We start from the raw sequence: 259962 nt of genomic DNA on the forward strand, positions 1-259962 counted from the left end.
GAGGGCCAACAGTCTCAAACTTGTCTGCCCAAAGTTTAGGCAGCTAAGTACAAGTACCCAGATATTGCAGAGCACCTGTAATTCCCATTGGTTTCACCACTTGGACGTGGAGGGATAACAAATCTCAGTATTTTCTCCACTTAACATTTTTGAGCATAGATTTGGCATCTGGTAGAAGGCAATTGCTGCACAGTTCTACATTAGTTCCATATTAAGGAATCTCTTTAGTCTATCCTTTTCTTTAAAAAAAACCAAAAACCTAGGAAATTCCATTTAGCAAACTGAGTTATTAGTTATTAGTTCACTAGGGCCTTGGTCCTAAACCTGGTTCCATGCTGGTAGAGCCCTGTATCTGTGCAGAGCCAGTTGCATGGTTGCGGCTTAAGGTTGCACAGTTAAGCACCCAAAAGTCAAAAAATGCAATGTTAAGGTTACAAAAGCAATGTTAACTCTCCCCTGTCCTGGATATGCATTAAGGATACAGTCTTTAATTACATCACAAACTGTTTCTCAAAGAATACAGTAAGATCAGGCTTTTTTTCCTAACCCCTTAAGTACACATGTGCAGCATGCTGATATTAATGACCCTCCCATAATGCAGACTCACAAGGGGACAGAGATAAGGCTGTGTGTGCAAATGTGACTCTTAACTTTGGCTTTTGAGCACTTAGCCATGCAACTTTAATGGATTTTTGTTTGTTTTAATGCCATTTCTATAGCGCGTCCATCCTACAAGAGCTCCAAGAGCATTTGAAAAGTAGCAAACAGATAAGTATCATCACCTCATCTATTGCCAAGTTATTATATAGGAATCACAAGGCAGCCACGTCAGGGGTGGAACCTGGCAACTGCTTATAAGCTTGCAGCAACATAACAGAGCAGCATGAGTGAAGGTGACTATGGAATCCAGTGTAAACGGCAGTTCAAAAGGACACATCGATTTGTCACATGCATTTCCTCCTCTCTCACAGTCCTGCCCATCGGTATTTTCTTCTGCTGCCAACAGTTTTGTATTAATCTCTGATCTAACTAAAGTCTCCTTTTACCCATAAATATCACCTGTTTGTCCCCATTCTGTGTCTTGGTGCTTCTCTCCCAGAACATTCACACCAGTGTTTTGTCCCCCTGACTGCTGGTGTTTCCAGGCTGCTTCCCACTTTTCCACAGAGAATTAGAAGGATGCATTGTTTGACTCACTGTCATTTTTCCTTGGCTGGCTCAGCCTATGCCTGGTACAGTGATGCTGAGGGAAGAAATGAAGATGGGTTTATTCTGTGTATGTAAATATCCCACAGGCAGCAGGTGAGGCATGGCGAGCCTTTGGCTGTACTACTTGTTTGTTATATGACACTATTGCATCCGTCACCACTGGTTTTGGAATCTCACAGGCTCACCTTTCCAGTAACATGGAGTGACCTCTGCTGGACGGCAGGGGTGTTGTTGTCCAGCCAGTGTCCATCCTTGATCTACATATTAAAGGCTTTAGGGAAAGAGTTTCTGTGTGCATAAGAGATGAGTTCCTCTGGTCTCCCTACCCATCCTCTCCCTAGCCACCCCCAGGAAAGTTACTCTGCTTGAATGGATCAAATTGCCAACAGCACACACAGCTGGGAAAGCTGCAAGTAACACAGGGTTTCATGATTGTATTATTGTGCAGTAAGCAGCTCAGTGTTTGGACAATGATCCACGCAGATTGGATTTCAGGGAGGTTAGCCCACGGTCCCTGACAAGTCTCACATGAGGACAATGGGTTCAGGAAACAGAAAGGGTTGGTGAAATGAATGTATTCCTGCAAAGCACAGGACAGAGACAGGAATAGTAGGGTGCTTGGAAAAAAATGATAGAAACCCTCCCATGGGAAAATGTACTTGGTTGCATGATGTTTATTGGTGCTGAGATGAATTTAGAATATTTCATCCATCTCACCTGGAGCATCAATCATAGAGTCTGTTTTATCCTATTCAGGTTCATACGCCACACCCCCCACCATGGTATCTGAGCACCTTTGAGAATAAGCAAGGAGACTAGAATAATTGAGTTGTTAGTTGCCGGTTCCTATCAAAAGTCGTGGGTTTACACCTAGCAAGCTATAAAAATGGGTGTAACCTGTTTCAAAACTCAGCTGCCTACCCCCTCTTAAAAGTTCAAAATCCAGATTTATGCCACACTTGGTTACCATGATTTGGAGGGTCATCTCCCACCCTCAGCCCTGTGTCCACGGCCACAGGAATCTGCCAACTGTAGCACGAAAATCAGGGGCAACATAGAAACACCATAAACTATCCAGGCACCACCAGAGATGTGGAGATGCACCTGCCACATTGGTATATATATGGGTGGGGGGGGGAGGAGTGTGTGTGAAGGGGATGTGGAAAAAGCAATGGGCCAGCTTTGGGACTGAAACTGAAGTCAGTTGAACTGTTTCTCTTTTCTTCCCCCAGCCACGGGCGATTGCTTTCTTCTAAATGATTATTGCTGATGAAAAACTGACATGATTTGCCATTGGAGGCCAGCACGGGAACTTAGCTCATTGCTGGCATTGCTCAGATGGTTCCTCACCTCGCCAGGAGTGAAGAGCTGAGACCCCATAAAGGGCCTTTCATTCTGGCCAATGGCTCTCCTCCCCGCCCCCCATCCACCCTCTTCTTTTTCTTCAGGTGACTCTCCAGGAGGGATGGGTCCCTGAGAGAACCATGGGCAGCTGGGATTTCCAGCTCCTGAAGGGCCTGCTCCAAAAAGGATTTGAGCTGGAGAGTGAAAGGGACACTTCTATAATGCCCCCATCCCCTAAACTTCCTCCCCATCCCCCCAACTCCCATCCCTGCTTTTGTCTCCTTCTCTCCTGTCCCTCCCTCTCTGCCCACCTACTGCATCTTTCTCTCCCCTCCCTGCTTCTCTCCCCCTTTTTTTTAACCTCTTGTGTGATGCTGCCCGGTGGGGGGGCTCGCTCCCTCTCTGGCTGGGGGGAGCATTCCAAGGGCCTGGAGGAGGGGATGGGTGGAAGATTATGCTAATCCAGGGAGATGGACCCGCCTTTCCCCCTGCCCTCGTGGAGCTGGGGCTGGTGAGGAGACAGCAGCAGGGGAACGGCAAGTAGGGTACAAAAGAGAGCCAGGGAGAGGTGGAGCGGACAGCGACGGCAGCCTCTGCCTCTCCAGCGGGCAGAGGGACAGGGGCGCTCTCCTTCACCTTTGCTACCCTCACCCTGTCTATTTATAGGATTTCCTACTCCCCCACCCCCCTGGAGAGGGTAAGAAAACCCGTCCTTGCAGCTTCCCCCTGCGCTGCCGGATCCTCTGCATTTCCCAAGCCGAGCAGCAGAGCCTCGCATCGGATCCTCAGTGGCAAGGAGGAGAAAAGGTTACAGAGCTAGCTGCCGAGCTCCCCCGCTCTCTCCCTCCTCGGATGGGCGGAAAGAACATGAGCAGGACAAGTGGAAACTCTCTCTTCTGGGTTTTCTCCTACCTCTGCCTGGGGACGTTGGTTTCCCCGACCGATGCCAAAGGGACCTATTTCCACCACCCCGCCCCTGTCTCTTACAGTAACCGCTACAATCTTTATACCTCAGGATCTAGCCCGCAGCTGAGCCCCGGGAAGCCCATGGGGAAGCACAAGTAAGTGTGGCTCCTCGCTGTCTCCTCTTCCTTTTCAGCTCTGTCTCTTTCCCCGTTGAATTGACTAGAGAACGCAGGCTGCTCGATTTCACGGCTGATCCGCTTCATGGGGGGGGGCAGTGTGGAAGCGAAGGCAATGGAAAGGAAATCGGAGCTAGATTCAGTACATTCGCTCAAAGGTGTCTGAGCTGGGCGCCTAGTTACCGAACCGGAGCGGCGGGTGGGAAGCGCATGTATTTCTGTATTGAATCTGAAATGCTCAGGCAGAAAGGCGGGGCGGGGTGGGGAGAGGGGAATGGGATTAAAAAATGTAACTCCCCTCCTCCCCTCTCCTTCATTTGCTCCAGAGCTCTCTCTCCCCGTGAAAAAAGGACCGATGTGGGGTTATGGCAGAACTCAGACGAATAAAGAAATTATTGGAAAGGAGAGGTCGATGCTGGCAGTGCCAGCCAGAGGTTCCCAAAACTCCGGTAACTTTTCCCAGCTGCCGCTGTTAAAAGCTCAGGCTGAAGCTCTAACGCTGCTAGCCACAGGTGGCTACCAGGGATAGAGCCAGCATAGTCCTCACCGTGTACCGCGCTAGCTACTGGCCAGCAATTTGTACCATCGGTGGCTGCCTGCCTTGGCTCCTAGCGGCAGTGAGGCGGGGTTTGCCACGTGCTTCTGGGGCTGAGGGGTAGAAAGGGCGGTCAGTCAGCCGGTCTCCCCAGCTTCCTTTCCTAGGGCACCCGCCTCCTGCGAGAGCCGGAACTGGAGGCTAGCGAGGGGCTCTCTGGGAGACTTGCGTGCCTTAGCGGTCATCTCCAGAGCGTCTCTTGCGCTGGCAGCGCTCCATGGACTCTTTGGCTTGCCATGTCCCCCCAGTGCTGCTCTCTCTCTCCTTCCCCCAGCCCCTCCTATTTATAATACCCTCTGTCCCATTAGCTGCTGCAGCCCATTGGCATCCACTGGTGGGAAATGTCTCCAGCCCCAAGCCAGAATGGGCCAGTGTTGTGCACTAACCCAATGCCATCCCTCCCTGGCACCCCACCCTGCACCCCGTGCCCTGTCCTTCCAGAGGGGAGGCCATACAGAGGAGGAAGATGCTTTGCTTCTGCTACTCAGGCTCTGTATAGTGGGGCTACTCGGCAGCGGAGTTGGGGAGCCAATATCAATTTCTCCCTAGATACATGCTCAGCCCCCCTCCCCATCCTCTCTCTCTTGCCGTACCAGCCTGCCCACCTATTGAGTCCTGGGAAGGGTTGAATTGCAGAGAAGGACAATTCTCTGGGGGAGTTCTCTGGCCTGTGCTATGCAGGAGGTCAGCCTAGCTGGTGACGCTGGTCCCTCTGGCTTCAGAATCCATGAAAACTCAACCTTGATCCATTCAGTGGGAGAGCTGGATTGTCTCTTCCCTTCATTTTCTAGGGAGCTCAGAGCATGGCCTGTGCTGGGCAGAATCCAAATCCCTAATCTCTTTACTTTGGCATGAGTTTCACACTCATAAAAACAAGGTGCTGATAATACTAACTGTAGCCCAGCACAGTGCAAACAGGGCTGGGGAAGCTACACACCCCTCTCTAACCAATGCACCAGTCCTGACTGGCTTCCCCCTGTTGTTCCAGACTTGGGCTTCTTCGCTCCAGGCAGACAGCCCCTGCTGTGTTAGCCCTTCTCCTCTCCTAAGTAGACCCTGCCGCTGCTGCCTGAATAATATGATGTTCTGGGATGTGTCTAGAAGGGTGCCTTAAGATTGAGGCTGAGACCCTCAAACTCAGTGCACGTGTGACTGAAAGGTGAAGGTCTCCCAGGTCCCAAGGCAGCAGCTCCTCGGGTCCACTACGGGTTTTGGTCAGGGTGCAGGTGGAGGTTGGAGAATTGTAGCCGTTTCCTCACGTGGGGCTGAGCAGCCAAACAACAAAACCATTTCACATTTGAAGAGCTGTCTTTCCCTGTCTCTAGGCAATGTGTCCCAAGCCCCATGAGCTCACTCATCCCCATCTGCTTTATCCCATGGACCCACTGTATGCAACTCAGTGTTTGGCTTTGTCCTTGCACCCTCATCTTCTCCCGCCGTGCCATCTGCTGTGTCCCTGTGCCCTTAATCCTTCTCCTCTCTACACTTCTCTGCTATCTCTGCCCCGCATTCTGAACTTCTCAGCACATCCCCATCTGCTTCTCCCCACCGCCCAGTGGTTTGCTGGAATTGCCTCAGCGTCCCTCTGTTCTAGCACTGCCCCTGTACTCTTCCCCCTGGGCCTGCCTCTGCTGCCCTCAATCCCTCTCTCCAGCACCCAGTTGGATTGTGTTGTGCTTGCTGCCCCACTGTGGCTGGCTCACCTCCCGTATCGTCTACACTTGGTTACAGTCTGCACATTAATTGAAAGGGCTCCTTTACTTGGCAGCACGTTCCCACCGTGAGAAAAAGAACGTGTCAAAGCAGACTTGCCTAACTGGACATCCAAGGCAGAAGCAACCTGGGTACTTTTTGATTCACCCAGAGGCTTGCTCAGTGCAAGCATTGTGCCTACAGGCGGAGGCCTAGGGATCCTACCTTTTTGCAGTCACCAGCCAGTCCAACTCCCATTTGTGAGAACTCCTAGCATGAGCTATTCAGGAAGCTCCCTCTTTTTCCTACTGTCAACAGCCATGCTGCACTCCATTGGAACAAGCTGCCCAGTAAGTGTTCCCATCACTAACTTGGGTATAAGGCAGGTAGTAGGTCCCCCCGCCCGCCAGCCTGTGATCCTGTATTCACTGGACATGGAACCAAGTGTAACCCACGTTAGATGTTACTAAGACCCTATCTCCACCCTAGGAACGACCATGGTGAAGGACCTGGTTGCAATACAGTTGTTCCCCAGCAAAGCAAAGAGGTGAATTAGCCTGGCAACGTAGGTGGGATGAACTATGGTTGAATCCTGTTCTCAAGCCATGCTAAAGCTTTGGACATTGACAGAGCTGTGGGGAACATGGTTCAGTCCTGCCTACACCTCCAGGCAAGGTTTCAGAGCACTGCTGGAACCAGGAGCAGGGGAACCCGAGCTCTGTGCTTATTCTGGCAAATGGCAGATGCTGGCAAAAATCTGAAGCAACCACATGAGGACCTGTGGGACTCACCTCCAACACTGTGAGAGTGGTTTAGCAGACAGAAGGAGCCATTGCTTCAGGAGCCTAGCCATTAAGTGCATGGTGAAGCCAGCAGCCAGGAAGAGTCCTGTGCTCTGGGAGCCTCTCCTGAGAGCCTGGGGAAAAGGAAAGAGCCAGGTGCATGGGGAAGCAGACAGCCTGGATCTGTCTTGCAGCCCAGGGCTCCAACCCTAGAGTGTAAACATACAAAGGAGGCAGAACTGAGCTTCTGCAAGGTTGCTGAGCTCTAAGCCAAAGAGCTGAATCCAGACTTCTCAAGCTTTGCTGGAGAAGTGCAGCTATTTAGCTGCATCCCATTGATCCTGGCAAGAGATACTTGGATGCATTCATGCCCATCTTGTGGGAAATGCTGGTACTGAGATCTCAGACCCTGTCCCAGTGCAGATACATCAGCTGTTGTACTTCCTTAAGTTTGCCTGGGACAGCACTCATGTCGCAGACAGCAGCATGTGGGTGAAGAGCTAAGAGCAATGTACTCCCTTTCTTGGTTGTTGTTCTGGGGGTTGTTATTTCAAGCAAAGGGTGGGGAAAGCCCTTGGTGTGGGGGTCCCACGAGAGAAGGGTATGTGTACAGTGTATTAGGGATAGGAGAACCAGCCCAAATTTAATCAGAACCCACCTAACCCTGGGGCTTCTCACACATTTGAAAGTGTTTGACTTACTTGCTTTGCCTGTTCTCACTCCCAAGTCACAGCCAGGAAGGGAAGCAGCAGCACCAGAATATAGGGGAAGCAACTAGCCTTGTGGTCTTGCTGACCCAGACAACTAGAAAGCCCTGGAGATCTTGCAAGCTGATCTCCTGAGAAAGCCTGAGCAAAGACATTCAGGCACAATGAAATGAGCATCCATGGCCCAATCCTGCCAGCCCTGGGCAGATGGAGCTCCCGCAAGCTCAGGTAGAGATCCGCACAGATAGCCCCCAACCATACATCTGAACCACTCCCAGGAGGGGAACAGTGCAGGCATGATCAAGAAAGCTCAGAGTTATGTACCTTACTGTCAAGCCTCAGGGCTTGCGCTGAAGGAGCTCCTCATGGCCTGGGACCCAACATGTCCACCATTACTATATAGTACAGCTCCTCATTGAAGCCCCAGTGGTTTACATGTGTCCTAGTGAACCAAGAGGCAGGCCCTCTGTCACCATGCTTGCATGGCATGATATAAACCTGAGTGGTCACAAAGATGCTTCAGGTTAACAAATGCAGAGGCCGAGCACAACACGGGATCCAGGCTGGGGCATCCAGGTGACATTCATCTATCCCTGTTCCTTCCCAGGAGACCCCCTCCACTCTGAGCTCTCTTGCTGTGACTTTTCCAGGTCAGTGGTGTTAGCTAATTCATTATTCCAAGTGAATGAACAGATGGAGGGAGCCCCCTAGCAGCCTAACCCTAGTAGAGACCTTAGTAGCAAATGCTAGCCAGGTGCAGGTAAACTCTGAACTGGAGGGTTTTTTGAGTCTCTCCCTTGGAAATGGACTTTGGTAGCAATGCCCCGTTCTCCTTCCCTTTTCAGGGATTCCTAGCTGCTGTTTCTGGGCAGTGGCTTGACTGTGTTCTGCTTTGTTTCCACTGCAGGAGCTACTGTGCGTATGTGGTGCAGAGAAATGTTACATGCACCCTGCAGGATGGGGTGGAGAGCTACGTGAAGGCAGAGTATCACAAGTGCAGCTGGGGGCCCAAGTGCCCCGGGAAAGTCCTGTGAGTACATGTTGGACATAGCCATGGGAGTGGCATGGTGAGATCCCATGGTCATTTAGACTGAACACTAGCCCTAGTGTAACACATACGCAATACAAGTGTGCTGCTTTCATGCCACTGTCCCAGGGCTGGGCCACATGCATCCTGCATGGATGAAGCTTATCTGGCTTTCTGCATACGCTAATGATGGGGAGGCAATGGGTTTGTGGGTGTAGTGGGAATTGCATCAGAAAAAGACGTTCCGTGGATGGGGTACGAGCTGGGGCTGCTCGTCCCCAGGAGCTCAAAGCATTGACCTTTCAGTTTGAGTATTAATACCCTCATTTGACAGATGGGAAACCATAGTATAGGGAGGTGAAGCAACATGCCCAGAATCACACAGTCAATCAGTGGTGAAATCATTTACACACCCCTGTATACAGTGTTCATTTCTGGCCAGCCTATCTCAAAATATACAGCAGCAACAGAAGGCAGTTCAGAGACAGGCAGAGAGAGCCAGTAGACTTCTGAATGAGGAGAGACTGGAAGGATGGGGATGGTTTAGTTTAGAGAGATAACTGAGTGGACATGTTAGAAGTACACAAAATATAGAATGATACAGAAATGATAAATCATAATAATACCCAGCTCGTATACAGCACTTTTCATCCATAGATCTCAAAACACTATACAGAGGAGATTGGTTCATTTTACAAATGGGAAAACTGAGGTACCGAGAGGAGACATGCCTTGTCTAAGGACAGCAACCAAGCCAGGAACAGAACCCAAGTCTTCCGAGTCCTAGGCCAGCATGCCAACCACCTTTTCACCTAGTCCATCCCACCTTTTCCTAGGAGCATCCTATTTACTATTTCACAGCACAGAGAACAGCTAGCAGAACAGAAAAGCAAGGCATTCAAAACCAGTCAAAGGATATACTTTTCTTTGCAATGCATTACAAATCTGTGGCACTCATTGCCACAAGGCACCACTAAAGTCAGGAACCTTGCAAGACTCAGAAAAGGATTAGACATTTTTATGGATAGTAAAGTCAATCATAGTTGCATTAGATAAGGTATACTGACCTTCATGCTTCAGGGCATAAGCCAACCACTACCTGCCTGGGGTAGGAAGAAACCTCTCCTTGGGGAGGACATGCCAAAACTCTCCACTGCAAGGTCTGGGGGTGGGGAGATTCCACCTACCTCTGAGGCAGCTGCTGTTGGTCACTGGAGGAGACAGGATACTGGACTGCTACTAGGTGGATCCATTGGGCTGACCTGGTTTGGCAGTTAGCTCCTCTGTCTCCAAAGCCCCTGAGGTAACCACTGGACACTGATGCCATTGCCTGAGGCTCTCTGGTCTCATTTCCTAGAGCTGTCTCTGAGTGACTCAAGGAACGGGGGGGGCAGCACAGACCCCATCCTTTTGACCCAGGAGCACTAGCCAGGACTCCCTCTGGAGCCCATTACTTCTGCTCCTTAAGCAGCCTGAGGGAATGCAACCGGAGAAGCTCACTGCACTATGACCTAGAAGTGAACCCGTGTCTCCTTGGCGACAGCACCCATCCTAGTGCACTAACCACTAGGTCCCTGGGCCATCTAGACTCATGGGGCAAGACAAACGTGCCCAGTGGGTTTTCCCTTTCCTTCCCCCATGGTGCTGCTCCCATGGAGGGAGCCGGTCCCTTGCCCAGGCATTAGACTGCTTTGAAGAGCAAACAGACTATTTCTGAAAGCAGACACCCTTAGTTTTTTTATTTCCTTTTTATTTTATTTTTGGGGGGGAGGGGTGCCATTTAAACCCAAATGCACCGCTCCCCCAGAGAGAGAAAGGACAGGTGCCCTGATGCCCGAGACCTACCACCACTCTGCTCCCACTGCGGAGATAAGGGGCAGGAGAGAATTGTGTGGCAGAGGGATCACTCAAGACCTCTGACCCACTTAGGGAGCAGAAGGGCAGCCTCTGATCCTGCCCAGTCCCTGCAGTCTGGAGAAAACCTGTAGTGGGTTTGCAGTTTGGAGACACCCCCCCCCCACACACACACCAGCACATCTCCCACCCTTCTTTCTGACCAAACCTGCTCTCTCTTCCCATCTCCCACCAAGAGGATGAATGGATGAGGCCCACCTGTGGTGTGATGGTCTCCAGTGAGTCATGCACTATTGCTACCCACAGGCCCTCATGCAGTAGCCCCATCCCACCAAACTGCAGCAGGAATTAAATCAAGTTTCTGTCCCATTCGTGGAGTAAGGCAGCCCAACGCAGCTGTATCCACAGTGTCAAGATTGGATGAACTCACATGCTTTATGGAGGTGGCCTAATAGGTTCCCCCTCCATGAGCACCTGCCTCAATTCATCTGGCAAGGATTCTAAACAACCTCACTGTAATGGCTGGGGGAGAGCGGGAGAGCTAGCTGCGGGGCGGGGGTCAGCAGAAAATTCCAATAAAAATTAATGTTGGTTTTGCCAACATTTTTAATGAAAATTTACAGAAACATTTCAATTTGGAACATCTGCCAGAGTGCCTCCTGCTTCCATTCTCTTCTAGGAGGTGGCTCTCTCTTCGGCCTACATCTCCCATGATACACCATGGTGAAGAGGAGGCGGAGCATCATGGGACTCCCTGGTCATAGTGCATCCTGGGAGTTGTAGTCTGGGAGGGGAACTTCCTAGAGAAGAATGGGCAACTGAACTACAACTCTCCTGAGGTACTGGAGCAGCATATTTTGGTTGTCAGGAGTTAGTTGTTGGCTTTTTATCTGGTTTTTGTTTTTTTGAGGATAAGTCCAATATTTCTGTGGAAAAGACACAATTTTGGTGAACACTTTCATTTTGTCAATAATCCAATTTGATCGAAAAAATTTGATCAGCCCAAGTCCAGGGTTCAAATGCAGGGGGGGAGAAGGTGTAGACCATGGAAAGGGAGCCTGCCGGTCTCCTGTACTAGGAAAGTATTTTTAAACTCCCTGCCATTTAGTAATGGTCCAAGGGAAAACCCTGGCTGTTCAGCAAACCTAGGGCTGGAATAAGACGATTTCCTTTCTGCTTCGCTAGTATCTGCATCCAAGAAGCTAAGGATTTGTATGGACATTAATTTGGCCTCTCACTGCCTGATACCTAAGCAGGATTGTGATCCCATCCCCCTCTCACTGATGGGCAAGCTACCCCAGAGAGGTTAAGGATCTGATTATCAGAGCCCCCACATCTCACACTGAAGCCTGGGGAAGCTATGAGTGCTCAGCACCCATGCAAATCAAGCCTGAAAAGGTCTTTCACTGAGCTCAGGACATCAGGTGCATGCTGGGTGCCAAGTTCTCTTGGAAACCTGATTGGCATCTCAGCAGCAGGGCTAAAGCAAAACCCAGGAGCCATGACTCTCAGCCTTTGATATGCTCACTGGCAGAGAGATTTTGGTAGTCACTTGAGTAGGAGGAGAATGAATGAATTCCAGCAAAGCCAGGGAAATCCCCACATTTCCCCCCTCTCTCCCAAATATCATAACCACTAGGAACCTTACAGTTGTCACTATGCTGCATTCTGTAGCTTGCGTGGGACTTCTGTGAGATTGGGGAGAGGGAAAACTCAGACCGTCCTGCTTCCAAAAGGCCCATACTTACCACTTGAGCGAAAGGAGAATCTCTGCTAGCTGATAGTAGTATAGGGCCTATGAAACACCATTTTGAGTCCATCCAGTGGAAAGCAGTAGTGCACACATGAAAGCCTGTTCTTTATATGCATCCATAGTTATTCAAACTCACTCTCAAGCATCTGGGGTTGGCAGGAGTTCACCCAGGGGTGCTGGAAAAATTTTTATAGTGAGAGTGCTGAGGCCCATTGACCTAAACTGTAAACCCTGTATTTAATGGAAACCACTTCAAGCCAGGGGTTGCTGCAGCAACCCCTGCACCCCTAGTTCCAGCACCCATGAGTTCACCTCACTTGGACACGGGTGTAAAAGCTCCTCCTAGCTGACACCGTGCTGCACAATGACACTCACAGCACCACTGCAGCAGTGGGGCTAGAACCGAGCTTTAAAAGCTCAGCCTGGCCTCCGCCACTTGAGCTAAGGAGGGTCTCGCTTGTCCTGGCGCAGGATCTATGACAAAGTTGCACTGCTCGAATGCTCCCCACTAGAGGGCAGCAGTGCACAGAGTGTATCTGCTAGCTAGCCAGCTGGTTGGCAACCAGCCCCACTGAACATTGCCCTGCTCCCGCTCCCTGGCCCGTTGCATCTCTTCAAACACACACACGGTGAACCCATAGCATTTGCTGAAAGAGGCCGCATTGGCCAGCTGCACTTTTTACAGCGCTTGGAATGCTGCACACAAGAGAGAGGCAGTTTTTCCAGGCCCTGTTGATCCAGCTGCAATAAATACTTCCTGTTGCTGGCATGCAGGGAGTTGGGGGGTGGGTTCTTAATTGCAGAAGGGCAGTGTGTTCCTCAGCGTGAGTGGTGCCAGAGGGCAGCGCGGCAAGGCTGGGAGCACCTCGTGCGCCAGACGCCTTGCTCGCCCCATCCCAACTTCTACTTACAACCCCCCTGCCTCTGCCAAGAGCGACAGGCTGCAGCCCAAACGTTTGCACAGAGCCAAGGTGATGGCTTGTGCCAATGTTATTATTGACAGTGGCTGAGCTCGGCGGCTTTTACTGTGCACCACGATATTTCCGGGCAGGTTTAAACACTCTATAAAAAATACCATAGGAACCTGGAGGCTTCTGGACGGAGGAACAATAAAAAGCGAGCTGGTTTTTCCAGCCCCTGCTCCCCCTTTCTGACCCACGCTTCTGTTGCCAATTGAACAAACAGCAGCTCACGGCAGGTTCCTGCGCAGCGTGGCATTCCATGCGGGCTGGCCAAAAAGAGGCTGGAGGAACCGGCCGCTGAGCAAAACCCTTCCCAGTGGCCAGGGACTCACCAGAAAACAACCAGAACAAGCCCTCCTTTCCTAAGCACATTGAAAACAGCTGAGCTAGAGCAGCCCTGTGACCGTAGCCCTATGATGCTCTCCCTTTGGAGAAGGGTGCAGGGTTCTGAGTGTGTACTTGGCCATGTACGTATAAATCAGTGCCAGTATACATCCACCTGTGTACGTACTAGGGTATGTATGCAGCTTATACACCCACATCCAAGTGAATACAGCAGGGGTGCAGGAGATGTGCACGTGCATCCAAGGCTGTGCATGTCAGTTCATGCCTTGCACCTCATGTCAGCATCCCGTGTATCAGTGCATGTCTGTGTCTGTGTGCATTAGAACAACATAAGGTGCTCCCCAATGGGCGAAGACCCTGCCTTTGTGCTTGACGTCCGGGTAGCATATTCCCCATACCATGCAGTAATGCACATGCAGAGTTCTTGCAAGGTGGATGGAAAGCTGAGAGGCCCAGCTCAATAAATGTTTGAGAGAGTTGAACATTTTCAGTGTCGCAGTTTCCACTTGAAAATGCTGTCTGCAAAATCAAAATGGTTCATAGGAATGTTGATTTCAACTAAGCTTAACAAAAAAAACCAAACTATTTCAGTCAAAATGGAGTATTTTGTTTCATCTTGCTCAGTTTTTCTTGTTTTGACTTAATTTTGTTGACATTTATATTAATATGATTATATTGCTACATATAATATAAATATATTAGGTCTCAAGGGTGGCAAAGTGTTTTGTTCTGGTGATTGCAATGTTTCCAAAGTGCAATATATCAGAATTTCCATTCCATGATAAATTTCAACTTTTTGTTCCCACTCGGACCCAAAGGAATTTCAAAATGTTAGAATTTCCTGCAGAACAGCAATTCCATTTTCAGAGCAGCTCGAACAGTGGTTCAACTCACTTTGGGAGCAAAGATTCGGGTCTGTTTTCATTTTGTCCCAATTGGTTCCCACATACTCAGTTCACACAAGGTCACTGGAACTCTAGCAGGGATGAGGCCTAGAGAGAAATGGGGAGCGGGGGGGGGGGGCGGGGTGGCAGCAGGGGTAGTTTACTCCTGTCCTAATGATAGCTGTTGAATTCCCATTAGCGACACCCCTGATAAGCTAGAGTGAGGGGAAGATGAGGTGGGATTAAGGTAGAGGGTGTTCTGTTTGAAACAGGCAGAGGAAGACACTAAACTGGGAGGAAAGGTAGATATGCTGGAGGGTAGGGATAGGATAAAGAGGGCCCTCGACAAATTAGAGGACTGGGCCAAAAAAAATCTGATGAGGCTCAACAAGGACAAGTGCAGAGTCCTGCACTTAGGATGGAAGAATCCCATGCACCGCTACAGACTAGGGACCGAATGGCTCGGCAGCAGTTCTGCAGAAAAGGACCTAGGGGTTACAGTGGACAAGAAGCTGGATATGAGTCAACAGCGTGCCCTTGTTGCCAAGAAGGCCAATGGCATTTTGGGATGTATAAGTAGGGGTATTGCCAGCAGATCGAGGGACGTGATCGTTCCCCTCTATTCAACATTGGTGAGGTCTCATCTGGAGTACTGTGTCCAGTTTTGGGCCCCACACTACAAGAAGGATGTGGAAAAACTGGAAGGAGTCCAGCAGAGGGCAACAAAAATGATTAGAGGACTGGAACACATGACTTATGAGGAGAGGCTGAGGGAACTGGGATTGTTTAGTCTGCGGAACAGAAGAATGAGGCGGGATTTGATAGCTGCTTTCAACTACCTGAAAGGGGGTTCCAAAGAGGATGGATCTAGACTGTTCTCAGTGGTAGCTGATGACAGAACAAGGAGTAATGGTCTCAAGTTGCAGTGGGGAGGTTTAGGTTGGATATTAAGAAAAACTTTTTCACTAGGAGGGTGGTGAAACACTGGAATGCGTTACCTAGGGAGGTGGTGGAATCTCCTTCCTTAGATATTTTTAAGGTCAGGCTTGAGAAAGCCCTGGCTGGGATGATTGGTCCTGCTTTGAGCAGGGGGTTGGACTAGATGACCTCCTGAGGTCCCTTCCAAACCTGATATTCTATGAAGGATAGTCCAGTTGTTAAATCCCAGCTCTGCATTCTAGGGTTAGCTCTCTGCCCCATTATTAAGGGGCCCTAGGATGTGTCTCTTAAGCCTCTCTCCCACTTTCCCCTTCTGTAAAATGTGGGCAGTAAAATCTGCCATGCAGGGATATTGTAAAGCTCACTCCATCATTCCCCATTAGTGAAGGACTTTGAGAGTCTTGGGTGGCAGGCAGTGAGTGAGGTGCAGAGGGTTATAACAACAACAACATCCACCCAACCCACAATGCTTCCCACAAGGGAAAATACAGATATTGGGCACTGCTGCCCTCTATTGCTTAATATCAGTAATTTTAGAGCAAATACGGCAAGGGGTGGTTTATTGTAATGATGTTCCATTCTAGAAACGTTCTCCAAAATACAGCAGTCTTTCGAAAGGTATTTGACCAGTCCTGAAACATTCCACAGGAGAGATCTCCCTCCCACATGCAATTCTATGGAGTTATTAACAAACAAATGTTGGAAAAGGTTTCTCTTTTAAAATTCTGTAACATGGGAGTCATTTCCACCAATGCCTCGGAGATTTGTCTTTCTCACAGAGGCAGTCATTTACGGTCTATTTGTGCAAGCTTTAGCAAAATGAGGCCCTTTGCAGTTGCCCTCCAGATACTACTGCAATACCTAGGTTTAATACAAATTATATTGCTATTGGTCTTTGATTTTCGTAAGTGAGAGTCACAGCAAAGAAAAGAAAGAAAGGTGCATAAGCAATCCTTCGCACGTTCTCCCCCTTCCATCCATAGATGTCTTGTCGACCTGATTGTAAGCTCATGGGGGCGGAGAGCTGTGTCTTGCTCTGTTTGCACAGTGCATGGTGCAAGCTCAGTCGAGGCCTGTAGGCAGTTACAGCTGGGCCTAGATCCACACACATGACAGTGTGTGGGCTGGGAAGAGAAATGCCAATAACAGTTACTATTCATCTCCAGCATGCCAAGACAGGTGGCTGATTCAGGCCCCCCTTCTGTTATAAAGTGCTAGAGCTCTAGATTTCAGCTCGTTAACACTGCTCTCCCTTCCTTCCTTCCTCCCTCCCTCCCTCCCTCATCTCCAAAAAGGTACCGCACCTTCTACAGACCCAAGTACAAGATTGGCTACAAGACAGTGACTGAGCTGGCATGGAGGTGCTGCCCAGGACTCATGGGAGAAGGGTGTCATGACAGCCCTACCGATCAACCAGGCCTTCTGCCCCAGCGCCCCAGCCCTAAGATTCCTCCTGGTCACAAGATGTTTCCAGGTCCTAGAGTTCCTCCCCATCCCCAAATCCACCCTGAGCCGTTTCCAGGTCCAAAGAAGAACCACTATGGTGAGTGATGGAGCTCTCCCCGGAGAGCGGCATTGCCTTTGATTTCACACCCACAGGTTATGGTTTCACAGAACCTAATGACACAGTCAGCCCTGTTGTTAGCACTCTCAGTAGAGACAGCCAGGACAGAGGCCTGCTCACGCGCAAGTTAATTACTGCAGTGGCTATATGTCAACATAACTCAAATCGACTTAATTTTGTAGCGTAGACTCATAAGGAAGATTCTCTCCAGCTCAGGCTTGAGCCACAGCAACAGGGCAACATGAGGAAACTTACATTACTGCAGTTGCCAGAGCCGTACTGGTCCTTAAATCAGAGAACTTCCCTCACCCAGGCTGTTAAAGCACCTTTCACCTGTGCACAGTGTTGGTTGTAGCTGGACTCCTGCAGCATTTCGTGGGGCTGGGTTTCTCACTCTCACTGAAATATGGATCATTTGGAGACAAAGTCAGAGAATTGTAGGATTCATAGATGTTTATAAGGCAAGTTGGGTTTTAGGGCCAAATTGATGGAAGGTATTTCAACAGGTTCCAGCAGCCCATTCCAGCTGAGCTAACTTCTGCAGCAGAGTGGCTACAAGGTACCCACGAAAAAGGGGCAGCAGGAACTAATAGAGGGTGTTTTGAAATATACAGTCCCGGCCCTTTAAAAAATTCCTCCCATGTCACAAAAATGGAGCATCTTTGTTATACTAGGGCTCAGCAGAAATCACCCTCCAGGCAGGAAATTCCTTGCAGGGCAGATAGGACTCCAAAGAGTTGAATCCCAGCCCTTTAGGCAGCAGAGAGGCACGTCTTACCTTTCAGAGGGCTGGGCCTGAACAGATGCTCCTCTACTTTCTTTGACACAGCCCTGCTTTTCCAAGGCTGCTCCTACCTGCAGTGCTAACAATCAGGAGATTTCCCTAGTGCTGGGGGCTTGTCTGCGTTCTAAACATGTGCTCAGGGGTCGGGGGAGGTAATCACTGACCAAGTTGCACAGCTAAGTAAGCATGGAGCAATGTACCTCCAATTTTCTGGAGACAGGGGGGAAAAGAGGCAAGAGATGGGGCAGGGATTTGGGGTTTGAACAGCCAGGCTTGCTCGCACTTTACCTTGTAGGGAACACAAAGAGAGCTGGTAAATTAGGGCCTGAGTCAAAGCCCACTGAAATTAATGGGAGATGACAGTAGACTTTGCATTAGGCTGCTGCAGAACACACCTAGCTGGAGCATCTGTACGTACAGACATCCTGTAGAGGCTGGGGGCCCCCCTAAAGTGGGTAGCACTGAAAAGGCTCCCGATACCTAGAGTAGCCACACTGTCGGTCTCTGCTTAGGGCAGCAGGAGCCCCATGGAGTGGCAGATACACAATTTTTACAGACATTGTACAGCCAGTTCGCCCTGCGGAGCAAGAGGGTGCAGAGGAAGGAGGCAGTTCTCTAGAGCTACTGGAGGCAAGTGGGATGGGACAGGACCACTGGGCTTTGCAGCCTCATCAGACTGCTCAAGCCACAGTGGCGCCCTTTCCAGCTATCCACAGCCCAACCCGTGGCCAAACGCATACAGACATCACTTCTAATGGGGACTGAACCCATCATCCCCCAAAATACAGGCTTCTACCCCATTCACTATCAGAAAAGAGCAGGGATTATACTTGCTGGATCCAGGTATTAGAGGGAGACATGAAATCAGGCCCAGAGAGCCACAGTCATTACTACACAAAGGGAGCAGAGGAATAGAGACCCTGAGCTATTCACCACCCATCCCCTTGCAGTTATGGCCTGCAGCTGTATAGACATAAGAACACAGGGGGTTTGTCTACACTGCAGTTAAAAACCCATGGCTTCCCCATGCCAGTTGACTCAGGCTCATGAGGCTCAGACTAAGGGGCTGCTTAATTGCAGTGTAGATGTTGCAGATTGGCTCGGGGACCATGTGAGGTGAGCTGCAACCCAAGCCAGAACATCTACACTGCAATTAAGCTGTCCCTTAGCCTGAGCCAGGTGGCTCAGGCTAGCCACAGGTTTTTAATTGCATTGTAGACATACCCAGGAAGGCCAGATGGGCTGCTTGCCGTGCTAACCATCTGAATACCAGAAGGCTGAATGCAAGCAACAGGACGGGCGGAAGTCAGAATTAAGGCAGAGAAAGCTGTAGTAGTCGTCGTCGTCGTCATCTTCCTCTCTGTTTCTTCTCTGATGTAGGCAGGAAGATACCTGGCATCTTTGGGGACAGGCTGGACCGGCTGGAAGAGGAGGTAAGGCGCCTCTCACAGTCCTACGACAGCCTGCACAACGTGGTGAGCGGGCTGGGGGACCACCTGCGTCTGGCCATCCAAGAGGACACCAACAAGATGATCGGGTCCCTGATGAACAGCCCAAGTGTGCCTGACTCAACGGTGGGCTTTGGGGTCATTCCTGATGGGATTGTGGATGTGGCTGACAAAGCAGACATTGCCACCTATCCACCCGTGGGTGAGATCCTAGCCAAGGTGAGCGAGGTGAGTGATGTGCTGAAGACCAAGACAGATTTGCTCAATGAGGTGCACGGCCTGGTCCTGGACCATGATGGGCAGATCAAACACCTGCTGGAATCAGCTAGGCCATCACCCCTCACCTCCATCGACATGTTGGAGGAGTACATGGACACCCGGCTGAGCAACCTGCGAGCAGAGCTGCTGGATGGCTTTGAGAAGAAGCTGGTGAAAATCCAGAGCACATGTGACTTCAGGATCAAGGAGGTGCAACAGCAGTGTGAGGAGGAGAAAGCTGCCAACTTGCGGCTACAGCAGACCTTGGATGGCAAGGAACTGGAAATCAAGAAGGAGATCTCCCAGCTGGAGACCCAGATCCAAGGGTTGACGGTGGTGGAGAGCTGCTGCGGCAACCTGAACTACCTCACCGAGCGCATGGACATCCTGGAGAAGGGCCTACACAGCATCTCTGAGTCCCAGAAGAACCTGCACTCGCATCTCAATGGTGAGTTCTCCACTGTCACCCTGGGGAGCCTTGTTGAAGGGCGCTTCGAGGACCTGGAGGTGAGGCTCAATGCTACAGAGAGAGAGACTGGCAGCTGCTGCTCCAGCTTGGAGGACAGCATGATGGGCCTTGTGGGGTCAGAGTTGGACGGTGTGAGGACCTCATTTGAGGACAAAATGAGGACCTTGGAGGACAGGTTCATGACCATTGTGGGGGAGCTGAGCAATGTCAGCACCCCAGCAGGCCTGGATGGAGCCGTGATGCCCTTGCTGGAGGGAGAGCTTGCCAACGTGAGGAAGCAGACAGACGAGAGACTGGAGGTGCTGCAGAGCCAGCTCACCACCCTGGAGAACACCTGCTTACTGGGCTGCGCCTCTGCTTCCAAAGATGTGGAGACCTTCCGGACAGAAATTGAGGACTGCCAGAGCAAGAACCAGGATCTGCTGCTCAGAATGGACAGTAACAACGACCTCCTGCGCAAGCTGAACGCCACCATCCTGGAGATCCAGAGGCGGATTGAGGAGGAGGCAGCCGGCTCCCTGCAGGGCGAGATCACCCTGCTCAAGATCAACCTGAATACTGTGAGCAAGTCACTGACAGGGCTCAAGGACTCCGTCTCCCAGTACTCCAACACCGTGCTGCACGTCAACTCTTCACTGGACGAACACGAGCGCAAGATAGAGGACGAGGTGCACTCCATTCAGGAGAAGGTCAGCGACCAAGGCTCGCAGCTCATCTTCAGCAACAAGCGCGTCCTTAACCTGAAAGGCGACCTGGAGAGACTCAAAGCCAGGATCGTGAATGACCTAAGCAACTGCAAGAATGCCGCACGTGACCTGCAGAAGGAGGCGGCCCAGTTTGACAGCCGCGTAGCCCAGGTGGAAAAGATGTGCGGTGGGCTCGGTGCCATGACGGGGAGCCTGGACGTCATCCGCGATGAGCTGGAGAAGCACACAGGCAGCCTGTGGGGCTACATGGACCATATGAACGGGACATTGGCCGCCCACTCTCAGGAAATAACTGTGCTGAAGGACAACTTGCTGGATTGCCAGGCCAAAGTGACAGAGCTGGCTGAACAGGTCACCCACTTGCAAGGTGCTTCAGAGGGGAAGCAGCACTAGCTATACTGAAACCCAACTCTCTTTACCCTTGAAGAACAGAACTAACTTATATCACAGACTCTACTGTGGCAATGGGTTTGTTTTTTTTAAAAAAATATATATATATATATAAATGGAAAGCTGCTATAATCCCTTCTCCCATTTCTTTAACTTCTTTTTCTTGCCTGAGAAAAGTGAAATCCTACAGCCCAAGTCGACCCTTTGCCATTACGGAACTGGACTGGACTTGACTTCCTTCTGGTCACTTAACAGCAGTCCTAACAATGTAGCGATATGCCTGGTCATAGCTGGGTTGTTGTTATGTAGCTATGACCCAGGAATGACAATTCAGGACCAAGCTCAAGGCAGAATCATTTTGGAGGATTGATTACTTCTGAAAGAATAAAACTCTGTATTTGTGAGGCAGGATGGACAAACTCTGTTCCTAAAGGATCACATGCATCTTACCCACTGGGGCAAAGAGATAGTCAGGGACCTGCCTTTGCAACACCCACAGGGGACATTTGGATTTTAACAGGGAAAATTCCCTCTGTACTTTGGGGAATTTTATTCCCCTTTTCAATACAATGGCTTCCATTCTATTCAGCTGAACCCAGGTTTCTGTCTCACAACTAACGCCTAAGCCAATTTAAAATTAAATGCATTCCCCACCCAGCCGTTTTGACAAGTATCATAGGGGGATATGCATTAAGACAACATATGTCTATACACAAGCCTCTTCCTTCCTGCCTACTCCAGAGTGCAATGCCTTTGTTCAGCTTCCTCCATCTTACCTGTTGTGCTATGGAGCATACAGTGTGCCCTGTTAGAGATTCAACTATTTTAAGCGTGGCATTTTGTGGGAGAGCATTTTAGGACTGTACTGGGCCTGAATTTAATAAGAACAATGGGTGCTGGGGGTCCTGTGTGTTTGCAGATCAAGGACTGCAAATTGGACACAACCCTTTGCTTGTTGCCTAAGTCACATTGGAACCTAGGTCTCCAAAGATGAAAAGCCAGGGTATTAAGCCATGATGCCCCCCCCAGCCCTGGGGAGTGAGTTAAGCAATAATGCGGCAGTAGATATGTGCAGGTGCTCTTGTCCCATAAATGGCTTTACTGCCCAAGATGTTCCAGGTCTAGATTTGGAGAAATAGGATTTGTGTATTCCCAGACTGCACAGGGCAATGGGTGTGCATGTTCACTATCCCATGGTCACGCAGACAGGAGTGGGCAACCGGAATCACATCCACTTCACATACCACAGGACCCCTGAAAGCCTTCTTGTCTATGTGACTTCCCTAGGGAGGGACTTGCTTTATCAAGAGCAGGCAGGAGGTAAGGTAAGGGGATGTCTCTCACAGTGCCTTTGAAAGCAGAACCCTTCTGGGGGTTGGGTGTATTAATCAAGGGAAGCTCAACTCAGCAGTATCATTTGGGCTTTTGGGAGATCTCCACATTTCACCCAGTTTTCCATCTGGGCTGGATGAGGCACAAAGGGGCTCAGTGAAGTGTCAGATCCCTGAGTGGTTCTGGTGAGCTAGGAATGGGGATTCACCTCACAGTGGAACCAGGAGGTGACAGGGGCCTCTGCTCCCACGTCTGGGCCATTTCACAGCTCTAATTTAATCTCACACTAGGCCTGCTTCAGTTCTTCTCTGCACCAGCTGCCACTGCAGCCCTGGGCCCTGACTTTCCTCACCATTGCTCTCTTCCACTCATTCTCATCCCGTTCTCCTCCTATTACCACATTTCTTCCCTGTAACCCATTGCACCAGAGTGTCAGGCATAGGCTGAAACTGGGCTCTGAAGCATTCGCCCCCTTTGCTCCATTTCCCCATTAAGCACATGGTAGCAGCTTGCCACATAGGATGTTTCCAGCTGTTCTCTCTCATGTGATACAGCTTTAATGCGACCCCCGGCCTGGGAGGGAAGAGCATTTCCCCTTTAGCTGTCTCAGCCCAGACAAGTAACTTACACAGTGGAAGCATGGAGCAGCACAGATAGCCCTCTACAGCAGTGGTTCTCAACGAGGGGTCTGGGGCCCCCTGGGGGGCCATGAGCAGGTTTCAGGGGGTCTGCTAAGCAGAGCCAGCGTTCGACTCGCTGGAGCCCCAGTCAGAAAGCCAAAGCCCCACCATGAGGCTGAACCCTGAACCCCCAACCTGGGGTGAAGCTGAAGCCTGAGCACCTTAGCTTTGCAGGAGACCCTGTAGTATGGGGCCCACATGACCAATTAAGAGGAAGATAAATCTCCTACTATCAAGCTCATCTATAGCCAGCGTGATAGTCTGCATTTTCAAATAGCAAGTGGCTGAGGGGAGCAGCTCCCTGGAGGTCAGAAGGAAAGTAGGATGTTAAAGCTAACACAACTGGGGAGGGGGAATAGTTTCAGATGGGACAGGGGGAGAAGTGGTGGGGAGGCATGTTGCTCTCTCAGAAATGGTGCTATATTTGAACTCTTTTCCGGCCAATCACTTGAAGAGGTCTATGCTTGGACTCTCCAGTTTAAAACTAAGTAACATGGTGTTTAAATGGGCATTTGTTGCTTTTGCAGGAGGAATCTGATTGTATCTGCATCTTTGCTCCCTAGTGGAGGTGTGGGGATTCTGGAGCAGTTGTGAAATCCTATTAAAGTCCATTTTGAATTGGTTTTTTTAAAAACTTTGTACAGTTGTTCAGATGTTAAAGCTGAAAGACTGTTTGTACTAAGAACAAAAAATAAAACTTCTTGCTGAGGTTTCTGGTATCAAATGACTCCCTTACAATTAACAGAGAAGTGCAAGCACAGGGCTTGGCTCACCGAGCAAAGCAGCCAGGATTGAGACACGAGTTATTTTCCAGAACAAGTTGTTTGAGGGGTGGAAGCTGTGTGGAGGGAGGGAGGGAGGATTTGCAGCCTTATTCAGTCCATGCTAGTAAAATTGCTGTACCAATTGTTACATGTAGAATGTGCTTTAGAAAGAGGTTTTTGCTCACAGGAGCCTGCAGTATTTATTTCATAATTAGGTGTATGCGAAAGCAGCTTTCAGCTTGGAAGTGGGGGTGGGGAGAGGGAAGCTCATAAGGGACTGACTTTTAAAGTAATTTCAGCCAGGTCTCCCTTGTGACACTAATTATGAATATTTTGTAGAGTGCTGAGCACACTGGGCCTGAGCTTTCTGGAAAGTCTGGATGCAAGGGTAGGCACTGAGCCCTGTGAAAATTCTGGCTTTAAGACCTGAGTTCTGATGCTGTGACTGCTCTCTAGGGACCACAAGGCTCACAAGAACCTGGCTTGCTTGTTTTTTAAATAGGCTTTGTCTACAGTAAGGTCTAAACGGACACGAGGGCACCTACTTTGTGCTTAGCTGCTAGCTGCACTAGGATTGAGTTCTGCAGTGGGGCAAAGGCAGGGCATTAAATACATGGTCTCACCTGGCACCTACAGTGGAAAGCTGCAAAACAGCATAAGCTTCCCGCCCTAGAGTTATAGGGATAAGAGCCAATAGGGGATTTGAAACCCATTTGGAGGTCAAGCTCCTTCCACGTAGACTAGACAAAGGCACCTAGAACAAGCCACGCTTGCTCTCTACGAGTAAGACAGGAGGCTCCCTTTGAAGAGAGCCATCCCTCAGGTGAGCCACAGTTGGAAAGAGGGTGAAGAAAGCCTGACAGTGCCCAATGCACCTTTTTGGCTGAGGTTAGAGAGCTTCCATCTTCCCACAACCTACATATGAGGTCAGGACATTTCTGAAGTAGGCTGCAGTATGGCCACAGGTCAGAACTCCTGGGTTCTACTCTCACCTCTGCCAACAACTCACGAGCTGGCCTTAAGCAAGTCACATCTTCTGCCTCAATTTCCCTCTCGGTTAAACAGGAGTCGTTCTGGGAAGGCTCCATTGTGAAAAGCACTTTGAGATCCTCCCACAGAAGCACAAGGTCATAGAGGAGGAGTGGGAGCACCAGTAAGTGGCCTCATCAAATCCAGCAGGCTGTGGATGCAAATCCCCGAAGACCCTTTCTCCCATTAGTGACATCACAAGGGCCAAGAACAACATACCTGTTGAATGAGCCCATAGCTCATTTCATTGAATAAAATCAGCAGCACTTTAAATGGAACCTCAACCCCTTTGGGAGGGACGGCCAGCATCATTCCACAGCTGTACACTGAGGACAAACTGCCACAGAGGCCAAGGGCCAGGTTTTCAAGAGATACTGAAGCACCTAAAGATGTTGATGGGGGATTTTCGAAGGTCTTACAAAGGCGACATAGCTGGGCCCTGTCAGAGAACCAGGAAGAGACCTCTTTACCAGTTTTCAGCTTCCTGGCTGAAGCCCTAGGTAAGCTCAAACTTCCTGGTGAGCTAAAAATTTTACTACCAATTCAGTGGCACCTGTGCTCAGGAGTGATACACAAAACAAGCCAGTAGCAGAAGCTATAGAATGAGACAGACACGCTGGGCTTTAAGGCACTATGTATTAATGCTATTAGTGACCAACTACTTTAATCCTGACAGTCTTCAGCCTCCTAACACAACATTATTGAGCAATTAAACTGCATCTCAGCTGATCCAAGCTCTGAACTCTCACTGGTTGTTGAGTAGATTAGGATGGGGGACCCTCCCCTCAAAAAAGCTACATGGTAGGTAGCCATTAAGACAGTCTGGGGCCATCAGTAAAATTGTAAATAGCAGCAGCCACAGAGAAGACCCACCAGTAGATCAACCCCAAGGGGATCCACCCACCATCCCTAAAACCAACAAGCCATTTCAAACCTATAAGAACCTCAAACATGTATCTGGTATATAGGAAAACACACATCCAATTTCTACTGAACAAACAAGCTTTAAGTCAAAAACTGGATTAACCCCACCACTGCCCCTTGGAGAGGGGTTCACAGTCCAGAAGGTGTCCGGGTTTATTAAATGAAACTCCCTAGCAGCAGCAGCAGAATAGGCAGGAGGCGGCAGTGGCTGCTGCATCGAGGCCTGGCAGGTTGTCCATCCTCACCAGGTCTCCGTTCTCCGGTGAGTCAGGCAAGATCTTCTATGTCAATGAGCGGCAGCGGAGCCCTCCAGTAGGAGAACTGACTGTACTCTGGCCACAGCAAGGCAACATTAACACCCTGGCCTAGCGGGGGGAAGATTAGCTCCACCAACTCAGTCAGCCGTTCGTACCTACGAGGAAAAGGATAAACATACAGGATTATGAGACCACGTTTCTCCTTCTCAGCCCTCATCCAGGCACATGAGCCACCAAAAGGTGTTCAAGGCACACACTCTACTCCACGGCCAACAGTGCATTGCGACTAGGCCCATTCAGACATGGAGTGCACTAGCTTCTCATGCCATGTATGCTGCACAGGTTCTTGCTCACTGGCAGGCAGTGTGGCCCGCCCACCCACCCCACCAACCTTGCTACCACAACAGCGCCAGTGCCGATAGGAAATCTGGTGGACTAACTCTACAGGAGGCAGCTGAAGACAGAAGGGCCTTTGCCCTAGGGAAAGCCATGTACAGGAAGGAAGGAAAGAAGCCATGTTTTTAGACACAGGCAAAGAAGAGACTGGGGTTCAACCCACTCCTAGGATGCCAACTGTGGAGCCCAACCTTCTCCGAGGCATTTCTCCCCTCCCTGGCCTCAAGCGGCTACCCCTCTAACCCTTCCCCTGTGCAAGAGGAGAGGAACACAGAGCTGGCATTAACTCCTCATTCATCAGGGACCAGGTAGGGCCCCTGCAACCTGCCACAGAATGTTATTGGTATGAGCTTCTTCATATGTGCCATGTAGGAGCCAGACTGCAGTAGCTTCCCCACAGTCCAGGCTAGGCTAGGCAGAGCTGGGGGGCAGGGGGTGGAAGAGAGGGTCAGGAGCAGCCTGGATTGCCAAGGAGGGAGGGGAAGGTGGTGGTAGGGGCAGCCCATGGTAGAGAGACAGTACAGTAGGCAAGTAGGCTTACGTGGATTTCTGGCTCTTGGTGAGCTCCCGGATCAGTTCCCCCTTTGGGTTCACCGTGAATATATGAGATGCTGACAACCCCACTTGCTTGTAAGCATCGACATCCTGCCCAAGAAAGACCAACCAGACCAGTTAGAGCCAAGGAAACACTGCCCCCACCCACCCTCAGGATTGCCCCCCCGTTCTCCCAGCACGAAGGATAGAACTCACATGGATCCTGTTCCCAAAGGCAGCATGGAAGGGCTGCCCCATGGAGCCGAACAAGTTCCGGATGTCTGTCAAGCAGGCGATTTTGAATATCTCTGGCTTCTTCTCTATCACCTCCCTGCAACATGAGGGGTGGGAGGTCAGGTCAGGAGTCACAGAGCCAGGCTGGTCCAGGACCTAGGACAGCCAGGACTTCATTGCACTCCCTTATTCCAGGATCCCCCAGGCAAAGAGTCAAGGGGCAGCAGTTGGCCTATCCTACTATCCTACCGCTCCCCCTACCTTATCTGGAAGGCTGTGACTACACAGGTGATAGAGACATGAAGGATCCCAATCCCCACTCACCATCCCCCCGCCCCCGGGGGAAACTGCCATCAGCCAACCAAAGCAAGTACAGCTGGAGAGGCAAGGTGGGCACCGCACCCTTCCTATTACAGGGGAAGGGGAAGTCCCAGAACAAGGCACAGTTCTGCTTAGCAGCACAGTGCCGAACACCACTGGGGGGCAAGACTAGAGGAGCCAGATGCTTTCTAAAGCCAGGACCATGCTGCAGACTTTAATGAGTTGCTTGGTATTAAAGCCATTACCAGCATTCTGAGAGGAGTGGCTAAGAGACCCAACCCCAGGCAACAGGCCCCTCTGATGAGGGTAAAGCCTGTTTGTGCAGGGATAGGGCTACACTTGCAGTGAAATGCACGTTTGGGCTCAGGTGCAACGGAGATGGGTGGATTACAGCATCCAAGTCCCATTACACAGGGTGGCAGGGAGAGCATGTGTGTGTAGAGGATATTAAAGCAGAGAGACAGGCTGAACACCCCCAGGGAGATGTTTCGCTGGGAGTTTCAAAGACTTTGAGACCTTCGTCATGCAGCAGAGAGGCTTGCATGGTTCCTGGCACCTGTGAGCTCTCACACTGCTCCCATCACTGAGGGGCTGCTGGTGCCCCCTCAGCTCCTGGGGGAGCCAGCCTTTCCACAGAATGAAGGCCAAGGAGGAGCCACCAAAATAAAGTCACATGGGTGCCAACCCAAGCGTAGCTGTCCCAGGGGGCAACAGAACATGGCAGGGAAGAGCTACCTGTGAAAGGCTGAGAAGAGGCTGCTTGGGGCCAGCAGGATGGGCCCCTTGGGGAGGGCACAGCCCTGGTCTTTGACCCATTTCAGGTATCCTTTGGTGATGTGTGCCATGCCAATGGCCCTGGATGAGCAGTAGAGGAACTTGTAGCCATTCCTAGAACAGAGAAGGTAGGACTAGGCAGAGGCTTGTCTCTGAGCAAACTACAGCTTCATTATGTCCCTTGCCACTGCCACAAGGAGGTGGGACCTACATGCTAGATTTGGAGACTGAACAACCCCAATTCCTGCTCCCTGCACCCCACAACCACCACCACCCCATGCACAAGGGACCACTGATTACATCTGGCAATGCTGCTCTCCATGGGCTCGGGTGCTCTGTCCACTCAACATAGGGCTCTTGGGTCCAGGCTCCATAGGAAGAGATTAGTGGGCTCATCCCAAGAGCAGCCACACAGGCAGCAGGTTCTCCTCTCTGCCAGCTCAGGTCCTGGAGGTGCTCTGGCAGATCTGCAGGAGGTGGCTCGACATGGACTCACCCCAGAGCCCTCAGCCTCTCACCAAACACAGGTGCTGCACGCCAACCCAGAAGGCTTCCAGGTGATTTCCTGGCACCACCCAGGCACGGAGAACAGCCTCCCATCATCCTTTGGCACCTCTGCTAGCTAGAGCATGGGAAGGCAAAGCCAGATGTAACACTCAGCAGTGGGAAAACGGGAGCACACCAGGGTGCCCAGTGGCTACCTACTGCTCTAACCAGACTTAACAGTATTCAGTGAGCTTCCCGCCACCCCCAGCACATCAACCAGAGCTTGGCACATGCTCTTGAAGAGCCCAGTCAGCTGGCTGCACACGGATACCTAGTTATTGCTTTGGAGTTATGTAAATATTAACTTAGTGCAGGGGAGTTTTAGTCAACTTCCAGGAGTTTCTCCCCAGCTTAGCACACGAGTGCAGCTGATTCAAGAGGGGAGCTGCAGGCAGGGGAGGCCAACCAGGAGATTCACGTGTCTGTTGATTTTGCTTATTCAGCAGACTGGGTATAAAGGCAAGAGTGGCAGGGTGCAAACTCCCCGCCTCTATGGCTCAGTTATTCACCTATCCCAGCAGCTCCTTGTGTGCAAGTGAAGTGGGGCTCACCCCTTCCAGACATGGAGTGGGAGACGGTTTCCTCTTTGTGCCTTGCTCACCAATAGAGGAAATAGTCTCAAGTCAGCCAGGCTCATTGCAGCTTCAAGTACACCCAACAACAGGTACACAGCACCCCACAGTGGTGGCTCAGAGATCACAAGGAAATACCAGCATCAGAATACTCTGGCCAATTGAAAAACCACCCCCAAAGGGGCACCACTGGGATGTAACGTGACAGGAGCTCTGTGGTGTTTGACAGGATGCACAAGACAATCTTAAACCAGGTTTAGCTTAGTTAAAGCCAAACAAACATTTTCCAGGTCATTTTAAACACAGTTGCCTTTGCAGGTCCCAACTCAAGAGACCTGCTACTTACCAGTTCAGGTGAACACAGGTGAGGGAGGCCTTATAGCCAATTGCTCCCCTTTACATGTGGAAATCACCGAAGTCATTTGATGACTGTGACCTTCTAGACAGCATCACACGCATCCCTAATCTGCTAGCCAGTCCCCTATATTTACCTAGCTGTCCTTTCACAATGCCCCTTAGGAGGCAGCTCAAGTCACAACATGTTTTCTGAGCCTCCCAACCATCTACCAAATCCTCCTTCAAAATCTCTTCTTCCAGGAAGCCTTCCCCCACCATCTTCCTCAGCAAGGCCTCTGGTCGTAGGCCTGCATTTGGCCCAGTTAGCCTCTCAGCTCCATGAGGCAAGGTCCATCCTAAGCGGGATGTAGAGCACACTGTAGCTTTGCAGACCTCCATGAACAGTTATATGGTCTTCTAGCTATGAGAGATTAAGAGGAAGCTTTCATCCCTGGTCCTTTCATCCTTTCATCAGCTGGTGATCCCTTAACTGTCTCCTACAAGGTTTCTTCCCCAGGACCAGCTGGGTTTGGCCACGGTCAGAGACAGGATATTGAGCCAAGGGGCTATTGCTCTGAATTGGCTTGCCAATTCCTACAATTTCCAGAGAACTCCTTGGATATCTACCCAAGCGAGCGAGGCTTATTTATGGTCTGACTGAGGAATTCCAAAACAGGAGATGGAGTCCCCTGGAAGGCATGTTTTGGAAAAACAGAAAGCAGCTTCTCCTTCCCAGAAAGGATCAGCATCGCTGCTTGGCATATCAGTGACCCAGACAGCTCAGCTGACCATGTTCAAACACACTGATAGAGCCATCACCCTCTTTGGTCATTTCCTTGTTGCCCCCCAGCAGCACTGGGGGAAGACAAAAGGTTTAACAGAACCACATAGAAAGAGACAGAAGCTAAATGCAGGATGGGCCTCTTCCCCATACGAGGACCCTGATCCTGGAGTCCCACATCTCAGACCATCTGGGCAAGGCCCCTACCAAGTACCTGACTAAAGCTTTAACTTATTCAATACCTACAGGTGGATTTTATGGTAGAGTTTGGCAATGCCCTGGTGGGTCCAGTCTTTTCCCAGCTGTGGCAAAATGTGACCCAAAGCATCAGACCTAGAAGGAGAAGAAAGGGTTAAAATACACCCTTAAAGTTAAGTGATTCCCAGCTGGTTTGACAACAGACCTCCAGGCATTGGTAGGCTTAAGGTACCTCTGGGACAGGTGTACATGGCCATGTACACAAGGCATTTAATGACATGTGCTCTCCCTGCAGACAACACAGAGGAGGGCCCCTTACTTGGTGATGGTCCCATCGATATCGGAGATCACCACCTTGTCATCCCAATTCCACAGGTAGATGGTGGCCTCACAGCGACACGTGCCCTGGTACTGAGTGGTCACACTGAACACCACCTCATTGGGGCCATCCTGCAGGTTCAGTCTCTTCTATAGCGAGAGGGGAGAAAATGCATTGATATTCCCGCAGCACCTCTCCCCACAGAGGATCCTACACGATACTACCTGTGTGAACATGTATTCCACCCAACACAATTCAGTTGGAGGAGAAGTTCTGTGCGATTTTACACCCCCTGTCAAACCTCTCTGAAAAGCAGCTGTTGAGGGGGCAGATTGTAGTAGCCGTTTAACAGCACACATTAAGCTGCGGTATACACAGCAGGTTTTGCAGGAAGAGAACTGTATCCAGTTGAAGCCACAGGGGAATTTCAGGCATGAAGACTAACTACTAGGGTTGGATTTTGGTCTAGACACCCTTGTGGGATCTTTCTACCCACCAGTGATCAGGACCCTCTTTTTCACATCTCAGCCAAGAGATACTTCTGCAGCCCAGAGCCCCCAACCACTCTAAGGGAGCATTGATTCTGTGCTGACCCAGAGGGAAGGGGGCCCACCAACGGATTCCACTTACATTTTCCTTGAAGGTCTCCCAACCAACTAGTGGCCATACCTGACCCTGCTCAAGCTAGCAAGATCTGAGGTGATCTTAGGCCTAGACCAAGATGTTTAAAGCCCTTTAGGAGCATTAATATCTGGGCCCCGCTGTAGATCATCCCTTTAGCATGCTCCTAGGTAGTGGCAGCCCTATTTGAAGGGCCATCTCCTCCCCTTCAGCCTTGATAGCGGGGAACACACACATACAATCTGATCTGAAGAGAGCCTCAGGGATTTCTTGTAGGTGGGCAGAAATTTCTGCACAGTGGCATCAGGTCTCGACACCGGGGATATGGATTCGTCACTAGATGAAGGATCCATCTTCCTCCTACACCCACATGGAAAGAGACAGAAACTAGGCTGTTTCACTGCAGCAGCAACAGGAGCCCTGGCTCAAGCCACAGCTACTAGCACACAGAAAAAACCCAATCCCATGTACCGGAGAGAGTGAGACCAGGCTGTGGAGAGAAGTATGACTGGGCTCTAAAAGGAGAATGATGAGCCTTGCTCAGGTAGATGGGCCGGCATCGTGAAGTGGGAGGGAGGCAGGGCCTTTGACTGGGGTTGTCATAGGGCCTGGAGTCTCCAGAGCTTCAGGTGTATGGGGTCAGGATATAATGGTGAGCTGAATGCCCCAACATTACCCACCCCTCAGCCCTCTTCCCTCTCAAAGCTATGAAGGGGACCCCACCACTGCCACACACAGGGGTAGCCATCAGGAAGAGGAATTCACTTAATAAAAGGAGGGAGAAGATAGGCTGAGACTACAGGGCCGACTAGAGAGCCAGTCCAGTATCCACCATAGACCGATAACTAGCATGAGAGGACTGCTTACCGCTGTGGGGTAGAGCCCTGCTCCAGTTCTCCTGCGCTGGGTTCATGCTGTGGACACAGGCATTTCTACCATTAGCTCCTTTAGCCAGATTCCTGTTGGGAGCTCAAAGGCCAGGAGTAAAGGCTACCTGCTTGGCTGGCTTTCAGAGCGGTACAGATAGCTCTTCACCAGGAGGCTCACAACAAAATCCACCAGCACCTAGTGGGGTGGGGGGGGGGAGTCTTACCCAACCCCAGCTCTGGCACACAAGTTGGGGAGGGGAAGAATGAAGACCCACGCCCCCATGAGGGCTACCTTTCCTACCCTAAGGAGCCAGTGTGTACCTTGATTTCAGTCCAATACCTTGGGGTCTTCACCTGCTATTGCAGAGCCCCTTTTCTGCCCCCCCCCCATGCACATTTCCTTTTAGTTTTGTTAACTGCACATTTGTGGGCGTAATTCTAGGCACGCCACCCAGCTCCAGGGTTCATGCTCTTACAGCAGTTTGTGCCACACTAACAGCTCAGGCACTAGGGCCAGGTCTACAGCACCACTCACTTTGGTGTCACGTAGGGGTGTGAATAAGTCACCCCTTTGAGCGACGTAAGTGACTCCAACCTATGTGCTGGGGTAGACTGCGCTGTCTCTGCAGGAGAGCTTTGCCTGCCAACATAGCTACTGCCTCTCATGGAGGTGGATTTATTATGCAGACAGGACAGATCGCTCCCCTCAGCGTAGAATGTATCTTCACCAGATGCACTGCAGCCACTAACTTCCAGCGTCATTGGGGTTCTGAGGAGGCCACGCAGTGGCCAAGGACACATGACCCCTATTTTCAGATGTTCCTGCCTCCAGTCTCCACCTCAGCTTAGCTACAAGGCCTTGTTGTAGTTTGGTTTGGCTGGGACAGGAGAACGCAGAGGGAGGAAGAAGTTACTCAGTCTCTGCTCAGTCACAGCCACTGCACATGTACCTCCTCAGCAGTCAAGTCTCTCCTCCGCCAGGAAAACCACCACCTGCCGCTCTTCTTGGGCATTTTCTCCTTCACCAGCCGGTCAATGGTGCTCTGTGAAGATGGGAGAGTTTGAGAGGGACAACTCCTGCTGCACAGCAAGTCCTGTCTGAGCCCAAGAGAGCCCTAGACTGGAGAACATTCACAGGGCATAGTTGCTCAGTTACCTCAGGATGGCAACAGCCCAAGCGCTGAACATGGGCTGAGGGGAAAATTCACAGCATCTACCTCAGTTCAGCTTCCTCCCCAACCCATCCTCATCACCACAACCCATCTCTATGGGAAGCTGAGGCCCACTGACAAAAGGCCAGAGCAGACTGAATTCTTCCAGAGGTCAGGGGTGTCTAGCTCAGCCCTGTCCCCAGGTGGACATCACCAAATGGCCTCTTGTCGAGGGGGCAAGGGAAAGCACCATTTCTCAACTGCCATGTTTGGGCACTCAGAGCGGCACGTAGGCATGGACACTTCTACACCAAAGCGCAAATCTGCGCTTTGTGTGTTTGAGTGAGGGATGGTTGATGCACTTTTGCGGTCAGGGAAGGAGGGGACTGGGAGTCAAGGCTCTTGGCTCCCACCCCTGACTTTGCCCCACATTTATTTAGCCTCTCTTTGCCTCAGTCTTTCCCCAACCCCTATCTGTATAGCATATGGGCATTTACAGCTGCTCCCTACACAGTGAGGTTGTGAGGCTTGGCAGAGCACCTGGGACCCTTGGGTGATAAATACTATTAGCACAGGAATACAATTCCCCTAAGGGGAAGGGACTCTGCAGGGTCAGAGGAACGTAGTGTTTCTGCCATTTACCTTAGGAACGTTCTTCTGGAATGCCTGCAAGGAGAGGATCATGGGAGCAGCCACTGCCCAGTTATAGTACCTGTAAGACACAAGACGTAGAGGAAGGCAATTGCACGTGAAGGGCTAAAGCCTCAGGAAGGTGGTGGCAAGACATGGGGAGGCTGCCTGGGAAGGGAAAAAACACAGCAAGTGAAGTAGCAGCACTATGGGCATTCTGGGTTCTGTGAGGAGGCTGAAGGAGAGACCTGGCTACCCTTTAAGCACATGCACCAGAACTGGACTTTGGTAACAGGCCAGTCAGTAAAGGCAAGCAGAAGAGAGTAGGGAGATGTGGCAGCTGCCTCAGGGAAGGAATGAAACAGGGATAAGAAGATGAAGCCATGCCAGCTGTAGCATGTGTTGTGTGGCTCGTGACCAGGGCATCCTGGATGAATTGCAAGATGCCAACAGAGCACTTAGTTGTGAAGGGGAAGCATGAGCCATTTCTAAGTTGAGAGGACAGAAGCAGAAGCAAAGTACAGAGCATATCCTGGAAAGGGAACAAGTATATATTGGGTGCAAGGACAGCAAAGAGCCATTTTCAGATCATGCTGGCTGCAGAGGGTTTCCCCACCATTTTGAACCTCTCAACTGCTAGGCCATGGTTTTGGGTCTACGTCCCACAGAGCAGGCAGCAAGCACCACATATCCCAGCCTTGACAGTACTACAATACAAATAGCAGCCATGGACATCAGTTGTGGATGCTTGCAGAGAGGTTTCTTTGGCACAAGGGGAATATATATTAAAAAAGTCACCAGCGCTAGGAGAAGCCAAGCCAGAAGAGCAGACTACTCACTTCTTGTGGATCTGTATCACAAGGTTTGGGTCATCGAGGACTTCTGGGTTCTCAGCAAACTCCTGGTAAGAGATGATGTGCTCCACAAACTTGTCTAGCAGAAACAAGAGAATGGGGAGAGATGAAATACCAGCAAGCCAGCACTTGAGCAGTCCCTCACTAGAATATTAAGGTTATGTGAACCAGAGGGGGACATAAGCAGCTTTTTAATTGCTGTTAAGATAGGAGGCCTAGACCTCCTCATTGGAAGCCGTCAGACATCTGTGTTGTGCACCACCTCTCCTTATTCACTTGAAGGGGTCCTGCAGACTCCCCCCCTCTTCCATGGCCCAGCAGCTGATCTGCTCCCTATCTGTACTGTACCTCCTCTTAGACAGCTACATACTGTTCCTGCTAAGGAGGGGAGAATGGGAATAGGAGCAGGGTTGGTTGTAGCAGAGCCAGCTGCTGTTCCAGCACAATAAGCTCTGCTCATGGAGAAGGGCAACACCCCCAGTGGTGTGCTCTGAAAATTAATAGCAGGTTCATCCCTCCCCTTGGACCTACGGTGCAAGATCTGTCTGCTGTCCCCGAGACCCCCACAAAGGGACAGCGCGATGGGATGCATCAGGTCATGAGCGGGGTCAGATAAGTTATCGGTGCCTCCATCGGCTGTAGGACCAGCCAGCAGCTGGGTATGGCCGGGGCTGCTGGGATCAGTCGAGGGCTTTGAACCCGGTTCCATATCACTGTCAACAACAGAACAAACAGTGACAATGCTGCATGAGTCACCAAGTCAGATACACCCTGGCCACCCAAGTGAGACCAGGTTTCACTCCTCCCCTCCAGAAGTGCATTTCTGAACCAAACCTGAGAGACCAGGTTTCATTCATATGAACAGGCAACAGGAGTTCAATGGCCTGCTGCGGTTGGAAGGAACTCCATGCAGAGCTGTTCTGCTGACTCTCCCTGGCAGCCAGGCTAGGGGACCAGGGGTGGTCTCCACAGCTGAACACAAGTGAGCAGGATCTCCTGCTGGGAGAAGTCCCAAGCAGCCCTCTCAGGAAAAAACTTGGGCCTAAGGTGTAAGTCTGCAAGTACAGACCAGTCTTAAAATAAGAGATCCTTAAAAATTAAGGCAAACCCCAGAAAAAGAGGGGTTGGGTTAGTGAACAGCATACACTGTATGCATGTTGTAGTATGAGTGCAGTTCTGGCATAAAGTAGAAGCTAGACTGCCTTGAGATCAATTATACTTAGAAAGACCATTAAAAACACTCTCCAGTCCCATCTATATTACAGCACAGAACTGTGCTCAGTGTATCTAGGACCGCAGTAAGTTTATCTGGATCAGTTACCTCCAACACATTGTTTCAGTGTTCACTCCCTCCAAGTCAGTTACTAGAACAAGCTTTTCTGGCTGCAAGGAATCAAAACCCCTCTTGGGCCAAAGAAGGTGGCCAGACCCTGCTCTGAAACCAGCCAGCCAAAGGCCATACCTTTTGGGGAAATAAAGGGCCACCTGCTCCTCGTCCAGATTGGTGAGGTCCTCCAAGTAAATGTCGCTGGGACCCAGGTGAGAGCTTCTCTTGGTGGAGCCTCAAACACAGACAGACATACAGTGAGACCAGCATTTTCCCCAATCCATCAGTCTCTTACAGAAGCACCAAGACTGTTTCCCCCCCAAAGACTTTAAAATTCCCTTTGAAACAGACACTTCAGCTAGACCAACATGGTGTTGCAAAGACTGCAGGACACAGAATAGCGCTAGTACAGGAGAACCTAGATGTGAAGCCAACTATAAGGCAAAAAGGGAAACTGATGCATCTATTTTCACCCTCCAAGTTCAGTAGCAAGGAAATAAGTCCAACAACTCTCCCTGGTTGTTAGCGTTACTCTGAGGGGTTTGCAATAAACCAAACTGCTGTACCTATGCCAACGTATTCGATTTTTGCCTTGCTATGCTGGGGGAAAGCCAAGTAGCTCCATTAAATCTCAGTTGATGTAGCTCTGGATTCATCCCACAGAAGAAGCAAGCTGTGGCTCAGTGTCACTTAAATGCTAGAAACCCAATATCCTTGAATATTGGAAAGGATGAACAGCAAGGCACACAGCTGAGCAAGAATTCTGCATAGCTAGTGTCAGCCACAAAAGGGAAGAGAAGACAGAGCAACCCAGAGACCTGCTGGACTTGCACAAAGTGAGGTGCATAGGCCAGGACGACTCAGGCAACAGACATGGCATATTTGAGGGATAAGGGAGGGGACTGGTATTTGGGATGCAGGAGGGGGGTTGCCAACTGAAAGAGGGAAGTTGGAGGTGCATGGTGCTCTGGAGCTTGCAAAGCTGGTGAAGAGGAGATGAATTAGAGTGCTTGCCACCAGGGGAGCCAGAGAGCACACTGACCTTCCCAGGAGTATCACAGGGAGCTTGGGGCACCATTGGGCAGGGGAGCTGCAGAATGAACACCCCACTCCCAAAGCACAAGGGCCTCCCGTGCATGCTCAGAAGAGACACCTGGGGCTGGCCTGGATGGAAGATATGGATATCACATGCACAGCTCTAAGCCAGGTGGCCTAACCCCATAAACAGAACTACAGCAGTCTGCATTCTGCACCATCCAACCTGCTGCTCACCCTGCCTCCTTGGGCTCTCTGGTTTGGTTCCTGGCCTACCACTGGGTTCCATGCTCTCCGAATCAGCCCGTCTTGGGGCTGGGGCTGCCTGCGCACAAGAGGGATCCAGCTCTAGGACTTGCTGGTTCTTCACCACATTCTCTTCTCCTTCCACAGCCTCTCCCACTGACTGTTTCTGTGGGCCCTGCTCTCCTACTCGGGGAAGAGCAGTCTCTGGCATACTCCCCACCGCAGCTGCAGACTCTGCTGAGAGCTGGTCTTTTGGCACACGGGGGCCATTCCCATTTTGGAAGACGGGCGTCGGCCTAATTACAGGTGTGGTGGAGGAACAGGACGTATCCCAGGAGTCTGTTGTTTTCAAGTCTCCTTCCAAACCTGCCATGATGGCTTGGAAGTGGGTCGCCTGGCTCACTGGAGTGGTTGCTGTCGTCGTGATGGTCATAGTGGACTTGACTGGTTCGACTCGCTCCAATTTACTCACCTTAAGAGGAGGAAGGAGGGTTAGTGAGGGAGGGGTAAAAACAAAAAGGGTCAGCCTTTAAAAGGAAAGGCAAAAATTCTCCTCCAAATGGCATCCTTTCCCTCCCATGTGTATTTCTAGGCCTCAGCTGGCATGGTATCCGCATGGAGTGCATGAAGAAGAGAGTCAATAGCCAGCACAGGGATTCTCTACCTTTCTCTTTCTGAGCCCCCTCCCACACGCTATGAAGACTCCATGGCCCACCTGTGGCACAATAACTGGTTTTCTGCATATAAAAGTCAGGGCCAGCATTAGGGGGCAGCAAGTAGGGCAACTGCCTAGGGCCTCATGCCACAAGGCCCTCTCCCCTGTGAAGCTACATTGCTCAAGCTTCAGCTTCAGCCCCGGGTGGTGGGATCAGGGCCCTGGGCTTCAGCCCCATGCGGTAGGGCTGCAGCTTTCTGCCAAAGGCCCCAGTGAGTCTAATGTTGGCCCTGCTTGGGGGACCCCCTGAAACCTGCTCGTGGCCCCCTGGGGGGGAGCCTGGACCTCTGGTTGAGAGCCACTGAGCGAGTGGATGCTCTGTGGAACTTACACCAGTGATGGGAGCTCACCAAGTACCTTCTAACCCCAAAGCATCTGCTCCCCCAGGACTCTGGCACTATGGAAAGTTGCTGTACCATATTTACTGAAATAAGCTATATTAGTCCAAGACCTTTATCCCAGTATAATTGCATCACCCAATGGGGCGGGCAGGGCTACTTTAAACCATACTGGTTTCAGACAGAGCTAGGTAGTGGACAAGGAGTGTGTCTAGAGTAGCCCTTATGGAGAAGGCTTCTGCAGACGGCTCCGTTTCACATATACAGATAATCGAAGAAAGACCGACCTCAGTTCCACTGATTATCAAGAACAAGCCGTTGTGCACACATTACACAGAAAATACATGTTCAAGGTTGCAAAGTTAAGCACTCAAAAAATGCCAGAATTAAGGTTGCACATGGATATCCCTCCCTCCTCATGGGCTTGATGCACGTACAATTGATTGGCCCAAGTGTAAATACCCTCCGGCCTCATTGGGCTGTTCTCTTCTGGCTAGTGAGGGTTCGACCAACAAAACCTGAACTGGCAGATGCAGCCACAGTGGGTAGCCAAGAGAAGGAAGCACTGGACTAGTGCTATTCTGTAGGATCCAATCTAGCGTTCAAGCTACAGGGACAATATCCCGTAGAACGTAGGCACTTACTGAGAGTCAGAACTGAGTCTATGTCTGTGGGTTACACTTTAATTTATATTAAAAGCAAGGCTGGGACTAAGCATTAGACCAGGGGTGGCCAACCTGAGCCTGAGGAGGAGCCAGAATTTGCCAATGTGCATGGCCAAAGAGCCACAGTAACATATCAGCAGCCCCTCTGCCCCGTCAGCAGCACCAATCAGCACTTAACCCTCCATTCCCACGCCTCCTGCCCACCATGATCAGCTGTTTTGTGGTGTGCAGGAGGCTCGGAGGAGGAGCAAGGGTGCAGCAGACTCAGGGGAAGGGGCGGAGTAGGGCTGGGGCCTGGGGCAGAGCCAGGGGTTGAGCAGTGAGCACCCCCCAGCACACTGGAAAGTTGGCGCCTGTAGCTCCAGCCCCGGAGTTGGCGCCTATGCAAGGAACCGCATATTAATCTCTGAAGAACCACATGTGGCTCCGGAACCACGGGTTGGCAACCCCTGCATTAGACCAAGACCAAGTGAGTCAGACATACTAGAGATAAGAAATCCCCCTCTCCCCCCGGCCCTTCTCTTAAGAGAGAGACATCCTACCCCCTGACCGTTGCTCCAGAATAGCCCATGCAGAATGCACAGATGTCTTCAGACAATTGCGGCACTGATTCTATTTCCCTGAGTTGAAAGAATTAAGCTGCCGCCTGAATCCTGGGACAGCCATGTTCTCTCACTAGACCATGCACCAGCTGCCCACCGACACGTGGTCAGAAAGCCAATTTCCCCCAGTCTTTCCAAAAAGCAAATTTGTTTAGAGATTGCTTACTCCATTCCCCGTCCCTTACCTACCTGAGGGAGCCTCCCCCAAGTCCATTGCATGTGGGATTCAGCTCCAAGAAGAGATGGCTCAGAGGGTTTGAGCTCCAATTCAGAGTCACTTTTGGGGGAAGACGGACAGCTTGGAGTGAGGCTACAGAGAAGAACCAGGAAGTCAAGCAGAACCCTTTCCATGTGCACAGCACCCATTTACATTAATTATTTGTATTACAGTAGCACCAGGGGCTTCAAGGCCCCACTTGAACAAACAGAGCTAGTCCCTGCCACAGAGAGCTTACATTCTAACTAGCCAAGACTGACAAGTGATGGGAGAGGAAAGTGGCAGAGAAATTGGAAGTGATTTGCCAGAAGTCACACAGCAGGTCAGTAGTGGAGTTGGGGATAGAACCAAGGTCTCTCAAGTCCCAGTCCAGGACCCGAGCTGGTGGCCTACACTGCTTCTGAAGGCTTGTCAACATGGTGCATTAGTGTGCACCAGAGAGGTGTAAATTCTAGTTCACACCAGTATGTCATGCACCAAATAGCTTGCACGGACTCTGCTGGCACACACTAAAAGTTCCCAAGCGTGCACTGATGTAGGCCTGTTTTAAACATTACCACATCAATGCACACTTGGGAACTTTTAGTGTGGGACACACTAATGCATACTAGAATTTACACATCCCGGTTCACTGTTTGGACAAGCCCCGAGACTCCTTCAGGCCCCAGTTTCCACCACCACCACCCATGCAGATTTGTCCTTGCTGCTTCTCAGCTCTGCCCACAGGATCTGGGCCCATTCAGGGCTTCTAGCTCTTCTACTTTCCACTCACCCCTTACTGGGCCAGGGAAGCTTAATATTCCAAGTGCCGTTCCCTTGCTCCAGCCGGCTTTCTAGTCACCCCATCCTCCAATACACCCCACTGTCTCATGGAACCTTCAAATGACTATTACCTCTGAGACGGAGCCAGCTCCCCATCAGAATAATGATAGATCTCTTTGGATTGCACAGTCCCAGCTTCCTCACTTGGGAGGTCAGTGAAGGAGAAATAAACTGAATCACTGTGAAGAAAGAAATAAAGTAGAGGGGAAGATGGAAATACCAGTATTGGGAGCTATTACAAAGTGACACCCTCCCCCTCATGCAGAGAAAGGAACTAGCCAGGATGTTAACCCAAGACTATCAGTATCCAGAAGCTAAAGGAATACAGGCTTAGCATTTCTACAGGCTTCACTTCCCCATGGTGTTGCAGTAACATTAGCTACTAACAAACCACCCCCCATCCCGTTGGGAGGCAGGTAGTGGAAATTGCCGCCACTTCACATAGAGAAACAGCGATTAGGTGGCAAATGAGTTGCTGAGTGCCACCCAGGAGTCAGTGATGGACTCTGGTTTCCTCGCCTCAGTCCACCAGACCACACTACCCACAAGGAGTCCCATCCAGCCCCCTAGCAGGGCTCACCAGGCAGTCAGCAGCTTGCGCTTTTCCTCGAGAGTCCTTTCACTGTCAGTCCCTTCCTGCTCTTCCGAAGTAGAGTCCGCTGCCTCCTTCGGCTTCGGCTTCTTCCTGCGCCGCCTTTTCTTACGAAGGGATGTCGTGTCAGAGCCCGATTCTTCTGGCTCTCCAAGCAGGCTGAGCTGAGACACAGTGGATGCCTTGGATGGTTCGGCCATGAGATCTGGGCTCTCTTCTAGAGGGATAGGGGAGGTGCACAGACAGGAGGGGATCGTCTCCTATAACAGGTGGGAAGAGGCACAATTGTTAGCCTTTGACCCCAGCCCTGTGGGGACAATCTACACAATACCTTTCATTCAAGGACATGACAATTTTGTAATGATGAGCCCTTCAGGTCTGGTACGTGTGGAATACACACGAGGACACCTTTGTTAGCCTTGGCCCGTAGAGACTGTTGGAAAGTTCCTTTCAAAGTCAAATTGGCTAAATGCAATGAGAAGGTGGGATCAAGACTTAAAAAAAAGTTAACGGTGCAGAGGGGACTAGGAACTGGATACGCAGCCTTTTCACCTCTAGGTCAGTCGGTCTAATCTAGCAGCAGCCAAAAGTCAGCACAAGGGGGTTGTTGGAGCAGGATGGACACCCCCTCACAAGACCCCACGCATTGTCAGGCACAGCAGAAGCACCAAGATTCAAGTCCACCTCTCTGCTCTGACCATTGATAAAGCCTCAAAAAGGGGGCTGGCTAATCACTATGCTGTTCATCAGGGTCCTGGAGATGCTCCAGTTCTGACCTCCTCTACATTGCATCATAAGCTCCTTGACAGAGGGACCTTTCCATGCATTACACCCGAAGAGAGAGAGCGCGCGCACGCAAGAGTACTATACACACACTCCAACAGCCAGCAAGGGCAAATGGCACAACTCCAATGTAGAACAGCATTCTCTCTTCCACTCCCCATCCCTCTTGCAGTAGGCACAAAGTCAGGAAGATACAGAAAAAAAATGAGCTGGCTGACAAGAGGTACAGAAGCCATTTCAGGGCACTCAGAGGGGTACATTCACCTCTTCCCAGCTATTGAACATGGCTTACCTCATTCTCCTCTGACTCCTGGACAAAGAAGGCCTCTCCATTGTCTCCCAGCTTCATGTGCAGGTCCACTGGTTCCCCGTTGATTTCTATGTCAACCTGACAAGCAGGGGGCGGAGCGGGGGAAAGAGGGGGAAAGCTGGGCTTGGAATCCATAGAAATCTACCTCACCCAGCAGTTCCCAGGCAATAAAGTCACACACAAGACAAGAGGGGAGTTCCATCCAAAGCACATTTTCCCTGGGGACCTCCTTCCATGCCACCACAGCCACATGCCAAACCCTCTGAAAACTAGGAGGGCTGCAGACACTAGTTTTTTTGGAGGAGGATGGAATTCTGCTTGGCAAAGGAGTCTCCGGTGAGTGAGTCCCGTCCCCCCAGAAACTGGAGAGAGAGTGTCCCATCTTATGGGGCTACCTGTCCCCATCAAGACTCCTCCCTGACTGCAGGCCTGTTTCACTTCCACCTATCACTTGGTAAATGAGGGACAGAGGTCTTCTCACATGTAAGTGAGGGACGCTCTCTCCCCCAAGCTGCCTGCTGAGGATGGTCTAGCTTCAGAGAGGGGGAAGCGAACCATTCCACAATGCACCAGGGCTGTGAGACAACCCAGGCAAATGGCAGGGCTCTCTGTCTCCACCTTCAAGCCAGCCTCCGTGAACTTAGTTTCAGGAAGAACTAGAATGGAGGAGAAAGGAGGGGACCTAAGCAAGTAGACACCAGTGCTCCCTAGCACGAACAGCACATACCCCATCTGGAGGGCATCACTTACCACTTTCTCCCTGGAGCGCAGGACTCCCAGCTTCCCAAAGCGCACGTGGAAAGGTGAGCACCGGAAAGAGCCATCTGGCTGCCTCACCACAATGATGTCAATGCATCCCGTCAGGGTGGCTGGGTTCAGGCCCTTGTACAGCTCCTTCACAGTGATCAGCACAGTCTCAGCCAGCTGTCCCACATAGTTCATGGTCTGACACTGCAACCAAGGGAAGTGGGGAGAGACTCAGGGGGGCTGCGAGAGACCTGGACACCAAGTTGTCCAAGGTAGAAGAGTCAACAAAAGCCTATTTTTTAAATATAAAAAGTCAGCAAGCATTGGAGCAGGGGTGGGCACACTATGCTCTGGGGGCCACAGCTGGCCCTTCAGCCATTTTAATCTGGCCCTTGAGCTCCTGCTGGGGAGCGGGGTCTGGGGCTTGTCCCACTCTGCGCGTGCAGTGGCTCCGCGCGGCTCCCGGAAGCAGCTGCATGTTCCCCTCTCTGGCTCTTATGCCTAGGGGCAGCCAGGGGGCTCTGTATGTTGCCCCCACCCCAAGCGCTAGCTCTGCAACTCCCACTGGCTAGGAACTGCAGCCAATGTGAGCTGCAGAGGCAGCGCCTGTGGACAGGGCAGCATGCAGAGCTGCCTGGCCACGCCTCTGCACAGGAGCAAGAGGAGGAACATGCCCGCTGCTTCTGGGAGCTGCTTGAGGTAAGCACCACCCAGAGCCTGCACCCTGATCCCCTCCTGCCCTCCAAGCCCCTTGGTCCCAGCCCAGAGCACCCCCCCCCGGCCCTAGTCTGGAGCCCCCTCCCACAGCCTGAACTCCTCATTTCTGGCCCCACCCCAGAGCCCTCACCCTCTCCCACATCCCAATCTTGTGATCATTCATGCCCCGCCCCCATACAATTTCCATACCAAGATGTGGCTCTCAGGCCAAAAAGTTTACCCAACCCTGCATTAGAGCCACAAGACTGGATTAGTCTGAAGAAGGGAGGTCTATGGAGGGGGTTAAAATTACAACTCGTAAACAAAAGGAAAATGGAAACAAACTAATGGCCCAGAATTTCTGTTTTAGAAATTAGGTCTAATTGATAGACCAAAACAAAACCAAATAGTGCAGGGGGTGGGCTATGCTGCCCAAAACCCATTTTTAAAGGTTCTAGAGAGAGAATTCGGGGGGGAGAAAAGAGAAGATCATAACACAGAGGTGGGAGAAAGGGGTGAGATTCAACATGGCTGCTGCTTTCTGGAAGCTGGGATCCCCCAGAACACTGTTGGGCCTTCACTGTCCTGGGTGTCCTGACCAGACCATGCCACAGAGAGGGAACCAATGAGACCAGTTTTGGCTAAATCCTTAACACCTGGAATGTGAGCCTTGGGTCCCTGCTGCCTCCCCCCGCAAAATGTGTCCTCTTTTTCCCACCTTATTTCTTTCCTTTCCCCTCTTTTTGCCTTACATTAAGGAGTCTGGCTTGATTGGCCAAGACCGCCCTTTTTGCAACATTGCTGTGAGCACATGACCAGAGGCAGCTAAAAGCTATGCTCTAAACCAGTGGTTTTCAACTTTTTCTCATTTATGGACCCCTAAAAACATTTCAAATGGAAATCTTAGGCATAGTTTGCAGATCCCCAGAGGTCCACGCATCACAGGTGGAAAACCACTGCTCTAAACAGCCCCACGCTGGTACAAGTTTGCCAGCTCTTAGAGAGGCTGATTGGACCATGTGCCATGCCCGCATTTCTTCAGCGGCGAGGTTGCAAGTGAGAGAGTCAGCACTAGAGACAGAAGCTGTATTTCCTATTTCTGCTGTTCTTTTCTCTCCTTTTATGTGTTTGTGTCCTGTTTTGTTTTCAAGGAAACAGCAGCTGCTGTTTCTCCCTCACCCCAGGAAAGTTATTGCTATCTTTGAAAGACCAGCAAACAGTGGGGGTTTTCCCCTTTAAGGCCCTACAGCTGAAGGGAAAGGCAATGAGTAAGGCTGCAAGTCTGGCATGGAGGTCACAAATGACCTCCATGACTTCTGCTGCTGTAGGGAGGGGGCTGAGGCAGCCCCCAGACCAGGCATTGCAGGAGTTTGGGTGTGGGAGGGGGCTCAGGGCTGAGGAAGGGGGTTGGAGCGTGGGAGGTGGTGAGGGCTCTGGGTGGTGCTTATTTTGGGGGAATGGAGGGGGGGTCCCCAGAAGCAGCAACATGTTCCAAGGCAGAAGCACAGCCAGGGAGCTCTGCATCCTGGCTCTGCCTGCAGGCACCACATCCATAGCTCCCATTGGCCATGGCTCCCAGTCAATGGGAGCTGCAGAGCAGGTGCTTGGGGCAGGGGCAGTGTGCGGATCCCTCCGGGCTGCCGCCTGCCCAAGAGCACCCAAGGTTTAGGCAGGGGTATCTAGGACAAGTCATGAACAGGTCACGGGCCGTGAATTTTTGTTTACTATGACCTGTCCTATGACTTTTACTAAAAATATCTGAGACTAAAACATAGCCTTAGCAATGAGAGATATTGTTCAAATAAAGGCCTATTACGTTACAAATGCTTTAACTGTTTTTCCCTCTTAAATCTTTTCTTAAAAAGACACAGGAAGAAAAGAAGATTTTCTGATGGTGCATTTGCCATGCACCTGAGCAGACAGTTCATCCCTCAAAACCTCAAACCATATTTAACTGTTTAGTGTTGTGCAGTGACAGATGACCCCTTGGACTCTCTGGGCCCATGGATTCCATCAAAATGAACCAGCCATTCATACCCCCAGGGCACATACAGGTGCCTCCCGTAGGGAAATCATCTTTCACTTCACAGCCATTTGTGCAGCCCCCCACCCCCATGGGGTAAGTAATACAATGGGAATAATATTTAATGGGGAAGGGGAGGCAGAGAGGTTAAGGGGGCTTGGTCAAGACCATGCAGTGAGTCCATGACAAAGCCAGAATCAGAGTCCAGACCTCCGGCTTCCCAGTCCTGTGTTCCCACATGCTACCATACTCACCCATACTGCTTACAGACCAGAGAGGTGTTTCCAAAGAGGGAAAAAATGTGCCATTCTACTTTGTGATCAGTCAAAAAGAAACCCCTGTCCACACCCTTTAACATCAGAGAATAAGCTAGTCTCCTCCCTGCCACCTAGGTCTTCAGACCATTCCCTGCTGCAGGAGCTCTCCTTGTAGGCCAGAGTCCTTGCCAGCGGCATGCGCACACCCCGTAGAGGGGAACAGGATATATAGATGAACGCCCAAGGCAAAGGAAGTACTACTCTGTGATAAAACAGAGATACGATCTAGCAGAAGCCAAGCCATGGCTCCTTGACATGAATGTGATCAGCACAAAAGAACTAGACCAACTAGAGTTAAAGCTTTCCTTGAATTATTAGGATGTCTCATGGGACCACCACTCAGCATTGACAGAGTTTGCTGCCACCGCTTACTTACAGGTCAGCTATTCTGCTGAAATTCTTTACTTGGGTCAGAATTCTCCTCACTTCTGCATGGCAGATCTCAGCTCTGATCCTATGTTTTTCTTTTGGGAGACCCAGGACTGTAACGACAGCAGAAGAGAGAACCACTGTGCAGATCCAAGGAGAGATTTTTGCCCTCTTTTTAGCTACATAATATCACCTGGGTGAATAGAGAGCCCACCCCATGGGATGTGGCCTTCAGCTTGTTGGGAAGCGACATTCCTGGGTTGAGTGACATGGCTGTTGCTTTGTAACCTGGCTTCCCACTCCTATCTGCACATGCTGTATTTAGGCTTCATTGGATTGCCTTTGAAGTCAACGGAAAGACTCCTGTTAACTTCAGTGGAAGGTGAACCATACCCCTTATGAACACAGTATGTGCGGTGTCTCTCTTTGGGAAGATGGAGAAACCTCGGCAGGGGAAAAGCAACATACTGCCAAACACAAAATATTCAAAACTCATGAGCCACACCCTAAGATCATGAATTAAAAGGGGTTCTTGTTTACCTTCTGGTTTGAGCCTTTAAAGGGTTACATTTTCAAGCTTTCCCTGCAACTGTGAAGGCTAGACACTTTATTAAAAAAAAAATCCGAGATTCTCACATATCTCCATATTTTGAAGAAGGCAACAGATATCACAAGACTGGGAATAAAATAGTGACAATTGGCAACTCTGAGCTCGCATGCATTCTTCCTACTCCTGGAGGGTCTGCCACCATGCAAACCGGCATCACCACGTTTCCCTGCAGAATTCTTGGTCATTATCATTAACGGGTTACAGTTATCACCCTATCACTGTACTCTTCAAAAGCAGATGGCAGGCGTTAATTTGCAGTTGAATGCTAATCGGTATGAGCCATTTCACTTTTACATGGATTGGCATTTGCCATCCCAGAGGTCTTTAATCCCATAATGAAGTCACCAGCAGTCACTTTGTACTGCGTGATCTTCTTATTGGGACACCCTGGCAGATGGCCTTCTGCACCATGCACGTAGCTGTCCAAATTAGAAGAGGCCATGGAAGAGAGGTGGAAGACATCCAGAGTAGCACTATACTGAACAACAGAAGTCTCTGCACTTTACACTCATTAAAGGCCAAATCCCAACCACTTCTGATTTGGAACCATTTCACAGCCACTACATACAGGTGTAGATGAATCTCCACTAGAGTGGAAATTGTTAATACTTTCCCAGTTAAGCAACAGCCGTTGCCATTCACCATCATTTGGCTCCTGGGGGTAGATCCCAGAGAAGCAGTCATTCCGATTAAGTGGACTAGACTGTGCTGTAAGTATGAAAAGTTAAGGGCTATTTAGTTGCAGGCTGGCGGAGGACTCAGACGGCTTTGGAAGGCCACTTGCATTAGGCACTCATGCACCCCAATCACACAGCTTTTGGTTTTCATTAGCAAGGAAACCCTGCATGGCCCATAATCTTCATATCTTATCATTCCCAAAAGGAGGTTAATCCTCTCTTTGCCACACACAGCGGGCTGCCAAGATGCTGAGGATGTCACAGAGCCTTGCAAATTGCATGGTACGCACTGCAGTTTTGCATCAAGTGCTGGAACTTCATGATGATACAAGTGGGATGCACCGGCATGCCAAGATTCTGTGGCACATTGTATGCAGCCCCCCAGAGCAGTTGGCAGGAACTCATGTGTAACTGGCAGCCAATCTCCTCCTGGCTAGCACATGGAATCCCAGCAGAAACCTCTTGCTAAGCAAGGCATGAGAGCTGGCTATTCAGCCTGGCCTCCATTTTGAGAGGGGGGCAGGGAGACAGTCAGTACCCAGGGAGTTACAGGAGTTTGATTTCTTTCACAGCTTCCCTGGACTTCCAGAAGGCTTTACGAAGTCTCCCAGGAGCCACCACTTCAGGAAGCTGCAACAGGGCCTATGGGATAGGTACCCTGGGGCAATGAGACTGAATAGCCATGTGACAGCCCCCAAGTAGACACAGTAAAACTGCAAGCACAGCTGCCCAACGAGTGGCGACACACTGCAGGGCTGATACCAGCACCCGTGTTGTCTCACCAACTCAGTTCTCTGTGTAGATGCAGCCATGGACCAGAGACCAAGGCTATGGCCACCATTCATGAACTGCATTAAGAGGGCTAGCAGTGGAGGCCACAACATCTCTATTAACCTCTTCTGGTAACAATAAGATGGGGACAGGAATCTCTCCTGACAGATACAGTTCCTAGAACTAAGACCTTTGTGTTCTTAGTGACCTCCCTTCCCCCCCACCCCCATCCTCAGCTGTTGGGAAACTAACAGGTTGAGACCGAGAGGGGTGGGAAAAGGTTTCCAGGCTTATTCACCAAGCCCCTGTAATAGTTAGAGGAAAGCAGGTTGGTATGAGATGGCTGAGCCCAGCTGGCAGTGCTGGGTGAAAACAAGTACTGAGGCAGGGAGAGATTAAGCATTGCCTTGTTAAGCTGAGTAAGTGGCAGACCCCAGAATGGAACCCAGAAGCCCTGGCTACTAGCCTTCTGCTCTAGCTACTAGGCCACCCTACCTCTCGAAGACACAGGCATACAATCTTAGTCTGCTGGCCTGCACAGGATGGTAACAGTTGTTCTGGACATGAGCCAGAAAGCCAGTTTGGTAGCTTAGCGGCAAGTGCTCCTCTGCTACACAAGCTTCCCAGGTTCAAATCCCACTTACTCTCTGAACTAGGAAGGACAGCCAGTGTGCCGAGGCCATAATACTCAGCCTGATTAGCTCCAAGAGAGAACAGACTTCCAGTTACTCTGTATCAGCCCCCAATGGCTGCCCGAAGCAGCATGAAACCAGACTCCAGAGGAGAGGTCAAGATTTCAGCTCGTTTCCTCCTGCTGCCATACAGGCCCCAGATCCCATCTCTGCATGTGACCCTCATCCCAGGGGCACCCCAGGAGGCAGAGCTAGGAGGAGCTCACAAATCCTGCAGATGAGGGATTTAAAGCCACCTCCCATTCACCCAGCAAGCCAGCCAATGCAACGCAGCCAGCAGAGACCTTGAGAGCAAACACTGTGGGGAAAGAGAAGGATTCCTTACCCAGATGGAAGGGGACAGCTGAACACCATCAGATGCTGCCTCTTCCCCAAAACAGATGCAACCTTCCTGGTATGCTGCACACAGAGTCATATCACTCCAGCTGCCAGACATCCCTCGAATTGTTCCAGCAGGGACATCCACATCAAACCCCACAATCCCAGCCCCATGTTCCTCCTGCACTCCCCACCCCAAAGGGGTAACAAAATCCTACCAGTTTGTTTTGCTGCTGTGCATCCCAGAGCAAATGTCCTGGCTGGGTCCAGAAGCTTCAGTGCCTGTCAGCTCTGCTGTGCTGGGACAGGGTCATGAGCCATCCCCCACGTGCACCAGTCTGCTGAGCCCAGCTTTCTCCAGTGCTGTTTCATTGACAGCAGTGCAGCCAATGCCCCAGCCAGTGGGCAGGAGTCACCTGACCTTCCCTCTTTGTCCTCTGCTTCACACCCAGCCAGACTCCTTGGTTCCCAGGACAGCACATACAAGGGGCACAGAGCTGGATTTTTCCCCATGGGTGAGCGCTGCCAGGAGTGCACTGGACAGTCGGCCTGAGCACACCCTGGGCTCAGACTGCAAGACACTAAAAGGGTTTTATGTTTACTTGGTCATGGGAAGGGGGTAGCAGAGGAAGAAATGAGCCTTCAGTTTAACCCACTTTCCACCCACGGAGTATCTGGCAGGCACGGGGCGGTACCGTGGTGAGGGAACCTAATCTGAGCTCCAGAGGACACAAGTTTAAGGGCGCTGCTGAGCAGAAACTCATCCAAGCAGGCTCCTGCCTATGATTAACAAGGCACTATGGCAAGGATGCTTACAGGGCTTTCAACGCCTTCATTCCAGAAAGCTTGTACTGCGTGCCTTCGGCTACCACTCCCTATCTCTGCCTTACCCTAGAGGGCCAGATGCCAGCTCACCGCAGCTCCTCAATCACTGGCTCAGTCTCACACAGCCTTGGAGAGACAGGACGAGACCCCCACACTGCAGGCCAAAACCCAGCTCCCCTCCCAGTCAGGTAAACTAATCCTTAGCCATCAGGGGTCTGGTCATCTGTGCTCCGCCACTAGGGGGAAAACATCACACAGTCCAGCCACCATATTCATGTTCCTCCAGGCTTCCAGAGTGTTTGCTATGGGGCTGAGGACACAGGGAATTTCACTCTGGAGGGGGATTGTCACCCCTCCTTTCCAAGGAAGCAGCTAGTGCTCAAAAGCAGGCATGGGGCTGGGCAGGAGACCTCTGGCACTGCCAGAACCCCACAGGGTGCTACCACATCCACACAGCACGCATGGGTCATTTATAACAGGGTAGTGTACTTCAGCCTTAGGGCCCAGCGAGCCTTGGTAACCGGGGGCTGCTTCGTGAATCCCAGGACCCAATTCCTACCTGATTGGTCAGCCGGGGGGGGGGCGGGAAAGCCAGGGGAAGATTCAGGACCCCTCCCCCCCACCCCAAACGGAGCCTGGGTCGTTCAGACAGGTCTGTCCTTTTGTGATAAGGAAGGCAGTCAGTCATCCCCCCTTGCTCCCCAGCTTGTGCCCTAAGGGGCTCATCCTGCTCCCCCAAGCTGTAGAGAGAAGCAATACGAACCTCTGCCCCCTCCAGAGGGACCACACTGAACTACCCCAGCTACTTCCTTAGCACTCCTGCAGGAGGCAGGAAGTGCTTGCAAGCAGTCACCAAGCCCAGCACCAACACATATCAACATCTGGTGCCCCAACTCATCCATACGCAGTATCCAGCCCAAGCAGCAGCCCGGGGCAGAGCTCTTGGAAGTCAAGGGGGAGACCTTCCCTCCTCACCCCGCTTTGCGAGATTATGAAAGGTACAGGGGGGGGGGCGGCACCTTCTGCTGCTGGCTTTTGAGGGGAGCTGCATTTTGATATTTATTGGTGTGTCAGGATCCAGATGGTGATTTTCAGCCCACGGGGAATTTCCTGGTCTAGACACAAAGGGTAAGGCTACCTAGCAATCAGGAGGTGCGACTGCAGCACCCGTAGGCATACTCAAGCCAGCTTGCTAAAAAACAGTATAGCCTCGGTGGCAGGAGGAGCTGCGGGAGTACAATCCCACTAGTCCATACTCATGTGGGTGTTTTGTCTTCTGCACCTACACCTAACTTAGCACCACCCATCTCACACACACACGCCTCTAACAGCCTCACAATTTCTCTTCACCATGTGGTTGCCCATTTACCGTGGGGCGTTGCCAGAACAGACACATTAAAGATGGCAAGGCACTCAGATAGTATACAAGCACTAAGAGAGTCAGGATTTTCCAAAGCATCTATTGATCTGGCTGCCCAGCTTGAAATGGCTTTAAAGACCCAGTGTTCAGAAAGAGTGCCTACCCTCTGAAAATCAGGCTCTGTTAAGGGGTCTCAAATTGGGCTCCCAACAAGTCTTGTCCAGAGTCCATGCTCTAGATGGCTGTCGGGCCAAGGGCATGAACTGGATGCAGTATAGTTCGATACAATCAGAGAGGCATGAGCTCTTCATTAGGACTGGCTGAAAGCTTTTCATCAACTGGGTTCTCAACTAACCTGAGTATTCCCATAAGTGTCTGCTTTCCACTGAAAACTTGCAGCCAAGGTGCCTAGGAGCAGTTGTAGTTTGGTTACCTCACATGCCCATTCCCCTCCACAGGCCAGGGTTCTCAGCCAGACTACATTTCCCAAGAGGGTTGACTATGTTGCATCATGGGAGATGTAGTTCAACCAGGAAGCTTGGCCTAGAAAGGATAATGGGAGCTTGACCCAAACTACAATTTCCCTGAGGCAAAGTCAGAGCATTTCCAAACCCATGTTCTTTCCCTCTGTTAAGGGGGGGAAGGGGGGAATCTGCAGAGAATATTAAAACAAAACAAAAGCCACACAGCACAGCTCTAGTTTAGATTAGGTGGAACACGTTGACAACTATGCGTAGGGCTCTACCAAATTTACGGCCATGAAAGATGCATCACGGACCATGAAATCTGGTCTTTTGTGCTTTTACCCTAGTCTAAACAGCTTTCACAGGGGAAACCAGCATTTCTCAAATTGGGAGTCCTGACCCAAAAGAGTTTTGGGAGCATGGGTCACAAGGTTATTTTAGAGGGGGTCATGGTATTACCAGCCTTACTTCTGTGCTGCCTTCAGAGCTGGTGGCTCAAGAGCAGCAGCTGTTGGCCAGGCGCCCTGCTTTGAAGGCAGCACCCCAACAGTAGCAGTGCAGAAGTAAGGGCGACAATACCATACCATGCCACCCTTACTTCTGTACTGCTGCTCTGCTTTCAGAGCTGCTCTCCAGCGGAAGGAAGCAGTACTGCAACACTTCCTATGATAACCCCCCCAAAAGACACAAACTCCTTTTTGGGTCAGGACCCTTACAATTACAACACTGAAATTCCAGATTTACATAGCTGAAATCATGAAATTTACTATTCTAAATTCCTATGACTGTGAAATTGACCAAAATGGACCATGAATTTGGCAGGGCCCTAACTATGCGGATCGTCTGTTGGCTTTTGAAGGAACTGAAGTACCTACATACTTTTTTCTTCTTATAATCCTACCCACTCAGGTACACAGGGCACCACCAGTTTTCACCATTTATTTTGGTCTTGTGCTAATCTGTTTGTGCTTCCAAGAGTCATGTTGACAGATTCAGTTTCTTCCTCTATACAACGTTTCCTCTAGGTCAGCCTCTCTTTCGAGGCAGCATTCATGTTCTCTTTTGACATGGAAGCCATGCTTTAGGTATGCCACCAACATGTTCTAAATATGCCTCTTGTGAAGTTGTCTCAAGCATAAGCATAGTGTAAAAAGTTGGGGCTAAGTAAGGTGTGCATGAAGGGGGTGGAGATGGGGGAAGGGTCAGGAGAGAAGACAGCAAAACTTACAGCTTACTCAGCAGTTCTCTTTTTCACAGCACACAGACAGACGTGGACTGATTAAAAACAGAAGCGTGGGCAGAGCCTAGGCAAGAGAGTTAGGTGGGGACAGCATCTGGGAGCTGCATAAAGGTGAGGAGAGATATGAGATTCAGTGAACAGACATGATGGAGGTGATTGCAGCATTCAAAGCAGGATATAACAGGAGCTTGGAGTGGAATCTTGAACTACGGGAAGAATGAGTTTTGGAAATACTCAAAAGTAGCTACCAGATCTGCTATGTGGGCTAATGGATGGTGCACTGGGCTGAGACTCCAGAGCGGAGCTATTTTTTAGTTCGCTGGCCAAAAAACACCGCTTTAAAAAATTGTTTTGGGACCAAAAAAACATTTCATTTAACTCAGAATTTTTTTATTTTTAAAAACAGTTTTTAAAACCAAATCTAGCTAAATTTTGAAACATTCTGTGTTGAAAGTCTCAAAATAAGTTGTTTCAAGAGGTTTTATTTATTTAGCCAAATCTAATTTGAATACAGTAGTTTTGTTAGAGCCAATCTGAGTTTTCTGGTGAATAAGCTGTTTGTCTGAAATAGAGGTTCTCAACCTATTTACCATTGTGGGCCGCATATGAGGCTCTCAGTTTTTATACCACACACACACACACACAGAGTACGTCTCCAAAAAAATGGTGTAGTATTTGTTATATGACAGCAATACAAGTCAAATCCATCTACTACCTTTCATTTCAACACTAGCAAATATCTACCAAGAGCATTTTAAATTAACAAAATACATCAAAACATTAACTGTTAAAATGAATTAACTTACAAAAAGGGTGGCATGGCATATTGTACTTTCCAGACGCTCAGCCCAGCTGCGCTGCCAGCAGTAGTGTGGAAGTGTGTCTGCAAATCCTGCTTGCAAAGATGGGGAGCCCTGCCTGGTGCAGGGTGTCCCCCGAGCCTGGGACTGCCCCCCGCATGCACCCAGCCCTCAACTCCCCCATCCAGGGACCATGCACCAGTATCTAGACCCCATCCAGAGACTCACCCCCGCCCCCACACCTAGAGTCTGTTCCCCAGGCACCAGCTGCACCCCCTCCCCATGCCCGCTGGTCTCCTACCTCGGCTGCACATAGCTCAGCAGTGCAGCCCACCTGCCACTGCAGTCCTAGTACCGGGGATCCTGCTCCAACCAGGGTCACTGGTCCCATGATCCTGAGGGGTGGTGGACCACACTGAGCACTCTGGCCTCCTACGGATGCTGCCAGGCCCAATCCTGCCAGGGGAAAGGTGCTGATGCTGGGCCTGATCCTGCATGGCCCCATTTTTACACTCTCTCCCCCTGGTGGCTCTGTGCCTGGGGCAGGTGCCCTTCCTGCCCCACCCTAGTCACTACCCTGAGAACGTCACATGGGCCACAGCTGTGCGCTGACAGACCAGTGGTTCTCAGCCCGTGGCCAGAGTGAGCGGGGTGAAATGTTTTAGGAGACTTGGGTTCTATTCCCTGTTCTGCCAATGAGGTGCTGTGTGACTTCTGACAAGTCACTTCATCTTTCTGGTTCCCCTCTCACGCTGATTCTCTCTTGTCTGTTCAGATTGGGCACTCTTCTGGGCAGGGACTGTCTCACACTATGGATGTGTGCAGCACCTGGCATAATGAGGTTCCAATCCCAGTCAGGGCCCCTATCTGCTACTGTAATACAATTTCATTTTGAACAAGTGCAGTCTAATGAGGGCCTGGCTGCATGGAGGGGACAAGTCAGGAGGTCAGAGGCTGCAGACTTTAGTGGCAGAGGACACAGCATTAGCAGTGAGAAGATTTGGAAGGAAGTGAAGCCACTTGAGATACAGGAGCATAACCAAGGGGCAGAATTTGTCTCAGCAGGTCTAAAAACAACGGCCAATGGCTATCACCGGGAACTGAACTTTGGACCTCTCCAGCCAACTCAGTAGCCTCTACAGCTTGAGCTAAAGAGCTATGTTTACTAATTGGCAGCTATAGCAGACTCTTAACCTCTGCGGATAGGGGAAGGGAAGAGAATGGGTGGCATAGACTAGTTACCTCCCTTTTAAAACCACACCTCTTCCTTGCTCCTTCCCGCAGCCAACTCTGCTCCAGAAGGAGATTGGAGCTAGAGAAGCTAATTTAGGAATCAGCACCAGAGGCAATAGCTGAATCCAATGGATCCCTCAGGGAGGGTGTATAGAGGCAAGGAGGGATTCTAGCTAGCATCCAGTGGATTACCTGTCTGTAATGGGATCTGCAAAAAACAAGCCATTTCCTACAGCATCACAGAAAATCCACTCTGTCTATAGGCATTAGCTGGGGGTAGAAAGCACTTTGAGGCCAATATCATTAACCGCTTTAGTCTCAAGAGTGGGTGACCAGATGTCCTGTTTTTATAGGGACAATCCCATTTTTGGGGACTCGCTCTTATATAGGCACCTATTACCCTCCACCCCTGTGCTGTTTTTTTCCACAGTTGCTATCTGGTCCCCCTACCCAAGAGCTGTAGTTGCAACCCACAGTAATTCAGCAGTGAAGGGCTTAACTGGGGTTTTCAGACAAGCTGAGTTGACAAATAAAAGGAGTGCGTGGGAGGGGGAGAGTCCAATTACAAACAGAAAAATAACCCCAAGTTAAAGCAGAAAGCATCTGCCCCCTACTTCCACTGACCCTAAGCCAGGCACTCCTATCCCAGCTCACCCCACCACCCAGGGTACCTCAGCACACCCCCAGAGAGACAGCCCCAAATGGGAATTCACCACTGGAGCCTCTCCCCGCAGCATGATGGTTATGACCACCACTGACTCAGGAGTCATATTTCAACCCCCCAGATTTGATCACGGAGAACCAGTGGTTTGGTGCTGCCCATCAGAGTGGTAAAGTTCAGACCTAGTGTCCAGGATGATCTCTTCATACAGCAGGCAATGCCACACACTGCTTAGAGACCTCTGTGAGCCCCACATTCAGAGGCAGTAGGAAGTGAGTGTTTTTCAACCTTAGCCCCCCCACCCCATCTTCTCCACAGGCTTCATACTGAATTCAGCAAGTCTGTTGGGAGTAATAAAAAGTCCTCCTCTTTCTAGCCTCTCAAAATCCTCAGGCCAGCCCTGAGCATGGAAGTCCCATCACAGTGGGCAGGAGTCAATTGCTTTCGGAAAGGGGTGTGTGTAAATAAATAAATAAAAATATATCATGGTCAGGTCCAGCCAAATAATGCCAAGGCAAACTCAGAAGATAAATAGATACGCGAGGGGGAGGAGTCAGAATCTGGGGGCCTAAAACCTGGCTAATTTGTAACCCCACCCTTAAAAACGAAAGGGAACAGCTTGACAACACCTCAGCAACCAGGATGTGGGCTGCAACTAAGTTTCCCCTTTCCAAAGGCCACAAGACAGGTCACACAGCACTTCTGCCACAGCAATTGAAGAGCCCAGCTTTATAGCTAGAAGGATCTCCCAGGATAAGCCAACTACTATCTGTACTTTGCTAGAATGCCCCCAGTTTAGCACACCTTGAGCTCCTATAACTGCCTGACACAGAGGGAGCTAGAAGAGGGGAGTAGGGGAAAAAAGACAAACAATATCATTTCCCTTGGCTACCAGGGAAATTGAGGACACGGGATTAATGCTTTGTACAAGTGCTACTGCATTATGAAAGTTGCTTCTCCCCCAAGCTATTCTGTATACACCTTTTACAGCAAGATTCCTTCTTTCTCATCAGTTACACTGGCCCAAGATATTCACACATTATAAGTCTTCTCTTTTTACATCCTGCCAAGAGGAGGAGGGCAGCATTACCCAAACATACAGCTTTATTTGATCACTTGTTTAGCCCCCCCTACCTTGACAGCTGCTTAGCTTCAGTTGGCTGCTCCTAGACTTTGAAACAGACACGCTCTTAAAATGCTAGCTGGCTGCTACCTACACACGGGCATTTTCTTTCTGCTTCTCTCTTAGCTCTACTGCCTTACCTGAAACTTCCTGCTTCCCTCTTACCTGATCCAGGGTGGAGCCTGCACCCTAACCAGTGTCAGGTCATCACTGATCTGCCTCACCTTAAGCCTATCAGAGCTTTAGGAGCTCTAGAGACAGGACCTCATTGAACCAGGCAGCTGACAGCAAACATGAATGGCTGCAGCTGTGGGTCCCTTCATCCCTGCCCATTTTCCTCCTCTCTCATACTCCGGTGGCTCCAGATACTTGTCAGACCTGCCAGATGTCACTCGTTTGTAGGACGACTTCTTCCTGTTTCATTAATTTGCAGACAGGTGCGGTGCCTCTCCCAAAGAAGGATTTTGCAATGTCATTGCAATAATACGCTTAGGGCTAGACTTTCCAAAAAAGCCAGCTCCCATTTAGGCACCTCAATTAGTGGGCAGATTTTCTAGAGGGTGGGGTGCTGAGCTCTGTGGAGAATCCTGGCCATTGGGGTCACAATGGAAGGTTCTGGGAGCTCACCTGTTTGAAAAACTGAGCCCTATGAGTGCTGAGTTTTCTGGAAGCTCTATCCCTTAATCCCTCCCTCATAGTGGTTTGAAATCTCCCACATTCAAGTGCTGGGAGCCTCTGCAGGGCTGAGCTAGTCTGCTGTTACTGCTAAATACTAAGATAGTCCTTCGAACTGAGGGGAAGGACTGCAGAGATGGGTAATCCAATGGGTGCTTTTGGTTTGTAAAGCTTCGTTGAAGGGTTTTTGGTTTTGCAGGTGTTGTTTGGATATAGGTTCCTTTTTCCCTGCAAATTTGGATGAATGGCTCTGGTTTTGGCCAGTCTCCAGGGCCAAATCAGTTTGCTTCATTTTTATTCAGTCCTTAATGGCAGACCATAACTTAAATAAAACCAGGGTGCCTAAGCACTGCAGCAGATGGTGTCGTGGGACATTGTATTAGCCTTTCACTTCTGTTCTTTGGAAACTGACCATGGGCTCAAGTTGAGGCAGTGTTATCTCTGCTGCTGGAAGCTTCTTAAAGTGTGGCATCCAAACTTGACAATGCATTACATAGACAATGAGCTTAATGACCATGGCTGCACTGTATTAATATGCGTACAGTTCTCACTCAACTCCCAAAGTGCTGGCCCACCAGGCACTGGGCTCAGTGACCTGAGGAAGTTAGAGGCAGGCTACTCTTCTTTGGAATGGGAGTGCCCCTGGAACACTTCAGACCCAGCAAACCCTCTGTCAAAATCCAAAGACGCTTTGTTGCTCTGTCTGGATAGTCTCAAATTTCCCAAGGAAAATAGTGAAACCTGGGACAGATGGTGACATAGGCAGTCAAAACCACTTGAACTATCCACCCAAATCCCTATCTGTAAAAAGGAAAGCAGTATTTCCTAGTGGATAGAGCACTGGACTGGGACTTGGGAGACCTGGCTTCTATTCCGTTTGGACACTGGCCTGCTGGGTGACCATGGGCAAATCATTGCATCTCTTTGTGCCTCAGTATCCCCATCTGTAAAAGGGGGGTTAGGAATCTGACCTCTTTTGTAAAACGCTTGGACATCACCCGATGAAAGGTGCTATATAAGAGCTAGGTATTAGGATTTTATGATCTATGCCAGGGATCGGCTACCTTCAGCACGTGGCCTGTCAGGGAAAGCCGCTGGCGGGCTGGGCTGGTTTGTTTACCTGCAACGTCCGCAGGTTTGGCCGATCGCTGCTCCAGGCCAATGGGGGCTGCGGGAAGCGGCAGCCAGCACATCCCTCAGCCCCTGCCGAGTCACAAGGAAACTCCTTGTGGAAACAAGTAACGAAACTCCTAAGATTAGAGTTGAATTTAACAGTCTGTTCGTTTCTGGGTTCATATACTGTACCCATCAGCATGGTATCTGAGCGCTGCTGCATTTGAATCAACCCAAACAAAGTGCAATTCATGGGGGGAGAAACCACATGAACTAAAACCCGCTAAGCGACTTGTCAAAAAAAGCTATGTGACAGAAACCCAGCAAGATTTGTCCAGCCCTGCCCGAGTTCTGACACACTGGGGTTATAACCCGGGTTTCACCGCAAGGTGGCAATCTTTCATCTCTTTAAAAAACAGGAGTACTTGTGGCACCTTAGAGACTAACACATTTATTTGATCATAAGCTTTCGTGAGCTACAGCTCACTTCATCGGAGGCATGCATCTGATGAAGTGAGCTGTAGCTCACGAAAACTTATGCTCAAATAAATGTGTTAGTCTCTAAGGTGCCACAAGTCCTCCTGTTCCTTTTGCGGATACAGACTAACACAGCTGCTACTCTGAAACCTTTCATCTCTTTCCGTCTCTGTCCATTCATCATCTTCAGATACGCCGCACAATTCGGACTCAAATTCTGTGCACAGCAGATACATGCATCTTCCACGACAGTCCCCAGGAGATGCACAAGCACATCACGGAGAAGACTCTGGCCCTATCCTAATTAACATCTTCCCATCTCATGACTGTATGTATATACATAGGTGCTGGAACTAAGGGTGCTGCTGCACACCCTGGCTTGAAGTGATTTCCATTATATACAGGGTCTACAGTTTAAACAGCTCTCAGCACCCCCACTATAGAAATTGTTTCAACACCCCTGTGTATACAGCGACCAAAGTTTTCTATTAACGGCAGCTTGAGCCTTTTATAGAGCCCCCAGTAAAGAATTCTAATGATTAATAGCATATCACTATGGCACCATTAACATCTGCAGTGCTCTGACAGAGACCCGGTCCCTGTGCAAAAGAGTGTACAAAGTAAGGGTCTGATGATCCTACTTCCTATACGTTAATGGCAAAGCCCTTCTTCTTTTCAATGGGAGCAGTGCGGGGCCCTAAATGAGAGAGACATAAGCAGATAGATGCAGATTCTCAAAAGGTATCTAGGTGCCTAGCTCCCACTGAAGGCAATGGGAGCCAGGTGCCTAAATACCTTTGGGCTATGCAGCACAGGTGGTAACAGACAGCTAAGCAAAAGAAGGCAGTTTAACAGGACTTAGCATTTATGGATCTCAACCTGCTTTAAGTATCGTGATCCTCATGTGACAGACGAGGAAGCTGAGGCATGGGTAAGTGATTTGACCAAAGTCACATAGGGAGTGCTAGCAAAGATGGGGTCAGAAGCCAGGTCTGCTGGTTCCCAGTTGGGTGCCCTTTCCACTGGCCCTGCCCTGTTTTTAAGGAGGGATTTGATGGGGGAAGGGAGGGATTTGGCTTGGGGTGGGGGGAGGATGTTCCAGGTACAGCGGGCATCACAGAAAAGGCATGAAGCTGAGTTCCGGTGGGGCAGAGCACGCACTGAAAGGGAGTCTGGTAGCTAGATCCTGATGGAGGAAGAACCTGAAAGGCCGTGAAGGGATCAAAGATGGGAGCTAAGCAGGGTGGGAGGTGGCTGGAGAAGCAGCATTAGGGATAGCCTGGAGGAGGGCACAGATCAGAGACAGGGGAGGAGGAAGCAAGAGTCAAGATGAGAGAGAAACAAGGAAACCAAACACATAGGCAGGATATTGCACTTTGCACATGAGGCAACTGTCTTGCAAAATAGCCAGGGTGGTGTTTGTATAGTTACCAGGATTAATAACAGGGGCCAAACTGCCTGCACCGGTCGGAGCTGCCACAGGCTGAGGTAGCAGATAGCCCATGGGGCTGATGAGCACAGAGACATTCCGAGCTGAAATCACAGGCGAGGTCTGGGGAGGCTCACAGGCCGGCATGCTGCCTCCCAGTTCAGGCACCTTTCTGGGGCAGATCACGTCCATTGCATGCAGTTTATTTGGTGTGAGCCTCTCACATGAGTCCTTATAAACAGAGCTCCTGTCTCCTCCACATGGACATTAAAGATCCCTGGTCCCTTTTGTAATGGGAGGGGGTTAGTGTGGTCAGCAATTTCCCCTTTCATCTGTTGTGCTGTGTGATGTACACTAGATACAGCACTGGGCTGGGACTCAGGAGACCTTTGGGCCAGTCACTGCACCGCCCTGAGCCTCAGTGAACCCATCTGTGCAAGGGGGATAATGCTACTGACCTCCCTTGTAAAGCGCTTTGAGGTCTACTGATGAACAGTGCTAAATAAAATCTTGGCATTGTGAATGATAGGGAGGGGCTTGGCTACAATGATCATGAGGCCCATGTATACAGACAGGCAGTCCCCTGCGTTTGTTCATCACCTAGCACAAGGGAGTCCTGGTCCATGACTTGAGCTCCTAGTTGCCTCACTGGGCCACCTTAAAGAATCTCTCCCCCAGTCTGTGGTTTACCCCCTCCAAAGCCATGTATTGAAGAGACGGATGTAATAAGCAGGGTTTCCAATAGACAAGTGCAGCTACTTCTGTACAGTTTAAGGTGGAATCCAAGCGACGTAGTTCTCCATATAATGGCAAGGGTGCGACAACAGCACGCCCAGGCAGCTGATTTACTTGGCTAACAGGCTTTTATTGTCCACGAACACACACACCCTGTCCAGCAACGCAATAAACATCAGACGGCAGCAAGCCCATTAGCATGCCAGTAGGAAAACAAAGCTTGTCTCAGCTCACCTGACCTTCCCCACCCCCCTCCTCTCAGGGAATGTGGGGGCTGCTTTTTGCTGAGCAGGATTTGAATGAGTGTTTGAAAACGTGGGGCACAGCTTTAAAAGAAAAGGCTGATTGTTCATTATTGCACAGTCTCTTGCCAGCCTGCCAACTGAATTTGCTGCCATGCATTGGTTCCAGATCCAGAGCCGGATATTTTGCCGCTCTCCCAGAACCACTCACTACAGGTAGCTAAGATGACAGTCACTCCAGTGCAGAAAGAAGGGATCTGAATGAACTGCACAAGGGAATGTTTTACTCTCAGAGACCTGAGTCCACAGGTGGCTTTTTCTGAACAAAGCAGCCAGAAGACCACTCTCTACAGAGCATGGTTGGATGGAGAGATACAGAGGTCATGGCAATCAGCTACACCCCAGTCATGTGCGGTTAGGGACAGAACCCATAACCCACCCACTCCAAACACAGGTTTGAACGAAACACACCCCTTGAACTAAAGGAGAAGCTGTTAGTTATCAGTAACTATTACTGGGTTTTTATCTTTTAGGGGCAGGCGCATGCATACACCTTAGCCAGTGCATTCTAGTGTATTTTGGACAGCATGACATGCCTCCCTAGCTATTTAAACACCACTCACTAACTCCCCTGCAAGAGCCGGTAAAAGCAGCTTCCAGCTGACAGCAGCTCAACGCAGAACTCCTGCTGCTTGGGTGAGCAAAAGAGGGGGAGAGCCATGGAGATGCGCAGACTTGCTGGCCTCAGACCACAACGGTTCTGCTCTGAGCCTGGCCTGTGGTAAATTGCAGGATGGGTATGAGAACCGTTCAAAACACTCGGCTGTTTCAGTTCACAGGGGTCCGTCTGTGCACACATCCTTTGATTTGGCCTATGCGAGCCTGCAGCCCCCGTAACGCTCAGCGTCCGAGACACCCAAAAGAAACTTAAGAGGAAAGCCAGTCAAACTCCACTAGTTTCATGACACACCATAGTAGTTTAAGGGAAAACAGTACCCACGTCCAGCTCTACGAAAACTAGGGCTGGGTTTGCTCAAGAGTTCACAAGACACCTAGCCTGTGTGCTGCTAGCCTGACGCAGCGAGCAGACTCCTGTTGAAATCCAGGGGGCTACGCTTCGGAGTAAGAGAAGTAGGGTCTGGCCTGCTGTCTGCAATGAAACCTGATTGCAAATCATTGATTTGAATGAACTTAATGCACTCGGCCACTGGGCGAGCTATAGCATGCAGCCCCCCGCCCTAGACTGGCAGACACAGCGCCCCTTCGCCTCTCAGAAAGACTGGTCCATATCCTTCTGTTTCCATGCTGATATTGCCGGTCTCGTGGGTGAATCACTGGGGAAAGTGTTAGTGACTCCTGGCTGTCGTCCTGCATCCCTGCACTTCTATATTTGACCGAAGGAACGTGCCGCTTGCAACAAAGGCCAAATCATGGATCTGACACAGTAAAGGGTCTAGGCCCCTTCAGTTCCTACTGCTGGCCATGGAAGCAAGGGGTGCTTAGCACCTTGCATGCGTGAGTCCCACAGAAGGAAGCAACTCCAGCACTGCTGTTGCTTTGCCTTTCTAGAGCATGTTTCATTCCTGTGCCTGCCAGTGCATTAAAGCCCAGAAGCAACCCTTGGGAGGGAGTTAGCACCCTGGACATGAGGGTAACAGGTGTGTTAGAGCTACAGAGATAGATGCCATTATAACCAATTTACAAATGGGCAAACCAAAGCTTGGAGCAGCCAAGTAACATGTCCAAGCCAACTGCTCAAGCCACTAGACCACACTGCCTCCTTGCTTGCATCCTGCTTGAGCTGCTAGACCACATTCCCTCTCCTGAGGAGCAAAGGATCCCCTGGTGCATACAGCAGAGACCTATGCACACTCTGTAGAAAAGCCCAGGCAGGGATTGATAGGAGGCTTTTAAAGAATCAACAAGTGTCTCCTTCCTTTCTGCAGTTATTTAATGATTTAGTGAAGAGAGATGGTGTTACCCCTGCTCAGCGAATGTGAAGAATCTGCTCCGCTGTTTAGGCGCTGAGCAGAGATCCTGCATGTTGCATTCTCTCCTGATTCAACCACTAAATAGTCATTTTTTTTAACCCTTGGAACAATTTACCAAGTACTCCTGAGGGCATTCTGTGCCAAAAAATTAAAAATTCTGCGCACATTTTAAAATTCTGCAAATTTTATTTGTCAAATAAATGTGGAGACCCCAGCATGGCATTGGGGAGCACAGGCCACTGGCTGCCCAGAGGTGGAAGATCATTGTGCAGCTCCCCACTGGGACAGGGACTCAGCGGTGAAGCTGCACCCAACCATGACACAGAGCATGGACCGGGCGTGCCCCACAAACACCCCAGGGCCCTGCCCCTCCGTGCTGGGTGCACCAGGTATGGGCAGGCAGGCTCAGCACGGCAGGATCCAAGTGTGGAGCGGCTTAGTGTGGGGGGATCCAGATGTGGGTTGAGAGGGTTCTGGGTGAGGGCGGCTCAGTGGGGGATGCAGGTGTGGGGGGAATCTGGATGCACAGGTGCTTATTGGGGGGGTTCTGGGTGCAATGGTAATGGGACTCTGCAGGGGAGTCCAGGTAACAGTGGCTAGGGCTCAGCAGGAGGGGGGGTCTGGGTGTGGGGGCCCATGTGCAGCTCGTTGAGCGTCAGTAGGGTGGGGATCCAGGTGCGGGAGGCTTGTTGGGGTGGTCCAGATGCAGGCAGAGTGGGGCCTATTGAGAGGGGGTGTTTTCTGGGTCTTTGGGGGGGCTGAGGCTTGGTTGGAGTGTCTGGGTATGAGGGGGTCTGGATGCACAGGGGTAGAGTGGATGGGGGAGGAGCTCCTTGTAAAGAGATCACTCTTCCTGCAGCTGAGGTGTGATGGGTGCAGGAAGCGGGGGGGGGGGGGGTATTTGCAGAGCTTCCTACAGCTGGGGGAGAAATCTGGGGGTGGGTCTGACATGGCCCTGGATGCTGTGCAGGGGAAAATGAAGTCCCATCCCCCACTGCCCAGCCAGGACTAGCAGCTGAGCCAGGTGCAGGATAGGAGCCACCAGCTGTGTCTTCTCCAGTCCTGCATCCTGCCCCACAGCAATTTACCTCTCTGCCGGCTGCCCTGGGCACCTGAAACATACCTTTGGGGAGGGTCGCATAAACGTTATTGTGGCTTCCCTTTGCTTCCCCATCAGAAAGTCATTTTTCTGCGGAGAAGCGAAGAAATCTGCAGGGAATGTAAATTCTGCGCATGAGCAGTGGCGCAGAATTCCCCCAGGAGTCGTGGGGGATTCTCTATCACCAGCAATTTTAAAATCACAACTGGATGTTTTTCTAAAAGACCTGCTCTAGTTCAAACAGGGATTATTGTGGGAAAGTTCCAGGGCCTGTGTTTTAGAAGAGGTCAGACCAGATGATCACAGTGGTTACTACGGGCCTTAGACTCGATTAACAACAATTTCCATGTAGGCACAGACACCAACGTTCCAATGTGCTAGGGCGTGCTCGACCCCTGGCTCTGCCACAGGCCCCGCCCCCACTCCACCCCTTCCCCCAAGTCCCCACACCCACCTCGCCTCTTCCCGCCTCTGCCCCATTCCGCCACCTCCCCCTCACACGTTGCCCCCTTGCTCCTCCCCCTTGCCCCAAGAGCCTCCTGCACGTCGTGAAACAGCTGATCCGCTGCGGGTGGGAGGTACTGGGAAGGAGAGGGAGGCGCTGATCGGCGGGACACACCAGCATGTGGGAGGCACTGGCGGAGGGAAGGGGAGTAACTACGGAGTTGGCACCTATGCATGTAGGAAGAGACAAATTTTCAGTTGTGTTTCAAGACTCAGCTGGGTGTAAGTGCTGTTTAGTTTCCAGGACGTCCCTGGCCGTAAGGGTCTCTCTGTTTTTTTTCCCCAAGGAGAACGCTGCACAGTGGCAAAGCAGAAGAGCATGCCGGGCCCTGGCCTGCACTGGGTGGGCGTGCTGAGGTGGGTGGAGCAGCAGAATGAAAGGATACATTGTGCCTTGGGTAGGCAAGCTGTGCTCTGAGTAACAGCTGAGCAAGGAACAGTGATATAATCAGGGTGGCAGAAGGGGGGCTGAATGGTGAGACCGTGGCGTGCTATGCTGTGGGGAGCGGCAGGGAGGCACAGTGCAGCATGAATATGATCAAATGAGGCAGTGCGCTGTGCTGTGCGTGGCAGGGTGGCAGCCTGGCACACTGTGTGGCGGGTAAAGAGTGGCAGAGTGAGGCAGTAGGTCAATGTGCTCTCCGCCAGGTTGTATCTAAAGCAGTAACAGTAGAAGAGAACCAATTACTATTTGCAGCCCTGTGTTGTGTCCTGGCAAACCTCCCCTGGCCTGAGCACAGAGTTCACTGGCTGCTTGGACACTGTAGCATTTACTACATGCTGGAGTAGCCAGGGAAGCTGAGTCTGCTTGACTGTGGGGAAGTTGAAAACGAAAAGCCCTCACCACCAACTGACAGCCGCTCTACCCTGCTACTTTATGGAGCATTCAGCACAGACCGGCCAGTGTGCAGGTCGCCTGTGACATAGAAACACACTGCTATAGCATCTCCCATCTAGCAATCCCAAAGCACTTAATAAATACGAATGAATTAAGCCTCTCAACACCCCTGCAAGGTAGAGAAGTCCTGATACCCTCATTTTCCAGAAGAGGCACCTCTGTGCCAGCTGTCTCTGGGGCATAGAGAGGTGAAGTGACTTGACTAAGGTCCCATGGCTAGTTGGCTGCAGAGTCAGGAACAGAACCCAGGACTCCTGGCTGCCAGTCTCCTGCTGTAGTCACTTGCTTACTTATGTTCACTTAGTCACTTATGCTCCGTGCTACAAAGTAGTGATGAGGTTAATGCAAAGAGAAAGTGAAAAATTATTTAATAACTAATTACCAGTATTGTTGTCGAGATGCTGGTCGCAGCTCCAGAGTGAAGGCTGAATTGAGTTTGGCACCTAAGCGGGATTAGTCCCTCATCAGGATACTGCCTCTCACTGATGAGCCTGAAGAGCAGAGATGAGCTGCTCAAGTCTGGGAGAGAGGACAGGGACCTCCCTCCATTTCTGCCTCCCAAACCCAAGAGAGGGAAAATGATGCAACCAATCTGTTTAAAAGAAGTTCTGTTTCCCCCGCCCCTTCCACAACAGCTGCTGCATTAAGAGGTCAGGAGAGACTTTATGATGAACTCCTTGGATGTTTCAGATGTGGAGGGTGGTCTCAGCCTCGCCTCCTCTCTGCTCCCCCTTAAATGATCCTCTCCTGTTTCCCTGGGATTGTCCCGACTGTTCGACCCTGGCTTTGAGCTCCCCAACAGACCCACTTGTGACATTTCCCCTTTGAAGTTCTGTCACTGCACAAGATGAGGAGCCTCTGTTGGTACTGAAAGCAGCGTGACAGCATAGGGCTCACGCTGAACCAGCCTGTATGAACTGGTAGGGACTTCTGGTCCAGAAGCAGGGAACAGGCATGAAAAGATGGTCCGGGTGAACTGTGGGAAGGCACTGAAAGGCTAGCAGGCTAGAAACAGATGCAGCAATAAACAAAGTCTGTAGATTCTGCAGGGGCAGGGGGTTTGTTTTGACGGCAAGATGCTTTCTTAAGGAGCCCATGGTCCCACTTGGCCAACCCCAGCAAACTGAGGGCTGAGCTGCACATTCAGAACCCAAATAATTGCTAAATGAGCACAAGGAGATTGCGGGGGTTTTTTCTTTCCAGACAAAAGTTCTTTCTCCTGGTGAGCTGTTCCCACTGTTCCGTAACACTGGAAAATATCCCTCCCCCACTGCTCCTCCAAACTCATTAAAAACAAACCCAGAGCAACATGTTTTGTCTAGAGCCAAATGGCCTGCGCGGGATGTGCTGAGCTGGCTTGGAACAGAGAGGCAAGAAAGAAAATCTGATCTAGGGGGTTCGGCTGAATCTTTCTTGGTGCAAAACACACAGAAGGATTCAGTCTAATGAACAATACAGAGCACTGTGAATGCACCTGTCATTTTGGCAACGTGGCCCCTGCCAGGAGGAGCTTACATTCAAGCTCAGATGAAAATGAAGGCTTGAGTCGGTTCCTAGAAAGGCTTGTGAAAGGAGTGAGTTTTAAAGAGGGCTCTGAAAAAGCATGTGCGCGTTAGGGGCTGGGTTGGGAATGGAAGGCTGTTTCAGATGGGCGTGGAGGGAGGGTTAGGAGAGGAGACAAAGCTGAAACTGAGAGAAAGGAACCCCGAGAAGTGAAGGGGCCTGACTGTCCACTGCTTAGCACCTTGTGTCATCATTTACCCTTGTCCAAAGGGGGTGTAAAACAATCCAAATGAAATTCTTTGCTCGCTGACACCAGCGGTAGTAACATTTGCCCTCCACGGTGCCAGGTCTCAATGCTGACGGTGAAGAATTAGGCCAAAGTTGCATAACAGGCTTGCACTGATTCACCAACTATCCTGGCAATCCATTGCAATCTCCTGACTGCCTTTGAAGTGACACTGGCAAGGCAGGTAAACCTACAGTCACACATCCTAGTGGTGGCATGGTGTGGCTTGTGGGCATGCACTATCCTGGCTCTGCTGATTTATTTTTGTAAATGGGCAAGCTACTGAAATGACTACAAAGAATTCTGATCCCTGAAGTGTTCTGCCTGCTGGATTCTGGTATATTTCAGTGCCACTCTGCTCACTACACAAAGAGTACACAGGCTGCCTGCTCTCCGGGAGTCCCCACCTACGGGAGTCCTTTTAATTTAACTCTGTTGTGGTTCTTTGCTGGGGGGAAAGCAGCAATGTAAGAGTGGCCAGGAATGAGCAGTCCAGTTGTCAGTTTAGCAGAGTGTCTTTTCTGTCAGTGGTCAGTACCAGATGCCTTAGAGAAAGGTGCAAGAAACGGCGAAGTGGCAAATATGTAGTAGCCTGTCCATAGGAGAAGCCCCTTCTGCTAGAGGTTGCCTTAGGGGCTTAGATCCCTTCCAAACTTTTGTGTTGTTGTTGCTTTCAATCCTGGAACTGTGGATATTTTCTTTATCCATACAAAATGTCCAAACCTCCCATAGACAACAGTGGGGCAGGATCGTACCTTTAACTAGCAAGTTTTAATGTATGAGTTGGTCTGGACACAGTGATTGATTTGTGAAAGTCCTAGAAATGGCGTCCACACAAAGGTCTCATAGCCAGTAAAGAGAAAAGGAGTACTTGTGGCACCTTAGAGACTAACCAATTTATATAAGCTATTACCAACAGGAGAGTGGGGTGGGGGGGAGAGAAAACCTTTTGTAGTGATAAACACCCATTTTTTTCATGGTCTGTGTGTATAAAAACATCTTCTGTATTTTTCACAGTATGCATCCGATGAAGTGAGCTGTAGCTCACGAAAGCTTATGCTCAAATAAATTGGTTAGTCTCTAAGGTGCCACAAGTACTTCTTTTCTTTTTGCGAATACAGACTAACACGGCTGTTACTCTGAAGCCAGTAAAGATGTTACTTCAGCAAACAAAAACACAAACCGTAGAAAATCTACTCCATAGCAGGAAAACACAGGGTGGAAAACAGAGCCAGGGACAGATAGTTCAGAAGGGCTGGGGGCTTTCCCTTCTTTGGCCCACCTCTAGCTAAATTGATAATCTGATGCGTAATAGAGGTCAGAGCTGACCTCTATCTACCAGGCCAGTTCAGGAAAGGCTGCTGGGTGAGTGAGCCAGAGGGCTGGATTAGCCTCACCGCTGTGGCTGCTGCTTCCGCATTGCTGCTGTCTGAAGTGAGGGGAAAGAAAACACAGCAGCAATGGGCTCCATGTAAGTGACACCCTCCCCCTCTCTGTGGCCAGTCACAGGGAATTCCCAGCCAGGGTAGGAAGGTTTGGATGTGAAAGGGATTTCCCAAGCACTTTATCAAGGGGCTCCCTCCTAGAAGAGATAAGCAGGCATTTAAAACCACAGAGAGAGGCAGCAGGGGAAGCCTGGCAAAGCACTGTGTTTCCTGTCTCTCCTCAGCTGGCTTCGCAGGGGCTCTGATTTCCTTCAGTGGATCAACAAAGAGTTCCAGAGGCTTTTGAAAGAGGTGACTCAGCACATAATAGGAGGGGGGAAAGAATGAATGTGCTCAGAGTTGTTAAAATTCCCATGCAGTGAAAGTGAAACCAACCAGAGCACAGGTAGTTTGTTCAAAGGTGGTTGTAATTTCTAAAGGCTTGTCATGCCATGACCTTCAGTCACATACTTTGGATCAGCAAAACCACTTGAGTTAGCACAGTGGGGGAGTTTATTACTATTATTTATTTTCTATTCCTGGGAAAGGTCAAGTCAGACTGGAATAGTGAGAGGAGGAGAAGGATCTGCCAAGGAAATACGTATTTAAGAGATATGCAAATAAAATAGGATCCAGTATTGCCAACTCCAATTGTTGAAAAATCATGAGCCAGGTCCCCCCAAATCTTTATTGTTTTAAAAAACAATAAAATGGGGGGGGGGTTGCCTTCTGGCTTGTCAATGGTACGGTTCATGCTATTCTTCACAAACACAAGAACTAGAAATGTACTTTCTTTTAAATAAAATCTTTATTCACTTGACTCTGGGAGCCAGGGGTTAAAAACAAATAAAAACACCCCCAAACCAAACTAAAATAAAAAAACAACCCACAACACCAAGATGCACCATAAAATCAGGAAAGTTGGCAACAACGCTGATCGGATGTTCCAAACAGACCGAAGTGGCTGAAAGGACAGTGTGTTCATAATATTTTTCTCATTTGCCTAAGGACACCCAAATCAAATTCTACTCTTGGCTACAGCGGTGTACATCGTAGGAACTCCACAGATTTATACAGTTATGCCATATGTACACCAGCGTAACTGAGAACAGAATCTGACCCATTAGGTTTGTGAAAAGAAAAACAGGTGTCTCATTTGCTCTGTATTCAGCTATAGAATCCCTTATCCTTAGTACTAAACTGGCATCTAGTTCCAGGGATGTTTTATTATAATTTAAAACAAACAAAGCTTTATAAAAAAGTGTGTGCCACAGTTTTACAATTTTTTATTTACATTTTAAAGTATGCTCAGTATTAATTATTATTGTTATTTATACTAAATGTATGGTAGGTGCTTTACAAGCACTTCTAATGACAGCTCCCAGCTCCAAAGACCTTACAGTCTTAGGACACAACCCACAAATTGCCCCATGGGAGCAGTCCCCTGCACCCAAGCCCTTTATCCAGGCGTTCCCTTCTAGGAGTGAGAAGCAGGCTAATGTGCCTCTGTTTTCCAGCAGTGAGGCTGACAGTGAGACTCAATCCCTAAGACAGAAGCTGCATTTTCTATTTTGCTGTTCTGTTCTTTCCTCTTGTGTGTTTGTCTCATTTTGTCTTCTAGGAAATGGGCCTGGACTTTAGAAACAACAGCACCCTAGACGTCTCCAGCCCATCTCAACTAACTTCTTATCTCCCCAAAAAGAACAATTAAGACTCTCTTAGATGATATTAATGATGGTAAGCAAAGGGAGTTTTCCTTCTAAAACCGCCCTGCAGCTAAAGAAATGTTAAAATAAAAGCCTCTTAAAATATGTTACATTTCAGGTGCTTTCACTGGTTTGCCTTCCCCCCCCTTGTATCTTTAATAAAGGGCTAAAAGGATTTTGAATGGTGTGTTTGCCATGGTGGTAAAGCAGGCTGAGGTCTACTGTATAGCAAACCCTGAGCCTCTAATGTTGAACAGTTCCAGGGTCCAGAGCCTTTAACTCCTTGGGCCCATTTATTCCATCTAAATTAATACAACAGAGCCCCTTGGACTGCACTGAGCTTCCTTGTTGCACACAGAGCAGCTTGCTAGAGGCCTGATCCTGCAAAGTTACACTCGTGCATAACTTTACTCATATGGGTAGTCAGTCCCATTCAAGCCAATGAGGCTACTCTCATAAGTAAAGTTACCCAGAGGTACCGTTGTGGCAACTAGGCCCCAGGTCTGGGCCAGGACCCACTGTGCTAGGATGACACCCTAGTCCCACTAAAATCAATGAGAATTTTGCCATTGCCTTCAATGGGGCTGGGATTCATCCTAAAGCTTGAATCCTGCAGTGGGGTCGGCACAGGAAGACCCCTGTTTTTGTAGAGACCTGTCAACTCCCATTGGGCTTAGCATGAGATCAATGGGTCACCCACACAGATCTGAATGCAGGCTCAGGTTCTACAATTATTTCAAAAGCAGTAGGGTGCACACAGCATTGTACAGACCATGAAGAGCTAATATAGTCCTCATCTTGGAGTTTTTACAGATTCAGGATTCTCTCCTGAAAGTGATCTGTGTTTGAACCTCCCAGTGACTGAGCTGTTAACAAATGTATATTTAAAAATAAAATACAATAAAATAGGAAAGAAGCAAGGGTTAACATTTTCCCCCACTCCAGAACAAGAAGCTAGGATTAAAAAACAGTTTGATGTGGAGCTAGGAACCAATAAAAAGTGGGAATTAGATGTGGAATCAAATATAATTTTAAGCAAGTATTGTAACCCTTTCCCCATTCCCCTGTGTCTGTAAATTGTCTTGGTTGGGGCCTGACCCTGCTTCACCGAGGTCAATGCTATTGATTTCAAGGGAAGCCGGATCAGGGCTTAAGATGCTCTGCTTTTCAGGACAGGGACTTGCACTTTTATATTTCTGTTAACCCGCTGCACATGTTAGGGTGCTATAGAAATAAACTCTCCACTTGTATAATCAGGTGAATGCTAAACAGATCCTGTTGGAAAGCCACCCTGAAATGGAACAGCATAGGTGCAGAAAGTCCATTGGTATCATTTTTGTTTGAGACACACTCACATACATGAAGCAGGGTATGTTATTTTGGTCTGAAATGGGGTAGGGCTTATGGTAGGGTGCCAAATAAAAGATATTCAGTAGTTAAAAGCATGTTATATTGTTCCAGTGAGTTAGTCGCATTTCAGGATGGAAGGGATCCCAAGAGGCCCCGATCATGCACACAATTATGCATGTAAGAAATTTTACTCACTCTTATAGTCCGATAGCGGGACCTCTCATGTGGGTGTTTGCAGGATCAGGCCATTAGCTGAGTGGGTCTTAAGTTCAAGTCCACAGGTAACCAGCAGGCTGTAGAGTTCATTCTGGTGATTTGCAGAACATAATTTGAGAACCAAACAGTTGGGTGGATGGGGGAGAAGGAGGGTCCATGAGACGATTTTAATCTTACAAAGCAGACCACAGAATGGGCAGGTACAGCCCAGTGCCCCACCCTGCACAGGGTTATGCCCACGGGTACCATGACACCTGTGCAGCGTCCCGCTGCCCTGTGCCCAGCTGCAACTCTCGGCAGCATGAGGAGGACCCTGTTCTTCAGTCAGGTTCTTATGCCGCCCCCACCCTGGGGACGCCCCCGGGGCCCCGTTCTCTCTGCGCCCTCAGGGCCTTTATGTGGGGGTTGGGCCCTGCTGTACTTTTTGGAGCTGTGCCGGCGCTAGGGCCAAATCCTTCACCTCACACAAGACGTCCCAGTGAAGCCAAGGGCCCCACGCCAGCCCCAGCAAGGCACGAGGAGGCGGAGCAAGAAGTGGCCCTCGGCTCCCCCTGGGCGCTGCTCGCCGCCGCCGGCCCTCACAGCAGCGGGTGCAGGGGCAGTGCCTGTGGGGCAGTGCCCGTGGGGCGCTGCAGGGAGCAGGGCTCACCCCACGCCCTGTGGGGCGCTGCGCTGGCCAGGCCTGGGAGGAGTGGGGGAGCGGGAGGGGGGCAGTGGAGGGGAGAAGAAAAGGGGGAAGGAGAAGGGCAGGGAGCGGGGGAAGAGGGGGGGCACGTAAAAAAAACAGAGATGTAGGGACCCTGCCCCGACGCCACAGGAGCTGCGCATGCGCTCGAGGCAGGACCGACTCCGATTCGATTACGTCACCCTTCACCGCCGAATGTTACCCATTTCGCGCTGATCCTCGTGTGTGTTGCGCCCGCCCGCCCCGCGCTTCTCCGCCCGCCCGAGTAAACCCCGTCCTCCGTGCATATTGATGTTGCTGGGCCCGCCCCCTATCCTCCTCCCCCGCTTAGACTGGTGCTGGAGCGTCCGCCCGGCAGCTCCGCTGGGTGTCCCGTCCGCCCCCGCCCGCCCCGCGGGCACAGCCCGGGCCTCCGCCGCCGGGAGCGCTGCCCGCTGCTGCCACTCGCACCGAGCCAGCGGGCAGGGGAGCCGCTGGAGGTGAGTCCCGAGCGGCTCGGCCCGTCTGCACTGGGGCGGGGCCACCGGGGGTCCCCTGCTCCTGCCCCCCCATCCATCCTGCCCCCCTTCCCGGCTCCTGCCCCCCGATCCACCCCACCCCTCTGCCCTCCTTCCCGGCTCCTGCCCCCCCGATCCACCGCCCGGCTCCTGCCCCACCGCCACCCGACCCACCCTCCTTCCCGGCTCCTGCCCCCCGATCCACCCCACCCCTCTGCCCTCCTTCCCGGCTCCTGTCCCCCGATCCACCCCACCCCTCTGCCCTCCTTCCCGGCTCCTGTCCCCCGATCCACCCCACCCCTCTGCCCTCCTTCCCGGCTCCTGCCCCCCGATCCACCCCACCCCTCTGCCCTCCTTCCCGGCTCCTGCCCCCCGATCCACCCCACCCCTCTGCCCTCCTTCCCGGCTCCTGCCCCCCGATCCACCGCCCGGCTCCTGCCCCACCGCCACCCGACCCACCCTCCTTCCCGGCTCCTGCCCCCCGATCCACCCCACCCCTCTGCCCTCCTTCCCGGCTCCTGCCCCCCGATCCACCCCACCCCTCTGCCCTCCTTCCCGGCTCCTGTCCCCCGATCCACCCCACCCCTCTGCCCTCCTTCCCGGCTCCCGCGCCCCCGATCCACCCCACCCCTCTGCCCTCCTTCCCGGCTCCTGCCCCCCGATCCACCCCACCCCTCTGCCCTCCTTCCCGGCTCCTGTCCCCCGATCCACCCCACCCCTCTGCCCTCCTTCCCGGCTCCTGCCCCCCGATCCACCCCACCCCTCTGCCCTCCTTCCCGGCTCCTGTCCCCCGATCCACCCCACCCCTCTGCCCTCCTTCCCGGCTCCTGCCCCCCGATCCACCCCACCCCTCTGCCCTCCTTCCCGGCTCCTGCGCCCCCGATCCACCCTCCCACCTTGCCCCCTGATCCACCGCCCGGCTCCTGCCCCACCGCCACCCGACCCACCCTCCTTCCCGGCTCCTGCCCTCCGATTCACCCCATCCCCTGCCCTCCTCACGGCTCCTCCTGCCCCCATCCCCTGGCTATTGCCTTCGTCACACCCCTACCCCCAGCTCCTGCCCCCATCTCATCTCTCACCTGCCCCCCCCCCCATCACCTGGCCTGGGGACTGCCCCGTCCCTTCTGCGCCGCTTTTTGCTCACCCCCCCGCCCAATCTTTTCCCCAGCTGACCATCCCCTGGCTACTCCCCTCTTTGCCACCAACCGTCTTCGCTTTCCTGCCTTTGCTCGCTCCCTCCCTTTTCTTTCACTCTCCTTTCAGTAGGAGTTCCCATCCTCCGTGGAGAGCCCCAGGCACTTGGGGGAAGGGAAGGGTGCCCAGATGATCTCCTGGGGGCTGCCCAGGCACCTCCGTGCTGCTCCCCCCTGCTGTGGTCTAGCTCCCGGAAGGGGATGGTGAAAGTGCGGGGGTGGAGAGGAATAAAAGAGGCTTTGGATGTTTACAAACAAGTGTGTATTTGCTTGACATTGGCAGGCGATTTGCATGGCTGAGGCCCAAGAAGGGGGTAGGGGCTGGCATGTGGGTGTATTGGGGAAGAGCAGCATGATACTGGTAAGGTTGGGAACAGGGCTGGCATAGGGGTGTAGTGGGCTTTGGTGTATCCATGCAGTGTTCTTCCTTCACCCCTGCCTGTCTCAGCCTAGCATCAGTCCAGAACATCAGTTTTGTAAACTGGTGCTGGCTTTAATCAGATGATTGACTATATGAAAATGCCAGTCTATTAACAAAATACATCCATGGTACTTCTACCTTAGCCCTTCCCAGCACTCTGAGCAACTGAGTTGTTTTGAGGTTGTGTTTTTTCCCCAGTGTCCATTTGTGTCTACTTCTAGATTGCTTCAGGACCTACAAATAGAACCAGGGTTGGGGAGCAAAGCATAGCTATCCCTGATCTGGTCATGGCATACAGTTTGTAGCATGGATGGAGTTATTGAGGTGTAGACTCTTTGATGCTGCTGTGATCCCATGCAATTAGCCTTGGAATACCTCTTTGTGAGAGAGATGTTATCCCCCTTTTTCAGGTAGGAAAACAGAGGTGCTGAGGCAGATTTTCAAAGGTATTTTGGTGTCTAAAGATACAAGCAGTCTTCTAGTGAGATTTTCAGAAGCCTACAACTCCCCTACAAATCCATCTTTAGATATCTATATACCTTCAGAAATCTGGCCCAAAGTAACTTGCCCATTGTCACACAAGAAATCTGTGGCAGAGACAGGATTAGAAGAACCCAGATCTTCCCTGCTGAGCCCTAACCACAGGACCATTTCTTTCTTGGAATGTTGTTTCCTAGCCAATCTAATCCCCTGGATTATTAGGTTAAAGTCCTGTCTGTGCTACCAACTGGAGCCAACTAGTAATTGGGTCCTCTGAGTTAGTCACATTTGTAGTGTGTGTCTAGTGAGTTGCTGGGGGCTTCAAGCCTCCTCCCGCCAGGCAGCTGGCTGTAGAGGATACCGGGCATCCAATGCATTTGAGTAAATCAGGTGTGGAGCCTGGATGGAAAGTGTGGAGGGTTGGGGTCTTGCATCACTTTTCTTTGGCTGGTTAACATTTCTGAGAAGTGACTGTACAGATTTACGCTGGCCTTTTAAAACACACACTGCAGTTCTGAGCATGGGAGGGGCTGTTGTGTAGTTTGCTTGAAGTTTTTCAACAAGCTCTTTACAGTGAGGTTTTCCATTTCTAATCCCAGCTGGAAAAAAGATGTCTGTGTTTTAGCTCCTCTTTCTCTCTCATTTCTGCCACTGCAGGATTATTGCCGTAGTTCAGGGTTGTTACAACACCAAGTAAACTTTCTCCCTGACCACCTCCTATTTCCACACAATCCCAAACCAAAGATCATAGTGTCCTAAGAAACTTTGATGGGCTATTCTCCATGGATATAAAAGAGCCAAAAGTTTACCTCACTAGCTGGAACATCTTAGTCTCAATTAATTTGTTTTTAAAAAGACATGGAGGAGGAAAAATTCAGAGCCACCACTGACAGAAGCAAAGGAATTAAAGAGAACACTGTATTTACCATAGAAGAGAACTGCAATTTAATAACTATATTAACTAGGTTGGATCTGTGACGTGGATATATTGTGCAACATTTGATGTGTAGCTCAGGAGGGGAAGACAGAAACTTTCAGTCTGTTCTAAATGCACGTTGTGCCACTTTATCATTATACGGCTATATTGACACCCATGCTGCCTTGGAATCCTGATCCACCTCTGTGGGTAGGAGCAAAGTGGGTGTTGCTATTGCATTTTTGTTTCAGTACTGTTTACTCTGTTGCAAAAATAAATCAGCACGTACCTCTCCAGTTCTTAGCCTCAGCCGCACAGGTTACATCATTTGCAAACTGGAGGCCAGATCCTGAGAGGTCATGAACACCCTGTAACTCCTGCTATATTCAATGAGAGCTAGGGACGTTGTCCCCTTTCTCTGGGCATCAGGTTATTATTTCCCATTCCAATACAACTGGGACCATAGATTCTTGCTTTAAAGTTTAGATGCAGCCTGGTGGATATGGAAATAAACAGCTATGCAGAGTCTGTGGAACTTATGCAAGCAGTGGGCAGGAGCTGGAATAATGTTTCCCATGTTTCTTACTGTCATTCTAATTTTTCAGCTGTTCAAAATCATACACACAAACTTATGGTTTTTATGGTGGGTGGTTTTGTTTTTTTTTGGAAACTCAATTTCCTCAAGCATTTCACTTAGCCTTTGTTTTCCACCTCTGTGTATTTTTCCCTTAACCCCTTTCCCCACCACCCCCATCTTTAGGATCTGATTTTGCAACCCTTCTGCATGTGAAATATCACCAAGGGACTATTCATGAGAATAAGGATGCAGGAGCAGGACCTTAGTATGTCTGTAACATTATCTTCCTTCTCTTGCTCCCACAGTGTGCCATCATGGGCTGCTTGGGCTAGCAGTAGTGTAAGGGCTGATGCCTGGGCCGTCCCTGAGGGCCGTTCAGCTTCCCCTGCTGGTCTGACAGAGCTTTCCTTTGGCCAGGTGTAAGGCCTGCAGTATATTCTTCTTTTGCCAGGCTGAGGGGTGGTCTGGGTGGGTATGTTAGCATTTTTCCCAAAATAACCTGTTTTTTCATTTAACCAAAAAAACAAAAGACATCTCTCACCTTTGTTTGATCATCATTATTATTTGATCATCATGTGATGTAGCTCGAGTATACATAAGGCAGTGACTTGAGAGGGGCTAGTGATTACAAAATGAGAGTAAAGCTACAGTGGCTTGTTTGTCACCAGTTCCTCAAGGTGTAATTATAGTTTTGGTTTGTTTTCATCTAGCCTATATTTTATATACATACATACATACATACAAACACACACACAGAAAACCTTGGCTTCTTTGCTCTCCTCTCAGCTTTGAGCTGCATATTATCTGTTGATCTCCCTCCTTAAACGTATTCCTGGTCACTTGACTTGCTGCCCTCCTCCCTATATTCCACCAAAATTCTTAAGTGTAATTTTAGAAACTGTTTACATTCCTCAAAGTACCTTTTGATGTATGTATTATGCTTTCCCAATGTCTCTTACTTGCCTCATTGTTGTTAAACAATATCCCACAAGCTATATACAGGCTTCTTATGTATTTTAGCATTTGCTTGAAAGCACTCGATAGTGTTAAGGTTGCAAATGTTTCCATTATTGCTTCATCCATGTAGTTGCACTCAACTTCCCAAAAGTTTCATCTGTGGGTATAAAATTTTTTTCATGTTTGAGCTCTCTGCAAAGATGAATGTTTTGGGGAAAATTTGGGGAAAAGCCTTCCAGCTACCTTTGAGTGGAGAGTGTGCGTGTGTGTGGGGGATTTTAAGAAGTTCTAATCATATATTTTTGGACAGGGCTACATCTGAGATGGCTGAAGTTTAACTGGTGGAACTTGGCATATAAATATAGTCCTTAATATAGAGCAGTGTCTGAGGGAGGATAGTTTTGATTTAAGTAATGAGCATTAGAAAATTCACTGAGACTAGAGGGCAGAAGTCACTTAAAGGAGGTGGCTCTGACTGGGAAGTAAGTACCTCCCCCATCTCTCTTAGCCCTTTTCTTTCTGCTTGAGGAATACTCAGATCAGTCCCTGATTGACTTGCTCCATTAGATACAAGGGCTCAGTCTACTCACAGCTGATTTCAGACTGTTAGAGGGACACCCAGGGTCACGTTATAAACAGCCACATACATATTCTGCTCTGTAACACTTTAAGACCAATAGAAATACTTCCAGGAAACTTTTAAAATCCTCTCCAGTAGAAAGTGCTTTGAACAAAACAATCCTCTGTGTTTGCAATCCCAACATTGTGCTAACGCTTGAATGGGAAACTGACTACGTAGCATTTTCTTCTACTGTTTTCCTTGTCAAGCATATTGTTTAATACTGTTTGCTGGTATGCATACTATATAATGCTAATAATTTTTATATCAAATATACAGCATGTGCAATGTAAGTGAATTGCTAATGCTATAGGAACCTCAACTCTCATTGCAGGCTTTTTATTCTAATTGGATAACGTTAAAGTTTCCTGAACATAGTATTTTTGCATTTGTTTATATAGTACAAAGAAGCAATTGAAATGCAAGTCTGTAACTTGATCCAGAATCGTGTAAGGTTTTCATGAACCATTATGATGGAACTGCAGCCCCATAATTCAGAGGTTTTAAAATAATTTTTAAGGCTGTTGACAGATTTCCCCCCCCCTCTCCTGGGGAGGTAATGGGTCATCTTCATTGCTCCAGCTGTGAAGTGTTATCAGCGTTTTTAAGGTTGAGTGGCACCATCCACACAGTTTGAAAGGGACTAGCTCTAAATATAATTTTTAATGCATAATTATGATATCACTTGTTAATTCACAGAATATAGGTGGGATTTTTTCCCCCTCATAAATTAAGTGGTTTTTTTTTGCTGGATTTGCAAAATGTTGGTCTCTAATCTGTGTCTGTGTACATATGCATGCATGCATGCAATACCTGCAAAAGGGCTACTGGGCCCTAAAAAGCTCCTGTGCTCACTAGTGGTCTGCAGCAAAGCATACTCTCCCCAGGTGCATTCCCTCATGGTTGGGTGTGGCAGCTCTCCTCCTCCTTTGGTACCCACTTTAGACAGCCACTTTGGCCCTGCAGTACTCTGTGGCTTCCAGTCACCTGGACCTCCAGCCAGGTCACTTTTAGTCCTACCCCTTTTAGCAAAGACAATAGCTTGGCATCATTGCACCAGATCCTCAGCCCAACTTTGGCCTTTATGGGCCTTCCAGCCAGCGGCTCTAGTGCAGGGGTAGGCAACCTATGGCTTGCGTGCCGATTTTCAGTGGCACTCTCTCTGCCTGGGTCCCAGCCACCAGCCTGGGGGAAACTCTGCATTTTAATTTAATTTTAAATGAAGCTTCTTAAACATTTTTAAAACCTTATTTACTTTACATACAACAATAGCTATATATTCTAGGCTTATAGAGAAAGACTTTCTAAAAACATTAATGTGATACTGGCACACGAAGCCTTAAATCAGAGTGAATAAATGAAGTCTCAGCACACCACTTCTGAAAGGTTGCCGACCCCTACTGTAATGTCTTCACACCACTACCTTAGGTGGGCCACTAGGGGAACCCAAACCTGTATTCTACTCTGGGTTCCCACCAGGGACCCTGTAAGGTCTGTTCATTCAGGCCCTCTGCTGCACTACTCTGCTTCCTACCAGGGCTTGCACAGCAAACCTGCCTGCCAGGCTCTTCACAGGCAGACATTTCTGCAGGTCTCAGAACAAAGGGGAGCTCAACTAGTTATGAGGAACAAAAGGTCCTGCATAAGGCCTACCTGCCCTAGGGAGAGTCTGACATCTGGGAGGCTCCAATTAGGCACTTCCTTTCAGCAGTCTTTGATTAGGCTCTAGCCCCAGCCATGCCTTCCTTCATAAGGCTAGCTCAAGAGGTCTGTTCTCTGTCCTACTCAGCCACCAGAGTGAGCTGGGCATTTCCTTTTTTAGCTCCTCCCTCCAGGCTTGATACCTTGCACAGGTGCATTGGGGTGGGGCTGATTGGGGCCACAGGCTCTCATTAACCCCTTCTTGGTCAGTGTGGGGTCTGTATACCCCATCACATGTTCCAATCTCTTGTGGTGCTGAGCTCTCTTAGATGCTGAATGCCCTTGATTGACTGTAGTCTCTGGGAAGTGAGGGTGTTCAGTGCTTTGGAGGATTGAGCTCCAGAGGCATTGGCTATTGGACAGGTCCCAATTTTTTTCAGTAGTTTTAAGAAGAGCACTATCTAAGCACACTAAGAGCTAAGCTAATGTTACTAAAATCAAACCATTGACTTACACAATTACACACTGCAAACTAGAAACCTTAGTTATAGACAACCTGTCTTGTGTTCCCAGTTATCCCCCCATTTTATTTTTCATATACTCCCTACTTTTATTCATTTAGATGAAGATAATAAAAACACCTATTCAAGGGTGTGGGTGCCCTCACAGAGTTCACAACACAGTAAATAAAATCCTAGCAGCATTACTGGGTGAGACCAAAGGTCTGTCTAGCCCAGTATCCTGTCTTCAGACAGTGGCCAATGCCAGGTGCCCCAGAGGGAATGAACAGAACCGGTTATTATCAAGTGATCCGTTCTCTGTCCCCCATTCCCAGCTTCTGGCAAACAAAAGCTAGGGACACCATTGCAACGGGAACTCAGCGAGCCAGGCACCTACAGAGACTCCTGTCCACCCCTTCACAATTTGGGGACGCATACCCTCAGCCCTCTCCAAAAACCCTCTAACCAGAAGTCTTTAGGGCTGCACATTGCAACTGATTTGATGTTTCGCCCTTATCCAGCCAAAACCCTACACAAATCAACCCTTTTCTGTGTAATCCAAGTGTTATAGGAGGTCAGTTCAATTTCTGTAATTTTATTTTATGGCAGTAGCACCTAGGAGCAACAGTCATGGGCCTGGACCCTGTTGTACTACCTGTTGTATAAACACAGAGCAAAAAGACTATCCCTGCCCCAAAAGCTTACCATCTCAGTATAAAATTAGACAAGGGATGGACACAGACGGTGGTCGGAGGGAATGGGGATTTGCAAGGAAACAGAGAGACAATATTAATCAGCATGGTGGGCCTTGGTCTCCACACCAGCAGCCAAACCTTTGTCAAGTTTTTTGTAGGCATCACATCAAAGGAGAGTTTAAAGCAGGATAAACATATGGATGTTAATGGGGAGCTCCTCCGAAGTGTGAAGGGTGGCCTGGGTGAAAGTCTGCTTTGCTTGTTTGAAAAGTGAATAAGTGGACAACCTAGGTTTGCTCGTGGAGGGATGCAAAGAGTGGCATGGTGTGGTCAGGGTGACAGGATAGGAACATGGTCTTTGCATCAGCGTTCTGAATGAATTTCAGTGGGTCAAAGTTGCAATTGGGATACAAGCCATTTTCCTGATTACAATCTAATTGTTTTGAACAGCATCCTACACGTACTCCAAATGCTGCTGCAGGCTAACAAAGCACTTTTGTGTGTGTGTATGTGTGTGTGTGTGTGCGCGCACGTGCATCAGGTGCTTTCTTTTCATGTTGCCTCTTTAGATGCAGGATGATGTATTGCAGTGGGAGCAGGAGGCCAATTCGTCGTGGTCTCTGAGAGACATTTTTATTTTACAAAAAGTGAAGTGCCTGGTTAACACCCGAATAAATTGACTGTGTGTGTGTGTGTGTGAAAGCAGAATTTAAACAAATGGCCCTATGAAGTTAATTCTGCTCTCTTGATTTTTTTTGTAAGAATCAGTCAGCATCTAAGTTTCTGTGAAGAGGGCTTTGAACCTCTTGTCAGTTTAAATTTTGACAAACAAGGATGTTCAAACTGGACAAACAGCATTTAAGGTTTAGGTTTTTGTTGCTTGGTCTAGTGTCTAGATTTCCTTCTCAAACTCCATTCAGCATACGGGTATTGGTAGGGGTCTTCCATAGTGCTCCACTAATTGTTTTTGCAGCATATTTTGAGTATAAAACTAGTTATAAACAATACATCTTGGACACTTTTTCATGTAGTTGTATTTAATGAGCTGAGGTGTCTTGGTCCAGTGTCAGAAGAGTAAGTTACTAAATCCCCTGCTGGCACCTTGTACCGATGCAGAGCCCCATTGCGTCAATACCAAGGACCTCCCATGCTGAGCCAATTGCTGGCTCAGGGACTATCTGTTGTTAATAGCAAATGGGCCATTTGTGCCTTGTCAGGGGTGTCATTTAAGCAGACATTTACTTGCCATCAGTGCAGAGTGGCTGGGTTATTACACATATTGAATCTATTTCCCCATGTTAAGTATCCTCGCACCTTCTTGTCAACTGTCTAAATGGGCTATCTTGATTATCACTGCAAAAGTTTTTTTCTCCTGCTGATAATAGCTCATCTTAATCAATTAGCCTCTTACAGTTTGTATGGCAACTTCCACCTTCTCTGTATGTATATATATCTATATATATATATATATCTATATATATATCTTCTGACTATATGTTCAATTCTATGCATCCGATGAAGTGGGCTGTAGCCCACGAAAGCTTATGCTCTTATAAATTTGTTAGTCTCTAAGGTGCCACAAGTACTCCTGTTCTTTAAACTAGTATAGCTGGTTCCCATCATTATCTTTCTACCACCTCACCTAGCCTTTTGAATACGTGTACTTGATACCTTTAATGATTTTGGAGATGTTAACAATTCAGATGTGTGTCAATAAAGTCTCTTGGAACAGAGTTTCCATGCCCATTGGAAAGGTGAGTTTGTTCCTTCTTCACATGAGCGTTAATTTGATTTTAAGCACATTTCTAATTGCACGAGTATTCGTGTGAAATCATGTCCCCCTGAAGCACGTGCAGTACGTAGTTATACTGTTTTTATCAAGACATAAATCTAGGATCCCCTTTTGAAATTTCCCCCCTTTTAAAATTATTTCCAAGTAGGAGAATGCTAGTTTGGGCTGCTTGTTAATCTGAGGCAGAACTATTTAAAACAACCTCAATCACATTGATACAGAAGGAACAGTCATCTGGGCTGGAATCAGTGTAAGAAAATGGACGTGAATAATTCATCAAGACCAAAATCCACTTGTTACAATGCTCTCCCTCCCCCATGTTCCATGGAAATGTAACAGAGGCTTTAAATAACAGGCTGCACTCAGTGCTAAGGGTATTTAGCATTGTAATGATTCTCTAAAAGCAGGAAAGAGGAAATTCAGTGTAATATGGTAACTGCCACAAATTTGGCGGGGGGGGTCTTTGCTTTAATGCTTTTCTTTGTTTCATTGTGAGCTAAAATTCTTTACGGACACTTCACCATTCTATTTTTCTGATCTGTCACCGATATGAAACAAGTACTATGTTTAGAAGTGTTTGCCCTGCTTTGTGTAAACCTCACACATGCTGTTCCTGTGTAGAAATCAGAATGAATCAACCTACAGTTTTTATAGTAACACTGACTCATTTCGTATTCACAGCTACTATGAAAAACAAAATTACCCTGTGTGCATCTATGCCACCTTGAGCTGCCATCTAAGCAGAGGGCAGGCCTGGCTACTATTCGTGTGGGAGAATTCTTAGGAAAACCTACATGCAGAGGGAAGTATTTGGGATTCAGTGGCATTCTTCCTTCTGAGTCAGTACTCTCTCAGATGTCCCAGCACAGTGTGAGGACTCACTGTACTGCTCCTGGAACTGCTATCATTTGGCTGCAATGTAAACTCAGGGCCATGACTACTTGAAGCTAATTGGTTCCACATCACTTTTTAAAGTAGGGCTGTTATCCCCAGGATATCTTCAGCAGGTTCCAATTTTTGCAATTGTATTTTGCCCAGCAAAAACATCCATGGGCACTGCAGAAGGAAGAGGTATTCTTTACCTCCCCAGTTAAGACTGCTGTGGGATACGCTGTTGAATAGCGGCTGCCTTTCACTGGTAGGGAAGTAAGTTATGTATATGCAAGGTGGGTATTCTAAGCCCCAATCCTGCAAAGATGTAAATGTGTGCATCACTTTATATATGTGAGTCGTCCCATTGAAGTCAGTAGAACTAATCACTTATGTAGAGTTAAAAGAATGAGGAGTACTTGTGGCATCTTAGATACTAACAAATTTATTTGAGCATAAGCTTTCGTGAGCTACAGCTCACTTCATTGGATGCATTCAGTGGAAAATACGAGAGTGATCAGTTAAGGTGAGCTATTATCAGCAGGAGAAAAAAACCTTTTGTAGTGATAATCAGGATGGCCCATTGCCAACAGTTGGCAAGAAGGTGTGAGTAACAGGAGGAGGAAAAAATAAGCAAGGGGAAATAGTTTTACTTTGTGTCATGACACATCCACTCCCAGTCTTTATTCAAGCCTAAGTTAATGGTGTCCAGTCTGCAAATGAATTCCGATTCAGCAGTCTCTCGCTGGAGTCTGTGTTTGAAGATTTTTTGTTGTAGTATTGCCACTTTTAGGTCTGTAATCGTGTGACCGGGGAGACTGAAGTGTTCTCCGACTGGTTTTTTCAATGTTATAATTCCTGACCTCTGACTTGTGTCCATTTATTCTTTTACGTAGAGACTGTCCGGTTTGGCCAACGTACATGGCAGAGGGGCATTGCTGGCACATGATGGCATCTATCCCATTGGTAGATGTGCAGGTGAATGAGCCTCTGATAGTGCAGCTGATGTGATTGGGTCCTAGGATGGTGTCCCCTGAGTAGATATGTGGACGGAGTTGGAAGCGGGTTTTGTTTCAAGGTTAGGTTCCTGGGTGAGTGGTTTTGTTGTGTGGTTGCTGGTGAGTATTTGCTTCAGGCTGGGGGGCTGTCTGTAAGCAAGGACTGGCCTGTCTCCCAAGATCTGTGAGAGTGAGGGATTGTCCTTCAGGACAGGTTGTAGATCCTTGATGATGCGCTGGAGAGGTTTTAGTTGGGGGCTGAAGGTGATGGCTAGTGGCGTTCTGTTGCTTTCTTTGTTGGGCCTGTTCTGTAGTAGGTGACTTCTGGGTACTCTTCTGGCTCTGTCAATCTGTTTCTTCACTTCAGCAGGTGGGTGTTGTAGTTGTAAGACGCTTGATAGAGTTCGTTAGGAGTAACTAATCTTAGCACACAGTGCTAGTCGTAAGCCCCGGGAAGTTATAGTGCCAACTCCACCTTGATTTATTTAAAAACATGTTCCGGGGTCCTCTGTGTATCCTGATTTATTAGACTGTATGGTCCTTGAGGCAGAGACCTCTGCGTTTTCGTTGAACTGTACCAGGCTTTAGTGTCATAGAACATCAGGGTTGGAAGGGACCTCAGGAGATCGTCTAGTCTAACCCCCTGCTCAAAGCAGGACCAATCCCCAATTAAATCATCCAACCAATTTTTGCCCCATATCCCTAAATGGTCCCCCTCAAGGGTTGAGCTCACAACCCTGGGTTTAGCAGGCCAATGCTCAAACCACTGAGCTATCCCTCCTCCCCTGTGTCAATGCTTCACACATGCTAATGCCCATCTAGACCCCATTTGTGATTCATAGCTTGCCCTAGTAGTTTTGTTCCTGTTTTCCACACACATTTTCTGTGGAATGGATGGGAACTGACACTCAAGGAGCTTGCTGTTCTCTCTGCTCAGTGCGGGCCGACAGTTGAGACAAGGTGTGCTTATGTGTTATGCATTTTGAGACTAAACTTCTGCTTAATGAATGAGCAAAGAGAACCTGATTATTATGGTGGGGTCTCAGGTAAGACTTGGTTTTGCACAGGGGTAAGGCTATTAGTTTACCTAGTTCCATTGTTCAGAACATTTTTGTACCCTAATGGTAAGGAGTGACCTAAACTTAGATGCATTGACTGTGCTATAATGAATGAGAGGTCTGCAGGTGCAAACTGGTTAGATAACTTCCGCTGGGGAAGATCCTAAAACTCTGTCACTGGGTTGACTTCAGATTTACTCCTCCACGTGTTAACAATTCTTTCTAGAGAACACAAGCTAAAAGGGAACAGTGAAAACTTTCCTGACTGATTGTCCTTGGAATTTGAGGCTTTTTGAAGTTGGATGTCCGTTTAAAAGTGGTGGAGGAAGTGGGTAAAAATTGGCCCTTCGTTTTGTGGGGTCTACCAAGTGGTAAATTGATGCTGCAGAGCAAGCATGAAAATCTAGTGTATGCTTAGGGCACGTCTTCACTAGCTGTCGCAGCAGTGCTTTAACGTGGCTGTGTTGTTGCAGCGCCAGCTCTGTGAGCTATAAAAAACCCCATCCCCACCAGGGGAGTAGCTACCGGTGCCGTAGCACTGTTTAAACTACTATGTTACACCGCTGAAACTTTCAGCGCTCAGGGGACTGTTTTTTCACCCCCCTGAGAGACAAAAGTTGCGGTGCTGTAAAGCGGCCAGTGTAGACAAGGCCTTAGAAATCTGTTGTCAGCAAGGCTGGTGTCTAGACACATGCTTTGGCAAGGCAAAGCACCGTGTAACTATTAATTGTTTGTGCAGTATTGAGGCTTATATGTCAATATGGTTTTTGCCTTTTATGTTCCTCCCACTTTCTGTGGGATGCCTCCTGCATTACTCTTAATAAATCTTAGCTGACAAAGTCTTGAGCAAAATAAACTCTGGTTACTGCTGGTGTTGGCATTGTGTGTTGTCTTGTCCCTCTGCTCCCAGTCATCGCCCTTCCTGGGGCAGGGCACTGAAACTGCAAACTCAATTCAGTTTAATTCCCTTCTAACTCACAAGACCAGAGCTGCTAAGGGCTTACAGAAACAGGGCAGGCTGTACTTGCTTTCATCACTTGCCTGCACACGCTCCCCAAGAAAGTCCGTGTACCTAGTTCAGTAGCTGAGATTTTACAATAGTTGAATCTCTTGTTTTGAAAATGGTTACTTATTTCCATAGGGGAGGAGGTTTGCCTTTAAGAGAGAAATAAGTCTTTGCCAAATGGAAAAGGACAAAACTAGTATAAGAGGCAAGAGGATGTGCCACACACTAGAGGTATAAACTATAAAGATATTTTTGAAAGGACATGCAAGGTGTTTATTTATTGTTCTTCCTCCTCTTACCACTGAGAAATGCTGCTTTGCACGTGAGTTTCTGCTGCTTTTCAATTTGTCAGTAGGCTAGAGTTCCAAAACTCGGAAGAAAATATAAAAAGGTCATGTGGCATTTTAAAATGTCAGTGCCTTTTTTCCCTTCCTTCAGGGAAGAGGTGGTGTTGGGACAGACGTGGAGATTGCTTTTAGTTAAAATGTTCCCCTGCAGTGTTGTGGACCCCTCCAAAAAAAAAAAATTTTTTTAAATGCTGCTGCACTTATTTGTATATTAACTTGCTAGAATCAAAAACAAAACTGTTGAGCTGATTGAAATGGAAAAAGTAAACAAATAGAATAAAGTGACACATTGTTTAAAAACAATCTGGTCCTGGTAATAAGATGGTTGGGTTTTTTTGTGTGGGTTTTTTAATGATCTGTGTTCAAGCTTTCTTTGAAGCTGGCTTTAGAAATTTAATGAGGTAGGATGGTGGAAAATGGGATGTTTAGCAAATCAGTATTTCTGGGAAAGAAATGGTTTTAAACTGGAATTTAGACTTAAAATATTTTTGTTAACGGCTATTAAAACTTTGTAGCCAAACAGCTACATTCTTAGCAGCCCAACTGTCAGAGGAATTAAGTTAAATGGAACACCTCCTAGGAGAAGCGGTGCTTGTGGAGCTGTGTGTAAAGGACCCTCTGACTGACTTTACAAAACATAATACTCTTGTATCAAAACCCTTTTTAGCTTCAGTGTCTATTTTCTCCTGTACTTCCTTTCCTGGTATGAAGAAAAGGAGGACTTGTGGCACCTTAGAGACTAACAACTTTATCTGAGCGTAAGCTTTCCTGAGCTACAGCTCACTTCATCGGATGCATGATGATTTCCTGGTATGGCCGCTATCAAGATAATTGGGTGTAAATATAACCAAGATACACTTAAATTAATGGTCCTTTAAGTACAGTATGCAAATTTATGAAGTTCACGGGAATGTGTTAGTGGTTATTTAACACTGTCTCCCTGTTATTTGAAAGCCTGAAGCATAAGATAGCATTTAGCTTTAGATACTTGGCAGACTTGTAGTGATTAACAAAAAAACCCACATCAGTATTTTTAGAGAGGCATTCCAAGGGTGGCTGACTCCTGTTGATATCAGTGAGAGTTTTCAGCCACTCTTGAAAATCTGACCCTTACAGGCTGCAGATGATATGAATCATCTCTCCAGTTTGTGGTATCAATAATGTAAACTTCCTTAGAAGTTTTTAAGGTCAGGCTTGACAAAGCCCTGGCTGGGATGATTTAGTTGGGGATTGGTCCTGCTTTGAGCAGGGGGTTGGACTAGATGACCTCCTGAGGTCCCTTCCAACCCTGATATTCTGTGATTGTGATTCTGTGAATGGTGATGTGCCCCAAATACAGCAATTCAAAACCTGGCTGACTGTGGACTCCTGTCTGCTGCTTGCTTGAATGCTCAGGTTCATAAGTCCAAATGAAATGCTTGCAGAGAACTAGAATTCTCTCACCTCTTGGAAGCAGTTCCGCTTGCTGCCTAAACAAGTAAAGTAGTGATCTGACTCTGAGTTTTCTTCCAAATATAGAAATAATTAGCAAAACATAAATGGCAGCTTAGATGCTAATACTGAGTGCTCAGTTGTGGTTCTGGTTTTGGGGCACTTGATTCAGTTTCAAATATTAAACTTAAGGTTTGCTAAGTTATGATATATCACAACAGTTATGAGGCCCAAAAGAATGTTTTTAATTTGGGGAGGAGTAGGATGAGGGAGGTGGGTCATGTATTTAGGCCCTGATCCTGAAAATGTTTAAGGATGTGTGTAACTTTAGGCAGATGAGTAGTCCCATTGAAGGCAATGAAACTACTCACATGACTAAAGTTATGTACACATTTGGGGTGATGAAAATGGGACTTGTGTCACAATATAAAATTGTTATAATCGCAATAACCTAGTTCTTACATAGAGGTTTTCATCTATTGATGTCAAAGCACTTTACCAAAGTGTCAGTTGTTATCCTCATTGTATGGATAGAAAACTGAGGCACAAAAGTGCAGTGGCTTGCCCAAGGTCATCCAGCAGGCCTGTGGCAGAGCTGGGAATAGAAACCAACTCTCCAGAGTCCCAGTCCAGTGCTCTACCCTCTAGGCCATACTGCCTTCCAAAGATTTAGAGCAGTGTGAATTGCTAATATTGTTAACCTTTGTCAAAAAAGTCAGGCCTGTCTTTATGCTTTGCGGTATCTTATTTTAAAAATTTAGACTTCCAGGCCAATATTTTCATCCAAATGATTTAAAAATATATATATAGACAGACTTGGGAGCAGGTCACTCCGCTATTTTCTTTTCATGCTTTTACTTATGTTAGTAATTGACTCAAAGAAGCCCTGGCATTGTTTGAGTCTCCTCTCTCCCCTCCCCTGCAAATACTTTGATTTTCTAAAAATAAATAATAATGTCAACAGCCCTTCAGTAACAAAGGAATGTGCACATCCTGCACTGAAAAAGAATTCCAGTAAAGGAAAAAAAAAAGATTTAGTTGTTAATCTTCCTATAAACTGAATAAAGCTTAGGGTTTGGTTTTGTTTTTTAAACTGATTTTAAACCCCCGCCTTAAAACAAACAAAAAAAACAGGTAAATCAGAAGCTGAAAATACTTTCGAATGAGAAACAGAGAGAGAGCGCAAACAAGAAAGGTCAATTGATGTGAGTAAACAAAGTGGCTTTTATAAAAAAGGTGCCACAAGTACTCCTTTTCTTTTTGCGAATACAAACTAACACGGCTGTTACTCTGAAACCTATGGATGTAGAAGCCCTCTACACCAACATTCCACACAAAGATGGACTACAAGCCGTCAAGAACACTATCCCCGATAATGTCACGGCTAACCTGGTGGCTGAACTTTGTGACTTTGTCCTTACCCATAACTATTTTACATTTGGGGACAATGTATACCTTCAGATCAGCGGCACTGCTATGGGTACCCGCATGGCCCCACAGTATGCCAACATTTTTATGGCTGATTTAGAACAACGCTTCCTCAGCTCTCGTCCCCTAACGCCCCTACTCTACTTGCGCTATATTGATGACATCTTCATCATCTGGACCCATGGAAAAGAAGCCCTTGAGGAATTCCACCATGATTTCAACAATTTCCATCCCACCATCAACCTCAGCCTGGTCCAGTCCACATAAGAGATCCACTTCCTGGACACTACAGTGCTAATAAACAATGGTCACATAAACACCACCCTATACCGGAAACCTACTGACCGCTATTCCTACCTACATGCCTCCAGCTTTCACCCTGACCACACCACACGATCCATCGTCTACAGCCAAGCTCTGCGATACAACTGCATTTGCTCCAACCCCTCAGACAGAAACAAACACCTACAAGATCTCTATCAAGCATTCTTACAACTACAATACCCACCTGCGGAAGTGAAGAAACAGATTGATAGAGCCAGAAGAGTTCCCAGAAGTCACCTACTACAGGACAGGCCTAACAAAGAAAATAACAGAACGCCACTAGCCGTCACCTTCAGCCCCCAACTAAAACCCCTCCAACGCATTATTAAGGATCTACAACCTGTCCTGAAGGATGACCCAACACTCTCACAAATCTTGGGAGACAGGCCAGTCCTTGCCTACAGACAGCCCCCCAACCTGAAGCAAATACTCACCAACAACCACATACCACACAACAGAACCACTAACCCAGAAACCTATCCTTGCAACAAAGCCCGTTGCCAACTGTGCCCACATATCTATTCAGGGGACACCATCACAGTGCCTGATAACATCAGCCACACTATCAGAGGCTCGTTAACCTGCACATCCACCAATGTGATCTATGCCATCATGTGCCAGCAATGCCCCTCTGCCATGTACATTGGTCAAACGGGACAGTCTCTACGTAAAAGAATAAATGGACACAAATCAGATGTCAAGAATTATAACATTCATAAACCAGTCGGAGAACACTTCAATCTCTCTGGTCACGCAATTACAGACATGAAGGTCGCTATCTTAAAACAAAAAAACTTCAAATCCAGACTCCAGCGAGAAACTGCTGAATTGGAATTCATTTGCAAATTGGATACTATTAATTTAGGCTTAAATAGAGACTGGGAGTGGCTAAGTCATTATGCAAGGTAGCCTATTTCCCCTTGTTTTTTCCTACCCCCCTCCCCCCAGACGTTCTGGTTAAACTTGGATTTGTGCTGGAAATGGCCCACCTTGATTATCATACACATTGTAAAGGAGAGTGGTCAGTTTGGATGAGCTATTACCAGCAGGAGAGTGAGTTTGTGTGTGTGTGTTTTTGGAAAAAAAAAAAGGGGGGGGGGTGAGAAAACCTGGATTTGTGCTGGAAATGGCCCACCTTGATTATCATGCACATTGTAAAGAGAGTGGTCACTTTGGATGGGCTATTACCAGCAGGAGAGTGAGTTTGTGTGTGGGGGGGCAGAGGGTGAGAAACCCTGGATTTGTGCTGGAAATGGCCCCACTTGATTATCATACACATTGTAAGGAGAGGTTTCAGAGTAACAGCCGTGTTAGTCTGTATTCGCAAAAAGAAAAGGAGGACTTGCGGCACCTTCGAGACTAACCAATTTATTAAATTGGTTAGTCTCTAAGGTGCTGCAAGTCCTCCTTTTCTTATTGTAAGGAGAGTGATCACTTTAGATAAGCTATTACCAGCAGGAGAGTGGGGCGGGAGGAGGTATTGGTTCATGGTCTGTGTGTATATAATGTCTGCTGCAGTTTCCACGGCACGCATCCGATGAAGTGAGCTGTAGCTCACGAAAGCTCGTGCTCAAACAAATGGGTTAGTCTCTAAGGTGCCACAAGTCCTCCTGTTCTTTGTGTGTACTACAAGTACCTTGCAAAAAAGTCTCCTTTACTTTTTGTACTTTTGTGGGCACGCACCTCAAAACTCTTTTGCAACAAGCCTCTAATTATAGCTTACTGATTCCTTAGGTGCCTAGATCAGGTATGAACTAGCCATAAGACCAGAGAGAATATTGATATTTGTTTGTGGGGACTCAGTGAAGCAGATTTAGAATCGAAGGTGGCCACAGGGGTACACAGCAGCGTATTTACACTATTAATAGATTCTCTTGGTGTTTTGTAACATCCCCCTCCCACTATTTTAGGGGTTTAGCCAGCCATTTAATAGAAATGAAGGGTTTGATCCAAAAGCCATGGATGTCAGTGGAAAGACTCCGATTGACACAGGCTTTGGCGGAGGCCGTAATTGAACTAGTTTTAAATTATGCAAAAGGTTTGAAAATGATCTTGCACTGTTGCCAACTCTCGCCATGGTATCACAAACCTCGCGATACTTGATGCTGTCCATAAAGCCCCAGTTCCTGTTTCTTACAGCCATGTGATTCCTATTCTCTATGAGGGCTAGAAACTTACTTTCTTAAAAAAGAAAAAGAAAAAAGAAAAGTGTGAAAACATGAACCCTAAAGGCTTAAAAAGGGTAAGGCAAATAACTCCCCTCCCCCTTTATTTTTAAAAATCTCATGACGTAATCCAATCTCGTGAGTTTGGGGGCCCAACTCATGGTTTATGAATGCTTTGAGTTAGGAGTGCTGACAATGGCAAGTTGTTTCTTTCCCTTCAATTTAAATTGGTTTCCTCAAGTTTATTACCATCCCATGGGAGTTTTGCACTGAAATTGGTTCATTGCTGAACTATTTCCCCCCCTCTGTCATGGATGCACACTGTGGTTTGATAGTTTCATCATATTTCTAGCATGGAAGAAAAACAAGAACAGAATTAAAGCAGTTGTTTTGGGGTGAAAAGCACATACATAAACTAGATGGATTTGGAAGAGAAAGTTTGGGGTGAAGGACAAGGAACAGATCACGTTTTGGGCCTGCCTATCTGGACAGATTCCATATAAATAAGAAAGATGCAGATTGAAGTATAGTATCTTGACTCACAACACATTTCAATGAAGAGTGCTGGAAAATCCAGACTCACTGGCAATCTGTTCTTCAGGATTCGTGCTGTGAATTCGTTCTGTGTACATTCTGAAGGTGTAACGTCTTAGCTTTCTATCTTTCAGAGGTACTGGACTGCCTTACAGTCATTAATGTGTTAATCCTCGCAGCATCCCTGTGAGGTCGGTAAGCGCGATTATCCCCATTTTACGTTTTCCCTGCTCAGCCACAGACTTCCTGTGTGATGTCAGGCAAGCCACTTAGCTGCTCTGTGCCTCAGTTCTCCCATCTGTACAATGGGGATCATACCGCTGCACTGCCTCACAGGGGTGTTGGGAGGCTAGATACAGTAAGGATTGAGAGCCCTAACTACTGGACAGTTCCTCCCCTCTTTCTCCAAGTAGGAACACTGAGGTCCAGTTCAGCAAAGCACTTAAACATGTTTGTACCAGGACATGAATAATCTCATCTCTATTCAGCAGAGCTGTTGAGTGTTCTTTCAGTCCTAGTGATTTCAATGGAACGGCTCAGATGCTTATAGTTAAAGCACTTGCTTAGGTGTTGTGCTGAATTAGAGGAGAACTGCACCGGCCTGGAGGAAAAAAAAAAAAAGTGTATAAACCAGGGATCGGCAACTTTGCAGAAGTGGTGTGCCGAGTCGTCATTTATTCACTCTGATTTACGGTTTCACATGCCAGTAATACATTTGAATGTTTTTAGAAGGTCTCTTTTTATAAGTCCATAATCTATAACTAAACTATCAGTGTATGTCAAGTAAATGAGGTTTTTAAAATGTTTAAGAAGCTTCATTTAAAATTAAATTAAAATGCAGAGCCCCCCGGACTGGTGGCCAAGACCCGGGCAGTGTGAGTGCCACTGAAAATCAGCTCGCATGCCGCCTTCAGCACGCGTGCCATAGGTTGCCTACCCCCGCTGTAAACCATATGGGTTATTAAGAAGTTCTGTGGTTACTTCTGTGATTGAGATTCAGAGCATGGGCAATCCCATGCGTTCAAAAACCATGAGTCACAATCACGAGGGCTCGAAACTCACTTATTTTTTTAAATGAAAGAGGAGACTCTCACAACTTCAGAAGCTGGAACTTTAAGAAACCCACCAAACATTGTGAAGCCTGTGATAAAAATATCAAGAGTTGGCAACACGGCAATGCCACTGGAATATCAAGCCTACTGAATAAGTCTTTTATCACATTACAGGATTCACAGATTAAGTCCTTTTATAAAGGAATGTTGTCCTGTGAAGACATATTTTGCAAATATATTTTAATATGTCCCTAACATGAAGTTTGCTAAGTTTCCCTTTGGTTTCTAACTAGTTTTGCTTTTAGGGTCCCTTGCAGTAGCACATGCGACCATGCTTCAAGTTTTGCAGCAGGGGAATGCTTAAATTCTCATAAACTAATCCTGGAATATTTATTTTCTCTATAGAACATAAGTCTTAGCTATAAGCTACCAAACTGCATCCCTTTAAGGGATGGGATCAGGACACAACTAATAATTTCAAGGATGGGTAAAGGAGCAGCAGCTAATACTAATGTTAAGAGAAAACTGGCTTGCTCTGAGATTTCCACATCAAAGGCAGGTCAGTTCATCCATTACACTTCAAGTAAGAAAGAGGTGATGGAATCTCCAAGTGTCAAAGGGATTGCTGAAACAACAAAGGATATGTAAACTGGGGAGAGAAGGGCTTATGGTGCACATAGCTCTTATTTATGTTCTGGTTTGAGTCCATCTTTTCTTTAACTGTTCAGTTGAGCTGCTTTTGATTTGGGAAGCAATATGCTTTTAAACAGCAGAAACTTGAAAACTAGAACCTTTCCCCCTCCACACACTATCAAAAATGCTTTGTTTTCAGATAGCATCTCTAATGACAAAATTTAAAGACACTGTCTGCTTAAAAATTGTACTGACATCTGAAATCTTTACCTACTATTGTTACACCTAATTTTACTATAACTGAAAGGCACAGAGAGAAGCATTTTGCTCTATATTTCATTTTTGTGCAGTTGGTAGCACTTTGTATAGTCAGTTGCACTGTTCTCAGTGGATAGTTAGTCAGTTTCCCATGTTGTTTGCCTGTTTTTTGGTTGTTTTTTAAGACACACAGCAGCAGTAAATGTGACTAATGCCATAAAAATTTGGCAGCTGGTGTATCACATAAAACTCATTTGGAACTTGCCCAGATTTCAAGTTGACAACATCCCTTCTTAATTAGCTTAAAAGATGCTGTGAAAATTGTAAGTGTGGCTTGGTTTTTGTAACCATTAAGTTAGCAAACACGACATACAGAAATATGATCACGTAGCTTTAACTAAGCACAATTTCAAAGCTGAAGTCAATGAGCATGGAGAGTTTAGTGTTAGACAGGATTATCTGTATTGCAGGAACACCTGTAGATTGATCAGGGCCCTTTTGGGCTAAGCACTGTTCATACACTAGCAGAAAGAGAGTTCCTGTCCCAAAGAGCTTGGAGTCTTAAGTAAAGATAGGAAATGGTCTGTGGAAGAAGCTGATCCTGTAAGGGAATCTATTAGGTTATTAGTCATATCTGCTACAGTGCACTCAGAGCCTGAAACACAAGAGTTTCGAGGTTTTGCCTGTGCTCTCGTAGCACCCTTTCTTGTGGTCAGTTGATTTCTTCCTGTTGAGTTGAAGCCTGGGGAATAAATTGGGTTGGTTCCCGCCCACCCTCACTTTTCTCAGGGAATGGGGGAAACCTGTTTTAGGATTTTTTTGCTTTTGATCTTAATTTTATTTTATGTGTCACGAGAGTTTGCTAAAAGAATTCCTGCAGTCTAAACAAGACAGAAAAGCACTCCATTGAAATTTAACTGCAACCTAGCTGGGGCCAGTTCACAGCAGCATACCGTCTTGTGCGCAGAAGGTATTGAACTGCCAGAGCGCAGAGTTCTCAGGAATGGCTCTCTTTGATTTTCTTCTTCCCACTTTTCTGAAATGTTATCTCCCAGCAGTCACAATAAATATTTGTTCCCAGTTGTTTTCGTCAGCCAAGCGCATGGGTAGCAATGGCTGCACCCCCAGGGTATGTGCAGGATGTGCTCTCAGGTTCAGAATCATGTTGGCGGAAACACTGCCTGGTTTGTTTTTCAGAATGTCTATGTTCATTATTGGGAGAATTATGAAAGCAAAGTCAGTCCCAGAACTTGCATTAGTTTTTTCCCCAAGCCAAGAACTTCTCAGATACAAACATATCCAAGATGCACTAGCTGTGGATTTAGTTTGCTTGTGTTGTAGACTGCAGTTATGGGGCAAATGGGGCCCCCCTCCACCCTGTCCTGCAGATACCTTGTATGTTTCACCGTGAGAAGCACTGTGTTTCTGGCTGTTCAATAACTTCCCATTTCCCTTGTAGCCTTGCTCCGTCTAAAGCTGCCTTACCCTCCCAGAAAGGGACTGCAGAGTTCTTCCCCTCTTCCCATTCAGCCCCGTCCCCTGAGGAGATCGGGTTGCATGGATCAAGAATTATGCAGATAATGCTGCCCCTAAGTGCAAATATTTTCCTGCATGTTTGCCTGGGAAAGAGGCCCCCGACTTCACACTCCCCATCCCCACCTAAACATGTCCACCTATAAACTCCCAGAGCCCCAAACATGCTGAATACATATAGGATGGGTGGGAGGAAGGAATGGTACAGTTTAGGCTTATCTCCCCCTTCTTACAACAAGTGCTTGGCTGCTCTGAGCATGTTTTCTGCATAGTATAGTCCCTCCATGGCAAAAATTAGTAGGAAGGATCTGAACTGTAGTGAGCATTCCTATCTGGGTAAGACTTTCCAAAGCACCTGAGTGACTTGAGAGCTCAAGTTCCATTGACCTTCAGTGAGACATGTGCTCTAAAGTTACCTGGGTGTGTTTGAAAAACAAACCAGCCACCCTTTGCCTTAGATGAGTATTCCTGTAAGTCAGTAAGATGAGCATGATTTGGCTCCTCTGGGACAAATAGTGAGCCTAAGTACCTGGGGGTTGAGGATGTTGCTTGAAAATAAACTATATGTCTGGTTCCATTAGCTGGTTGAAAGAAAACATCCTCCATGAATCTGGATTGGTTCAGTAGTGGAAGCTGAGGAAAGGTCCCCTCCAAGAGTGTGTGTCCACAGAAACTCTGGGGTTCTGCCGCACAAGAGGGCTATTTTCTCTCCACAGGAAGCTTGAGATAATTTAGTATATGTAGTCACTAAAATCTTTTGTAAGTCTGCAGTCTCATTCCTGCAGAAATGGGTACTGACTGGAACTATTTCATGTTCCTCAGTTCCAAAATGCAATTTAATGTCCATGAAGTTTAATGAATCTATTTCATTATGCCTTGATGGAACAGTCTGTTCAGAACACTAAATCATATGGAGACTTGGGTTAGAAATGAGAAATCCAGTGCATTTGAGGATGTTCTTTCTACAGTAGCTGCCTTTCCTAACAATTACTAAAGAGGGTGAATTCCCAGCTCTGTGTAAGATATGAACTGGAATTTTAACTCAGGATAGTCTCCCTAGATCATCTAGAGAGTAGTTCTGACTTCAATATTTAAGAACTTAAGAACGGCCATACTGGGTCAGACCAAAGGTCCATCTAGCCCAGTATCCTGCCTTCTGACAGTGGCCAATGCCAGGTGCCCCAGAGGGAATGAACAGAACAGGTAATCATCAAGTGATCCATCCCCTGTCGCTCATTCCCAGTTTCTGGCAAACAAATGTGCCTCTGGAGAGATAAGCCTTTACACAGAGTGGCTGAGAAATACATAGTTATTGAACAAGCCTAGAAAGCGTAGGCAAACAGAATTCAAACAGTGCCTCTATAGAAGAGTTGACTCACCCCAGATGTGCCCTCTTGTGGCTGGGCTTGGCATAGCAGTTTTTCCTCTCACCCCCTGTTGATTGCTGCTCTGGACCCTCTGCTGATCAGCCTTGTTTCATGGCTCAGGCCTCGAGCCACGTCATGTTTAGTCCAACCTCTTCCAGGATAAACAAAGGACAATAAACTCAACTCAAATAAACATAACTCTTTGCCCCGATGGCTCACTGCTCTACAGACTCTTCGCCTCATCCCAGGCTCTGCAGGATTATCCTTCTGCTCTTGGGCAGAGCAGCACCTCCCAGGGTTTTCTCCCTAGAGGCCTGGCTCCAAACTCATTCGCCCTCCTCCCCCTTGTATCAGGGTGTTTCTGCATCTTCTTTCCTAGTGGCAAGTAGGAGAGCCCAGGCTTTCCCTCTCTGCTGGGTTCCAGTTCTGGGACCTTGTGGTGAGTATCTACCACCTGCTGCCTCCCTTGACCTTCCTTCAGGCCCTTTCCCACAGGCCTTTCCTAGGCTCTCCGTATTCCTGCCTCTCTCTAGGCCTTTCCTCCACTCTCTGACAACCAAGAGGGACTGGAGAGTTCTTCCCTTTGCTCCCAGCAGTTCCATCTCATCTAGGCTTCCTCCTGTTATGCTCACACCACTCAGCATCTCCCTCAGCTGGGCTTCATCAACAGTTGGGCCTGGCCCAGCCTCCAGGCACCTTAATTGAGCTCTCACCAGCAATGTTAGTTCCAGCCTGGGGTATGTACCACATCACTGCTCCCTACGCATTCTTTGGGTTTGCAGGAAACCAGTTGTGAGCAATGCCAGCGAGAAACCAGCTTTGTACAAAAAATGCATTATGCCATCAACTGCACACTCTGTACCTCAGAGGCAAGAGCAGACCAGATGATCCCTGCTTGTCTTAGAACAAGACAGAAAATCCTCATAATTCCTGCCAGTACCTCAAGAAAGAGAACCTCTCCTTGGCTGCATACCTATCTCAGTGCAGCCTTTGTGCACCTGAGCAGGAATTTCTACGGAAAGAGCACCTAATACCATTGACACCATGATTAAAATGGTTTAAGGATGCTTGTCCCTTGCCACCTTTCACTCATCACCGCCCTTACCAAAATGAAAAATGAGAAACAATACAAAATTTTTAAAAGGCCTACATTATTGTTCTTGCTCACTGTTCTTTTGAGACCATTAAAAACATAATGCTCAATATTTAAATGTGAGTTTTAGCTAGCTGGCTACAGATTGCACCTAGGTATGTTTTAAAAGTGCAAGATTACAGGGACTTAACTGCGTGGACTAATGTTTCCAGAGTGGGTATCTAAAGTTCAGGACCTACATTTGTATTTAGGCACCCCGGTATAAGTGGCTTGATTTTTCAGAACAGATCCCTTTGAAATGAATGGGGGCTACAGGTACCCAGCACCTCTGAAAATCAAGCCACTTGTATGCCTAACTTTAGGCACCCGTATCTGAAAATTTTTCCTTTGCTAGAAATGTGTAGATAAATGAAATCCTTTGTCCCCTTGGTCTCACTGAAATGGAACTGACATTGTGGAACTGCTGTTATTGTTGGCATGGAAGGTGTGAATGTCAATCAACTCAAGAGGCATAATAAACAGCAGAACTTAGTTCAAGACAATCATTTCTAGGTAATTAATAGGAGCCACCACAAATTACTGCCTTGGAGTAGGCTGACGAGAACTTTTAAACACCCCCGCACACCCCATTATTACAGACATTAGGAAGCATAGGAGAGGGAGCAGCCCAGCGAGTGAGCCTAGGTGATTCCCTCAGCTGTACTATAGAAGGCATTCATCTAGTTCCCTTTTTGAAGTAGGAGGACTGATGCCAGAGTGCTTGATCAGAGGAGTAGCTTCTCCACAGCCCTGGAGCTGTTACTCAGCTGGAAGAAAGTAACACATTTTGAGAACCCCTCTTGGAGGTCATCAGATAGTTAAATTGTTTCCTTCCACAAGTGTCACTTCCCTCTTTAGCTGCTTGACCTCCTGCAGAGAGAGGCTTGGAGAAGTTGTTATTGTGCTACCTTCCCTAGTATGCATACAAAGTATCCGCTCCAACTACATTTCCCTTAAGTAGGCTTTGTGCTGAGCAGTCCCTGTGCCCTATGCAGTAATACGAAAACATGTGGCTTACTGACAGCCATCCAAGAAAATACTGAAATGAAACTGATGCCTGGAAGCAGGATGACAGGTGTTAGGACAGATGACTGAAGCTTTGGATGAAATGTTGAGGAATCGGTTCACCTCTCCCCTTTCGTGAAAGTGTTCTATATGTAAGTACTTAGTTTTCATGTATCAAACATCTGCTCAGCTTTGCTGCTTTCTTGAGGAGGTTGTGGTTAGTTGGAAGAGCAGAAAAGATAGGTGGTGCTGGCAATTTGGGGAATATCCTTAGTATGTAATACGGCTTCTCTGGAAATCACTAATATAAAGAGTCACAGTAAACTGGAAAAATTTGAATATGTATTATTACAAGGAACCCCTAAGATTCCTCTCTCTGAAAGAGTTTAGTCATTAACAGTCATCTTTGTCCGTTTGACGATACTTTTTGTGGACAGTTTCACTGTTGGTCATTCTCATTCTCACACACACTTCTCCCATGCCTGCAGTTTTAGCCCAGACTCTCCAACAGGGTGTTTAGCTGTCACAGCAGCAGCAAAGCTCCCCCCTTTTTTGACCTTGGGTTCTGTATTCCTGTCAAGAACTGGCCTGTATTGGTTTATAAGCATGCTGGGTAAGGGTTCACACTGCCATATTTGAAAAGCTGCATCTAGCCATTACAAAAGTGACTAGTGATTTGGGGGGCTTCAAATTTTTGATGCCCCCAAATTGAGGCACCTTAAAAGGTACCTTATTTTCAGAAAATGCTAAACACCGACTCTCTGCATATGTGGTCCCTTTTCTTAATTTGAGCACCCAGAAATCCAGGCATTCAAAATCACGAGTCACTTCTTAAAATCTTGGCTATATGGTTATTGTCTACAGGTGAATTGGACCGAGACTGCTATTGATATTCTGTACAATAAATGGACACAAAGAAAAGGAGTACTTGTGGCACCTTAGAGACTAACAAATTTATTTGAGCATAAGCTTTCATCGGATGCATCCGATCGAAAGCTTATGCTCAAATAAATTTGTTAGTCTCTAAGGTGCCACAAGTACTCCTTTTCTTTTTGCTAATACAGACTAACACGGCTGCTACTCTGAAATAAATGGACAGTGAATAATTGTAAAGATGAGCTTGGATCTATGAAAACTATGGATCTATCTAATTGCTACTATCACAGAAAGAATTACAGATAAGCTGCCTATAAGACTTTCAACCTTGTGCTTGTTGTTACAAGATCTTTATGCAGGCTACTAGAATAAAAAGCACTTGATCAGCACTCTAGTGTTTGTCTCTTATTATTCATTAAACTTTTCCTGGCATTAAACTTTTCATTAAACTTTCCCCCCGTCCCTTGTTCTGTTACTCTTGTGACCTGTCAAATACAGGGATAGACTTCCAAAATGCATGTCCATTTTTGTGTGCACAGGTCACGATCTATGCACTAATGCAGTGGCTCTCAACCTTTCCAGACTCCTGTACCCCTTTCAGGAATCTGATTTGTCTTGTGTACCCCCAGGTTTCACCTCACTTAAAAATTACTTGCTTACAAAATCAGACATAAAAATTCAAAAGTGTCTCAGCACACTATTGCTCAAAAATTGCTTACTTTCTTCTTTTTACCACATAATTATAAAAGAAATTGATTGGAATATAAATATTGTACTTACATTTCAATATGTAATATATAGAGCAGTATGCACAAGTCAGTCTGTATGAAATTTTAGTTTGTACTGACTTCGCTAATGATTTTTATGTAGCCTGTTGTAAAACTAGGCAAATATCTAGATGAATTGATGTACCCCCTGGAAGATCTCTGCATAACCCCAGGGGTATGCCTACCCCTGGTTGAAAACCACTGAATGCATGTGCACACATACCTTCAAAAAAATCTGGCCCATGAAAGTACAGCCCAGGAAACTGATGTGCCTTCATAAAGGTTTCTATGACATCACAAACTGCTCTTTGCTGTTATAGTTACCAAACAGTCATCCGAACCCTGTGAGTTGGCGTGGGTGGAGAGGAGGCCTTAGATATAGTGAAAGTAACTTCCAAGTCGGAGTCATGCGATCACAGGAATAGTGGTATCAAACAGGCTTTAAAGAGAATAACTACAGCAGAGAAGTCATTTTTCTTTTAAGAGCAGGAACAGAAGTTGCTGTTGATAAAGGGAAAAGTGTAGAGTATGTTTGTGTGTGCTGCTTAATACCCTTGAAGAAATGGTAAGCTTTTTTTAATTCCACAATACATCGTTCTGTATTTAAATTGAAAAATGACATTGATATGCTATCAAATGACTAAGACCCAGTAAGTGACTCCATGTTATTGAAAGGGAGATGTCCGATTCCATACACGGGTTGTTTTGTGAATAGTATGGATAATTAATATGCTTAAAAATCCACAAACCATCTAACCCTGTTGGCACATATAGGGCCTGAATGATCACCTCTTTGAACTCTTCCCAGATCTATATAGATAATTTGGCTCCTGTTTGTTTCTAACTGTATTAGTGTGATGTCCGGTTTTGGTAATGTGGGGGTGCTAGAGGAAGCTTCTAACATTCAATAAAAGGGAAATCTGCTCCACCACCACTTTACACACATTTCTGCACTGGTCGTCTTGATGGAAAAATGGCTTTTATACTTCATTGAATACATTTCTCTGACCAAAATGAAGTAGTTCAGAGAGCTGCTTATCTTCAGCAGATCCTAACCTGAAAGAAGCGGCCTAATAAACAGCAGAGATTTGGCAAGGGACTTGTGGCTGGGAACAGCTGCCTGATGCAGAAGACAGAGGTGCTTTGGATTGCAGTGAGACTGCTTTGCTGGGGCTTTCTATTGGAGGTTGCAAGAGATATGTTAAGCTCTAGGCAGCTAGTGAGGCTACTGACAGTTCCCCCACCCCCAAGCTTTAGCAAGAAGCAATTAGCAAGTGTGAATTTTCCTTCCTGGAAAATCTAGTATGGTCTTCTGATTTCCTATCCTGGTATGACTTTTAGCACACCTTTTTCCAGGAGAGTTTTTACATATAATTTTATCTGTCTCTGAATTTAGTTCCAGACCTCTACTTGGTCATTTATCCCTCCATAAGGATATGTTCACAAATTATGAAATATCTTGGGCTGACTTCGCTGTTTATGGCAGGGAGTGTATGAGACTGGACAGCAGCTGAGGAAAATGGAGCAGGGAGAGAGAGCACAAAGCTAAAAGTAAAACAGCAGGTTTATATATAGCTGCAGGCTGCAGCCCTGTTGGTTCGGCTGCTGCAATCGCCACTTCAAACATGTTCCTGGCTAGTTAATCTTGATAGTTCTCAGCTACTTTGAGAAACCAGCTGAACAGCTACAGATAACTAGTGTTGTAGCTGCTGCATTTTCATTTTATGGTGCATATTCATCTTGCCGTATGCAGTTCTGAAGATCTTGGTACCTAGCTGAGTGCTCAGAAACGAATCCATTTTATTAAACTAACTTTAAATAAATGGGTCTCCTTTCTAATTAAACGAGCAATTGGAGGAGACATTACTGGGTACTTTCCTGAGGATTTACTATAGTCTATATAAAAAGAAAAGGAGGACTTGTGGCACCTTAGAGACTAACCAATTTATTCTATATATGGGTCTATATATGGGCAGAAGGCATTGTGAATGTGTGGTGACTTGTGCAATCAACTCAAACTCCAGGCCAGTTTGTATTTGTATCATTATTTATAGAAAGGTCATGTTTCCCTTTGGAACCACAGTAGTAAATTTTGGGGTGACATTTTCTCTTGTTTCTTAGAGCCCTGAATCTTGACTGCAGCTGAAGGGACTGCTGCCACTTGAACAATGCGTACAAGTAAGGAGGAAGAGCTGGAAAGCAATACATTTTACAGGTAAGTAGCAGTTTTGGTATTTTATAGTTTCTGTGTATAAACACGTAACGTAAAAAACATGTGTGAATGCATAGGGTTGGTCTGAACAGAGAAACATGCCATATTTCAATCTACATCCCTTTTCTTGCATTTATAGTGAAAACTGAGTAGCTCTGTGTTAATTTTAGAGGGTACCTATATATTCTGAATGCGTGATTGAATGAGATACTAAAATACCTGTTTTATTTAATAACTAAAGATCAAATAAAGAGCCCAGTCACTGGCCTGAGCACCCATTCTGAGGTCCTGCAAGAAGGATGCTGAAAGGCAGAGGGAGAATGAGTCCGACTTCCAGGCCATAGAGTTGCTGGGAGACGCTCTCTTGGAAGCTAATGTAGCCCAGTGACTGAAATATTTGGGTTCGTCTACACTGCAATAAGACACCTGCGGCGTCGAGTCTCACAGCCTGGGTCAATTGACTCGGGCTCTTGGGGTTCGGGATGCGTGGCTAACAATAGCAGTGTAGGCGTTCAGCCTCAGGCTGGAGGCCAGGCTTCCCCTTCGTGGGGTTTCAGTGGCCAGGCTCCAGCCTGAGCCCGAACATCTACACTGCAGTTTTTAGCACCGCAGCCTGAGTCAGCTGACCTGGGCCAGCCACAGTCTTTTATTGAGGTATAGGCGCCCAGGTAGGGGGGGAGGGGACGCTGCACTCCCCTTCCTGCCTTTCATGCGCCTCCTGTGGCCTGCACATGAGTACTCGGCAAGGGAATGCTGTGCTGCACTCCGCCCAGGGGCCAGAGCCCCTGTGCAGCCACGCTGGTTATGCTCTCAAGGGACCCCTGAGGAAAGGCTTTGCCCCTAAATTTGTATCTATTGACAGGACAAAGTCAGCTTCAAATACATCCATGTCATTCGGCTGTGTTGTTCATGAATCCTTCTTGGCACTGGGGCTGCAGGCAGCTGAGTGCAGATTCTGCATCACCAGCAAGGGCATAGAGTGGGATCTAAATATGTATGTGGGGAGTGTTGGAGGGTCCTCTATGGGATGATTTTAACACAACCACTTACTTATCACTCCCCTCTCTCCCATTCTCTGCCCAACCCCACCTCAGAAAATATCCCTTGAGCTTATACTATGGCAGCCCTCACTTTAAGTCTTTAAATCAAGATTTGAGGACTTCAGTAATTCAGCCAGAGGTTATGGGCCTATTGCAGGAGAGGATGAGGGTCTGGGGCCTGCAGTGTGCAAGAGGTCAAACTAGATGATCATGATGGTCCCTTCCGGCCTTAAAGTCTTTGAATCTATCACCACTGCTCCTACCTGTATTTGGCCAAAGGGGTTGCAGAAAAGCAATGCATGTGCCACTTTTGCTAATCTCCAGATAAGAGGCCTGAGCCAATAATTGCACTCTGTTTTCTGTCTCAGTATTGCAGAGCTTTAGAGAACAGTCTTGTGTTGAAGCAAAGCAGAATCCCTCCGATTCACAAAATCGGAATCCGTTAAATTTATTGTTAAACGTCTTATGAGCAAATGTAAGCCAGCAGCCTGACTTGTTCACCCAAAACTCATTCATGCAACAAATAACCACCTCTTACCACAGTTGGGGATTTTGAAATTCTGTGAAAGTTTCCACCCTATCTGTCCTTCACCACCCAGTCAGGATGGATAGCCCACATGCCATTTTAGGAAGATATTTCCTTGTTAGGAGCATTAAAGGTGGGCTGATATTGTTATTGAACCTATTGCTTTCCTGACACGCTCCCTGTTGTGTACTAAAACTAGACTGTTAACAATTTCTCTCCCTAAAGATAAATAATTGGCCCTGTAGTATTCAATGATTTTAGTGAATGATACATTGGGATGCACCTGCAACCCTTACTCAGTCCTCTTAGAGTTTGTCTGACTGAAGACTACTAGCTTTTTGACCCACTGTGTGTGTATCAAATCCCCAAACACCTTACACTAGTAATCCTGCAAATTCAGTGAACTTTGGTACCCTCATGTACATACTTTGAATTGTCCTACCTTATAAACAGCAGAGCTGGCAATAGTCATGTGATAACATTCCTTTGCAGCTTAACACTGCCATTATTAATTCTGGTTGTGGTGGCGAATTATTTGGGGTGGGACCTATCAGACACATTTTTAAACCATATGTACATCTCCTGGTATTCTCCACTGAATAATGAAAAATCTAGGTGGATGACTTGTGTGTAAAGAGTTCAGGTGAGCCAAGTGGCTCTCTTTGTGTTACGTTTGCAGAACACAACATTGTTACTTGTGGCACCTTAGAGACTAACAAATTTATTTGAGCATAAGCTTTCGTGAGCTACAGCTCACTTCATTGGATGCATGGCTGTAGCTCACAACAGCTTATGCTCAAATAAATTTGTTAGTCTCTAAGGTGCCACAAGTCCTCCTGTTCTTTTTGCGAATATAGACTAACACGGCTGCTACTCTGAAACAACATTGTTAGTTACTTAAGCATTTATTCATAAAGACAGCTCAGAGGTATTGTAGGAACATGTCATCCTCGCTGCCTGATGACAAGCCTGCTTTGCCACATGGTGGGTTTCTGATATTGCATTAAGAAGCTTTAAGGAAATAAACTATTGGTATCCGTGCTCTTAGAACTCTGTTATTTTTCACAAAAAGTAATAGTTTATAAAAATTTCCTTTCTGTTTTCAAAGGATTATGCTAGCATGGGTGTTAATATGCATTCAGCCTGCTTTACAGTTTTTTCTTAGATCACAAATGCGAAACATGTTTATTTGTGTTTTGTATGAGCTGATTCTTCCCCACCCTATTTAAATAGTTTCTGTGCACAAAGCCCACAATGTCTGCAGGATTTATTGAAGTCATGGGAAAACATCTTGGGTGAACCTTAGTTCTCAACACCTGTTCCTAGGAATAGAGTTTAAAAGTGCATAGCTTGGCTCTGAGATAACTCGAACTAGAAAATAATAATTTAGGATAAAATTCAGTTTGGCAGTCTTGCTCAGTCCCTACTTCCAACACCTGTATTAAAGAGTGAAAGGAACTGAGCTGGGCATATGCATTCCATTTCTTTTAATTGTGCTTCCTCTACTGTTAATCTGATTTCTCATATTGGGCCACCCACTGATGTGGCCAGCACTGCTGATGAGACCTGCCCATTTTAAAGGGCCAAACATTCCAGAGGGGTGTATTAACAGAATGGGATTGTTCAGTGTGATGATGCCTGTGCCCAAGCAAAGTGATGCCTGAGCTGAAACTGAAGTATTTAAAAGCCATTATGATGTTGTAATCTACAGGCAAATTAATAGGGAGTGAGAGGTAGTGTGGTCTAATAGATGGGCTGTTGGATTGGGAGTCAGGAGATGTGGATTCTAATTCTGCCACTGACTCTGCTTTGTGACCTTGTCAAGTCACTTCATCCCTCTCTTTCCTCTCCTTCCCCACTCCCATCAGTCTTGTCTATTTACAGTGTAGGTTCTTTGGGAGAAGGATTAGCTCTCACACCGTGTCTATACAGCACCTAGCACAATGCAAGCCCTGGTCTTCTAGGTGCTACTGTAACAGAAATAATAAGGGGGAGTTGATAACATTTGATTTGGGGTTTCTTTTCTAGTGCTACATCTTACAGCTTGGTCCTCAGGCAACGTAGTAGTAGGCCTATGGTTACCGGTTCAGTCGGATTACTCATGCCCCATTTGAGGCATATCTGTGGAAGTTGTTGAGCTAGCTCTTGTGATGGGATGACCTGTATTCATCCTTATCAAACTGTGGGGTCAGAATTAAAATATGACATCTGATGTTCAAATCATGTGATACTTTCATAGTGTGTAATTGGATCCTCAGACTGAAAGCCCTGACTAAAGGCTGCTAACCAAAATTACCAGTATTCTATTAGTTAGGCAGCTGCTTTGGAATGGTGTTTTGCCAGGAATAAAGGATAGAACCAGCATTTTGCTTTGGTTGAGAATGCACTGGCCACACACTTATCAACTAGAAAAGAAAACCATTTTTAAAAATACAATCTTATTAGAGACTACATTTTGCTTTTTCTAAAAAATAATAATTAATCTTGGTGACCTTTAAAAAGATGATGGGATTGAAACAATGCAGAATAAATTCATCGCCTGTTGAACAGGTGGCCAGAACCACCTCCTTAAAACTGCAAAGCTCTTCCCAGAACGGACCACAAGGTGTTCAGTATTTTCCTCCTTTTGTCTGTCCTCAAGCTTACACACACAATGTGTGTGTCCATAGTACTCTAGGGTTTTCCCAACTAGCAACATAGGTGAGATTTCCCTTGCAATGCACACCACCAAAAGCAGACATTTTAGTTACCTTTTGAAGCATCTGCTTGAGATACGTGGGTAGCAGCAAGCTGACAAATTAAATAGCTTATACAAAACATGAAAAAAATAATTAGTAAAATGCTAGGCCACTGGCGATTTAAACACTGCAGAAGTTTCTTGGCAAGACCCAACTTGGTTATTTTGACTTTTCACCATGTATCCTATATTATCCTAACACACAATGTCGTCTTATATGGGTTTTTCTAAATCTATTGCCCAGCACTTCTATCATTTACAAAATTACCTGTATCCTAAAGATGTTCGCAGAAATGGTTGGGTCATCTTCAGCTGTTGTGACCTTTTTTTAAACACCCAGTGTCATCTGTTGTAACTCATCCACCATGCAGGAGGCCTGAAGATCCTCCCTGAGTTTGTAATGTCCCTCTGTAGTCAGCAGCCTTTTAGTAGAGGTTTCCATCTCTAATTTCCATGAATGGAAAAGGGTACCGTTTGGGAGCCTTAGTGCTTGCTTCTTCATAACTCAGTGGTTCCAGCTTACAGACAAACTTCCTTTAGGGGCTAAAAGGTCAAGAATAAAATGTATTTATCAAATTTTTTCCCTCACAACTCTGTTAGTACGTTTACACGCGTAGTTTGTGCTTGTCAATACCATAGTTACGCGTACATTCAAGATAAAGGTATGTGCAAATGGCCAGTGAGATGCACGGTTATTGAAGTCTGGCCTGCTATTGACATGGTCATATTCTCTTTAGTGCTTCTCTGAATGTACATATTTATAAATGAAGATATAATGCCAAGATTAAACTTATGAACTGTTCTACCGTGTTCTTGCTTAGAAGAGGCAACCCTCCAAAACAAAACAATACCCTGCTCATCTCCCACCGTGATCTAAAGTTTTACAAGTGCTCATAGGAGCTGGAATTTGAAGTGGTTTCCATCCTGTACAGGGTTTACAATTTGGTTCAATGTCTCTCAGCACCCCCATTACACAAATTGTTCCAGCCCCCTTGCACATGCTTTTGCATTTCTTCTGTCTGCTGTACCAAAGAAGTTGTTCATATTGTCACACCAATAACATTGCAATTGATTTTTTTTTAAAAGAAACATTTTGACTAAAACACCATTACTGGCACATTAGGCTGGACAGGAGAAAAATTCTGATAATTTAGTCTATACCTGTGTAGTTTGGGATACTCTTTTTGTTACTTAGTACTTTGATGTGGAAACTGAGGATGAATATAATTCCCTCTGATATTTCTATCGGAAGGAAGATCCATTCTCTAGGGAACTTGGGAGGCCTGGGTTCAATTGTCTGCTGTGCCATAGACTTCCCATGTGACCTTGGCCGAGTCACTTAGTCTCTCTGTGCCTCAGTTCCCCACCTGTGAAACAGGGATAATAGCACTGCCCTGGTAAGAATAACAACTACATTTCAAATTGCGAGGCGCTCAGATGATATGGTAACAGGTGCCATATAAATACCTTAGATGGAAGGCAAAGGATGCTTTTTTGGGCCAAAACTTGTTGAAGAGAGTGTGTATGTAAGGGGCATTAAGGCTTTTGTTTTTTTGTGTAGCTTTGTTCTATTCTCACTGGAAAAATTATGTGGAGGAATTTGAATCATTTTGAAGATGACTTGTAAATTGTCTACCCTCCTACCATCCAGACCCACTACACACACCCATAGCAAAATGTGCTGAGTGCCCCACATACTCAAATGGAGAAGCATTTGGCAGTTTATTAGACTCCTCCTTAAGTTTTAAATTTAGTGGCTGGACTCCTGAGTGGCCTCTAAGTAGATTGCAGATGGCAGGAGAAATACCTATGTGTGGTACAGCCAAGATGAAATGATGCTCTCTCCTGCACTTACCTGCACAAAGCATATTCTTTCTGGGGTTTATTCTGCTGCTTTCCTATGGTGCTTTTGCTCTCATTCAGAAGTGAAGAGGCCTTTAAGAAAGACTGAGCTATGGTAAACTAAGGCCACTTCACCTCTGAATGAGAGCATCCAAAATCACATGGGGGATGCCACGCAAGGAGAGTTTCTAGAAAAATTATTTTTCTTACATTGACCTAACTCGGTAGCGTAGATTGGGCCTAGAAGTTGACTGAAAGTGGGGTGGGAGTGGTTAGTGGAAATTGCCTTGAAAACAAAAGGGAAGCTGCCAACAATTTCTCTAACATAGACGCCTCCTTACTTTGCTGGTTTTGCATGTCTTTGCACAGTCTGCATGGGCTGTAAGTGAACTGATGTTTACTGTATCTTAAAATGATAAAAGCAATTGAAAGTAAGGCACAGACTTGGGACAACTAAACTTTTTCAGTGCTGGGAAATGAAATCTCTTTCCAGCTAGTCTGCCCAGGGATTTTGTGATACCATTGCTTAGAGCAGAAACTTCTGTAATCAAAGAGATGAAGATCAGGGTGTCTTCAGTTTGGTTGGCACCACTTCACCAATCATACTTGGCAGTTTCAGAATGCTGCTGAGATAGATTTGTCCAGCTTTAGCATGGGGGTGGGGAAGGGGATGACAGTTACAGAATAGAGCAGCAGGCTCTAAATTTAGAGGCTTGTGGCTAGTGACTCCCAAATCCTTTCAGTGTAGAAGCAGATTGCCTCAGGGCTCTGCGTATTACCCTGGGTATAGGGATTTGGGAGGCAGAATTTCCCGAGCTACTTTCCAATTACCAATGCAAGGTGGTGTTTACAAGATTGTGCATTAAGTGAAGTCTTGCTGGAAGCCTCTCTCTTCTATGATGATCTTGGCTATCCTGCCTCACATTGGCCACTTGACTGATCTGCTTGATTTAGGATTTGCCTGGTTGATCTTAAGAGTATTACACTGAAGAGCTTTGCTATGAATTGAAGCTATCTTGAGTGTTTGAGTTGATCAGAGATGAGCCCTGCAGACTTGCTATTTCTCCCCCCTGATATTGTAGACAGGCATCCACTTAATCTTTTCCCTACAGGTGATTACAGCAACCCCATTGCAGGCTTCTGTATAGAGGGGAATTCTTACCCTCCTATGCTTTATCCCACTTGACAGGCTGTCACTTTGGTGCTGTTTCATTAAGATGCTTACATGCTCTCTTCTTGCCTCTCCAAACTAGAAGAAAGCAACTGCTTGGATTGGTTTTTCCTCCCTTGGCCCCAGACGCTGAGTGGATTTTGGCAGCTCAGCAAATCTGCCAGTAGCTAAATAATTTTATACTTCAGGGTTTCAGACTTAAAGCAGATTTAGAATAAAATAGTAGCATAGTTAGGTTGCGACAGCATAATTGGGAATGTAACCTGTCCTTGCAAACCTTAGTAACACCCTGATTTATTTACATTGTTACCATGTCTCTCTCTCTCTCATTCATTTACCGCAGGTTAAAGTGGTGGATTCTTAGCCATGGAGACTGCCATGTGTTCCTTATTCACAGGATGGGCAGCAGCAGTAAGCTTTCCCTGTGCTGTCATGCTAGTTAACACTACAGCACCTTGGCCTCTTTCTAAGGCTATGTCTACACGATCACTTTTGTCACTCAGGGGGTGTGAAAAAACACCCCCCCCCAAACGACAAAAGTTTTAATGACAAAACACTCCGGTGTGGACAGTGCTTTGGCGGTGGGAGCCACGTTCCTGGCGATGAATCTACCACCCCTCGTTGGAGGTGGTTTCATTTTGTTGCCGGGAGAGCTCTCTCCTGACAATAAAGAGCAACTACACATCACACCTTACAACGGCACAGCTGTGCCATTGTAAGGTGGACAGGGTAGACATAGCCTATGACTGACAACTGTAACGGTGACGGGTTTCATGCAGTAGTGGACAAATGTATACTAGGCATCAGACTTACTCCCTTCCCATAGGTTCCTCCTTTGATTTTGGCTAACCTGGGTTGGATTTGAACTGGTGATCTGGAGAAGAAAGGCTCCGTAAGTCCATTACCAGTTTTTTGAATTCCTTTATTTTGTGGGCTGCATGCTGACACTACATACGCACTTTTCCAGCATGCTCTCCTGTGCAGAATCCTGCTGGAGTTTAGTTTATCATGCTGTTAGCTGTCAATTAAGCTACACACAACAAATCATCTGTACTGCACGATACGCACGATTGATAACATGGAGTGATTTAGACTGGCTAAATGAACGGTAGCCTCACTACATTCTGGAGAAATAAGGGATAGTCTTATGGCCTGCCATGAGCTGAAGGGATCATCTAAAATGAAGAGAGACAAGCTAATACCTTAGTTACATCAGATGAGAAGAAACATGGCCAGGTTGGCCTCTTGCTTACAGTGTTATAAATGAGGAATAATTCCTTTTCAACTCTTAATTGAAGGGTATGGAATGTGGGACTCCTAATAGAGTTTTTCTCCCATGAATTTTAGTTAAATAGGTTATAACAAGACCAAAACGAATCAAAAGTTTAAACAGTCGATAAAAATCCATTCCTCTCTCACTTGAGCAGGGGTGGCCAACCTGAGCCTGAATTTACCAATGTATATTGCCAGAGAGCCACAGTAATAAATCAGCAGTCCCCCATCAGCGCCTGCCCTCCAGCCCCACAGCGCCTTCCACCTGCCGCAATCAGCTGTTTAGCATGCACAGGAGGCTCTGTGGGGGAGGGGGAGGAGCGAGGGCATGGCAGGCTTGGGGGAAGGGGTAGGGGCCTTGGGGGAAGGGGTGGAATGGGGACAGGGCCTGGGGCAGAGCAGGGGGTTGAGCAGTGTGCTCCGGAGCCACAGGTTGGCCGCCCCTGCACTTCAGGTTCACTTCTTCCCTACTGGTGACATTGTCATAGGCCTACTAGTTCTCCAGTCAATCTAGTCTAACTTACAAAACAATCTGCTCAAAAGCCGGTCTCTTCCCCCAACAGAAGTTGGTCCAGTAAAAGATATTACCTCAGCTACCTTGTGTCTCTTATATCCTGGGACCAACACCACCACTAGAGACCATCAGGGAAACAGACTTTCAGTAAAACCCAGCATTCAGGCCTTCTTTATGCATCGTAAAAAAACAAAATTGGGATAAACCCATTCTCTGCTTCTATCCTCCCGCATGCCTTTGCAAGTGACCTTTCAGGACATCTGATTTGGGTAGATAACCACAACTATTAGCAGACTAATTAGTTTTCTCTCTGGAGAAGTGGTTCCCAAACTTGGCCACCGCTTCCCGCAGCTCCCATTGGCCAGGAACGGCGAACCGCGGCCACTGGGAGCTGCAAGTGGCTATACCTGCAGACGCTCCAGGTAAACAAAAGCATCTCGTGGCCCGCCAGGGGCTTACCCTGAACAAGCCGTGAACCAAGTTTGGGAACCACTGCTCTAGAGGGACAAGGATTCCAGGCATATTGTGGACCCAGATAATTTCTTGATTCTGTCTTAGAATGATTCATCTGGCTTTCTGAAAGATGAAATTACTGGATAGACTTTGTAAATTACATTGTAGCCAAAATGTAAGTTACTGCATACCCATTCCACAAAAGATTCAAAGGAAGTAGAACCTGTAACTGACGCAGATTTCACCTGCCTAGCAGAGAGCTGATGGAAAACTTTTGTTCTCGTTCGAGTGGCCTCTGCACATTCCCACCCTTGGGTCAGTGCAGCTCAGCAGGCACCTTGGGCCCGCACGTGGGAATACACAGAGGCACCTCTCGGAGAACTGCAGTTACAGGTAAGTAACCCTTATTTCTTTGTCAAGTGGCTTCTGTGTGGGCCTAGTTGTCAGACGAAGGCACCTGCCAACCTGCAGGATTGGTGCATCCCAAGAGTGGGAACGCTAAGAGGTTATCTTAAAAAAACAACAACAAAAAAACCCCTCTGGTTACAGGTGAGTAAACGTCATTTTTTCATACAGGGGTAAAGAGGTAAAGGAGAGAAATAAACTAGTTTAGGATATACTTTTAGATATATCGATATAAAGTGTTTACTCTTTTTTTCTTTAAGGTAATTTTATAGATTTACCTTTGCATTCAGGTAAATGTAAAAAAAAAATCCTGGTATTTCCATAATTTGATGACAATCTGTACATTAGTTTTGAAACATATAGAAAAACCCCTGAAACTAGAGTCTATAAAATCTGACAGTAATTGGGCAATACTTAATTCCTCTTCAGGAGTTATTTTAACATGATGAATCCAGTCTGTAATGTGTAACTTCATAGAAATTCTATGAATTTTGACTTGCATAATGATAGTAATTTCCTTTATTACTTTTTCCTACATTTTTGGTTTTGCCAGGTCATATTAAGATTTGACTTGGAGCTTTGAATGTGTGTCACTAGTGGAAGGGGAAATTGTAATATTAACGCCATCTAATACCTTAAACATATTCAGGGATATAGCGAAATTGGATAATATGGTGTTATTTGTATTTTAATTCTTTCACATTGCACTCTAAGATCCCCAAACTGGTGTCTGAAAGGTATTAAAATAACATACTCTATTGTATAAAGCTTTGAATACAAAGTGGAGGTTAGTAGATTGTTGGCAGTTCACGGGTGTGCACACTAATCAGTGACTGGGAAGCAATTCTTCCAGTGTGTCTGGAATTCTTAAAATGAAATTCTCCATATTAAGGCATTATCCTGATCCACAGGTTTAATTACGACATCAATAGTTTGAAGTAAGGTTTACAGGGAGACCTCTATTCGGAAAAACAAAACCCTTTTAAATGGGCTGTCACAGCTCTTTAAAGTCTCCCTTGTCCACCCCATGTAGCTACCAAAAGATATTTCCATCAAACAGCTATTGAAATGGCTTCGTGAGCTCCTGTCCTTACAGGAAGGAACACCACCTTCTGAGTCTCAGCAGAGAGCTCAAATATTGAACAAGCCATAGGGCGTGGTCTCCCGTACTCCCACATTGTGAAGGTTGCAAACCAGCCAGTAAAACATCTACTTTAGCTACTTCGCCTTTACTTACTGGTGTTCATAACAGTCCATAAGGAAGACCCCCTCCACTGTACGGTTTTCTTCAGACAGGCCATAGAGAACCCCCTGGCAAGGACTGTACATAGTAGCTGAAAGCACCCTTGGTAGAGTTTTGTTTGGAAATTACTTGCAACTGGCTGAATATTTAATATTAAAGGATTGTGACGCCACAAAGGCTAACCCTCCCCCCGCCCCACACACACACAGTTACTGGCCATATCAACCCACAGTAGCTAGGCGTTAGAGAATACTAGGGCAGGAGTCCTGCTTTCCTTGGCTTTCAGTAGTTGTTCTGCTTAGTCTCTCTGATTTCCTGCTAAGTCATTTTTAGATGAGGTGAAATCCCAGCAGTTACACATGGAAGAGGCCTATCAAATCACCTGGGGTGACGAGAAAGACTGTGCCATTTGCTTAGTTCCTTTAAACTACAAGGCAGTGGGGATTTTCTGTCAGGGGTTGCTCCCTTAGCCTTATACCGTCCCGGTCTACCCACAAGGCAGTGGGTTTGATGAGCCACAGGTAGTACCATCTACTCTCATTACGGTAGCAGGCATAGCCTGACCTGACTCAACATCCACATCAGAAAAGCCACCACAACAAGATCTAGACTGAACAAGAGGGTATGGGAGGACAACAAAACTGACAGAACACACAAAGATCTCTGTGTATTGTACATGTGTTATCAGCACACTTTTGTATGGGAGCGAGACATGGACCTTATTGTCTCATCAGGAAAAGAGGCTCAGCAGCTTTCCTATGTGTTGCCTTGGTCAAATCTCCTGGCGGGACAGAGTCACCAACACTGAGGTGTTCAAGCGGGTCAGTATACCCAGCATGCAAACACTCTTCACACAGAGACGCCTCCGTTGGCTTGGGCATGTGTGCCAAATGGATGATGGGCGCATCCCAAAGGACATTCTCTATGGTGAACTGGCATCTGGAAAAAGACCCAAAGGACGCCCAAAATTGCGTTTCAAGGATTTGTGCAAGCGAGACCTCAAAGAAATGGATGTGGACAACTGGGAAGATCTCACTCAGGACCGCAGCCTTTGGAAACGAGCTTAACAAAGGTGTCCGGAGTTACAAGAGGAAGCCGTCTAGCTTAGCAGAGGAGAAAAGAGCTCTCAGAAAACAGAGCCCAAAGGGTCAAAACGTGGCCTTTAAATGTGACAGATACGGCAGAGATTGACTCTCTCGAGTGGATCTCTACAGCCATGTTTGCGGCTGCCATAAAACCAACTGAGTAAATTCTTTACCTCTCAGGGGCACATCCCCATGGTCTCTCGAAACTGAAGGATGCCTACTACTTTCAACTAACTGAAATGTCTTGATATTAAGGAAAATTTTTTCATTTCAAGCAGCAAATAACTGGATTGCTTTTATCTCACAGCTGATCTCTAGGAGAGAGAGAGAGATCGATCTTAATAAAAAATAATTGAATCTCCTTGTGTAAGGATAATACATTCAAAGTGCCATTCTAAACTGCCAGAGAAAGAGTGGAACTCTGTCAAGCAAGGTTCACAGTGTCAATAATTCTCAAGCTCTGTTCTATCCACAGTGTACTGTCCAAATTACAGTGGATCAACAAATATATTTTAAATGAGAAACAGTTTTCAAAAGAAAAGTGAAGCAGAAAGTGAGTCCTCTTGGCTCCAGTGCTGCTGGATCCAAGGTTTCACCTGTTGGAATTTCAAATGAAAATCTAGATCCATCTGCTCCTTAATATCAACTTTCAAAGAAATATAGGCTCACTGTTAAAGAGGTAGAAAACATTCACAGTCTAGTTTCTCTTGAATGCTGTCCCAATTAAAAAATCCACTGTCCGCTGATCAGGATATAAAGTCAGAATAATTAGTGATTGGTCTTCAGCGAGGCCTTCATATGTTCTTGTGAGATCTGTTGGGACGACAAGCACAGAAAGTAGGATCTGGCCAACTCAGTCATGAACGGGAGATCTCAAAGGTCCACATGGGTGTTGCAGGAAGTGGTGTGGGTGATTCAGAGAGTGGCACTCTTCAGAGAGTCACTGATGAACCAATGCAACAACCTAATGTTAGACAATGTAGGCAAGATTTTCCAAAAAATTCAGCAGTCCCAATTGGGGCCAGATTTCCCCAAAGTGCTGAGCTCCTATTTAGACACCTGAATAAATGGCCAGATTTGAAAATTGCTTAGCCTTTTGCGTGCCGAGATCTTTAGATATTGTGACCTTGCAATGGGAACAGCTGGATGCCAAGCACTTTTAGAAATCCAGTCCTTAGTCAGGTGCTTAAATGGAAGTGGAGCTTATTTGAAAATCTAGTTCCAATTGAGCACTTGAAAACCTGGCCCTACCCTACTGAAGTTTTCATTCATCTGAGTCTCAAGTCCAGGATCTTGACCATTTAAGACACTCAGCAAAACTCTTTAAGAGTAGGCATGTTCATTCATGATATTGGGACAAAATTACAGTTATAGAATTGCACTATGTCCCTAATTTCCCTCCACAGTTTCAGCTGGATGCAGTATTCCTCACTTCCTGTCCTCCGCTGTTGTGTAGCATTATTGAACGTTATTAAACACCTGCCACTTTCTACCCCAAGACCTTAACTGCTAGCATGCAGCCAATGCAGATCCCATTGATAACAAATGGAAATCCAGGGATGGTGGTCTTATTCTGTTTACACAGCACCTAGCACAATGGGTCAATGAATAGGGTACCTACAAATAATAAATAATAATGAACATGGACAGAAAACTGCACCCGATTTGCTCCAGCCGTGATCTCATTTGTGACACTTGCCATGTAGGAGCCCAGTGGAGGAGAGGGCAAATCAGTTTCCAGCTTTCCTTAACAACGGCTTAGAAATCAGAAGAAAATGTACAAGAGGTGCTTGAGGTTTAGGCACTAGAGATCTGTATTATTATAGAGCAGGTAGGAAATTAGCTTTGTTCCATCCTTTGACCTCCCACATTGCCAGTGTCCCACAGAGCGCTGCTTTTCCACCACTTGGCCGCTCATAATTCACAACTGAAAAAAAAGCCATTGTATCATTGGTGAAATTTACCCCCATGGCCCATGCAAGGCTCCAGTTAACCTCTGTGTTTGACCTGTGTATTTGGAGGTAGTTGGGCAGGTAAGCAGCCAGGCAGGCGAGCCTCTGCGTACATTGCAGGACAATGTGCCGCTCCACAAACCTCCCCACAAGTTGTGGGTGTTGCGGTAGTTTCAGCACAACAACTTCCACAGGCTTCCCGTGACAAAAGCCATTTCCTCAGGCTTTGTGCTGTTTGAATAGCAACTAGTGAGAATGTTTTGCCTTGTGAAGGCTCATGTGGCTGACTGAAAGCAGTAGCACTTTAGAATAGCTTCAGGAAAAAGCAGAGGGCTGCCTTTTCTTTTTACCGGTAGAACTTAAAAGTCCGTCTGTCTTGGTCTTATTCACACACACGGTGATGGGTGACTATGAAGACATGGGCATTAATTTGCCTCAAACTCTAACAAGCCTGGTCTTCTAAAATAGAAACAGTGCACTTTTAGGCGCACAGGTGTATTTCTGGTTAAAAGCCCATTCTGCGTTGATAACTAGTTAGACATATTATTTCAGGTCAAAATTTCATGCATTTTTCTCCCCCCTCCATTTCCTTTACCGGTTTATGACACACAGGAACGACACCCATTGCTTGACTATCCTCGTCTGACCTTTTGTAACTTGGCTCTGAACTGACTTTGGGTCTTTTGCAACACACTGTCAGAAGGGAAAAATCCTTTGTTAAAATACAGCCAACTCCTTCCTCAACATGGAACAGTTTGTTCAACTGAAAGAATGACCCAGTTCAGTGCAGAAAACACATTGCCATAAACTAGCATATTTAAAAAAAAAAAGTTGCAAAAGAGATCAACCATATTGAAGCTACAGAAGAGTGTTCTTTAAGCAAGGCTCTGGGGGAGAAAAATTCATAGCTTCAGTGTTTGCAGTTGGCTTTTCAGCTGCAGTAACAGTAAATTAGGACAGACTAGTGGATACTAAGCTAGTGCTGGCATATTGCAAAAGTGCAAAATAAATAAAGTAATCCAAAAACACTTTTGGGAAGGGGATACAGAGCTGTATTAGGGAACAGTCTGCACTGCAGAAAGTAAACTCATCAGTTTCTGTGTAGCATGCGTAAGTACTAAATGTAACAACCTGGTACTTCCCCTTTAAAAATTTGGACCTTATAATTCTTTGTTCTGCACAATGACTTTCTTGGAATTACCTCTCCTCCATGCCTTATGCAGCCACTTGGCAGCTTGTGATCAACATATGTCTGAAGCAGAGTTGGGGCCTCAGTGGGAGGGCTCTGCCAGTCCTAACGTGGTTTCATTGGCATGTTTCTTGAATGCAGTCATTGCTAGTGTAAAATCTGATCCCAGTATTGTTCGACATTAATATTACAGTAGTGCCTGGAGACTTTGACCATGTTGAGTCCTTATTGTACAGAGGCATAGCACAGTCAAAAAGCAAAATTGATGCCCTTCATGTGCTCAGTGGCCATATAGTGCTTACATCTGTGATTGGCCAACCGGCCTTCCGCAGCATCTGCTGCCCAACATTTCTCTGCCTCTTAAAAGATCCAAGTGATGGTACCAGAAATCCAAAAAAATGACTAAGATCAATCTGATTTCAACATGCTTCTTTGAGAGCTGAAAAAATCCTTTCTGAGCTCTTTGCCAGTTGCCAAGGAATCAGTGTTTAGATGCCCCCCTCTTGGCTTGGTGAGTGGTGGTTCTACTGTTGAGTATAGCGTACAACGCTCCGTGAGTGAAAATGAGTTAGGGACCATTGGGTTTAACGTGTCTTTTTTCACAGATAGGACTGTGCAGTAATATTAAACGGCTAGGATATTATAGAGAGAGCTGACTCTGCGAAGCTGAAATTGTATTACATACCAAATTATTTGTGAGCCATTAAGCTCTGATACCTGATTATGAGCTCTAAGCAACCTGGGCTAGAAATGGCTGTACATTAAGCAAGCTGTGAGCACAGTGTTATACTGTATTATCCTAGACTAAAATACAACTCTATGGTATACAAACAAAAGTAAGCCATGTGCAGAAATTTCAAGTGCCAGAAATCAGAGCTCCGGTGGATTTATAAGCTTTAGCATCTTGCGGCGTTCAAATACTATTTTGTATAGCACCGGCCCACTTAATGGTATTCATAATGATAGTGCTGCCACGGGTGATGGCCTGCAAGGAGATGAACTGATGTATTTCTTGAGCCTGTATGAGAAACATCATCTGATGTCTCACACTGGTGGCAGTGGTTCTCAGACTGTAGTCCTTAGCCGACTAGTCATCTCTAGGAGCCTTCCTGGTGCTCCCCAGAATGAACTGTTCTGGGAATCCAACAGTGTGGGGATTGGAGTTGAGCATGGAGGCGAGTTCATGGGACAATATTTCTCATGTGGAGTGGTTTGTAAATGAAAAGGTTGGGGAACCAATGGTATTACAGTCAAATTTTGTATTCTTGAATTCTGGATACTTAACAATTCCAGTACAGGGATTATTGAGAACAGTCCCCGTTTCCATCACCTTAGGAGTCAACCTTGTTTTGACAAACAGGTCTAGGTGTGTTCATCAACTTCTGGGGCACTGATGAGTGTGTCAACATACACTTGTTGGAGTGCTGGTGCCACTTTTAATAGACTGTGTTGCTGCCTTGTCAGACTTTCTCATGCCTTACAAAGATAAGAACAATTATGAGCTAACCTATAATGAAGCCCATGTGCAATAGACCTTCTCTGAAGAGGTCCAATGGTATGTGAAGTGTGTGTAGCATTTAACTTATTCTGTTCTTAGCTCATACAAATGAGGGGAAAAAAAATAAAAGGAGTGAATGAATTAATGTTCAAACAGAAGCATGCAAACTTGAGGAGGATGCTTGTTTTGTTTTGTTAATACTGACATTCTATGGAAATATGGCAGGCAGACAGGCTCAAACAGTGGCATGTTGCCAGTAGTCTAAAGGTTATATTATCCCATTGACCTATTTTTATACTATAATTGCATTCTGTTACAGCTACCTCTTTCTAGCCCGTAGTCTCTCTTGGTTGCATGCTCCTCTGAAAAACAGAAGATAATCCGCAGTGTTAATGCAGAGTATAAGTTTCTTCACAACTAACAAAGACACTAACAAGTTGTTGACATTTTTGGAGGAACCTGATCACAGTCACACACTGCTGTTCATAAGCTGATGATGGCGTAATAATAAAAGCAGCTTGAAATGGGTAAACAAAAATGATTGCACAGTAACAGAGGATTCCTCTTAAACACTTGTTTTACATGACCAAATACAGTTGCGCTTAGATGGACCAAAATGTAAATGAATGGCTTTGTTCAACCTGTCCAAATGAGAATAGCTCTATTCTACTCTATTCTGCCAACTAATAGAGAATGAATATGATGATTCAGTCAACCATTTTCCACTGCCTGTAAAGTGGACATGCATTTTCAAAGCCAGGCTTAAATTACAAAGCACCCTAAACACTGGGCATAAAGAAAAATTGTTTGTTTATTCCTTAGCACAAATGTTGACTTGTGTGATGTTGCTTGAAACTGCGGAGAACCTAGGGTGTGTTTATAATGCAAGATAAGAAGATACAAACAAGCTGTTATTGCCCTGCTGGTTTGTCTTGGGTGGATGTGATGTTAGCACAATGAAATAGGCATGCTTTGTCAGAGGAAATGTTGCTGATCAGACATTCATGTAATTAGCTGTCCCTCAGAAAGTTAAACAGATCTTGAATTAAATGTTCTCTGACCTCTTTATGTTACAGGACTCTGTTCTCAGGGCATAGACTCTGGGTAGCAGAGCAATGTCAGCCTTGACCTAGTTCTCCCCCCACACTCCTTTACATCCCTCTTAATAGTAGGTGGCAAACAGGTACAGGCCCTAGATAAAGATAATCCAGAATTCCAAACAAGGCTTGACACTGAATGTCCATGACCTGTGCTAAGTTGGACAGTGCATGAGGTCTTGCCTACCAGCTTCTGCAGAACCTTCAGCTCTAAAATAGCAATATGTCTAGTGCTTGTGGTTGTGAAGATAACCTTCCAAGTGTGATCCCATTCAGAGTCGCCTTCCCCCGTGCACTGCCGAAAGCCCAGATTCCTGGCTCTATGTCTGGGCCTTCGGAGGGAAGGAAGAATTCTGTCACCTGCTACTCAGGCTTCACAGCCCAGTGTGCAGGAGCAGGTGATTTCCACTCATCTCAGGGTTTGAACATCCTTGCTGTGCAGGAAGCTAGGTGCTAAAATATTCAAGAGTGGTACATATTCACTTCCCAGGCTCACCAAATCCTGCCTCTTCATCTGCACCTATAGAACCATACGAGTTCAGCTAAAGAAGATCCCCCTACCATCACACACACCTGTGGCTACAGACAACAGGAAGTCTCAGGACTCACCCCGAGGTGTGAAATGCCTCCACTCACCTCATTGGGTGTTAACTCTGATGTTTCTCCATATCTGTTGTAGGCCTGCTTTACACAGAGTTTAAAAACTGATGAGTTAAACTGGAGCAGCTTGTTGTGTTTAGACTAGGCCTTAACTTTATCCTTCCATCACTTATCTGTCTGGAAATTCAATAGTCTTCACCAGCCCTGCTCCCGCTCAGCTGAATGGTGAGTGCACTGGCAGCGAGGAGGATAATTAATCTGACTAGTGACCTCCTACATGGTTTGTCATGGGCTGGTTGCAAATGCAAAACAAATGTTAATGACTAACTGTAGAGAAGAGATCCTGGAACCTGCTCAGCTGCTCTGCATGTGGGATGCCAGCTCTGTGGCACATGTGCACTTGTGCTCCCTCTCTCGCCCCACAGAGTGCCTAAGTAAAGGAGGTCAGTCTCTATTTGATGGACTGAAATAGTTAGCCGTAACATACAGCCATTATGCCAGGTTATCTGCACACCTCTGGAGCATGTTGTGAGACCAATGTTTAACTGATGTGGGTATGCCTGGACAAACTTGCTTCTTAAAGCGGTAGTATTTCCATAAAACATTTCATTTTAGTAACACCTGGGTAACCTATCGATTAGGTCTGGATACACACCAGGGTTGGAATGTTTGTTGGCTGATCCCAGCAGTCCTTTATTCATGTGATTTAATAGTGATGATTACTATTGTGATAGTAATAATAGTGATGATGATGATGATGATTTATTATTAAAGAACCAATCGTGTGTTTGGTTTTGAACAAGACAGAAAGATTTCAGAGTAGCAGCCATGTTAGTCTGTATCCGCAAAAAGAACAGGAGGACTTGTGGCACCTTAGAGACTCACAAATTTATTAGAGCATAAGCTTTCGAAAGCTTATGCTCTAATAAATTTGTTGGTCTCTAAGGTGCCACAAGTACTTCTGTTCTTAAGACAGAAAGAGTAAGCCTGGCCTTGAGAAAGTAGCTAACAGGCCCATAAAGCGTCAGGAAAACCATTAATTATTATTATTTTTTTTAATGGAACATTTGTGCTCAGACTGAGTTATGTCAAATTTCAGAGCAAGTTTCTGTGTCCAAATCACAGTACTCTAAAAGAAGATACCTGTCTGTATTATCTTTTTTTTTTTTTAAGTACATATTGTCACTTAACTCCACAGCTCTCAACATTTCAAGTGGCTAAAGCAGGATGTGACCCCACACCGGTTTGTCCCATCTGCCTCTCTGTAGATGAAGACAGAGGGGCAGCCGGGCCAAGCCTGAGTGACAGTGCAACCCTTGCACCAAGTCACAATGCCACTCAGTTTGGAGGGCTCTTTCAAATGGCGGCCCTAGGGAAACTGTACCCCACCGGTGGCCTTGATTGTGGGAAATGTTCCCTTCAGCTGGGACAAGAGGTTTTGGGGTTGAAGCAGGACAGTCCTGTGAAACCGGGGACTGTTGGGAGGTCTGTGGTGGGAATGCAGTGATTGTCTTACCACCTTCTGGATTCCAGCAGTAAGATAATAGCTCCCACATTTAGTTATGGTGTGCATTAACTTTTCCTTTCTGGGCAAGGTTTGCAGAAGGTCACAAATTAATCTTCTAATTGAGGAACTTGGCATTGTGTGGGATGAATGTTTTGCATTAACAGCCTAACTCATTAATTCACTGAAACATTTAAAACCAAACCAGTTAAATCCAGCTGAGCCGAGAAAAGCGGAAAGTTCAGACCCTCCAGTGCATATTTTGAAACCTTTTAAACCTTCTTTTGTTAATCTGTATAAAAGTAAGCTCTCCGAAGTTGTAAAACACAGTTTATAATTGGTCTTTAGACTTCATTTTCCTTGTAAACAAGGACACGAACATGCAAAAAGCTAGCAAAATAATAAGACGACAATGTAGTGGGTTGTTTGTGCGTGACAGAGAGAATGGAAGAAAGCAGTGAGGCTTAGAGCAGCAGTACTGTTTTTTCGAGTGATCGTTAAAGTTAATACAAGATATTTACGTAATTGCTATTGTTTAGATCCTGGGGGTTGAGAATTTTAAAGTGCCGTCTTCCTACCACACCACCCTGCTGCACCAAACCTGAGCATCCGTTCGTTGCCACGATACGAGGCTACTGAACAGCTCATCTGGTGAAGTCCGCCTGTGTGTGAGCTGATGATACATTGCTGGTGTAACCCACTGCCGCCAGAACGTGGGGCTGAAACGACCTGGCCAAAAATTAAGCAAAGCCAAGAACACCTTGCTGAGTAGATTTTCCTCTATTCGCAATCTACACACAATGTTGATAGCAATTTCACTATAGGCATTTAGAAACCAGTACAGTGAAAAGTCTGGGCAATTCCCTAATGTGGATGGAGTTATACCAATATAAAAGTGCTTATACAGAGGTCGCAAACTTTCCCAATAGAAGCACCTTTATACTGCAGGGGTTGTACCAATTTTTAACTGTCAGTTTTGAAATTGAGATCCAGTGGAACCTCAGAGTTACGATTCACCATTGTCACAAACTGACCGGTCAACCACACTCCTCATTTGGAACTGGAAGTACGAATCAGGCAGCAGCAGAGATAACCCCCCCGCAAAACGCAAATACAGCACAATTCTGTGTTAAAAGTAAACTACTAAAAAAATAAAGGGAAAGCAGCATTTTTCTTCTGCATAGTAAAGTTCCAAAGCTGGATAAAGTCAGTGTTCAGCTGTAAACTTTTGAAAGAACCACCACCGTGTTTTGTTCAGAGTTATGAACAACCCCCCATTCCCGAGGTGTTCATAACTCTGAGGTTCTACTGTAATTGAATTGGTACAAACACACTATGCAGACAAGCAGTGATTACCCTACTGTATCATCCACTCTGGTACAAGAATAATTGATGTGGTGTGAATTTGACTGTTCTGGGCCAGTTTCACCCTGGAGAATTGTGTTTAAAGGAAAACTAATTAAAACTGTTCAAAGGAAAAGCGTTTAAGTACTTGGGAGGTTAAGCAGTGGCTTGTGCTCCCTTACTTACGTATGTATTACGTAGGAGTAGATTAATCATCAATTGTCAACCTTTATGGAAGTCGAAGTCATTGTTTCATTACCTTCATAACTCTGGTGCTGGTACTTCATTCAGCTAACGTTTCGTTGCTACTTTCCATCAACAGGCCAGTCTGCTGCAGGGTAGTATATGGGAAACAAAGATCCCATTTGAATGCATGACTCAGCCTGAAACATCCAAAGTGGTAGAAAGGTAAGTTCTGTGTTTGTACTGATTTTTTAACCGTGGTTGATTCACTGTTACATTAACCAACACATTTGAAAAATAAAGTTTGCCTAGTCTAATGATAGAATCTGTAGGATACCCCATTTACCTATGACACTGGAAATGCACACAAGATTATTAGCAGATTCTAAAAAATGCACAGCAAACACAACCATGCTCTAGTGTGGTTATTCTAGAAATGTAGGGCTTGAAGGGACCTTCAGAGGTCAACTAGTCCAGCCCCTTGTGCTGAGTCAGGACCAAGTAAACAGAGACTATCCCTAACAGGTGTTTGTCTAACCCGTTCTTAAAAACCTCCAGTGATGGGGAATCCACAACCGTCCTTGGAAGCCTGTTCCAGAGCTTAACAATCAGAGTTAGCAAGTTTTTCTTAATATCGAACCTAAATCATCTTTGCTACAGATTAAGCTCATTACTTCTTGCTCATCCTCAGTGGACATTGGAGAAAGATTGATCACCATCCTCTTTCTAACAGCCCATAAACATATCTTAAGACTTATCAGGTCCTCCCTCCCCTCAGTCTTCTTTTCTCAAGACTAAACATGTCCAGTTTTTAAAAACTTTTCCTCAAAAAAAGAAAGTTTTCTAAACTTTGTATTGCCCTCTCCTGGACTCTCTCCAATTTATCCACGTCTTTCTTAAAGTGTGGTGTGGCACCCAGAATGGGACACAGCGCTCCAATTACATCCCATGTCTTCTGTACAACACTCCCGTTAATACAGCTCAGAATGATATTAGGCTTTTTTGCAACTGTATCACATGTTGACTCATTTTCAAATTATGATACACGAGAACCCCCAGATCCTTTTCAGCAGCACGACCACCTAGCCAGTTATTCCCCATTTTGTAGTTGTGCATTTGATTTTTCCATCCTAAGTGTAGTACTTGGCACTTGTCTTGATTGAATTTTATGTAAATTGTTCTATGGAAGGGAAATCGACTTACAGTACACTTGATTATATTTGTCTAGTAAAATAACATCATCCTTAATTTCAAGCTAAATTTACACCCTGTAGTCTTATATTAATATTTGTCTGAACCAAAACATGACTGTTATGACACCCAAAATCTAGTTGTGTCCTCAGCTGTGATCCTAGCAATGATTGCTTGGGTAAAATGCTGACGTACGTACAGACACTTTATAAATTAAGTACCCAGCATCAAGCAGCGCTATTGATTCCTCTGCAGGTGGGTCAAGCAATTCAGTTTTAGCAAAACAGTGATGATTACCTGCTCTGAAAGGTGACTGTAAAATGGCACAATGAAAGTCTTTGTTTGCTTCAATCGCTCTGTATCAAATTTACTCAGCTGATAATTAAAAAGGTGATTTTTATCTATCTGCCAACTCTGCAAACATGACCTGGGATCTTTCTGGCTCTTGCATAATCTCCAATAATAGAGATTCTGTAACTAGAACTCTGTTAATAATTCTGCTGAAGATGCACAAACTTGCAGAGACTCCAGATCTGTCTCCCACAGCTGAATTGGCCCCGCAGAGCCAAAGAGGAGTAAGAAATAATGAAAACTTCATGCAGCAAAGTGAGTAGCTAGACAAAGAGCAGATCTGGGCAGTAAGAAGGCTCATTTTCACAGTTGTTTTTGTGACTCAACATGTTATCTTTTTATAGTTTTGTGGCTGTTTTTGTTGACATTCCTAATTGACTTGATTTAGAAAGGTCATCCCAACCCCTCACGTGTCAAATTATGAGACATCAGAAATTAGGATTGGGAGTAGGTGGTGATTGGATTCAAGTCTTTGCTGAATAGTAAAACTCTTGTTTACTTAAGTATTCTGCTCACTAGTGCTAATAAATCACTTGCTGCTCCTTTCCACAGGGAAAGGGCATCCCCAAAAGGTGGTATTGAAACAGGTATTGATAATATAAAATTCACACTACAGAAAATCAAGATCACAGCATCCATCATGTCTTTTGGAATTCCAGCTTTTCCTCCAGCTTTTGCAGAGCAAAAAACTTGGCGCCAAGTTTAATACTCACTAACGGTATTTCAGTACTATTTTGTAATCTCAAACCAGCCCACAAGTTTCTTATCAGAGTGTTTTAAATTGTGCATGAGTGTTGCTCAGGACAGGACTGAACATCTAGACTCAGTTATATAGTTAGCTTATTTTTCCAAAGGTGTGGAGATTACTTATTTTTGATGAACTTGCGGAAGTTAAATTCTAGTTCATCATCTGAACTTTAAATTAGAATCCTTCGTCATCCATATCTGAAGCAATTAAAAAAGAAAAAGAAAAGTAAAAGCGGGTTTTGCATAAGCACTAAGAAAATTATTCACCTGATCCCCATGTTTCTGTGCATGACATCAGCACAGAAAATCTGATAAGAAAGCTGGTAGACTGCCAGTTCACATTGCTTATAACTGACAGTAATTACTTACCTGGATCTTCTAATAGGATAAGTCAGTTTTCAAGATCCACTTTAATTAGTGTTTTTATAAATATCTCTGTGTTACTGTAAATCTTGGTAAAGTCTGGCACAAAATCTCTGTGTAGTAGGTACTATGGGTCAGGCACTGACTCCATGGGTGCTCCGGGGCTGGAGCACCCATGGGCAATAAATGGTGGGTGCTGAGTACCTACCAGCAGCCCCCCTATCAGCTCCTCCCCACCCCCTACCCCCCCAAGCACCTCCTGCCTGCCGGTGGGCCTCGCAGATCAGCGCCTACCACCCACCACAATCAGCTGTTTCATGGCGTGCAGGAGGCTGGGAGAGAGGGGGGAGGAGCGAGGACACGGTGTGCTCGGGGGAGGGGACAGAACTGGGCAGGAAGAAGCGCGGTAGGGTGGAATGGGGGCAGGGAGGGGCAGAGGTGGAACCTTAGGGGAGTGGGCGCGGGGCCTGGGGCAAAGCCGGGGTTCGAGCATCATCGGCACGTGCCTATGGATGGCCATATATTTCCAAGTGACTGTGCAATCTGGAAAATACTATTTTATTCTTGTATGCAAAAATCTATATTTTCCCTTGAAAGGAATGGATATTATAATCCATGTAGAAGCTTTTGAAATTCAAATAAGTGACTTAAGTGTTGTTGATGAGAGAAGTACTGTAGGTAACAGATTGGAGAGGGGTAAGAGCAGAAATGGGCTGTTTCAGATTTGCTACCCCCCTTCTCATCTGGATCCGTTTTGGCAAATTATCCATGATGCCAGCTACCGTAGACCATTTTACTGCCGTTGGCAGGTGAGCTCAGGCATGGAGCATCCAGTGTGCCTATTGCAGACTGCACCAGATAAGAGACAAGATTGTGCCTAAAGACCTGTCCAGCCCAAGCCTTCAGCAGAATATTATCTTGATCTAGAATTACTATAACTTGTGAAGAAAAGACAACACACAGTAAGATTTAAAAAAAAAAATAAAAATGCTGAGGTGACATCTCTTTCCTTTCCGTGATCGCCTGCACCCAGGAAAACGGCCATGTGCTGTGGAGGCCTTGCACTTCCCCCAAGAACACCTAGAAGCCTTTAAATAGAGGTGTCTGAACCTTTAAAGCTACAACAGTGCGGCATTCATGGGTGCCGTGGGAGAGGGAATCTAAGAGATAAGTGTGTCCACTTCAATTGCTCTCTTGGTGAGCCATCTTCCCTTGCAACTCTAGCTGAAGACTAAACAGACCCTGTGAAGACCATGCCAGAGAAAAAAAGCAACACAAGACACTAACAAATTCTGTACAGATTTTGTGAACTACTGCAAGGACAGCCAAAGTGCAACACTATGACTGTAGCCCTACCCCTCTGCTCAGCCCTGCATCTGAAATTTCCACGTGCAAGGCCCCCTCTGGACTTAGTGCACAGTGTAGGTTCCCTGCTTACAATTACCTGCTTTCATGGGTTCCTGTTCTTGCTAGAGGTTGATAGGGCAGAGTCAGGAGAGGAGCCTGTATGAAGAAATAGTGGTGATTTGGGCCATAATGGAAGCTGGCACATGAATTACACTGTGTGGGCAAGTAAACAATAAGCAGCCAGACACAGCCCAATGTCCAAGCCCAAAAGTCACCCATCTGTGGCCCAGTATCTCAATATTATGACTGTGTATGGCTCACATATCTAATTCTCCCTTCTGCACAATCATTTGGACAAAAAGCAAAACAATCAAACTCACTATCACCAGCTTCCAAACTTTTTCAGTTAAATATTGAAATGATTTATCTTGTGAAGCAATTAAAGTACCAGAACAATTACAATCAGAATGTAAAGCGTATCTGTTATGTCTAATGCAAAGCTTAGTAACTCTTCTCTCGTCTCTTCCTCAGGTTCAATGGCAAATGTAAACATTTGTCAACATTTGAAAAATATTCCTTTGGACAGCATGGATTTGCTGGAATCTAGAGTGCAGAACACTTGCAAAGAACAGTGCTTTATTTTTTAAAGCATTAATTACCTGGATTGGTTGCAGCGATGGCCAGCAAAAGAAAATCCACAACTCCTTGCATGATACCGATAAAAACAATTGTGCTGCAGGAGATGGACTCAGATGCTGTGGAAGATGATCATGAAGGAGCTCAACAGCACGTGTCTCCTGAACCTCCGGCAGCTGGTGACGCTGTTATTAACAATAGCAGTAATAATGCAACGTTGTCTAATGGGCATCGCAGTATGATGGATGCTGATACTTACTTGTGTAAGTATTGCAATTTTGGATCTCAAGATGTTAATCATTTCTTTGGACACATGGATTCTGAGCACGTAGACTTCAGCAAAGATCCCTCCTTTGTATGTGTTGAGTGCAGTTTTCTGGCACAAAGCCACAAAGGGCTTTTGCATCACAATGCAGAGTGCCACGGTGGTGAAACTAGCTTCCTCTGGAATGTGGCTAAGCAGGATAATCATACGACAGTGGAACAAAGTATCTCTGACGCCACCAGCAACCAAGACCTTCCAGGAGATTTCTGTGAGGAGGGGGTAGATGGTCAAGCTGAAATCATCATCACCAAAACTCCCATTATGAAGATAATGAAAGGTAAGCCCGAGGCCAAAAAAATTCACATGCTGAAGGAGAATGTATCAAATCAGCCGGGTAATGAATTGGCAATGAAAGACGGTGACCATTCATTCACCAATGGGTCTTTGCCAGCCAGCCAGTCAACGGCCAGCTCAGCAAAATCATCTCACATAGTCAATGGCTCCATATTGGGAAACGTGCCTGTTTTGCAGGCAGGTGTTGCACAACTTGTGTCATTGCAGCAGCAGCCGCAGCTGCACCAGGACCTACCCACGTCCAAATCCCTTCCTAAAGTGATGATTCCTCTGAGCAGCATTCCCACGTACAATGCAGCCATGGACTCCAACAGCTTCCTGAAAAACTCTTTCCATAAGTTTCCCTACCCTACAAAAGCTGAGCTTTGCTATTTGACTGTCGTGACCAAGTACCCAGAAGAGCAACTTAAGATCTGGTTTACAGCTCAGAGGTTGAAACAAGGCATCAGCTGGTCTCCAGAGGAGATAGAAGATGCACGGAAAAAAATGTTCAACACGGTTATTCAGTCTGTACCGCAGCCCACTATCACAGTTTTAAATACACCTCTCGTTGCAAATGCCAGCAACGTCCAGCATCTCATTCAGGCAACTCTACCTGGTCACGTGGTCGGGCAACCAGAAGGAACAGGAGGGTTACTCGTTACTCAGCCAATAATGACAAATGGATTAAAAGGAAACAGCTCATCTCTCACCTTAGCAGTGACATCTATTCCCAAGCTCCAACCCGTTACGCAACACAACAATGTGTGTTCGAGCAGCGCATCAACTGTGAAGGTGGTCAACACAGCTCAGTCTCTGCTGACTGCGTGCCCGAGCATATCATCACAAGCTTTCATGGATCCCAGCATCTACAAAAATAAGAAGTCCCACGAGCAGCTGTCTGCACTGAAAGGCAGCTTCTGCAGGAATCAGTTCCCTGGCCATGCTGAAGTTGAGCGTCTGACCAAAATTACAGGCCTTACTACTAGGGAGGTTCGAAAGTGGTTTAGTGATAGGAGATATCATTTCAGGAATATGAAAGGCAGTAGAACCATGTTTGCTGGCGATAATACAATAATTATTGACTCCATGCCGGACATTACCTTCACTGTGTCACCAAAGGAGATTGACTTAACCTCTACGACAGCTGCGATGCCTGTGGCTCATCACCAAACAAGGCGACAGTCCTGGCATCAAACGCCCGACTTCACCCCAACGAAATACAAAGAGAGAGCACCAGAGCAGCTCAAGGCTTTGGAAGGCAGTTTTGCACAAAACCCTTTTCCTCCAGAGGAAGAAGTGGACCGTTTGAGGAGTGAAACAAAAATGACCAGGAGAGAAATTGATAGCTGGTTTTCAGAGAGGAGGAAAAAAAGGGTATTGGAGGAAAATAAAAAAGCAGAAGAAACGGTCCAGCAAGAGGAGGAGAATGCTGAAAATAATTGTGGAGAAGAAGACGACTCCTCAGATGAACTGAGGGTCTCAGGTGAAAATGGTTTATTAGATACCCCAAGCGGCAATCAAACTTCACTGGAGCGGAAAGTTAGTCCTATTAAAATCAATCTGAAGAAGCTCAGAGTGACTGAGTCAAATGGCAAAAATGAATTGCCAGAGGTAGGTGCAAATGATCAAGGGGACAACTGTTCTAGCAGGCCACCTACCCCCGCAAAAACCAAACTGAACTTTAAAAAAACAGCCCAACAGCGGCATTTGCTTAAACAAATGTTTGTAAAGACACAGCGACCAACAAATCAAGAATACGACACCATAGTCGCTCAGACAGGCCTGCCCCGGGCTGAGATAATTCGCTGGTTTGGGGACAGCCGGTACGGTTTGAAAAATGGCCAGCTGAAATGGTATGAGAACTACCGGCGGGGTATCTTCCCTCCAGGTTTAGCGGCGATCAGCCCAGCCAGCAAAGAGATCCTAGAGGACTGTTACAAAAAGCACAAGATGCTGCATGAAGATGACCTTCAGCGCTTGTGCGAGAGAACTCAGCTGAATGCACAGCAGGTTAGGGTGTGGTTTGCTGTAAAGGCAGATGAGGAGACCCGGGCTGTGTCTGACACGGGAAGCGAAGATCGATACTCGAGCACGGGCGAACAAGCAGGAAGCCAAAAAGGGACATGTGATGCCTGTTCGGAGGTGTCGGAGAATAGCGAATCTTGGGAGCCCAGTGGCCAGGAAGGCCATTCAGAACCCTTTGATTCATGTAGCCAGCAACCTGCAGTTCAGCTTGGTAAGAAACTGATTGATGTTTTGGCTGCTTTGCATAGCTTACCTGTTGTAAATAGGCTCATTCCAGCACCAAGAAGAGAAGTCAGAATGACACTGAACATTGACTGACTAGCAGTTGACACTTGTGGGGTTTAATGCCCAAGATTTATTGTTACGGATTTACTTGGTGGCAGCGCTGATCTGGAGGGGGTGAAAAAAGCCAGGGCATGGTTATGGTTAAACTGATTCATAAAAGAAAGTCGGGGGCAGTGGGGCAAAGGGTGCAACCCTTGCTACCCCTCTAGTCATGCTTGTGTTTTATTTAGCTCCCAGAGTTCAGACCCAGCGCTGCTGGGACATAGAACCCTATCACAGAAGTTAGGCAGGGATAAAACCAAGCAGGGAATCTAGTCCATCCTCCTCCAGCCAGGAGAGGATTGCTTGCTATGGTGTATTTTACATAGGGCGACTGACTCAGAGGCTGGAGGCCTGGCTTCTGTTTATTTCTCAGCTGTGTGCCCATCCCATCCTGCCTCCACACACACCCTTTGTACATTGCCTTAAGATCTGTGCATGGAAAACACTGTAAGCACAAAGTATATAGAGCACGGCGAGACGCGCCCGTGTGAAAGTCGGACACTGCCCTGAGGGAAGAGCACTAGGGGGCGGGGTTTCCAATGGCACTGTGTTGAGATGGCATTGGCTACCCTAACACCCCATCCAGGACTCCTCCTGGAAAACAGGGTTGCTTCTGAGCCCAACATGGATTCTTGGAAAAGGTAATCCGGGAGTTGGGAGAGTTGGCAGAGTGGGTGAGGATGCAATCTCCTTCCTCTCCCAGCAGAGCCCCAGCCATCTCCTTGAGGAGCCTCGGCAGCTGGATAGTTTTCTGTGCTAAACCTCGCTAAAGGACTGAGGCCCAGCAGATCAAGTTGAAGCCAGGCTCCTGCCTGCCACACAACTGTGCTAAGTTTAGAGGCCTTTAAAGTATTAAGTTCCAATCTTTAGTGGCTTCACACCTCCAATTTTTTTTTAAACACAATTTCTAGATGAGGGTTGGGTTTTTAAAGGGACCCTGCTCTTGTGCTGATTGAGAGGCTGATGTGGGCTTGTCTACACTTACCGGAGGATTGACGGTCAATTTAGCAGGTCTAGTGAAGACCCGCTGAATCGACCGCTGATCGCTCTCCTGTCGACTCCTGTACTCCTCCGGATCGAGACAAGTCAGGGGAGTTGACAGGAAAGCATCTCCCGTCGACACTGCTTAGTGTCGACACTGTAGCAAGTAGATCTAAGCTACTTAGCTTAGTGTCGACACTGTAGCAAGCATCTCCCGTCGACACTGTAGCAAGTAGATCTAAGCTATGTCGACTTGAGTTACGCTGTTACATAACTCAAACTGCATAGCTTAGATCGACTTTCCCCTGCAGTGAAGACACATCACCTTCATGTTGGTGCACATAACACAATTCATGTGGTGGGGTGGGGCCGAGGGGTTCAGAATGTGGGAGGGGGCTCAGGCTGGGTGCAGGGGGTGAGGGCTCCGGCTAGGAGTCCAGGCTCTGGGGTGGGGCTGGAGGCTTCGGGATGCGGGAGGAGGCTCAGGATTGGGGCAAAGGGTTGGGGTGCGGGGGGTGCTGGCTCTGAGGTGGGGCTGGGGAGGGGTTTGGGGTGCAGACAGCCCAGGGGCCACGGTGGGGAGAGAGGACTCACCCCAGCAGCTCTGGCTGGGGGAGAGGTGCCTCCCTCTGGTTGCGGCAGCTCCAGGGGGTCTGGGCTGGGCTGAGGGAGGGGCGCCTCTCCCCTGGCCACAGCACGTCCGGGGCAGGTCCATGCTTGGGCCGATGGGCAGAGGCGCCTCTCCTCGCTGCAGCCCTGAGCGGGGCTTAATAGGTGGCTGCGCAGCTTAGAGGGAACTTAGGTGCTGAGAGCCATTAGACCAAACTGTAAACCCTGTATATAATGGAAACCACTTCAAGCCAGGGGGTGCTGCAGCACCCCCAGTTCCAGCACCTATGGGGCCAGCCTCCATCTTGTTAGATCCCTAGAACAGGGTGGTCCAGAGGAGGACTCGCTTAGCTACAACAAACTTCTGCCATAGGAGGTGGCATCCTGCCAAGAGCCACAGCTGCCTGGGTGTAGCTACTGCTTCCTTCCTGCCCCCATGCAATTGCTAGCCTTCACGCCAGCCCTGTTCCTTCCTCCTCACAGCAGGATCCTGTTCTGTAGCTTCATTTTTTGATGCAACCAGCTGATGCTCAAAGAAAGATCTTCCAGCAGAAGAGGCCCCAGCGTTACGTGACGATTTTGTAAGCATGCGACGTGTATTCTGACGCTTGTGTATGTTGTGTCTTTCAGAAACAGATTGACCTTAAACTGCCTGCTCCGAAGGATCTGCGATTACATTTGAGGAGATAGTAAATCCATAGGCCTGAGACGAATCTCAGTAGCAGGGAGTGGTGTAAAAACACTGCCGTAATGAGACCTTTCAGTACAGCACATCAGAAAGGGAGAGCAAGAGAATCGGGCTCTTTGCACAGTGTCGTCTGCAGCCTAATCTAGAATCTTACACACCAGTTGGCCAGAGTAGGGCATCAGTAAGATCTTCTCACTCTTGTGATGTAGGATGCTGTTGTTTCCTTTCCAGTGGATAAACTTTCAGATTTCATATTCATATGTAGATAATGGAACCAACTATTGACATGCAGACAGCCGCCTTGACAAGCGTAATTAATTTTGGACATTGATTGTATAGATGTATTTTTTGCATAGAAATGGACTATCATGGCACAATACATTTTTATCTTCAGCTGTTTGTAATGTGTTTGTTCTCTAACGGTTGGCAGTGTTGCATATGTCCCCGACTCTTGGGTCCCTATATCAGGGAGTGGTGGCTACCATCATGAGTGAGAGTATGTGTGTCAGAGCAAGAGAGGAGAAGATCTGAGAAGCAACATGCCAGTCTTCGTTATCAAGAACAGGATGAATTCAGTGGGGTGGGTGTAGGTTTCTTTCCCTGGGGATGGGGGTGGAATAAGCTATTGTACACCCTCCAATATCCAGTGGGGGTCGGGATCCAGCAAAGGTCAGGAGATAGAGTTGGATGTAATCTGTCCCCCTACAGGCTGGAGTAATTTTATTTCTTTTACGATAGGAGATGGAATGTACCACAGCCCATTACTCTCCAAGCCTCACGTTAATTACTGAGAACTAGCACTTAATGTTTCCATCCTGCCCTAGAATCCCTTTCATTGTTTATAGAGAACAAACTGTTCTTCAGAGAACAAATACAGACAAAAATTTGGCTTTCTGCTAATGTTTCAAGCCATCATTGTCTAGTAGGACTCTATTAGGCAGGCAACCAGTTTCATAGACAGGAAGCTTGCTTGTTACACTAGTTGAATTAGTCTTGTCCCACTGTGCTAATTCTATTAACCTATCTTTATTGGTCCAGGTCACCTTCCTTAGTTCTCCAACTGTAGTCCTGTCTTTTTGTGAACGAGAATATAAATATGTTGCAAACTAATATTTAGTTATCTGGTATATTAAGTGCTCACTTAATCATATACCTTTTGAATCTGTATATGTCTAGAATGTCTTGGGCCATTACTGCTTTAAAGCAGCTTCTTTATTATTTTTGATTCTAGTGTAAGTTTTCGTAATGTGGAAGGCCTTGTTCTCAGTGGTAGGAGATATTTATTAAATGGGTGAGTTTCAAGCTCTAAGTGACTTGATCCAGTGTAAGTTTCTAAAGAGATGCTGGTATTTTTAAATCTCTTCCAGCATCTCTTCCAAAGGTAGCGTTTTATTTCTACCTTAAGTCATCTTCTTGAATAGCGTTCCCCTTTCCTCAGGCCCTTATTTAGAAGGCCTTACTATTCAGTAATTAAGATGAGTAGCTCTCTTTAGTCATAGCATCTTTTGGGAATGAAAGGACTCTAGTGGGACACCTACGCCTGTTAGTTCAGTCTGTGTCAGTTAAGAGAACCATGCTGATAGAGTAGCATTTCTCCTTATGCAGAAGACAACCTTGCAACTGTACAGGTCTCGCTAAACCTTTGTTAGAGGCATACCAGCAACAATAACCAGCCTCTCAATGGTGTGATCTCAACATTTGCATGGCTGAGCCCCTACATTCTTGCTCTGATGAGCTGAGATGTCTAGTCGACAATGGCTGCTGGAGCCTCCGTTTACATAGTCCCTGCAACTGTCATCTTGTGTACCCTGAATCATCAGGGGACGGGGAGGGAGAAGATCTAGAAACATCTAGAACTAAGGCATACTCTTGATGCTGCTGCTGGGAATCTGGTGACCCAAGAGTATGGCTGTATGTACAGCGTTAACTAAAGAGAACAAATACAGGTAAGTCATTTACTCTCTAGTGTCTATATACATGCAAGAGTATTTAACTATGCACATGTACTGTTCAAATGCGCAATTGATTCTTTACTGCATAAGATGTACATTCAAAAGGTACACTTTACCGAGTGCTATATAAATATGTTGGAAACACAGTTTGCCCCTTCAAGGTGACTTTGTTGGCGTACACTTAGAAAGAGCCATCTCCAGGCCCCTGAAGGAAATGTTCAATCATCACCCTGTGAATGGGTCTCTAAAATCTTTCTTTCCAGGCACTGGCTGAAATTTTTTGCAGCTGGATTTTAGTCCCACAGTAGCCCAGAAAACAAAAGGAAAAGTCTTGTCAGCTGAAGGGATTTTGGCCATGGTGTACCCAGAAAACCCAGCCTTGAAGGGTTAATGCTGCTAAATGCTCGTTTGTAGATGTGTAAAGACATCAGGCTATTTAGTCCCTTTTCGTTAGAGGAATTTTCAAATATGCTTCCCTGCAGCCTGACTTCCCTCAAGGCAGGCATTCCGGTGATTGGAATTGCACCTCTCCAGGCATGGTGAAGGTGGTAATGAGAAAATGGGTCTAGGATAAAGCTTCAGCACCAGCCACCAAAAGAAACCTGGTTCCTTTTTTTTTAAATCTCCCACGTGTTTATTAGCAACACATTTTTAGTTGGTATTTCCAAAAGGGTTTGTTATAAAGAAGGGAGAGCTATTGTCATCCATGGTTCATCTAACGCCTCTGTTAAATAGGTTGAAATGAAGTAGGTGCTAATACCAAAATACGTAGGGTTTAGTGCAGGACATTAGAAGTGTGCGTGCATCTGAAACAGAAACAATTGCGGACCAGCTCTTGGTCACTGTGAAGTGGTTTGACAGTCACATCAGCCACACTTCTGCACCTGGTGTTGCAGGAAATGCTGTCACAATTTTGCACCTAGACAGTATTAACTATTATCATCCTCTAACCAACAATAGTTGTCACTTAGACTAGATACAAGGAGAGAATTGAGTAGATGGAGGGGTGAGCTAGCATTTACTTATTAGGAGAGGACATCTTTAAAAACTAATTTCTCCAACTCCCTCAGCTAAAAGTGAGCCTATGTTCACTCGGCCTTGATGGTTGCACAGCTGTAAAAATCCTTTTATCTTCAGTCTTATGTTGTTGCTTCCTTCTTATGAATATTAGACTTCTGTATAGGAGGCGGGCTAGCTTAAAACCAGAAACTCAAGCGCTTAGTAACCTGCTATCCAGATTAATATCCATTCATGTCTCATTTTTAAAAAGAATCGTAAGTTTTCCTGATTCTAGGAATAGAATTGGCTTGCTAGTTAGTAGGAGCAGTGATCTGCTAGACAAAGCTCTGATTTTTGGCTAGCATTCTGGATTTTTTTTTTTAAACAGTATAAAATTTAATTATACCTGGTTCCTCAACTTAGTTCCTAGTTCCAGTTTCACAAGGGAGTCATTGGGACGGTGGCTTGGTTAGTTAGTGGTTCATGTACAGAAGGCATTTGCAGCTGCCTGCATTTGACAGTTACCTGCAGGTATCCAGCCTAACAGGTGATTGTGTTAACAATTTTGGTATGTGATCATGAATTGGAAATATACTCCGCAAGCTACACCCCTGTAACTCTTAAAGTGAAGTGTTTGAATCAGACTTAGCACCGCTAGGTGGTGGTACAGAGCATAGTTGCTTTCCCTCCCCTGCTGACCACTTGCTGCACAGCACGGCAAGGACTGGAACAGGAGAGAATGTGCCCTATCGGATTGCTTTTTGGGGGGCTAATACAGGCTGGAAAGGCTGGGGATAGCCAAATCATGGAAAACGGGGAACAAAGGGTAAAATTAGGGGATACCATAGTGATGCCCCTGGTATAAAATAGCTGGAGAGGGAAGGCTGTACAACTAATGCCCAATTTTCAAAGATACTGAGTATTCACAGTTCCCATTGGACTTCAGCTAGAGCTGTGGGCACTCAGCAATTCTGAAAATCAGGCCCCTAAATTAAGCTGAGTTCCAAACATGGCACAGCGGGATGGACACAGCCCTTTGACTCTCCATGTTTGCTTAGCCTTGCTATAATGCAGCAATCTGCAGAGAACTTGCACCTGATGTTTCAGTTATTTAAAGCAGAATGGTCTGTCCCTTCTACAGCGGCCTTTATGTGTCCTTTGCCAAGACAAATGGTTCACAGCATGAGAATCAATCAGCAAAGGCAGGGCACAATGGCAGCTGTGGTATGAAACTAAATAGTCAGGTTGGATATCTAGTTTAACGACCCTTATGTGATGGCATGACTTGCAGTGAGCGGGACAGTGACAAGACACCATATTCTCTTGTGTTTGCTGTCGGTGTCAGCACTTGACCTATAAATTCAGGAGGAGGATCTGGAAGGCTGAATAGCAGTTTCGTTTTTCCACATAGAGCAGCAATTCTTGATGATTGGAAACTTTAAAAACCTTTTCCCCAAATAAAGCTGGAGCCATTGATCAGAGAGCCTGAACAGAAAATGAAATTTTGAGGCTGGGGGTAGTTCAGATGATAAGATGTTTTTCAGAGCTTGGCACAGATCAGCATGTGAGAGATGAGAATACTGTGCCTTCGCATGGTAGTACTCATAGTTACAGTGACACTGTTAAACTCCTCTCTCTCTACTTCACAGTGAAACTGTGTTTTAAATGTTTGAAACCAGTCCCTAAGACAGGCAACCCTATTGACCTAACCTCCGGAATGGAACTTAGCATCAATTTTAATTTCTCAGCTGATTACAAAACAAACACATAAGCATCAGTTGAAGCTGCCAGCATGAAAAGGGGATTCAGTCACTCTCTTTGCCAGGGTAGTTCCTGCTGTGTCCATTACTGGCAATGGGATCTGCCAGGAATTTCAGACTAGTGCCACAAAAGCTTGAAAACAAACAGGAAAACAAATTAACGGAACTCTTCGAGATGCAGCAGGGATCTCTTACACTTGTCCCTCATTTCAGCAAAGAACGTACCACTCCACTTGGTCACTCATTTGAAGGCTGGCCTTAAGGAAACCTGTCCTGGCCTGGTAGATGGATGGCATTACCCATATGCTGTTCGCTGGTGCCAGTGAAGAGAGCTGGGTAGAAATCTGCTTGATAAAGTTGCACTTTTGCTCAGCCCCCATCTGATTATTTTTGTTAGGAATTTTGTCAGGAATTTTTCACCCCACATAGGTAGCACGGCACTAAACGTCAGGCTTTGGGAACACACTGCTTCTCATCAGACCACGCAATCACAGATGGTGTCTTGTTTAAAATCCTCCTGATGCAGAGTGACTTGGGATTCTGTGTGGATTTATCCAAAGCAAACTAGAATTGGAGCTGCAATGGGACCTTTCATAAGGGTGGCCTTGTGGCTAGGGACAGCGAACAGGCTTGGCCGTCGTCGTCTTTGTATGGGGGAGGGGGAAGTTATTTTGGATTTTTTTTAAGACCACAATTAGGAGGGCTAACATGGCACCTGTGTGAGAAGGTGATTTTTAACTTTTGATGAAGGTTTTAAAGAGAAAAACAGAAGCTGTCTGTGACTGCGGGCTATAGTTATTACTAGTGCTAGGGTCGCTTGCCCCTGCAATGGACTTTACATGCTCTTATTCTGAGGGTGAGAGCTCCCACAATGCCACTTCTGAGAAGTGAACCACAAGTTTCCCTTACTTTTGTATATGTGGAGGGGGGTGAGGGGGGTGGGGGAGGGGAGCTTGCTTGTACAGTTTGGTGAGATGAAATGAGACCTTTTCAGTTGTTCCTAAATAAAGAGCATAAAATACGAACAGGAGCAGCGTGGTGGTGTCTGTATCAGTTGGAACGGTGGGATTAAAGGGCCAGGCATGTTACCTTGTGCTTTGCCAAGAGCTCCTGCACAGCGGCTCTTCGTTACAACTCTCTTTTCAAAGCCAGTTGTTTGGGCGTGGTGAGACGTACTGCCCAGCTTTCAGCACGCGGAGTCTAACAGGGAGAGCGTGCCTAGTGGAATGGCAGCTGTGTCCTGAAGGGGGAAGCACACTTCTCAAAGGTAAGCCTCTAGGACAGACAACCCTTTGAAGTCCACGGGGATTTGGCTGCGCCAGACCATCCCTAAGCAAGGTCGCCTCAGTCCTCTGTATCTGACACACGCACTTCCAGATTTAAATCAATAAAAACTCCACTTAAATATAAAAGCAGCCATGACTTTCGATCTGCTGCCCCATTGTGTCACCAAAGCCAGAGACTTGATGGCTGAATGTAAATCAGCTTCCAGAGAGCATATGGACAGGGACAGCCTTGAAGGCAGGAGAGGGGTGTTTGGATTTTAGTTCACACTAATGTACCAGTTAGGATCACCCCAGCTAACAGCATTCAGTCTGACTGCCTTCCAATCACCACTCTGTTCCCACAAGCAACGGGTCCTGAAACACAGGGCATTAAGGTAGTATGGGCCAGTGCTGTGCATCATGGCTACTGTGGAAGATGCATTTGATTTGCCAGAATTTGTACATCACAATCTCCTAACCCTTCTCCTCTTTTTAAAAAACAAGCTTTCATTGAGACACCAGGGTCTGTGTGGCCTTCAGTACTGATGTCATCCCCCTTCCAGTGAGCCTGGCTACTCCCGAGAGTGCAGTTTGCCCAACAGAGCATGAAGACACACACTGGCAGTGCCCAACGCCCAGCAGCAATGCTGCTAGACTCCCCCACATAGACTTAAAAGAAAGTGATGGTTCCTAGGGCGCATGGGAGGGTCTCAAATGCTCAAGGACTGTCTGGGCTTCCTACTGCATTGGTCCACGGAATCAAATAACTTACGCATCGTGCACTCTTCCATCCCCCTGGAAAACAGCACGACAGAATTTCCTCAAGCAGCCTGGTCCAGGCTTTGCAGGATCCATATTCCTCTGCAGCCTTCCTAGGTGTCTTGTGTTACGTTCTCCCTGACTGTTTATCACTGTTTCAGCTATTTGTCTGCACATGTGCTCCTTGTTATAAGAACATACCACGGCATATTGTTTGCTTTGCCAATTCTCCCTACCCAGCCCCCTCTGCACAAAACACAATGAGGAAAAAGTAAGTTGAGGACTTTTATTGGACATTCTGGTCTTTAAAAGAGTGACCTGAACGCAATCCTCAGGCTGAGTGGGGAGTATGGCTCTTAAGTAACACCAGTCAAGAGTCAAACACAATATAGTGCACTGCAGTGGAGCATATAGCCTGCCTCAGGGGCTGTAGCATGGTCTGTTATCCTGCCTTGTCATTCCACCCCATGATAAATACAGTCCCTTTAGAAGGCTGGAATAACCTATCTTTCAGGCACCAGCCTAGAGAGCAGGTACGAGTTCCAGTTGTGCAATTGAGTAGCCATTTATCACTAGCCCTGGAGCAGCTGTGTTTGGAAAAGGACACATTCACTCTGCAGATCATGCAAGCGCTCGGCCAGAGTTGTTCTTCCTCTCACTCTAAAAGAACAGACAAAGCTTTGCCACCTCCAAAATAAGGGTGGCAACAACTTGTCTTAATCTCAGCTGGAGAAGCCACCAGTCAAAGCAGAATTTGCAACTGCCAGCTCCTAACCTAAACCAGAGCTACTCAGTCACGTGAGTTTCAGCAGCCTGGAGTGTTCCTTTAGAGGCAGCACTGCCAGAAACCACCAGACTGGTGGCTGCACGGCAAGTAGGAAGAAACTTCTGTGGAGCTGCACCTGCTGCCAGCAGGGCTGCATTTGGCTCAGTATCTTGTGTAGCTTCTCTGGTGAGCCTCAGCTTTCTGCACTCCATTTTCTTGCTACATGGTCAGTTGGAAATGCTCCCGCAGGGCCTCCGCAGCACACATTCCCTACCTGGTGTGCCGTTTGGATGACAGAGAGCGAGAACCCACAGTAGTTCAGACCTCATGCCTGAACTGTTTACAAGGCAACATGAGGGCAGAGAGAGAGAGCGAGAGAGAGCGAGCTCCAGGGTCTGCCTGAAGGCGTGAAAGAGACTGTCCGCAAAAACCACAGCTAGCTGCTGGCGTGAAACGCACTGAAGAGTGGCCACTAGCCCGCAAGGTGCTCTTCTGCAGTGGAGCATGAACTCGGCAGCTAGGGCAAACCTCGAGAAAGTGGAGACGTTACACACTTAACACTGACTTTTTTATTGTAATTTAAAGCTAGAGGGGCCTTGTAAACTTTGAGTTTCACTACTGGACCCAGAGGCAGAGGCTATACAGGTACTTTGATACAACAACAATAGGACTGAGGTGCATCCTGCCTGGTTCTTAGAAAGTACCTCCCTATGGGGGCATGTAAAAGGAGGGAGAAGAGGCAGGTCCCTCAAGGGAGTGGGAAACATTTACATTGAGTTAATGCTGTAAAAAGCTTCCCTACCGGCTTCTGAGCAGGGCTGGGATCTAGATTTCTCAGGACATAGGCTCAAAGTGAGTTTGTTTGATTATAGACACAGTTTTGTCTCCAGCCTTAATAGCTGACAGGCTATACACATTAATACACTTCATTATGGGCGTAGTAGTAGGAGGTGGTTGGGTGGTGGGGTTTTTTTAATTTCTCCACTCAAACACACACCAGCAGAGAAACTGGAAAAGCTGCCTGAAAGTAGGCCAAAGCAGTGACGTTTCCATAGAAACCAGTTCACAGCGTTCCGTGATAATCACAAGCACTAGAGGTGCTTTTCAGCAGGCGAAGTTGGGCTAGAGCCGGTTGTCCCCATTCACCCTGGTCCTTCGCAGTACCCTGCAGGGGAAGAGAGGAAAGGGGAGGGGCTTGAGATGAATTCTGTGGCAGGGACCTTAAGCAACTGTGCACTACTCATAACCGCAGTCACTGCAAGGTCACCTGGCTCCAGCGCTGGGCCACAGGCTGGGCTGCTAAGCCCTTATGGTCTGTCAAGCCCTTATGGTCTGTCTCAGAATTGTTCGATAGAGCTGGCAGAAACGTGTGTTTTGGGGTTTGAGAGACATTTCAGGTGTTTGAAATGTGGGCTCTGACGCTGAATGAAACCCAATTTGCTGAAGTTTCTTGGCAAATAGAAAATTTTGTTTCAGAAACACCAAAACCTTCTGGTTCCCAAATGAAACATGAAACTGACATTCTTGTCAGTTTCATGGCTGCTAGTCACTCAATATCCCTTTTACAGAGCTGCTGCTGGGGCTCCCAGGGTCTGTTGCTCTGGTGCAGCCCCATAATGTGGACTGGCCAAGGACCTCGGCTTCCAGACTCCTGGCCCAGGAGGCTGCATGGGCTGTGTGACTCCTAAGTGGGGCAGCCCGAGCCGGGAGTCTGGAAGCCCTGAGGTCTCCAGTCTGAGGGCAGTCTGCAATGGCTGGGCTTCCCCAAACCCTGTACGCCAGTCCCAGGAATTCCAGGCTCCCAGCTTTATGGAAAGGAGCCCTCAGAGACTCAGGTTAAGCCAGGACTCTCAGAGCTTTCAAGGTTCTCAGCTCCCAGCCAGGAGCCTGGTAACCCGACTCTGTGACAGGAAGCCTGGCAGAGCTGGAGTATAGCCAGCCCTGAGAGCCCCAGCTACTCCTCGCTTACTGTTAAATAGCATGAGGGCTTCCTTCCTGCCCAAGAGGCTGAATGGCAACCTGTGAGATACACACCTATCCTGCAGGCCAGGACTCTGCAGATGAACCTCGCTCCTCCACCCTTCAATATGAAATACAGGTACTTTGCAGGTACCTGACGCACCAGCGTGGGCAGAGAAGCCGCACTGCCCGCTGGGCAGGTGGGGACTTTGCTGCAACAGCCCTGACACAGGACCTACATTATGATAACAGGCTCCGGTGCCTCTCCATGAATGGTAGGATGTCCCCTGTCTTAGCTCTGCCACTAAACCAAACGCCTCCCTGGTTCGCACTGGACTCCTGGTAACTTTCTCCATGGGCTGTCGAGATCAGGGCGCTTACATTCAGACAGCATCACAGGGAGACAATACGGAAAACTGACAACTAGGCAATAGAAGCTGCACTGATTAAAATCAAGGGTAGCTTGGATCCAAGGCCATGCTTGGTTTACATTGTAGGAGCTCAAGGTAGAGAGAACAAGTCCCTTTCCAAAACTCCACTGCATTACCTTCGCTCTCGGCTGTCAAAATGGTCTGCTAGCTGCTCCCGGAAATCCTCAAATGGCTGTTGGTAGCGAGCATCGAAGGACCCTTCCCGGGCTCGGTTTGTCAGGAGCTGACTTGAAGGGTCTCCTGTCCGTTCTCGGAGGGCCGAGGCACCGAAGAGGTTAATTTCTCCATTTTCCTGCTTGAATCAGAAACCAGGGGAAGTGATTTTTAAAGCACAGCACTGGGACTGCATGCACATTCTCTACCAGGGTAACAGTGCTGCAAGGAACCAGAACTGTCTGTGTAGTTGTGCAAGCATGAAGATGGTGTGACCAAGTCAGATGTGCAAATGCGCATGCAATGGTGTGCTGATGCTCTTTAGACATCTGCCCCAATTTTAACAGACAAACACTGGCTTTAGGGCAAGATTTTGTTTTTTAAAAGACCTTCTGCTAGAAAGGGAATTACTAACCCTTCAGGCAAAACTTGTGCATGGCAGAACTACATGAACCAGCCCAATGGAGATGAGATACCAGCCTCTCTCCCTCTTCCCTGCCCTAGAGGGAATAAGTTTAGCAGCCAGCGGGGCTCCTGGGCCTGGAAGCTAGAACTATACCTGGTCAGACGGGAGGTTTAGAGTGGAGGATCCAGTGAAAACCAAATGCAGCACAGGGAGGTGTGTTCAAGCTTCGTCCTCAGAGCTCTGTTCACCCCTGCCTCCCCCCACTAGGATAAACCCAGCTCAGGCAATGCCCCTCAGGCAGAGGGGTCCACGATGTGCCATGCTTGTCTCCTGAGCAGGGGCTGCCAGTTATTCCCAGTTGTGTGGTGGGTTTCACACAGGGACCAGCTTGGAAGAATCAAGCTGGTTTGCTGTGAGAGACGAAGGGGATGTTCTGGGCTAAAGAACTACACCTCTTGAGTCTTTAGGATGGAGGAGGCCATTCAAAACCGCGCTTGTGCCGCTGTGCAGTGGGCGTGGCAGAGAAAGCCGTGGACTCTTTAACCAGCGCCAAGAGGTCGGGGCCCCATCCTTAAGAGCCACCCAGGAGATCGCATCTCCAGCACAGAGGGCGAGTCAGTGCTGACTCACAGTGGGCAGTGCCACCCTGCTTCCTGGAGCGCCAAGCTGTTCAACAGAGGTCTCTCCTCCAAGCACGGACCAGACGTACCCCGGCTTAGAAGGGAGATCTGTTGAGATGAGACGCTCAGGCTGTACAATAGCAGATGGGAAGTACGAGTAGTGAAGTGGTGAGGAAACAAGGAATCACAGTCTCACTTAGAGTGTGTGTACACTGCAGTCCGAGGCGCGAGTGCAGCATGTGCAGACAAACCCGAGCTAGCTTTGATCTCGCTAGCCCAGGTGACGACAGCAGTGAAGAAGTGGCGAGCTGCTTGAGGGTGCAGGGTGGCCTTGTACATCCGTGCTGCTGCGGTTTCGCTCGATCAAAGCTAGCTCGGGTACGTCTCCTTGTGCTGCAGTCACATCTCTCATTGCACTGCAGACATACCCTTAGTCATCAGGGGAGCTCAAAGCCTTCTGGACCAGCCAACCTTTGGTTTCTAAGCCCATCGGTGTATCTGCTCTCTTGTGTTGCGGAGAAGGACAATATTCAAGTGGACCAGCCTTACCTTGCCAGGGAAGATCTCTATTTTAACAAGCAGGGAGGCCAACTCCAGCTTCTCGCTGTAGTTGTTCTTCAACGGCACAGCTCTGTACCCTGATACAAAGAGAGCACAACCGTTACTGTGGGAAACCCAGGGAAGGGCTGGCTAACAGGGGCCATGCACAGCACAAGCAGAGCCTCATGCACACGGCCACTCCCTACTGGGCACACATCTGCTTGCTCTAATCAGCACAAAGCAGATGGGGCATTTCTTACACACCCCTGTGCAGAGGAGCCAGCACTACGTCTGTGCCCACTTAATCCTTAGGTTGAGGCTGTCAAGGAAGCTTGAGTGGTGTACAGACTTCATGCTGGCCCCTCGGCATAGGAGGTGAAATTCATCAATTTTAGGGCCAGAAGGGACTGGTCTGACCTTCTAGTGTGACCTGCATAGCACAGACCAGAGGCTCTCACCCTATATGTCCTGCATCAAGCCCATCACTTCTGTCTGAGTTACAGCATCCCTTTTAGAAAGACATCCCATCTGGATTTAAAGATTGCAAGGGATGGAGAGTCTACCATGTCCCTAGCCACATGGTTCCAATGGGTAAATACCTCTGTTAAATGTCCACCTTATTTCTAATTTGACTGTGCCTAGCTTCAGCTTCCAGGCAGTGGATCTCATTAGGCATTTTCCTGCTGGATTAAAAAGCTGCCTACTATCTGAAAAGCTCTTCCCCATTTCAAGCCCTGTGAGCATGACCCAAGGCAGCAATGGGGGCTTGTTGCACCAAGGCCACATGCTCAGAAGTAAATTGAAGGGATACAGGCCTCACCCTCCCCCCAGTGCCCTCCTGAACCCAGAAACCAAATAACTGATACATCCCTAAAGGGAGCAGGGCACCAGCGGAGCCCTCCACACAATATGCATGGCTCTGCAGTTAGGAGGCTAGGGGAGCAAAGCTCAGTCTGTTGGGTGCATCCCACGTGCAGCAGAATCCTAGTGATTTCCTATGTAGGAGGGTTTGGACACAACCCAGGAAGAGGGTAAGTTGATGGACCTGGAGCAAGGGCCGCTGGCCTACGCCATCCCCAGAAGGTGACCAGGGGACTTAGGGACAGAGGGGCAGATCAGAGGGGATGTGAGCACTGTTTTCTGCCATGCTGCCGACCCACCCTGAGACAGGTCCTTCCGCCACAAAGTCTGCGTGACAGCAGGAAGGACACACACACACGTGGAGACACACAACTTTACCGGTCTTCAAGCCTTTCACTGGGAACGTGGCCTGTGCCAAGAAATTCTCGTCACTGAACATGTCCTCCTCATACACCACGAAGCGCAGGAAGGCGAAGTCGGGATTGCTGACCTGGAAATTGAAGAGCTTCTGGGGCCAGAATGGGTTCAGGCCATTGTCCGCTATTTAAAAGCACAATCAATCAATCAATCAAAAACCAGCCCCAACATTCACTTTGTCCCCACGCTTCTCCCTGTTTGATTTCTCAGAAAAATATACTTGAAGTTTGGCTCATTTAGTGTCTGGAGTGAACCCTGGAAACTGCTCCCTTCCAGAAATCTTGTTTCCTTTGGCACATACAGATCTAACAACAATTGTCCAGGAGCTCTGGGCTTTGAGCTCTGTTTGTACAGCACCTAGCGCAACAGGGTCCTGGCCTATAACTGAGACTTCTAGGTGCTACCACAATACAGCTTTCCTTTCTAGCTGGCCTTGCAGTTAGCCTACTGTGTATTCAGGACACAAAATCAAAACATAAGAAACAGCAACCAGAGTCACCTTTGCTTGTGGAGCGCCTCAAAAGAAAGTAGCCAGCAGCAGACCAGAGGTTCTCAAAGCTATTTACAAGCATTCATTAATCATTCTGCTCAGTCAGGCAGTTCAGCGTTTATAAACCTTAGAGAGGGAAACTGAGGCACAGACAGCTCAAGTGACTTGCTCCATTTCACGCCTCAAGTCCATGGTGCAACAGGGAGTGAACCCAGGACAGTGGACACCCACTCCCCCGCTGTAACGGTTAAACAAACATTTCTTCACGCCTCCTTCGACGGTATGGCACGAAGTTCAAAACCCTGCCACTGTGCCTTGGCGTGTGACTGAGTCCAGCAAACTTGCCAGTCACCCTCAGTTCTACATTAGCTGGCATTTCAAACAAATGGCAAATCATTCAAAGAGTCTCCGAGCAGCCCAGCATGCTTTGAGGCGAGGAAGAATTCTCCTAACGCTTCCCTCAGGAGAACAAGCACCTGCAGTGTGGCATGGGTTACACTCTTTGAAGGGACAATGTCAACTGGAATTCTTTAATGTCGGCCCCTTTAAAAATAGATATTCATTTTCTGACAGTGCCCTTCCCCCCCTTTAAATAGCAAGTACTAGAATTAAAAGTTATCCCTTCAAAGGGAACACAGATAAGGGTTTCTGCTCCTCTGATGGAGGTTTCTTTGGATCTTTTCAGCCAGAGGGGCAAGTGACTCGTGGTGAATTTCATCCCAGCTGTCTATAGAGGGGAAAACCATGAAAATGGCTATCCCCGAAGTGCTCTCAATACAGAGGAAACACATTGAAATAACAGAGAAATTGTGTGTGCGTTGGGGGGGGAGGAGGGAGAGGGCAGGTTTGCTAGCTTCTTTCATTTACAGTCTTGGTCTCTACAGGAACTGTGGTGTTTGCAGGTGGAAATGTGCTTCTCACATTGACATGTCCCCCAATAGCACTGAGCTCACACCAGGCAGTACCGGAACAGAGCCCCTGCTTGGCTCAGTGAAGCTTTGAGCTATCTGCAGGGTGTGCAACGCTGCTCACCACATCAAACGGCGCCCACAGTATATTCAGGACGAATGTTTAGCATGAGCACGAGGCTTCCTAAGCCTCTCGCTGGCCCCATGCCTACAGGCTCAAAGGTGAGAGCCGCAGTAAAGTGTGTGTGTGGAGGAGGGAGGCAGAGGCAGCTAACACGAGGCAAGATCCTGGTGAAGAGCGGCAGGTCGATGTACAGACTGTGGAGAAGCCTAGCCGAACTCCTGTTAAAACTACAAAGTGCTGGGTCTTCAAGAGGAATTTCCCTCGTATTCGCTAACACACTATCTTCCCCCAGTGAAGATGCATGCCCAAGTGTCAGATCACACACCAGGGTCAATGGGAAGGGAAACTGTTTACAAACAGGGAGAAGCACATTCTATCAGGGGCTCCCTTTTCGCAGGCACAAACTGCACCCGAGATTGTTTTGCGCCCACAGCTCTATTGGGAGAGCCAACCCGGGTACTCACCCACGATCTCCGTCTTCTGTTTGGCATTGTCGTACTCCGCTCCAGACATCTCGACCTCCACAAACGGGCAAACGATCCCCCTCCCGTTTTTGGGAAGATGTCGTGCCCCAAGGATCTAGAAAAAGAAAGAAAGAATTTGAGGTAATGAGGAGAATGGAAAATTGCCTTCTGACCTGTGAATTGTCTTACACCCACTGTGTCTGACAATCTGTACTGCAAGGTGCTCCCCCTCCCCCTGCAAGCAGAACAAAGATTGACAGCCAGCCCAAAGGCAGGACCACCCTCTGCAGAACCCCAGAATGACAGCTTCCAAAGCTGAACATTATTAACTACATATACCACTATGTCGCCCAACATGGGAACCTGTAACAGAGCCCTAGGGAATAGACCAATATTCCCTAATGCAAACACACATGTTCCATGCTAATGTGGGAAAACAGAGGATAGAAGCAGTAACTTCAATTCTAGAAGTGAATCCTTCTCCAGGTGAGCCAGACTGTCAAACAGGGAAGGTATTAGAAGGCAAATTCACAGGTAAGAAGAAATTTTTCCTCTCTTCTCCCTCACCCCCGTTCAACACTCTATATTGCGGGATATGCTAAGTAGTTCTCAACCCCAGAGTGGGAGGAGGATTAAAACCGTGCGCTGAGCCTGGATTACTACTGGGGATGCACATTCAGAAGTACCCTGCTCCCAAAGCTGCATCCGAAGAAGAAAGGACATCACCCTTGAGTGTTTTGTGAATGCTGATTGTCACTAGCTGCCTGACGGATTTCTTTATGTGAAGAACCAGATCTTCTGCCAAGAGGTCGCTGAACCCCTCAGGGAGTGGGCTCTAATGCTGTCTGGTGGACTCACTCCAGAGGCTCTATTGGCTTCGACAATAGATGCCTTGATGCTTTTTTGTTGTGGAGGAGTTAGAGGCCTCCTTCCCTTTGACAATGATACAAGATGAAAAGTGCTGTGGACCTCCGATATGGCTCCATGTGCTTGAGGAAGATTTTGAGTACTCTTCTGACATCTAATATAGGCCATTCAATCTCCTAGGGGTGCTTAGTATTGGGGCAGAAAGACAGCAACCTGGGGAAACCTTGGGGGTTCTCCAGTGGAGCGGCCCTGGCTCCAACCTACAGGGAGAGGGGCACAGTACGACTGTCTGATGTGGAGGGGTAGGAATAAATGGACTGATGTGGAGTGGGGCGAGAACAACTCTGTTCCCTTGCACATCTCGCTCAGGATCACAGCAAACTTTACTGAATATAACATCCCTGAACAGCAGGATCAGCCCTATTTCTGGTCCAGAAGATAACCCTGTTACACACACTGTGGAGAATGTGGCCCAAGGGTTAATGTCACGCAGAGAGCCAAGGATACAACCCAAATGTCTCGCCTCCCAGCCCCATTCATGGAACCCACACTTCCTTCCTTTTTCATTCGACTGCAAGGTTTTATCCCTTATTAGCCAATTCAGAACCACTATCTTGGCGTGGATGACCAAGGCCCCCTCACTGGGGAGGCCATCCTGCCTTACCGGTACAGCAGATGCTACAATTGAAGGCAACCTTTCCCCAGTGCACCTGGTCTGTACAGCAGTAACTATCCTCCAGGAAGGGGAATTCCTTTTAGACCCCAAATGACATCAGGGGGTCTTTGCTCGGGAATGATGTAATATTATTATAGCTAAATGCTTAAGGACAAAGGGCACAGTGTCAGATGCCTTTACCCTTTAATAGGCCATCAGCAGCTCAGGCAAGACTCAGGGAGGGATACCATAGGGGAAAGCCATGCCTGAGGTGACCCCACGTTCCCTGTGGATAGATCTCTCGCTGGCTCTGAGGGTCAGTAGGCCCGGTAAATCTTTTGGGCATCAAACCTTCCAGGACCCAGCTTTTCTTAAGCCCCAAGGGGAATCCTCTCACTACCATGAAAAGCCTGAGAAAGCGCAATGGGTACCACCTCTTACCCCCAACATGTTTGATCCCTGCTGGGCCTCAGACGCACCCCAGGGAGTAGCTGGGCCAGTGAGTTAACAATTGCCGCTCCGTGCCTCAATTTCCCCACCTAAAATGGGGATAACGATACCGACCTGCAACACTTCGCTGAAAGGCAGCTGGGATTTAGCCCCAAATTCTCTGAGTCCCTGCTCTCTGGGAAGCTGCCTCTCTCTCCCCTGGACAATATCCTGGCTGTAGAGACCAGCTGAGCCCTGCAGGCCTCTCTTGATCTTTGTTAACCTTCAGGTCACACTGCAAAGCTAGTTTACTTCCTCAGGCTCCCGGGGGGGGGGGGGGGGGCTTTAACTGAGGGGAAGGGGAAAGCTTGCTTTGGGTTGCTTGGGAAAGATCTTTATATCTGGGGAATCGGTTCATGTCTTGCCCTACAATTTTCGCAGGCCTGGAGCAAGGGGTCATGGTGTTTTTAGTCAACCTTAATGAACCACCTGTGAGAGCATCACTCTGGCGACAAGTCGTGCGTGCGTGCATGCGTTTTCCCTCCCTCACATACACTTCTAATTGAAGCCGGAATCACACTGGTGATTGGACAGCAGCTGCCCTAGGAGTCTGTGGTCCTGCAGGGGCGGAGCACCACCTGCTGGTGACAGAAGATGGTCATTTTTCTCCTCTGCTCCTCCCTGGCAGTTCCAGGGGGTGTTTCTCTCTTCTCTCTTATGCTTCCAAGCAGACCCTGCCACTAGACTCAAGGCAGCATACTGCATCTGGGCTTGGTTCTGGCTCAAGAGTTGCTGCCCAAATCCAAATCACGCAGGTATTAACGGGGCCAGGACAAAGCCTCCCCAATAAAGAGCACGTGACAATCTGAGTGAGAAGAGGCCAGAGGATGACAGGCATAGGGGAGGAACATAATTCTCTACCAGTATCCCCAGGTAGGATTAAAAGGACTGATTCCACATGCCTCTCCCACGCAGTCAGCCAAGCCCCTCACCTCCAGCAAGGGCTCAGCCAAACCAGGAACAGAGCTGTTGGCAGATGTCCTCTACTCCCCCCACACAACAGGGTGGGGCAGTCTGGGGACCGCAGCAGGGACAGCCATTCTCTTCATAAGGGGAAAAGTAACCAGGTAATGGCAGGGCCGCAGGCCAGTACAAACCTCGATGGAGACCGAGAGCGGCTCCAGCCCGCGCACCGTGCTCTTGTCGAAGGGGTCGAAGAGGTCGTCCCGCATGTTGGCCGGCTGCAACACGTACCCACACTGGCCGCCGGACATGAACAGGGCCTGGTTCATCTGCATGGGCTTGTCTGAGAAAGACAGGCAGGGAGTGATCACTTCTACACGGACTGGCAGTCACAATCAGAGAAGTTATTGGAGTGCACAGTTCATTGCCCCAGCACCAGGATAGGCTCTGTCCCTACAGGGCACTGAATGACATGTCACCCAGCCTAGGCTTCAGTGTCCCAAGCCAGGGAGCTCCTCCACCTCTTCCCTTCTACAGCGTGGTACATCATACGCTGTTTGCCCCGATGTCCAGTTTCCCCTGTTTAACTCCATCCTGTTACTACTGGGTATCCCCTCTTGTAGCACCCTAGAGCAGTGGTTCCCAACCTGTGGGCTGTAGACCCCTGGGGGTCCACAGATGATATCTAAGGTTTCCAAAGGGCAGCACTTCCATTTGAAATTTTTTAGGGGCCTGCAAATGAAAGAAGGTTGAGAACCATTGCCCTAGAGGATCCCCCCCACCCCCTAAATACCTATAGGCTTCCATCCCCCCTGCACGCATTGCAACGCAGGCCCTCATTCATTCTCTCTCTCCCCATTGGTCTGTTCCTGCAGTCCTCTGCATTTCTGTTGCTGTTCCCTATGTAGGGGGTCAGTCTCCCCCCAGTAATGTGGGGCCTGGGACTGAACACCAGAATCGCATGCTGCGCTAGAGAGGGAGGTGATCGCCGCAGAGCGTTCTCTGCCCCCGGGAGGAATGAAGTCCCTCTGCCTGCAGGAGGGAATGGGTCAGACAGGCTGCAAACGGAGTCTCATCTATCCCACTCTTCTACTCAGGTGTCAGCGATCGCAGGTGGCGTCGCATGCTAGTGACCCTGTGTGTCCTGAAGCGCTTATGGGAAGGGCAAGTGGCTGGGTGGGACTGACCTTCGACATAGGGATCAGGCTGTGACTCCTCAGGGAGCGGGGTTTGGCAGGGCACCTTTAACTGGGAGCTCTGTGTGGCACCCAAGCTATGCCCCCTGCCCCCCTCCCCTTCTTCCTCCTGACAGGCAGCTCTTACCTGGGGTCTGGAAGTTGAGCGCCACCAGCTGGCTTCCACAGATCCACATGGGCAGAGGGTCGTAGTTGGAGGAGTCAAGGCGCTGGCCCTTGGGGTAGATGCGGGAGAGCTGCAGCCGGTTGTACTGCAGGAACTTCTTGCCTTTGATCTTGTTGACATACTTCTCCGCCTTGGTCTCGGGGAAGGACGACATGTCCCTGTAACAGGCCCTTTCTGTGCCGATCTCTGCCAGGAGACACGGAGCAGTCATTCATCATGCAGGAGCTCCATCGCCCCTGGACAAGGCTGGGTGAGCTGCTCCCACCTCCAGGAGACCACCAGGGTTGGCATTCCCTTTCCCACCTGCAAGCTGACTCCCTGACACAGGCCTCTTCAGTGTGTGACTAACAAATACCCTGCAGTTGATGTGGCGGGAGAGGGGGGGCGGCGGCTTGGAGAAGTGTCCAAATCCAAGCCCAACCCCTGGACCACTGCCCCCCTCCTCCAGCCCGTGCTGTAGACACTCTCCTGGCCCTCCCCTGGCTCTCCCTTGGGCAATCTGTGGCCACACAGCTCTTCCCTCCTCTAACCCTGATCTAGATCTGAGAAGCTTCTGGGCATCCTCCAGAGCCCTCCACCTGCTATTCCCCAGGGCGTGCGGGCGCAGGGGCAGATGGCTGAGATTGCCAGAGCCACCATTAATTCTGAGGGGAGCTCTGTGTCTCAATATCCCCCGGGCAGCTTGGACAGCCTGGCGTGAATCCCCAGATCCGAACCCACTGTGGTGGCTTTGGTTCTGGGCCAGATCCCGTTGGCAGGTGGCTGAAATCTCTCGAGAACGGCTGGCTGTGGGAGATTTCCACCACCTGGGGCTTGGAATCTTAGGAGCTTGACCGCAAATTATTTCCAGTCTGGCCTTGAACCCCAAACTTCTGCTTAAATCGAATGGGTTCTGCACCCAGCATCTCAGCCCACCTCTGACAGGCAGTCAGGCCAGATTGTGCTAGGGGGCATTGTGTGGGGTTATAATGCACCTGCAGCCTGTCTGCTGTGCACCAGCACCCGCACTTACTCTCTTCATCGAAGGGAACAGGCCGGCAGTAGATGACAAGTTCCGATAGCTCCAGAGCGATCTTCTTCCTCCTCTCCATCATCTTCCCTTCAGAGAGCTGCCAGGAGAGAGAGACAAAGTTACCAAGGCTCCTACAGTAATGGCAGCACGTGCCCAGCGGTGACCGTGGCTGCCGAGCTAGCACGGGTCACCGGATCACTAGTCACCCTGACCAGAGGCTGCTGGGCTTTGCACTAGGAAACACCATGGTCCCTGAAAGCCTTTGCGGGTCGGGCAGGGGGACTTCAAAAGCCCCGACGTGACTTAGGAGCACAAGTCCTAGTGACCTTCAGTGGGGCTTGTGCCCCTCAATCACTATGAAAATTCATGACTACAAGCTGCCTCCGCCCTACCTCCACCCCACACTGTAGGGCTCTCCCTGGCCTGCCTCCACCCACCAGAGAACTAGCCATCTTTACCTCTCTGTGACCAGCCTGGCCTCCTAGAACAGCCCTCTGGGGAAAGGAATGCTCCCCGCTGTTCCCATGACAGCCAGCTCCAGGAGGGCCTGGCGTCCATCCCTAAGGATGCTAGGGCCCTGCAGGGCAAAGTGGCTCTCCAGACTCACCCTGGCGTCGGCAGTCTGGGCTGCCTCCCGGATCTTCTTCACCCAGTCCAGCAAGTCCTCGTGCGTGTCAGCCGCCACGTCCATGGACAGGCGCGACATGGATGCCTTGCTGATGGAGAAGACGAAGGTGCGGTTGTTCTTCCCCTCGGGGCGGATGGCTGTGATGGGAGAGGGAGGGAAGGGAAAGGTCACAACCGCTCACGCAGCCAAATCCTCTGCACTCTGAACTGCGATTAGTGAGGGGAGGGGAAGGAACAAGTGTCGGGTGGATTTCCTATGGCCAGGCCCCAAGCTGCACCCAATCCGCTGGCCTCCAGGTTTATGATGACCAGAGATGAGGCAGCAGCTGCGGGGAGAGAAATGGGCCAGTGATCTAGGGGAGGCTTGGGCTTGATTCCTGGTCTCACTGCCCAGAGTTGGGGGAGCAGGCTCACGCCACCCCGGAGTCCATTGCTGAGCGCTGCTCCTGAGCTCAAAGCAGGAGATTCCCCAAGCCTCCAGACAAGACCTGTGCCCCAGATGTCCAGAGGATGCAGGGTGGGACAGGAGGGGAGGGGAGGCACTGGGCTCCAGGCACTGGGGCTGCTGTGGGCGGAGAGGGAAACCAGGCCCCTTCACACCAGGGAGCTCCCTGCAAGATCCGTGCCTGGGTGCGAATGAGAAAGCTGCCATCCCCACCCCCACCCCAGTGCTTACCTATCTGGCAGGATGGCACATCCAGGGTGCCTCCGAGCAGGACTCCCAGGGGGCTGTTCTCATCTAGCTGCTGCTGGGAATGCATCACAGGCCGGCATGTCAGAGCTGACTAGTGCAGCAGCAAGCCTGCCCCCCGACCCCAGAGCCACCCTAGCACCCCAGCCCTGAGCATGGGGCATGTGTCCCAGCAGCTTGGAGGACAGCACTGCCCTCTGGCTCAGACACAGCCACTTTCCCGCAGGCATCGCCGCCATCCCTTCCCAGGCACTTGGAAACGCGCTCACCTCCCTGTCAGGCTCCTGGCCACCGGGGCTGGCTAGTTCCTCCACGTAGTTGGAAGGAAACCACAGCTGCTTTTTGCCCCCATAATCGCCTCTCCACCTGGGAGAGACAAAGGTGCAGCCCCTGTCAGAACAGTCCCCAGTGGCCCCAGGGAGCCACCCCGGAGCTCCTGGGATCTCAGAAGAACACAAACCTAAGGAGGCTCCACATTGGGAAGGGCCCAGCTCCTGGAGCGGCTGTATGGCCCCAGCAGCGTTGGCAGAACCTGGCCCTTCTCACCACACCCCTGTGTGAGCCCTGCTGGCATCGGGCACAGAGGGACACCCATGGCCCTCCAAAAGGGTCTATGTAACAACTTCCGTGGACTGTATTTTGAATGGCTCGTTATAAGCTGATGGGCGGCGGTGGAGTTTACTCCACTGACAGGCAGCCATTTCACAGCGAGGCACTTGTCCAGGCTCATGGGCCCGTCCCTCCCAACCCCCTTCCACCGCCACATTTACTGTGACCTTCCGCTCAATTTCACTCACTTCTTCTCCAGCCCCACGTGCCCCTCCAAAGTAGGAAGGGTTTGAGTGCTGGGGCCAGATGGACAGTCCTAGAGACCAGCGTCCTTTGCTCATCTACAGGACAAGGACAGGACAGCAGCAATGCCCCCTCCTTTGCAACCATCTCCATGACCCTGGCAGACCCCTGGCTTCTCCTTTGAGGCTGCTGGCTTTTGGGACCCAACTGCTAGGATGGGTGCAAGGTCACCAAGCTCATCCTCTGGCATCCACCAGAGGCAGACACAGCAGTCACTCACCAGCCTCCTTCCTGCTTCTCCACGTTCTGGATGATGGCGTTCTTCAAGAAGGTTAGCTCGTCTTCCCGCTGTGCCTTGTAGTCGAACAGGGCCTTGACAGCGCACTGCAAAAACGACAGAGGGCCACCAGGCATGAGGCTGGGCAGCTGACACCAAGGCCAGCATGAGGCCTCCTTCCTTCAAGTGCTCACCTTCCACTTGCCATGGCAGGTATGATCATGGGGTAACAAAGAACCTACGCACAACCACTCCACAAGCAGGGCTCGCTCGCCTAAGGGCACCCACCAAGAGCCAGGATCTAGCAACCATCACAGGACAATGTGCAACCCACTGCTGAGAGTGTGTTACTGGTACCTAGCTGTACCGGTCTATAGAGGCTACACATCTGTTAGGGAACCTGGGTTCCTTAGCTCAAGCTGTAGCAGCTTTTAGCTCTGGAGGACCCTGGTTCTACCCCTGGTGTGCTGGCCAAGATGGCAGCCGTCACAAATGCAAGAGCCATTGATTTTCCCTAGTTTCTCTCTTCCTGGTTTGGGGTTGCATTTTGTTTCTCTGTCATTCCTGTGCCTGGCTGCTAGAGAGGTGAGTAAAGGAAATATAGCTGCCCTGCCCGGCTTGATGGTGCTATTGGACTAAGCAATGACAGATACAGGTCACAGCTTGGCCTTGGTTTTCTACACGGCTTGTTCGCAATTGGACACTTAGTCTCCCTGCACAATCAGATCAGGAGACATCACGTGCAAATGGACATTTACACGGTCAAATGGTCAGACAGGCAGTGGCCCACAACGCACATAACAATGCAGTTTGCACTCAGCCCTTGCAATTGCGCTTTGCAGACGAGACACAAATGATACAAACTCGCACGCAGATTTTAAAAAAAGAAACAAAACAGGAACCCAACGTGTGGTTTGTTTCTTTCCTCTTACTGCTAGGAACCCCATGAAAAGAAATACAGGAGATTCCACTTATTAGCATCCCCCTGGGTTGCCCACAAAAAGTTGCCATTATCTGGCAGTTGCTAATGAGCGGAAGGCAGGTGCATGAGGCAGGAGCCAGGGAAGGAAATGCTGGGAGGTGCCTTTCCTGGCTGCAGCCCTGCCTGCTGGCAGGACAGCAGCAGGAAGGGGGGCACTGGGGGGCCGTTAGGCTGCACCGTACCTCTTCCTGAGCTCTCCAGAGGCAGGGGCTCTGCTAGTCCCAGCACTTCCTTCCCTGCATGCAGTCCCCCAGCAAGGTGCAGCCTGAAGAGCATAGAGAGACCATGCAGTCCTGGCAACTGGGCTGCAGCCCCCTTCCAGCTACTGCCCTGCCATCCAGCCCCTCACCTCCTGTGCAGTCCCTGTGTGCAGGCCGGTTTCAAGGGCTGCAGACAGAGAAGGCGCATTCCAGCAATTCCTTCCCTGTCTGCAGCCAGGGCTTTTCTTAAAAAGAAACAAAGTTGCTAGTAAGCGGCATGCCTGTTGCCAATATTCGAACCCCATTAATAATGAGGTTCCCAGCCAAAATGTTGCCATTAACTGGAAGTTGCTAATATGAACATCAGGACTGTTATGAAGTGGAATCCACAGTATGCAACAACAGCCAGTGGGAGATCATGCCCCTCCAGAAGCTGCCAGCTGGGGGAGTCAGAGCCGATCATTTGAACCCAGGCACCCTGTTCTGATCACCAGGAGAAAAGCAGATTCTGCCCTCTCTTGGGAGCTCGACTGGTGGGGACTGAAGTGCCCTCCCGGAGATCTCAGAGGCAGCCCTCTGAAACACAGGGAGGGCCAAAAGCACTGCAGTCCCCGGAGCCAGCGCTGCCGCCGGGGGCTATTTGATCACATTGCACTTTTGCACGAAGGCTGCAGGACAGATGAAGAGACCCATGAGATGCCATGGGGACGCGCGCTGAGGGAACCACGCTCGGCCGACTTTCTCAGCGATACAATAACAGACCCGACCTTAGAACTGGACCAAACCCACGCACACGCACTCTAGCGACGGGCTGGGACGAAGCCAGGAACACCCCCGCCCTCCCCCTCTCTGAGAGCAACAGAGGGGCCAGGAACCAGGCACAGCAGCACGGACTCCTGTCTAGGCAGCAGGCGTTGGGGATGGAGGAGAAGGAGGTTCCTGACAGCAGGGCAGTGGGTCAGGTCCTCCAAAGTGTCCACACGCAGCCCAGCCTTCCAGCCACCAGAAACTCCTCTTTTCCCCTCAGCAAAGGTCTGGCCTCTGGCAGCGGGGGCAGCCCCAGGGGCAAGCAGAATGGCAGTGATGGGAGATGGGGGGCAGAACTGGGGGTGAGGGGGAGCCCAAGAGCAGAGCTGGATGGTGGGGCAAGCCTGAAAGCCCCAGGGGCAGAGCTGGGCAAGCAGGCCATTAAAATCGACCCGTAAAGACAAACAGCAAGAGAATACCTTGAAGGTTGGCATGGGATTGGCCTCTACGTAGAATCCCGGATGGCGTCCTTCATAAAGGGCTCCATAGTCTGGCTCCTATAAAACAAAAGCACATACGCTGTCACTTGAAACCAAGCATCTGCTGCGGGGAGAACTAGCCCCTTTTCTTGCTGCTACCACGGAAAAGGGCCACAGACGCTAGAGGTGCAGAAGGGCTCTGGCGCGTAGGAAACAGACCCTGTCTAAACTCACGTGCTGACCAGAGGATCTGAGGTGCTGAGCACCCACAAACCTCGCTGAAGCCCACGAGAGCTCTGGGGCTGCACATCAGGCTGTGCGTACCCAAGGTATAGGGTGGGGGGATCCCAGGTCCTCTTGCTAATTTGGCTGTGCAGGAACCACACACTCGCTCAACCTCCGTATGGCCAGAGGCAGGCAAATGGCTCCAGACCAGGCCATCAGAGCCAAGCCCTCGCTCCAGATGGGCTGAGTCCCTTCCTCCCCTGACCCGTTAGCAGGCCTGCCTCACGCTCACCGCCGTCCCAATCTTCTCCAGCGTCTCCTCGTTGATGGGGTACCTCAGCTTCATCTTGCGGTACAGCGGGTGCTTCTCGTAGTAGCTGATCAGATCCACCAGGCTGTCGAACTCGGAGTTGCCCAGGAGCACAGTCTGGCCCTCCTGCAGCACTCGGCAGTGCTTGATCTTCCCTTCCGCCCTGCCAGGCCGAGACGACCGGAAACACTGCTTGGCAAACAGCCAGAGAAACCCCCTTCCCAGGCAGCCACTTGGGAGAATGAGATCCCCAGCCCAACCGTCACCCCTTCCCTCCATGCCTGGGGCCACCCTGACTACCCAGCAGCACTGCTGAGCAGAGAACACTAGCACCAGTAGTGAGGGAAGAGGCGAGCCACCCCAGATCACCCAGGAATCGCTGTGGAGCCAGATGCCCATCTCCCTGAGCAAGGGGAGATCTGAGCGAAGCACTAGAATGGCATATGCAGCACCACCACAGGTCAGAAAAGGGTGACACAAACTCAGGGATGTGTCTAAAGCTTGCAATGAAGCCGAGCCACTATGAAACCCCCTGATAGTTAAAGCATGATCCCACCGATCCTGAAGGCCACACCCGTTAATGAGGCAACACAGGGACAAGAGCCGGAGAACCACCCCCCGACATGGCAGGCAACTGGGGTGAACATCCCCAGAACAGGGCAGCTTCGTGAGCCACCTGTGTCTAAACGCTTCGCCAGCAGGCCTGGTTCTTCTTCCCTGCAAGGTGAGGGTTGAGCAGGAATGGCTATTGGGACAGAGGGAAGGGATTTGGGCCTCCCCTGCTTGGTGCTGCAGAATCCAGTGGCCCAACTGTCTGTATGAACTAGCACAGCTATTAGGGACACAGGGACCCTGACAGCCCTTATCAAATGCAGCGCTTCATCACAGCAAATGCAGAGGAACTACGGTGCAGATCCTCAAAAGACAGTTAGGCACCTGTCTCCCACTGAAATCAATGGGAAGTAGGCACCTAAATATCTCGCAAAAAGAAAAGGAGTACTTGGGGCACCTTAGAGACTAACCAATTTATTTGAGCATAAGCTTTCGTGAGCTGCTGTAGCTCACGAAAGCTCATGCTCAAATAAATTGGTTAGTCTCTAAGGTGCCCCAAGTACTCCTTTTCTTTTTGCGAATACAGACTAACACGGCTGTTACTCTGAAACCTGAATATCTCGGAGGATCTGCATGGGCTCAACTTTCGGCAGGAACGCCTCCCTGACCAGACAAACGGCTCCCTTAATGCAAACTCGCCGGCAATTTAAAGGGGTTTATAGTGCGCTAAGCACGAGCGGGCGAGGATTTCCCCCACACACAGTGACACACCGAGGGAGGGGCGCAAGGAAGGGGCCACACAGAGGAAAAGTGAAGGCGCTTGAGAGAGCAAACAATGCGTCGCGGTGGAGATTCCCAAGCCAAACCCAAAGCAACACAACCCTCTCGTAGCAGCATCAGACCTGAGTGCTGAAGGCCAGGGCATAAACAAAACCTTCCCCATGAGACAGACGGACGGACGCATCCACAAGCGCACAGATGCGCACGCCCACTTTCCAGCCCGGGAGCTTACCGGAACGAGATCGCATAGGAGTTGGGCTCGCTCCTCTTGCGCACTAGGAAGGCTCCGTCCCGTGACACCCTCATCAGCATGTGCTCGGCCTGGGCCCGGGTGAGGTTGGCGTGGTACCACCTTTGGGTAAAGACACCATGACGTGAGTGAGTGCTCGTGTCCCAGACACATCCGACTGAGCCCCAGAATCAATCTAGGGCGAGGTCCCTCTCATGACGCAATGTAACCAAATCCACTGGTGGCGGTTTCTCTGTTCACGTGGGAGCGCGTGACACGGACAGGAGGTGGAGAGAGGGACAGTATCTGTAGTGATTAAGGGCCATCTCACCCCCTCAACAGAGACAGCCTGGGGATGAAAGGAGCACAGAAGTAGGACAGATCGGTCCGGTAACCGTGGCAAGCGGGAGGCATCCTACAAAGCATCATCCCTGCCCTCTACCCCCAAATGCCACATGGCTCAGGGTCAGAAGGGCAGGATAGCAGGCTGCAGATACCACGCAGAGCACTGCCTCATGCTCCAGCACCGGGGGGGGGCACAACAGGGCCAAAGTGAAGTGGAGAGGGGAGCGCGCTAGGAGATCACTGGGCAGCCACGTGGTTAGGAACTCCCCCAGCCCTGCTGCGCTCACTCTTTGCTCTCGTGGGCGTTGGTCTGTGGCACCGGCTCAGTCAGCTTCATCTCGAACTCGTTGCACCTCAGAGGCACCTGCTGGTAATGGGTGATGAGGTCATAGAGGCTGTCGAACACCAGGTTGTCGGTCAGGAAGAACTTGGGGCTGCCGGCATCCTGCCGGGAATGGATGCGGCAATGCTGCACTTTCCCATTGCGCCTGGGTCAGAACAAGGAGAGAGAGAGACGCTTGCTCTTGACTGCCTGCCCCAGCATCCAACCTGAGTGAGGACTCTGGGCAGACAGGGAGAGAGCCATTCCCTAATGCAAACTGATTGGGCAAGATGCCATCATGTGACTGGCTCAAGCTAATCGCTAGCTGGTCATTTCTGTAAGGCTATGGCCCAGCTAAACTGGACACCAGCAGTAAAGAAATCTAGGATGCATGGCCCCCCTTGGTCCAGGGATTACATTAAACAGGACAAAGGCGTGATCAATGTACACCCATACCAAAGAGGTCAGCAGCACACGGAAGAGGAAATCCAACATGCTTAAAGACATAAGCCGATGGCTTACTACCTGAGTTAGGAAGGATCATCTTCTAGGGCACGTTATTCATAATTGTAATTTATGTATCGCACAGGCCAAAGATCTGCCTCACCATAATTCCTAGTGCAGATCTTTCAGAAAAACGTCCAGTTTGATTTAAAAATTGCCAGTGATGGAGAATCTACCACCACCCTTGGTAAACTGTTTCAAGTGGTTAGTTACTCTCACTGTTAAAAACTTACACCTTATTTCCAGTCTGAATTTGTCTAGCTTCAACTTCCAGATAGTGGATCGTGTTAGACCTTCCTCTGCTAGACTGGAGAATCCATTATTAAATGCCTGCTCCCCAAGTAGGTACTTCAAGACTGTGATCAAGTCACCTCTTAACCTTCCTTGTCAAGGTAAGCAGATTGAGCTCCTGGAGTCGCTCACTATAAGGCATGTTTTCGAATCCTCTAATAATTCTCAGGGCTCTTTTCTGAACCCTCTCCAATTTATCAACATCCTTCTTGAATTGTGGACACCAGAATGGACACAGTATTCCAGAAGGAGTTGTACCAGTGCCAAATACAGAGACAAAATAACCACAAGTTCTACTCTGGATTTCCATTTTTGCATCCCAGGTAGAGAAACTGAGGCCCTGAGAAGTCAAGTAACTTGCTTCAGGTTACACTGCACATCAGTGGCAGAGAAGGAATTGAACCCAGGAATCTTGACACAGAAGTTAGAGGTACTGATAAGGGATCACGGATTAAGGCTACTTCAGAGCTGGTGAAAGGGGCTGCAAATCCTTACCAGAAAGAGAGGGTGTAGTCTCCTACGAAGGTTTCACTCTCTCGTACTAGGAAAGACCCGTCAGGGGCACCTGTCTCTATGCAGTACTCCATCAGCAGCCTCTCTGCTATGTGGCGCCCATCACGCCCGGCCCCCAGCTTGCCATGAAACCACTTCTCAGTAGAGTGAAGTTCAGTGCTGTTGCTCACCTGGCAGGGGGCAGAGATACATCTCCCACTTCACTGAGCACCAGCACTTCAGCTGAGCCCACTGTGGAAGGGGCCTGCTGTTCTCAGAGGCAGAGGGCCTTCAGCTATGGACCATGAGTGTTTGAACTCCCTTCCCCTTCCTACTAAAATAAATCCCTTGGGACTCCAGTTATTTACATCCATTACTGTTCAGCATAGAATGTCCCAGGGCCTAGACCATCCCCAGGGTTGCATAAACGTCATTAACCCCATTGTACAGATAGGGAAACTGAGGCACAGAGGGGTAAAGCAATAGCCTGATTTTCAGAGGTTCTGAGCACTGCTGAAATCAATGCTCAGATCAGCTTCTCAGACAATCAGGCCACTTAGTATACGCAAGGCCCTGAGAAAATCAAGGACTTTTTTTTTTTGGGGGGGGGGGGGAGGGGAGAAATTCATGGTAGCATCATGGGTAAAGCAGTCAATTTCACAGAACTTGCACAGCCCCTGAGTCGCCCCCGCACTGCTGCGATATTTCCAACAGTGGGGATGCAGAAGCGGGCATCTGATCTCTTGCTTGGTGTTGTTCAGAGCACGGGGCAGTGTCATGTTGGAGCAGCAGTGTCGGCGTGGGCGGGCTCCAGGGCTGGGTTTTTCCGAGGCACAGTAGCCTGCACTGCTGCAGCGTGGAACGAAGGCTACGAGCTGCACCGAGCGTGAGATCGGCACGTGTGGATGCCTGCCGAGGCCACGGCTGCTTGTGTGCCAAGCGGCGGTGGTTGCACTGGCAACTGTGCCTCTCGTGAAACCAACCGCTGAGTCCTCCCTTGCACAGCTACTCCGACATGACGCTGCCACTACGCGCCGCACCGAGCACGAGACCGGGCTGTGTAGCTGCCTGCTTCCGCTTCCACTTCCCTGCTGCCGGAAAAGTCACGGTATTGGGCTAATTTCACGACTTCTGGGCAGTCCATGAAATGGAGGTTTTCAAGGGGCTCTGAGCATAGGCAACCCCTTTGAAAGCATCTCCCTCACCTCCTTTGGTTCCTCTTCATCCTCATTTCCCTGGTGGCCGGTTGTCTCCTCAGAGTAATAGATCTTGCTGCTGGTCAGGACAAAGTAGTGCGGATTCCATTCCTGTAGGGAAAGAGAAAGATCTGTACAGGGAATTCATCCAAACAGCACCCAGCAGACCTTATACCTTTGGATGGATTTTCAGCCCTGTGGTTGGTGGGGTTGGGGGGTAGCGAGGGAAGGTGATTGGTGAATTTTAAGGCTCATGTAAGACAATGATCAATGGCACTGATAAAAGGTACAAGCCAGACAAGCTTCCAAGACACCACCAGCTCAACTACACCCTGCTAATTCAGCTCAAGAGATACTCTTGAGCAACAACAGCATCAACGCGTGGGTAGCTTGGTGATGCAAACTGATGCTCATGCGGGATCAGACTGAGAACTCCCCAGCACACTTTAACGGGATACGGTCAACTGGAAATCTAGTTAAAAAACCAACGTTCAGAGTAGATTCAGGTTCCACACTAGACCCGGAGTCACCCAGGCAATTCCTGTTGTTTCACCCTTGCACTTCCCTCCTTTTCAAAACATGCGTGTGAAAGATCTATACAAAAAACCAGGGAAACTGACTGGAGAAAAGGCCGTCAAAAGCACACAGTAAAACTGAAACAACAGAAGTGCTCAGACCCATAAGAATCAGGCTGTTTAGTCAGGTTCCTGAATATGGATTTAGATGCACCCAGGTCTGAAAATTCTGGACTTAATTTATAACTCACTGCAGTAATGGAACCTGATCTATTAAATGAGGCACATTCAGTGTCACATAATCAGAGGAGTGAGAAAACCCCTAAGTAATTTTCACATCCCCCTTCCCAGGCAGGATGGTTCCCTACCATGCACATGCTAATGATTTTCCCAGCAGAGTTATTGTTAGTTTACAAGCTCAGATTGGCTGAATCATCCCCAGCAAACAATCTCTAAGTAACCTGAAGGAAGTGGATGAGGTGGCAGCCGCAGAAAGAAACATACATGATTGATGGGATCTTCCAGGTAGAGGATCCCGTTCTTTATGGAGTTGCTGATATCGTTCTCCGAATACATTACAGATGTTGGCAACTCTTCATAAGCACTACCCTCCGCCAGCTTCTTGTGCTGCAGAATGAGACACTCGGATCAAATACCCTAGAGGAAGCAGCGGCCCCAGAAGAGACCATGTTCACCTGTTTATGCCCCGATCTGAGCGACCTTAATGTTCTTCAGCTCTATTGCCAGGGGTACCCTCTAGATCAGAGGTGGGAAAACTATGGCCCGTGGGCCACATCCGGCCTGCAGGACCGTCCTGCCTAGCCCCTGAGCTCCCGGCCCCTCCCACACTGTCCCCCTCCCCTGCAGCCTCAGCGTGACGCGACACCAGCGCTCTGGCTCACTGCTCCTGCCAGGCAGCATGGCTGGCTCTGGCCAGGTGACGAGGCTTTGCTGCTCTGAGCAGCATGGTAAGGGGGGGGGGTAATGATAAGGGGCAACGGGTCCTGGGGGGCAGTCAGGGGACAGGGAGCAGGGGGCGGTTGGATGGGGGAGGTTCTGGGAAGGGGGGCAGTCAGGGGAGAGGAGGCATTGGATAGGGGTGGGGGTGTGGATAGGGTTCAGGGCAGTCAGGGAACAGGGAGCAGTGGGGGTTGGATAGGGGGTGGGGTCCTGGGGGGCAGTTAGGGGCGGGGGTGTGGATAGGGGTCAGGGCAGTCAGGGGTCGGGGCGGTTGGATAAGGGGTGGGGTCCCCGGGGTGGTTAGGGGCTGGGGTCCCGGGAGGGCGTGGTCAGGGGACAAGGAGCGTTGGATGGCTCGGAGGTTCTGGGGGGGGCGGGAACCAGGCTCTTTGGCGGGGCACAGGCTTCCCTACCCAGCCCGCCATACAGTTTCGCAATGCCGATGTGGCCCTTGGGCCAAAAAGTTTGCTCACCCCTGCTCTAGATCATAATTATGGATAAAAGATCTCCCTCCACGCTGCAGAGAAGGGTCAAGAAATTCAGTGATGTCAAAAACCCCACTGGGCACTTTGTACTGCGGTGGTGCCAAGGAGACTCAGTCATAGACCAGAACTCCATTATGCTAGGGGCTCCACAAACACATAGCAAAACCAGGCCTTGTCCCTAAGAGTTTCCAATCTCAGTCCCTACCAGATGTATGGTGGCTCTGGGAAGAGTCCTTTAGAATTTATTATAGAGATTATGTGACAGTACCATCTTGGCCAACATGCCAGGGATTGAACCAGAGACCCTCCAGACCTTAAAACATGAGCTGGCCACAGCCAGTTCTAAAGCTCTGTAGATTCCTCTGTGGCTTTGCACCCCGGGAGATCTGTAACACACACTCACCAGTGGGTTAGAATTAAACCACTGAGGTTCTAAAGAAATGACTCCAAAAAACTACAGAAGGAGATTCTGTCTGGAGGTTGCTTGAATTTCAGAGCAGGGATCTGAATTCCCTAATTCAGTCCCACAGGATATTTAAAAACAACAATCTCTATCCATTTCCCGGGTGGCCTCCAGGGGGCAATAAGATAGAGGAGTTAGAGGCTCTCCCCAATTCTGTTTAGTTTTCAGTTTCATGCCCCCTCCCCACCTTAGAGCATCCTGCATTTCCAGCGGAGTAGAAAGCATTCTCTGCCAGCGCAAGGTGCCATGGTAACCAGACAGTGAAGCAGATCAAGGAGACCCACGGTACAAATACCAGATCATTGGAGACAAGGGGGGAAAAAAACTCCTGAATCCAAAGCACCCTGAACTTTGGGGAAATTAGTATCTGGATCCAGATTGGTTTTTCCTAGAGGCGCTAGAAAAGATCCAATCTAATCCAACCTTCTCGGGAAATGGGCCCAAATAAAATCAACATGCACTGTCCCTTTAAGGTTCAAATCACTGATGAGCCCTTCCAATGCCTAGGTAAGCGTGCCTTTGATCCCACCTCCACCCCCTACTTTCCTTTGCATTTGAGATACCAGCCACAAGGGAAATTTTACCTTAATGAGAATCTTCCTCTTCAGCTGGTTCGGAGAGGGGAGCCCGTCAGCAGATATATCCACCGGCTTGGTCAAGAGCATGTCCCCAAAAACCTTCTTAAAATTCTGAGCCATGTTCCTCTGCTGTGCAATACTGCAATGATCTTCAATGGACAGGATGACGGGATATCTGGTAGGTGGAAAAGCAGGAGGGAACAAAGGGGTTAAATAACAGAGTGGTGACTAGGGGACAGTCAACATTCTGTAACTGCATGCATTAACTACTAGCACCAACTTGCAGGAATTTCCCAGTTGCCAACTAGACAACTCTACAAGTTACTCTCCACACAGTCTGGTTTCAGCTTCCTTTTCATCCCCTGGACATTATAGATTTCACTCTAATCCCCACCAAGATGAACAGAAGTTTTCTGCCCCTTGGCCCAGTAGAGTCCGTCTGTACGCTGCAATTCAGGACTGGGCTGAGAGCGGGAACAGAGACACCTCCCAAAAAACTGCAGGATGCCGCCCAGTTGAGTTTAAGCTAACAAAAATTTTCCTCCCCACCAACACAGAGAAGGACAATGACTTTCATGTAGGAACCAAACAGACTACAAATATGGTGAATGTATTTATAATACACAACACAAGCAGACACTTTGGTGCCTCCTGCTGACCATGGCCCTCTTGTGGAGAAACAATCACATCTGTGCCATTGGTAGGACAGGAGCCCATAGTCAGAGTTGTTGCTGTACCAGTTTAGCAAGAAGAACTTCAGTGTCTGATCATTGGTGTACGGTCCATGTGTGCACGAGGGTCACATAAAAACCATCACGGAAAAAAGTTGTACATGATGAGTACAAAGGGGAAAATAAGCCCTTGGCTGCAACATCAGAGGACACTAACTAAGGTTATAAGCATCACTTGTCCCAGAAAATCCCAGGCTACCAGAGAAATTACATTTAGTCCCTGCACAGTGGACACATTCATCTGCAGGGATCCTAGTTTTCAGTGATAAAAAAACAAAATTCTCCAATAAAAACCATAAAACTCCGCATTTTTCCACAATTAAAAATGTAACTCTAAACTTTAGTTTCCTTAGCCACAATATACATAGGTATCAGTTGAACACAACATTTTATTGATATGTTTACAACTTTTAAGCAAGTTCGAAGTCTACCAGTGCCATCAATCATTATAATAAAATACAATTAATACAACGATCCAGACACAGTGCATTGTTTCTTTACTGCTATTAGTGGCCCTGCTCTTTCAGCATCTTGTTTTCATTTCTTTTCATTCAGTTTATGTTTCCTGCTTTCCAGGTGCTCTACAACTGTCTGCCTTCTAATGTAATCTACAGCCTTGCTACATGCAGGAGGGTGCATGCAGGAGGGTGCAGGAGGGGTGCAGGGTGCGGCAGGGGGTTGGGGTGTGGGGTGCAGGAGGGGTGCAGGGTGCAGGAGAGGGCTCAGAGCATGGGGTTGGGGTGCAGGAGGGGTTCAGACTCTGCGGTGGCACCAGCGCACACCAGGGCCAGGGCAGGCTCCCTGCCTGCCCTGGCCCCTGCGCCGCTCCGCTCCAGGAAGGGGCTGGAACCATATCCCTGCGGCCCGGCAGGGGCGGGAAGGGCACAGGGCTCTGTGTGCTGTGTTGCCGCTCCTCCAGGTACCTCCCCCAAAGCTCCCATTGGCCACGGTTCCCCGTTCCCAGCCAATGGGAGATGCAGGGGGCAGTGCCTGGAAGCCATGGCAACGCATGAAGCCTTCTGCCCCCCATCCCTCCCCGGGCCGCAGGGACATAGTTGTGCTGGCCACTTCCGGGAGCGGCGTGGGGCTTGCAGGGCCACAGGGGGCAATCCCATGGGCCGGATGCGGCCCGTGGGCTCTAGTTTGCCCACCCCTGGCCTGGAGGTAGGCTGGGGGTGGGCTACTTGGCGGGCCGCATGCTTGAGACCCTGATTTAGTCAATGGTTAATATATGTTTTTACTCTTTCACAAAATGAAAAAACTAAAAAGAGTCTCTGTAAAAACGCAAATTCTGTGCTTTTCTGTGTTTTTCCATGGCAAATGGATTTCTAGGAGCCCTGTTTATCAGCAAGGACACTAGTCAGACTTATCAAGTAGAGTCAGCAAGTTCAAACCTAGAGAGAAGTTAGGCCCTACATTTTCAGAAGTGTTACTAATTCTAGGTGCTCAGTTAACACTCCCCCGCCAGATTTAGAGCATGCCAAGCACTTATAAATCCTACGGACTTCAGCCAGAGCTGGGGGCTCACAGCTCCTCTGAGTACCTGGACCAAAAGTGTCTCCAGTTGGGCACCCAAAGTTAACTGACAATTGAAAATTGAGGCATAAATACCATGCTCAGCATCACAAAGTGATCCCATGAGAGAGCCAGGGACAGAACTCCCAAGACGTTGACCAAATGAGGACATTCTTTACGGGTGAAATCACCCCTGTGCAGTGGGGGCAACAGTGCTTAATTTGTGCCAGGGCTTGCCAGGGCTGAGCCTTAGCATCTCTAGGCTTGGCACATCAGTTATGAAAGTAAAAAAATTGCTTGAGCCCCAGCACCTAACAAATTAAACACATTGGGGGGGTGGGGGGGAAGGAGGAGCAAAAGGCCTGCATGGGTCACTTCACGCTCACTTAACCCTGCTTGGAGGCTTCAGGTGTGTCCTTTGCACAAACATGAGTTTCACCCTAGTTGAATCAGGATCAGACCCATGAAGATTCTGCCTTTTGTACACCTGTTCTACTTACTCAGAGGTCATGAAGGCATGTTCCTTGATGGTCATCAAGACGTCAGAGAATTTGATTTTGGTGGTTAAGGTGTGTCCATGGTAAATCACGGGCATCCCATCAGGGCCATCCCAGCAATCCACTAAAACAGAACCCAATGGGAAACTTAACCAAACTCAGTGATGCAAACAAGACGTCAGCGCAAAACGGGTCAAACCAAGCTAGCTCTGCAGGGGAATCAATGTTGGATGGGAAAAGGAGAGAGGTGAAAATCAAGGATCTTTCTGAGAAAACAATGACTTTAACAAGTACAAGACGGTTCAACAAACAAAATCTCCTTAACCCTTTCAGTGCGAGGGCACATGCAACCATAGCATTATGCCGGGTATTGCAAGAGTGTCAAAATGCAGCATGCCAGGACAATAACAGTGCTAACAGCATTTCAGTGGCACCTTCCATGCAAAGATCTCATAGCTCTCTATCTACTTCCATGGACTGAGTCTCCTAACAACCAAGAAAGTGAATCTCTTCATCTTACAGATGGGGAAACTGAGGCATGGAGCCATGATGTGACTTGCCCCCACTCACACAGCCAGTCAGTGTCGGAGGGAGATTAGACTTCAGGTCACCTGATGGAGCTGCTTGAAATTTTTCGACTGAAGATCTTTGAGTTAAAAATGGTTTGGTTGAAATCAAAATATATTCTATAAAAACAAATGTAATTTTCACTAAATGTTCGATTTGCTGACAATCAAGATCCTCACTGAAAACAGTTTCATTGAGAAAAAAAATTTCAATTAAAAGAAAAATGCGGAATTTTCTGTGACAAATTCCAAAAGAAACAGCTTCGTTAACATTTGTTGTGAAAATACAATTGGGTTTTTTAAAATGAACTCTGCCTCCCACTCCCCTGTTCTAACCACTGCAGCAGGCTGCCTTCTGGAATACAGCATAAGCATGTGAAGAGATGGCAGGCCAGACTGGTAAAGGCAGGGAGGGAGGTGCCTAACTCCCACTGACTGCCAAAGGGAGTTAGGAGCCTATATGCCTTTAAAAATCTGCCCCAGAGTGCCAGGCTGTGGCATTAGGACAAGGTTCAGGTGGGTGGTAGCTCTATCCCCACTGTTGCTATTTGGTCCCAGGAAAGAGGGGTGGGCTGCGACCCACAGGCCAGGCATGGCATAGAGCAGAATAGAAAGATGGGGCCATGCCTGCCAAAAACGGCCCACGGGACAGCCCCGAGGGCACACACTTTCTAAAGGCGCTGGCTCACTCGCAGCACAGCAGGCCCCATTTCACAAAAAGAACCAAGGGCCTCAGATGAGGGCAGCACAAAATTCATGGCCAGTGCTGAAAAACAGGAGCCAGCCCCTGCTAGGTACTCACACTCAATGCAGCGGCATCCCATACGCAGGCAGCGCGCGTAGGCTTCCAAGGAGGACTCACTGGAGAACTGATCCCCCGTCAGGTACCTTCCACGCAAAAGAAACACGCCATCAAAATAAAGTAATTCACCACGGAAGAGAACACGGAGAGCTCTGCATGGGACATCACGGGAGTGAGCAGGACCGGTGTCAAGCCACAACCTGGCTTTGTGCTGCTAGAATACGACAGAGACACTGTCCTCCTCTTCTACCCATCCCGTCTCTCGTGCTACCCACAGGAATGGTTCCGATCTACCCACCCTCAGTCCCGCTGGGCTGCAAACTCAATCTGCAGAGCTGTGCCCTTTCCTGCTGATGGCACCTGTGACTGAACAGACGGGGAAGCAAACCCAAGCTGCCTTCCGCTCCGTGAGCCACACAAAGCACCATCAGCATTTGCCAGCAGGAGGACGTTCCGTTTCCATGGTTCTAAGAGGGTTTTCCACACAGCAGCATTTCAAGCAGTCGATCTCACCCTTGCAGGCTTTTTCTTATAACCCATTGGAGAGGCGGGGGAGGTCGATAATGCGGATGGTAAATAAAGCAATAGGACGACAGCCCATGCTCTCAGACTGCAGCCAGCGCAGAGGTGCTCCTGCCCATGCACAGAACGAAACACCACCGGAATCTAGCAGTGGGGAGGCCTGGAGTATTGGGGAGGTGTCTCTGATGAACAGGGCCACAGACTGAAACACCCAGGGAATCGTCATGCCACAGGAGTTGGCACAAAAGGGAGAATTTCAGTACTGCGTAATGGAGCGGGAGGCCTGCAAGGATGGACGCATGAGGGCTGGGGAGAGACACCTCTCCCCCGTCCTTACGTGTTATGTGAGGAGGAGATCCAGTAATGGGAGAGGGGGTTGTTCATGTTCTCTGCGCACACTGCGTCCAGCTGCGAGTTCCAGATGCTGTTCTCTTTGGAGAAGAGGAAGGTGAGAATCTGCCCAAGAAGGAACAAAAAGACGTCAAAGGACAATGAGGATTTTACTTCATGGCTTGTAACTGACGCAGATGCAGACGCAAACCAGATCATCCCCACCCTCAGCCCACGCAGTCACAAGGGCCGGGACAGTTCCCAATGCAGTGCAGGCCATACCTGGCCCCAGTGAAGCCAATGGCAGTCTGCCCATTGACTCCAGTGGCAGCAAAGTGATAAAGGGCCTGGTCTAACCCCAGTGAAATTAATGGGCAGACGGGGATGGGAGTTGATTGTTTAAGGTCTCAGTGCTGCGGGACTTTAAACATATCTACACACAGCAAGGGACATGACACCTTATTTAATCTCTGTCAACTAATAGACTATATTATGTGGCATGATTATTATTAATAATCACCAAATAATTCAATTAAACAAATAATTCTCTACCCCAAGGGGTCTTCCTAACCTTGCAAGGTCAACACAACCAGACAGAGCCCCATGGAGCATTCTGGTGGGGAGTTCAAATGCCCATTGTTTGGTCCCAATCACAGGGAACTGGGGCATTTAAATTCTCTCATGCAACATGGTGACAATCGAGTGCTAACTATTCATCGGGATGACCACATACAGCAGTGCTATGTAAGAGAAACTCAGACCCTTCAAGCAGCATTACACATGATAAAGGTTAGGGCACACTCCCTATGAAGAACACTAGATCAACTGACTGAGCTGCCCCATACCTTATTCTGAGTCCCCCTCAACCCCATTTTTAATACCAATAGCTTCCTCGGAGCCTCACCTCATCCAGAGAGAAATAAGGCTCTTCAATCTCTCTCAGTGGGTCTCTCAGAAAGTTAAACATGAACTCCTGAACCTGGAGGGTGTCTGTAGCCCAGAGTTCCTGCAAACACAGGGACGGGGAGGAAGAGTTTTGCTTTGTGTGAAATGAACATTTTCAGAAGCTTCCATTTAAAAAGCACATTGAGTTCATTTAATTTGCTGATTTAAATTAAAAAGGGGTCTCAAAGGAAAAGGATCCAGGACTGGGAATTGAATTGTTAATACGAATCAAGTAAACTAATAGCGAACTCAACCCAAGTAACTCTGCCCATTGTTAATTAGATCTTATGATTTTTATGATTTCAGATATATTCCTCTCTGCTCATGCTGTCCTCTGCTACTGAAAAACGCTCCCCACCCAGACAGACCCAGGTTGTGGAGGGAGGTGCCAGGCAACAGAAGCCAACCTGGCTCCTTTTTGTCAGTTTCTCTCCTGGCACATCAGCATCTTTCATTAGGTCAGCCAGGAAGGCACACACGGGGTTGCTGCAAGGGGGGAGCTCCATGCTATGAAATATTCAGTATTCTCACTGGAGTTACAACCTGCATCAACAATGCCGGTACATGGCTACTGCAGTCAGCTAGGTTCTCCAGTGTGTGCTCTAATTGCCAGGGCCCCTGAGCATGAAGTCTAATTTGCACGATTGCATTAATGAGGGCAATAGTACAGTGGTGGGTGCCACTTATGAACCTAAATAGAGAGAGGCTGCACAGTCTGCAAAATACACAGCACATGCGTTAGCTTTCTGCTTTAGAAGATGCACTTTAAAAAGAAAAGTCAGCGATAAAAATCAATCGTCTGTCAGACTCTGCTGGCCGTCACAACCACTCTCCTGAGCAGACAGGCAGAGACAAGCACTGCTTCTGCTACCTTAACCCTTTGGACTGATCTAACAGTCATGATCTAAGGGACCAGACCAAACTCTCTTCTCCCCACCCCACCTCCATTACGGAACCTCCATGTTCCCCAAGTATTTGACTAGGATCTGCCCCCACTACTTTCCCCTGTTCCCAGACCAGGATGGCCAGATGAGATGCCTTCTTAAGATGGTCAGTGCTCTTCCTTAATCAGCCTGCCGTTCCTGACAGGAAGCATTGTGCTCCCAGAAGCCTCAGTGGCAGAGCGCGCCATTACCCGAGCACTCAGCACTACCAGATCAGAGTCATCCTTTGGACACTGGCTCCCTATAGATTGCCCGTATCAGGGGAGAGTGGAGTCCCCTTTCTCCTCTCTTGCTTGACCTTTGGGGAGCTCACCATCTGATACTCCAGTAAGAACTTCTGGAACTCCAGCAGGGACACCTTGGAGTGCTCAAGTCTCTCCCCACACCTGGGGGGGAAGGACACAGAGAGAATCCATAATCAGTGATCTCATTGCTTTGCTGAATGGTCTCTGGGATCCATCAGAGGCGGGAAGCCATTATAGATCAGGATGGCACATGCAAGTAACACACAACATCCCGCAGAGAGCAACACAGCAAACCCCACTGCCACCCCAGCACCAAGAAGAGAGAAACTTTTGTGGTGCACACACACAACAGAATCATGTCAGGAAACAAAGAGACAAGCGCTCCTCTCCCCAGCTTGAGCCACCTGCGCCTGGACACTGCATTTGCCTGGGGCACCATGTTACAAGCAATACAGCACCAAGAGAGTGGCAGGCCAGAGAAGAGCAACAAAATTAATCAAGGAGCTAGCGGGCTTGACTTGTAAGAAAAGATTAAAAGAGCACGGCTAAGGGATAACTAAGGACAAGGCATGGTAACAGCCTACAAACAGATGAAGGATATAAACATCAAGGAGGGAGAGGAACTGTTAGAGAGGCGGGGGGCAGAACGAGGGGTGATGTGATAAAGTCAAGAAAAATGTTGGCTCACTGTCAAGAACTTCCTCTGAGTGAAACATACTAGAGGCATCAGGACAGTACGTAGGACTAGCAGAACTAGACTAGACAAGACGCTAGAAATCCTGCACTGGCTTCTAGGACAGTGACTCACTGAGCTGGTAGGTTTTTCCACCTCCAGCTTCCACAATTGCATTGAACTTCTGCTTAGCCACAGCACATGGGCAAGTGAGGGCATGGTTTGCCAATGTACCTCGAGCACCATCTGGATGGGATGACCTCTAAGGGTCAGAGGGGCTTTAGTTACCAATGGCTAAGCCCCTTCGTTTTCAGTTTAAACCGATTTTGACCGAAAAATTCCCGGGTTTTACAAAAAGTATTATTCATTTTTTTCTGATTTTCACCCTACTTTTGTATCGTCCAAATATACATAAAATAACGTGTTTTATTAGGAAAATACAATACATTACATGAACTATAGGTATTACAATAATACATTAGTCTGTGTGTATGATGCAAAGCTGCCTGTTGAAGTAAGGCTGTGTATTAGTCTAGAAGATACACACACTCAACAAACAGGCAGGCATGCAAGCTCTGAAGTGTGTGCCAGTCTGAACGTGCCGATGAATCTCACGCCCACCACGTACACATTTCAAGCTGTTAGCAGATAACGGTTTAAAGTTTTGACACGCTAAAATGTGAGGAAAATGAAAATCTGTCTCTGGAAAATGAAAATCTGTCTCAGACTACGTGTCAGAACACAAGGAAGTATTCAAAAGTTAAAAAAAACAAAACCAGGAGAAAAGGACGAAGTTGAGTGTTTATGCTGCAAATGGTGAGGCCCAATTATTAAGTGTAAATATTTATAGGCTAATAGTTCTAAGTCTACAACAGTAAACTGGTCATTCAAAGGAAAAGTTCTATTTGGGGATTAGAGAGATATTGTTTTCTTAAACACAGAGGTGGCATTGTGTTTTGAGTTCTGTTTTAGTTCTGCAGCAAACCACATTGAATTCCACTCATCAAAGCATTAATCTACTGAATATTTCTTCCCCCAGTCCTTCCATCCACCAAAATAAACCCTGATATTTACCCAGAAAAATTGACAGTTTTTTGCACTGATTTTCACCTGTTTTAGTTGTTGTGGTAATAAACACTGACAAATTCCCAGGAAAAATTAAATAAAATAAAAACTGAAAACAAAGGGCCTTACCAATGGCCCACACAGTCCTTGGCCTCTCTGATGAGACTGTCAACATTGCAGCTGGTTAGCATCAATTGTGGGGACAGCTTTTGAGATGTGGGCAGTTGTCCCCTAGGAACTGGATCAAGACCAAACTTAGTTCACACAGACCAAACAAACAGCCGTCAGAGGGTGACAACTTTTGGTTGCTAGTGACCTGGGCTGGATTGTCTCTGGTGAGCTAGAGGCGAGAGTCTCCAATACACACCTCCTGACCCCAGTGGTTCCACAACAGAGATGCTGGTTTAGAACATGCGTAAGCATGAGCAGAATCCTCTCTGATGAGCAAGGTGCGCACAGGACGGCTCATGCTCCCACACAACTGCCAACACCCATGCACACTGAAAGTGTAAAGAAATAGCCTTCCACCCCCCATGCCCAAAGTGAGAGTGGCATTTACCTTTCCAGGAACGGGAGCTCCATCTGCAACAGAAGAAACACACACGTCAACTTCTTTACAAGACTAGACCTCAAATGCAGCAGGGCTAATACTGTGGGTACGTGCATGGCCCTGGAACCTGGGATCCTTTGCTGACCTTCACCAGTTGAATTCGGGTCCACGGTGCTTCAGAGGAAAGCCTGCGCTAAGCAGAGCTACTCAAGGTGAAAAGGTCTGTCTCTCCTTCTGCACATACAGGCTCCCTCCTGTACTAGGCGCACGCCCCTGTCAATTAGGCAGACATCCCAAAGTTCCCGGGACAATCTCACCATTAGCACAGAGTAACTGGGCTTGTTCACTGCTGTCCTGCGCCTTGTGCCATCATTTACACCAGTACAAAGTGAGTCAGTGGAGAATTTGGGTTTAGGAGCATTTTACATTCTCTTTGATCCAGGCCTGAAACACAAGGGGCAAATTGGTGGGGAACCAGCCCCGCTGCGTGTTGATGACTGGAGTAAGAGGGCAGGGGCTCAGCCTACCTTTGACAGGCTCCACAAGGACAAGGAGCCTACATGCATCCGACGAAGTGGGTATTCACCCACAAAAGCTTATACTCCAATGCTGTTAGTCTAGAAGGTGCCACAGGACTCTTTGCCACTTTTACAGATCCAGACTAACACGGCTACCCCTCTGATAAAGGACAAGGAGGCAATTCAGGTTCACCTGGGATTAATTAACTCACTGAGAAACGGGGAGGCAATTACTTAGACAGGAAAGTGCCTGGGCCTGATAAATGGCAGCTTCTCCCAGTCAAGGTGAGCTAGAGACCAGGGGCTCCTGGGGAGAGGAACAATTCTCCACAATACAGAAGGAAAGCTCCCAAGGGGAGAGCTTCTCCGGGGAGCCTGGGGAGGAGGCTCACCGGGAAAGGAATCATGATGCTAGGTGGGAGAGGCTCCGAAAGGGAAGTGCTACGAATGCCGTGTGTTGGCGGAACCTGCCCATGGAAGCACTTCACCAGTGAGCAACAGAAGTCCTAGATCTTAGGGATTACAGGCTGTTCCAAGGAAGGGTAATCCCAGTTTGATCTCTGTGGGGACCCCGACCCAAGAGGAGACACCCTTCTTCAGCTGATGATGAGAGGCCCTGGCTCCAGAAGAAGCTCTGAGGCCAATGGGACCTTGCTGGTAAGGGAGCTGGACATAAGTGGGTTGATGGATCATGATTAACTCAGCCCCTCTCCCCTCCAGCTAGAAAAGCTGGGGTGGGGGCCTATTTGTATAACGTGCCACCTTTGAGTTAAATAAACTACACCCCTGACAGGGCACTGCTCAACATACATGAGCTTCACTGGACTCACTGAAGCCCACTAGGGGAAACTGAGGCAGACACACAAATGCATTGCTGTACCAGGCCGCCAAGGACACCCCAGGTGTGAGGGCCTCTCATACACTGCCCCTCCATCTTAGATGTATAGCTGAACAATGGTTTTCCTTGCTCCATCCCACCTCTGGAACCAAGTGCAATGATTAAGTGCAGCCGCTGGACCCAGTCTCTCACCAGGATCTGCCCAGCTTTGTTAAACGTCCTTCCGACACAGCTAAGGCCCACAGACTAGCCCACAATGCTCTGATCTCATCAGCAGGAGAGAGAACAGGAACCTACAAGGTAATCACACTGAAGTGATAAGTTATCAGCCTCTGAGCTTTGGAAGGGCCAAGGATGGGTCTGATCGTCCCATTCGTATTTGAATGGGAGAAAAAACATGGTTGGAGGATGATAGAACCTCCAAAAAAGACAAATCCCAGAGCTCTGGGCACATCACTTCGCTTAACAGCCTCAAGGGAATAATCCGGATGTGCAGCAGGTGAAGGCTACGCCGTGAAACATTTGATTCACTGATTCCAGATTTGCCAACTGTCTGGCAATCCATGGTAATCACTCGCACAGCGTGAAGTGGGGGGAGTCACTGCCAGCTAACCTCCAAATGTGCCTTCTTTCCCTTCCCTACTGACGTTGCTCTCCCCCGACCCCTCCCTGTGCACTGAAATGGGCCGGAATCCCAACCTCCAGGGGCGCTCTGATAGTTGCAACCAGCCTCATGATGTGGCTAGCGTACACAAAGCACAGGGGAACGTTGGCCAGAGGGGCTAGAGCAGAGGTGGGCAAAGTATGGCCCCGAGGGCCACATCCGGCCCACGAGACCCTCCTGCCCGGCCCCTGAGCTCCTGCCCCGGGAGGCTGTCCTCCGGCCCCTCGCTCCACCACCGACGCAGTGCTCCGGGCGGCGGGGCTGCGAGCTCCTGGGGCAGCGCAGCTGCAGAGCCCGGCCTGCCCCGGTGCCCTGAGCTGTGCGGGGGCTGTACCGCCGCCGGAATGGCCAAGCGCGGTGAGGGGGCAGGGAGCGGGGGGGGGGGTGGATCGAGGGCAGGGGAGTTCGGGGTGGTGGTCAGAGGGTGGGGGTGTAGATAGGGTTTCGGGGCAGGAACAGGGGGTTGAATGGGGGCAGGGGTCCCAGGGGGGCAGTCAGGAAGGAGGGGGGGTTGGATGGGGCGGCAAGGGGCAGTCAGGGGACAGGGAGAAGGGGTGGTTGGATGGGGCAGGGGTCCCGGGGGGGCAGTCAGGAATGAGAGGAGGGGTTGGATGGGGTGGCGGGGGGCAGTTAGGGGCGGGGGTCCAGGGCCGGTCAAGGGGGGTTGGATGGGGCAGGGCTGTCAGGGAATGGGGGGGTTGGATGGGGCGGCGGGGGGCAGTTAGGGGCGGGGGTCCAGGGCCGGTCAAGGGGGGTTGGATGGGGCAGGGCTGTCAGGGAACGGGGGGGTTGGATGGGGCAGGTGTCCTGGGGGAGGGGGGGCTGTCAGGGAACAGTGGGGGTTGGATGGGGAGGAGTGAATGGGGCAGGGGTCCCGGGGGGGCTGTCAGGGAACAGGGAGGGTTGGATGGGGCAGGAGGGACAGATAGGAGGTGGGGGCCAGGCCATGACCCCCTCCCCTAACCGGCCCTCCATACAATTTCCAAAATCTGATGCAGCCCTCAGGCCAAAAAGTTTGCCCGCCTCTGGGCTAGAGGGGCAACGTGTTAAAAATGATAGGGAGGAGGGAGCAGAAGTGCAAACGCATGAATCCTGCAGCCATAATAAGGGGAACATCCGCAGGGTAGTTCGGCACTGGAACGGAAACATTCCCTTGCCCCACTCAGGCGGCTGTATCAGTGGCCGGGGAAGGAGAAAGATGCAAGGCAAGGAATGCTCCCATAGTGAAGGAGAGAGGGAGAAAAGGGTGGAAGCATGCAGGACAGACACGTCCTGGGCAGATGAGTTCACGTATGTATGTGAAGTACCAGAAACGCCAATCACTCCCTTTACCAAGTCACTCCAAACCATCTCCTCTCACGGCTGGCAAGTTTCTGCCCCTCCCGGGCACCCCCAGCACAGAGAACTTGAGCCATCTCACCGTTTTCTGGGCGTCGTACATCAGGCTTCGGTAAAGCTGGGCGAACTGGCTGTACGTTATATCCCCATTCCTCTGCTCCACATCCTGCAGCCAAGAGGAGCAGAAATAGGACAGCAGCTGTGATCACACGCGACACCATGCTCTTCTTAGCCTGGACAGCCCTCCCATCACTGGGGCTTGCTGCAGGGGCAAGTGGTCCCTGCAGGGAGGGCAAGGTGAACATTTTGCCCAACCATGCCCGCTGCCCTTTTGTGCATACGCTGCAACCAGGAGGGCCACTGCGGCACCACACAGGGTCTAGAAACATGTTTCAGAAACCTATCACCCAGATCTGGGTTTCTGCTGGCAAGCATCACTAAGGCTGGGTCTCACCGATACCTCTGCCTGCAGAAGGCAAAGGGTGTGAACTCTGACTGATGCAGAATATGCCTGCCACTGTAGCAGCATGCCAGACACTCTGCCTCCAAGCTTACACCCTCCCCCACAGCTTACAAGCTGGAGCAGGAGGAAACTCAGACATATTCTGCTCCCTGTGGGTGCCGGGAGATCTGCAAAGCAAAGAGTTCTGTGCAGTAAAAGCAACCTATTCCGCACTGCTGCTTCCGGGCAGGAGGCTACAGGGAGGGAAGCAGCAGTCTTCACAGGAAATTCAAACCCCAGCCAGGCCCTGGTGAGTGAGAAACAAATAGAGTCTTCACACACCAGCCATGCACTAAAGAGCAGGAGAATCTTGTGACTAGGGTAGGGGGCTGAGATCGCAGAACTCCTGGGTTCTATTCCCTGTCTCTGCCACCGACTTCTTGCAGCTGCAGGTAAGTCACTTTCACCTCTCCATGCCCCAGCTCTCTATCTACAAAATGGGGTTCATGCGGGCTTATTTCACAGTGGTCTTGTGAGGTGTAACAAATTCCACATGTCTTTCGAGATCCTCAGGTGGCATCGTTTAGAACTGCCTGCCAATCGCATGGGTGGCGGAGCCTGCAGGGGCTCAGTGACCATTGCACAGGAGTGGATAAAGCTCCATCATTCCAGATGATCATTGCCCTGCCCTCACTGAGGCAGCATGTTTGCGAGTTGCCCACGACCCGGCCATCCCTGGTTCTATGGTGACCTGACGCAGCCAGCTGCCGGATCAGCTCAGTGTTTGCACAAGGCTGCAGGGTCAGGCAGCAGCCTGCTGGGCTGAACTTCTCTTCTCCTCGGTTCAGTGCTCGGTTCAGCCAGGACAGGATGTGCGACAGGCGGCATGGGTATATGCACCCCCACCTCTGAGCATGGGAGCATCTCGGGGAGCAGGGACAACAAAAACATGGGAAAGGTCAGAAAGCCATAAACACCAGCTGGTGAGGAGGGGCATAAGGAGGATGGGACAGAAAATCAAGCTGGCCACATAGAGGCCAGGAAGTGGCATGAACGGGGATTTGGCACCATTTCATTCACTGCAAGAGGGTAAGAACGGGCTGGGAAGCCTGGCACTCAGACAGGCACAGCTTTATAGTCACAGGTGGGACTGGTTTAAAACCAGGCAAAAGGCTGCCGTGGGTCCAGAGACAGGTGCCTAGCAAGGCAACAGACCCTTTATCGCCTCGCTACACACCAGCCTCTGGATCCTTGGGTTTAGAGTGGGGATGGGGAGAGGGATTGTGACCGGTCAGGGTAAAGCCTGAGCACTCACCGTTAATCTCTCCCGCAGGAACCGCATGTTTGGGACTCGGTAGTTGACCTGGGACAGCATGTTTTTCAAATCCTTAGCTGAAATCCTAGCTCAGCAGAGGAAGGAGGGGAACACACACAGTTAGCAACTCTGCTTTCATGGACTGAAGAACCCAATCCCCAAACCGCAATGCTCTGTCCAGAAAGCAGAATGTTTCCGCAGGGGAGCAAGGAGAAGTAACCATCCAAAATACCCCAAGCTGGCATCAACCATCAAACACAGAACAGATGGGCATCTAGCCCTGCCTGGCAGGAATCCGAGGAGTGTCCTCAGGGTAGATTAAAGAGGAGATCCTTAGCCATATAAGCTTTCATGCCCACACAGTGCAGTGAGCCCCTAAAGCTCGAAACGGGATATGCAGTACTGAAGGGGCCATTACAGGAATCTGTATTGTTCCCTAGATTTGAATTACCTGGAGCTACTCAGAGACTTGAAGGCCAGAAGGGAACATCACAATCATCTAGTCTGATCTCCTGCACATCGCAGACCACAGAACCTCACCCACCCACTCCTCTAACAGGCCCATAACCTCTGGCTGCGTTACTGACATCCTCACAACATAATTTAAAGACTTCAAGCTACAGAGAATCCACCATTTACTCAAATTCAAACCAGCAAGTGACCCTTGCCCCAGACTGCAGAAGAAGGTGAATAACCCCCAGGTCTCTGTCAATCTGACCTGTAGGAAAATTCCTTCCCCACCCCAAATATGGCAGCTAGTCTTGGAGCAGTGGGTGAGATGCACCAGCCAGACACCTGGGAAAGAATTCTCTATAATAACTCGGAGTCCTCCTTGAATAGTGTCTCATGTCTGGGCATTGGAGATATTTGCTAACAGCAATCACAGATGAGCCATTGTAGACAACCTCAACATACCATCCCCTCCATAAACTTATCAGTCTTGAAAGAAGTTTACATGTAAAATGATGGGATCTAAATTAGCTGTTGCCACTCAAGACAGAGATCATGGAGTTACTGTGGATAGTTCTCTGAAAACATCCACTCAATGTGCAGTGGCCGTCAAAAAAGCTAACAGAATGTTGGGAATCATTAAGAAAGGGATAGATAATAAGACAGAAAATATCGTATTGCCCCTATATAAATCCATGGTACGCCCACATCTTGAATACTGCGTGCAGATGTGGTCCCCCCATCTCAAGAAAAGATACATTGGAATTGGAAAAGGTTCAGAAAAGGGCAACAAAAATGATTAGGGGTATGGAACAGCTTCAGTATGAAGAGAGATTAATAAGACTTGGACTTTTCAGCTTGGAAAAAAGATGATTAAGGGGGGATATTGTAGAGGTCTATAAAATCATGACTGGTGTGGAGAAAGTAGATAAGGAAGTTATTTACTCCTTCTTGTGTTATGAGAACTAGGGCTCACCAAATGAAATTAATAGGCAGCAGGTTTAAAACAAACAAAAGGAAATATTTCTCCAGATAACGCACAATCAACCTGTGGAACTCCTTGCCAGAGTATGTTGTGAAAGCCAAGACTATTACAGGGTTCAAAAAAGAACTAAATAAGTTCATGGAGGATAGGTCCATCAACGGCTATTAGCCAAGATGGGCAGGGATGGTGTCCCTCGCCTCTGTTTGCCAGAAGCTGGGAATGGGCGACAGCGGATGGATCACTTGATAATTACCTGTTCTGTTCATTCCCTCTGGGGCACCTGGCATTGGCCACTGTCAGAAGACAGGATACTGGGCTAGACGCACCTTTGGTTTGACCCAATATGGCTGTTCTTATGTTAGGGTTTTTTGCCCCCACTACTCCCCTTGGAAGGCTGTTCCAGAACTTCACTCCTCTGACGGTTAGAAACCTTCATCTAATTTCAAGCCTCAACTTGTTGATGGCCAATTTATACTCATTTGTTCTTTTCTGTGCCAACATTGGCCCTTAATTTTAACTCCTCTCCCTCCCTGGTGTTTATCTCTCTCATGTGTTTATAGAGAACAATCATATCTCCCTCCAGCCTTCGTTTTGTTAGACTAAACAAGCCAAGCTATTTAAGTCTCCTTTCATATGGTAGGTTCTCCAAACCTCAGATCATCCTAGTATCCCTTCTCTGTACCTGTCCAGTATGAATTCATCCTTCTTAAACAGGGGAGACCAGAACTGCACACAGCATTCCAAATGAGGTCGCACCAGTGCCTTGTACAAAGGTATTAATGCTTCCCTATCTCCACTGGAATACCTCACCTGATGCACCCCAGGACTGCCTTAGCCTTTTTCGCAAACGTGTCACACAGGTGGCTCACAGTCACCCTGTGATTGACCAACACACTCAGGTCTTTCTCCTCCTCTGCCATTTCCAACTGATAAGTCCCACGGTTATAGCAAAAATTCTTGTTGTTATCCCCTAAGTGCATAACCGTACACTATTAAATTTCATCGCATGGGGCTATCAGGGTAATGATACAGATGGGCAGGTTATGGTGGCTTCAGTCGGTCTGGATCACCATGCCTTCCGATTCTGATGAGGCAGTGGCCTAGTGCTTAACAGAGACTAAGGACTAGAGTGGCTGAGAGTTGGCGGAAACAGCCCAGTGAAATGAGTTGGGAAGGCTTGGGCCTACGAGTCAAGAGCATGTACCAACAGGTAGGCTTGGCATCAGCAAGCCAGCCATGTACCACACTCCCGCCTAGGTCAATGTCAGTCCCACACAAGGAAGGGCTTGGGCCTACAACTGCCCATGCAGCTACTCCAGGAACAACCTACGTGCCTCAGCCAAAAAGAAAAAAAAAAAAAGCTGGCATTCAGTATTTGTCCTTCAGGCAATGCAAAGTCACAGTGCGATGAATCAGACCTCCCACTGAAACCCAGGAGATCCCCAAGGGGGAAGACACTAGACTCTGTGGCAACCCTAGAGAGACAGATGGCCCAAGTGGGCGTCGTGAACAGCACAAGCGGGAACTGCCAGGACACAGTTTGGTATCGTTTTCCTGCTGAGTCTGATGACACTACCAGCAAGGAGACTCTGTTGGTCTGGGGGAGACCAGGCATGGACGCCCACAGAACAGTGATGTGCAAAGACAGTTCATGTCTGCCAGGAACCCAGAAGGGAAGCCAGTGTGTCTTGTTCGCAGGCGTCCTTCAGCACCAGCCCCGAAGCGATGCTAACCTGAGAGCCGTCTACACAGTGGGGAGGACACACTTCTGTTCAAGGAACAGAGAGCGAGAGTCAGATCATTCTGCAGAAAAAGGCAACAGGCCCAACACACGGCCCCAGCCCTCCCCACCCTCCCCCTTTGAGCAGCAAAATAACCTGCAGAGCCAGCGACACGGAGTCACCCAGAAAGCTGAAACAATAAGATCACCTCCCCTACCAGGAAGAAGTTATTCCTAATGGCCAGTGCTTAATTTGTAATGAAAGAAGTGCCAGGGCTCAAGCAATTAGGTGCAGGTATTTAAGCAATTTTTTTACTTTCATAACTGACATGGCAAGCCCAGAGGTGCTGGGCCTCAGCTCCGGCACAAATTAAGCACTGGTAACGGCACAAATCCAGCTTCCTCTGGAAAGACAGTGCGACAAAGATGGGGAACAAACATATTTAATGGAGCTATACAAGGTCTTTGGCAAGCCAGAGAGAAGGCCCACATGCCCAAAACACAGCTACCAGGGCCTCAGGAGGACCGGGATTCAGCGGGCATCCAAGGTGGTAGCACGGAGGTCAGACAGGGAAGAGATTTCAAGGGAGCGCAGTTCCAAACACTGGAGGATGGAGCACGCACAGTGGCTGGATCAATGCCACCTGCGACTCCTATTTTGGGATCAGCCACAGGAAATGAATCACAATAGAGGAGCCACAGGATGGTGGGGGGGAGAGACAAGGGAGATTGTTCCTGTGTCATCATCCCGCTATTTGTTTGTCAGCTGCTTTTACCTTCCCTGCCATCCCCTCTGCGGGAAGCAGCAGGCCCTCTCTGTTCCCCTCTGGGGATCCCCCGTGTTTCGCAGCTGTCCATCTTTGAGGCTCTGCATTGTGGCCAAGGTCTAGTCAGGATACCCTTTCAAGACTATTGATGCAGATCCTTAAAGTGGCCGCAGGGGTCACTGTTGAGCATGGCAAGGCGCTAATCCATCTCCTCCGCCTCTCCTGCCTGCCCTGTGCAGAGCAAGGCACGTAGGGTTGCCAACTTTCTACTCGCACAAAACCAAACGCCCTTGCTGCGCCCCTGCCCCTTCTCCAAGGCCCTGCCCCTGCTCACTCCATCCCCCCATCCCTCTCCCCACCCTCACTCACTTGCTCATTTTCACCAGGCTGGCTCTGGGGGTTGGAGTGGGGGGCAGGGAGGGCTCCAGGAGGGGTTGTGGGCTCCACGGTGGGGTCAGAAAGGAGGAGTTCAGGGTGCAGAAGGGGGATCCGGGCTGAGGCAGTGAGCTGGGATGCGGAAGGGGGTGAGGGCTCTGGGGTGCAGGAGGGGGCTCTGGGCTGGGACTGAGGAGTTCGGAGGGCAGGAGGGGGACTAGGGCTGGGCAGGGGGATCAGGGCTCTGGCTGGGGGTGTGGGCTCTGGGGTGGGGCTAGGGATGAGGGGTTTGGGGTGCAGGCTCCAGTCTGGGACCAAACGGTTTGGAGGGCAGAAGGGGGACCAGGGCTGGAGCAGGGGGCTCTGGGCTGGGACTGAGGATTTCATAGAGAGGAATGGGGCTCAGGGCAGAGGGTTGGGGCGTGGGAGAGGGTCGGGGCGTGGGAGAGGGTCAGGGGTGCAGGCTCTGCGCGGCACTTATCTGAGGAAGCTCCTGGAAACAGCAGCAGCATGTCCCCGCTCCGGCTCCTAGGCAGAGGCACGGCCAAGCAGCTCTGCACGCTGCCCCATCCACAGGCACTGCCCCCCGCAGCTCCCATTGTCCGCAGTTCCCAGCCAATGGGAGCTGCAGAGCTGGCACTAGAGACAGGGGCAATGTGCAGACCCTCCTGGCTGCCCCTACGCTTAAGAGCTGGAGAAGGGACATGCCGCTGCTTCCGGGAGCTGCAGGGAACCTGCCTTAGCCCCACTACACCGCAGATTGGACTTTTAACGGCCGGTCAGCAGTGCTGACCAGAGCCGCCAGGGTCTCTTTTCGACTAGATGTTCCAGGCGAAAACCGGACACCTGGCAAAAGGGCACGGCTTGTGCTAGGGGAATCCTTGCTACCAGCTCAGTGTTGAACCACATTGCTACAGCCAGGGAGTGACTTTCCCTGCAGAGCTTCCTCCACAAGCATCACAGCCCTCTCACCGGGAACTCCCTGCCCACCCATCACGTCACATGCTTGCAGCATCCTAGGTCCAAGAGACAGGGACAATCAGCTGGCCTCACTCAGAACAAAAGAGGAAGAGGGGAGGAATGGGACCATCACCGACAGCCAGCAGAACACCTAAGGGGGAAGGTTGCAGGAAGCAGCTCTCACAAGCTACAGTCATGACTCGAAGCCATGAGATTACAGGACAGACCACAAGGAAGGTGGGCCCCAACCTGTCGCTCCCCATTCATGCTAATACACGATGTATACTTTGTGCATTCAATACTGATCTCAGTCCCGCCAGAGGTGAGGTTTGGAGCTTATGAAGGGGTGTGTGCATGGGATGGGATGCGTGTAAGAGAAAACCTATCCCTAGGTAGCCGTGGCACACCAGGCCAGTGCATTAGCCTTCACCGCTAGAAACAAGGATTCCAGCTCACAAGGGGACATGAACCTGGCTCTTGCTCACAGGGGGCATCCTGTCTCTATCTTCCAACAAGACACCACTTCATTTCTAAAGCGAAGCGAAGGGCTGGAAGCACCTGGGATTGAGTGGGTCAGTTCTGAGGGGCAGATCTGGGTTTGTGGGGCCCAGGGCTGGACCAGTAAGGGACACAGCAGTTGAGGATGAAGGGGCAGGGACAGAGCCTGAGTAGGCATTCAGGACTGGAGCATCAGGAGGTGCTGTGGTCACAAGTGAGATGCATCAGCGAAGCACCATGGGGATGGGAAAAGCAGGTGGTGTTACAGGACTGCCAGGTAAATTGGCAGAGCTGTTCTGGGGACACTTTCAGAGCACCAGCTCCTACCATGCGGGACTCTAGACAGGGCTCTTACACCCTCACTTTCATATACAATAAAGACACCCACATGGGAAAGACGAAAGATTATCCAATTACTGTACCACAGGCACTGAGCCAGGCAGCTCTCTTACTTGGGAAAGAGATAAGATCTGAAACCTACCAGTCAGAGGCGGAGACAAGCTCTTCATAGATCTTTAAATATTTGCTCTAACTGGCACAGTCTGTCTTTTTCCAGCCTCCCCACTCTAATTTTCCATGATGCATGCATGAGAAACAGATGTGTGTATGTGTTTGCTTTCCATTCCCTCCCCACTATATATATATATACACACACACATACATTTCACACCCACCCACCGTACACCCTGCCAATGGAGAACTTAGCAGAAATTTCTCGCCGCCACGAGGGCCCTCTGCATAGCCAGAGACTCCCAAAGAGCTCACAGAGAGAGGGAGGACAAGAGACACAGCACACTGAGCATGAACCCAGCCTGTTATAATCCATGGCAGCTTGGAACCAGTTCACATGCCTATGTAACAAACTCTAATTCTCTGAGCAGGCCATTCTCAGAGCCCAGGGAAGAACCCAGCCATCTTGCCCCACAGGTCAGGGATCATAAACTGACGCGGTAAGGACTGTGTGACAAGATACTTATCAACCTCATTCCCCCGCCCCCGAGCACGAGTCATCAGTCACTAGATCACCTGTGGACTCGGTGTTACAGCACTCAGCCCGCTCTCAGATCCTTGTGCAAGCCAGCCTGGGTGAGGTCCTTGGGAGCGAAGGCAAACAGCTCTGGGAAACAAGCCAGAAGTCTGAGCCCACCTGCAGACAGCCAAACTGGTTCCTTTAAAACTGGGGCTTGGAAGCCACGGCTGGCCCCTGCCCACCCACCTCCTGCAGTCATTGGGACTTGGAAATGACCAGTTCAGTGAGACAGATGCACAGCTTGAATTGTATAGATTGCCCCCTTTGTTGGGAAAAACCTGTGCAAGGAGTAGGGACCCCCAGTATGCAGAGAGGGCAGGAGAGTCAGATCTCCAAGCCAGCACGCCTTGGGGATCAACAAGAGGTTGGTGCTATCCCTGTTTCCTCACTGGCTCCAGGGCTGCTTGCGAGCATATGTACGGGCTCTGGAGATGGAAATGTGATACCCAGTGTCCCCTGCTCACTGCATAACAGCCACCCAGCTAATTAGCTAACATGCCCACACAGTCTCCATGCACAGCAGCCAGTGCAGACTGACATTCAGAGGGGAACCCCCACCCATCTAATAATTCTCTCAGATTTGTGATCAGCCAAATGCTGACTCACAAAGCCCAAGCAAGTCAGTTTCAGATTATGATTTGCTGGCAGAGAACCTGTCTGCTCCTGGCAACATGCTGGTGCTGATCTACTCACCAGGCAGAGGAATGCAGAGAGTCCCTTGATAGTATAACAGGAAAGGGTTGATTTAATCCAGTTAAAACCCCTTTTCAGCTACACTCCAGAGATGCAGCTCACAGATGACCAGTCTTAAGGGCCTGCAGTTTGATGCTCAGGCTCCAGTGATTAGGTCAGGAAATGGAACCCAGTAATTATCTATTTATTATTTCCAGACCTCACTGGGTGAGCCAAGAGCCCTATGTCTGCCAGGTTACTGCTTTCCGACGTGGGAGAGAAAACAGAAAAGGATTAACCCTACCCCAGAAGAGGAGGGACATGACTGATGGGGAAAGGGAAGCCTGCAAGGGTAGCATCTTCTCCCCAAGAGAGGAGGTTTCCACTCAAGGTTTTTGTTTAGCTGGTTCACTGCAGCATTCTGCTACATCTTCAAGACTACTGAGACAGCAGTGTTCCAATGAAACACTAGCAGGAGCAGATGACAACAGAGGAGGGTGGGTTTGCAGCACAGACCCGGGGTGGGTGTTGGCAGCACTAAAGCGGTCAGCCCAGCTGCGATGGTATAAGAGGAAAAAAGGACACCACACCACAATAAGAGAGGTGCCCAGCTTTCCACTCACAGCTTGCGGCAGGAGGAAACAGCTTATATATGGATTTTATGTATTGCATTATTAATTATGTTAAGGTGCCTAGAGCCTTGGACAGGTGTTTTTTTATCATTTTAAATCTCAATACATAGAAAATAAACTGACCTGAGTTTTAGGCTTTTTAAGGTATTTATACATAGGTGCAATCAGAGCAAAACTTGAAACACCCATCCCAAACGTCTCTGTAACCTGACACTGTAATTTCGCCCCAAAAGGAGCAATTTTTCATAGGCACAGGCAAAGCATTGTTTTCTGGACTGTATTTAGGGAAAAAAACTAACATCCTCCCCCGCTTACCAAAAACAGTGACCAAATAACCCCTAAACAGCCATTGCGTGTGTGTATATTTGTGGGATGCACACAAACACACCCCTGGGCCAGACTTGGGGGTTTGTCCTACAGCACCTGCAACTGAGGGTTGAGGTGGGACGGGCCAATCATATACACACAATTGGTTTTAAAAGTGTTGGTATAAAACTAGGTCCTGCACGTGCAGTTGGTTACACACCTGCTTAACTGTATACATGCATGTAGCCTCGTTGAAGCCAACAGGACTGCCCACGTGTATGTGACTAAATACATGCCTGTTCAAAGGACAGGGTCTCTAGTAAGTGGTGGGGATGGGGATGTTATTTTCCAGCTTCCAAGAACCTGCTACAATGGATAGTTGGTTTGTTGCTGATTTTTAAAGATTATTATTTTAAAAACACAGCTCACTGCTCCCTTTTTAAAAGCCATTGCCAGCTTCAAAACCATGGATGAAATCCCAGCTCCATTGAAACCAATGTTACAACTCCCCACTGGGGCCAGGATTTCACCCCATACTTTTTAACTCCCCACAACTTCTGCAACTAATTTACCAAAAGTATGTAAGACTGTTATAAAACAGAAGGAACTAAAATCTTATTTACTTTCACTCTTTATGCTCCTGGCTTAACATTTTGCACCTCTCACAACTTGGACAACAGAAGGAGACTGGTCACTGTCACATTTTGCTTTTAGTCAATTTCATTTGAAGGCTCTAGTGACTTGCCTGATGCTACCACTGGCAAACACTGAAGGAGAAAGTTTATTTTCTTAATTTTATTTCAAATGCCATGGAGAGATTATATATTTAAAGACTGATAGCAATGTGTCTTCTGGATTTAGATACGGAAAGAATTCATGTTCTGTTCGGGTGGTTTCTGGGTGGAGGGAGGGGTCAGGGTGTGTGTGTGTACACATACGCACACGTAAATACACAGAATCTAAATTTTACACCACATTTTATCTGATGGTCTCTTTAAAGCTGCTGTGTGTGTGTGACTGGATCCATTGAAATAAGGGCCATGTTTTCATCTCTCTTTAATCTAGCCTCCAAATCTGTACCTCCACTTCTGCACCTGTTTTTCATCTGCAGATTGAACTGCTGAACACCCAAACATCCAATTTTCACACACAGAGGGCCAGCTAAACATGCAAAAGATATAGCATTTAGATTTGGAGGCCTGAGCCTGGTAATTTGGCTCTTACCATCTCATACAAAGAGAAACCCCATTAGCCCTCACTTTAACAAGGACTCTGTTTAAATGAGCCAATCAGTTGCATCTTTGCTCCCCCCACCCCAAGAACACACCAGGAGCAGTGGAAACCGGAAAACAGAGTTTTAAAATATTTAAAAAACAAGTAACAATTACAGAGGTCCATTAAGTGCATTAGCGCTGCTGGAATATATTGAAGACAACACTTCTGTTCCTCTCTGCTGCACAAGCATTAATCATCTCTCCAGTCCTCTAAGTGGCACATTCAGCATGGACGAGGCAACCCTCTCACCACGCCATGAGACACGGACACAAGTCCGTCTGGATCCAAGCAACATGAAGCACTCCCCTCCCTCTCTTATACATACTCTGCCCTGTATTTTGGCCAGCTTTGATTATGCCCATGCTGCTTGAGTTCAGAGGCCTGTTTCTGCCCAGAGCTAGCACTGGGTCATAATGAGCTACAGCTGAAAACCAGGTTCACAGACTGCAGAAGGGAGAGTGGGCAATAACGACAGAGGTGGCAGGCTCTCCCCTGGCAGGGCACAGATCAGCAGGGGACGTGAAATGTCAGAGGACGATGGATGCCCCCCACGGGACCTGTTCATACCACTGGTTTCCCACTAAATGCAGAGTCAAGGGTTGTTCTGGTATTCAAGGCCTTCTGTGCAAATGGCCCGCGATACCCCACCATGACACAAACACACCTGTGACAACCCCAGGACAGCCTCATGCCACGGAGCAAGAGCAAAGCTCACGAGCAGGGGAGAGAAGTTCCCCGACTGCTGTGCCATGAGTGTGGCAGTGGCTTCCCGCAGGGATTAGAGTAACAAGCCTCAGGGTGGAACGTGGAACTCGCTGGCCTTCCCGCAATACAACACAATGAGCAGAACGGCAAAAGGACAAACAGGAGATCCTTTGGGATATTTAATCCCACCAGGTGCTCAATCACCATGGCAATAAGCATGGCATTAATGTCTAGATAAATAAACGGGGCAGACACAACCCTTGACAGATGGAGTCCGGCAGGTTTCTTATTGTAATGTGAGGACACACATTGCTGCATGAGCAATGCCTCCGCAGCCTTCCCCCGCACCACTTCTCTCACTGTTCAACGGTAATGGATGAATGTTTCACATCTCAAGGGGAAAGGCACTTTAAAAAAATCAATAGCGAAAGGTTAATGTGCTCTGTTAACATCACTAAGGAGAACCGTGTCACAGAAAACGAAAGGAGGCAGGGAACAGTGCCCTAAGAGGAGATGGCTGCTGACTCTCGTGTGGAGGGCAGACTGAAAAAGAACACTGTACCCATTTAAACTCATGTCAGCAGCGGCGGAGTTCAGAGGGCAAAGCTCCTCTCACTCGGCGAAATTCACCTTTGTGCACAGATCTACACACCACTGAAATCCCAGCAGGGCTTACAGGGTGCCCAGACCTCAGACCAGCCCTCCTCACGGTAGGGGAGAGCGAGGAGGGAGTCCCACCATAAGACCTCAACCAGGAGGGGACCAGCACAAACACACTGTCAGTGGCGCAGTCCATGCCCCAAAGAGCTCACAGTCTAAAAGACAAGCCAAGTGGGTGAGAAACAAAGGGGTGATGGGGGCTGAGAGGCGGGGAGAGTAACAAAAATAAAATGTTTTAGCACCGACTGGGCTCTTGCTACTGTATATTGCTTCGTGTGGTGTGGTTCTTTGAGCAGAGACAATTGGGGCTCCATGGCTCAGTTTCCCTTGCTGGCTCCCAGAAGACCCCAATGCCCTGGTGTTTTGCATTCCTAACTGCAGGGAACGGGCCATAAGAATGGCCCTACGGGTCAGATAAAAGGTCCGTCTAGCCCAATATCCTGTTTTCTGCCAGTGCCAGGTCCCCAGAGGGAATGAACAGAACAGGTAACCATCTAGTGATCCATCCCCTGTAGCTCATTCCCAGCTTCTGGCAAACAGAGGCTAGGGAAACCATTCCTGCCCATCCTCGCTAATAGCCATTGATGGATCTATCCTCCATGAATTTAATCTAGTTCTTTTTTTAACCCTGTTATGGTCTTGGCCTTCACAACATCCTCTGGCAAGGAGTTCCACAGGGTCAATAGAAAACAAAAACTGTTTACATGGAGTATTTCAAATAACCATGAAAAGATTTAGACTCCTATTAGGGTATAGAAAGCCTCTTAAAAAACTCCACACAGCCTACGCTTTGGACTTCAGCTAAAACTGACAAAGCCCTTTAAAAGTCAGAGGGAAACACCAATACACTAAGCCCATATGCTGTCAGTGTTACAAGTTAGGAGTCTGATTCTACAAACCTAGCTCAGATGAGCAAGCTTCACTCAGATCAGCAAGCCCCATGAACTTCAACAGAATTGCTCACCAGAGTAAGAGTTGCAAGGCTTGTCTACACCAATATTTCATTTGCAATGAACTGGGGTGTGAATCAACCCCACACTAGCCTGCCTTGAAATGAATGGTCCCTGTGGATCCTGCTCATGCATTCACAATTCCTTAGTGAGCTTTGAGCTAGTCTCATGCCGAAGCAGGGTAGATCAAAGCTCACTAAGGAATTGTTAATGCGCTTTCAGCAAGATCCACACGGACAGTTAGTGCACGGCAGGCTAGTGCAAGGTACATTTACACCCCAGCTTGACACCAACTAAATGTTTCTGTAGCCAAGCTCTTAGTTTTGATCTTTAGAAGGAGGGACAGCACCAGGAGGAGGTGCGCAAATGCCCTTATTACACGTTTGGTTTCTAAATGCATTTCATAGTTTATGCCCAGTGAGGAGCACCTGAGACATCTTCAATTTTGAGACTTGAGCACTGAGTAAAACAGGCCCAACTTTTCTAAATACATAAATCTGTGCAAACGAGAGCTCCTCTCTCCTTACCTGTCTTCTCGGTTGCGATCCAGTGAGTAGAACTGCTTCCGGAGCCACCTGAAAGGAAACACACACAGGTGCAAACACACAGTCGTTTTACTTCATAAATCTTGATTGCTCCGTATCAAACACTCTCTCCAGGCCTAATTCTGCCAGGTACTGAACTGTCCTCAACTCCCTTTGGTGTCATCCCCCAACTCCCATCAGAATGCCTGGCTGCACCCGTGGGAAGCAGGTTAGTTTCTCACTGCAGACCTGTGTTCTGACATTTTTTATGCACCCAGCACTCCTACTGGCAGGCAGGATCAGGCGCATCCTGATCATGGAGCGAGTGGAGGATCACGTACCACAGCAGGTCAATGCAATGAAACCTTTCACTTAGGGAGTTCTGGGCTTAAACCCTTTGTAGATCACAAGTGGAATGAGGAGGGCCTCTCTCAGCCTAAGCTCTAAGCGGCTCCTTACTCAGCTCCCAAAAGCTCCCACACAATTGACTCAGCACAAAAGCGTGCCTGGAAAAGGCGATGCTGCCACTGAGGATGCGGATGCTTTGCCAGAGCGGGGTGGGGTTGCTGGGATGCTGCAGGGCAGGGCAGGACAGACAGCCGTCTTGGTGCAGACCATGGTGTCTGGAGCCACAGAAAAAGGGAGGAGGGCGAGGACTGAAGTGCATTGGTGGAGAAGGGCTCCGAGGATAAACTGGACCAAAGCAGCAGAGCGGCTGCCTGCCCTGTGCCCGCCTTGCTGTCATTAGCCCCTCACCTCCCTGAGGCTTGCCTTACCTTTCGATTTGCAGGGGGGTGGAGGCCCTGAGAGTATCCCCCACCAGCCAGTTTAACCCTTTGATCCACATGTTGACTTCATCCTCGGATGTGGCTGTGAAAATAAAAAACAGGGCCCGTGAAGGTACGAGGCAGCCGCACTGACCCTGGCTTCCATGGAGGAAGCCCCGGCACAGCTGCAGCATGGCACGAGGAAGTGGATCCAGCCAGGCCAGGGGCCTAATCACCACCACAAGGTGGATCCGTGTCAACCCCTGCTTCACCATCCATTGCCGAATATAAAAAAAATACAGCACTGCTATCTGTTCTCCCCTCTTGGGCCCTTCCCTTCCCTGCATTGTCAGTAACTCCCACCTTGCTGATCTCCGAGCCTCTCCAGCGCCCCGTAACGTCTCCCTCAGACAGCAGTTCTCCCCGTGAGATTGTCTCCAGCCATCAGCTCTCACTACTAAGCTCTCGCCCGCATCTCTCTCAATACACACGACTGGCCAGTTCCTATTCACCTCCATGCTCGGCGTTCTAAGCCACCTCGCTGACGAGGCCTTGGGGGTTTTTTGGGGCCTGTTTGTTTTCAAGGAGCGACATTTCAGCTGCTCTGGAGACGTAAGCGACAGCTATTTTTAGAATGTGCGCGGATTTCTTTTTAACCTCCCCATTGTTTGCTGTATCCTCTTTGAAGCTAGAAAATAACATCTCTCTCCCTGTGTGTTCTGGCAATCATTGTGTATGTAGAAGGCACAATTGTCTTGCACATGCAGAAGCCAGTACGGCTGCCCACCAAGGCTTGTCTACAGGAGAAAGGTGCACCGATTGAACTTACATTGGTTTGTGAACTGATATAGCGAAAGCACTGCTGGAAGCTGTTTGGAGTGGCTTGTCTCAGATTGAGTTTAAACCTGCTCCTAACTGACCTATGCTAATCTGAAACAAGCCACCCTTAAACCAAAATGAGAACACCTACACCGCCTTTGGCACTGATTTTAAGTTAAATTGGTGCAACTGGCTCCAGTAAACAAGCAATAAGAAAGGTGAAAAGAATATTTGAAGTTAGTGGCATTCAAGCACCCTCATCATCTTCATTTAATATTTAAGTATCCCCAAAGCTTGGATACTGTGTTGACAGATGGGCAGAACTGGGCATGCTAAAACACACAGGTAAACTATAGTCCCTGCCCTGAGGAGCATGCAATCAAAATGACCCTGCAAATCCAAAGCTAATGGAAGGGACTGCCCACCTTGCAGGCTGAGAGTTTTCAGCCTGAACTCCATTCCATAGAGGACGACGAAGCAGTGAGACGGGTCTGACCGGAAAGAGGGATCCTCCTGGTATCGGTCAAAATCTCGGGAATTATTTCCTGGACGAATCTCTTGGATTTCACGAATATCGACTGGGGGGAAAAGAGGAAGGAAAAGGGAATGAGAGGACTGAAAATGTAGCAGAACAGCCATGGGGTATCTGAGTTCTCAAACACACCAATGAAGGAGGGAACAGGGGAGAGGAGAGCATGCCCAATGGTTAGGCATTAGCCTAGGACTGGAGAGGCTGAAGTTGAATTTCTCTGCTCTGCCACTGATTCCTGCATGACCTCAGCCAAATCACTTCACTTCAGCTTTCCCTTCTGCAAAACTGGCTGTGATTAATCCTAGCCAGCTCACAAAGGTGTCTGGAGGATTCCTTAGTAAATGGCCACTCAGTGTTCTGAAGCTGTACAGATACATGCTATCCCTAGGCTTGTGAAGGTTGGCTGCCCTCTCTAGGTAACCCTGCGGCTTGCACTTTTCATTGGCGTCATGGCTGTTGGAAAGCCCCCAGGATCCCTTAGTCACTAGAGAAGGCCCAGGGAAGGGCACCGATAACGTGACTATCATTATCCAAGGGTCTGGGTACACAGGTGACATTAGCAGCCATTACACGCTGTTGGTGCTAGACAAGGCCTAAGGGAGTTGGGCACCTAACTCTTTGAAAACCCAGACATGACCTAAACTGCATTTGCCTGGATAAGTCGAAGGGCAGGGATGCGGAGGCTGCTTTATAAAACCATTCATCATTGCTTCACCTGCAGTAAATCCCGCTCCATTCTGTGGAAGGACAAGGAGCCAGGGCAGGAATGGTGGTGTGGGGGCAATTTAATGATCCTGTGCAACAGGAGTGTCTGTGTTTCACCAGTTTTCTTTTACACCTCCGCACAGTGAGGTGGGGACTGGCGGATCCTACAGAGCCAGGGAGCAACAGCAGCTGGGCCTAGCCCAGCTTCAGCACTACAGGTAGCAGACTCGGAGCCATTCCACTGCTGCTCCACAGCCTGGAGAAGTGGCAAAGCAGGACTCCTCCCAACAACCCCGGCATTACCTCCTACTCCAAGCCTGGCACAGGGAGCGTTTGGCCCCTAGTTATTTTAACCCCCTTCCTTGTTCTTATCCTGACCTGCCTCTCCCCTCAAGAGGCTTGTTATCATTCACGGGGGTTACAGAGCCTTGCAGAGCCAGCACCAGCGGCTGAGTGCAAGCTTCCTCTCACCCCAGCTGTGCACCTTAGCCCTGCCCTCGAAGGGGTTGAGAGGGCATTGCAATGTCTGGGACTTGTTCAGTCCTTGGTTTCTCAGCTAAGAGACTCTCAGCTAGGGTCAGCTGTGGTGGTAGAAATTTCTGTGGTGGGATCCCTTCTTACTGGATTGAGATCCACCAGCTCTATTCATGCAGGGGCTACTTGAGGTTGCATTTTTAAATGTTTCACAACTCTCTTTCCCCACAACCCCCTCCTCATTCAGGTCATCCATCAAACATGGTTTGGCCTAGAATCTCTAAACTTGGCTTACTCTGCTGAAATCAACAAGGATGGTGCCTTTGGCTATTGCTGTGAAGTCTGGTGGGTTAGCTTTGGACATAGTCGGGACAACACTTTCTACACTTTGAGAATGCCACTGAGTTTATAAACCCTGGTTGCTCATACTCTGTTAGAGTTCATCACGCAGCTGTGAACTTTAGCAAGCCTGCTCGTGAACTGACAATATGGAAGAGGGTCAAAAAGATCTGAACTGGACATAGTTTAATACACGAATCAAAATCCAGGCAGATCAAACATATACACCAAGGTGTCACTGATCATGTATTACACTCATCGAGAGGAAAATTCTCAAGAAACTCCCACACTCCCAAATTCTCAAACACCCTCCCACCCAGTTTAGTTAAGCTGAAGTTTTAAAGTTCAAATCTATAATTTGTGGGACAGGGAGATTCTTAGACCTTTTTAAAAAATGTGAAAGCAAAGCCAGGTTGAAATTTACTTTTCAAGTTATGTTTGGATGGAAACGCAGGGGTAAATTACTGCAAACGGGCCTTCACGCGGCTTCCAAATCCCTGCCAAAATGTCCGACACAGTCTACCCTGCATATATGCTTTGCCACAATGCTTTGCCATGAAAGCTGCAACCTTCTGCTACGCCGTTTGATACTTGACATACCATCCTCTGCACCGATTGCCCACTACAGACAATTTCTACTGGACCACAGTCTGTTTTTCTCCTCCAGTTCTCAGCCCCTTCCCAAGATTGCTAGGCTAACGTCTCGGCCCTTACCCTACACGTACACCAAAACCTTTCCAAATAGAGTCAAGATCTTATCACGATTTTCTCTTACTGACTAATATATATACAAACACACACACACACACAGTCCAGAGCCATCATTTCAACGGAAGTTGAAAAGCCACATCTATTGCCATCCCCGGCACCTCTACAAGTATCACTATTCCACACATTGTAAGTGGTTCTCAACCTTTCTATGCAGTGACCTCATGTTACAACAGAAAAGTGTTTTGGGACCCTCCTCCTCGAGCCTGGCCATAAAAAAGGGAGCGTGATCATAACGTGACACCCCCCCACCACCACCCAATTTGAGAATCCATGTGTTACATGAAGGGGAGGGTAATTAACACTGTAAGTCTTACAGCCCAGCCTCTATAGCCAACCACTTTGATCCCATCCACTCTAGCAACAGTAACCACAAACCTAACTGTAAGTATATCACTCACCAAACTGGGACACATGAGCACCTTAGCTCTTCCAGACAGAGTAGAATGAATGTGGCACACAATGAATGGCACTTTCACCCGCAAAAGATACCGAACTATTTGTGTCCATTACACAATCAATGTGAAGCCTTGTCAAATTGCCGTACTCAATCATAAGCATTCCTCATCTGCCAGATATGGATAATATACAAGAGCAGTGGGATACAGGGGCAGAGTTAAGATTATTTGGAGTTCCTGAACACTTCACTGTCACATTTTCAAACAGTTTGGCCCCCTCCCCCAAGTTTAACTGCATCTTAGAATCATTTTACTATTTAGGGCTGTAGGTTTTTTTTCAAGAGAACAAACAAATAATAAATAATAATAATTGTATAAATAAGGTTTTTCCTCCCCTGAAATTATGGAAATAAACATAAAACCTGTAAAAAGAAAATACATTTTCCACTGAATGCATCCGATGAAGTGAGCTGTAGCTCACGAAAGCTTATGCTCAAATAAATGGGTTAGTCTCTAAGGTGCCACAAGTCCTCCTTTTCTTTTTGCGGATACAGACTAACACGGCTGCTACTCTGAAACCTGTCATAAAACCCGTAGTTCAGTTTAATCAAGTCCAGTTTAACAAAGTTCCATAGCCTTGGAGCCACCATGTATTTAGAATCTGTGCCTCTCCTAATTAGGGGCTGTTTTTAGAACCATCATATTCTTTGGTTTAAACTACCGGCCAGTGTCCCTTTCACTCTTCCCTACAACTATTCCCACCCAAAATAGATCACACAGGCCACTTCTGTCCACGCCTCCCTTGCATGGATTCCCTAGCGAGTCGAGTTATGAATAGGAATCGCTGCCTTTGCCTCCCCGAGGGGTGCCAGGTGCCCAAGTGCAGTCTCCACGTTTGTATACATCTGCAAAGCTGCAAGCTCAGCTTGCCAGAGCCACTGTCTACAATAATGCAACACCAGCACATTTCCCTGGCCCTCCCCCAGCCAGATACGGCTGAATACCAAACACATCTGGACGGCACTCAACAGGCCACAGGAAAAGTACAATGTAGGAACCAACAAAACAAAACCTTCCGCGTTCTAATTGTGGCTTATTCCCTCCAGAACCAGAGAGAGGTTTCACTGAATCCAAGGTCTGTCCTGCTTCCAGAAAGGAACCCTCCCCACAACCCAACAGGAAAACTCTCGTATTTTACTGCTCAGCAGCTACCAGAGAGCAAATATTTTTTTAAAAAGTACAAAAAGCAAAATCTCTGGAGATCATTTCAACCACTGAAAACAAACCCCTAACTGAAATCCTTGTCATGAAGCATTTAAAGAAATACAAGCCCCTGATTAGGATCAGGTGAGGAGGGAGATGGAAGGAGGATACAGGGTGACCACCTGTCCCAATTTTTATAGGGTCTAACCTTCACTTGCTACATAAGTTCAACAGGCTTTGGATCTGGCTCACACAGAAAATCTCAACTTTGCTCTGGGGCAGACACAAGAGTATCATTATGGGACATGGAGATGACTGTACAACACGACAAATCTAAGAAGGAAGCAACCCTAGATGAAGGTGGCAGTGACTGAAAATCATGGCCCTCTCACAGCCCGTTGACAAGATAACAGATTCCCACATCACCAAAATCACCAGCATGACTGACAACAGCTATTTCTTGGATCTGGGGGCTCATCATTATAAACCTTTGATAATTTAGTGGAATCCCACTTGCTGTGGCTGGACCCGAGACATGGGCGGACTTCAGATGCTCGCACCAGGAATCTCACGGTACAGCTCTTATATTTGTCATATCAGATCATTCATCTCAGGTTATGAACAGCTGGTACGTCAGCCTGTTTCCCCCAGGCAAAAGGTCCAGCGGAAAGGCAGCAGCGGAATGGGGCAAGTTAAACTTCCGTCAGAACCTGAGTGCCCAAACCATATCAGCGTGAAGACAGCACACAGCTATAATGAATGCCAACAGCCTGCAGGATCAGACTGATTGGGGCACAAGAACAGGCTTACGGCTGTGGAAATCCTCACCACCTCAGACTCGGCTGCCCCAGCGTCATGCTGCTGGGACACAGTGCAAGTCGCTCCCAACACTGAATGGAGTGCCAGAACATCCCAGCTACGGTCCTCTCAACACACCCAGACAAGTGATCTCGCTTTAAGGCAGCATCTAGAACAAGGAAAGGGGTGGCGAGGTTTCAAATTCGATGTGACCTATTTAAGTTGTGCCCTATTTAAGTTCACTGTAAATGGAGATAGACTGGCTGGATCTGAATGACAAGGGGACACCTCACTGCCTGTCCTCCCCAAAGCAGATTCTGGGAAAGGATTTTGATTACCCTCGGAAAACAAGAACCAGTTGCTTCCTGGAAAAGTGTTTCTTTAATCCTCAGGGGAACCGAATAATGACATTTGTGAGTCACATTTTCTAGACACCCGATGTTTCCAAGCAATTCAGAATACAGCTTACAGCAAACGTGGGCTGTAATTCTACCCTGGTGAAACTCCACTCGCTGCACAGACAGGGGAGTAACATGTCCCTTCATTTTCGAGCAGTTTATTTAGCTGGGTGGAAATCTGACACGCCAGCCAACAGCAGCACCGATGGAAGGCTCTGGGCTGAACAGCAAACAAGCGTGCTCACTCCTGACCATGTATCAAACCAAGGCAAGGAACACCTTGCTAACTGCAACTCAAGTAACTTGGGAGTGACTCTTCATCTGTTACCAGTGGAGTGTATTATAAATATCATCAAAACAACATTGGAAATAGAGGCCACCACTTGGATCCATTTGTCACTGCACGCCTATACATGCACGCACATTTCAGTGAAACACCCCAAAGGAAGAAGGGTGCGACTGATCCCCCAACTGCTGATTCAACCATTTAGGGTTGCCATCCGTCCCGGCTGTCTTGGAAGAACCCATATTTTTGACAGGGCTAGACACCGCTTTGAAGTTGATTGGCGTAGACCGCCGTGTGCCCTCCTGTTTGTCATAAGGCACAGCTAGCCTGTAGTAAGAACTGTTAACGACTCCCCAGCCCACAACCTTCGCCTTCCTGCCAGTTCCCAGAGAGTGGCAGGGGATCAGTTCTCCCATTCAGGACTGTACGAAGCTCTTTGTAACACTTCTCTTCCCACCTCCTTTTCAGCCAAAGTAGACCCACCATCTTGGTCTAGTCACAAGAATCCCGACAGCACTGTCAACTGAGTCGACACAGAGCACCAAACTTCATATATATATATAAATCAAATGGACTAACAGCTCCAAAAATAATTCTTCCAAACACACTGTTTCCATGTGTCTACCTACCAATGTCATCACCACCCACAGTCTGCAATACAAGGGGAATTCCATTCAGGGCCTCTTCCTTAAAACATGGGGGGCCTTCCTTGTATTGAAGAGCAGCAGTGAAGATATGGTTTGCCTAAAAGCTCTCTATATTGTTCATTCTTCCGTCCACCCCCTGACGCAGTACTTAATGCGCAAGGAGCCAACCTCTGCTCTCAGTCACACTAATTTCAAATCAGAAGTAACTCCCTGGAGAGTTCAGCTCAATGTATTTTACTGGGCTCTTTACAGGGTTTTATCCATTTTCAAGATGACACCGCATAGGGTGTCCAGATAGCAAGTGTAAAAAATCAGGACAGGGTGTGGGAGGTAATAGGTGCCTATATAAGAAAAAGCCCCAAAAATTGGGACTGTCCCTATAGAATCAGGACATCTGGTCATCTCAATACTGCAGCATTGCACAGTAATGGTCCAGCGTGGCTTAAGAGAGCCACAGTGAAGGGCTACAGGCAATTCCTGCGAAGGACTTTAACTACAGGATGTGGCTAAAAGAAACTCAGCAGCTTGGTCTTCACTGGCTGGAAAGGTCAGTTTTTACCATGGGATCACCAATGCGCATTAGCTGTCCTGCTCTAAAAACAGAGTGGAGACAAATCACAGTTGCATTGTGTGATAAACTAGAGCAGGTCAACCCAGGCAGCCAGTATCATGCTGACCTCACCTATAGGCCTTGCAGTAAAACACAACAACTGCTTTGTCTCCATTCAGATTTTGCAGCGAGATAACTATCCTGCGTTAATTACTTCACTTTAAACAAAACAAAACAAAACCCCACGCCTCTGTCAGTGCGGAGGAAGCCGGGGTCTCAGTGCAAACCTGACACTTGCATTCATGCAAATATAACGCTTTGGGAGAACAGCCAATCAAACCAGAAGCTTCTCAGAAACCCAAGCACCCACTCTTCTGGGAGTAACTGATTTCACGGCACAAACTGGTCTCTCTCTGCTCCCACGAGGGAGCAGTGTGAGGACTGCTAGCCCCGAGTGTAGAGCTGCTCACTGCTGCCTGTTCTGCCCTCTCTCAACCGCACAGACACTCCTGCATGTGCACCTGCAGAGAACGCAGGAACAGGCTGTGGGGCTTGGCACATACAACTTCTCTTCTCCCTTCTCAGCAGCTTCTTTTGTACCATGCAGCAGCAGAGTACCCACTTTTCAGGGCTCTACTCATCCGCCACCCCTAGCAGCTCAAGAACTTCCCTGGGCCCGTCACACGCTGCGAGGAAGATACTCCTCGGAGAACAAGTGCACACGTGAAGGCCCTGATCTGACAGACACCAGAACATCCAAGACGCTTTCCTGAATGATTCTGTCTCCTTTCCATTTGATAAGCATCCATCCACCCAAACCTTCGGTATCCTCCCAAAGAGGGGAGATGCCAACATGACTTAGGGGTTACTTTCCTGTCCATATCTAAGCTTCATCAGCCCCATACATATCAACAGATAGAGGGCAAGAATGCTCAGTGCTTCCCGCAGCCCCTTACATTCATGCCTCGGTTCTCCCCCAAGGAGAATCCTCCAGCCCAAGGATTTTGCCCTCCTCTGTCCCTCCCACCCCTAGCAGTGACTGTCACATCCCATCTGACAATAAAATAAACCCCATCCGCTCCCACCTCAGTTCACAAGAGCCACAAATAAACAAACACACACCAGTCACCCACCCTGAAGGGAAACAGGAAGCCCAGAGCCTCTCCGCAGACTGCAAGCTTGAGCCTGTTTTCCAGAAGGAATGCGTTGGCCAGAGGTTATTGATCCCTCACGCTTGGGTTTGTTTACACTTTCACTAAGCCTTGTTAGCACCTGCATTCTTGGGATGAGCAGAACGAGTCCTGCAGCTTTATTAACTGGAAGAGGGTGGTTGGGTCGGAGGATTGTGCTGGGGGAGGGAAGGGGGGGCGGCAGCGTCCACCTGGACTGGTGGAGGGGATTGAAACAGAAAACAGAAGCTAGCCAGACTGGTGCCATCTGGACACTTTCCAGTGATTCTGGAACAGGGAACAACTCTGGGGAACATGTTCAAGGATGGAAAGCCGAATACTAGATTCACCCCAGCTTTGCTTAGCCTCTCAAGTGCCACTCCAGGCACAGCTTACCTGCTTACGCCACCTCCCAACTTCTTCCATTCTGGCAAGCAGGTCGGGGTACTGACTTTAACAACATCCTGCCCCAGGAAGCGGCAGTCACCCCTTTGCTCATCAGAACAGCACGCAGCAGGGCAAACTGCAGGCAAACCTGCCTAAACTCAGACTGTGGGGAGGCGGGTCGTTTTCTCAGGCCTGCTCCAAGATCTGACCGCTGGCTGCCACAACTATGACCATGATGCTGCACCGGGCAGAGGAGGAAGAGAGCAATGGGTCCTGTCCAGGAAGATTGACTTCTTTTGAGATGCCCGTTGTCCAGAGTCTCTTTCAGCCAGGTAATGGATGATTCTGGTCTTTAAAATATTGACAGGCATTAGTCATATGTCAATCAGCATCCATGGGGAGAGGGGTCAGCCAAGAGGAAAGAGGGGAGCAGAGAGCTGGGTGGCAAGATGAGACAGGGAAAAGGGGGCTCAGATCTCAGAGGAGGAGGAACAGAGCTGAAGGCAGATGTGGGGCAGCTCCAGGAGTGGAGTGCTGGTGAACTCCAGAAGACAAGAGAGGCTCATGTCCCCTGAAGAAAGTGGAGAGCGCTGCCCCTGACCTTGCTGCAGGGGCAGGACAGACCATCTGCACCTGAAGATGGGGAAAATTTATTTTAAACACACCCTTTGTTTTCCAACAGGCCAAGAATAGTCAAATATATGTACATTAGCAAGTATGTTTACGTAAATTTGACTGGCCCCTCACACACACTTTGGCTGGATTACACTGTAGATATGCTGGGGCAGAGACCTTGGCTTCTTCGTTTTGCGCAGCATGGAAAGCGCCAAGGCCCCGCATCACACTACCAGAGAGATGATCCACTCAGACACACAGTGTTACCCACCAGGCTTGGGAACCCAAATTTACCTCAGATCAAAGTGATGGCAGACTGCAGTCATCATGAGTTTCTAAACCTTTGGTGCTGGTTTCCTATGTAAAACTGGCCGCAAAAGAGCCTGCAGCCAATGTCCCAGGGCACTGATCAGTAAAGAGGGAGGAGGCAGAGAAGGAAGCCAAATCACCTGCTGGTGGCTGAGTAACCACAATGTCCTCCCCTTGAGTCTCTAGCCTCCTTGGGAGCAGCAGAGTGAGCCACACGCAGATGGTGACCAAGGATTGATGCACACTGGTGGTTTTCTGAATTCCACTCAGCTGCGCATGGCTGGCTCCCGCTTCAGCAGGAGCCAACACGAGTCTCCAAGTAGCTTGGCCCAACCATGCCATCACAGCGGAGTCAGTGTCTTTGTCGCTGACGTCAGTAAAGCCCATCCAGGGGTCCTTAACTTTGACTGAGGTCTTAAGAAGCTCTCTATCCGTGAATGGAGATGTGAAGTAGTGCCCATTGTCTCTTCACATGGAGAGAGTCCAATTCTCAAACTAGGTGACGGCATGTCAGTGTTTTACCACAGCATTGACACCTGGTTACTGTACTTTGCTTTTGGAGTTTTGCCCCATATCAGCTCCCCCTCATGTCGTGTCTAACCTGACCTGACCCCCTAGGAAGAAGTTTGAAGCCTTCTATGGACCAGTCGAATTCCTACAATCCATCCAAACTCCCCTCCCCAGGAACTGCTCTCAAAAAGCACTGCTTGGGGCTGGTTGAAAGCTCTCTTTACAGTTCATACAGCATTTATATTTGTTCCTGCAGCTTTCCTTGTAAGTCAGGTCCACAACTTGTCCTGGAACCTTGTGCTGGGTGGATCAGGGCAAGTTTAGCTTCACAGAGATGGGTGATGATGTTTTCTTAATTCCACAAAGGTTTCCAGAATCTTAATTTCCTCCCTTCTCATGTCCTCAGCAACAAGATGTTTATGGCATGCTAATGCCAACAGCACCTAGTGTAATTTGAAGAGCAGCTAGCAAAAGACACAAAAACTAACAGAAAAAAAATTTTTTTTAAGTACATCAGAAGCTGGAAGCCTGCCAAACAATCAGTGGGACCACTGGACGATCAAGGTGCTAAAGCAGCACTCAAGGAAGACAAGGCTGTTGTGGAGAAGCTAAATGAATTCTTTGCATCTGTCTTCATGGTGGAGGATGTGAGGGAGATTCCCAAAGCTGAGCCATTCTTTTTAGGTGATGAATCTGAGGATCTGTCCCAGATTGAGGTGTCATTACAGGAGGTAGTGGAACAAATGGATACATTTAACAGTAATAAGTCATAAGGACCAGGTGGGATTCGCCCAAGACTTCTGAAGGACTCAAATATGCAATTGCAGAACCACTAACCATGGTACATAACCTATCACTTAAATCAGCCTCTGGACCAGATGACCGAAGGATAGCTAATGAAATGCCAATTTTTTTAAAAAGGGCTCAAGAGGTGATCCTGGCAATTACAAGCTGCAGAGACAACGAGTAACTCTTGATGAGCGGGAGAGCGGGGGGGCACAATTTAAAGATTTGAGGTGGGCATGTGACCACTCCACATGTCACCTCTGGGCTGAGGAACCGCAGCGGAGCCAGGAGCACCAGCGAACAAGCACCTCGGGGAGCATCTCGTGGCAGACAGGCTCCGTGGACAGGGGCCAGCTCCAGGGGGCGTTGCCAGCTGGTGCTCGTCTCCTTCAGGGGAGAGGCAAGAGCACATCGGGGTGCAGCTAGGAGCTGTGCTCCCCGTCCTGCTGGGGGAGCGCCTGGCCATGCAGGGGTGGCACAGCTCGGGAAGCAAGGCAGGCAGGCTCCCACAGTGCAGAGAGCCAGGGACCCAAGCAGCTCCCACCAGTTCCTGGCAGGATGTGACCGTTTTCAAACTGTGGGGCGCATCCCCCTACGGCCACCACACAGTTTGAAAACCTCTGTGCTAAATGGAAGGCAGAAATCAGGGGGGAGGGGGGATGGAAGGGGGGACGGGACAGACATGACCTTGTGGTGCCTCACCCCATGCATCGCCTCCGACAGGCAGGTAAGCCTAACTTCAGTACAAGGGAAACTGGTTGAAACTGTAGGAAACAACAGAATTATCAGACGCAGATGAACATGATATACTAGGGAAGAGTTAACATGGCTTTTGTAAAGGGATATCATGCCACAGCAATCTATTAGAATTCTTTGAGGGTGTCAACAAACATGTGGACAAGAGTGATCCAGTGGATACAGTGTCCTTGGACTTTCAGAAAGTCTTTGACAAGGTCCCACACCAAAGGCTCCTAAGCAAAGTAAGCAGTCATGGGATAAGAGGGAAGGTCCTCTCATGAATCAGTAACCGATTAAAACATAGAAATCAAAGTGTACAAATGAATGGTCAGTTTCACAGTGGAGAGAGGTAAATAGCTGGGTCCCAGGAATCTGCACTGGGACCAGTTCTGTTCAACATATTCATAAATGATCAGATGATACTAAGTTACTCAAAATAGTTAAGTCCAAAGCTGACTGAAGAGTTACAAAGGGATCTTACAAAACTGGGTAACTAGACAACAAAATGGCAGATGAAATTCAGTGTTGATAAATGCAAAGCAATGAACACTGGAAAATATAATCCCCACTACATATACAAAATGAGAGGGTCTAAATTAGCTGTTACCACTCAAGAAAGAGATCTTGGAGTCACCGTGGATAGTTCTCTGAAAACATCTACTCAATGTACAATGGCAGTCAAAAAAGCTAACAGAATGTTAGGAATATTAGTTAATAAGACAGAAAATATCATAATGACACTAAAGAAATCCATGGTTCGCTCAGCCTTGAATACTTCATACAGCGCTGGTCACCCCATCTCATAAAAGATACACAGTATTAAAATTAGAAAAAGTACAGAGTAAGGCAATTAAAATGATTAGGGGTACAGAACAGCTTCCATATGAGGAGAGATTAAAAAGACTGAGACCGTTCATCTTAGAAAAGAGATGACTAAGGGGGAATAGATAGAGGTCTATAAAATCATGACTGGTGCAGAGAACATGAGAACCAGGGGGTCACCCAATAAAATTAATAGGCGGCAGGCTGAAAGAAAAAAACAATAGGAAGTAAGTACTTCTTCACACAACGCACAGTCAACCTGTGAACCTTGTTGCCAGGGGATGTTGTGAATGCCAAAAGCAGGGTGGATAGAAATCAATTATTTATTTATTTTTATTTAAATCAGATTTTTTTGATAAAATGCTTTTTGAGGAAAAAACCTAGCTAAAGATAGTTTTAATTAAGATACTATATTATAGCTCAAAGATATCTCATCATGGAATAGGGATTATAAATTCTAATTCTATAGTATGAGACAATATATGCATATAATGTTTAAGAAAAGTTTTGTAAATGAGTTCCAACAGTTCATGGATTAGGGACCCAATTTTATGGGGTTCCAGGGGCTTCTGTATAGATTATTTAGGTTAATCTTTCTATCTACCCAATGGGACTCAGGCCAGTCTAGGAGATATCATCAAAGATGCTTAATTTTGCAGTTCTCAAACTGTGAATTTGTGTCTCCAGAGATAACGTGCTTGTTAACAGCAAAAATGTTTTTAAATAAATAAAATACAGAGAGGTGAGAAATAACAGACCTCAACCCTATTGTCCCTCTGCAAATTTGTGCACACAGAGTTAATCCCTTACCTCTCTCTAAAATTGCAAAGTTTCAAAAAGTTCAATGAATAGAAGATTGTTGGGGGCGGAATAGATCTGGACAAAGAGAAGAAGTCTGGAAATAAATATGAGAAGGGAGGGACAGGCAGTAGAAACAACAGTGAAACTGTTTGAGCAGCATATTCCAGAAGTCTCGAGGTCTTTCTGAGTGTAGCCTTCATTGATTTGAGATCTACCAAACCATTCTCTCACTAAAAGGGAAAACCTATAATGGCAGCAGGCTGTAAAAGAGACCCAGTTTGGGAATATTTTAATGAAGTTCCTCTACCTGTGGGTAAGACAGGCATGCGTGCAAAATGCAAACAGTGCAACAAAGAAATGCAAGGCCTGGTTGCCCAAATGAAACAACATCATGAGAAGTGTTCCTTCTCAGGAGGAAGCGGCGCTGAAGATGATGAAAGGAACATGTCTGAACATGCAGGATCTTCAGGTTGGTAAACTTTTTTATTTCATATTTCTTTCTTAAGGACTGCCTGTCTTCCTTCTGGACTATTCTTGAATTCTCATGTTTGAGCAAAATATATAGTTGTTACTCTATGGTACTATCGTTTTAGATGCAGTTGTGATAAAAAATAAAAAGCTGAAATAGGCAGATCTTCCTTTTATAGTTTCACCTTTAAAGTAGTACTGAGTGTCAGCGAATGCAATGAGTAATACTAGATGAGCAGTATGGTAATAATAATTAAATAACTGTATTGATTTATATTGTTTAGGAGAATCCATCCTCAACATACAGAATTCTGAAGACTATCCACCTTCAAGATCACCATCATTTTCCATAGTTTCAGAGTTATCTGCCAATGATAGTGTTTCAGTTACACCATGTATGTCACATAGCCACAGTATATCACCTGTAGCAAAAAGGGAAAAAAATCTCCATCATCCAGAAACAACCATAAGTAAGTTTGTGATAAGAACCAGCAGATTACAAAAAGAGTTAATTGATGAAAAAATTGCCCGGTTTGTTTATGCAACAAACTCTGCTTTCCGTATGATTGAGAATCCACACTTCATTAACATGGTTCAGTCATGAAGACCAGGATACAGTCCACCCAACAGAGCAGATGTCGCAGGCAAATTGCTGGATGAAGCGTATGAAAGAGAAATTGATCAGCGTGCAAAAGGTCTAGAGGGTAAAATTGTTAACCTGAGTCTTGATGGGTGGAGCAATGTCCGCAATGATCCTGTTGTATGTGCTTGTGTGACAACAGAAGAAGGGAATGTCTTCCTTACAGAAACAATTGATACATCAGGAAACGCCCACACAGCAGAATACTTACAAGAAGTAGCAGTAAAAGCTATAAAACACTGAAAAAAAAGTCAAATGTCTAGTACGCAGCTTGGTCACAGACAATGCTGCAAATATATCCAAGATGAGAAGAAACTATTTAGAAGAGTGTGAAGAGAGTCCCAAGCGAACATCATACGGTTGCAGTGCTCATTTATTGCAACTCCTAGGCAAAGACTTCAGTGTTCCAGAAATAAAGGCTAATGTTGTTGAAACTGCAAAATACTTCCGTAACAACCACTTTGCAGCAGCTGCTCTGAAAAAAGTGGGAGGAACCAAGCGAACTCTCCCACAAGACGTGCGATGGAACTCAGGAGTGGACTGTTTTGAGTATTGTATCAAGAACTGGCCTCATCTGATGACAGTTTGTGAACAAAATCGTGAAAAAATAGATGGCACCGTCACAGCCAAAGTTCTCGACACTGGGCTTAAGGGAAATGTGGAACACATGCTGAATACCCTGATGCCTATTTCTGTAGCCTTGAACAAAATGCAGGGAAATCGCTGTTTTATTGCTGACGCTGTTGAAATTTGGAAGGAACTGAGGGAGATCTTAAAAAGAGAAATATGCAATGACAGAGTTAAATTACAACCATTAAAAAAACTAATGAGACAAGCACGATCTCCAGCTCATTTTCCTGCAAATATTCTCAATACTCAGTACCAGGGTCAAACCTTAACTGCCGAAGAAGAGGAGTTGGCTATGACATGGACATCCAGCAATCATCCCTCCATAATGCCAACTATAATAAACTTCAGAGCTAAGGGTGAACCATTCAAGAAATATATGTTTGCTGATGATGTTTTAAAGAAAGTCACACCAGTGAACTGGTGGAAGTCACTTAAGCACTTGGATTCAGAGACTGTTGAAGTGATAATCTCACTTTTAACAGCAGTAGCTTCTTCTGCCAGTGTAGAAAGAATATTTTCTTTCTTTCATTCCAAATTGAGAAATCGTTTGGGACCTGAAAAAGCAGAAAAGCTTGTTTTTCTTTTCCAGATTATGAAAAAACAGGAAAATGAAGGTGAAGACGACTGAGTTGGCTGCAGAAGCCAATATTTTAAGTTTCTCATGTTGACCTGGCTGACATAGTCGATTTAATTTAAAAAACAAAAACAAAAAACATTTAATTTAACTATTTTAGTTAAAAACAATTTTAACAAAAACAAACCGGATTTTAAAAACCTTGAATGTTTAACTAAATTCAAGAATGCATATGCATGTTTTGTTAAAATATTATGTGTTTGCTGTTGAAGAAAAAAATCCAAAATACATAACGTTGTTGTTTTAGTTAAATAAAACAATTTAAATGTCTGTCTAGTGATGTTCTTCTTCTAATACAGCATGGCAAGAAAATCCTCCAAATATTAATGATTAACCTGTTCAATTGGAGATAGTTCACCTCCCAACGACTTCATAAATATCTGCTTCAATTATCTTTGGTAAATGAAATAACCAAACAATCATTCATTTTCTGATATAGCTGTAAAACTAATTTGAAAAGTTTTCAAAATAAATCACTTAAAAATTTATAGTGTGTACCTTCTAAAAATGAAACCTACATCTACCTCTGAGTTATGAAGAATATGTATTGAGGTTATAACAACCAACAAGAATGCACTTTTATGTAGAAATCCATGATTAAATCAAGTCTTCCTGACTAGTGATTTAAATCATGATTTAAATTTAAATTTAAAATCAAATCAAAAAGTATAACTGGTTAAAAGTAGAATTAGATAAATTCACGGAGGATAGGTCCATTGATGGCTATTAGCCAGGATGGTCAGGGACTCAACCCCGTGCTCTGGGTGTCCCTAAATCTCTCACTGCCAGATGCTGGGACTGGAAAACAGGGGATGCATCACTTGATAATTGCCCTGTTCTGTTCATTCCCTCTGAAGTACCTGGCATTGGCCCTGTAGGAAGACAGGTTCCTGGGCTAGATGGACCATTGATCTGACCCTAGTATGGCCATTCTTATGTTCATTTATACCTGTGCAATCCACTGTCTTCCAATCTGGCCCTCCGGAATGCCAACTCAAAGCCATTAGCATTAAGGGGGCTGCACAGATGTAACCCAGCACAGACATTACAGGAGAGGTGAGAAAAAGAATGGTCTAGTGGTTAAGACATTAACCTAGGCAGACCTGGGTTCCAGTCCACGCTCTGCCACAGACTTCCTGTATGACCTTGGCCCAGTCACTTAGGTTCTCTGTGCCTCAGTCCCCCATCTGCAAGATGGGGATAATAGTACTGTTCTACCTCCCAGGAGTGTTGTGAGAATAAGTGTGGTAAAGATCATGAGGAGCTCAGATACTAGGATAATTGGGGCCATATGAGCACCCTGGAGAGAGAGTTTTCTTACACTCATGAGATGGAAAGAGCCCAGCTTGATGTTAAAACAAACACCTTGTCATCTGAGCCAATCCAACATGGACTCAATGAGACACAACATGCAGAGAGTCCCACAGTTCCATTTTTTGCTGCCAGCTTACAGGGCAGAATCCCACATCAGGGTAGGTCAGATTTGGAGTCTGTGTACTGGTGAACAAAATTTCTTTGAAGTGGTCAGGTTATAACAAACCACAACCATGCTTAATGTCAGCCTCTGCTAGTCTCATGGACCCCACCTACCTATAGCCTTAGTCTTCTCTGCCTTTTTTTTACTATATGTGCTTAGGCTGCCCTACCCATAAGGAAGAATCCCTAGAGCACAAGTACTGATTTCCTGTCTCCAAGTCAGACTAACTGGATGATGTTAACCTTTACACCACAGTATAATTACACTGATTGGCTTTTCAGAGTCAGGCAAGCACTTAAATAAAGAAGTCAACATTTGACCTCACAGAGAAATCAGCTTTACCTAAGCCCATTATACCGTCAAGTTTTTAGACATCATTCCTTAGCCTCAATTGACATGGGTTTAGGGTTGTTTTGGGGGGATGGATTTTAGTTATTGATATTTTGGGTCATTTACAATAAGACAGTACATTGCTTTAAGAAATTTTAAAAAGTTATTCAAAGATCCCTATGGTCAAATCAGAAACCAAGAATCAAAACTGAATGGCTGGACCACCAAATTGAGATGGGAGGCCTGGCTCTGCCACATTTCAAAAGATACTCTGGGGTGGCACAAATTAGACCAGTACTGGAATGGATCTCTAAAAGAGAGAATCCATCATGGATACAGATTGAATAGAAACTGGCAAACTCAATCTCGTTATATAATTGTGCACTGAACTTGTAACCCAAAATTCTGTCACCCACGAATAAGCCCCGTCGTTTTCAGTCTAAACCAATTTTGACTGAAAAAATCCCGGGTTTTACAAAAAAGTATTATGGGGATTTTTTCCCCGATTTTTACCCTACTTCTGTATCATTCTATATATAAAAAATAACTTGTTTTATTAGGAAAATACGATACATTACATGAGCTCTATGTGTTACGATAATACGTTAGTCTCTGCATATGCAAAGCTGCCTGTTGAAGTAAGGCTGTGTATTAGTCTAGAAGATACACACAACAAACAAACAGGCAGGCACGCAAGCTCTGAAGTGAGTGCCCGTCTGAACGTGCTGATGAATCTCACGCCCACATTTCAAGCAGCTCGCAGATAACAGTTTAAAGTTTTGACACACTAAAACGGGAAGAAAACGAAAATCTGTCTCAGACTACGTGTCAGAACACAAGGAAGTATTCAAAAGTTTAAAAAAAACACAAACAGGAGAAAAGGACAAAGTTGAGTGTTTATGCTGCAAATGGTGAGGCCCAATTATTAAATGTAAATATTTATAGGCTAATAGTTCTAAGTCTACAACAGTAAACTGGTCATTCAAAGGAAAAGTTTTATTTGGGATTAGAAATATTGTTTTCTTAAACTCAGAGGTGGCATTGTGTTTTGAGTTCTATTTTAGTTCTGCAGCAAACTACATTGACTTCCACTCATCAAAGCATTAATCTACTGAACCCCCGTCCTTCCATCCATCCACCAAAATAAACCCCAATATTTATCCAGAAAAATTAATAACTTTTTTGCACAGATTTGCACCTTTTTGGCTGTTGTAGTATTAAACATGGATAAATTCCTGGGGAAAATTAAATAAAATAAAAACCGAAAACAAAGGGCCCTACCTATGAAATATCACCCACCACTTAAAGTGGGTTTAATTAGAAGGAATTAGCTTATCCCAGTCTTCCCCTTGTACCCCTTCTAAAATCAATCTCTGGTTGCAAGAAAACTGTATCGTCCTTAAAGTTATTTCAAATTTAAAACTCTTCCAACCGGCACATAATCTCCATGATACAAAGATGTCCAGGTACACAACATCTGAACCTTTTAGGACACCCCACATTCAACCAAAGCACTGACTGCATGTTAATTTTAAAATTTCCCCATAGCTTGACAGGTTGATTTGAAAGACAATCTCCTGGGAAGGACCATGAAGTGAGAAAGAAAATAAAAATGTGGTATGGTTTGAAATATATTTTGGTAGAAATAAGAGGAACAAATAATTAACCCAGTGGTAAGTTTCTCCTCAGTTAGCGTTAACAGGGTGTGTGTGGAAAAGGGAATGTTGCAGTTTTCTGGGTGATGCTTCATTAGAAGTCTGACATGTCAGACATATGGGCCTTGTCTATACATGAAAGATGCACCAGTTGAACTAAAAATCAGATTTTAGAGCAATATCATAAAGCTAGGTTCAAACCCCTGTATGGAGACACTTAAAACTGATCACATCTGTCCTTGTATCAAGTTAGCTTACGCCAATTCCTTACATTAGACAAAATCACCCACCTCCTGGAAAACACTCCACACATGACTTCAGTGGAACCGTTTACCTGAAGTCAAGCATGTGCTTACATGTTTTGCTTGGCTGGGCCAGAGTGCTTAGTACCTTGCAGTATTGAGCCCTATATTACCATCATCTCACATTGACATAGCCCCTTCCATCTGCAGAGATTCCCAGGGGCTTTGCAGCCTGTGTACTATCTATGCATAAGTGACCCACCATGCAGCCACCTCTGGGGTAGAAGGCAGAAGATGTGTTCAGCAACACTGAACAGCGGCCCAGGTCAGGAAGTAAAGAATACCACATCCAACTGTAACTGCAAAGGGAATTTAGGTAGGCAGTGACTACTTGATTCTGAATTTGGCTAGGATGCTGGAATTAACATCACTGCTCTTAAGAAAAGTGTTGTAAGATCTTTAATAGCCATGAGGCACCACGACCTACCTTTTCCATCTCATTCAAAATAAAGAGAGAAATAACCTCAGCACGTATTATAAACCAGAGTGGAGAGCTTTTGAATCAGATTTTTAAAGATGGGGATCACGTCTCCCCCACGAACATTTACATGGTTTTAAAAGCTACAATAGCTCAACCTCCAAACTCTGCGCACCTTCCGCCACCGTAAATCAGGCAGTGCCGGAATAACAGAGATCTAATTCAAAAAATAATTAATCCATAGCTTGCAGATGGAGGATTAGAAAGCACTGGGGTTACCGCTTCCTCACCAGCACTACACCTATTCCCCTACCAGTCTTCAGCATTTTTTGGTTCACCAGTGCTATTGAGTTTCTCAAGGAAAAGCATATCCATATGGTTAGCCATAGATGCTGGAGGTGCTCCTGCACCCCCTGGTTTGAAGTGGTTTCCATCCTATACAGGGTTTACAGTTTGCTTCAATGGCTCTCAGCACCCCCACGATACAAATTGTTCCAGCCCCCCTGTTGTTAGCTGTCTGGTTTATTAAACAGGGGCAAGAGTAACCCAGTTGAGGCCCCACACATCCTTGTTCTTCCTGGGTGAGAGATACCGCTAAGAGGAAGTTATCTCTGGATTCTAGTGTCTGCAAAGCCCCAAACCCAGCAATCCTTCCCCCTTCAAGGAGAAATAAAAATTAACAAGGAAAAGCTGCTATTTTAGTGCAATGCAATGGACAAGCTCCCCCTTCTGTTCTGCAGTTGAATAACCATCCCAGCACTGTCCCCAGTAACACGAGTGCTCTCCTGAACGGACGGTCAGATTCTGCCACTCTAACTTAATGCACAAGCAATAGCACGGACTCAGGAAACCCAGGTTCAGCTGCCACCTCTGTCGCAGGATTCCAGTACGACCCTAGGCAAGTCACAATCTCTCTGGGCCTCCGTTCTCCATCTGTAAAAAGAGGGAGCACAATATTTCCCAAGCTCAGTGGCTTTCAACTTGTGGTCCGTGGGCCCCAGGGTTCCGCAGACTATGTCTAAGATTTCCAAAGGGGTCCGCACCTCCATTCGAAATGTTTTAGGGGCTCGCAAATGAAAAAAGGTTGAAAACCACTGTCCTAAGATCACACAGGTATTGTGAAGATAAATACATTAATCGTGGCACTAATACTACTATGAGGGATGCCAGGTACATAAATAGATTACACTTGGACTTCTTGCATTCACAACATGAATAAGGCCGGCAGATTTGTACCCAGTAGGAGTTCTATTAATGGAGCCATCAGAAAACAAATCAGCGTTTGCTCTAAGCTAGTGTATTTGGTTGACGTGTGCAGTTAGATGGCTGTTATAGTCCTCTTAGCCCCACCCCAGAAGTGGACGCATACACAGTGTGTGCAGGTATATGCCTTTGGGATGGAAGGTGCTATGCAAATACCATAAGATACTCGAGATGGGACCAACCTGGAACACCAGAGTTCCCCACTCACCCTGAACTCTGGGAATGTCCCAGTCTGGATCTAGATCTGAACACAAAGGCTTGAATCCCTTGCTAATAAATATCTGCCAGGCAGTACAGAACAAAAGATGTCTACGGGGCAGGGTCTTGACTTTTAGGCTCCTACGATGTTTTGCATATCCAGGCAATGGCAGCGTCCCTCTAGCAGAAACACTGTACCTGGGAACCAGCCCTTTGTTCCCAACCCCTGTCAAGTGCGGTGCAGGCCAGCTGTGAGAAGAGCAATGTAGGCAGCACGTGGGGTACGCTCCCCCGTGCCGTAAGCGCATAAGGTGCTCCGTGTGGCTTCGCTGTGGGTACTGCTATTTCCTGCCTTAATCTCGAGATGTTGCTGCCTCAGCTTCATCTCTGGCTCATGTGCTCTGTGTCTTGTACACTCCAGCACTCGGTCCCCCCCCACCACCTGCACAAATCATTGTCAAACAAACTGAAACACGTGATGCAAGGACAGACAAACAGTTTATGATCCCTGCTAACCGAAGCCAGCTGTCACACGCAACAGGCATTTAGAGAAGGCTTCAAGTGGGAGGAGAGGGTGCTCAGAAAAGGATCTTCCTCTCCTTTTGCCCTGACTCCACGTGCCCCGCCCCCACATACAGCATTCACCCAGTGCACGTCCAGCCCTAGAGACAGCGTTCCCAGTTAGATATGCAGCTCAGGAAAGGGACGGAGGAGGGATTTTTTTCTGAAGGGGCTGACTACCGATTGCAAACCACATGACTCAGCTCCTCAGAGCGGAGGATCCTTTTTCATTCCAGTTTATAACATGGTACAAGGGGAGAGAACTGTTCACAGGAGGCTCGGGAGAGAGGAGATCGTCTTATAGTCCAATTCCATGCATCCCCCCCCACCCATGAACTGGCTTGGATCAGCATGCGTGTGCCATGGGCCCAGGAGAGGGTAGGAGGCAGAGAACCTCCTCAGCGATCACTCCTTTCCTACAGAGAAATTTACAAAATTCCTTTCCAAATAACCTGCTTTTCTGCAGGGCTAATAGGCAAACCCTTATCAGGCTGCCTCTGAGTGACTAGGTGACCCAAGAACCTGAATGATGACAAGCTTTCATTAAGCCCATGTGAAGCCTGAAGCAAAGGAAGTAAAGGGACAGGGACCGTACACACAGGCAGCTACTCTGAAGAGAGCTGGGCGTTTCCGTCACTCTTGTCTCAGGGTCAAAAGGCCAAGACTGTGACCAGGTCGACACTAGGAAATTAGGAGAGCATAAGCACATCGCTCAAGGGCGTGAATAATTCACACCCCTGAGCAGCGTCGTTAAGCTGACCTACGGCCGCATGTAGACAGCACTAGGTCATTGGAAGAATTCTTCCATCGACCTAGCTGCTGCCTCCTGGGGAAGCGGATGAACTACACGATGGGAGAACCCCCCCGCCCCCCGCGGTAGTATCTACTACCTAGCTTTTGTAGCTCTTCCGGCTGGACTCGGAGAGTAGGGCCAAGTGGCTGGGAGACAGCATGAGCTAGTGAATATGGCACCGGCCTGGGAGTCAGGGGACCTGGGCTCTAAGTCCTAGCTCTGCCACTGACCGTGCTGGGTGACTATCCCCTCCCGGTGCCTCTGCTGCCCCACCCCATCTCCATCTGTCCTGCCTACTTTACAATGTAAGCTCTTTGAGATGGGGACTGCCTCTCAGCACCGAGCATGACATACCTTCAGTCTTTGCTAGGGCATTTCAGTGCTAGTGGAATAGAAACACACCACAAAAAAGCATCAAACCAGGAAGTGCCCTAAAACCCTTGTTTAAAAAAGCAAGCAAGCAGGGCCTGTGTCCTAGATTGTAAGAGGCTGGAGTTTGTTTTGTACAGCTGCACTAGACACCAGGACTAGGAGCCAGGACCTCCGAGTCATAAGCCCAGCTCCTCTACCAAAACCTGGTGTCCTTAAGCACCTGACTTCACTTCCCTTACTCAGTTTCCCCATTTGGGACAATACTCGTTTACCTGCCTCAAGGGGAAGCTAGAAGGGTTAAAGCACTTTGAAGATGTAAAATGCTGTATAGGGACTACAGAAAATATTACATTTAAATGGAATATATATAGGTATATATATATGTGCACGTGACATGAGAGAGAGTTGAGACTTTCCACAAAACCCACCACCAGGACTGAGGCCAATTGGCAGACTTAGCAGTAGAACTATAGGTAGTTTGTGGCAAATAATTTATTCAAGGAATTTTCCTGTTCATCTGATGATTTTTCCTCTAATGTGTTTACTTGAAGTTACTCTCTGACTAGTTCTCAGTCTTGTCTGGAGGCATGTCATCATGAATACTCCATACAGGAAACTCAAGCTCTTCTTAATAAGGCATATGCTATGGTTCCATTCCCCGATTGGATGAACTGGTACAAGGGGAGGTTTCTGGGGCAAGGAGGTATTTGAAATTTGTTCTCCTACAAACACTCTTCAGTGCTCGCTTAAGATTTGCTGTCTCCACAAATGCTCCCGCCAGAAAATTCATGGTGAGTGAACATGAGAGGGGGGATAATCATAGACAAAGTGGCAGTGCTTAAAAAAAGTGAGTGAATCGTTGCAAAAAAAATAAAATAACCCAGAACACCTGCAAGTTTTGCTTTTTTAATAAAAACATTTAAGAGATGTGCCTGGTCTGTTAAATACATGTAATCAGAGCTTTCACTCAATTTCATAAAATCACTAGAAACAACATAGGTGCAATATGATACACAGAGAGACCTGCTGACAATATTCCTGTGTAAGGTCTCTTTGCACAAAAGCTCCCTGTTGTAATGGCTACCAGGGGCGTGCGCAGCAATTTAAATTTGACTGCTTTTGGAGGGGCATGTTCTGGGCCCCTGCCACGGCCCCAGGGAGGCGGAGGAGCTCTGTGCCCCCGCCAATTATTGCGGGATGCCCCTGCTTGCGCTCCCCCCACCCAACCCCATGCATGCCCCTAATGGTTACTGTTTTGTTTCTGATATTTACATGGCAAGGATTTGTAAAGCTGTTAAAGCTTCCTAAGTAAATAAATAGTACAGAAGTGAGTGAATTCTCGCTGAACATTGATACAGCTTTCACCCAGCTCAACAGAGACCCGGGAACTGATTAGCCCGGTCATTTCTAGGCTCTGGCGACACTAGGGGAAACACATCGTCGTTCTCCCCTAGTGCAGCTCTCCTGGGGTCAGCAACGGTGGAAGCTGCAGTGTAGAAAGGGCAGCGGCATTTTGACCACCCTGGCAGCTAGACTTGCACAGTTGGGCAACGAAGTGGTAAAAGCACCAGACAAGAGCCCCGTGTATGCTACAGCATTCATCGCTCCCGCTACTAGAGGGACTGCCCCAATTGTGAATGATGGGGCTAAATTTTGCCAGAGCCGACGTAGACCTGGAGACAGTCCCTCCGGACCAGGTTTAAGGCAATGCAGGGAGGCCTGCACTGGTACCTGCCATCCTGTGGCTGCACAGAGCACTTCAGTCCTCTGGGACTGTCCATCTGGCACCATAAATAAGCAGCACGGGCTTGATCCTGCTGCCACTCACGTCAGCAGTGAAAACTTTCCCTAACTTAAATGGAAGTGGGATCCAGCAGAAGTCCTGGGGCTGCTGGAAGGGTCGGCGAGCGGCCCAAGGTGAGCTCTTCCGCACTGTACTTGAAGCCTTCATCCTCGACCCCCTCCCTTCCTCCTTTCCCAGAAAGATCATCATTTTGGAGGGAAAAAAATAAAACCGAGGAAAAGCAGCAGCCAAGGATTTGTGAGTACCACAATCTCGCCACCCCTCCAGCAGCCCTGCGTCATTCTCCAGAGCAGATGGTGCGACGGTAACAAGATCGGAAAGGTCCTGCAGAGGACAAAGACTGATCAATAGAGTGACTCTGATGCAGCTCTTTATCTCAGCATTCAAGGGGGTTGGGACTGAGGGGCAGCGGGGTGGGGAGGGAAAAGAAACCGAAGCACCAGGTTTGATTCCAGGAACTGACACCAAGGAGCAGCACCGCTCTCTCCAGAGCCCAGGAAACCAGACTGCAGACAGTAACACCTTCACATAGCTAGAGGCCCGCGGTCCACTAGCAACACAGCACTTGGCATTAACGGGATGGGGATGGGGCTGTACAATTCAACAACTGGGAGAAGAGACATCGGGAGCATGCCAGCTATGCCTCTGCGGAAATACTCTGGGGCTGGTCGAAGGCGTGGGAGAGGCGTCAACACTGGGACCATGGTGATACTAATTAGGAAGTCATGACAGCAGCTCCAGGCATCAGTGCCTTTAAAAGCAGCTCGGATAGGATTTTGGTTCATCGTTTTGTTTTGGGTTTTTTTGGGTGGAGGGATTAATTTAGTGCAGAAAGAGATAGCCCGGGAGAATGAATCCGTCTGTCCCCAGAGCAGGTACTGCAAGGGGAGAGGCAGGGCAAGACGTTGAACACGATGCAGGAAGACGATCGGTGATAAGGAAGAAAAGCGAGAAGTCAGGAAAGGAAAAACAGTCCAATGAGTGGGGGAAAGGACAGTAAGTAAAGAACAGGAATAAATTCTGACACTTAACGGGCATCTTGCCAAGCCATGGACAGCAACTGAGCAAACTCCAACACTCCTGACGCTTTGGGATCAGAAGCGGCTCAGGGACAGGTGTAGGGCCTGAAACTACTTTTAAATTCTTGTTTTGAGACCAACTGGATTTTGAGCTCGCCAGGCCCCTCTGCGTGACTTAGCTAGGTCACGCAGCAAGTCAGGGTCCTGACTCCCAGCCCCTGCCCCTGCGACCAGGGCTTCTCAAACTGCCAGGTCGCACCAACAGGAGTTTCTGGGTTTGTCCCCTCACTCTTGCTCTCTCTCTCGCCTGATACCTCCTCACCCCCACCCTCTGCCCTGATCCCCCACCTCACCGCACCCTCGGCCGCACAATGCTCAGTTGTAGTCAAAGGGAAGGGAAGCGGCGCTCCAAAAGGCAGAGCAGCCCCTCAATGTGGCACTGTCCCCAGAGCCACGGGCTAGGCAGGGAGGCGTTTGTGGGTGCTACGCTCCCCTTAATACTCCAGCCAACATCTCACCCTCCAAAACCACCAACAGTGTCATACTTCCTTATCAAAACCCCAATCCTTGCTCGACACAGAGGGTTGTGAAATCGGGGTGGGTTACAATAAGAACCCAGGGTGTTTTCTAAATTGCAGGTGGACAAGGTTTGAGAACCACCGATCTAGCCTACAAAGGCATGAGAATCAATACAATGAACGATGCTGAGATTTTAGAGCAAGCCTGTGAAACAGATATTGGCTGAAAAAACAATTTAGAGGCGAGTTCTGCCCTCAGACGCACAAGCGCAGCAGCCACTAAGATCCGAGGGCAGAATGTGAACCTTTGATCCATTATGAAAAAAGAAAAGGAGGACTTGTGGCACCTTAGAGACTAACCGATTTATTAGAGCATAAGCTTTCGTGAGCTACAGCTCACATCAGAAGTGAGCTGTAGCTCACGAAAGCTCATGCTCTAATAAATTGGTTAGTCTCTAAGGTGCCACAAGTCCTCCTTTTCTTTTTGCGAATACAGACTAACACGGCTGTTACTCTGAAACCTTTGATCCATTATGTCCTTGAAGTAACTGAAGCTTCTCACAGATACCGTGGCACCTGTCCTGAGCTAGTGCCCTAGCACCGCCCAAACAAAGCCTCCCCTCATCCTCGTGAGGTAGTAATGTCCTGTCCACTTTAAAGGGGGGGAACCAGGCACAGAGAAAGTTGCGTGACTTGCTCAAGGTCATAGACCAAGGCGGAGGCCAGCTCAGAAACACAGCAACAGTACGAAACAGGAGAGGAGCAATTATAAGTAGATACAACACAAACAAGTGACCTAGTAAATGCCGAGATTTTAAGATTCACTGATAAACTGATACTAGATATTGCCTAAGGAAAACAAAGGACAAGGGCACAGAAGTGGGGGAAGAGGAAGAACATGACAACCACACGCATGGCTTTTGATCATCACCCGGCACCTCACCCAGCATGTAAACAGGAAAAAGCCACTCAAACAACGGCCTCTAACCAGTATCTCCCCATTGAGATCAGAGTGACCCAGCAATCTGCCTTGATGTCTTGCCAATCCCAGACCAAGAGAAATCCTTTCAGGGAGGAGAAGTGCAGGGAAATTAAATAGCCTTTAACAGGAACCAAACCTGCTAGCATCAGCTTGGAAATCAAGACGTGTTGACGAGCAGAGACCAGGGAAGGGGACTGATGAAGACAGCTTGGTCTCTGCACAGCCTGGACATGAAGTGGGGGAGGTATGTGACACAGCTGGGTGTTTAACATTTTATCCCTCCCAGTGGGAGAATATTGATTTCCTTTAATGGAACTGAAGCGACCACGAATCTGAAGGGTCCACTTTAAGATGCAACTAACTGTGCCCTTTAATTTAGGCCAAGGAGATTATGGTACAGCCGGGCTGGTCAGCTTCTATTTTTAAGCCAAAGCAGACTTTTGCAGTAGTTGGTTCCTTTCTGCCCTTACACAAATAGATGCTCTGCTGAAACAGAGTGCTAAGCAATTTCTCCCTCAAATCCCTGCAAACAGGACCCAAGTTACCTCTTTCCAGCCTCTGACAGCCACAGCTCAAACCCTGTTCAGACCACAACTGAAGATGCATCTCTAAACCGAGCCCCTAGTGGACACAGAGGCACAGAAGTCACCACAGATTCTAGCACAACTGATATTCTTAGCACAGGCCTACGACTGGACTGTAAGGGGTGATGCAGGTCAGGACTGCAGAGGCCACTGACAGAGCTGGGAACGGGGTGGTACTGGATTATAAATGGGGCTGCAGCAGGTCAGGACCCAGGTGCAATGGCAGGTTGTGCTCCTCCCACAACAGACTCTCCTTGCCTAAGAACACTTTATCTGCATCTTCCTTGTGCTCTATCTGCATCAGCCTTGTGAGGCTGGCAGCGAGACAAGTACAGCTGTTGCAGTGGATGGAGACACGGTCGCAAACACAACGGGTTCCTCGCCCTGCTGATGGCTTTGAAGCTCAGGACCAAGGCTTAAACTGGAACAGCAGCGGGCTGGGAGCCAGAGGAGGGATGGGGACATGGGGGTGACGTGTTTGGGGAGGCTCTGCCCACCGAGGAGGTAGCGTTTGTACGTTCTGCGGATAACTAGATATCTGTCTGCCTGTGTGTGAGGGACAGTCCAGACAGCTGTGGGGCGAGACTGAGAGGCACTGGCAGAGCCTTGATTAACGAGGGTCCTCCCAAGTCCCCACACAGCACCAAAAATCACTTTAAAAAACTGAACCTATTATTAAACAGAAGCGTGTCTGGTGTGCAGTGGTGGGGGAGGTATGAGCAAACCACATTTAAGCCATTTCCTGCCCCCACTTCTCCGGGGAAATGTTGTTCACCGAGGCCCCAGTTTTGCCAGCCAGCTCTATCTGAACACAACGTTGTGGCTGCACAAACCCAGTTGCAGGCTTGGACAATAAACTCTGTGGAGCAGAGAGGTGTGTCTTTTTACCTGTTATGTGCCAAGCACATTGGGGGGGAGGAAGGGGCTTCATTTAATGAAGTGATAATTGCACCCACAAAAACCTCATCACTGAGCTAGAGAAAAACTAGGGCCTGTTTCAATGTGGGGAAGTTCTACACAAATCTCAGTTCACTTGAAAGACTCATCCATGTCTTCTCTGAAGGTCTGCCAACCACACATTTACCAGATACGGAGGTTGAGAAGCAATTTATATCCACTGTGGACTTTTCCTTTTCACAAATAAGACTGTTTATTAAGACAACGGGCCATATATTTTTGCACAGCTATGTTGACTTTGGCAGAGCTGTGCCAGTTTACATCAGCCGAGAATCTGACCCTCGGACCTTTTCAGGAGCGGATCTCTCTCTGCAAAGCCACCTCGCACTATGGACTGATCAGTTCGGTCCTCTGGAATTCTGCCAATGGAACGCTCCTATTTTGACGCACTGCATGTGCTAAATAGCAGGACAAAATGTTGCAAAGTTGGCACTCCAGATCTCTAGAGCCACTTCGAGGGACAGAAGGAGAGAGAGAAAACACATCCTGATGCAGTTCAGCCACCGGCACCTCAGCTATACAAATAAGGAATGCAAGGAAGACTGAGTTCCCACTTAGAGCGGGCCAGAAAATGTTTTTTTCCCCTGCAGAAAGTTGCTAATTTTTGGTGACACCCTAAAGACAACATTTGCAACAAAATCTTGAAGCTTTCTGCAGAAACAAATGCTTGTCCCGGAAAAATTCATTTAATCAAAAACCCAATTTTCCATCAAAAAAAGTTTGGATCGAAAATGATTGACCAGCCCTACTTATACTTTTTTTCAGAATGGCCAATCCCCCTGCACCTCTCTCAGAGGCCTCTATCCTTTGCATAGCTAGTCAGCACAGCAGCGCTCCTGCTCCACTTGCCAATTCATCTGTGGGCAACATGTTCATGGAACAGAATCAGGGAAGCAACAGAGGAAACTATGAGATCTTCGCCTTCACTTGCATGCAATGCAGGACACAGACACGAGATAAAGAACGTTTTAGATATTAAACTGGTACTACACGTGATCCTAGCCAAAAGGTTGAGAAAGTGATAACAGACATCCCAAACACAGAGAGATGTGCTAAGAAGATTGACTCATGCACATCTGCGTGGAGGTCTTCGATGGCCACAGGGTTTTGAGAGTATTTTTCATTTGCCAGTACAAATCATGCTGCGTGAGAGTCTGTGCATGTGCGACTTCTCCTCCTCGCCCCCCCAACACATTCTCTTTTTCCCTGTCCTCCTCCAGAAAGTCACGAACACTCGACACACACACTGGCATGATCAGGTTTTTACTTAATAAACAAAAGCTTCCCCCTAAACGTTCCAAGCTTGTTTTAGGGAGAGATGTTCAAAAGCACTGAAAGGACTGAGGAGCACGAGCCCTGCTGACTTCCAATAGGACTTGTACTCCTGAATCTCATGGGTCCTTTGGAAAAATCCTCCCCCCGACAAGACACAATCTCAGGATGCTGCTTCCCTTCGGTTTGATAACAGGGTTTGGTCAACTCATTTACATGCGGATGCTTTCTGCTGCAGCAAAATGAGAGCCAGACACCTTCTCCAACAGACATGACAGGCTCCCATGGGTCTCCCCCCAGTTTGACCTTTGCAACAGGTCCTGCCTTACTTTCTAAAGAGCTAAGATGTGAAAACTTAGTGTGACAAGTGCACTAAGCCTATGTCCTACAGGCAACCCCGCTGTCCCACGTGAGCGCTTTATTGCATCCCCAGGGACTCCAGTGCAGCTTTATTTGACCTGTAATTAAATCCAGACTTCTGCAAGGAGATGGTTTGTGATGCTCCCTTTGACTGACGGGCTTCACTGCATCCTGAGTTTGTTACCACACAGTTTGGGGAATGGCAACAGCCACGTATCATCAGATTATTCATCTGGCAGGCAGGTTTCTGGCTCCCTTCAGCAATGTTTTATGGACCGGATGATACAGGCACCAGGATTTCTAATGCCCCAGTTTTAGCCTAAGTGATGTCTTGCTTTGCCACAGAGAGATCCAGTTACATGCTCACATCGATCATCTGCAACCCAGGCTGCTAACAATGTTTTCAGCGTGCTTTGAAAAAAATCCCACGTGGCCGCTAGCAATCGCCATGCAGCTCGTGATCACAGTGCTGCTAGCTAACGGGTGCCAGGAGCACACAGAGTGGCTTGGAGAGGAGGGGAAAAACATAGCACCTGTTCAATGGCACACAGCAACCCTAAGCAAATGGAGAGAAAGAAGAATGCCAATGGAAATTCCATGAGCGCATCCACAGGAAACCATCAATGTCCAGGACATTAACTGCCAACCTGGAGTTTGGCCAGAACATACCTGCTCTGCCAATGAGATCTTTAACAACCACAAGTGGTCAGGACCTCAGGTTTTACATCTCAGCTGAAAGATGGCACCTGTGACACAATGCCACACCAGTCTGGTGCTGGGGCTGTGGATCGGAGAGAAGAGGGCTACTTGGCTTCCAGTTGCGAATTAGCAGGCACTAACCTATCCAGATCCTGCTTAGCATGGACAGACACGACTGTAGCACAAAGTAGCACAGCTGAGAACAAAACCCATGTGGCCAAAGCAGAGATTTATTTTTTTTTAATTCCATTTTATGTTGTTTGATATAGTTTCTCTCTGGTGTAGAGAAAAGATTCAGTCTCTCTCTTACTGGCGACTCCAGGAGACCCCAAAGGATACAGCAGCCGCATAAAGGATTTCCCCTCCACCCCACCAAGTCTCCCTGCCCAATGGTGTGTTTCATTCTGTAAAACGGTCATATCGTCTGTTTCACCCAGGGCAAGGAATGCGCTGCAGCAATCGGCATGAACTGGAATACTTCTGTGGAGTCCCAAGAACCCTCTCTCTTCCCCTCAACCGCAAAGCTCTTGTTCCTAGAATTTTGGAGATTCCATTAGTTCCAAGCAGCTTTGAGAACAGACCATTGGCCACGTTTTTTCTATCATATTCGGTACTCTGGGTTCCAGATCTCTGCCACAGACTTGAGGAGGACAAGTCACTCCTCACTACGTCCATCTCCCAGCTGAAAAATACCAATGAGGCTTTTTTATCTGCCTTTGGGGGGGGTTAAGTAATATAAGGAAGAATACCACTAGGCACATGGCATTAGTATACTCTGTCCTTCGCCCTGAGGTTCTCAAAGCACTTCAGAGTTATTCGGTAACCACGCCAGTCTGTTGGCACAGATAGAGAGTTACTGTTCCCATTCTACAGATGAAGAAGCTAAGGCACAAAGCAGTGAAGAGGTCACGCAGTGACTCAGATGACTGGTGCAGGGATCCAAGACTGTTTAAGGCTGTAAAAACTAAACCTACTGCAAAACTCCCGACCGAAACATAAGCTACTAAAACAATCAATGCAAAAGAGAGAGAGAGAGAGGCAGGCCAGCATTTCAAACCCAGTTCATTCAGGTTACATTTACTACCACGTTCACGTATCCGACAGGCAAGACTGCAAGTTTCCACACGGCAGAATTGAACAAACATAAATCTTATTTGCATCAGCCCTGGAAAACTGGAAGTAAAGTGACAGGGACCGCACAGCTAATAAGACTTTGATCCCCGCCGCATGGGGCCCACTGCAACCCTTCTCAGCCAGCAGGGCTTAGAAATTAAAACTGGCGCTTTACAACTCAATCACCCAGGAGCCAGGGACGAGACCAACAGAACAGGCATGCAGTGGGCAGAGCAACGGTGCTGGTTGCACACGTAACACAGGTCTCTCTCTTCCCTGAAAGGCAACCCGCAGAAGGAAAGCCTGCGTCCCTTCTTGGCCTCTCTAGGGTATCTAGAGAAGGCCTGAAAGATGGACGGGAGGGAGGTTGTTTTTGAAGGGCTTTTCGAAAACAAGTCTTGTCTAGCCTGTTCTTCCCGAAAGACTTGATGGAGGACAAGAAAAAGTAGCAGGATGAGGACACAGCAGACAAGCAAGCGGAATCTGACTGAGAGGGGAAGTAGCTTTTAATCAGACCGTTTCCATGTTGTTGTTTTTTTTTCTTTTGAGGAGACGAGAGTTCTTTGCTCACCCACATTTAAACACAAACACCTCACTAAGCGGTAAGGAGAAAAGATCTGTTCGGTAAAGATGGAAATACCGCTCTCACCCCTTCAAATAATATCAGAGACCTCCAGCAAAACCAGGGGTGACCAGATCATTTACACTCGACACTTAAGGTAAAAAGACAGGCAGAACCTCCCGCCACCAAAAAAAACCAAACTTTTTTTTGTGAGCCTTCGTTACCCACCACAAACAAAGCAGCACCTTGTCACCTTTGCCATCTGACAAATAGCTGGTAGCAGCTTCATGAACCGCATGGGATAAGATACATGTTGCACAAACAGCAAAGTGGAGCATCTGTACAGAGAAGGGAGGTGGTTTATATTTCTCACTCTGGAGGAGCCATTGTTGAGTTGAGGCTGGGTTCTGTTTACAGTGGGCGAGGTTAATACCAAGACTCGCTGTTTAACAGTGCTCTGAAATCTACATTTTTTCTCAGATTGTCTCAAAAATTGCTATTCTTCATGGGGATCCAAGGTAGGGTGAGTGGTCTAAATCTGGATTTGTTTGAGCAAGGGGCTCCTGATATATAGGCCCCCTAAAAGTCACATTATTTCAAAAATGTATATAGTTCTTGTAATGTTTTGCACACAGCTGGGGCTCAGACTATGACACTGATCCTCCCCAAACTGATATGACCCACTTGGGACTAGTCTCATTACACTTAAAGCAGGAGATCATCCTGTTTCTTTTACAGAAAAATAAATTTATCTGCTCCAAATTCAGCTGAATCTCGGAACAAACCTTGAATTTTCCAAGGAGTTTCACGACAAACTCATTGATTAAAAAATGGCCAAAAAAATTAAAGTTTCACATTCCAAGTTATGATTTTGGAGCCCCTACAGATTAAAAAGTTACAAATGGCAGCTAGCTAAAAACATGCACTTGGTGGGAGTAATGTGGGGTCTGCATTGATTAACACAAAGAATGAAGAAGTAAGAGTTCTTCATCGTAACAGACAGCCTTATACACCACGATGGGCTGACAACCATTTTTTTTATGACCAGCTCTATTAGGAAGTATCAAGGGCTGATCTATCATAGACCATGATCTCTGAGAGGCTGTGGAGGAGTTTGTCCTGGATTGAATGAACAATTTCATAATTACCAGGATCTTGTGTGAAGTTGCTCATCGAGAACGCAGTGTTTGGTAATGACTAGAGCTAGCTGAGTTATTTTAGCTGAAAAAAATATTTATTGATAAATGGCCTGTTTGCAGAATCTCTCATTTTTGGAAAGGGGAGCCACCATTTTGCAAATTAAAAGGTTTTTTGTTTGAGAAGTTTGATCCAGCTCCTGTCAGTGGATTCTGACCTTCATCAAGAGGGGCAGCTCTCTGGAGCTAACTGAACGGTTAACAGCAGGATCAGCAATGGCTCCTCCCACACAGAAAAGATTCTTCCTCAGAGCCCAGCTGGTTGAAAATCCTTTTCTGCCTGAAAGAAACTGTTTCTTTGTCAGAGAGGTTAACTAAACAAAGCCCACACCTGGGCAATTAACACCACCAAAACTGAGGGTCAGTTAAGGTTGCTCTTTATGTAATATATCTAACGCAAAACCTACAAAGCAAGGAAATGAAGAGTTTTGGGTACCAGCAATACGTATCCTCTACTCCCCATCCAGACATCCACCTCTCCATTAGCACAGTAGCCTTAACTCTGCCCCCACAGGACTCCAGCCTCCCTGCACGCCCTTCCCCAAACCTCCCGTATGTAGTTTCACAGGACTGTGCAAAAGGTGGCATGTGGGGAAGTCCAGTCTGTCCATGGTGGAGGCAAGCAGATGGAATTTGGGGAAGAGGGTGCTGACAGGCTGCATCCGCGGCTGTAGTGCATTCTTAGCCTTGGGTCAGCCACAGACATGCGGAGTTCTCCACTCCAGCCTTTACAAACAGGTTAGCTGTCTCCAGTTAATTGGCAATCAAATCCAGACTACATTTAGGCACCTGAGTAAGAGTGCTGAGCACCTTTGAAAGTCAGGCCACTTTTACATACATGACTAAATAGGGATTTATGAGCCTAACTCCAGGCACCACGTTTAAGAGAGTTGGCCTGCTAGCTCAGGTTCACATAGCGCCATTCGCCTCAGAATACCTGAAAGCACACTCAGGCCCTGTTCTTGTGACATACTGAGAACACACTGCACCCATAAGTACGCTCAATGCCGCACAGGACTGGGCCCTAAAAGAGCACTTCAACCAGGAGGGAAATGCCGCCACCTCTACAGTGGAACAAAACTAAGAGAGTGTCACAACTCTGCAGAGCTCAGGGCAGAACAGGAATAGTGACAAACACAACTACCAGAGAAGCTTGGGGAGGCAGAATGTAACCCAGCTGGTACTAGGGGAGGACCCCAGAGCTAAGAGTGCTACATATGTGAATGACCACCAATGGTCAGGCCCTTTCTTCAGCCAAAGGTGCAAGGCCCGCTCCTGACTGGAGGTCATGGCCTCAAAGTCAGCTGCTGAGCCAGCCGGAAAGACGAGCAAGCTGCTAAAACTGCCACCCCTGGAAAGCCTTACACAGCAGCCTGGTGTGAGAGAATGGGACCTGAGCAAAAGCACAATACAGCTGTGCTATTTGCACCACTCCCATCCGTGCTGAGTTCCCAGCACCGTTACGAGCCCCCACTTTCCTACAAGTCATTTGTCTGTTACCCACCCCAGCTTGGTTCCTGGGAAAGTGTGTGTGGGGAGGGGTTTCCCAGCTTTACCTATCAAACTCAAATGTCTACAGGGAAAGGAATTAAGGCCTTCCACATTTCAGGCACCTAATTCTATATTTAGGTGCCTAAATGTAAGTGCCCTGAATCTCAGAGGCCACTGAATGCAATGGGAGCTACAGGTGCTTAGCCACTCTGAAAAAAAAAATTCTTTCTTTCCCAAAGGAGCGGAAGGAAATTTGTTATCGAACAGCAAATGGTCTAGCTTGGACCCCAATCCTTCAAAGACTTATTGTGCCCCTGCTTAAATTCATACATGAATAGTCTCTTCAAAGTCAATGGCATTACTTCTATGTAGGCGTTTAATCAAGTGCCCACATCTTTGCAAGACTGGGGCCTCAAAAATCTGAAAAATCCTGGAAACTTTAACATACTCTAGATCTTGAAACTCTAGATAACATATTGTCATTAGAAGGGGAAGAATTCTCATGGACAGTCAGTCCCTCACTGTTTTACCTACTTGCTTAAAGCAAACAAACCTGTCTACTGGACCAAGGCAATAAAATAAAAATTCATTGGACACAGTTAAGGAAAAATGTAACATAGTGTTAAAGTCAACAGGAGATGTGCACCTAACTCCCTTGGGCCCCTTTGCAAATTCCAGCGTGAAATTAGGTAAGGATCCCCAGCACTGTGACTGTGCACTACAGAAAGCCTGGCATATTCCACCCCAGAGAAGCTGCATTTCTGCGGCGAGTCCAGCGATCCCTGGACATGCAGAGTCTGTAAGTCCTCTTGTGATGCACCAGATGGAAGATGCTATTGAAACAAGACATCATCTGGCTCTCTTTTACAATTGCTTCAGCCGCCTGAACTATCTCTGCACAGAACTGAACAACTCAGCCCTTTTCAGTCAGGAACCTGTCATGTCTATTTCCGCCTAACACTTCCCTTTCTAGTCTTCTCTCTGAAGTGGGAAATCACATCCCACCATCAGCTCTAACTGTTGCAGTTAAACTGTACCCTCCCTCATCTCTATTAACCAACCTTACCCCCAACATTTATTATTTGTATTGCAGTAGGAGCCCCAGTCATTGATCAGGACCCCACTGTGCTAGGTGCTGTACAGAGAAAGGAAAAAAAAAAAAAAGACAGTCCCTGCCCCAAAGAGCTCACAGTCTAAGTGTGAGATAAGAGACAACATATGGATACCGACAGGTGCGGGTACGAGGAAAGGATGAGCCAATACTGGTCAGCATGACAGGCAGGGGTCTCAGCACACCAGCAGCCCAAAGAGCTTGTAGGCATCACGGCAAAGGGGATTTTTGAGGAGGGATGTGAGGGGGGATAATGAGGGAGCTCTGCAACGTTTATGGAGAGCACCTCCCAAGTGCATGGGGCAGCACAGGAGAAAGCGCGCAGGTGCCTGTTTGCAAGTATAACTGGAGGCTGGCAGCGTGGGCCAAGCACCACCAACTCGAAAGGGAACGAGGGACGATAGGTACGGTGGGGATAGGCCGTGAAGGGCCTCGAAAGTGAAGAGCAGCAGATTATGTTGGATGTGACAAAGAAGGGGAATCAGGGGATGTACCTATTGCCCAACTCCCTTTATTGTGCTAATACATCTTAACATGCTGCCCTCCCTGTTACAGAGCCAACGTGTTGCTTAGATTTCACTTACACCCCTAACGCTTCTGGCGAGGAGAGGCCGCAGGGCTCCAGCCCTCCAGAGACTCGTCTCCTTTCATAAGGCATTAGCCTAACAAACGGGAACAGGCGCTGCTTGCCCTCCCTTGGTCCTGCAGGAAAAGCAGCTCCACTGAAGACTCCTGTGGCAATATTAAATGTTTCAAACCTCTGTGTTTTGGGCATCAAGACAGAATCACAATAAGCTGCGAGGAGGAACTGTGATCTAGTGGCTAACACATGCACTTGGGACAACCCTTGGGTCTGTCACAGACTCATTGTACAAGTTAGTCATGACGCTCGATGCATCATCGGAAGGCGCTAATATATAGGGTGACAAGGGCAATATAAGAATCTGTGTAAAACAGACCAGACCTTGCGTAAGTCACTGTGCGTGTTTCAGTCCCTGTTTCCTCTTGCAAAATAGGGATAATATTTACTCGCCTCACGTGGGGTTATAGGACTTAATTAAAAAGGGCCCCGAGCAACTTGGAAAGAAGTTAAAAGTAGTTTCCGGTTTGACCCCAATACCTGAGCCCCCTACTAGTCTTTGTGGGTTTACGTGCACTATTTCCTATGCTTTTCTCATTCTTGTCCTTGTGTTAAAGAGCCACATCAAACGCCAAGGAAAACTGACTAAGGTCCTGAACCAGCAAACAGGTCTGCTTATGGGTCTGCCTACACAAAGCAGCTTGCAAGATCAGGACCAAACCCTGAGGCCCACTACACACAAAGTGTTGTCAAATGCACAAAGGAAACAAATGGAAAAAAGGAAGTGTTCTTCTCTCATGCCTCAGGTCCTACATGTAAAAACAGAAGAGGGGTTTAAACTATTGGGTTGCCTTCTGTAAAGATGTTTTACAGAGCTTAGCTATCCTCAGATATAGAGGTGCTGTTAGTAAATATTTCATGGGGGAGGGGGTTTGTCACAGACTCCAACCTTATCCTAACTTTTTGCAGTCATTTACCAAGATGAAAGTCAAATAAATATCCAGCATTCTAGAGTGCTATTTAGTGTCTGATTTTTATGGCACCCATCTAAAGACTAACATACACCACTCTTTACTTATGAGCCATGCAAACTGATCAAATAGCAGGTGGTTAGCTTGCAGACAGAATTGTCTCAAGGAAGCAGAAACCAGATACCTTATCAATTATCACGCTGTTTCACGAAGGAGACAGGAGAGAGCCACTCTCCTTTAGAATTCAATATTGATGCCCAGTTCGTACTACAAACATTGCAAAGACAGATACAAAGGATGCAGCCGTGACTTTAGACCTAGCCTACAGGCACCGTTCTTACTGGAACCAACTTCATACCAGACTACAGCCCCTACAAGCTAATGCACATCAGAGCACTAGCCATATAATATTACTGGCTATAATTATATTAGTATGTCACAGTTTAGTTAGCACAGTTTACAAGAGGATTAGAACTCATCAATCCACCACCCAGCTGTGACAACATCTGCTTATGTGCCTGCAAGAGAGAGAGAAACTGGTCACTCAATAGCTTATTTGACAAGACAAGCTTTCTTGTTTTGCAGATTGTTATCAAGCTCAAGGAAAATGAAAAGCAGCAGAAGAGTCACTACCCACAACGTTAATTTCTTCACCCCTATTTGGCACTGAAATCTCTCTCTCCAGCCCTCCATTGCTTCAGGTCTGACCTCACTGTAGTGATCAAAATCAGGGCTGGACCTACCAACTCTGTCCACAACTTTAAATACCAGAGTAAACAAAGCAGCCAACTAATTAATGGCTTTAAGATAAAAATTCGGTCTACAGACAGTTAAGAGTCATTTAAGTGGCTAGACTGCTGTCCTCGTAAGCAGGCACTGATAACAAAAGGAGTGTGTATGTACATGGAGTGTGATTCCCACACAACTAACACACAAATCAAAGATGGTAGGGGGGGGGGGGATCCAACTTGATAAAAGTGGGTCAGGAGGTTAAATAACCCAATTTAGCTCCAAAGACTTCAGACTTTTTGGATCATTTGCTCTCGCAAGTAAAACACAAAAATTTAAACTTCACTTTAATCCCCCCTTCCCCCCCACAAACATTCAGGTACTCGGACCATGAGAACTGAGATACACTACATTACAGCAGCAAGGATGGATTAACAATACGTTTAGTTTTGAATCCTGAGGAAACAGGAAATCTATTTTTCTCTTGCAGTTTGAAGTTTTAGGAGGTGGGGTGGCGGAGGGAGACAAAATAAAATGGGCCAAAACAGATGAATTACCAGATGATTAAGACAGATGTACTTCTTCCTCCGAGAGAAATAAGTGTTTATACTAAAACTGAATAAGTGTGATTCCGGATGGGCAAGAGGACCGAACCTGGAGCGAGGTAGAAATGTAGGTGGCAGTTTTAGATCCAGGTTTGGGTAGCATTACCACTTCCATACCAGTAGTGGAAACAGGAGAAAAACGGTCAGGCGATTTTTAAAATAAACTGGTTAGTTTATTGCCTTAGGGAAACTTCCACTGCTGCATCTGTTTTGCAGAGATCCTCGCTTAGCCAAAACACAGCCCGTCACAGGGCCAGCCTCACCTCCATGCACCACAAGACTGCCAATCCGTATTCATATTCGGATGTTTGGGGAATCAGAGGCAACAGTGGTCAGTGTTGTTTAAAAAAAGACAGACAGACAGACGGACAGAAAGACGAATCCACTTACTCGCTCCTTCTATTTTCTCCGACCCTCTGCTCCAAGTGATCTGCCTGGTTTCTAGCTTCACCTGGAAAGTTTTCCTCTCCGGCCTCTGCGATTTCTTAGAGTAAAACAAAGTCATCACGGTGCCAACTTCCAGGCTCCTGCAGAGGTGAACCACCTCCGCTTCGGTCTGGACGCAGGGTCCATTGGAAAAGCCAGACGCCATAGCGCCCCTCCGCCGCCTCCTTCCCCAAACGCGGCGAGATTTCCAAACACAAGGGATCTGCAGCTCACTTGTGGCGCTTGGAAGACTTGAAACACAAACAATCCAAGAAGCAGCTTCAGTTCATGGCTCGCCGGGCAAGAATCGCCCCTTCCTACGGGGGGGGGGGGGGAATGAGTGTTTATATGGGGGGGAGGGAGGCTAGAAGGGCAAAAGCACAAACCGATCGCTTGTTCCCCCAGCCCTCCGCTTTTCACTCCCCCCCAGGCAGCAGAAAATCGCCTCTCTCCCGGTTTGAATCATGCACCATTTTTTTCCTCCTTCCCGAGCGGAGCCCAAAGCGAAAGCAGCCAGACACAAAGCATTCCCGAAGAGCCTGGCTCCTCCAGCAAGACTGGGTTGCAAAGAGCGCGTGCGGGGGGGGGGAGGGGGGAAGGTTACTTTGTGGCCCGACTTGCCTTTTGTTCGGGGCCCCCGGTTACAGCCCGTCCCCCGCACGCCGCCACACACACGCACTGGCTTCCCACCCCCGCAGCTGGCGAGTCTCTCTCTGCATCGATCGGAGACGGATCAGATCTCCCGAGAGCTCAGCAAGAAATGGCTGAAAAATCCAGCTGCCTGCCTCAGTTTCACCCTCCAAGGCTCTTTTGTGTCAATTTCACCCACCAGCCGCAGCGGGGATTATTCCAGCCCCTCCAGCTCCAACACGTGCATTAGGAAAAGGACACCCCCCCACACACACAGAGCCGGGGGGCCTGAAATATGGGGCTCCCGGGGGGGCAGAGAGCAGATCAATGGCTGCGGGTTCGCGCTCCCGTTCCTTCCTGGCCTCGGGTTCTCCGCCCCTGGCTGGCTGCCTCCCTCCCTCCCGTGTAATGTGCCCCCCTTGGGGGAAGTGCCATGCGGCGAGTGAGCTGGGAGACGTGGTACACTCTTCCCCCTCAGCCCGTCCCCTCCCAGCCTTCGTGTAAAACAAAGCAGGGCAGAGAAGCCAGAGATCAGCCTCTTAAAGAGACACCAGACCCGTTCCCTCTGGAGCCCTAACCCCCTCCCCTCGGCACGCTGTTACCTTGCCTGGGGCGTGGGGTCTCTGCTTCGCTCAGGTCCACAGAGGGCCTCTTCTAGCAGGAAAGCCCTGGGTGGGTATCAATCATCTTCACACACAGCCACATGTGCCGGGGGCAGGGGGGGAGGGCAACAAGGTGGCATGCAAGTGAGAGGCTGGAGGGGAAGGCACCTGTGGGACTGGGTGAAAGGGAGACAGATGGGGCAGCTTTCCTTCTTCCCCCTGTCCAAATCGGCTCTGGGAAAGCCCCCCGTCCTATCCCCCCCTTAAGAGTCACAGGCCAGCCAGCCAAAGCTGTACTGCTTAAGGCTGGAGGGGATGGGGGGGGTCCTGGCACAGGGAAGCTTCCTTCTCTGCTCATGCCAGCCCCATGGCTAGGCTCCCAGGCTGGCCCTGCTCCTCCAGCTGCAGAACAGGGCAGTTTCTGCCTAATAAATCATCTCTCTCACATACACAGCTCACCCGACAGGATGAAAGGAAGACAGGAGAGTTTAACAGGTGGAGAATTTAGTTCAGGACATATTGCTGGGTCCCCAGACAGGGATACCTAATGCGGACTGCCCGCCAGCTGCCCCCATGCTATCTGGGGACAGGCACAGCAGAGCCCCTCCCCGCCAAGATACCTGTACAAGCAGCAGCTTCGGTGCATGAGACTTTCTCTGCCAGGGCTTCTCCCCTATATTGTGACATTCACACTGCTCCCCACCTGTGTGTTCTTCCACCCTCTGGGATGATGATGATGTCATCACAAAGTAATCCCCCTGGGTTGAACAAGAGATGACTTTTGTGTTAGGCTAGAATCAGTGCTGAGGAAGGACACCCAACTCTAAAGAGACTCTGGGCAGTGGGGCATTGGAGTTTCATAGTTGTGGGAGGTAGCATGGGTCCAAATGGAGGGCAGGCAAGCAGAGAAGGGAAATGCCTGAACTCACCCAGCAGGTCCCTGGCCACGCCAGGAATAGAACCAAGAATTCCTGAGTTCCAGTGTAGCGCCCTCGCCACTAACCACACATGGGGCACTAGGCTGTGAGTCAGAAGACCTGGGTTAGCATCATCATTTGTATTACGGTAGCACCTAGTGGCCCTAAGCCAGTCCAGGGCCCCATTGTGCTCGGGGCTGCACAGACACATGGTAAGGGGCAGTCCCTGCCCTGAAAAGGTGCCAAAACAAGACAAAGGGTGGGAGGAAGGCGACATCATCCCCGTTTGACCAATAGGGAACAGAGATATTAAGGCCCAGATGCTCAAAGGTATTTAAGTGCCTGACTCCCACTGGTGTCTAGCAATGAGCATTGGGCCTAGTGACTTGGCCCCAGGCATACAGAGAGTCTGTGCCAGAGCAGGAATTGAACCCAGCTCTATCTGAATCACAGGCAAATCCCTTAACCAAGAGCCCATCTTTTCTATCTGCTACTTCCCCTCCACACTGAAAAGTCCTTTACTAAACCCAAACCGGACGGAACTTCCTTTGCCGGATTGCTCCATGCCGTAATGTTTCATGAAGAGGAGGAGAGCAGCTTTCCTCTTCATGCCAGGTTTGTGTTAGCATCCAATAGTGCCAGGCCAATTGTACAGTGCTACATCCTCATTCAGGCCAGTGGCAGGAAACCAAACAAAGAGAGGCTTAGTGTGGGGATAAGCGGTTGCTTTGGAAAGTATTTAAGAGCTGTTTGTCACTTTCATTCTTTGGAAGCCCCCCGATTTCCCTTCTCCTCCCCAACCCCAAATCAGCAGGATACAACACAATGACATTAGGGCAGGCTGAGTTTTCATCAGCCATGGTGCTTTTTTTTTTTTTTTTTTTTTTAAAGTGTCCATGAAACTATTTGCTCTGATTAAATTGGCCAACAGTCCCTCACTATGGTGCAAACACCACACAGCAGCAGCCGGGAGGCTGTGGACAATTTTATTGATTCCTAACAGCATTTGCCTATCCAATACAGGGGAAACTAATAATAAATCACACTTTTTAAACACTAATTTGTCTTGCTGGTAAGAATTACTGTGGCCCTGTTTTACAGGCTGGTCTGTGTTTTTCGCCTTGCACAAGAAAATAATATGTAGAAACTGCGTGGGCACTGTGGGACTCCAAATCACCCTATCTACTTACTTTACACAAAAGGCCAGGCCTAGCTACATACATGCTGCTGCTCTGTCTGCGTTCTAAGCCATAGAACACAGTGAGCACCACGAGAGGGCTCACATTTAAAAGGATACGATCCAATTCCTATACACTACAGAGACCAGGAAAGAAAGGCCATAGAGGTTAAGGGCCTGCCCTCACCCCTACTAAAATGACTAGGAAATGTTGCCATTGGTTGCACTGCAAGTAAAATCAAGGCTCTATATGATGTGCCCAACATGAGAGAGGAATTTGATTGCCATGCCAGGATTAAAACTCCTAAACTTCCTGGCTCCCAGACCTGTGCTCAGGTCACTAGCGCAGGCCTTATGCCGTGCAGAAGAGTTTCAGCATTCTGCAGCTTCTCTCTCTCCCACTGCTTCTCTATCATAACTAAGGGACAAATCCTGCCCTTGCCCTTTTGGAGGGTATGGATGGCCCTGGGTAAGACAGAACTGGTGTGGTTCTGCTGGGCAAGAGCAAGCATGAGTTTGTGCAGAAAGTCCCAGCTGCCTGTGGTTGTGAAGCACACCTCCACCGAAACGGACTATGAACCACAACTGCTCAGATGTGCCAGCACATGCTTGAGCCAGCACAGCCCTGAAACTGCAGAGGTGACTGCAGAGCAGCTGGGCTGCTACTCCATGGCCTAAGGGCAGATCCTTTTCCCTACCAGCTCACACAGGGAATTCCTTCTTCCAGCCCCTGTACTCAGAGCAGGTGCACAAAAGTCAGCCTGTTGCAGGAGCCTTATCCAGAGCATTTTCATGCACAACATTATCCAGTTTCCATGTGCAATCATGGTATTTTCATGTGCAGTTAGTCATATATTATGTACATGCAACTGTCAGGTATTCTGCATGTGTTATTTTTAAAAATGTACAAACTACGCATTGGCAAAGCAGAGAGCTGCTATTTACAGCCACTTAAAGTCAGAAGTGACATGAAGTTACCTGCAGTGGTGGGTGAGGGGACCAATCCAGGAAATGAGTAAGTAGTCCGGTCAGACAGAGGTTCTTTGTACAGATCTTCAAAATGATCCTAAGATGCATCATTTGGAATTCAGTCCATTCCCTCTAGGCCTGGAGGATGAAATAATGTAAATGTGAAATACCCGTGTAACTGACCCCAGAAGGGCCACAGGCAGGGGTTGGCCCCAGGACTCTCTTCACTCAAAGCATCAGCTGTTAGTGCTTGAGTTAAAGGATAAAATCCCCTTAGCTGGTGGCAGTAACAGATCCATTAACCTCTTCTGTGGGTTACGTTCACAACATCAAAACAGAGAAGGTAGATTAAAAACCTCAAACATTCTTTCTGGAAGGTTGCAACGTAACATGACTTCAGTTCTTAAATTCCAGAATGTTAACATACAAGAAGCAAAAACAAAGAGAAAGCAGGCTGCTCCCTAATGTAAACGGAAGAATCTACTCCTGGCTTACAGGGCCCAGGTTCTTGTCTGGGACTCAGGGTCTATCACCTGGGGAGCTGTAATGTCAGTCCCACCTCCCACCAGTGTGGTGCAGCGAAATATAAAAGTGAGAGAGAAAGATATTCTTTGAAAACAAACTACAGGTTTATTAGGGATAAATAACAAAGTATGGGATATCAGAGGAAAACCAAACAATAATAAACACGCAGATGTGGTTGCTTCCCCGATTGAGCCTGAAGCTCATGTCCCTAAACGACCCCTCCCTTGGTAACAGCCTAACATAAAAAATTAAAACCCCCAATACTGTACTGCAGTCTGATGGCTTCTGGTTGATGATGGTGAGTGCCTTGCTTGCAGCTTGAGATCATTGGATCCAGGACCTTCAATTGCTGTCCCTGGCCAGGCTCAGTCCAAGGAAGTTGTTACTGGATAGGCGGTGCTGGAACCTGGACCCAAGGATGGAGGATGGATCAGCAACCAGGATACTACAGGTAAGGGGCCGGTAAGATGATGATGTTGCCGTCTGGATCCGATGAATCTTGGTCTGTCGCCCTCGCAAACAATACGGCACTTGGCTGCCTTCTGAACGGACAGCAAGAATGTCCGTTTTGCGCAGTCTATTTATAGCCTCGGTGGTGCGAAGATTCTGCGGTGGAGCCAGTTAGAACTGGTCACCCCACAGTCAGTTACTGTTCGGACAAAACTGTCCAGGAAGATGGGGTACCAATATGGAGTCCCTGCTGTCCTTCATGGAAAACGCCAATTTGAATGTTCACTCCATCTTTGATTTGAATCCCCATAACCTTATGTCAACAACAAACATAGCAAAACATTCAGTAAATCATATGAAACCCTACAGAACCTTAGAGTAAGCAAAACCAAACATGAATTCGAGGGAGATTCCCCCACACTAAGGCAGAGAGGCACTAGTCACCCTACTTTGCTCTAGGCGGGCTCTTTGCAGACTGACTGCACAGTGCACGCACAACAAAACCCACAATGCTTACTTCCTTACACAGCCCCCTCCCCTACAATCAGGACCAGGAAACCCCTTACTCTGAAAGGGATAGCTTATGATTTTAAGCACAGTTTTCAATACACCACATGGACCAGCCATTGGGGCAGGGAAACACAAAGACTCTCACTCTCCTAATGTTAATTACCCACCCTCATGTCTTTGTTATTTGTTCCAGGGAGCCATATCCAGTCTGTTCTCTGTGTCTGAGTGCCTTTGGAGTAGGGGGTTGCTCACTGGCATTGCCCTGGGTACAGGTGGGGGCTCCAGCACCAATGACAGATCTGTGCAACCCCAGCTGGGATATCAGGTAACAGCGACAGCTGTCCAGAGGCAGCTGGCTCTAACTCCTAGGCCACACTTCCACCTTGTACAAATATTGGGGACTGGTGGAGTCGGGACTCCTGGATTCTGTTCGTAGCTCTGCCAAGTCACTTAACCTCAGTGTGCTGGACATTCCCCTTCTGCCTCACCGGGGTGTTGGGAGGGATAATGATTGTTTGTAAAGCACTTTGAGATCTCCCAGCTGAAAGATGCTTTTGCAATACAAACTATTAACGGGCTCATCTGCTCTCCTAGGGCCCAAACCTGCAATTCCTCAAGTAGGCACTGCTCCGAGGAGTCGACTCATTCTGCAATGACATTACTTGCATGAGTGTTACCAGACTGGGATCTGTATTTCTGTAGTGTTCAGGGGGCAATACCCTGCCTGATAAAAGCAGCTGATAACAGTGACCTGCAAATTGAAACCATTTGTTTTGCTCCCTTCTTATGTATAAAAAGCCCAAAGTGTTCTCCAGGCGTTCTTTGCTTGCTTATTTTTTTACATTGGGTCATTCCATTCATGTGTTGTCTACCCTGGACTCCTATGGGTAGACTCTATGGAGTGTTTGAAAACTGGTAGCATTGTGACATCACAGATATAAAGAAAGTGAAACCTGGTTAATTGAGAGGAAGACAGTTTTTATCTAGACTGTTTTTGTGAAGCCATTTGACTCAAATGCCTCACATACAGACGGAAGCAAAGAAGCCTCTATTAAAGATTCAGCACCTCCACCTCTTTGGTTAACAGTGGAGAAAGTGCAAAATAGACACATCTGACACCCCCAAAAAACCCCAGCAGCCAGAGCTGGAAAGACCAGACTCAACATTCCTGATATTTCAATGGTTAAAAAAATAATAATAAAGGTTGAATTTCTTTTGGAATAAAAGAAGAGGTTACTTCTCTGGAACTGGAGGTTCTTTGAAAAGCGTGGTCCCTACTTGTATTCCAAACGCTAGTGCACATACGCGCCACGCGCTCAGAGCTGGAAGTTTTCATTAGCAGTGTCCATTGATCTGCATGTGGGTCATGTGTTGCCTCGTGCTTCAGGTGAGGTTATAAGAGGCCAGGCAGGGCAATTCTCCTTCAGTCGCCCTCTTACTGCTGAGCAGCCCAGTCTGTATCAGAGGGGGTGGATACTGGAATACAAATAGGGACCACATATCTTGAAGAACCTCCAGTTCCAGGTAAGTAACTTCTTCCTCTTCTTCGAGTGATGGTCCCTATATGTATTCCAAACGGGGTGAGTATCAAGCAGTGATCAGTTTGGAGGTGGGTGCAAGGACACAGGAGGTATCACCATGTGCAGGATGGTATGACCCACGGCCACATCTTCTGCCGTTGCCTGAGCGATAGCATAATGGGCGGTGAAGGAATGCATGGGGCGCCATGTCGCTGCCTGGCATATGTTGCCAGAAGATGTCTACCAGGGAGGCAGAGGTGTTGAGGGGGCTGTAATCTGGCCGGGCGATAGGGTGTTAGACCACACACAGCACTCTCTGATGCATGTAGAGACCCACTTTGATATGCGCTGTGAAGAGAGGGCTTGGTCCCGAGCGCTCCCTGCAATGAGCAGGAAGAAGTGTGGAGTGGTGTGAAAGGTGCAGGTTCTGTCGAGGTCGAACACAAGTGTGTGGTGGATGTCAAGTGAATGCAGGGTCCTGTCCACCAGTGTAGCATGGCATGCAGCTTAAGATGGAAGACCGGGAGGTGGATGGACTGGTTGAGGTGAAACTCTGAGACCAGTTTGGGGAGAAACAGAGTGAAGGCCTAGGGAGACCTTGTCTTTATGAAAGACCATATACAAGGGGTTGACCATCATGGCCACCAATTTACTGACCCACCTAGCAGAAGTGATAAGAGGAAGATGACCTTCATGGATAAGTGGCAGAGGAAGCACATGGCCAGGGGCTTGAAGCGGGAGGTGCGGGGTCTGGTGAGGGCGGAGTACAAGATTGAGGTCCCAGGGTGGTGTAGGTTTAAGGACCGGTGAGAAGCTATTCATCAGCCACTTCAGAAATCAGGTGGTGGTCGGGTGGATGAACAGTGAGTGGCCATCCACCAGTGGGAAGGAGGCACTCAGCACCGCCAAGTGGACCAGGACTGAGCTGAGGGTGAAGCTGGAGGTAAGTTCTAGGAGATCGTCTCCACCTTCCTGGACTGAGCCGCCCCAAGGGGGAGGTGATAACGTTGTGCCCAGAAAGTGAAATGCTCCCATTTCGCTGCATAGCATGCTTGTGTGGAAGTTTGTCTGCTGCATGCATGTGCCGCACCGGTGTAGAAAAAGCGTTGTCTACGTGCGAGCCCCATCCAAAAACCAGGTCGTCAGTCGAAGCAAGCCTGGGCTGGGATACTGCACTCTGCCCTGGTCCTGGGTAAGGAGGTCCAGCAGTGCAGGGAGATGGACTGGGGATAGACGGAGTGTCTGGAAACCAAAACTGGTGGGGCCAGTACGATGCTATTAGTAGGACGGGGGCCTGGTCTTGGTGGATCTTGCACAGGACTTGGGGAAGAAGAGGAATGAGGGGAAAACATGTAATGGAGACCGGCCTGCCACAGAAGGAGGAGAGTATCACTCTAGGAATCATGCCCCCTTTGCTTCCCTGGAGCAGTAGAGGGGAAACTTGCCATTTTCATGAGTGATGAAGAGGTCCCAGCGAGGGGGCCCAGGCATGGCAAATGGAAGGGAGGTTGGGGTTATGTAGCTCCCATTTGTGTTGGAGGTACCAGGTCCGGCTGAGCACATCCTCCAGAGAGTTCTGCATATCTGGGAGGTACGCCACGTGGAGTGTGACATTGTGGCAGATACAGCAGTTCCAGAGGTGGATGAACTCCACATAGAGTGACTAGAACTTGGTGCCCCCTTGCCTGTTTATGCATACCAAAGCAGTCATATTGTCGCAGAGGATCTGAATCTAGCAAGCATGGAGAAGGGGCAGACCAAGCAGATCGCCAGCAGCTACAGGACATTGATGGCCCACAGGTGGGCCTCGCGTGGAGTCCAAGCCCCTTGGGTGGCATGCCTGTCCAAGTGTGCAACCCAACTGACTAGAGTGGCATCCATGGTGAGGGTGGAGGCTGGGATGGAGGTAACAAAGGGGGTCAGTCTACCAGGCGAGGAAGGCCCGGATCGGTCGTGGGACAATTAGTGTGGCATCCAGGTGGTCGACGGGGCAGTCAGGAGACTAATAGGAGCCACAGCTGTAGACAGCACACGTGTAGGTAGGCATATGGCATCACGTGGGTGTAGGCCTCCATGTGACTGAGGAGATAGAGACTGCAGCGCGCCGTGGCACGTAGGTTGCAGCATAGGGTCGCCACGAGGGCCGTCAAAATGGTCTGCCGGGAGAAAGGCCCGAGCTGCCACAGAACCCAGGTGTGCACCAGTGAAGAAGACTGTCTGCACTGGGACGAGCACAGATTTCTCCTTGTTGATACAGATGCCGAGAGCGGTGAGAGCACAGGTGACCGATGTAGCCTCGGCGAGGGATGGTGCAACTGGAAGCCAGTCGTCCAGGTAAGGGAACACAGAATGCCCCAGTTACCTCAGTTGAGCTGCCACGACCGTGAAAACTTTCATGAAGACCCTTGGGGCCATTGCAAAGCCGAAGGGGAGAACTCTGAACTGGCAGTAGTTGTCGCCCATGCGAAAGGGAAGAAACTTGAGATGAGCGGATGGATGTCGATGTGAACGTATGCGTCCTTCACATCGACAGCTGTGAACCACACTCCCTGGGCGCGGGAGGGGATGGCCGATGTGAGGGTCACCATACGGAACTTGGCTTTCATGAGGAAGGTGTTGAGTAGGTGGAGATCGAGCATAGAGCCGAGTCCTCCTCCCTTTTTTGGGATAAGAAAGCATGGGAGTAGAAGCCCTTGCTGACAACGAGGTTGGGCACTGGTTCGATCGTGCCCTTCATGAGGAGGGCGTCCACCTTGAATTGTAGGAGGTTGTGATGACAGGGACTTCCAGTAGGCATCCTGGGGGTGGGGGGGGGCAGTGTGAAGGGAAGGCAAGGAATTCGATGGAATAACCGTGCCGTACAACCTCTAGTACCCAACGCTCCATGGTGATCTTGCCCCAGTTGTGGGCAAACAAGGCAAGCTGGCCCCCAAAGGTGATGGGGGGAGCTTGCAGTTCTCGACACGCACGTCAAAACTGGGCTTTGGGTTGATGCTGCGGTAAGGTGGAGGTGATGGTGGTGACTGATGGTCGTGGATGCTATGACTGAGAGTGCTGTCGCGCGGGTTCCTGGTACCAGGGACAGGTAGCCTGGTATGGTGTATAGAAGAGCAGTTGGAAGGGTGGTCACTGCTGTTTCTGCCGGGGCGTAAATTCAGAGAGACAGAAATGTCGCTCTCAAGTCTTTCAGGGAGTGGAGGGACTTTGCAGAGAATAGCTGGTCCTTGTCAAAGGGGAGGTCCTGGCTGCTGGTCTGGACTTCCCTCGGGAAGTCAGAGAATTGCAGCCAGGACTCCTGTCACATGACGACATCCATGGCAAGGGAGTGTGAGGATGTACCTGCCAGATTTACCACAGCTTGGAGGGCCCACCTTGGCCGTCAGGCAACTTTCCTCTACAAGGGCCTGGAAACACCACTGCTTGTCCTGCAGCAAGTCCTCCAGGAACTCTGCTAGCTTGGCACAGTTATTGAAGTCATACTTTGTTAGCAGAGCCTGGTCGCTGGAGATGCAGAACTGCAGGGCCGTGAAGGAGTCCACCTTATGGCCCAGGAGGCTGAGGCGTTTTGCTGCTCAACTGTGTGGGGGCGGGGTAGAGGCATACGAGTTCAGTCGCTGAGTGCACCACCGGTGAAGTAGTGGGGGAGAGGAGCAGGGGAAGTCAGCTCCCCTGGGGTGGGACAAAGTACCAGCATTCCATCCTCTTAGGTGTGGGGGTACATGAAGCTGGCACATGCCAGACTGCCAGTGCAGGCTGGAGGATAGCGTCATTTATGAGCACTGCCATATGAGACGGTCCCCTGGGCTGGAGGATATCCGACAGTTGGTGGTGGTGAACCTCCTCCAAGGGCTGAAGGCTCTGGCTCGGAGTGAGGCCAGAAATGAGGAGTTCAGGGTGTGGGAGGGGGCTGTGGGCTGAGGCAGTGGGTTGGGATGTGGGAGGGTGTGAGGGATCCAGGTGGGGGTATGGGCTCTGGGGTAAGGTCAGGGATGAGGGGATTGGGGTGCAGGAGGGAGCTCTGGGCTGGGGGGTGGAGCCAAGGGGTTTGGGGTATGGGAGGGGGTACAGGCTCTGGGCTGGGGGTGCTGATTCTGGGGTGGGGCCAGAAATGAGGGGGTCAGGGTGCGGGAGGGGGCTCTGGGCTGGGGCAGAGGGTTGGGGGGCAGGAGGTGTGAGGGCTCTGGCTGGGGGTTCAGACTCTGGGGTAGGGCTGGGGATGAGGGGTTTGGGATATAGGAGGGTGCTCCAGGCTGGGACTGAGGGGTTCGGAGGGCGGGAGGGGGATATGGGCTGGGGCAGGGGGTTGAGGCGTGGGAGGGTATTCAGGGTGCAGGCTTCAGGTGGCACTTACCTCAGGCAGCTCCTAGAAGCTGAGGCATTTCCCCTCTCCGGTGCCTATGAGGGGGCACAGCCAGGCAGCTCTTTGCACTGCCCCGCAGCTTCCATTGCCGCAGTTTCTGGCCAATGGGAGCTGCGGAGCCAGCGCTTGGGGCGGGGGCAGCATGCGGAGCCCCCCAGCTACCCCAACACATAGGAGCCGGAAGGGGGACATGCTGCTGTTTCCGGGAGCCGCACAGAGCCACGGCAGGCAGGGAGCCTGTCTAGGCCCACTGTGCCGCCGACCGGACGTTTAACGGGCTGGTCAGCGGTGCTGACCGGAGCCACCGGGGTCCCTTTTGGACCAGGCATTCTGGTCAAAAACCAGACATCTGGCAACCCTAGCCAATGCACCCTACAACTCACCTGTTAGGGAGCTGCTGGGGCTCCCAAAGGGGAATATCTTGTGTGCATTAGCGCAGGGCTAGTTTGGTAGGAGACAGATATGAGTGTGGAGGCCTCTGATGAAAGGTGAATTCTACTGGGGCCACTGATGTGTAGAGACACCTTCAAAACCCCCTGGGCTGGGAGGGCAGGAGAGCCAGGAATGCCCCCAGCACTGTACATGGTGAGGTGTGGGATGCTTGCAGAACCTCTGTCCTGGGCTCAACTGCAGTGTGAGCACTGCCCTCTAGCCGCAAGGTGCCCTTACTGCAGGTTCTCCAAGGGCATGCTGCTAACAGCGGGACACAGACAGAGAGATGGACACGGGCACTGCTGAATAATTCAGCCAGCTGGATTTGTATTACAGGTGGAGCTGGCAGAGATGCCTGTAGTTAAGGTGACCTAATGCTTTCCATGGTCAGAGGCGTGCGTGTGTGTATATACGCACAACATACAGAAATACAAACATAACTCTCGACCAACGTCTTCTCCCTGTAGGCCCATACCTTAGGCATGGATTCACTGCAGGCCTAAGATTAAGCCTCAACCTGGTCACTGTTAGACGTGGCTGCAAGATGCACCTCTGTTTGGGTCTTTCCAGCTGACCTCCTCGCTGCCTGGGCCAGGCTGCACGGGAGCCTGGCACCCTGAGGTGCTGAATGGTTTCGCAAAAGTCTTAGTAGGCACCAGAAACAGATGCTTGTGGGAATAACTAACTAGAAGAAGGGATTGTGCCTGGGGAGCAGAACAGAACAACTTCTGCAGCTTGCACGGAAAATAGATGCCTAACACACACAAAGGGGGGCTACTGTAATAAATAACGAGCTCACTCTACAAATACTGGGACATTTCCGGGGGGTTCCATTGCAGGCACTTCTTTTACATTTCAGCAGCAGAGGAATGTTTCTGCCGAAAGAGAAAGATGCCGAGAAGCTGCTGGATGCTCCTCCCACACACTCTCGAGGCAACACAAAATTTAGAATCTAAAACTTCTTGCCAGGTGTAAAGATCGTCAGAAGACTCACAACTCCTTTGAAATGAGAGCCGAGGAAAACGTTTGGGAGATTCTTCCCAGGCCAGCTTTCAAAATAAAGAGCATTGTACCTCTCTTTTTAGCTTTGGACCCTGTGGTGCACCAGGGCTTCCTCTCGCTGTTCTATACTGACTTCGCCTTTTCTGCAACTGGATTTGTATCTTGTGCGACACGTACGGCATAATGACCCCACGCACCCGATCACTGTGTTAATTCTTCAGTGCCTTAGACTGGGCTTTGCTGAACTTGACCTGATAACTAATAAAATGCATGCAGGTTGAATGGACTTTAAGAAAACAGCCTGTCCCCCTTCCCTGGAGCTCTCCGACCAGCAGATTGAATTGTGTAGTAAAAGGAGGAAAGGTTCAATGAAAAATGAGCCTGACCATGGCTCAGCCGCAGCACAGTGGCCATCCCCGGGGGAAGATGACTGCTCTTTCAGCTCAGGATGTCTAGCTTGAAAACTCTCTATACTGCACTTGCTGAAGCTTTTAGATCAGTTTCTCCAGGGAGTCTGTAACTGCACTGTGGCTGCTGTTGGGAATATCTCCCCGCTCACTAGAGTTCCCAAACAGACCAAGCTAATGAATCATTTTAAATAGCTTTTTGCCTGGCTCAGCCACACCACCAGGCTGCAATCTCGTAAGCAAAGGCTGTCCAGTTAACAAGAATGGGAGAGTAACCCCATGAAGAGGCAGCTTAGGGCCTCATCATGGGCAGAGCTTTCGCCAGATTCGGAAGCACAGGTGTGTGGGATTTTCATGCCATCTTAGTGAGCGGCGTGCAGAGATGAGATTCAGACACATGGAGTTGGGGTGGGGGGAGGGGCTCCGCCCGGCCCATTTTTACTGTCCGTGGTTCCATTCGAGTCCCTCATTCCATCTCCACCATAAGCAGGTTGGCTGCTCGCTACTTTCACATCCTGTGGCGGACCGTAGCACGATCAGATGAGTAAAATGCCAGACTGCTACATAAACAGGACTTCCCCCCACAATTTTACAGCAGGGTCCCCCTCCTCACTCCCACACAACACCCTGGAACCTCCCGATTTCTGTAAACAAATCCTCTTCCTCCATGCCCTCTTTCTCTAGTATGGATTGACATTCAGAGAGCCTCTTTCAGGCTCCCCGCACTGCTGCCTGGAGTGCGGCTACTTCTGGGGCAAAGGGCCTGAATCTAGAAGCAATTGGCGCACAGCATAAGCAGGGGTACATTTTGGCCCAGGGAGTGGGGCTGGGTCGAGTTAACCTCTACCGAAAAGCACCCCAGAGAACTGGCCCATCCACAAACAATGGACGTGGAATTCAGTTCTTCTCTTTCGGGACGGCAAAGGGCTAAGTGAACGTGGCCACATTCGAACCCATGCTGCGAGGTAGGCTAGACGCTTTGGCCACGGACTGATGCCAACACACCCTGCAGAGAATCGCTCCGAAGGCTCTGAACACTTCCTTCTGCATGCACACAAGCCTTCGGTCATGGTCTGGGCTCGCATGATACGCAACATATCCCTCTACCGGACAGAGTCCGAGCTGCTCTGGACGCTAGGAATGCTCACCAGTGCCCTGTACTGGTAGGAGTCAGGCTTACTCTGGCCCAGCTTGAATGTACAAACGTGCTCCGATGCCCTCTGCTGGATGGAATCAGAGTTGCACAAGCATTTGTGATTTTTCATGCCATCTTAGTGTGCGGCACGCAAAGATATTCAGACTCCTGATATTACCAACTGGCAGCTTCCAGCGCTTCTCCTTTAACCAATGATTTTGGAGCAGGAAGAGCAGTGCCCTAGTCCTCACTTCCCCTAAGGCTACAGGTATGTGGGCTAGCTGCTGATCACAGTGTCTGTTACATGCAGCGATAGGTGGCTGTTACAATGTGAACATTTTTCATGCCCCAGGTTCAAAACCCCCCGTGAGGCCTAAGTTTTGTTTTCAAACTAATGGCTGTGTTTGAACTCAAGCACTGATCCCATTTCCAGGCAGACAGCAGAATCCTCTCCTCCCTTCCAAGTCCCAAAGAGCCTCTAAGGCTTTTGACAAAAAGGGGGATTTGCCTCAGTTCCAGGCACCAATGCTGTTGCACCAGTGCAGACCCCTAGCGAAGACAAGGTAAATTATGCTTTGGATGAGAGCGGCTCACCTCTGCGTGGACCTGGGTAAAGAGCACCAACTCACAGGATGGATTACCTTGGCTACAGCTTTGCAACACAGCCAGTTGGGAATTTTGTAACTAACCTTTTTGGGGGGGGCTGGGGGGAGGGAGAGGGGAAGAGTGGTAAAAATTACAATGTCCCAAAACTGAAACTCGTCACAGGAAAGAGTCGGATTTGATTCATTTTTCAACACGAAAACATTTGAAAAAAGTTTAAAAATCAGCAAAATGTTTCATTTTGACATTTTCTAAATGGAGAATTCCTGTTTTCTTCTCTGAAATGCCTTTTCATTTTGCAACTTAAGCAAATTATAGTAAAAGAAAACAAAATGTTAAAAGTGAAACAAAAACGTATTATTGACCCACACTGAAATTTTACTTATTTATTTTGCGATTTTTGGGTCGCAAACATGTTCCAGATTTAGATTTTCCATCCTGATTCAGGACAGGAAAACTTTGATCTCTCAGATTCTCACAGGATGGGAAAACCATTTCTCACCCAGCTCTATGTTGCTCTGGGGCACCTCCAATGCTGGCTGGAGTTGGGGCAAATTCCCCAGCATAGGCCAGGCCTTAAAAACAAGAGCTCCCCACTTCACAGTCTCAAACACTGTTCTTTGCCCTTTCTCCAACAAGGAAAAGTGACAGTACTTATAATGCTGAGGAACCCAGTACATACATGATAAATCAGTTTGCGTCCTGTTACAAGCATCAGAACTCCTGCACACCATCTCTTTCTCCTGCAGCATTTACGTCCTACAGCATATTTTTGTACTAGAAAAACATTTCAAACGTATAAACACAAACACCATATATTCTATTGTATATAGGTTTATATACGATCCTTATCATACCAGGAGATCAAGAAATTGATGTCCAGTAGCCTTTTCACAACATTGTGTTAATCAACAACACATAACAAGAGCATAACCTGAAGGTGGTTGTTTAGAATTTGTGTGTAAATTAATTTATGCTGACAACATCACTTTTGCAATACAAGGCAAAGATCTCACCACCTTCAGCAACTCTCTCTCCACCGACCTGCAGAATACTTTCAGTAGTGGAAGCTCCATCCCAAAGCCACCAAAATCTTGGTAATAGCCTTTCACCTAAACAACAAAGCCATCAAAGAATCACTCAGTGTCACCTTTTGTGGTCAACAGATCCGTAATGAGCCCTATCCAAGTACTTGGGCATAACCCTGGACAGATGCTTGACTTTTAAAGCTCATCTGGCAAAGGCACATGAAAATGTAAAAACAAAGACTAGCCTCATCCCAAAACTTTCTGGCACTCGGGATGACGATCCACCCACACTTGGAACAGGGACTCTAGTACTGGTATATTCAATGGCTGAATATTGCGCACTCGTCTCTGCGAGTAGCTCACTTACCAAATCGCTGGATGTACAGCTTAATGCTGCTATGAGAATCATAACTGGAACATGAAAATCAAGACCCATTCAATGGTTGCTCACTCTGGCACATACACCCCGCCTAACATTCACACAGAGAAAGAGTCTCCCCCCACCCTTGTGAGTGCAATCAAACCATGGCCAGCTTGAACTTACCAATTCACGAGGACCTCCAGAACCTTCTGAAGACACACCTGAAATCTTGCAAGCCTTTTTGGGGTTGGGCTAAATACTTAAAGTGTCCACATGCAATCCTAAGGTGCCCTGGGAATAATTCTGGGATAATGCTCATGTCCCAAACACATCTGATGGCCACCACCCCCCAAAACAACTTTGAGGCTTCAACCTACCCTGGAAACAGTGGTTGACTTTGAACCATTCCAGAACATCTCATGGAAGATGCTGTCATCTTTTACACATCTGGGAGATGAGAGACAGTGCACAATGTGACTGTGGACACCAGCTGCAAACTATAAATGCATGCCCACTTAAATCATTGGCTGGAAGCATCTCAGGTTTGCACCAAGCCACTTGTGAAGCTACTCGCTGGCTCAGTAATCTGAACGTGGTTATGTGAACGTTGCTCATCACCTCTCTTGCCATATGAAAGACTGCCCCAGTCCTGCAGACTCAGAACCCCTTCTAATAATGAATTAAGCATTGTGACTAACATCTTTCACATGTGGTTTGTGCTTTCTCTCATCCCAGGGGGAAAGTTGTGTGTGCAGTGGAGTGTTTTGTTTTGGTAGGGTGTTTTGTTTTGTTTTTCTTAAACACAAACGTACACACTGCTATGTGTTAGAGAATGCAAGGTCAGAAAAGTGCACCTTGCACTTTGGAGCAGAAGGTGAGGTTTGAGACGTCCTTTGTACCTGTGGGAAGTCTCTGCAGTCTGGGATCAGCCCCTCAGAAACTTCTGTCTCTTGCACAGGTGGCTTCATGTCGAAAGTTCTGTTGTGCCCAAGGAGAGACTTTCTGACTGTCAAAGCATCAGTAACTCACAAGGAATTTGCAGTATTGCCAACCCTAAACATTCAAAAATCAGGAGTCAGACCCCAAAGATATCATACAACTGGCCACAAAATATATAGTCTTTTTTTGGGGGGGGTGGGGTCCGTCTTGATTTTTGACCTCCTCTTGCCCCGCCAGGTGCTGGGTGCCTGTGGGTGAGAGAGAGACAGACACCTGGCCCCTGCTGCCAGAGTTCTCACTGATGCTTGAGTGCCGAGCTTCCAGCTTCTCCCCACACCCCACCTCCTAATTAACTGTCTCCTCCCAGCTGCATCACTACTCCTTCTCCAGCTCAGAAATTAAATTATGCATCCCCTAAGTCCCCACATCAGTTCTCCCCCGGCCCCAAACCTGCTGCTCCTGTAGCGCCAGTTGCTCTCCTTTCCCTGCCCCCAGACATAGGGTTGCAGGGATGAGGAGGGGGAAGCCAAGAGCTGACGTACCCATTGTCCATAGGAGAGGAGGACCGGAGCTGGCCTGAGCGACTGGGCTCTGTCTACTCTCCCCTCCCCTCCTGTCAGAAGGGAGTCAGGGGCTCTGTCTCTCCTGCTTTCCCCACAACCTCCTCTTGGCTTGGGGTGGGGGAGCTCTGCCTTCTTCCTGCAGCAGCTCTGAATGGTGGCTCTTCTCCAAGAGGTAGGCAAACGCAGACGACATCCAATCAGAGGGAGCTTTTCCCCTAGGCAGGGCTGCAGTTCAAGAGAGGGCTGGAGCTTCTGGCATCATAGCTAGGCTGGGCCCCTTGAGAACTGGGAACACTGTATCTGCTTGACAGCACATGGCAGATGGAGGATGCTGGTGGGGTGCACAGAAAACAGAGCAAGCTGGTTCACACAGAGCCCCAGGGGGAGATTTTCCAAAGCTCCCGAGGGATTAAGGAGCACACGTTTGTTAGCCGACGGCCAAGGATGTTTGGTGAGGTGCCAGCTATGCCCGTTTATACCATCCGTGACTTTAACCGCTAGGACGCACTGTCCCTTCACGGCGGGCAGCCCGGGCTAGGCTGACGGATGCCCCAAGGTCCTAACCACCCGTGACTTTAACTGCTAGAGCTCAGAGCTCCTTCGCAGCGGGCAGCCAGGATTGACTGACAGGTGCCCCAAGAGTTTGCCCCGTGGAGGCGGCACAACTCAACGCTAGGCTCTTAGTACTCTCACCTAATGGCCAGGCTTTAGAGCCAAAACGGCTGAGGTTCTTTAATTGTGTTGGCTGCTTTACAGTAAACCAGAGAAAACAAGTCAGGCTTATGCACAAATGGTTACCAAAATTTATTAAGCTAGATTCTAATCATGTGGTTACAAAATTGCTAGTGCCTACTTATTTAAATGTAGAGATGTTACACACACAAACAAGTTACAAAACTGAAGCCACAATCCCAAAGAAAGAAAACAAAGTATAGAGCTCTATTTCAAAATATGTGTACACTAAAGATAGGAGATCAGGTGTGGGTGCTTCTTACCCTCCTTGCATCTCTCGATTCCAGCGGTGCCAAGCCAGGATCGGTCACTCAATTCCACGGAAAGACGAATAAGGGACAAGGCGTAGGGACCCTCTTAGCTGCAGAAGCCTTGGGAGGCTGTCACTTATCTGACCAGCAGATAGATAGTGAAAAGCACTCAAAAATCATGGTGCTGTAGGTCCCCTACTTATACCTCTGTACTCCTTTATTCTCTTTCTCCTTTCTTATGCCAAATTGAGGCTGGTCTGTCGGGGTGACGCCAGCTTTCGCAAGAGTAGTTTACACTTGCAAAGGAGAGAAACAATAAGTGTCGACTACTGGACATTTCTTTTATCAGGGTAAATATTTTCCCAACTAGGATGTTGGTGTGTGTGCATCACGCTATTTAGTTGGGGCTAAGAGCCATGTCTGTCACAGGGCCTCTGCCTGCTGTGAGCTTAATCCTTGTATCTGTTCCCAGAGGCACATTGTAGCAGCACACCTGTGCTTTCACAGCTTCAAAGGCTGTGCTGGAATATATGTTAAGTGCCCTGTTCCTGCTTCCTCCTGTGTTTCCAGCAATGCTGGTCTGAAGGCGGGGGGGGGGGGGGGGGGGGCTGGCTGTCTGGCTACAACGTTGCATTGACATTTAGTGGGAACTGGGCTCGAGTCCTTTAGGAACTTTGGAAAATGCCTCCCCCAAATGTGGAACTAGACAAGTGCCTCGAGTCACTTTGGCCGAGGGGAAGAGCACACTGCCTCCTGCTGGACAAGTTACTTCCAATATGCTGTGTCCCGAGAATGGCAACAGCTCCCCCCACCCTGGTGCACCAGGGCTCAGAGAGCAACCTCAATGACACACGTAGCTGCGGGAGGATGTGGGAACTGAGCCATGGTTTAGCCTTTGGATGCAAGTCACTTAACCTCTTTGGCCCTGATGCAAAGCCAACTGTCGACAGCGAGAGTCTTCCCATTGACTTCAGTGGGTTTTGGATTAGGCCCTGTGGGGCAGATTTCCAAGTGCTCAGCATCTACCTCTGGAGACAGATTTCCGAGAAGCTCTCCTATTTCTAGAAACACTCAGCCTCCAGCAGCAACCAGTGTGCTGAGACCTGTGTCTAAACACCCTCCCCTTATTTAGCTGCCCAAAAGGGAACTGAGCTTTTGAAATCTGGGCCAGTGTCTCTCTAGTTTCCCTATCTCTGAAATAGGGATAACTGTGTAACCACATAACAGGGATACAAGGTGGATTAATCAGCATTTGTAACAGTGCTTGGAAGATACCAACTGTCAGGGATAGTTCTCTAAATAAGAGGGTCACGGCTTGGTCACTCACTTGCTTCTATTATTTTGGATGCATACAATGTCTTCTCCTCCCCTGACCCTAAAAAATAAATAAATAAAAAAATGTGGTCCTTTGGCAACACTGGGCTTTCTTCACCTGTTTCTAAACTAGCAAAAGCCTGGCACTTGCTTTCATGTCCAGATACAGTTTTGTCAGCAAGTTCGGCAGGAACAAGAATGGGTCTTGCAATCAACAGCCATACACGCAGCAAGCGAAGGTCCAAGATATCACCACCTACAGTATATTTCAGTACCAGAAGTTCACGTTGCCAAGATCTGCGTTCAAACAATGGGCTAGTATCACTTTAAATTATTTCTGAATAGACTCGAACCCCTTGTGTTCTCTCACTTGGCAGCACTGATCACATCAAGTATCATGTTTCATGCTGGAGAGGCCTTGGAGCTTTGTATTTCCTGCTTGCTTTCGAGCAGACAAAAGAAAGAGGGAATCCCCGGTGAGAAGCGCGGTTTCCCTGAAATATGGGGGATGTGCTCAGTAACCTTAGGCACCAGAAAATAATCCACTCCAGAGTCCTCAACTATTGGACAAGGGGGGGGGGGGAGGGTCTGCATATACAGAAAGGATATTTTTATCCCTCCATATTGTTCCAAACATGAGCAAGCCAGAAAGGCTCAGGAAAGCTATTTACAGAAATACGGACGTTCCAGTTCTCTTGGCATGCATTTTCTGCAGCGTGTGTTTGGTTTAAAAGGAAGCCTTCCGAGTAACCTGAAAGTCAAATCGCTGCAGCTACCTACAGACAGCAAATCACAGCAAACAAAAAAGCATGTCTTGAAATATAGCAAAGAATAATTCAGACAGGAAGCCATGCTTTGTCCTCAGGCTGCTGAAAGCATGGACTTACTGAGGGGTTATTCCTAGTAGAACACACTGGATGTTGAAATTGGCTATACTCTGACTCACAGTGTTTGGAAAAAAAAACAAAAAATCATTAGGGTCATTCAGATTTGATGGAAAATGCCTGCAGCCTGGAGGATCATCTGGGCACGGGTGGCATGGTCATCAAAACCAGTGGGTAGCCCCAAAATCATGATGCTTTCCCCACAGATCTTTAGAGCACTCACAAAAAGCAGGAGCATTCCTGTAGAGTATTCCTCCACAATAC

General features: G+C 48.2%; 4 protein-coding genes across 21 annotated transcripts; 2 read left to right on the plus strand and 2 right to left on the minus strand.

Annotated features, from left to right (window-relative positions):
- Positions 1-2828: 2828 nt before the first annotated feature.
- Positions 2829-23651, plus strand: EMILIN3 (elastin microfibril interfacer 3). Of its 2 annotated transcripts, XM_073309723.2 has the most exons (4): positions 2829-3614; positions 8319-8441; positions 16471-16718; positions 18904-23651. In XM_073309723.2, exons 1-4 carry the CDS (start codon positions 3406-3408, stop codon positions 20796-20798), a joined length of 2475 nt encoding a protein of 824 aa, XP_073165824.1. In that variant the 5' UTR covers positions 2829-3405; the 3' UTR covers positions 20799-23651. The 2 variants fall into 2 exon arrangements, with proteins under 2 accessions (XP_073165824.1, XP_073165825.1); XM_073309724.2 differs by lacking the exons at positions 2829-3614; positions 8319-8441 and adding an exon at positions 10960-11131.
- Positions 23652-25222: 1571 nt separating this feature from the next.
- On the minus strand, positions 25223-81164 carry LPIN3 (lipin 3). 10 transcript variants are annotated; one of them, XM_073309718.1, is made up of 21 exons: positions 81142-81164; positions 73123-73234; positions 43320-43520; positions 42552-42647; positions 41465-41736; positions 40956-41063; positions 40035-40155; positions 37517-37997; positions 36380-36479; positions 35449-35630; positions 34903-34996; positions 34076-34145; positions 33233-33325; positions 32281-32327; positions 31653-31773; positions 30793-30941; positions 30522-30608; positions 28002-28154; positions 26928-27042; positions 26719-26822; positions 25223-25936 (listed from the first exon to the last, which is right to left on the minus strand). In XM_073309718.1, exons 3-21 carry the CDS (start codon positions 43509-43511, stop codon positions 25792-25794), a joined length of 2730 nt encoding a protein of 909 aa, XP_073165819.1. In that variant the 5' UTR covers positions 43512-43520; positions 73123-73234; positions 81142-81164; the 3' UTR covers positions 25223-25791. The 10 variants fall into 10 exon arrangements, 9 of the variants coding, with proteins under 9 accessions (XP_073165819.1, XP_073165817.1, XP_073165816.1 ...); XM_073309716.2 differs by lacking the exon at positions 81142-81164 and adding an exon at positions 75532-75697; XM_073309715.1 differs by lacking the exon at positions 81142-81164 and adding an exon at positions 75424-75471.
- On the plus strand, positions 74135-142354 carry ZHX3 (zinc fingers and homeoboxes 3). 5 transcript variants are annotated; one of them, XM_073309706.2, is made up of 5 exons: positions 74135-74307; positions 105022-105115; positions 126907-126992; positions 131298-134239; positions 136576-142354. In XM_073309706.2, exons 4-5 carry the CDS (start codon positions 131443-131445, stop codon positions 136584-136586), a joined length of 2808 nt encoding a protein of 935 aa, XP_073165807.1. In that variant the 5' UTR covers positions 74135-74307; positions 105022-105115; positions 126907-126992; positions 131298-131442; the 3' UTR covers positions 136587-142354. The 5 variants fall into 5 exon arrangements, with proteins under 5 accessions (XP_073165807.1, XP_073165812.1, XP_073165809.1 ...); XM_073309708.2 differs by lacking the exon at positions 74135-74307 and adding an exon at positions 101243-101409; XM_073309709.2 differs by lacking the exon at positions 74135-74307 and adding an exon at positions 104589-104667.
- A 2334-nt stretch (positions 142355-144688) lies between these two features.
- PLCG1 (phospholipase C gamma 1) lies at positions 144689-239445 on the minus strand. Of its 4 annotated transcripts, none has more exons than XM_073309730.2 (32): positions 238352-239445; positions 198858-199010; positions 197623-197716; positions 196850-196897; positions 184338-184422; positions 182663-182746; positions 179232-179254; positions 177003-177075; positions 175705-175806; positions 174808-174926; positions 173949-174034; positions 172584-172704; positions 169844-170012; positions 167856-167978; positions 166846-166947; positions 165644-165831; positions 164319-164519; positions 163690-163809; positions 162108-162288; positions 161591-161668; positions 159186-159289; positions 158383-158479; positions 158099-158168; positions 157403-157560; positions 156796-156892; positions 155745-155969; positions 154616-154764; positions 151508-151622; positions 149483-149644; positions 148253-148341; positions 146641-146816; positions 144689-145299 (listed from the first exon to the last, which is right to left on the minus strand). In XM_073309730.2, exons 1-32 carry the CDS (start codon positions 238551-238553, stop codon positions 145257-145259), a joined length of 3837 nt encoding a protein of 1278 aa, XP_073165831.1. In that variant the 5' UTR covers positions 238554-239445; the 3' UTR covers positions 144689-145256. The 4 variants fall into 4 exon arrangements, with proteins under 4 accessions (XP_073165831.1, XP_073165829.1, XP_073165830.1 ...); XM_073309728.2 differs by having other exon boundaries at positions 146641-146819; XM_073309729.2 differs by having other exon boundaries at positions 158099-158171.
- Between the last annotated feature and the right edge of the window lie 20517 nt (positions 239446-259962).

The sequence above is a fragment of the Lepidochelys kempii genome, chromosome 13, assembly GCF_965140285.1.
Source record: "Lepidochelys kempii isolate rLepKem1 chromosome 13, rLepKem1.hap1, whole genome shotgun sequence".
In the NCBI taxonomy this organism is placed as follows: domain Eukaryota; kingdom Metazoa; phylum Chordata; order Testudines; family Cheloniidae; genus Lepidochelys; species Lepidochelys kempii.

Coding starts and splice junctions, on each gene's coding strand:
- EMILIN3 (XM_073309723.2), top strand. CDS start 3,406: ATGGGCGGAAAGAACATGAGCAGGACAAGTGGAAACTCTCTCTTCTGG. Junction 3,615..8,318: donor AAGCCCATGGGGAAGCACAA/GTAAGTGTGGCT, acceptor TTTCCACTGCAG/GAGCTACTGTGCGTATGTGG. Junction 16,719..18,903: donor TCCAAAGAAGAACCACTATG/GTGAGTGATGGA, acceptor TCTCTGATGTAG/GCAGGAAGATACCTGGCATC.
- LPIN3 (XM_073309718.1), bottom strand. CDS start 43,511: ATGAACTATGTGGGACAGCTGGCTGAGACTGTGCTGATCACTGTGAAG. Junction 37,998..40,034: donor CTTGGGGGAGGCTCCCTCAG/GTAGGTAAGGGA, acceptor CCTCCTCTTAAG/GTGAGTAAATTGGAGCGAGT. Junction 30,942..31,652: donor GGCTCTCTTCAGATCAGATT/GTATGTGTGTGT, acceptor CTCTCGCTATAG/AAGAGACTGAACCTGCAGGA.
- ZHX3 (XM_073309706.2), top strand. CDS start 131,443: ATGGCCAGCAAAAGAAAATCCACAACTCCTTGCATGATACCGATAAAA.
- PLCG1 (XM_073309725.2), bottom strand. CDS start 238,553: ATGGCGTCTGGCTTTTCCAATGGACCCTGCGTCCAGACCGAAGCGGAG. Junction 196,898..197,622: donor ACCCCCCTGCAAATCGAAAG/GTAAGGCAAGCC, acceptor GTTTCCTTTCAG/GTGGCTCCGGAAGCAGTTCT. Junction 172,705..173,948: donor GGGATGCCGCTGCATTGAGT/GTGAGTACCTAG, acceptor GTTCTGTTTTAG/TGGATTGCTGGGATGGCCCT.